General features: G+C 39.7%; 1 non-coding gene and 1 pseudogene across 1 annotated transcript; one reads left to right on the forward strand and one right to left on the reverse strand.

Annotated features, from left to right (window-relative positions):
* Window positions 1-60,357: 60,357 nt before the first annotated feature.
* Window positions 60,358-60,464, forward strand: LOC127124964 (small nucleolar RNA R71). The gene has a single exon (XR_007804434.1). It is a non-coding gene; the product is annotated as a small nucleolar RNA R71 (small nucleolar RNA).
* Window positions 60,465-122,194: 61,730 nt separating this feature from the next.
* On the reverse strand, window positions 122,195-124,878 carry LOC127122463 (probable receptor-like protein kinase At5g59700; annotated as a pseudogene).
* Between the last annotated feature and the right edge of the window lie 163,480 nt (window positions 124,879-288,358).

Raw genomic sequence — 288,358 nt, forward strand, 5'->3', positions numbered from 1 at the left:
CTGGCATGGCCGTTGGATCAAAGTGTGCACTGGCTGCAGGCACAGTCGAGGAGACAATCTCATAGATGACTATCCTCTAGGGAGGGGTTGAAGGTGTTGGAGAAGACTGGCTCTGGGAAGCCATGAATGATTCCATCAAGGCACTTAATCTGGCCACTTCCTCTTTCAGCTCGCGGCTCTCTTGTTCCAGATGATCCATCAGTCTTGAAATGTTGGCTCTGGTGTAGTACCGGTGAGTCAGCTTGTCTTCAAAATAAATGAAGAACACAGAGTTAGACCACAGGAAAAGAAGCCGAGAACAGAACCTGCTTATTCACATGATGCATGCAATGCTTGTGCATATGATTTGTTTTTTTTTATTTCAAAGGAACTTTAGGGTTCTATTTGCAAATTTTGGAAATATTAAACACTTTTATATGGAAACATAATATCTGGGAAATATTTTACACCAAAGAAGTACAACATTGGTAACCATATACAAGAGAAAAGGGAAATAATCATCCTATGAATCCCTAGAAACAATCATCCAAGGCTCAGGACACAGGAAGATAAGGTACACGAAGCCTCTTCACCTCCCTCTCGTAGGCTGCTTCCATATCTGCCTTCTCTTTGGTGAGTCGATCGTACTTCCTCTTCCAAAACTTGGAAGACTGAGGAAGTAGAGAAGTCCATGCATCATCAGGATCATCAATAACCTGATGTTCGAGGAACTCTATCAAAGCATCCTTCTCCTTGATCTGCTGAAGCAACTCCTCTCTTTCACGGATCCAAGCATGTGATCGATCTTCGTCTCTCAACTCCTCTACTCCTTGGTCAGGGAGGGTTGAAAGCCCATCCATAACCAAAGGTGTAGGTCTTGGATACTCGTAAGGCATGAGATAATCAGACGCTCTCTTCCTAACCCAAGCAGTGTAAGGCTCCATAGCAACATAATTCTTAGGACCCAACTCTTTCCTTCCTTTCCTATGAATCTTACACCAAGCGCGGACCATTCTGTTTTTCAAGCCTTGGAGATCTTTACCCTCTTGAAAGAACACTCCCTCTAACAGAATGTTATTGGATATATCCCTTAGGAGGAACCCAAGCTGACGACGTGCCAAAACAGGGTTGCAGTTAATCCCGCTACATGTACCAAGAAGAGGTACATTGGAGAATTCACCACAAGAGTCGATAATCTACACACCATCATACACACGGTTGTACCAAGAGATATCATCATTAGTGAGAGACATGAGTCTCGTGGACCACCGTAGACATCCCTTGTTCTCCTTGAAGGCGACCGTCTGCGGTAAGTGAGAAATAAACCACTTATACAACAGAGGCAAACAGCACACAACGACACCACCACCCTTTGTATTCCTCATATGCAAAGAGAAATAGGTATCACCCAACAGAGTCGGAACGGGATTAAGAGTAGAGAAAATCCTAATAGCTTTCACATCCACAAATTTGTCGATGTTGGGGAATAGCACTAACCCATAGATGAGAAGTACAAATATGGCTTCAAAGGCATCCTCACTCATGGCCTTCCCATACACATTAGCTTGAGCAATGAGGAACTCGGAAGGGAAACCTTGAATTCCACCTTTGGTAGTCATATCAGCACCAACCAGAGAATCATCTATGTGCAACATGTCAGCTATCTCTTGAGAAGTAGGAATACTCTCCAAGCCACTGAACGACAACTGGTCTAGAATAGGTATACCCACAAGGTAGGCATACTCCTCAAGTGAAGGCAACAGCTGTAAATCCGGAAAAGTGAAGCAACGGTACAAGGGATCATAAAACTACACCAATACACTCATCAATCCTTCATCCACCTGAGTAGTCAGAAGAGGAAGAAGCTTCCCAAAGCGAGCCTTGAAACCCAAGGGATCTAGTACATAGGATGTCAGATTCCTTAACTCTTTCAAATCTGGTTGTCTGAAACTGTACTTCTTTGTATTCCTTTGTCTTTCCATGTGTGAAAATTTGAAAAGAAACCCCCTTAAGTTCCTTGAAAATTTCTTCATTATTGATGATATGGAGGCAAATGGGTGCATGAATGCATGAATGCAACAATCACACTCAAGGATCAAGCAAAGCACACCAAGCAAAGGTCATGGGATGGATCATATCATCCTTAATATCAATCATCCATTTTGGTGGATTACGGTTTACACCTTATCGACACCCAAGTTCCATTGATATTAAGGATACATGAACGGATCAACCATGAATCAAGGGTATGTTGCGAGTCACGAGCATGGAGTCTCGGTTAAGAACCACCCAAAGGGAGTATACTAGGGTTTAAACCTGCCAAACATGTTCTACAAGAGGTTCCCATAGTCATCATCCCATCTTTCGGATATTATCGGAGAAACGACTACTCGTATTCCAAAAATATTCTCAAAAGAGACTCTTATGAGTGTAGTATCGCGTAACAATCGTATCAAATCTTACATTTGAACGACTTTCGCATTACATCCTAAGAATAGGCCAAGATGGGCTTGGTAAACTAAGGTCCTTGGCTTCTAAGGTCTATATCGGAAAGAGTAATGTCTAACCATAACTTACTTGTGTGACATTATTGATCCCAACATGACCTCCACCAAGTGAATGGACTTGCAAGTCAACTTGCTAAGGAATAACTCCACACAAGTCAACAAGACTACGTCATTCTCCTATCCTAAGTGCACTCGAGTTCGGGTATAGAACTCATCTCACAAAGATCACCAAGCATACAAGGAATTAATATCAAGCAAATCAATCATTACATACAATACAGTAATCCCAAATTGCACAAAAAATATGTCACAAAGAATAATACAATACAACACAATATGAAAAGTAGGCAAAACCCACTAGGCAAACTTCCCCAGCAGAGTCGCAACTTTTCTGTAGCGGGGTATTCGTTACCATTAGAGATATTGACTAAATCCAAGGTAAATCATACAAGTCGAGTCGCCACCGCACTTCTATTTATCCAAAGGAATGGTTAGAAAGAGAACAAAAACCTAAAAGTTTTAACAAAAACTAGTAAAAGAGAAACAGAGATCTGAGTAAGGGGGTTAGTTATGTAATGGGAAGGTGTTAGGCACCCAAAATATCCTAGGTACTCCTAGGGAGCCCTTTTCACATTTGTTGTAAGGTTGTTGTTTTTTTTGTGAAAATTTATTTTTGCAAACATGATTGAAGAGATGAGAGGAGAATGTACAAGTTTATTTACATTTTTGTGTTTGGATGGATAAACCCATTGCCTATGTACCATCTTAAAAAAGATTAGGATCAAAACCTCGTAGTTCGGGGTAAAAATCTCAAAACAAGTTGGTGAATTGGTTGGTCCAAAAGCCTTAAGGTCTTTTGTTATCAAAGGGCGAAAACTCAACCAAACCACAAATCCACCATGTGAGGATAGCTTCAACATGCTAGTGAGGGGTTAACCCTATAATAAGCATGGAAGACTCATTGTCCATCACTAAGGATATAGGTGAGTATTACATCTACCACAATTAAGGAAGTGGCCATTGGAACCACAAAAAAGGGGCATTTGAATGAGTTATATTTACCAGTTAGGAGTATATAAAAAAATGGTCAAAGTTGACTTAAAAGTTCAATTCAAAGTAAGTGTTATGAAAAGAAAGTTTGAAAATCAAAAGCATAAGGCTTAGGTTTCTAATGTTTGAAAACAAAGGTTAAATGTTTGCACAAAAAGGTTTTGGCTTGGGTTAGAGTGGAGGGAAGAAGAAGAATGGCTAAGTCCTAAGTAAAGCAAAAGGTGAGGGATAAAGAAACAAAACCGCAATGAATTTCCTCTCTTGAGATCATATGAATGATCCAAGTAGCTCTCATCCTTTGGAATAAGCAATCACAATAAAAGTAAGCTCAAGCAATCAAACAAGTCCCTTAAGAGATCCTCAATGGATCTTATGTCTTTCACTTTGGATGAACATGACAATGGTCCTTCAATTAAGCTCAAGTGGGAACACCTAGCACAAGAACACACACATCAAAGAGTTTTATGAAACAAATCAAGAATGGACAAGAGTGAGTTTAGAGGCTTGGCCAATATTCATCATTAAGGTCCTTTTGCTCCAATTTTGCATACTGAAAGTCCTAGATACTGAGTCCATTTCTCCATTCTTTGCATAGGGAAAGTCCTAGAATCTAAGTCCATTTCTTTGCATTTGGTTCACAACAATCAAAACAAAAACACAAGTCCAATAGTATATACATAAACATGTGCTCAAGTGAAGAGCAAAAAGTAAATGTTAATTGTTAATGGTTAGTGTCAGTAATTAGTGTGCCATAAGGCAAATTTAGCGCTATGTTAAGCAATCGTAATTGGACTTATGTAGAAGTCACAACTATCTGAGGCCGGTCAATAATAATGTAGGCAACAACACAAGTTAGAAGTCTTGATTAGTGAATCAAGGTCCAACAACTTGCCATGCCAAAAAGGAAAAGAGAATTGATCTTTTATTGGTTTAAGCCTTTTGCATGATTTAGAAAACAACCTATCCTTAATGCAAAGCCATTCACTTTATCAACTGATGAAGATGAATTAGATTTGGATCAAGGAAGATTAAGTCTCCCTAATCAATGCTAACTTATCAACCTTCAACTCATTGATCAAAAAGAAAGAAGAAGAAGAAGGAGATGAAGAATGGATAAGGAAATGGAAAGATCAAAATGCATAAGATGAAATAAGATGTACCAATCCATATGTGTTAACCAAATGACATTGAAAGTCAAAGTCAAACAATAAGAAATCAGAAATGAGATGGAGATTGGAGATCAAACAATAAGCATAATATTTTTGGCATTTTTAATATTAAAATAAACTTGAATTAAAAATAAAAGAAAGGTCAAACTTCAAAATCACTTCAAATCAACCTTGAAAGGTCCAAGTAATTTATCCCAAGTTCAACAAGGTCAAACTAAGTTTGACAAAAAAATTTAGCATTTTTAAAAGTCAGAAACTATTTTTAATCAATTAAAAATGAATAAAAATAACCTAATTGAACTAAAATCTCAAATAAATCTCAAATCAATTAAAAAATTGATGAGAATATTTTTCATAGATCCATCATCATTCAAATAGGTTAGGAAACTATTTTTGTATTTTTTGAATATCAAAAACTATTTAAAATGAATTAAAAACAACCAGAAAAGAGATAATTCACAAAAAATATCAAATGATAAAATAAAAAGTATTAAAAATCAAAATCAGAAACTAGAATTTATTTGGGGAAGAATGTAATTGGTCCCATAATTTTTGGACCAATAATAAAAGAGATGTGAATTTTTGAAATAAAAGGAAATAAAGAAAATAAAATCAGAAAATTGGAAATTCAAAAAAAACAGGAGCGTTAGATCTGAGCTCATTAATTGAGCTGGCAGATCATACGCTCCAGAAGCGCGCTTCCACCATACGCTTCAGTCAATGCGTGCACACCATGAATAAGTGAAAGTCATAACAAGCGAGGGCCAGGATTAGATCTGGAAATTCAATCCAACGATCCACAACGCATCTGGCAATGGAACGGCCACCGGAGCCACCTTCTTCTCTGGTGAGCATGAAGATTCCGGCCAATTTTGCAGACAACCAAAACTTAACCAAAATACACGATCTATACATCTTTGGAGAGTTGGGATGATGTACATCATCCTTGTGCCACTCAATTCCACTCTAGATCTCTATATTGAGAGAAATCAGAGATGGAAGTTTTGTGGTGTTCATCATGAACTTAATGGATTTCAAAAATTAAATGCACAGTCATGATGCCTCTATTGAGAGGACTTCAACCAACACAAGATCCAAGCAAATAGGTCAGTATATGATGAGTTTCGAAGAAAATACCAGTTGAAGAAAAACTTGAATTCTGGAGATTTGAGCTGGATTCCTTGCTTTCTTTGCCAAAACAGAAGATCAATGAGCTGAAGGATGAAGGTTTAGAAGCTTTAGATCCAAGGATTCAACCAGATGTAGTTGAATTTTGGATCTGAAAAATTTGAAGAAAAGTGAAATAGCTACTTTGGTAATGGTTATGAATTCAGTTGTGCAGCATCTCAGGCGCCATTAGGTTGATTTAGAATGAAGCTGAGCACATGTATTTATAGCAAGAGCTGATGCAATGCATGATCAAACTCGTGTGCATGTGAATTGGGTCCTCCATGCATGGGCCTGTACAGGCGCATGTGAGGCCCAAATCTTGGTGCAAATGCAAGCTGAAATGAATGTGAGATGGTTTGGACGTGTAGCTTGGAGTGAATTGGCTTGTGTGATGAATTTCAACATGTTATGCATAATCATGCCTAAAACTTCTCCTCTTCGAAAATGCCATTTTCCAAATCCAAACATGATCATGTGAGTAATGGTTGGAAAGGTTTTGATGCAAGGAACAATTGTTATGTTGAGCAAAAATCCATTTGAAGTGTGGAAATTGGTGAAATTGGAGTTTAAAGTGCAAGGTGCAAAACATGTAAAGGCAAAGTTTCTAAATTTGGCCAATGTTCAAGCCTTTCTGTTTTGATGATTCAAGCCTCAAATGCATTTGAAGAAAATCAAAATGGACTTAAAGTTTGCATCATTTGGATTTTTGATGAAAGAGTTATGGGCACTTGAAGTTGGACTTTTTTGCCTTTCAATGCATTTGGCCCAAAATGACCTATAATGTCTTGCATTATCACATGTATTTCTTTTGAGATTTTGAAATTTTGTTCAACATAAAATTTGAAGTAGGCATCTTAAACTTTCCAAAGAATTTGATCCCACCTCAAAATCAAAAAAAATGAATGAGTTATATCCTTGGGAAGTTTACCCAAAATTAGGGTTTCAGTCAAAATGACCTATAATGTTTGGGAATGGGAGATGACCTTCCAAGCTTCAAATCAATTTTTGGTGAACATGAAATTTGTTCATCTTGTCCTTAAGAACATTGTTTCTTTAGGATCATCTCAATTTGACGAACACATAAAAAGTTAAGTCTCAATGCACTTCAAAATAGTCAGATGAATTGACTGATCAACTTCTCAAGTCCATGACTCATATATTGATGAATTGATGATTGAGGACACTCAAATAAGTTCAAATATGCATGAAATGAAGAATTAAAGAACTTCCCTTGATTGTATTTGATCATGGATTGAGGTTGCTTCATGAGCAAGGCATTGTGGTGCACAGATGAATTAGGGTTTCTCTGGGGGACAAACCTCAAACCCTTTGACTTGCTTTGATCAAAATGATGAATTAAGATGCTAGGGATGCATATTTGATGGATGAGAGCTTTGGGAACCATTACCATGCTTTCTATCATCTTCACTTGGCCATATCTTTGTACCAATGATCTCCTTGAAGCTCTTGACTTTGTGATTGCTCAAGCTTCAAACAAGAAATGTTAGTGACATATTTTTATGCTTTTGTTTAGTAAAAAATAAGAAAAGCAATGATATACAATTCAAGCATGCTTGGTGATCTCAAACCAATCTCAAGAAGTCCCACCCAAAGGCAGAGGGAACCAAGATGCTAATGATCCTTGAGGCAATGCAAATGAAATGTTATGATGCTAAGAGGGATCTTAGGGACAAAATTAGGGTCTTACGGTATGCCAAGTGGTCAGCCAAGATACTACCTTTTATAGCCTTCTGAGCTCGATACTTAATATCATACTCAGACAACAATATCTGCCAACGGGAAATCCTCCCAGTTAAAGCAGGCTTCTCAAAGATATACTTGATTGGATCCATTTTGGATATCAACCAAGTCGTATGATTCAACATATACTGGCGTAAGCGCTTAGTGTAACACCCTTCTAAAATACCCCAAATATTTAATTAAAACAACAAATATATATCAGAGTAGATATGCAATTAAGGGTGTCACACAATCACTTCACACCATTCACCAAAATAACTGTCATGCTCTTTATTTAATCAAAATAAACATTGCATAATTCGCAGCGGATAGAAATCAAATCAATCATGCAAAACATGTAACACATTACATGTAAACTGGTTCAACAACCAACAATAAAACAATTAAAACATCCCTTCCCGATGTTACATCTACCAGAGCATGACCCACTAAGGAACTACACTAGACTCCAAGTACTAGCTCCTACTCAATCACTGCTCGTTACCTGAAAAATAGTTGTAAGGGTGAGTTCCTCAATCGATATAATAACCACAACCACAAAACGCACGTATAATATTGGAACACATCCATTCATATTATACGCCATACATACATTATGCAATGAGACTCCATGCATGCGGTACCGACTATTCGTGAACACATAGTTCAACCTCACCGACCAAATCCAGGTACGGCTACCAAGCTCACTAGTCCCACTCATTTGAGACCTAGTGACTCACTCACTAATTCCTCACCATGGGAATTAGCTACCACCCCAAGGGCTATGCTATGCACGCTAAATCACCTAGCATGCAAACATCAACAACAGTCCACAATGACTAACTCACTAATTCCTCACCATGGGAATTAGCTACCACCATAAAGGCCACACTATGCATGCTAAATCACCTAGCATACAACCATCAACAACGATCCACAATGGACATATGCTCACACTCTAAGCCATAAAACAGTCCATCCACAATTACATACATAATATATACATTCACAACATTATGCATATTTTCACACATCATCAGCATATTTATCACATAATCATATCATGTCATGCCAAATAAGTCAATCACAGTATTAACACCCTCTACTAATACCTATACTACTCAAAACAACGGGAAATAATCCCTACTATATCACACATCAGCTAAGTTACATCATTCAGCCGAAATGACCAAAAACTGCCCAACCAAAGTTCAGAAAATCACAATTCTGCCCATACGCGTATTGCCTATGCCCATACGCGTATTGCCCATTCCTGACCAAGCCCATACGCGTATTGCCCACGCCCATACGCGTACCAACAGAGACAATTTCACGTTCAAAACATCATCTTTTTCACTCATACGCGTATGGTCTACCCCATACGCGTACCACGCACAGGATACGCGTATCACACGCGTATGGCGCGTATCAGCGCCAATTTTCCCCTTTTCCAAGCCCTCCCATACGCGTATCGCCTAGTGCCATACGCGTATGACCAGAATCCAGTTTTCCAGATCTGCTATGGGTTTTCTCTGCTACGAGATCTTCCAAACCCAACCTTCCACAGTCCAATTTTACACAACGATCAACCATATTATCAGATACAGATCATACACATTTCGACAACGCAATTTACTAACCTTACTACATCTAATTCCTACGAATTTCTTCCAATTGGGATCCAAATTTCGTTCATCAAATGTTTCACAGATTCAGCATACATCATTCTAATCAGAGTCAAATTCATGGTTTATCACTACCCATTACATGTTATCCCATAAGACCCATCAAACGACGATAAACCCCCCTTACCTGATTAATCCGGCAAATTCCGTTAGCTTCAAGCTTTTCCTCTTCTCTTGCTCTGCCTCTTTGCCCTTTCCCACTTCCAGCCGCTTGCTCTGTTTTCCTTTTCACGTGAAAACCTTTTTCCAAAAATTGGGACTTTTTATTATTCCCACTTATATACTCCAATAATAAAATCCAATAATATTATTCCAAAATAATAATAATAATAATCCAATTATCTAATTAAATTAATAAATATATTATTAACTTAATTTAAATAATTACCATATTATTATCGGGGTGTTACACTTAGCGGCCCAAGCCAAAGCACAGCATGTTTTCTCAAGCATCGAGTATCACGACTCACACTCAGTGAACTTCTTACTAAGGTGGTAGATAACATACTCTTTCTTTCTTGATTTGTCTTGCTGACCAAGGACACAACCCATTGAGTCTCCAAGAACTGTCAGATACATAATCAATGGTCTCCCTTCCATAGGTGGAGACAAAATCGAAGGCTCAGACAAATACTCTATAATACTGTCGAAGGCTTTTTGGCAATCCTCGTTCCAATCATGAGACTGATCTTTCCGGAGGAGCTTAAATATCAGCGCACATGTGGCAGTCATGTGGGATATGAATCTGGAAATATAAGTCAAGCGCCCAAGAAAACCTCTGACTTGCTTCTCAGTTTTGGGCGCAGGCATCTCTTGTATTGCTTTGACCTTCGTAGGATCAACCTCAATACCTCTTTTGCTGACAATAAAGCCCAATAACTTGCCGGCACGGACTCCAAATGTACACTTGTTTGGATTCAGATGAAGCTTATACTTCCTCAAACGCTGAAAAAGCTTCCACAAGTGCTCTACATGTTCATCTTCCGTTCTTGACGTTGCAATCATATCATCAACATATACCCCGATCTCCTTGTGCATCATATCATGAAACAAGGTAGTCATAGCTCGTTGATACGTGGCTCTGGCGTTCTTCAAACTAAAGGGCATTACTTGATAACAGAATGTTCCCCAAGGTGTGATGAACGTTGTCTTCTCCATCTCCTCAGGTGCCATTTTAATCTGATTATATCCGGAAAATCCGTCCATAAACGAGAAGACATTGAGTTTAGCTGTATTATCTACCAACATATCAATATGTGGTAGAGGAAAATCATCTCTCGGACTAGCTTTGTTCAAGTCTCTATAGTCCACACACATTCAGACTTTTCCATCTTTCTTAGGCATAGGCACAATATTGGCCACCCATTGAGGATATGTAGAAGTCACCAGAAACCCCGCATCGATTTGCTTATGAACTTCCTCTTTGATCTTCACTGCCATATCAGGATGAGTTCTTCTGAGCTTCTGCTTCACAGGCATGCACTTAGGCTTCAAAGGCAGGAAATGTTGCACGATATCTGTATCTAGACCAGTCATGTCTTCATACGACCAGGCAAAGACGTCGACATATTCTCGTAGCAACTCAACCAACCCCTTCTTAACAGATTCTTCCAGGAGTGCCTCAATCTTTTGCTTCTCTAACACAATCTTCAGACCCCAAGTTGACTGTTTCCAGATTCTCAAGATGCGGCTGAATGATCTTCTCTTCATGCTTAAGTAGACGGGTAATCTCGTCAGGAATCTCTTCAACATCATCTTCTTCTGCCTCAAATACAGGGAACTCAAAGTTGGGTGATGGTGTTGGATCATTATGTTCAATGGGTTTGATCAACCTGCATAATGATTTTGGATATAAAAGAGATTTTAAAATTCAAACAAAGCAAATCATTATGCAAATGAAAAGATTTATTTTATTTTATTTTTAAGGTTTTATGTGATTACCAATTTCATGCAAAAGCGAAAAGGGAAAATAATTGGAAAAACAAACATTTAACATGAATTTATTGAATAAAAATATCATTGTATTTATGAGCCAACAATGTCATCACTCCTCCTTTTGGCATGGGAGGAGGGTTTTTTAAACACAATGAACATTATTTTGACTTATGGATAACTGCCGGAACATCAAAAGCGACCCAATTATTGCAGACCCCTCCAGGGATGACGAAGTTGCCAAAATCTTCTACATCTTCTTCCACAACAGCAGCAGCTTCCTCATCTTGACCGGTGTGGATGAATCCACCACTCTTGAACAAACCTTGCTTGTTGAAGACACCAGAAGAATACCCTATGCCAGCCCGGGATTTGTTGTCTTCCAGCTTAATCATTTGCCCCAATCCAGCAGTTGCACCATGCTTAATGGCCAACTTAGCATCTTTGTAGGACGCAAATGAAGATGTTCCCTTCTTAATAGGCTCAGCAATAGATAAAGCTTGGAAAGGAGTTCCAACTTCATCCTCAGCGTCTAATTAAGAGAAGGAAGACAAATGGCTAACCAGGAAAGCCTTTTCTCCCCCTACCACCACCAGCTTCTTGTTTTTGACAAACTTCAATTTCTGGTGTAGGGTGGATGTCACGGCGCCTGCCTCGTGAATCCATGGTCTGCCCAATAGAAAATTATACGATGGATGAATATCCATGACCTGGAAGGTGATTTGGAAATCAGTTGGTCGTATTTTGACTTGGAGCTCAACCTCTCCAATCACAGTTTTACGGGACCCATCAAAAGCTTTAACCACCACTCCACTCTGCCTCATGGGAGGCCCCTGATACTACAATTTAGCAAGAGTGGACTTTGGAAACACATTCAATGATGACCCAGTGTCCACCAGCACATTGGACATGGCATCATCTTTACAGCTCATAGATATGTGTAATGCCAAGTTGTGGTCTCTTCCCTCCTCGGGGAGATCAGCATCACAAAAACTCAAGTTGTTACAAGTGGTGATATTTGCAACAATACTGTCGAATTGTTCTATCGTGACGTCGTGATCCACATACTCCACATCCAACACCTTTTGCAGAGCTTCTCGGTGTGGTTCTGAATTCATCTGCAAGGATAGTACAGAGATCTTTGACGGTGTTTGTAGAAGCTGATCTACCACGTTGTACTCACTTCTTTTGATGAGCCTCAGCATCTCATCACAGTCTTCTTTCACATTGTCATTATGGCCAACAGAGACAGAAGTTCTTACACCGAAGGTAGCTCTGGCGACAAGTGCCGGATTCGGAGCATTCACAACAATCCCAATCGGGCGTTTGACATAATCAACAACATTGGTTCTTCGGACATCAACTTGATGTTTCGACGGAGCCGAGAAAACATGACCACTACGGGTCAGGCCACTGACGTCGGCAATATTAACAACAGAGGTAGAGGGCAGGGGCACCTCTTTCCCATCCTCTAATGCTACAACATCGTAGCGATAGGGGACCGCCTTCTCAGAAGATTATGGCACAGGGCCAGCTGGCTTAATGGTCAAAGAAGGAGAAGCCTTTTGCTTGCTACCATCATACTTGATAATAACAGGCTCAGGTATCCAAAATACCGGAGAAATTACATTGACTTCATCAGCATCTTCATCAACATTTTTGTTCTGAAGTATCTCAATGACTCCTTCATCCAGCATTTCTTGAACATCTTTGTGGACTTGGCGACATCCTCTTTGATTGATAGTGCAAACTCGGCATCTATCATGGTCGTGCTCGTAATGACTATACTCACACAGCAGTCTATGCATCTCGACCAGAGACTGTCGAATATGACGGGCATATTTGACTTTGTACTTACCAGGACAACCCTGGACCATGTTGACAGATTTCCCATGCTCGGGCAATGGGTTCTTCTTTACATTAGGACCTACGTCCTCGAAACACAAAATACCACATCTCACAAGGTCTTGAACCTTGGTCTTCAGTGGATAGCAGTTTTCCACGTCATGTCCGGGAGCACCGGAATGATAGACACAATGTAATCCGGGCTTATACCACCATTGAGGGTTGGTAGGTATAGCCGGTGGGTCTCGTGGAGTAATCAACTTCCTCTCTATCAAAGAGGTATATAATTCTACATATGTCATGGGAATAGGATCGAAGATGACCCTCTTCCTCTTGTAGCTTGTACTGGCTTGATTACTGTTTCGAGGCTGGTAGGCCTGCTGTTGAGAACGATGTTGTTGTTGTTGATATTGTGGATGTTGTTGTTTCTGATTATTGTTGTGACGATGCTACTGCTGATTATCTCTGAAAAGAGGTGCTATGTGAGCCACCTGATGCTGGTTACCGGCAGGACGCACAGTCTTCCTCCTCATTGAGGGTCTTCTTGGTTTCACATGGGAGGTCAAAACATGTGCCTCACCATCTTTCTTCTTTCCAAACGTCCCATACCATTTGGCAGAAGAGCCTTCTTCTCTGGTCAGGCGCCCTTCCCTAACTCCCTCTTCTAGACGCATCCCCATGTTCACCATCTCGGTGAAGTCAGAAGGAGCGCTGGCGATTATCCGCTCGTAATAAAAAAGAACTCAAGGTCTTCAGAAAGATCTTTGTCATTTCTTTCTCCTCTAGCGGGGGCACGATATGTGTTGCTACCTCTCGCCATCTCTAGGTGTATTCTTTGAAAGTTTCCTTGTCCTTCTGGGACATGGCTCTCAATTAATCCCTATCGAGAACCATATCCACGTTATACTTGTATTGCTTGACGAAGGTCTCGCCAAGGTCATTGAAGGATCGGATGTTCGCGCTGTCCAAGCCCATATACCATCTTAGGGCAGCACCGAACAAACTGTCCTGGAAGTAGTGAATGAGAAGTTGGTCATTGTCGGTCTGAGTCGACATTTTCCTGGCATACATGACCAGGTGGCTGAGAGGGAAAGTATTTCCCTTGTACTTTTCAAAGTCAGGTACCTTGAACTTTACAGGGATTTTTACATTAGGGACCAAACAGAGTTCAACAGCAGAAATTGGTCATTCATATCATCCATCTTTTCATCGACGTCTGGGCCCTCAGAAGGCTCAGAACGATAGATGGTGTCGTCTACTCTGGGCATAGTATGCACAACAGGAGGAGGAACGGCTAGGACCTGGCTAGATGCCGACAAGGAAGCAAAGGTGGGTGCAGGACCCTCAGGCATGAAGTTGGGAGGCATCCCCCACGGAAACCCGGCTGGCATGGTTGTTGGTGCAAAATGGGCGCTGGCCGCAGGCACAAGTGAAGAGACGATCTCGGAGATGACTGTCCTCTGGGGAGGAGTTGAAGGTGTCAGAGACGACTGGCTCTGGGAAGCCATGAATGACTCCATCGGGGCAGTCAATCTGGTTACTTCCTCCTTAAGCTCACGGTTCTCTTGTTCCAAATGATCCATTAGTCTTGATGCGTTGGCTCGGGTGTAGTACCGGTGTGTCAGCTTGTCTTCAAAATAAATGAAGAACACAGAGTTAGACCATAGAACAAGAAACCTGGAGCAAAACCTGCTTATTCACATGATGCATGCAATGCATATGATTTAATTTTTATATCCGAGGAACTTTAGAGTCCTATTTGCAAATATTGGAAATGTTAAACATTTATCACATATGGAAATATCATATCAATATTATTTGGAAATGTTTTTTTACACCAAAGAAGTACAATATAGGTAACCAAATACAATACAAGAGAGAAGTAAAATGAACATCCTATGGAACCCTAGAAACAATCATCTAAAGCTCTGGAGACTGGAAGATAGGATGCACGAAGCCTCTTCACTTCCCTCTCATAGGCTGCCCCCATGTCTGCCTTCTCTTTGGCGAGTCGATCGTACTTCCTCTTCCAAAACTTGGAAGACTGAGGAAGTAGAGAACTCCATGCATCATCTGGATCATTAATAACTTGGTGCTCGAGGAACCCTATCAAAGCATCCTTCTCCCCGATCTACTGAAGCAACTCCTCTCGTTCACAGATCCAAGCACGCGAACGGTCTTCGTCTCTCAACTCCTCTACTCCTTGGTCAGGGAAGGTTGAGGGCCCAGCCACAACCAAAGGTGTAAGTCTTGGATACTCATAAGGCATGAGGTACTCGGAAGCTCTCCTCCTAACCCAAGAAGTATAAGGCTCCAAAGCGATACGGTTCTTCGGACCTAGCTCCTTCCTTCCTTTCCTATGGATCTTGCACCAAGCGCAGACCATCCTGCCCTTCAAGCCTTGGGGATCCTTACCCTCCTGAAAGAAGACACCCTCTAACAGAATGTTATTGGGTTTATCCTTTTGGGGGAACCCAAGCTGACAACGTGCCAAAATAGGGTTGTAGTTAATCCCACCACATGTACCAAGAAGAGGCACATTGGAGAATTCACCACAAGAGTCGATAATCTGCGTACCATCATGTACACGGTTGTGCCAAAATGGGTGCATGAATGCATGAATGCAACAATCACACTCAAGGATCTAGTAAAGCACACCAAACAAAGGTCATGGGATGGATCACGTCATCCTTAATATCAATCATCCATTTTGGTGGATTATGGTTTACACCTTATCAACACCCAAGTTTCATTGATATTAAGGATACAAGAACGGATCAACCATGAATTAAGGGTTTGTTTCAAGTCACGGGCATGGAGTCTCGGTTAAGAACCACCCAAAGGGAGTGTACTAGGGTTTAAACCTGTCAAACATGTTCTACAAGAGGTTCCCATAGTCATCATCCCATCTTTTGGATATTATCGGAGAAACGACTAATCGTATTCCAAAAAATATTCTCAAGAGAGACTCTTATGAGTGTAGTATCGCATAACTATCGTATCAAATCTTACACTTGAACGACTTTCGCACTACATCCTAAGAATAGGCCAAGATGGGCTTGGTAAACAAAGGTCTTTGCCTTCTAAGGTCCATATTGGAAATAGTAATGTCTAACCACAACTACTTGTGTGACATTATTGATCCCAACATGACCTCCGCCAGGTGAATGGGCTTGCAACTCAACTTGCTAAGGAATAACTCCACACAAGTCAACAAGACTATGCCATTCTCCTATCCTAAGTGCACTCGAGTTCGGGTATAGAACTCATCTCACAAAGATCACCAAGCATACAAGGAATTAATATTCAAGCAATTCAATCATTACATACAATACAGTAATCCCCAAATTGCACAAAAATATGTCACAAAATAAAATACACAACAATACAACAACATATGAAAAGTAGGCAAAACCCACCAGGCAAATGTCCGTAGCAGAGTCGCCACTTTTCTGTAGCGGGGTATTCGTTACCATTAGAGATATTGACTAAATCTAGGGTAAACCATACAAGTCGAATCGCCACCGCACTTCTATTTATCCAAAGGAATGGTTAGAAAGCGAACAAAAACCTAAAAGTTTTATCGAATCAAAAACTAGTAAAAATGTTAATGACCGGGGTAAGGGGGTTGGTTATGCAATGGGATGGTTTTAAGCACCCAAACATCTTAGGTACTCCTAGGGAGCCCTTTTCATACTTGTTGTAAGGTTGGTATTTTGTGAAAATTTGTTTGTGCAAACATGATTGAAGAGATGAGAAGAGAATGTACAATTTATTTACATTTTTGTGTTTGGATGGATAAACCCATTGCCTACGTACCATCTTAAAAAAGATTAGGATCAAAACCTCGTAGCTCGGGGTAAAAATCTCAAAATGAGTTGGTGAATTGATTGGTCCAAAAGCCTTAAGGTCTTTTGTTATCCAAGGGAGAAAACTCAACCTAAAACCACAAATCCACCATGTGAGGATAGCTTCAACATGCTAGTGAGGGGTTAACCCTATAATAAGCATGGAACACTCATTGTCTATCACTAAGGATATAGGTGAATATTACATCTACCTCAAGGATAACTCAAACCTAATAGCTAAAGGTTATGTAAAGTTTTTGATTAAGAAAGTGGCCATTGAAACCTCAAAAAGTAGTTGAATGAGTTATATTTACTAATGAAAAGTATTTACAAAATATGGTCAAAGTTGACTTAAAGATTCAATTCAAAATAATTGTTATGAAAAGAAAGTTTGAAAATCAAAAGCATAATGTTTAGGTTTCTAATGTTTGAAAATAAGTGTTAATGTTTGCACAAAACGTTTTGGCTTGGGTTAGAGTGGAGGGAAGAAGAAGAATGGCTAAAGTCCTAATCATACAAGAGAGGAGGGATAAGAAACAAGACCACAAATGGAGTTCCTCTCTTGAGATCATATTGATGATCATAGTAGCTCCCATCCTTTGGAATATGCAAGCAAAATAAGTGTAAGCTCAAGCAATCAACATAATCAGACAAGCTCTTAGAAGATCCCCAATGGCTCTTGTATCTTTCACTTTGGATGGACCTGGCAATGGTTCTTCAATTTGATCTCCCATAGGATCCCCTAGCACAAAAGCACACACACATCAAAGAGTATTATGAAGCAAATCAAGAATGGACAAGAGTGAGTTTAGAGGTTTAGTCCTTCTAATCCATCTTCAACATTAAGATCCTTTTACTCCAATTTTGCATAGGGAATGTCCTAGAAACTAAGTCCATTTGTTCATTTGTTTTCATTTGGTCCACAACAATCAAAACAAAACACAAGCACAATAATATATACACAATTATGTGCTCAAGTGAGCAAAAGGCAAATTGCATTAACATAAACATGTGCTCAAGTGAGCAAAGAGCAAAATAAATGAATAATATGTACAAGAATAGTAAATTGCATAAATGTAAAGAGCAAGAATTAAATTTTAATTGTTAATAGTTAGTGTTAATAATTAGTGTGCCATAAGGCAAATTTAGCACTATGTTAAGCAATCGTAATTGGACTTATGTAGAAGTCACAACTATCTGAGGCCGGTCAATAATAATGTATGCAACAACACAAGTTAGAGGTTTTGATTAGTGGATCAAACTCCAACAGCTTGCCATGCCAAAAAGAAAATGAGAAATGATCTTGTATTGATTTAGGTTCTTTGCATGATTTAGGAAACAATCTATCCTTAATGCAAAGCCATTCACTTGATCCATGAACAAGATGAATTAGATTTGAATCAAGGAAGATTAAACCTCCATGTATCAATGCTAACCACCAATCTTTAACTCATTGATCAAAAAAAGAAAAAGAAGAAGAAGAAGAAGAAGATGAAGAATTAAAGTGCATTAATGGAAATGGTATGTATTAATCAACAAGCATTGACCAAAGATAGAGAAGATCAAGGTTGTCGCAACGCGAAAAACAACCGGCGAGAAAAACAAACAAACAGAGCCACCACCGTGCGTTATTTATCCCAAAGGAGGGAAAGGAAACGTGAAATTTTAGTTATCAGACTTTCGATGTCACACGGGTTGTTATGACATCCAATTCTGCACAGACAAGAATTATGCAGAACTTAAAAGTAAGTGCAGTAAATAACACAAATAATTGTTTACCCAGTTCAGTCCAACATGACCTACATCTGGGGGCTACCAAGCCAGGGAGGAGATCCACTATCAGTAGTATTAATTCAAAGCTAAACTCACCCGTTTACAACTCTTCACTTATACCCTACCCAATGCAATTTCAATCTTACTCTAAGATCATAGTTCCTACTCACTCCCCCTCAATCACCTCAGTGATTACTACCTTTAATCAATATTAAAGACAATTTTGAAGTAACACTTCAAACAACTCTTGATTGTGCTTAACAGCTTTAATCAAGATACACAGCACTCACGCTTAAAAGCTTTGAGCGACACAACACTTACAACTCAATGAACACCCTATGCCAATGCGATCATCTACGTGATAAAGACTTGGCTTACAAGATATGTCTAATACAAGACTCACAAAAGATACAGCAGTGAAGTATGATGGACACACTAAATCTTCACGCCTCAAAATCCCCAGTTCTGAATGAAGGAATGACTTCCTTTTATATTGCAGTACTTGGGCCTTTGCACTTGTATTCTCCTGAACTTAAGGTCACGCGAGTTCCCCTAAATTCCACATCTAGGTTACTAACAAATAGGCTATTTGTTAGGTTCATTAAATGTAGCTTGGTTGTTGATTTCCTGGATTTTCTCTCAGCTGTTGAATCCCTGAAGAATAGCCTGAGAAAAAGCTGAAACAGAAAACTGAACAACCTACAATATAGCATATGCTGTCAGGAATGAATGTCACGACATTCAGCTTGACATCAAGGATCATATGTTAAGTCTGTTTTTCCTGAAAACAGACTGTACAATTTTGCTGACTTGTATATGACCAAAATGACCATACTACAGTAACAACTTACATTAATAAATGTCAAAGTATCCAATTTGACATTTACACATTTGGCCTTAAGTCAGTTCTGTTATCCTCTTGAAGAACAAACTAAGAAACATACTGAAGTGTAGTAGAACACCACTCTGTCTATTGTTCAGTATATGTTGTCAATGATGAATGTCATAACATCCAGTTTGACATTCAGTCAATAGGCCTTATGCCAGGTCTGGTATTTCCTTGATAACCAGACTGGAAATAAATACTAAGCTCTAACAGAACACCGGCTGTTCTATTCCTTAGTATCTGCTGACAGAGATGAATGTCACAACATCCAGTTTGACATTCAATAAATCCTGTATTAGCTAATCCTACAGTAACTACTCAAGTGTGTCATGACATCAGTCAAGACATCAGAGTACAGTTAGATATTCTAACCTACAGTGCAGTCAGACATACATACCATGTCATGACATCAGTCAATACATTAGAATCCAGCTAGTGTTTTACCATATAATGCAGCCAATTAAACACCTACAAACTCCCCCTTTGGCAATTTTTTGGCTAAAACACTTTGATCCCCATAACAGAGTTCATAGCAGCGGAATCACATATCTAGCAGGAAATAGACCTAGCTAATACACTCAGAGTGGCAGCACACTCACACACATGGAAGTTGAATAAAAACTTCACATAACAGCACACATACAGAAGTTAAATAAAAACTTCTAGTTGCAGCACACATACAGAAGTTAAATAAAAACTTCATCACACATCAGCTGCAGGGGAGGGAATCTTGAATCTGTCATGAATATCTGTTAAAAAAACTGTTGTCCAGGGGTATCATCTGTTACTCCCCCTTTTTGTCAAAAATGTTGCCAAAGCAACACTTTAAATTACAACCCAACATAAACAGAATTACACACAAATGACAGAACTACAAACTTGGTTTTACTTCACAGTTTTAACCAAGTTAGCACCCACTTGATCTTGCTTCACAACTTTGATCAAGTAATCACCCACTTTTGCTTTACAGTAGGTACAACCATATCAGATGCCATGACTTTGTTTCTGACATCCAGAACCACTCCTGCATGAACAGCGTCCTTGAATTCCTGCAGGTGCATAGGCCTTCTCACGTTAGGGTGTCTCCTTACCCTCTTGTTGCCACACTTGTTGCAAGTGGCATAGCTATGATCTGTTGACCAATCAGAGCATAGTTCCCATTGTTTAATAGGCAGAGATATTAAACAATACATCCCAAACATCAGTGGTTGCTATAAGTTCTCAGAGAGACAAATTCCCAGTTTGCCCCTTAAGTTTTCAAACTGAGTAGCATCTAGAGCCTTTGTAAATATGTCAGCCAGTTGAAGTTCAGTGGCTACATGTTCCAAGGTAATCACCTTGTCTTCCACCAGATCTCTGATGAAGTGATGTCTAATGTCAATATGTTTGGTCCTGCTGTGTTGGATGGGATTCTTGGAAATATTGATGGCACTGAGATTATCACAGAACAATGTCATGACATTTTGAGTGACATTGTACTCAGTGAGCATCTGTTTCATCCAAACCAGTTGGGAACAACTGCTTCCAGCAGCTATGTATTCAGCCTCTGCAGTGGACAGAGATACACAATTTTGCTTCTTGCTGAACCAAGATATGAGATTGTCTCCCAAGAAGAAACATCCTCCTGATGTGCTTTTTCTGTCATCAGCACTCCCAGCCCAGTCAGCATCACAGTACCCAGATAGGACAGGCTCAGACCCATGTGAGTACAACATCCCATAGTCACAAGTCCCATTGATGTACTTGAGAATCCTTTTGACTTGATTCAAGTGGCTCACTTTAGGCTCTGCTTGGTATCTAGCACACATTCCAACTGCATAAGAAATGTCAGGTCTACTTGCAGTTAGGTATAGTAGACTGCCTATCATGCTTCTATACAAGCATTGATCAACACTAGGCCCTCCATCATATTTGGTTAACTTCAGATGAGTAGGAGCAGGAGTCCTCTTGTGCCTAGCATTATCCATACCAAACTTCTTAACTATGTTTTTGGCATACTTGCTTTGGGAGAGAAACATAGAGTCCTTCATTTGGTTGACTTGCATTCCAAGAAAGTAGGTTAGTTCCCCAACCAGACTCATTTCAAACTCAGATTGCATTTGTTGAACAAAATGTGTTACCATTTGTTCTGACATACCACCAAAGACTATATCATCCACATAGATTTGAGCAATCATGATTTTGCCGTCTTCATCCTTCACAAACAAGGTTTTATCTATTCCACCTTTTCTGTATCCATTTGAGGTCAGAAATTCGGTCAACCTCTCATACCATGCTCTAGGTGCTTGCTTCAACCCATATAAGGCTTTCCTCAACTTGTATACATGCTTAGGTTGGTTAGGATCACAGAACCCTTTAGGTTGTTCCACATAGACTTCTTCATTCAAGTAGCCATTCAAGAATGCACTCTTCACATCCATTTGGAACAGTTTAAACTTCAGAATGCATGCTACACCTAACAGCAATCTGATGGACTCAAGCCTAGCCACAGGAGCAAATGTCTCATCAAAATCAACCCCTTCAACTTGAGTGTATCCTTGAGCTACTAGTCTTGCTTTATTCCTAGTAATTACTCCTTTCTCATCAGACTTGTTTTTGTAGATCCATTTGGTACCAATGATGTTGGTTCCTTCAGGTCTTGGAACTAGCTCCCATACTTCATTCCTTTTAAACTGCTCAAGTTCCTCTTGCATTGCATTGATCCAGTATTCGTCAGTCAGGGCTTCTTTCACATTCTTTGGTTCAACCTTGGATACAAAACAGGAATTTGAACTTATTCCCCTTGACCTGGTGGTTACACCACTATTGGGATCCCCTATGATAAGATCCTTAGGGTGGTCTTTCTGAATTTTGATAGATGACATTTTGGTGGTTGCATCTACTTCACATTCAGGAGCAGGTTCCTGTACTTCTTTAGACTTACCTGGACTGTCTGTTGAAATGTTTCAACATCCTCTATGACATTGATTCCTTCCTCTTTATCATCCACAATAACATTTATGGATTCCATCAGGACATTGGTCCTGTAGTTGAACACTCTGTATGCTCTGCTGTTAGTGGAGTATCCTAGGAATATACCCTCATCACTTTTGGGATCCAGTTTCCTTCTCTGTTCACGATCTGTGAGAATGTAGCATTTACTCCCAAATATATGAAAGTACTTCACAGTGGGTTTTCTGCCTTTCCATATTTCATACAGCGTGGAAGAGGTTCCTTTTCTCAAGGTGACTCTGTTGTGGACATAGCACGCGGTATTCATTGCTTCAGCCCAAAAGTGCATAGGGAGCTTCTTTGCATGAATCATAGCTCTGGCAGATTCTTGAATAGTTCTATTTTTCCTTTCAACTATCCCATTCTGCTGAGGAGTTATAGGGGAGGAGAACTCATGACTTATTCCTTCAGACGAGCAAAACTCATCAAACTTGGAATTCTTGAACTCCGTACCATGATCACTCCTAATCCGGACCACACAACTGTCCTTTTCCCTTTGAAGTCTGATGCACAGGTCTTTGAAGACATCAAATGTATCTGACTTCTCTTTGATAAAGCTTATCCACGTGTATCTGGAATGGTCATCGACCACCACGTAGGCATATCTCTTCCCACCCAGACTTTCAACTTGCATAGGTCCCATTAAGTCCATGTGCAACAGTTCCAGAACTCTGGAAGTTGTAGAATGTCCCAGCTTCGGATGTGACATCTTGGTTTGCTTGCCCACTTGGCATTCTCAACAGACTCTTCCTTCATCAATGAGCAGCTTTGGAATTCCTCTGACTGCTTCCTTGGATATAATTTTCTTCATTCCCCGTAAGTGGAGATGTCCAAGACGTCTATGCCACAGCTTCACCTCCTGTTCTTCCTTGGCTGAGGAGCATATTATGGAGAAGTTTGAGACTTTAGGTTCCCACAGATAACAGTTATCTTTGGACCTGGATCCTCTCATAACTTCCTGATTGTCACCATTTTTCACAATACATAGCTCCTTAGTAAACTGAACATAGAATCCTTGATCACACAGCTGGCTTATGCTGATGAGATGTGCAGTTAGTCCTCTTACTAACAGCACATTATTCAATTTTGGAACTCCAGAGCAGTCCAGCTTACCCACACCTTTTATTTTTCCTTTGGCACCATCACCAAAGGTCACATAGCTGGTAGTGTGAGGTTTAATGTCCACCAATAGATTTTCCATACCAGTCATATGTCTTGAGCATCCACTGTCAAAGTACCAGTATTCTCTGGTAGAAGCCCTTAGAGTTGTCTGAGCTAACCTAGCATACCATTGTTGCTTCCTGATGGGGACATAGTGCTTATATGTCTTATGCTTAGGCCTGACACGCGGGGCTTGGTTAGGGTAACCATGAAGCCTGTAGCAGAAGGCTTTTATATGCCCAAGCCTACCACAGTGGTGACACCTCCATTCCTGGTACTTCCTCTTCTGATGATTATTCATCCTGGTTCCCTGATGTTGAGACATTGGCTTTGACTTCCGCTTGAATTTCTGAACTTTAGCCTTTGGGCGTTTGCGTTCAGCTGAGGATCTTTTCCCAAAGCCTAGGCCAGATGTGGTTCCAGACTTCTATCCCACCTTTAGAATCTATTCCAAGGTGTTAGTTCCCTTGTTCATCATTCTGATGGATTTAGTCATCTGATTCAGCTTGGAGGTCAGCAGGGTTATCTCACCATTTAGACCCTCTATGGTTGTCAGATGCTTCTGTCTCTCATCTTCCAGTTCCTTGATGAGTTTCTTCTGCTTTTCTCCTTGTGCACGGACTTCTGCACTGGTGACACACAACTTCTTATAAGCTGCAGCAAGTTCATCAAAGGTTAGTTCATCTGCACTTGAGTCATCATCAGAGGCACAAACACTGGTTAGTGCAGTGACATGTTTAGCAGATTCTCCTTCAGATTCACTTTCAGAATCTCCTTCAGACCATGTGATAGTTAGCCCCTTCTTTTGCATCTTGAGGTAAGTAGGGCATTCAGCTCTGACGTGTCCATACCCTTCACAACCATGACACTGGATTCCCTTGCCTTGGTTGAACTTTTCTTCAAAAGTTGATCTTTTCTTGATGTCAGACGGGATGTTCTTGACATTAGGTCTACCTCTTTGATCAATCTTCTTCACGAACTTGTTGAACTGTCTCCCAAGTATGGCTAAGGCTTCTGATATACTTTCATCACCTCCAATATATCCTGCTTCTGACTCCTCTTCAGCATTAGATACAAAAGCTATGCTTTTGTTCTTCTTTTCAGCATTCTCACACAAGCCCATTTCAAAGGTTTGGAGAGAACCAATTAGCTCATCCACCTTCATATTGCAGATGTCCTGCGCCTCCTCTATGGCTGTGACCTTCATAGCAAATCTCTTAGGCAAGGACTTGAGAATCTTTCTTACTAGTTTCTCTTCAGCCATTTTCTCACCTAGTCCACCAGAGGTGTTTGCAATTTCAAGAATATTCATGTGAAAGTCATGAATAGTCTCATCCTCTTTCATCCTCAGATTTTCAAACTTGGTGGTTAGCATCTGAAGTTTGGACATCTTCACCTTGGAAGTACCTTCATGAGTTACCTTGAGGGTATCCCAAACTTCCTTAGCTAGCTCACAGTGGTGCACCAGCCTGAAGATGTTCTTACTGATTTCATTGAACAATGCATTCAAGGCCTTGGAATTTCCAAGAGCTAATGCCTCTTGCTCCTTGTCCCACTCTTCTTCAGGAATCTGCACACTGACTCCATATTCACCTGTCTTTGTTGGATGTTCCCATCCTTTGTTGACAGCTCTCCAGACTTTGCTATCTAGAGACCTTAAGAAGGCTATCATACGAGGCTTCCAGTCATCATAGTTAGAGCCATCCAACATGGGTGGTCTATTTGAGTGTCCTATGTCCTTGTCCATGGTACTAGAAAGTAACTTCCCTAGATCTCACCCAGAAATTAACAGGCAGGGTGCCTGCTCTGATGCCAATTGAAATTCTAGTTATCAGACTTTCGATGTCACACGGGTTGTTATGACATCCAATTCTGCACAGACAAGAATTATGCAGAACTTAAAAGTAAGTGCAGTAAATAACACAAGTAATTGTTTACCCAGTTCAGTCCAACATGACCTACATCTGGGGGCTACCAAGCCAGGGAGGAAATCCACTATCAATAGTATTAATTCAAAGCTAAACTCACCCGTTTACAACTCTTCACTTAATCCCTACCCAATGCATTTTCAATCTTACTCTAAGATCAGAGTTCCTACTCACTCCCCCTCAATCACCTCAGTGATTACTACCTTTAATCAATATTAAAGACAATTTTGAAGTCACACTTCAAACAACTCTTGATTGTGCTTAACAACTTTAATCAAGATACACAGCACTCACGCTTAAAAGCTTTGAGCGACACAACACTTACAACCCAATGAACACCCTATGCCAACGCGATCATCTACGTGATAAAGACTTGGCTTACAAGATATGTCTAATACAAGACTCACAAAAAATACAGCAGTGAAGTATGATGGACACACTAAATCTTCACGCCTCAAAATCCCCAGTTCTGAATGAAGGAACGACTTCCTTTTATATTGCAGTACTTGGGCCTTTGCACTTGTATTCTCCTGAATTTAAGGTCACGCGTGTTCCCCTAAATTCCACATCTAGGTTACTAACAAATAGGCTATTTGTTAGGTTCATTAAATGTAGCTTGGTTGTTGATTTCCTGGATTTTCTCTCAGCTGTTGAATCCCTCAAGAATAGCCTGAGAAAAAGCTGAAACAGAAAACTGAACAACCTACAATATAGCATATGCTGTCAGGAATGAATGTCACGACATTCAGCTTGACATCAAGGATCATATGCTAAGTCTGTTTTTCCTGAAAACAGACTGTACAATTTTGTTGACCTGTATATGACCAAAATGACCGTACTACAGTAACAACTTACATTAATAAATGTCAAAGTATCCAATTTGACATTTACACATTTGGCCTTAAGTCATTTCTGTTATCCTCTTGAAGAACAAACTAAGAAACATACTGAAGTGTAGCAGAACACCACTTTGTCTATTGTTCAGTATATGTTGTCAATGATGAATGTCATAACATCCAGTTTGACATTCAGTCAGTAGGCCTTATGCCAGGTCTGGTATTTCCTTGATAACCAGACTAGAAATAAATACTAAGTTCTAACAGAACACCAACTTTTCTATTCCTTAGTATCTGCTGACAGGGATGAATGTCACAACATCCAGTTTGACATTCAATAAATCCTGTATTAGCTAATCCTGCAGTAACTACTCAAGTGTGTCATGACATCAGTCAAGACATCAGTGTACAGTTAGATATTCTAACCTACAGTGCAGTCACACATACATACCATGTCATGACATCAGTCAAGACATTAGAATCCAGCTAGTGTTTTACCATATAATGCAGCCAATTAAACACCTACAAAATGCTCGAAGTAAACCTGGAAAGGAAATGGTCTTACGACCGGAGATTACAAGGTACGGGAGTCGGTTACGCAAGAGGAAGGTATTAGCACCCCTCACGTCCGTCGTACTCGACGGGATCCACGCTCAAAAGAATAGAATAAGGTTGCTAAATAACTGCTCAAAAAGAATGCACACACATTGGAATAAAACACAGATGGAAGAAGACGGAAGCGGACTCGGCAGGATGCCGCATCCTGGGCCTACGTTATTTGTCAGAAACAAACATTAGAGTCAACGTAGTTCGGGGAAATGGAGAACGGGCTCGCTAGGATATCGCATCATATGCCTACGTATCTCATCTGGAATGAGAATTAGAGCTACCGTAGTTCGGCTAACGCACGCCGAAATAAAACACCGAAAAAGAGACGCTTAGGCGTCCAAAGAAACACACCAACGGAAACAGACGGCCAATGGCTGGTCTTACGTCCGACTCCGAACAACAAACACAAACAAGGAAACCGAATGCCAATCGCTGGACTTACATCAGACTCCAAACACAACAAATAGGAAACGGAATGCCAATCGATGGTCTTACATCCAACTCCGAAAAACAAACACAAACAAGGAAACCGAATGCCAATCGCTGGACTTACATCAGACTCCAAACACAACAAATAGGAAACGGAATGCCAATCGCTGGTCTTACATCCAACTCCTAACACACACAAAAAGCTTACCAACAGACAAGCTAATAGGGAGTCTGGAACTCGAGCCTAATAGCTGTCAAGCAAACACACACAAAAAAAGAAAAGGTTGCCCGGAGAGATCTCGCACGTTCTCCTGCATACGTATCTCATCTGGTATGATAATCAGGGCGACGTAGTTCCCCTTAACAGGGGAGAAACTTTCTCCTAACCAGAGACCGGGAAATAACAAACTAAAAGGGAGACTGACTCGAGCCTAATAGTTGTCATGCAATCTACAATAGCCCTAGGTTGAGGTATCTGAACAGAACCTAACTCGCACAGGCAGCAAGTTGAAACAGCAAATAAACAGCAAGTGAACATCACAGGTGAACAGGTATCACACACTATATGCAACCAAGTGGCTCATACAAGGCTGGGCTTTAGTCAAGGGGTCATATCAACCTCGACAAACAAGCCAACACTGTAGGGGTATCAAGAAGCTCTTAACCACTGACATTGACCGTCAGGGTGAGCAGATGAAAAGGTAATGAGGATTGGACCACATAGCTCTTAACCCGGGCCTGGGTGAGCTTGAATCAAAGAAGGTGTGGGGTTCAGAATGAGGAACCCTACTCCACTGGACTGACACTATACAAGATTTGGGGGACATGTCCAAGAGGATCAGCACGTAGTGCGAGCATAATGGACAACTCAACGATTAACAGGGGATTGATTTCTAATCCCTTCTATCTGTTAATTCCCTCTTCACTTAGGAGGACTTGAAGTACATGGCACAAATATAAACAATCACAGTCATTGCCTCTTAAGGAGGACTTCAGCCAAATGCCTACCAAAAGAAACGACAGGGCTTCAAGACTACATGGAGTTAGAGGATGATTACCTAGGTGGTATACCAACCACAAGCAAAGCAAACTCAAGAAATGAGCTAAAGCTACTAAAGTACCTTTAAGAAAATCAAACAAGTTAATATTCACATCCAGACAAACCAAACAGTCAACAGTTTTACAACCAATATGCACACAAGGCAAGTCAACAACTCAATAACTCAAATGAGTTCATCACCAAGGAACCTACAACATAACAAAGGTTAGTGGATAACGCAAATTTGCATCTCAAGTCATGATATTGCATTAACCACTAGGACTAGAAGCTTGAACCTGAAATGCAAAGTTCAAAAGGTGAGTACAAACCACTAGCACCAAGGCTAGGGTCAAAGACAAAGTAAAAAGTCAAAACAGAAAGTGATATTCAACATGAAGCATCCTTATTCAAGCAAGAACATGTCCTAAAAAGGACCAAGTCTAAAGCATCAAGCAAAGTCATCACATGAGCAAGATATGGCAAAGGCAATTACAAAGCACCCAATTGAACATCAAGAATCAAAATTCCACATTAAAACAGAAATGATTCAAATGAACATGAAAATTTTTATGTACACACAACATGTCAAACACAATCATCATGCCAAAAATTAGAATAAGAAGAGCTCAATTGACATGGCAATGAAAATGTACAAGTATAACATCAAATTGTGTGACACACATTGTCACACCATGCATCCATGTGCCTAAAACAGAGATGAAGAATGCTAAAAATGCACAACCAAGCCTCAAAAATCATACAACATGTTAGGATTCAGCATATCAAATTTCAAGGCAATTGGACAATTAATGAGCATTTCACAAAAGATTGAATGAAGCATGGTATATTTTCATACATGTTCAAATAATCCAACACAATTCAAAATCCAGAAATGATAAAATCAGAAAATCAACACCACAAAATAATAGACATTCACATGATCATGTAGAAAAATATTTGGATTTAATTGGATTAACATGCTATTTTTAATGATTTTTTTGAGTTAACATGAATAAAATGAAAATAAAATGTGAAGCATGGAAATAATATGGAATGAACATGAAATGGAAATGCAACAGCCATGGCTCGAACTGGCGCTCATCAGGTTAAAGGCACGGCATACCAAAACGCGGTCGTTTGGCTCATTGGATAGTAATAAGTGAAAAAATAAAATGTCATGGGGAGGGTTTGAACACGCAACGCAAAGGTTATGGGCGTCCAAAAAGTAAAGCCCTAGGCTCTAAACCAGAAGCGTGGTCACTATTCATGCACGGCCAGGGACGGTGGTTTCCACCGTCTTCTTCATGATGACGGTGGTGCTACAGTGCATGCATACTTTTTTTTTTCTAGAATTCAACATAGCTTATATCAATGGAAAGCTTATCTCATGAGGAATACGAATCTATGATTAATTTGGCCTAAATCTCAATGAATTAAGAGAATTGACCAGAAACATTATGGATCTACAAACTTGAAATCAACATAACTTCTTCATTTTTTCACCAAATCAAAAACTATTTACATCAGGATGATCAGTGACAAAAACTCTACACAATCATGGCAATAGAATGGAGAATTAAGAGTTTCGAATTCAAACCTTCTTGAAGAGCAGTAAATGGAAACTGTGGATTCAAGGCCTTGCAAGTGTTCAAATCTGCTCTATCAACCTTGTTATGAAGTCTGATGCACGAATCAATGCTTGGAAAGGCTTGGATCTAGCTTAATCTTCAACTTCCATCTTCATGTTCAAGCTATGAATGTGCACAAATCTTCACCAATTTCTTAAAACCAAAGACCAAATCATACTCAATGATGCATGCTGAACCAGAATATGCAGAGAAATTGATGCCTTGTGTGAAGGAATTTTGAATTTCAATTTGGAAAAAATTTGGAGGGAAAATGAAATCTAGATCTAGAACTTGTAATTATGAACAATTCTGTTATGATTAAGGCTTTATACTATGTGTTAAACAATGCGAAAAAATTAATTAGGCAATGGTTAATTAGAAGTTAACGAGAATGAGGTGTTTTAGCAAATTTGGAAAAGTGTGGTGCATGGCCTAATTTGGACGTGAATAGTGGCATGCAATGTTCCATTTTCACTCAAAATCACCTAATGAACACAATGGGATTGGAATTAGGCTTGTAGCTTGCACCAAATTTAAATTCCCCAATTTCCCTCCAAAATGCACTTGAATTAACACATGGTCATGTGAACTTTTTTCATGCAATGCAATGATATATTTGGAAAGCGTAGGTCAAGACAAGAAATTTGCAAAAAGAGTGGCTTCATTTGGAGTTTTGAGCCAAAAGTTATGGCACTTTGAAGTTTCATGCACATTTGGTGATCATTTGCTCATATCTCCTCAACCATTCATCATAAATTCATGATCTTGGACTTTTTGGAAATTGGAGAGAAAGATCTACAACTTTCATGTTCAACAAAAATTCATTTGAAGCTTATTTGGTGATGTAAAATCAAGTTGAATTTGGACCAAAATCTTTCCATTTTTGGAAACTTGAAATTACAGGTCACTTTCCATTTTTGGAAACTTTTGCCATGACCTCAATTTCTTCAAGATATATGTTTGTAATGACAAATGAACCTCTTTTGAACACGAATGAGATGTTGAAACTCATTTCTCCACCTCATAGCCCTCAGTTGACTTTCTGTTGACTTTCTAGTTGACAGATGATCTAAAAGTGCTCTGATCAGCTTGAGCCTCCACCTTTTGGGAAAATGGCTCAGAAATGAAACCCTATCTCTTGTAAGCATCTCCATATAACCATGTGATCTTCATCATCAACAAATACCTCATCTTCTTGAAAAACCATTACTGAAAGAATGCAATTGATTAGGGTTGACTAGAGGTCAAAACCCTAATCCCAAGGAACCTGAGCATGAATAGTGAACCCTTTGATAAGGACATAACCATGATGATGATGATGTACCCTTGCAATCAAGATAATGCTCAACCTTTTGAAGGGCCAAGAAAACCCTAATTGAAGCACAAACCCTCAGATGGTTGGTGATCAATCCATGAGACCCTCAAGCTTGAATCTCTTAACCTCTCTATCTTCTGAGAAAGACTTAGGAGGATGACTTGTTTATTTTCAAATGACATGCAATATGCAAATGTCTAATGTCCTAAAACATGAAATGCAATATGCTAAGCTAGTCCCAAGAAGAGGAGGGCAAATTTTGAGGTGTTACAAAGGTCAAACAATAGAAAACAGAAGCAAAATGAGAATTAGAAGTAAAGAAACAAATAAAATATTTTTGGTATTTTTAATATTTAAAATAAAAATTAAATTAAAATAATAAAGAAAGGTCAAACTTCAAACTCACTTCAAATCAACTTTGAAAAGTCCAAGTGAATTATTCCAAGTTCATCAAGGTCAAACAAAGTATGACAAAAAATTTCAGCATTTTTAAAAGTCAGAAACTATTTTAAATCAATTAAAAGTGCATAAAAATAACCTAATTGAACTAAAATCTGAAATGAATCTCAAATCAATTAATAAATTGATGAGAATATCTTTCATAGATCTATCATCATTCAAAGAGGTTAGAAAAATATTTTTGTATTTTTTTGGATATTTAAAACTATTTTAAATGAATTAAAAATAACCAGAAAAGAGAAAATTACTAAAAAAATATCAAATGCTAAAATAAAAAATATTAAAAATCATTTTTAGAAAGTAGAAAATAAAAGGAGAAGAATGAAAATTGTCCCATAATTTTTGGACCAATAATGAGAAAGATATGAATTTTAGAAATAAAATGGAATTAAAAGAAATAAAAGAAAATAAAATCAGAAATTAGAAAAAGAGAAAAAGCGTGAGCCGTTGGATCTGAGCTCATTAATTGAGCTGGCATATCAAAGAGTCCACAAGCGCGCGCCTAACATGTTCCTTAATCAATGCATCACATGTGTGTAGCGGGGTATTCGTTACCATTAGAGATATTGACTAAATCCAAGGTAAATCGTACAAGTCGAGTCGCCACCGCACTTCTATTTATCCAAAGGAATCGTTAGAAAACGAACAAAAACCTAAAAGTTTTAACAAAAACTAGTAAAAGAGAAACAAAGATCTGGGTGAGGGGGTTGATTATGTAATGGGAAGGTGTTAGGCACCCAAAACATCCTAGGTACTCCTAGGGAGCCCTTTTCACACTCGTTGTAAAGGTTGTTGTTTTTGTGAAAATTTGTTTGTGTAAACATGATTGAAGAGATGAGAGGAGAATAAGTTTATTTACATTTTGTGTTTGGATGGATAAACCAATTGCCTACGTACCATCTTAAAAAAGATTAGGATCAAAACCTCGTAGTTCGGGGTAAAAATCTCAAAATGAGTTGGTGAATTGATTGGTCCAAAAGCCTTAAGGTCTTTTGTTATCAAAGGGAGAAAACTCAACCTAAAACCACAAATCCACCATGTGAGGATAGCTTCTACATGCTAGTGAGGGGTTAACCCTATAATAAGCATGGAAGACTCATTGTCCATCACTAAGGATATATGTGAGTATTACATCTACCACAAGGATAACTCAAACCTAATAGCTAAAGATTATAAAAAATTTGATTAAGGAAGTGGCCATTGGAACCACAAAAAGACATTTGAATGGGTTATATTTACCGATTAGAAGTATATACAAAATGGTCAAAGTTAACTTAAAGATTCAATTCAAATAAGTGTTATGAAAAAAAAGTTTGAAAATAAAAAGCATAAGGCTTAGGTTTCTAATGTTTGAAAACAATGGTTAAATGTTTGCACTAAAAGTTTTGGCTTGGGTTAGAGTGGAAGGAAGAAGAAGAATGGCTAAGTCCTAAATAAAGCAAAAAGGTGAGGGATAAAGAAACAAAACCACAATGGAGTTCCTCTCTTGAGATCATATTGATGATCCAAGTAGCTCCCATCCTTTGGAATAAGCAATCACAATAATAGTAAGCTTAAGCAATCAAACAAGTCTATTAAGAGATCCTCAATGTATCTTGTGTCTTTCACTTTGGATGATCATGGCAATGGTCCTCCAAGATAAGAGTTCCATGAAGTAAATCAAGAATGGATAAGAGTGAGTTTAGAGATTTGGTCCTTCTAATAAATCTTCATCATTAAGGTCCTTTTACTCCAATTTGGCATAGGGAATATCCTGGAAACTAAGTACATTTGTCCATTTTTTGCATTTGGTCCACAACAATCAAAACCAAACACAAGCACAATAGTATATACACAATTATGTGCTCAAGTGAGCAAAAGGCAAATGGCATTAACATAAACATGTGCTCAAGTGAGCAAAGAGAAAAGCAAATGGATAATATGTGCAAGAATAGTAAATTGCATAAAAGTAAAGGGCAAAAAGTAAATGTTAATAGTTAATGGTTAGTGTTAGTAGTTAGTGTGCCAAAAGGCAAATTTAGCGCTATGTTAAGCAATCATAATTAGACTTATGTAGAAGTCACAACTATCTGAGGCCGGTCAATAATTATGTAGGCAACAACACAAGTTAGAAGTCTTGATTAGTGAATCAAGTTCCAACAACTTTCCATGCCAAAAAGAAAAAGAGAATTGATCTTGTATTGGTTTAAGCCTTTTGCATGATTTAGAAAATAACGTATCCTTAATGCAAAGCCATTCACTTGATCAATTGATCAAGATGAATTAGATTTGAATCAAGGAAGATTAAGTCTCCCTAATCAATGCTAACTTATCAACCTTCAACTCATTGATCAAGAAGAAAGAAGAAGAAGAAGAAGGAGATGAAGAATGGATAAGGAAATGGAAAGATCAAAATGCATAAGGTCAAATAAAATGTTCCAATCCATGTGTATTGACCAAGTGACATTGAAGGTCAAAGTCAAACAATGAGAAATCAGAAATGAGATGAAGATTAGAGATCAAACAACAAGCAAAATATTTTTGGCATTTTTAATATTAAAATCAACTTGAATTAAAAATAAAAGAAAGGTCAAACTTCAAAGTCACTTCAAATCAACCTTGAAAGGTCCAAGTGATTTATCCCAAGTTCAACAAGGTCAAACTAAGTTTGACAAAAAATTTCAGCATTTTTAAAAGTCAGAAACAATTTTTAATCAATTAAAAATGAATAAAAATAACCTAATTGAACTAAAATCTCAAATGTACTGTGGTGGAAAAAAGGGTGCACTGCTGGGCCAATAGTGACCTCCTCAAGAGGAAAATCTCAAATAAATTAAAAAATTGATGAGAATATTTTTCATAGATCCATCATCATTCAAATAGGTTAGGAAAATATTTTTGTATTTTTTTGAATGAATTAAAAACAACCAGAAAAGAGAAAATTCACAAAAAATATCAAATGATGAAATAAAAAAAATTAAAAATCAAAATTAGAAACTAGAAATTATTTGGAGAAGAATGCAATTGGTCCCATGTTTTTTGGATTTAAAATGAAGAAGACATGAATTTTTGAAAATAATAGAAATAAAAGAAATTAAATCAGAAAATAAGAAAATGCTAAAAATCCTGGCTCGTTAGATCTCCTTTCATTAAATGACGTGGATGATCTGAAGGCAGTGATATGCGCGCGCATCATAGGACTAAGTCAGCTGAGTCACACAATGCATTAAAATAAGTCATAACAACTGATGGCCACGATTAGATCTGGAAAAATCAATCCAACGATCCACATTCAAATTGGCAATGGGAAGACCATCGGAGCCACCTTCTTCTCCAGTGAGCTTGTGTTTTCCGGCCAAAATTGTAGACAACCAAAACTTAACCAAAATACACGATCTATACACCGTTGGAAAGCTGGGATGATGTACATCATCCCTGTATCACTCAATTTCACTCTAGATCTCTATATTGAGAGAAATGAGAGATGAAAATTCTGTGATGTTCATGAGAACTTGATGGATTTCAACAATTAAGTACTCAAATCAATTGCCTCTATAAAGAGGACTTCAGCCAACACAAAATCCAAGCAAATAGATCAATAATTGGTGAGATTCGAAGAAAAAACCAGTTGAAGAGCAACCTTGGTTTCTGGAGATTTGAGCTCGATTCCTTGCTTCCTTTTCCAAAACAGAAGGTCAATGGAGTAAAGATAAAGGTCTAGAAGCTTTAGATCTAAAGATTCAACCAGATGTAGTTAAATTTTAGATCTGAAAAATTTGAAGATAAGTGAAATAGCTTCTTTAGTGAGAGTTTGGGTTTTGATTTCTGCAGCAATTCAGGTTGATTCCAGGATGAATTTTGAATGGAATAGAGCTTCTATTTATAGAGGGAATAGCAAGGAGAGGGTGATTCAATCCGTGTGCATGAAACTGGACATTCCTTGCATGGGCTTGCATGATCATGCACAAGGCCCAAAATCAATGCCAAATGCAATCTGAAATCATACCAAAGTGAAATGGACGTGTAATCTGAATGGTAATTGCTTGTGCATGGAATTTTGAAGTGTTATGCATAATTGAACTAAAAGCTTCTCCTCTTCGAAAATACCAATTTCCAAATCCAAACATGATCATGTGAGTAATGGTTGGAAAGTTTTTGATGTAAGGAACAATTGTTATGTTGGGCAAAAGTCCATTTGAGGTGTGGAAATTGGTGAAATTGGAGTTTAAAGTACAAGGTGTAAAACATGTAAAGGCAAAGTTTCTAAATTTGGCCAATGTTCAAGGCCTCCTGTTTTGATGATGCAAGCCTCAAATGAAAAAACCTCCAACATAACAGTTGTATATCTTTTCAATACAATCAAAATGGACTTAAATTTTGCATCATTTGGATTTTTGATGAAAGAGTTATGGGCACTTGAAGTTGGACTTTTTTTCCTTTCAATGCATTTGGCCCAAAATGACCTATAATGTCTTGCATTATCACATGTCTTTCCTTTGAGATTTTGAAATTTTGTCCAACATATTATTTGAATTAGACATCTTAATCTTTCCAATTCATTTGATCCCACCTCAAAATCATAAAAAATGAATGAGTTATGTTCTTGGGAAGTTGACCCAGAATTAGGGTTTCAGTCAAAATGACCTATAATGTCTTGGAATGGGAGATGAACTTCCAAGCTTCAAATAAATTTTTTATGAACATGAAAGTTGTTCATATTGTCCTTAAGAACATTTTTTCTTTCGGGATTATCTCCATTTGACCAACACATAACAAGTTAAATCTCAGTGCATTTCAAAATAGTCAGATGAATTGACTAATCAACTTCTCAAGTCCACAACTCATATCCTGATGAATTGATGATTGAGGAAACTCAAATAAGTTAAAATATGCATGAAATGATGAGTTAAATAACTTCCCCTGATTATGTTTGACCATGGGATGAGGTTGCTTCATGAGCAAGGCATTGTGATGCATAGATGAATTAGGGTTTCCCTGAGGAACCAACCTCAAACCCTTTGACTTGCTTTGATCAAAATGATGAATTGAGATGCTAGGGGGGCATATTTGATGGATGAGAGCTTTGGGAACCATTACCATGCTTGCTATCATCTCCTCTTGACCATATCTTTATACCAATGATCTTCTTGAAGCTTTTGACCTTGTGATTGCTCAAGCTACAAACACAAGATGTTAGTGACATATTTTTGTGTTTTGGTTAGTAAAAAAAAATAAGAAAAGCAATGATATACAATTTGAGCATGCTTGGTGATCTCAAACCACTCACAAGAGGTCCCACCAAAGGCCAAGGGAACCAAGATGCTTATAATCCTTGAGGCAATGCAAATGCAATGTTATGATGCCATGAGGGATCTTAGGGACAAAATTGGGGTCTTACAGATGCCCCTATTTAAGGTCATTCTAGCCGGAGAAGTGAAGGTTAAAATCTTCGTCTCGACGAGGTAGAATGGGCTTAAATAATAATAAAGAGACGAATTTTGGTCCATAAGAGACCTCATGATGCGAATGTATGTATGCAAACGGTAATACTATGCGGGGATATGTGTCCACAAAGAAAGAAAGAGACCAAGAACAATTGAAAATCCACTGGAGTAACACACTCATAAATGGAACAGAGACTCCGCCGGGGAGTAAAAGGATAGAAATGTGTGAGCAGGTCACGACTTACAACTTGCTGAGAGACACAGAGAGAATCCATGAAAGAAATCAATGGAAGGACTCGAGCTGACTCGAAGATGCATGCATTGGGGAATATGCCAACACAACCAAAAATTATCCACAACGGATACTTCGAATAAAAATCCGGACTCAGGTGGGGAAGTTCACTAAGGACTCAGCTGAGGAAAAACAAATGAGGTATTACCGGTTACTAGGTAATAAGCTCAAAAAGAGATCATGTAATCCTACCGGTATAAGGGTGAGGGAAAAACATGCTCTAGGAGGATGAATATCTAAGACTTGTATAAGGGTGAGAGATATCAATCAACCAAATCATTTGAGGAAGACCTAAAAAGGTATATTTCAACTCAGGAAAATCTGACTCCACAGGGGATAAAAAGTCATAATAGGGAGCAGAAGGAGGGAACACCAGGGATGCCAGTTACTGGGCATATAATAGGTGACCAACCAAAGCGTGAATTGGTGAATATTCCCAAAACACTCATCATCCAAAAAGAGGGCAAAAAGAAAACTCGATTATGGGATTGACATTCGATTCCAAAAAGGGATACAAATCTTACTCAACTGGGGAAGAATAAAAGGCTTCGACTAAAGAGTGCGTGAGATATATTATCTATTACCGTCAGAACATAGATACTATACTCGCATGGAAGATTATCCACAACCGGTTACTGGGTTAATAAAGGATAAATCGACCGAGAGAGAAAGGCATCGGGATACCGAAACTAAGTATATAATGATGACCATCAAGGGGAGCAACAAACATTACCGACAACCGGTATATGAAAGATGGCTTACTGGAGATAAACTGCCTAATCAGAGCAATTATCCAAGAAAATAAGGGAATATCAACACCGAATATTGGATAATGATAACCGTCAAGGAGGGGATTACATCTATCAGATACGGGGTAGAAAACCACGGAAGAGCAACCGTCATCGATTAGGATGAACAAAAGGTTAACTCTGCAAGGGGAAAGAATAGGGTTTACAACTACCGGTATAAGGGTAGAAAGCCACAGACTCCGCCGAGGATAAGATGAATGATTACTAATTACTGAGCAATTATTCATTCATACCACGGGGAAACATAGGAAACAGTCACAAGAGGCCAATTTAGGATCAAACCAAAAAGGCAAAGTGAATCAAGACTCGTCCTAGTGAGGATATAACTCAATAGGGAAACCTATCCCAATGTATGTTGTTGGGAGGGAGCGAAAACAACCGTCGTCCATGAGGATATAACTCAGTAGGGAATGCGGAAGGAAAGATAAATACTTTCTGCTTAATGGGCTGACTCTACATTGAGGGATCAGACGCCGACATCTGCTTGGGAAATGCATTACCTACTAGCAGGGGATAACAAACAAAGATATATGGCAAAGAATGCAATATGAATATCCGCATGTTTGAAAATTATATGCGCACATGCGTGGTTTATGTATGATGAATGCTGACAAACAAACATTTCTAACACAAACAACTCCAAGGAATAAGCACACAAACATCCGATACTATATCTCAAGAGAGAAAGCCAGGTTCCTCGGAGAGTATCTGATATGATGAGGGCAAGAGAAACTAGGAAGCAAAGGTCCCTGCCGGGGGATGATCATCAGTCATTCCAGCTGGGGACAGGAGTTATTGCACAGATAAAATCCGCCACATAAGAAACTCTATTGGGGAATCTATCCACGGGATAAAGGGATTCTGGGGATCAACCACCAAGTACCGTGCTTACCGAAGAGATCACCTCTACTGAGGAGGAAAGGTCGCTACTCTGCTGAAGGGAAGAGTGGTGAATATCTCACCAAACACTCCACCCAGTAGAAAAACCACAAAAGGCTCCGGAAGAAGAGGAAACAGTCATGCCAGGAATATGAACAAATGTCTTACCCTGTTAGGGATCATTCCATCCTTGGGAGAACACTGAGGATCTCCTAAGTATCCTTTCGTCATTGTGAATGTTCACTTTGTTTAAAAACAAGTTATGAAAAATTTGATTATTCAAAACAATGATATTTTCTCAATTAAAGCATGCAAAACGTTTGTTGAATAGAAACAAAAAGAGTGCAAATAATTGAATAAAAGGCTCAAATTTATTTGATGGAATGGTAGTCTGCATATGGCAAGACTCCCTAGATCTTTACAAATTTGAAATTGGTGATATATATTGGAAAAGGGATACATTGAACACAATGACCATTTCTCCACCAATTCTGAATCCGATGTATTTGAAGCTTCGGTTAATAACGAATGAGCCAGAATCTCTGACGGATGACAATTGTAGAACAAAATCTTGTCAGGATGCAGTTACTTGCCAAATCCCTAATTTTTGCCTAGATTGCCCCAGGATGAGGTACTCAATCTAGCGGGATACATATATTCATTTTTCATGTCTCTAACTTTTTCCTGGATCGCCCTTTCGGGTTTTCAATCCACCGAGACGCTCATTTTTGCCTAAGCCGCCCTTTCGGGTTTTCAACTTAGCGAGCTATTCTGTTTTTATTTTTAGGCGAAGTATTTCTTGACTGCATCTGAATTCACAGGACGAGTGAAATCCCTCCCATCCATAGTTGTAAGTATCAAAGCACCGCCTGAAAAAGCTCTTTTAACAACATATGGACCTTCATAGTTTAGAGTCCATTTTCCTCTAGAATCGGGCGCGAAAGACAAGACTTTCTTGAGCACAAGGTCACCTTCTCGGAACACACGAGGCTTGACCTTCTTATCAAAAGATTTCTTCATCCTTTGCTGATATATTTGACCATGGCACATGGCAGTCAATCTCTTCTCTTCTATCAAATTTAGCAGGCCATAACGACTCTGAACCCATTCAACATCAGTCAACTTGGTCTCCATCAAGACTCTCATTGATGGGATCTCCACGTCTACTGAGAGTACAACCTCCATGCCATAAACAAGAGAAAAAGGGGTTGCCCCTGTTGAAGTGCGGACAGATGGGCGATTTCCATGTAAAGCAAATGGGAACATCTCATGCCAATCCTTATACGTGACAACCATCTTTTGGATAGTTTTCTTGATATTCTTATTAGCAGCTTCAACAGCCCCATTCATCTTGGGTTTGTAAGGAGAAGAATTATGACGCGCGACCTTGAACTCGCTACACAGCTCTTTCATCATTTTGTTATTCAAGTTAGACCCATTATCATTGATGATCTTATCTGGCACACCATAACGGAATATGAGTTGATTCTTGATAAACTTCACGACCACCTACCTGGTCACATTTGCATACGATTCCGCTTCAACCCACTTGGTGAAGTAATCAATTGCTACGAGAATGAATTTGTGACCGTTGGACGCTTTCGGATCTATCATGCCAATCATGTCAATTCCCCACATGGAGAAAGGCCATGGTGATGAAATCACATTCAGAAGCGTCGGAGGAATATGAATTTTATCCGCATAGATCTGACACTTATGGCATTTCTTCACATATTTGCAGCAGTCAGACTCCATTGTCAGCCAATAGTAGCCTGCTCTCAACATCTTTCTAGCCATGGCATGTCCATTGGAATGAGTCCCAAATGAACCCTCATGGACCTCAGTCATCAACAGGTCTGCTTCGTGTCTATCCATGCATCTGAGCAGAACCATGTCAAAATTTCTCTTATAAAGCACATCGCCATTGAGGTAGAAACTTCCTGATAATCTCCTCAAAGTCTTCCTGTCTTTCACAGATGCCCCAGGCGGGTAAACCTGGTTCTGAAGGAAACACTTGATGTCGTAATACCACGGCTTATCATCTTTCACCTCTTCTATCGAACACACATGAGTTGGTCTGTCCATGTGCATCACTGTGATATTGGGAACTTCATTCCAAAGTTTTACCACAATCATCGAAGCAAGTGTAGCAAGAGCATCTGCCATCCGATTCTCATCTCGAGGAATATGATGGAAGTCAACCTCAGTAAAGAACGTTGAAATCCTCCTCGCGTAATCCCTATATGGAATGAGACCAGGTTGATTCGTTTCCCATTCACCCTTAATCTGATTAACAACGAGGGCCGAATCACCAAAAACATCAAGATGCTTGATCCTAAGATCAATACATTCCTCCAATCCCATAATACCGGCCTCATACTCAACCATATTATTTGTGCATTTGAAAGTTAGCCTTGCTGTAAAAGGAATATGTCTGCCCTGAGGAGTAATAATCACTGCCCCAATACCATTTCCATACTGATTTACAGCTCCATCAAACACCATACTCCATCTAGAACCAGGCTCTGGCCCTTCATCGAGTGTAGGCTCATCGCAATCTTTCATTTTCAAATACAGAATTTCCTCATCTGGGAAGTCAGACCAAACTGACTGATAATCCTCAATCGGCTGATGTGCCAAGTGGTCAGCCAAAATACTACCTTTAATAGCCTTCTAGGCTCGATACTCAATATCATACTCAGATAATAACATCTGCCAACGGGCAATCCTCCCTGTTAAAGCAGGTTTCTCGAAGATATACTTGATTGGATCCATTCTGGATATCAACCAAGTCGTATGAGTCAACATATACTGGCGCAAGAGCTTAGCAGCCCAAGCCAAAGCACAACATGTCTTTTCAAGCATTGAGTATCGAGACTCACAATCAGTGAACTTCTTGCTTAAGTAGTAAATAGCATATTCTCTCTTCCCTGATTCGTCTTGTTGACCAAGGACATAACCCATTGAGTCTTCAAGAACAGTCAGATACATGATCAATGGTCTTCCTTCCACGGGCGGAGACAGGATCGGAGGTTCAGACAGATACTCTTTAATATTGTCAAAAGCTTTCTGGAAATCCTCGGTCCAATCATGGGACTGATCTTTCCGGAGGAGCTTGAATATCGCCGCACATGTGGCAGTCATGTGGGATATGAATCTGGAAATATAATTCAAGCGGCCAAGAAAACCTCGGACTTGCTTCTCAGTTTTGGGCGCAGGCATCTCTTGTATTGCTTTGACCTTTGCAGGATCAACCTCAATACCTCTTTCATTGACGATAAAGCACAATAACTTGCCGGAACGAACTCCAAATGTACACATGTTGGGATTCAGACGAAGCTTGTACTTCCTCAAACGTTGAAAAAGCTTCAACAAGTGCTCTACAGGTTCCACTTCGGTTCTTGACTTAGCGATCATATTGTTAGCATATACCTCGATGTCCTTGTGCATCATATCATGAAACAAGGTGGTCATAGCTCGTTGATACGTGGCTCCAGCGTTCTTCAAACCGAAGGGCATCACTCGATAACAGAATGTTCCCCAAGGTGTGATGAATGTTGTCTTCTCCATATCCTCGGGTGCCATCTTGATCTGATTATATCCGGAAAATCCATCCATAAATGAGAAAACATTGAATTTAGTTGTATTGTCTACCAGCATATCAATATGTGGTAGAGGGAAATCATCTTTTGGACTAGCTTTATTCAAGTCCCTATAGTCCACACACATTTGGACTTTTCCGTCTTTCTTAGGCACGGGGACAATATTAGCCACCCATTGAGGATGTGTGAAATTCTGGTATCAGATCTAAGATGTCGAAGGTAATGTCACAACACTGATATCTGCTTGTAAACAATGGATAAACAAAAACAGAATGGTAAAGCAAATAACACAAGCAATTATTAACCCAGTTCGGTGCAACTCACCTACGTCTAGGGGCTACCAAGCCAGGAAGGAAATTCACTAAAATAGAATTAGTTCAAAGACTATCCGTACACTTCACCAAGTTACAGTCTTTGACACCTAATCTCTATCCGTGCAATTTCTACCTAAGCACTCTTAGATATGAGAACCCACTCAGTTCCTACAATCACACACCAGTGATTTTAAACAACAATCCCTTATGAAAAGAAAATACTTTTCAATTACACACTCTTGATTTTACTTCACAGTTTCAATCAAGCAGACACACACTTGATCTTCCTTCACAACATTGATCAAGTAGACACACACTCTTGCTTAACAACTTTAGAGTGATAAATTACAACCACAAATCAATCCAATTCAATCATCAATGGATGACTTGAATGACCTACAAGTCTTATGACTAAACAGACACAAACCCTAGCTCTCTCTCTCAATTTCTCTCAGTCTTGGTTGTGTGTTCAAACAAGTTTTCTAAGTCCCTTTTTATAGAAGCTCCCAGCTGGGCTTGGACATCTTGAAAACCCTAAATCTATTTTCCAATCAAATATTTTTATATTAGCTGTATAGATCTCCTTGGAAAATAAGTAAATCTGGTTGTAATCCATGATTGAATGCGCCAGCTAGCCATATCTGCAATCGTACAAAGATTGCCATTAATTGTGCAATCACAAAACACCAGACATTCATACTGAATGTTCTGTGTATAGGATGTCATGACATCGGGTCTGACATCCTGGAAAAATCCTGCATAATCCAATAATTCATTTTATAACTTCTAGCAGGTACAACCATATCAGATGCCATGACATTGTGTATGTCATCTGAAACAATCCTGCATGAACATGCCTTTCAATTAAGCTCCAGCAGGTACACCCAATATCAGAAGCCTTAGCATTGTAAGTGGCATTCTGAAATAATCCTGCATGCACATGTTCTTGAACTCCAACAGGTACATATGATATCTTATGTTAAGACATCACACATGACATCTTGTGAACACTCTTTGTTTTACCAAAATTGCTGCCAACTCTTAGAATCAACAAACTCCCCCTTTGGCAAATTTTGGCTAAAATATATATCTGTCCTTTTTGTTCACAAGGTAAATTATCAGCAGTTTAAACAACATAATAGAAGTTTAATCAGCAGCAGAAGCAAAACAATTACTAGCTATGGTTACTAGTAATACACACATGCACAAGGGTACTTCTCCTCCCCCTAAATTTGTTCACCAACAACAGAATTACTAGTTATGGATGCAACTAGTAAGACACACAAATGCACAATTCACCAGGGTACTTCTTCTCCCCCTAAATCTGTGCATACAACAATCATAACAGCTACTGAACTCCAGTACCTTTACCAGCCAGAATGTCATACTGACAACTACTACACCATCAACACCTATGCACCATATCAGACATCCTCTTTGACATTTGTAACAAATAGAATTAAATTCTGTTTTAGCACCTATGCACTTCTTCCAATAATAGTTGTCCTTCTGTCCAGCCACATACAACTTCCACAACAACACTTCTCCCCCTTTTTAGTCAAAAATTGACCAAAGGTGACCAATTAGACAAAATAAATGTCTATTAGCCTAGCAGAGAATGATAGATCATGTGTTATAACATTAAGCATGTTAAAACAAAATATTCAGGAAGTACACACCATCATTAAACACAACTGTGATAGCTGGAATAATGAACAAATCCAAGGAACTCATTAAGAGCCCTAAATATTACATAACAGGCATCAAAAGGACTGCCACAAAATACAAAACAGTAAAAACATCAGCCTGTCAAACAACACCAGCTTCCACCACACTTTCCAGCACCCCTCCAAGTCTTCAATTCATCCAGGGACCATTAATTAGAAGAAGAAGAAGAATCATCTTCACCTTCACTTGTGTCTTTACCTGCACCTTCAGAATCTTTTGAGCTTCCAGAACTTCCATTGGATTGGGATTTTGATCTTGTATTTGAGTCCTTCCCAGCCTTTTCTACTTCTTCCTTCTTCAGGCTATAGATAAGAACTTCTAAAGCCTCTTTTCTAGCTTTTGCCACCCTTATACCATTGTCCAATTCCTTGCAGGTCTCTTTCAGTTGGTCAATCAAGCTTCCTTTAGCTGTAGACTCCCTTCTGGCAGATGTCATGACATCATTGACATGACTTCCCTCAAACAACTTATAATGAATGGACAGAGGGGATTTTCTCCTGCTTGGAATGTCACTTGTGCTCAGAATCCCTGGTTGTTGGCTCAGGATAATGCCACACATAAGGGAAGGGAATGCAATAGGTAACTTCACAGCATTTGTAGAAGCATGTCTGATGGTTTGATCAAATATGAATTTCCCAAAATCATAGTTTATCTTGGTTCCAATTTCATGAATGATTCTTCCCAGGGCAATAGAGATGGTAAAGACATGATTAGTAAGTACCCAATTTGCTGAACCAATCTTATGCAGAATGGCATATTTAACAGTGAGCTTACTAGCTGATAGGTGTTTCCTACTAGGCCATTCCTTAACTTGGCCAGCTGTAATAATTCTACAGACCTCATTGTCTGTGGTCTCTAGATCTACTCCTCCATCAGTTCCTCTCCCTAGGAAATTGTTGATGATAGTAGGTAAAAGTTTCAGACACTTACCCCTTACAAAAACTTTGCAGCCCTCCCTGCTGCTTCTTCCATAAATCTCCTCAGGGATGTTCACAATGAATTCTTTGACCAACCCCTCATAGCACTGAGGCAGAGCAGTCACAGTTTTCATAAGACCAACTTCCTTAATTAACTCCATGACTTCCTTTACTTCACTTGCCTCTTTTCCCAATTCTCTTTCAACTATTACCCTTCTTTGAGTCACAAACTTCCATTTGGCAGCACCACCTTCTACGTGAAAAGAGATATTGTCAAGATGAATAATAACCACTTTGTTTGGAGACTTCTTTACAGGCTTCCTTTTAACAGGGGGAATGTCTGAGACATCATATTCGACATCCTCATCAGATTCAGAACTCTCACTTTCTTTCATCTTCCTGACCTCTACTTTACTCCAAGTCTTGGAGGGACCTATACCAGCAACCCTTTTCTCTTTCCTACCTGTCCTTATCTCAGCCATACTCTTCCTTTTTCTCAGTCTATTAGCTACACTTGTTTTCACAAGATTGACCAACATGTCATCTTCTTCCTCAAACCTTTCTTCCTCAATGTCCTGAGCAGTATCAGGGGACATACTAGGTAAGTTTTTTCCAAGAGAACATAGTCCCTCAACAGCTACTTCCTTTTCTGTATTAGATGAGTCATAAGCTTTTTCAGCTTGGGTTTCCACCTCAGATGAGGGGTCCCTTCTGGACAGACGGGTAAAAATGTCCTTAACTCCATGCTCTTCAACCAGTATCCTAGTAACTAGGTTTCTTATGATGCGATCAGTAGAGTGCGTGTCTTCTTTATCAGGCGATTTTTCAGGAGTGTTACCTTGCTTAGCTCTAGCCATGGAAGGGGAGCTTGGAACGTCACCTGGTATCATACGCAGAGGAGTCACGTCCATCAAATCTTCATCTAAAAATTCCATGGAGGAAGTTCTAGTATGAAAGGATTTTGAGCTAGATGTTGATGGATGTTGAGACATGTTGTTGAGCTTTGGAGAAAACTTTCTTTGCCCTAGAAGAGATTCTCTGAGAAGTTTGATGAAGATGGAAAGAATTGTGTTCAGGCAGAGTGCGCAAATGAAATAGATACTATTTCCAATACTAGGAGATGATTCATTATTAATGTGGCTTTTTCTTTTCATTGGGCAGACAATATTTTTGTTACCTTTTCCACTCCACATTAATTGCCATATTTTTTCAAGAAACCAATCCCCTAATTTTCCCTTTTCATATTTTCTACATGAGTGATGAAAGCAAGTGATGTACTTGGTCTAGCTGTGCTGAATATGGTCTTTGGACATAGGTGTACCATCCAGGTTGTCATAATACAATGTCATAGCATCGAGTGTGACATTGTATATAATTATCAGTAATTTCATCCAACTTGGTTGAGTATTGTTGCTTTCATCTGATATCTTCTCAATTTTCTTTGCACTCATAGTCCCTTGTGTCTCAGTTTCAGCAAAGCTCTTACTACCTTCAGACTTCATACCACCAGTCATATGTTCAGGTGTTTGGGCCATCATGACCTTTTCTTCCTTGAGGTTAGGTCTTAGCATCCTTGTCTGACATTTTTCCTTTCCCTTGAAGATTCTTCTTGCATCTGTACTCATCTTAGAGGGGTTATCCATTTGAGAGCTCCACATGTAGCAGTTATTGTTGGTCCTGATTCCTTTCATAATTACTTCACTGTGTTTGTTCACAATCAGACATTCAGTTTTAGTGAAGATGATATTCAGACCTTGATCCCCTAGCTGACTGATGCTTATTATATTTGAAGTCAAGCCCTTGACCAGTAGAATATTGTCAAGTTTAGGAGCTTCAGGACACTTAAGCTTGCCTATCCCCTTTATTTCACCTTTAGCTCCATCACCAAAGGTTACATAGCTTAAGTCATGAGGGTGAAGATCAGTTATCAAGTCTGAGTTTCCAATCATGTGTCTAGAGCATCCACTATCAAAATTCCACTCTTCTTTGTGAGCCATTAGACTTGTAACATTAGTCTTAGGAACCCATTGCTTCTTGTTGATAGGCCTGTGATGTTTGGGTCTAGGTTGATAGTGAGTCTGTTGATGAACATGGATAGGATAACCATACAGCTTATAGCAGAAGGGCCTTGAGTGTCCAAATTTCCCACAGTAATGACATCTCCATCTTTGGTGTTTGTCTTTCTGTTGTTTTCTCTTCTGATGGTGTGACATATAATATGACATCTTGGAACTGCTCTTACTATTGCTGCATTTAGGTTTAGCTTGAGGTTTGCAACCAGTGTAACTACTTTCAGCCTTAGTTTTATGGTACCCTATTCCAGATTTGACTCCTGTGATTTGTCCAGTTTGAAGAATCTTGTCTAAGGAGTCAGATCCATTGTTCAGCATCCTTACATACTTGGTTCTCTCTTCTAGTTTTGAGTTTAAGAGCACAACTTCAGTTTTTAGCTTGAAGATTGTTTCCACATGTTCTGCTTTTTCATTCTCCAGTTGTACTATCTTCTGGCTCTCAACTTGTTCACCTTCATCTAGCTTGACCTTCAGAGCCACAACTTCTGTTTTTAATTTGGAGATGGTTTCCAAGTATTCTACCTTCTCATTCTCAAGTTGAGTTATGTCTTTCTTCTGGTTTAAAGACTGCTTGTTCAGCTCTACACTTTTCTGACACAGCTCTCTGTAGGTAAAGGCCAATTCCTCAAAGGTTACTTCACCATCACTTAAGTCTTCATCAGATCCCCATCTTCCTGTCAAAGCAGTCACAAGATTTGCAGCCTCCTCTATATCACTCTCATCTAACTAGGTGGCAGCAAGACTCATCTTCTGCTTCTTGAGGTAGGTACCATATTCTGTTCTAATGTGTCCATACCCATCACATTCATAGCACTTAACTTATTTTCCTTCTTTGGGCTTTTCTTCTGACCTTACTCTTCTTCCATTGCTGATGTCAAATGAGATGTTTTTGACATTTTCCTTGGATCTTACATTCATTTTCTTTAACAATCTGTTAAATTGTCTCCCCAGCATTGCAACTTCATTGGCCCACTCTTTATCCACATCTTGACTGTTTTCCTCTTTTGTGTTGGATACAAAGGCAATGCTCTTGGTTTTCTTTTCAGTTCCATCAATCAATCCCATCTCAAAGGTTTGAAGGGAACCAATTAGCTCATCTACCCTCATGTTGGAGATGTCTTGAGACTCTTCTATGGCAGTCACCTTCATTGCAAATCTCTTAGGGAGTGACCTGAGTATTTTTCTCACCAACTTTTCATCTGTCATCTTCTCTCCCAGGGCTCCTGAAGCATTAGCAATCTCAAGGATACTCATGTGAAATTCATGAATGTTTTCATCTTCTTTCATCCTTAAGTTTTCAAACTTGGAGGTGAGCAGCTGAAGTCTAGACATCTTTACTCTAGAGGTGCCTTCATGAGTGATCTTGAGAATGTTCCAAGCGTCTTTGGCCACTTCACAGTTATTTACCAGCCTGAAGATATTCTTGTCTACCCCATTGAATATTGCATTCAAGGCTTTATAGTTTCCAAGAGCAAGATCATCCTCCTCCTTGGACCATTGTTCTTCAGGCTTCTCCTTCTTTAGTAATGACAGGATGCACCCAACCTGTTGGCACAGCTTTCCAAGCCTTGTTATCAAGGGATTTCATAAACGCTACCATTCTAGGTTTCCAATAGTCATAGTTAGAACCATCCAAAATTGGTGGCCTATGAACAGATCCTCCATCTCTCTTCATTGTACCAGAAAGTATTGCCCCTAGATCTCACCCAGAACCAGAGCAGGATGCCTGCTCTGATACCAATTGAAATTCTGGTATCAGATATAAGATGTCAAAGGTAATGTCACGACACTGATATCTGCTTGTAAACAATGGGTAAACAAAAACAAAATGGTAAAGCAAATAACACAAGCAATTGTTAACCCAATTCGGTGTAACTCACCTACGTCTGGGGGCTACCAAGCCAGGAAGGAAATTCACTAAAATAGAATTAGTTCAAACATTTAACATGAATCTATTGAATGAAAATATCATTGTATTTATGCGCCAACAATGTCATCACTCCTCCTTTTGGCATGGGAGGAGGGTTTTTAAACACAATGAGCATTACTTTGACTTATGGATAACTGTTGGATTATCCACAGCGACCCAATTATTCCATTTCATTTCATCTTCATCTCATTTTCTTTTTATTTTTGGCCAATGAGTTAATGTCTTATGGTTGGTCTTGACATATAAGAGGCTTAACCTTCTTTGATCCAAATCAAACTCAACTTGATCCAAGATCAAGTGAGTTGCTTTGTGTCCAAGATAGGTTTCTTTTTTGCCAAGCAAAAAACTTAAAGTCCATACAAGGCCTTTCCTCTTTTCTTTTGGCCTGAAAAGTTGTAGGAGCTTGGCTTACTAGGCATGATCTCTAAATTGTGTTTATTTGCCTATAGTTTTATTGACCGACCTCAGATAGGTGTGACTACTACATTAGTCCACTTACTATTGCTTAACATAGCGATAAATTGTCTTATGACACACTAACATAACCACTAATTAATAACTTTAATTTGAGCATTTAATTTCTTGCAATTTACTTTAATGCAATTTACTTTCTTGCTCATTTATTCATATTGCTTTTCCTTTTGCTCACTTGAGCACATATTTTATGTTTATGTCATTTTCCTTTTGCTCATTTGAGCCTATTATTGTATATAAATATATTGTTGCTTTGTGGTTGTTTTGTCTTTGTTTGTGTGAACCAAATGCAAAAAGGAGAAATGACGTAGATTTAGGACTTACCTATGCTTAAAGGAGTCCAAGAGCAACTAGGCCTCATGCCTTTAGAATGCTAAATTTGTTGAAGAGGAACTAGGCCTCATGCATTTAAAATGCTTAATCTCAAAGTTGACTTCAAAGGACTTTCTTTCCCAAACTTATTCTTTGTCCATTCCTCTTATTGTGTTGTGAACTTTTTGATGTTTGCTCTTGTGTGATAGGGATCCCATCTTGAGATAGTAAGAAGGACCATTGTCATGAGTAGCCAAGTCAAGAGAGACAAGCCAAATGGAGATCCTAGGAGCTTGAATATATATTTGTTTGATTTCTTGAGTGCTTGCTAAGTCCAAAGGAAAGGAGCATCTTGGATCATCTCTATGATCTCAAGAAAGGGAACTCCAAGGGTTTTATCTTCTCTATTATCTTTGTATGCTTTAGGACTATCCCTTCTCTTATTCTCCTCACTCTAACCCAAGCCAAACTCTTTTTGTGCAAACTTTCACATTGTTTTCAAACTAGAAACCTAGGCCTTATGCCTTTGACTTTCCAAAATCTTTTCATTAATACTCATTGTGAATAAACATTAATTAAACTTTGACTTATTTTTGTAAATAAATCTAACTTATAAATACAACTCACTTCAAGTTGATTTTTGTGGTTCCAATGGCCACCTTTGTTAAAACTTTTCATAAACATTAGCTATATGTTTGAGTTATCATAGTGGTTGATGTAAACCTCACCTTATCCTTAGTGATTGGATTATAAGTCTTCCATACTTATTATAGGGTTAACCCCCTCACTAGTATGTTGAAGCTCTCCTCACATGGTGGATTGTTGGTTTAGGTTGAGTTTTCTTCCTTTGATAACAAAAGACCTTAAGGCTTTTGATCAAATCAATTCATCAATCTTCTGAGATTTTTACCCCGAACTACGAGGTTTTGGTCTTACCTTTGTGATGGTACGTAGGCAATGGGTTCATCCATTCAAACAACAAAATTGTAAATATAATATTCTCTTCTCATCCCCTCAGTCTTTTGCACATATTTTCACAAATACCAACCTACAACACACACTTGCAAAAAGGGCTGCCTTAGAGTACTAAGGATGTTTTGGATGCTTAAAACCTTTCCATTTCATAACCAACCCCCTTACCCAGATCTCTGACATTTTTATTAGTTTTTGATTTGATAAAACTTCTTACTTGGCTTTTTTTTCACTTTTTAGCCTTTCCTTTGGACAAATAAAAGTGCGGTAGCGACTCGAATTGTATACTTACTTTTGGTTTAGTCAATAAGCCATAAGGTAACGAATACCCCGCTACAAACTTACACGGATGACTCGTCAGACACATGTTATTTTATTGAAAGGAAAAAAAAACAAGCAACTAAAATAAACAAAACATACAAAAAATAAAGAAAAATGGTAAAAAGCGATAAAAGTAAAGGAAGGCGATAAAAAGCAATAAAAATAAAGGAAAGATGAAAAGGGATAAAATCTCCTCCCACACTTAAACCGAACATTGTACTCAATGTTTCAATATGAGATAGGGTAGGAGTAACCTAGAAGAGAGAGAGAGAGAGAGAGAGAGAGAGAGAGAGAGAGAGAGAGAGAGAGAGAGAGAGAGATAGGGGTGAGCAACAGTATCGTCACCGTCACCGCCCTGGTCAGGATGCCTAGGTCGATGACGTCTGGATCGAGTACTAAGTCCTTCCTGCAACTGTTGAGAGAGACCTAGGAGAGATCCTTGGGTGGCCTCGACGAGAGCGAAGTGACGCTCATTAGCCTGTCGCATGCGTTGCTGCTCATTAGTGATCGTAAGCATAGACTCAATGACAGTCCGATGTGCTTGCTCACTATACTGCTGGGAAGCTACCATAAAACTCATAATATCTGACAGTTGTTGGTTTATGGTGTTCAAGAGGGTGTCACGCCTTTCTTCACGAACCAGGTGCTTGCGCCACATCTCCTCGGTGATGTAGAAACCGAGAGTGGTACCTGCAAAAGGGTTAGAGGAAGAAGGTACGGTTTGTGCAGGTGATGCAGCAGGAATATCATGAGCCGGTGACTGGTCGCGCCGATCATAGTCATCATCGGTCCCTTGCCCTTCGTCCATAGGAATGTTAGGTGGCAAAGGGCCGGTAAAGGATGGAGCATCAAGATCGTATGTCTAGTGCCTCGCATGTTGCACATGCGTACGCTGGGAGCAAGGTAGGACAATGCTGGGTACAACTGCACCATGTATCATGAGGTAGAAACCGCCTTCTCGTCGCACCTTGCATAATTTCATATCTTTCAAAAACTTTAAGTTAATGGTGCGGTGAGGGAGTGGTTCCAAGGTGGCTAACTCAGCGTGTAGATTCAACGCTCTAGCAATGGAGGTAATTAAACCACCGAAAGAGATAGTTCCTCCTTTCTTAAGGATGGCAGACATATGGGCCAACATGAAAGGAATTGGATTGATCCTGCGATTAGTGAGGCAACCCTGTAAAAATAGCAATTCTCAGGCATTTACTTTGTTAGAATTTTCCCGGCTAAATATAGTACATGCCAAAAGGTATCTAAAAATACGTATGGTCGGGTTATGGATATTAGAAGACAAAATTCCTTCAAAGGAAGTGACATTCGCATTAGATAATTTGTTCCAAAAAGTAAATACCTCGAGTGCCCATTCAACATCCAAGGGCGTCTCACAGATAGCACCATCACCAGAAGGCATTCCGAGCAAACCCGCTAAAGCATCGGTAGTGTACTCGTATTCCACATTAAACATTCTAAAATAAATGGTACCTACCGTGATGGCAGTGCCAGGATGGACAGTGTAAATTAGGGAACTCAAAAATTCCCTAATGAGCCTATTATAGGTGGGTGCTTTACTTGCAAAAACATCGTGTAATCCTAAATTATAAAGCATGTGGAAAACACTATGGTATGTGCCTAGCGTGTACAAACAGTCTTCGTCGACATACCTGGTAGCGAGGATCTCCCGAGTTTGCAACCTTTGCAAAATCTTGTTTTGTCGCTCACCGGGCTTTCCTCCATGAAGAGTGATGCTGTTAAACTCCATTCTGTTCATTAATGGTGGTTGTAGAGAAAAATGAGTATTTATAGAAAAGAAAAGAGAAAATGGAATTTAATGGATTTTTTGGTGAGAGTTGGAGAAGTGAGATTGGAGAATTGTAATGGTTGTAGTGAAAATGAGAAGCTTGGAAATGTTAATGAATTTTGGTGGAATTGGGAGAAGAAGAGAATAGGTTTGGAGAGGTTGAAGAAGGTATAAATAGTGGAAAAGGTAAATCTGACCGTTACGTCATGGCACCCGCCATGGAGCTTATGGCGCCCGACACGTCTTCGGATTTGGTTTGGGCTGGCTGTGTTGTTCGCTTCTTGGGCCTCAATCCTCTCCTCTTCATTTTTGTAATGGGGGGTGTATATAGGTATCCACGAATGCTGCTTTTTTGTTTTTGATTTTAAGCTTGATAAAATAAAATAAAACAAAATAAAATAGTAAAGTAGAATAAAACAAAATAAAAAAAAGGACATAAAAACATAATAATTATAATAAAGCAAGCATAATGTCAGATGAAACAATTAAAATAAGCATGAATAATAAATAACGGGAAAATAGGGAAATTCAAATGGTATTTCTCGGTTCATGATGCCATCAATGCTCAGGATATAATGGAGTCTCCTCGACTTCGTAGCCTCGAAGCTCTGTGATCTGGCGTCGGAGATCGGGGATCTCATCATGCAGCATATTAGTCTTGGTGTCGTGTGAGGAAACCGCTACTTCGACCTGTAGGGCAATGTCAGCAAGCTCCTAGAGAAGCTGAGCTATCTCCATGCGAAGCTTAACCAATTCGGATTGCATGCTCGGAGTCTGGAGATTCGGATTGTTGGTACAAACTTTGATTCTGATCGGTGCAATCTTCGGCGCATCTACCGTCTCTTCCTTCCCTTCTAGGGCATAGGCCCAATTGACCTTATCAATAACACAAGTCACCTGAGGGTCAGGTAAAGTGAAGTAGTGAATGGTCTCACCCTCAATTAATAACCTGTATTGATCCGGATGGAAAGAAGATCTCCTCATCAAGCCACGTTCCAGACAGAAATCAACATCCATCAAGGTGTAGCTGCAATAGGATGTCAGGTGAGATAGTCTTCTATCGAGTCCCAGGGCTGAGGCTATGTGAGTCACAGTGCTCCCAACATGTATAGGGATCGCAGCAGAGAGAGCATTAAGATATAGGCTCTCGATCAGGAAAGCTCCACAGTCTACCGGGCGTGACTGGGTGGTACTGTACATGAAGAAGATCTCTTCAGCACTCACATGCGTATCAAGGTCACTCTTCCCCAGGAAGGTGTGGGAAATGATCATCTGGAAGTATCGGAAAGCAGGGTTGTGAATCTTATTGGAGACTTGGGTGGAAGGGTCAGGACTACCTCCACACGTGATATCGCTCCAAAACTTATCTACGTCTCGGCTTAGAAAGTAGCTCATGGGGAGCTCAGACGAAGCATCATAGGCAGTCTGGAAACAAAGCAAGTCGCCAAAACGCTTGTGGTTGAAAGTGTATTCTGCCCCAAACAACTTGTAGTTAATGTATCCTCCATCACTGGCGTGACCAACACAAGGCTCGTAAATAAGCGAACTTAGGAACTCCACTGTCAGGTTCCTGTAAGTCACGTGCATAGAATTTGTATATTCATCCCACTGTAACTGGTTGCACAAGTGCCTGAAGCTAGGCTCAATGCCTAATGCCTCCATGCAGCTCGAGTCGGGGTATCTAGTAGGCAGCATTGGGCTTTGTGAAAGCATGGCGTAGCATTGCTCTTGAATTGGGTCACGAAATATTACTAGCATGGTGTCGATATTCTCCATTCCTAAAAAGTTAGATAAGAAACAGAGGACACCTGAAATCAAAAATATATAATTGTTAGTCTCCACATAGATATACATATATATAAAAAAAATAAAAATATAAATTGAAAGTAGTAAAAGTATGGGGAAAGAAATCATGGGTTGCCTCCCATGCAGCGCTTGTTTAACGTCGTTAGCTTGACGATTCAAACTTTATATGTTAGAGGTAGGATTACAGGAGTAACTTCATATGTTAGAGGTAGGACACCTGTAACTTCAGTCTTGTCCATTTACCACGAATGGATTACAGGAGTTGTTCCAGATTTCAACTTGTTCAGATTTCAGGATTTTGGACACCTCAAAGGGGCATGTCCATCTCGAACGCAGTTTACCTGGAAAAAGACACAATCTCAAATTAAAGAGAAGAACAGAGTCTCCTATGTTAAATTCCTTTTTCACAATCCTCTTGTCGTGCCAAGCTTTGGTTCTCTCCTTGTATATAACGACATTCTCGTAAGCGTTTTGGCGAAGCTCCTCCAATTTGTGAATATCAAGGATTTTCTTCTTGCCAAATGCTAGGTAATCCAAATTTAGGGTCTTGATGGCCCAATATGCCTTGTGCTTGAGTTCAAAAGGTAAGTGGCATGACTTCCCGTAGACCAACTAGTACGGTGTAGTTCCAATGGGGGTCTTGTAAGCAGTTCTGTAAGCCCACAGTGCTTCTGTTAGCTTTTCAGACCAATCTTTTCTAGATATTGATACAGTTTTCTCCAAGATCTTCTTAATCTCTCTATTAGATACTTCATCTTGACCATTAGTCTGGGGGTGATATGGTGTTGCTACTCTGTGTTTCACTCCATAGTTTATTCAATATCCTGGATATAAAATGTGATCCACCATCACTTATGACAAGTCGTGGAACTCCAAATCTGGGAAAGGTATTATTCTTGAACATCTTGATGATTATTCTTGTGTCGTTGGTGGGTGCGGCGATAGCTTCTATCCACTTGGACACATAGTCAACTGCTACCAAAATGTACTTGTTTCCCAATGAAGATGGAAAAGGTCCCATGAAATCTATACCCCAAATGTCAAATAGCTCTACTTCTTGTATGTTCTTCAAAGGCATTTCCTCACGTCTTAAGATGTTTCCAGCGCGCTGGAAACGGTCACATCGGACAATATAAGCATGGACATCACACCATAATATCGGCCAACAAAGACCAGCTTGAAGGATCTTAGCGTATGTCTTAGACGTGCTTGAAAAGGAGTGGTTCGTCCCAATAGAAGTGTCTTATATCTTTAAAGAACTTCTTCTTCTATTGATAGTTGAGGTCAGGTGGTATGATATCAGCGGCTAGATAGTTCAAGGGGAGCGGTATCTATCTTAGCTACTAGTATGTCATAGGTGAAGTCATCATTTATAGGTAAATGATTTGGCTTTAAATGCTCTAATCTGGAAAGATGGTCAGCAACTACGTTTTCTATTCCGTTTTTGTCTCTAATGTCTAAGTCGAATTCTTGTAGCAAAAGGATCCACCTGAGTAATCTAGGTTTTGCATCCTTTTTGCTCAGAAGGTAACTGATAGTTGCATGGTCTGTATAGACTATAATCTTAGATCCTACGAGATAAGACCTAAATTTATCGATTGCGAAAACTACAGCTAGGAGTTCCTTCTCTGTTGTTGTATAATTTAATTGAGCAGCATCCATGGTTCTACTAGCGTAATATATTACGTGTAGTTTCTTATCTTTTCTTTGCCCTAAAACAGCTCCTATAGCGAAATCGCTAGCATCACACATTATTTCGAAGGGTTTAGTCCAATCCGGGGTTTGTAGAATAGGTGTTGAAATTAATGCTTATTTCAATTGGTTAAAGGCTTTGATGCATTTCTCATTGAAAATGAATTCAATATCTTTCGTTAGAAGGCCAGTGAGGGGTTTCGTTATTTTAAAGAAGTCTTTTATGAAGCGTCGGTAGAAACCGGCGTGTCCAAGGAAACTACGAACTTCTCTAACTATCTTAGGAGGGTTAAGGTTTTCTATAACTTCTATTTTTTCTTTGTAGACCTTAATTCCTCTTTTAGATATTATATGTCCTAACACTATGCCTTCTTTGACCATAAAGTGGCACTTCTCCCAATTTAACACAAGGTTAACTTCTACGCATCTCTCTAGGATTTTCTCAAGGTTAATAAGGCAGTCTTCAAAGTCTAATCCACACACCCAGAAGTCATCCATGAATACTTCCATGATTCCGTTGAGATAATCCGTGAAGATTGACATCATACCACGTTGGAAAGTAGCTGGTGCATTACAGAGTCTAAACGGCATTCGTCTGTAAGCAAACGTTCCGTAGGGACAGGTAAAGGTTGTTTTCTCTTTATCCTCGGGGTGAATGGGTATTTGAAAAAATCCAGAACATCCATCAAGATAACAAAAGTAAGAGTGTCTGGCAAGACGCTCAAGCATTTGATCTATGAATGGAAGGGTGAAATGGTCTTTCCTAGTTGCCTTATTTAGCTTCCTATAATCTATGCACATACGCCATCCGCCTTCTATGCGTTTAGCGATATGCTCTCCTTTTTTGTTCTGCACGACTGTGATGCCTCCGTTCTTGGGTACCACATGTACAAGACTTACCCATTTAGTATCGGAGATCTGATAGATTATACTGGCTTCCAGTAGGTTAAGGACTTCTTTCTTTACTACCTCGCTCATCACAGGGTTAATCCTTCTCGGATGTTCTCTGGAAGGTTTTGAATCCTCCTCTAGTGAGATCTTGTGCATACACACGGATGGGCTAATAACTTTTAAATCAGAGATGTTGTACCCTAAGGCAGAGGGGTACTTTCTTAAAACCTTCAAGATTCGATTCATCTCGTCTTGGTTTAAGGTGGCACTAACTATTACTGGGCGGTTCATTTCTTCATCCAAAACTTCATATCTTAGGTTCTTGGGTAGTTCCTTAAGTTCTTGGGCTGGTTTTTGAGAATTAGGTGAAGGGTCTGGAGTAAGATCCAGACATTCGTGAGGTTCCGTTTCCTCTAACTCGTCATCCTTTTCATTCGGGTTTAAAAATGGTTCGATCTTAGGTTCTCCCTGATCGAATTCTCTTATGCACTCATCTATGATATCAATCGCATAACATGCGTCTCCTAGAATTGGTGCAGTCAGGAATTTCGAAAGAATGAACTCGATCTTTTCATCCCGTACTTTGAAGGTTAATTTCCCTCTTTTGACATCTATTATAGCTCCGACTGTTGATAAGAATGATCTACCTAAAAGGATAGGGATATCTTCGTCTTATTTTATATCCATGACCACAAAGTCTGTTGGGATATAAAGTTCACCGATCCTAACTAGGATGTCTTCTAAAATGCCTACAGGATACTTAACAGACCTATCGACTAATTGTAGGGACGTCTTAGTTGGTTGCAATTCTCCTAGGTTTAACCTTTTACATACAACTAAGGGCATTAAACTTACACTAGCGCCTAAGTCTAGAAAAGCTTTATCGATCACATGACTTCCTAAAATGCAAGGTATAGAAAAACTACAAGGGTCTTTCTCCTTCTTAGCAAGTTTATCCTCATAAATAAAGTTGCATTCCAAGGGTTATGGATCGTCGAGCCTACGCTTGTTAGTTAAGATGTCTTTGTGAAATTTGGCATAAGACGGAGTTTGGGTGATAGCTTCGGTGAAAGGAATCTCTACATGAAGCTTTTCTATCACTTTTATAAATTTTTGATATTGGTTGTTGACTTTGGTTTGTTTAAGTCTTTGCGGATATGGGATTGGTGGTTTGTACGGGGGTGGTGGTTTATAAGTTTTATCCTTGGCTTTACCTTCTTGGTTGGTTTGTTTCTCGGTTTCCTCCTGTTCCTCTTCTTGGTTGGTAGGCATATTTTCTTTAGAAGATTTGGACTCACTCATTGTTGGGTTCTGAGGCCCTTCGTAAGCGGTCCCACTTCGTAATGAGATAGCGTTAGCTTGCCATGGTTGAGGTGTTCCAGGAAATTGGCCTCCAGGTGTAGTTTGTGGGGCTTGGTTCTGTGCTACCTGTGAGATTTGGGTTTCAAGCATCTTGTTGTGAGTGATTATCTGATCAACCTTGGTTCCTAATTGTGTTATAAGTTCGCTTACGTGAATGTTCTGGTTTAGGAATTCTTTATTTTGCTGAGTCTGGCCCGATATAAAGCTTTCCATGATCTTCTCAAGGTTAGACTTCTGGGGCATAGCTTGCATAGGTTGGTTTAGTTTTTGGGCTTGATAACCTTGCGGTCTCTGAGGTGCATGATTTGGGATAGGGTTCTGGTTTTTATAGGAGAAATTTGGATGATTCTTCCATCCAGGGTTGTAAGTGTTTGAAAATGGGTTACCTTGGGCGTAATTCACTTGGTTAGTATTTAGTTCGTTCAAAAGGTTACACTCTGCCAATTTGTGTCCTTTAGATCCACAGAGTTTGCACTCTGTGCGGACTATTGCTACGGGGTTAGTGTTTGTAGACATATGTTCGATCTTAAAGGCTAAAGCATCCATTTTTGCATGCATCATGTCTAGAGAGCTTACCTCATGCATTCCACCTCGGGTCTCCTTTTTCCCTATCGATGCTCGTTCAGTTCCCCATTGATAATGGTTTTAGGCCATATCCTCAATTAGGTCACAAGCTTCTGGATAAGGTTTGTTCATCAACGCACCTCCTGCGGCAGCGTCGATGCCCGTCTTGGTGTTATAATGGAGTCCATTGTAGAAGGTGTGAACGATCAACCATTGTTCTAGGCCATGGTGTGGGCAGACTCTTAATAGCTCTTTATATCTCTCCCAAGCTTCGAAAAGCGATTCTCCTTGGTTTTGAGAAAATCTAGTTATTTGGTTTCGAAGAACAATAGTCTTACTAGGGGGAAATATCTAGAAAGGAATACTCTCCTACGATCTTCCCAGGTAGTTATTTAATTAGCTGGAAGTGAATCTAGCCATGAACGTGCTCTATCCATGAGGGAGAAAGGGAATAATCTTAAACGGATCGCATCGGGTGAAGCACCGTTAGGTTTAATGGTTATGCCTATGTTGGAGGAATGTTGGTTCTAGGTGTTGGCCGCAATTTTGGTAAAATCAAGATTGTTCACAAAATGTTGCATGTGATGCCTTAACATAAGATATGATGTACCTGCTGGATATTTAAAATGGAATTATGCAGGATTGTTCCAGGATGTCAGACCCGATGTCATGACATTTGTATATAGAACATTCAGTCTGAATGTTATGTATTATGTGATTGCATTTTTAATGGCAATCTGTGTCTGATTGATGAGTTGATTGAACACGCTATCAATCAGTAATTATAATGTGATTAAAATTATTTTCCAAAGAGATCTAACCAACTGTCATAAGAAGATTTGAATGGAAAATAGTTTTAGGGTTTCATGATGTCCAAGCCCAGCAAATTGCTTCTATAAAAAGAACATAGAAAACCTGATTTTATACACAAGAAATACATAGCGAAATATTGAGAGAGAATAAGGGTTTTAGTCTTGTGTGGTCGTATGACTTGTAAGCCATTCAATTCATCCATAGATGATTGAATTGATCTGATTTTTTAGTTGTAATTTGTCACTCTAAGCTTTTAAGCATGAGTGTGTGTCTACTTGATTGAAGCTGCTAAGTAAGATCAAGTGTGTGTCTTTGAAGAGTGTCTTCTTTTCATAAGTAATTCTTGTTTAATATCACTGGTGTGATTGAGGGGGAGTGAGTGGGATCTCATATCTAAGAGTTCTTAGGTAGAAGTCATACGGGTAGAGATTAGGTGAAAGAGACTGTAACTTGTGTTGTTTACTGAGAGTCTTTAAATTGATTCTATTTAGAGGATTTCCTTCCTGGCTTGGTAGCCCCCAGACGTAGATAAGTTTGCACCGAACTGGGTTAACAATTGCTTGTGTCTCTTGCATTACTGTTCTTTATCTTTGTCCTGTTTGTATTGTTCAGATATTAGTGTCGTGACATTACCTTCGACATCTCATATCTGATACCAGAATCTCAATTGGTATCAGAGCAGACATCTTGCTCTGGTTCTGGGTGAGATCTAGGGATGATACTTTCTGGTACTATGGGGAGAGATGGGGGACCTGTTCACAGACCACCAATTTTGGATGGATCTAACTATGACTATTGGAAACCTCGAATGGAGCTTTCCTAAAATCTATTGATAATAAGGCTTGGAAGGTTGTGTTAATAGGCTGGGAACATCCAGTAGTTACTAAGGAAAGAGAAACCACAATTGATAAGAAGCCTGAAGAACAATGGTCCAAGGACGAGGATGATCTAGCCTATGGAAATTCTAAAGCATTGAATGATATATTCAATGGAGTAGACAAGAATATCTTCAGATTGGTAAACAATTGTGAGGTAGCTAAAGATGCTTGGGACATTCTCAAGACCACTCATGAAGGCACCTTTAGACTGAAGATGTCTAGATTGTAGCTGCTTAATACCAAGTTTGAAAATTTAAGGATGAAAGAAGATGAAAATATTCATGATTTTCACATGAATATCCTTGAAATTGCTAATGCCTCAGGAGCTCTGGGAGAGAAGATATCAGATAAAACGTTAGTAAGGAAAATACTCAGGTCACTCCCTAAGAGATTTGCTATGAAGGTGACAGCCAAAGAAGAATCTCAAGACATCTCAAATATGAGAGTTCATGAGCTAATTGGATCCCTCCAAACATTTGAGATGGGAATGTGTGATGGACCTGAAAAGAAAGCCAAAAGCATAGCCTTCATGTCAAACACTGAAGGGGAAGATGAGGAAGGTGGTCAAGATATTTATGAAGATCTGGAAAATGATGTAGCAATGTTGGGAAGACAGTTCAATAGACTTATGAAAAAGATGGATGTAAGATCTAAGGCCAATGTCAAGAACATCGCATCTGACATCAGTAAATCCAACAATATTGGAAGAAGAACAAGGTCAGATGAAAAGCCCAAAGAAGGAAAAGGAGTTCAGTGCCATGAATGTGATGGTTATGGTCACATTAGAACTGATTGTGGGACCTACCTCAAGAAACAGAAGAGGAGTCTTGCTGCCACTTGGTCTGATGAAAGTGAAACAGAAGAGGCTGCAAATCTTGTGACTGCCTTGACTGGAAGATGGGGATCTGATGTAGATTCAAGTGATGATGAAGTACCCTTTGAAGAGCTGGCCACTACCTATAGAGAGTTGTGTCACAGAAGTGCAGAAGTGTGCAGATAAGTTGAAATCCAGAAGAAAGTGATAGCTCAACTAGAGAATGAGAAGGCAGAACATGTGGAAATCATCTCCAAGTTGGAGACTGAAGATGTACTCTTGAATTCTAAACTGGATAAGATGACCAAGTATGTAAGAATGCTTAACAATGGGTCTGACGCCTTAGACAAGATTCTCCAGACTGGTCAAATAACAGGAGACAAATCTGGCATTGGGTTCAATGAATCTAAGGCTGAGTGCAGTTACACTGGTGGCAAACCTAAATCAAAACCTAAGTGCAGCCATATTGATAGCAAACCTGCGATGTCACATCACATGTCACAACTGGAAGACTCCAATTTTGTCCCTAAGATCCCTCATGGCATCATATCATAACATTGCATTGCCTCAAGGATCATTATACACCTTGCTTCCTTCCCTATGGATGGGATCTTTTGAGAGTGATTCTTGATCACCAAACATGTTTGCATTTGTATAGCATTACTTTTCTTGTAATCACTAACCAAAAGTACAAAAATATGTCATCTAACCTTTGTCTTGCAGATGAAGTAATAACAGGTCAAGGCAATGAATAACATTCATTAAGCAATAGATGGTGGTCATTCTTGAGATTTGGACCTCATGATCATTCACAAGAGTTCATATGAATTATGATGTCATTTTGAAGCAAAATCCCAAGTGGTAGAGGCTTGAATTTCATCAGAACATTTCCAAGTCATCTGAAGACCTAGAAAGTCAACTGTGGATTTGAAGGTGGGAAGTGATTAGAAATACTTCATTCATTTTCAAACAAGTCTCATTTGACATTTCAAACACTCACAATGAAGAATTTGAGGTCCAGTCAAAAATTTCCCAAAATAGAAAGTGACCCATAATTTGAACTTTCTAAAAATGGAAAGGTTTTGGACCAACTTCAACTCCATCTTACACCATCAAAACAGCTTCAAATGAAATTTTGTTGAACATGAAAGTTGTAGATCTTTCTCTCCCATTTCCAAAATGTCCAAGATTATGAGCATATGATATGTGGTTGAGGAGATATGATTCAATCATTGCCAAATATGCATGGGACTTCAAATGAGCATAACTTTTCAACCAAAGCTCCAAAATGAGTGGTTCTTTTTGCAATATTCTCCTCTTGACCCCTAATCCCCAAATCATGCATCACATTACATGAATTGTCATCACATAATCATTTGTTAATCCATGGTTTTTTTGGAGGGAAATTACAAAATTCAAAATTGGTGCATGGTATGGACTTTTTGCCATTGCCATTGGATTTAAAAGAGGATTTTAAGTGACTTTGATAAGAGAAAGAGTATTGTTCACGTGCAATTGGTACATGCAACATGCAACTTTTGGTTTTTTACAAATTACCTCATTTCACTTAACCAAGTTACCTAGGGATTAACAAATTGATTAGTAAAGCATATAAATACCTAAACCCTAACAGAATTAAGGGGAATTAATCATTTTTCACATTTCTAGATCTAAATTTCTCTCTCACTTCAAATTTTTCTCTCATTCATAATTCCATTTTCTTCCAAATACCATGGCATTTTGACTTCATATTCTTGTTCCTGAGCTTGGATTTAGTAGAGATCAAGTGTTGTTTTGCTGAATTCGTGCAAGAAGAGTGCAGTTCATGTTCATGAAGATGCAAATGGAGTTTCTGTTTTGAGCTAGAACTAGAGCCATTCAAGCTTCAATTGTCTCATCAAACTTCATTTCAAGTATTGTGGAGTAGATTTGAACACTTCCAGGCTGTGGGTCGTGGCATTTCAAAGGCTCTGAACTTCAAGAGGTCATAATTCGCATCTCTTAATTTTGAAATCCATTGTTATGTTGTTGTAGATCTTGTTGTCCTGATGAATCTAAGCTTTGAATCGTGTGATTTGGTGTCCTATTAACTGAGTTAGGGTAGATTAAAGTTTCATGCATGAATATTATTTGGTTCGATTCTCTCTCAATACTTGAAATTAGGCTTAGCTTTTCATTGATTCATGATCTCCATTGAACGTACTACATGTTGATGTATTTAATTATGATTTCTGGAGAAATTTGCTGGAAAGTGCATGAGCTTCATGTACTGTTCATCTTCTTCGTGAGGAAGAAGATGAAGATTATGAGTTTTCCAGGATTTGCTACGAACCTGCCATGGATTAGCTACGGTTTTCATGATTAGCTACGATTCTCTGGTTTTGCATGCGTGTACTAGGGTTCGTTGGTGATTGGTCCACGTTTTGCCTTGTTTGCACATTGATTGGTCTGGATTGGTTTGACCGAGCGCTGACTGGCCACGTCGTTTAATGGATACAGGGTTTGATCCCTGGTGATGGAATATTTTCAAATGTTATTTCATTTTCTCATTTTCCCTCCATGAATCATACTAGGTGCTTCACATGTTTTTTTAATTTTTTACAATTTGTAAAATGCATAACAATTTGAAAATTGATCCAAAAAATACCTGTTTTTTGCATAATGCTCCTTATGATGTCTATTTTTTATTTGGTGCTAGGTTGATTGATCATATGTCCAATTGTGACCTTGCCTTGCTTATCTCATGATGAATCTAGACACATTGCTGGACATTTTGGTTTTGGTTTGACATTATTCTCAATTATCATTTCTGTTTTATGCATGTGCTAACTTGGTGTGACAATTTGTGTCACACCTTTGATTGTTCAACTTGTGCCATTTAATTTCCACGCCAAATGATGTTGGATGTGCCTGGTTTTTTGTATGTTGATCATGTTAGATGTCTTAAATGTGCATGATTTTTTCTAGATTTATTTGAATCATTTTTGTTTTGATTTGAATTTTTAATTCTTGATGATCACATATGAGCTTTGAAATTGCCTTTGACTTCACTTGATCATGAAATGAATTTGGTGAATGATTTTGATGTGAGCCTTTTTAGGATATGTCAATATGTGTTTGAAGTTACTTTGTGTTAAATTTCAGCTCCTGTTTTGGGTTTTTCCATTATCTTTGACCCTAGGCTTTGACCTAGTGGTTTATCACTTACATTTGAGCTTTGATTTCAGGTTTAAGCATCTAAATGCCATGGTTAATGATGCTTCATCACTTGAACATTGATATTTGCTTTTGATTGTTAACACTTGATGGTTTGTAGGTTGAGGATAACTCACTTGAGTTTGCCTTATGGTTTATGCCTTGCACATTGGGATTGACTATTTGATACTAATTGTTGTCTGTTTGTCTGTATAGTTGAACTGATTGGTTTAGTTGTTTCCACAGGTACCTAAGTTGCTTTAAGTTCATTTGAACTTTGCTTTGCTTGGTTGCTTAACCACTTAGGTATAATCCCTTTTCTTCATGTAGTCTGGAAGACCTACTGTTATTGGTAGGCACCTGTCTGAAGCCCTCCTTAAGAGGCCATGTTCTTGTTTGTTTATATTTGTGCCAAGCAGGTAAAGTCCTCTTAGGAGGCAATTGACAGATAAAAGGGATGTGTAATCCATCCCCTGCTATTCAGTTGTGTCATTCACTTTGCTCACACCATGTGTTGATGCATTGTGAATAAGAACCCAAGATCTCATAGAGTCAATCATTTGTGGAGAAGAGTTCCTACTTTCTGAACTCCCGCACTTTCTATTGTTTGAAGCTCTCCCAGGCCAGGGATAAGAGCTATGAGGCATAACCTTCATCTCCATTTCATCTGCTTCACCCTAACTCTCAATGTTAGGGTTAAGAGCTCAAAAATACCCCATTCCAGTTGGCTGTAAAGCCTAACCTTGCTTGAGCCCAATTGATTGTGTATAGTGTGTGCTAACTGAATCATTGCTTGTTTGTTGGTTTGATCATATGTGCATAATTGTTTGTGTCTGCCTCAGTGCATTGTTTTCATCTTTGAGCATTATTTGTATATCATTCCATGATCATTGTTCATATCTTTGTGACACTTTGTTGGTCCATTGAGGAGTCAATTGTAAGTCCATTTATTGGCAGTTGTTTCCTATGATCTGGAAGGAGATTGGTATAAGTCCAGTGATTGGCATCCGGTATCCATGTTTGTTTTAGGAGATTGGTATAAGTCCAGTGATTGGCGTCCGGTATCCATGTTTGTTTTAGGAGATTGGTATAAGTCCAGTGATTGGCGTCCGGTATCCATTTTTGTTTTAGGAGATTGGTATAAGTCCAGTGATTGGCATCCGATATCCATTTTGTTTTTGGTTTTGTGAGATTGGTGTAAGTCCATTGATTGGCATCCGGTATCCATCTTTGTTGGCTTTGCCTGATACTGTGTTTATTTGTTATCACTTGTTGCCTTTTCCAAAGGAATCACTTGGATCATCTACATATGATCTCAAGAGGTGAATACCGAAGAAGTTTTACTTCCTCACCTCCCCACCTTTTGTTCTTTAAACCTCCATTTGCATGTTAACTCAAACCAGAAAAAAAACTGTTGTGCAAACATTTTCACTTCTTTTCAAATTAGAAACCTAGGCCTTAAGCATCTGATTTTTCAAACATCATTTTCACAATACTTCTTTTGAATTGAATTCTAATCACACTTTGACCATCTTTTGTGAATAAATTCTAATTGATTAATTCCACTCATTCAATTGTTTTGTGGCTCAAGTCCACTTTTCTTGATAAGTTTTCATACATTAGCCATAGGTTTGATTTATCCTAGTTGGTTATTGTTAATCTCACCTTTTGTCCTTAGTGATTGAATTATAAGACTTCCTTGCTTATTATAGGGTTAACCCCTCACTAGCAAGTTGAAGCTTTTCTCACACGGTGGACTTGTTGTTGTATAGGTTGAGTTTTCTCCCGTGGATAACGAAAGACCTTAGTGCTTTTGTTTTAAAATGAACCCACCCATGTTTGGAAATATTTTAGCCGAACTACGAGGTTTTGATCTTGTAAAGGTACGTAGGCAATGGTTACCCATCCAAACACAAAAATAATAACTTGTATATTCTTTTCTCATCCCTTCAACCATGTTTGCACAATAAATATTTCATAAACAAATAACATTTCGTACAACATGTTGTGAAAAGGGCTCCCTAGGAGTACCTAGGACGTTTTGGGTGCCTAACACCTTCCCATTGCGTAATTAACCCCTTACCCAGATCTCTGATCTTTTCATTAGTTTTCTATGTGTAAAACTTCTTAGGCTTTTGTTCGCTTTTTAGCCATTCCTTTGGATAAATAAAAGTGCGGTGGCGACTCGATTCTTTGTATGTTTTGCTTTTGGTTTAATCAATAAATCATAAAGTGAGGAATACACCGCTACAACAACATCATAAAGGAAGACAGCAGAAAGGGAAACACCAAAAATGGAGATGTCATTAGTGTGGGAAGTTTGGCCATATAAAACCCTTCTGCTATAAGCTGTATGGTTACCCTTAGCCTGCTCATTATCAACCTAGACCCAAACATCACAGACTTGTCAATAAAAAGAAATGGGTTCCTAGGACTAATGTTACAAGTTTGATAGCTCACACTTCCTTCAGAGTTTCAGCAAAGAAGAATGGTATTATGACAATGGGTGCTCTAGACACATGACTGGAAACAAAAACCTGCTAACTGGCCTTCATCCTCATGCCACAAGTTATGTAACCTTTGGTGATGGAGCAAAGGGTGGAATCAAGGGGATTGGTAAGCTTGATTGCCCTGGAGTTCTTGACCTTGACACTGTCCTACTTGTTAAGGGATTAACTGCTAATCTAATAAGCATTAGTCACCTGTGTGACCAAGGTTTAAATGTAAACTTCACTAGAACTGAATGTCTGATTACTAACAAAAAAATGAAGTGATCTTGAAAGGAGTTAGGTCTAAAGACAAATGCTACATGTGGAGTTCTCAAGAAATTGGTTACTCTTTAATGTGTACTTTGGCCAAAGAAGAAGACGTGAAGATATGGCATCAAAGATTGGGCCATCTTCATCTTAAAGGTATGAAGAGGATTATATCTGTTGAAGCCGTTAGAGGAATTCCCAACTTGAAGATTGATGAAGGAAAAGTATGTGGAGAATGTCAGATTGGAAAACAGACAAGGATGTCACATCAGAAGCTCAGACATGACACCACTACCAAAGCTTTGGAACTCCTCCATATGGATTTGATGGGACCCATGCAGGTGGAAAGCCTTGGTGGGAAGAAGTATGCATATGTAGTGGTGGATGGCTTCTCCAGATACACCTGGATCAAATTTATAAGAGAAAAATCTGATGTGTTTGAAGTCTTCAAGTATCTTTGTCTAAAACATCAAAGAGAAAAGGAAAGTCCAGTTATAAAAATTAGAAGTGATCATGGGAAGGAATTTGAGAACAGCAAATTTGCTGAATTTTGTTCTTCAGGAGGAATTCATCATGAGTTCTCATCTCCCATTACTCCCCAGCAAAATGGTGTGATAGAAAGAAAAAATAGAACTCTTCAAGAATCAGCCAGAGCTATGACTCATGCTAAGAAATTGCCCTACCATTTTTGAGCTAAAGCCATGAACACAGCCTGCTATGTTCACCACAGAGTGACATTGAAGAAAGGGACTCCTACAACCCTATATGAAGTCTGGAAAGGAAGAAGACCTACAGTCAAATACTTCCATGTATTTGGTAGTAAATGCTATATCTTGACTGATCGTGAACAAAGAAGGAAAATGGATCCCAAAAGTGATGAGGGAATATTTCTAGGCTACTCAACAAACAGCAGAGCATACAGAGTTTTTAATTCCAGAACTACTGTAATGATGGAATCTATCAATGTAGTGGTTAATAACCAACAGACTGATGTCACAGACGATGTCGAGACATCTATGAATGATTCCCCAACTGACTTCTCAGACAAAAATAAGGAGAGTGAACCTCCTCAAGCTGAACCTGAAGATGACAAAATCAACATGGGACCCTCCTTCAGAGTTCAGAAGGATCACCCCAAAGATCTCATTATAGGAGACCCAAATAAAGGGGTCACTACTAGATCAAGGGAAGTGATCTCACATGGCTGCTTTGTGTCCAAGATTGAACCTAGGAATGTCAAGGAAGCCTTGACTGATGAGTTTTGGACCAATCCCATGCAAGAGGAGTTAGGTCAATTCAAGAGGAATGACGTATGGGAACTGGTTCCTAGACCTGAAGGAGTAAATGTCATAGGTACAAAGTGGGTGTATAAGAATAAATCTGATGAACAAGGGGTTGTTACTAAAAACAAAGCAAGATTAGTAGCACAAGGATATACTCAAGTTGAAGGAGTGGACTTTGATGAAACATTTGCTCATGTAGCTTGCCTTGAGTCTATTAGATTATTGCTTGGAGTGGCATGTATTCTGAAATTTAAATTGTTCCAAATGGATGTAAAAAGTGCCTTCTTGAATGGCTACTTAAATGAGGAAGTATATGTTGAACAGCCTAAAGGATTCATAGATCCAAATCTTCCAAAGCATGTGTACAGAATTAAGAAAGCCCTATATGGGTTGAAGCAAGCTTCTACGGCTTGGTATGAGAGACTCATAGTGTTCCTCACTAACAATGGATACAGGAAAGGAGGTTTTGACAAGACCCTATTTGTGAAGAATGAAGGAGGGAAGCTCATGATGGAACAAATATATGTAGATGACATTGTGCTTGGTGGGATGTCGAATCAGATGGTTGAACATTTTTTTAGACAAATGCAGTCTGAGTTTGAGATGAGCCTTGTTGGAGAGTTGGCCTACTTTCTTGGGCTACAAGTGAAGCAGATAGAAGATTCTATCTTTCTATCTCAAAGCAAATATGCCAAGAACATTGTTAAGAAGTTTGTCATGGAGAATGCAAGTCATAAAAGGACACCTGCTCCTACACATGTGAAAATCTCCAAAGATGAAAATGGTGTCAGTGTAGATCAAAGTCTATACAGAAGCATGATAGGTAGTCTGCTATATCTCATAGCAAGCAGACCTGATATTGCATTTGCTGTAGGTGTTTGTGCTAGATATCTAGCTGAACCAAAAGTCAATCACATAAACCAAGTGAAGAGAATACTGAAATATGTCAATGGCACAAGTGACTATGGGATGTTATATACTCATGGATCTGGATCTATGCTGACTAGTTACTGTGATGCTGACTAGGCTGGAAGTGCTGATGATAGGAAAAGCAAATCAGGAGGATGTTTCTTCTTGGGGAACAATTTGATATCATGGTTTAGCAAGAAACAAAATTGTGTGTCCCTATCCACTGTTGAAGTTGAATGCATAGAAGCTGGGAGTAGTTGTTCTCAACTGGTTTGGATGAAACAAATGTTGACTGAATACAATGTCACACAAGATGTCATGACATTATACTGTGACAACCTGAGTGCTATAAATATTTCCAAAAATCCTTTTCAGCACAGCAGGACAAAGCACATTGATATTCGTCATCACTTTATTAGAGAACTTGTGGAAGAGAAAATCATAGCACTGGAGCATGTTACTACTGAAATGCAATTAATTGACGTATTTAGAAAAGCCTTGGATGCTAATCAGTTTGAATGTTTAAGAGGGAAATTGGGGATTTGTATTCATGAGAATTTATAGCATGTAAAGTGGAGTGGAAAAGGTAATAAAAATATTGTTTGCCCACTTAAAAGAAAGTGGCTCATTTATGGTGAATCATTACCTAGTATTGGAACTAGTATTTATACCATTTCCACACGCTACCTCAACATGACCATTTCCATCTTCATCCAACTTCTCAGACAACCTCTGCTAGGGCAACAAGATTTTTCTCAAAAGTTCAACAAAATGTCACAACATCCCTCATCCTCTGGTTCAAAACCCACTCACAAAGCAAGGACTCCCTCCATGGAGTTTCTAGATGAAGATATTTTGGAGGTTATTCCTCTTTCTGTAATCCCAGGAGACGCCCCTAGCCCTTCTTCCACGGCTGAAAAAAATCAAGGTAACAACTCTGAAAACCCTACTCTTAAGGATAACATGCATTATACAGATCGTGTCATTAGGAACCTGGTAACTAGGCTTCTAAACGAAGGACATGCAGTCAAGGGTGTTTCGACCCCTCTGTCTAAAAGGGACCCCTCACCTGAGGTGGAACCTCAAATTGAGAAAGATGATGATTCGTCTAGATCAGAGAAAGACATGGCTGTTGAGGGACTATGCTCTCTAGGTAAAACCTTGCCTAGTAAGAAACCAGTAGATGTTTCTCATAAAACTGCTGAGAAGGTTATTGAGGAAGAGAGTTCAGAAGAGGAAGATGACACCTTGGTCCATCATTTGAAACCAAGTATTGCAAAGCAAATAAAGACAAGGAAAGGCAAGTATGTGGTTGGGTTGTTGACAGCCAGAACTAGTAAGAAGAGGAAGGTCAGAGAAAGCTCTGATTCTGAAGATGATGTCGAAGACGATGTCCCAGACATCTCTCTTGCTAAAAGGCAAACCGTTAAAAAGTCTCCAGCTAAGGTTGCAACTGTGCATTTGGACAACATTTCCTTTCATTTGGAAGATGGTGCAGCCAAATGGAAATTTGTCATACAGAGGAGAGTTGATGTAGAGAGGGAGCTGGGGAAGGAGGATTTAGAAGTGAAGGAGGTTATGGAATTGATCAAGACTGTTGGTTTGATGAAAACAATTGTTGCACTACCCCAATGTTTTGAAGGTTTAGTGAAGGAATTTGTGGTGAATATCCTATCGGATATTTCTGACAAGAATTGCAAAGAATTCTGCAAGGTCTTTGTGAGAGGAAGGTGTGTAAGGTTATCCCCAACTATCATCAATAAATTCGTAGGAAGAGCAACTGAAGGAGCTGTTGAGTTAGAGGCTACAGACAATGAAGTCTGTAGGACAATCACTGTTGGCCAAGTCAAGGAATGGTCAAGCAAAAAGCATCTATCAGCTGGAAACTTAACTGTTAAATATGCCATCTTGCATAAGATTGGTTCATCCAACTAGGTGCCAACAAACCATATCTCAACTATCTCTAATGGTCTTGGAAGGATAATCTATGCTATTGGAACCAGGCTCAACTTTGGTTTTTGAAGGTTCATGTTTGAACAAATTGTTTAACATGCCTCCACTAATGCAGTAAAGTTGCCTATTGCCTTTCCCTCTATCATTTGTGGAATTATTTTAAGCCAGCAACCTGGTATTCTAAACACAAGTGATATCCCAAATAGAAGGAAACCTCCATTGTTCATTCACTACAAGTTGTTTGAAGGCAGTCATGTCAATGACATTGTCATGACATCTGCAAGGAAGGAGCCAGCCTCACAAGGTGGCGTGATTTCTTAATTGAAAGAAACTTGTAAGGAGCTGGAAACTGGGATTAGGGTTGCCAAGGCTAGGAAAGAGGCTTTAGAGGTTCTCATTAGTAGCTTGGAGCAAGAAGAGATGGATAAGGTTGGCGAGGCCAAGGATTGAGATGCCCATACCTCGAGTGAGAGGTCTAATTCTCAAGATCAATCTAGGGGAAATTCTGAATCTGAAGGTGAAGAAGATGATACCTCCTCAGACTATGTTGTGGTGATGGTCCCCCTGTTAATGTTGTGTGTTGTTCTGGATGTTGTTTTGGTTGTTTTGGATGCTTGGATAATTTGTTGTTTTTCTGTTTGATGTTTGTAATTTTTGGCAGTCTTTCTAATGCCATGATGTAATATTTGGGCTCTTTATGAGTTCCCTGTATTTCTGATTATCTCAGCTATTGCAGATGTGTATAATTATGGTTTGTACCACCTGACATTTATGTTTTAACAATTTTATATGTTATAACATCCTTTGTGACATTCTCTGCTGGACTGATTGACGATTATTTTATCTAATTGGTCACTTTGGTCTATTTTGACTAAAAAGAGGGAGAAGGTATTATGTGGAGAACTGCAGTTGTGTGGATATGTGGAGAGCTGCAGTTATTATGTGTTGTTGTAGCTCTGCTAAACAGGTGACAGCTGATGTTGAACAAAATGATGTTCTATGATGTTATGTTCTGTGATGTTGAAGGAGATGTCAGATGTTGAACAGAAGAATGTTATGTGTAGTACATGTGGTTGTACAGGTGATGTTAAAGGAGATGTCAGAATGTGATTTTGAATGTTACAGATGTTGAAGGAGATGTCTGTGTTGAACAAACTTAGGGGGAGAAGAAGTACCTGTGTGCATGTGTGTATTACTAGTTGTTATTATAGCTAGTAATTGTGTTTGCTTTTGCTGCTGCTTAAACATTGTTATGCTTTTTAACTGCTGATGTGTTTTTTTCTTGTGAACAAAATGGACTGATATATGTTTTAGCCAAAATTTGCCAAAGGGGGAGTTTGTTGGTTCTAGGTGTTGGCAGCAATTTTGGTAAAATCAAGAGTGTTCACAAGATGTTGCATGTGATGTCTTAACATAAGATATCATGTACCTGCTGGATATTTAAAATGGAATTATGTAGGATTGTTCCAGGATGTCAGACCCGATGTCATGACATTTGTATACAAAACATTCAGTCTGAATCTTATGTATTATGTGATTGCGTTTTTAATGGCAATCTGTGTCTGATTGATGAGTTGATTGAACACGTTGTCAATCAGTAATTACAACGTGATTAAACTTATTTTCGAAAGAGATCTAACCAACTGTCATAAGAAGATTTGAATGGAAAACAGTTTTAGGGTTTCATAATGTCCAAGCCCAGCAAATTGCTTCTATAAAAAGGACATAGAAAACCTGATTTTATACACAAGAAATACAGAGCAAAATATTGAGAGAGAATAAGGGTTTTAGTCGTGTGTGGTCGTGTGACTTGTAAGCCATTCAATTCATCCATAGATGATTGAATTGGTCTGACTTTTTAGTTGTAATTTGTCACTCTAAGCTTTTAAGCATGAGTGTGTGTCTACTTGATTGAAGCTGCTAAGTAAGATCAAATGTGTGTCTTTGAAGAGTGTCTTCTTTTCATAAGTAATTCTTGTTTAATATCACTGGTGTGATTGAGGGGGAGTGAGTGGGATCTCATATCTAAGAGTTCTTAGGTAGAAGTCATACGGGTAGAGATTAGGTGAAAAAGACTGTAATTTGTGTTGTTTACTGAGAGTCTTTGAACTGATTCTATTTAGTGGATTTCCTTCCTGGCTTGGTAGCCCCTAGACGTAGGTGAGTTTGCACCGAACTAGGTTAACAATTACTTGTGTCTCTTGCATTACTGTTCTTTATCTTTATCTTGTTTGTATTGTTCAGATATTAGTGTCGTGACATTACCTTCGACATCTCATATCTGATACCAGAATTTCAAGGAGTATGCCCATCTATTAGGAATACCTGTTTCTGACAAGTTGCCCTTTAGTTGATTGGAGGAGATTCCCATATCTCATATTATAGCTGAAGCTCTTCATTTGAAGAAGTATGAGATTGAGGCTTATTCGGTGAAGAAAGGAGGAATGTTTGGCTTGACTTCTGAATTTCTCATAGGGAAAGCCATTGCCCTTGCTCAAGCCGATAGTATTGATGCTTTTGAATCCATCTTTGTGTTGCTCATCTATGGTTTTGCTTTATTCCCTAACATTGACGATTTTGTTGATGTTAACGCCATTAGAATCTTCTTGATTGGGAATCTTGTACCTACTCTATTAGGTGATATGTACTTCTTTTTGCATTTAAGGAATTCTATACGTGGTGGGACTATTGTGGGATGTGTTCCTCTTCTGTACAAGTGGTTTATTTTGCCCTTACCTCAGACGCCTGCTTTTATGGAGAACAAACAATATCTACGGTGGTCTCAAAGACTTATGTCTCTCACTAATGATGATATTGTTTGGTATGACTCTGGATTAAGTAGCTTGGGTATTATAGATAGTTGTGGTGAATTCTCTAATGTGCCCCTTATTGGTACACAAGGAGGAATCAACTACAACCCCGCTTTGGCTCGTCATCAACTTGGGTTCCCCTTGAGAGACAAACCTAATAACACTCGGTTAGAAGCTCTTTTATATTAAGAGGTTAAAGATACCAAACATTTGAAGCAGAAGATGATGCACGCTTGGCATAATGTGCATAGGAAAGGAAGATCCAAGCTTGGTCCGTGCAACTGTGTAACTTTGGAAGCTTACACTACTTGGGTGAAGAAGAGAGCTTTGGAGTTGAAGATGTCGTATGCTTGTGAAATACCTATGCCTATGGTTATGGTAGAGCCATTAACTCTCCCTCACCAAAATGAAGAGGAGTTGGAAGACGCACTCGCCAAGATGAAGCAAGAGAAGGATATGTGGGAAGAGCGGTTCCATGCTTTGAGCCGAAAGCATGAGGAGTTGCAGCTTGAGTCAAAAGACAAGGATTCACTTATTAAACTTCTTGAAGACCGAGCAGTGAAGAGATAGAGAGAAATAGAGGGTACATCATCCCCTAGTATGCCGCAGCCTTTCGGTGCTTGGAAGAAGATTGTTGATCAGCTTGTCTTCGAGAAGGCTCAGATGAAGACATCTTTTGAGTCTGAGATCCGACGCATCCGAAGGAAGTACGCACCAGCAGCCAAATCCTCTAAAACTATTGTTAGGGGATCCTTAGGATGATTAGTTTCCTTTTCTCTTGTATTTGTATTTTGGTTTCTGAAATTGTACTCGGTGTAATCCTTCCAACTTATATGAAAAAAAAGATATTTTTATGGTCAATCAAATTGTTGTTATTATATATTTGCAAATAAAATATTATGTTCCTTGAAAATAAAACTAAGTAAGACATTGCATTTCATGCTTCATTTGCATAAAAGGTTTTCTTCTGCCAGATGTCTTATCAGTTATTCTTCTATGCTTCCGCCAAGCTGACTCACCAATATAACACTCGCGCCAATCAACCCAGAATCATTGAGCATTTAGAGCAAGAGAACCGAGAATTGAAGAATGAGATTTCTCATCTAACTGCTATGATGGAGTCTGTTCTTGCTGTGCAGAATCAGTCTTCTCTAACTCCTGCAACTCCTCCTCCTCAGAGGATTGTCATCTCAGAGGTTGCTACCTCAAACATGCATGTTGCTACTGTAAGACCCCAATTTTGACCCTAAGATCCCTCATGCAATTTCATCATAAGCATTAGCATTGGGATCATACCTTGGCATTCTCCTTACCCCTCCTTCATTGGGTTTGTTTTGGGAGAGATCACCAAGAACCATGTGATTGTATCATACTTGTATATTATCATTTTTACTAACCAAAATACCAAAAATATGTCTTTGCATTTTCCTAACTCTTTTGTAGGTAAGGCATGATCCCATTGATTTATCAAGTTCATATCTAGTGTTTGAGACCCTCATGTCAAAGAGCACAACCATGAGTTGATCCAAGAATGGTTATAAGAATCATATATGAGTTCCATTTATTCCTACATGTTATATTGATCAAGCATTCTTCAAGAGTTTGAGGGTGATTTGCCTTGGAAACCCTAGTTTTATTGGGTATCTTGAGTAACTTCTCCAACAAGCTATCTTACCATTTGATCAAATTTCTTAAGGGACACTTCAAAATTCATCATCTTATGAATATATGATCAAACATTAGCCTAAAAAGTCAAGATAATTGAAGTTTAGCAAGTTGGTTGATGGTGGTTGGCCAGATGAATTCATCTGATTAAAACTAGGTCTCCCTAGATCCTATCTCCTACAATTTTCACCATATGAAAATTATTCCAAGAGAAAAGTTACTCTAAATGATATTACAAACAACTTTCATGTTGAGACCTAGATCTAGTTTTTCCTGGAAAATCATTTTCTATGTTGAAACATTATAGGTCATTTTGTCTAAACCCTAATTTGAAAGTCAACTTCCCAAGGCCATAACTTGCTCAATTTTTATGAGATGAAAGATTTCCAAGTTTCATAATCAAATTCAAGATGTCTACTTCAACTTTTATGTTTGGAGTGAGAGATAATTAAACTTTTATGAGCATGTGATATGAGGTTACATTATAGGTCATTTTTTACCTATACCATTGAACAAGTGATTTTTCTAAACTTCAAAAATGCATACCTCTATCATACCAAATCCAAATGACATGAAATAGGTGAGCATTTTGAATTTCTTTGAAAGAGCTACAACTTTTATGAAGACACTTTTCTCATTTGAAGCTCACATAAAAAGTTAAGCAAACTGGAATATTGTGATATATGGCTTAACACTTTGAAAAAATTTCAACATGTTGAAATTTCCAAACTTCCACTTCAAAATTCATCATTATAAAAGCTCAAATGAAAAAATTTTGAACATGAAATTTGTTCCTCTTGATCTAAACTTTCCAAAAAGTCAAATTTTATCCATTTTGGACAAGATTTGAATGGGTTGTGCATGGCTTGAACGTTGCATCATCATTTGGCAAAAATCAAACTTCAAGCTTCCATGTACAATTGCTTAGCACTCCAATTTAATTTCAGACTTGTTCACACTCAATTATGGATCAAATGGAATGATCTCATGGGCCTGTACACGCCCATGCACACATGCATCACTCAATTCCAATTTTGGAAACTGAATTGTAAGGTGCAAATATCATGTGATTCAGCTACAAATAAAGCTCCCTATGCTAATAATTGAGGACTCCTTCGCGCCTCTTTGATCCCAAACACCAAACCCTTCCATTTAAGAGGATAATCCTGAGAATTTCCTTTGGAAATTGAGTTAGAATCTCATTGTTTTGAGATTCAAAACTCCAGGGATCCAAGACCTTTTGTGCATTCTAATCTACTTCTGCAAGCATCCTGAGCAAGATCAAGCATGAGGCAAAGCAAGAACAAGTGAATCCAGGCCTGCATTGAAGGTATTTTCCAGGAAATTTCATCTCTTCGATTCTTTCTCAATTCCACTCAATTCTCTTGGATCTTTGGTTGTCTGAAGTCCTACCAATGTAGGCAAGATTGAGTTGCTTAGAGTTCAAATCGAAGCAACTCAGTTGACACACCTCAAAATTCAATTCCTCATATCTTTCTATATATGTGGTTTAGTTAAAATTGAGGTCATATTCGTGCTCTACGCTATTTTTTCTTTCACATCATGTCCTCCTTTTCATTTTCTTGATGGTAATGAGTGAACCAGTTCGGTGGACCTCGCCTGAGAAGGTGATCGGAGGTCCAACGCCGATGGTGTGCTGGACAGGTTCTGAGCCGTTGATCTCATTTGAAATGTTTTAACCTCACGCGTTACTTGTAATTATCATTTATGTTACGCATTAACTCGTGACTATGGTGGAAAGCGCACTTATGGGCACTTGATCTACCACCTCAACTAATGAGGGAGATCAAGTGGTCCATGTTTTTTCTGATTATTTTAATTTCATTTTATTTGTTTTATTTTCATTAATTCATATTAATTTTTCCAAAAAATATGAGAGTTTCACCAAAAAAATTCAAATAATTTCCTCTTTCATATTCTGAATTAAAATTATTTTTTGGATCATTATTAATATTTTTCATGATTTAATTGATTTTACATTTGTTTTTAATTGTTTAAAAATACTTTTAAGTCTTTAAAACTTCTGAAAAAATTTCTCCAAGGTCCTTTGACCTTGTTTGAGCTATGATAAATCTCATGGCCATGTCTTTGGTGTTTTTATGAGATTTTAGGAATTTCACAAACCATATTTAATTTAGATGCCTGATTTTAGTATTTTTAATTTGAATAAATGTCAAATAATTTTGTTGATCAATTGTAATGACTTGCTTGAGTTTGACTCTTGTTTTTGGGCCTTGGTCAAGGTTGATTTGACTTTGTCAAGTTGATATCATTGGATTTAGGGGATTGATGGAATGTACATTCCATCTCCCAAAATGAATGGATGATATTAATTTGGTAAAAGTCCTCCTTTGACCAATTTGATTTTTGATCCATTCCCCTCCCTCTTCATCTCATTCCCCTTATTTATGCATTCATCTCATTTGGCCTATGATATCTCAAAGTCTTAAAGCTAGTTGATTGAAAAATTAACATGAGTATGGATGAGATTAGGCCACTTCTTTTGCATATTTTTTTTTGTGTGTGGTATGTTTCATGAGCATAGTCCATTATACTATGACTCTAACATGCATTAACACCAAAATTCTATTGCCCGACCTCAAATAGTTGTGACTTCTACATAAGTCCAATTACGATTGCTTAACATAGCGCTAAATTTGTGATACAAAAGGCATAGCATTCTATTTAGTGAGATTGTAAGTCTCCCCTCTTTCATGGTATTATGTGGAAACTTGACATTTTTTCCTTCCTTTGGAAGATGTCTTGGCTCAAGGATCCATGCTTGTGATAAGTGGGTTGAGTGTTCTCCAAAGAATGTCTTAAAATGAAAATCAAAAGCAAAATAATACTTCTAATTCATTTACAACTAACTTTTAATTTCAAGTCATTTACTTTAATGTCATTTAATTTTAGCCTTATTCATTTTCCATTATTCATACCATTCTAATGGTTTATGCTATTGCAATTTTCCCTTTGTCCACTTGGACCATATTGTGTGATATATCTTGTTTGTGTATACCTTACTTGTTTTGTGTGGTTGTCGCATCCGCGAAAAACAACCGGCGGGCTAAAACAAAAACAACACAGAGCCGCCACCGTGCGTTATTTATCCCAAAAGAGGGAAAGGAAACGCTCGAAGTAAACCTGGAAAAGACATGGTCTCACAACCAAAGAGAATGGGATCGGGAGTCGGTTATGCGAAGGGAAGGTATTAGCACCCCTACGCATCCGTCGTACTCGACGGGATCCACGCTCAAAAGATAGGAAAAGGTTGCTAAAACAAACATCACACACACATACAACACAGGTGGAGGAAGAGGGGAAAGGGCTCGCTAGGATATCGCATCCTCTGCCTACGTATCTCGTCTAGAACGAGAATCAGAGCTGTCGTAGTTCGGCTCACGCACGCCGAAACAAACACACGCACAAAAAGGCAAACATGGAACCCGAACGCCAATCGCTGGACTTACATCATCTTCCGAACCAAACAAACCCACACTGGAAACCAGATGCCACTTGATGGACTTATACCGGATTCCAAGCACACAACAATAGGATACGGAATGCCAATGGCTGGGCTTACATCCGTCTCCTAACACACACAAGAAAAAACAAGCAACAAGTTACTAAGGAGTCGGGAACTCGAGCCTAGCAACTGTCAAGCAAACACACACAAAAAGAAAAAAGGATGACCACACAGACTAACAGGGAGTCGGGAACTCGAGCCTGATAGCTGTCAAGCACAACACACTCAAAAAAGGAAAAGGGTGAGCACACAGACTAACAGGGAGTCGGGAACTCGAGCCTGATAGCTGTCAAACAAAACACACTCAAAAAAAGAAAAGGGTGCCCGGAGAGATCTCGGAAGACCTCCTGCCTACGTACCTCATCTGGTATGAGGATCAGGGCAACGTAGTTCCCCTGAACAGGGGAGAAAGACTAGCCTATCCAGATACAGAGGGAGACACAACTAGGGAGACTATGACTCGAGCCTAGATGTTATCATGCATATCATCCCTAAGTTAAGGTTACTATCTAACTTGCACAGGCAGCAAGCTAATCCTAAACAGGCAAAGCAAAGCATGCAAGCAGAATCAAAACAAAGCAAACATACACAATTAGCACACACTATATACAGACAAGGTGGGCTCAAACAAGGGTTAGACTGCCAAAGCAAGTCAACTGTATCAGGTGATGTTAGCTCTTAACCCTAACATTGAGAGTTAGGGTGAAGCAGATGAAATAGGAAGCGAGGGGTGTGCCTCACAGCTCTTATCCCTTGCCAGGGAGAGCTTCAGACAAAGAAGTGTAGGTTCAGAAAGTGGGAACCCTTCTACACTTATGACACTGACTCAACTGTACAACTGTACAAGGATCTTGGGTTAATGTCCACAATGCATCAACACCCGTTGTATGAGCAGAGGGACGACTCAACAGAATAGCAGGAGATGGATTGCACATCTCTTATATCTACCAATTGCCTTATTCAAGGTCTTTTCCTGCTTGGGGACAACAATAAACAAGCACAAGCATTGCCTCTTAAGAAGGACTTCAGACAGGTGCCTGGCCAAGTAACAGGCCAGGTCTTCCAGACTACATGGAGAAAAGAAATTCTACCTCAATTGGTTTATACAACCAAGCAACAGCACAAGCAAGTTCACAATGAACTATAGCAACTAAGGTACCTGATATCAATCCAACATAATCAGTATACCAGACAAACAAAAGTCAAACAGAAAATTACAAGTCCACAGCACAAACAGATAACAAGCATCAATGCACATAGGTGCAAGCCACAAGGCCTAAGCATAAATCTCAATGCCTACAAAACAAACTCAAGGTTTGTCATAAACAATCAATAAACCAACTCCAATTGAGTGCACATCATCAAGTATAAGCAATTGTGCTTTTTGACCTGAAACAAAGCTCAAATGTGAGAACACAAACCACTAGTACAAGACTAGGGTCAAAATGAGAGCAATAAACCAAAACAGAACATGAAACTTATCAAAAATCAAGATCAATCAAATAAGAATCAAATCCAAGTGGTTTCACATTCATATCATCAACCATTATCATTTCATGAGGCAAAGAGTACAAAGCATGCAATTTAGAACCTCATAGGACCAAACAGAAAGATCCAATTCAAATCAGCTCACAAACAATTCAATAAATTCCCAAAATATTCATGGTCAAACAGCATTCACAACATGATCTACACACCAAACTTCAGGCCATTTGGACAAAGGGAAGCAAGTCAAATAAATTCATAAAGTCAAGGCATGTTCAAACAAGCTCATACAAAGCACAATATCATGCATCAACTTCAAGCAATCATAAAACAGAAACCAAACATGATAAATGAGTGAAACCAAAACCATGGCAAACTTCAAGATGTCTATAATACACATGCCAAATTTCAAGTCCATCCAATAAACCACAAGAATTTCACAAAACATATGAGATCATGACTCACAAAAGGTTCACAATTGGACAAACAGGGGAGAAATTCTCAAACAAATGCTAAAATGCACCAAAACTTCCAATTTCCAATTCACTTAATCTTTAGCATTTACACTAATCATGATTAGCAACATGCTTAACATCACATATATAAGCTAAATCATAACTGTTTTCTGATTAACCATAACAGAATTGTGAATTCTAGATCTAGATCCAAACTTTTTTCATTTTTCTCTCAACTTTCTTCATCAATTTTCTTCATTCTTTTTGCCTTGCCTTTGATCAATTCATCATCTACATGCATATTGGAAGTGGTTTGAAGCAGAATCTTGAAGAATTCTGGAGGATTCGTGGACTGTTAAAGTAAGCTTCAACAATGGCAATTCAAGTTTTAAGCATGCAAATATTTATGCAAATATATACACAACCAGAATAATAATAAAAGCAATAAATAAAGCGGCACAAGCAACCTAAACTATCCTAGAACGCTAGGAGAGACTCGCTCAGGGAAGATGGACCAGCAAGAGGTCAACTTCTTAGTCCCCAGCAGAGTCGCCTGCTGTCGCATCCGCGAAAAACAACCGGCGGGCTAAAACAAAAACAACACAGAGCCGCCACTGTGTGTTATTTATCCCAAAAGAGGGAAAGGAAACCCTCGAAGTAAACCTGGAAAAGACATGGTCTTGCGACCAAAGAGAATGGGATTGGGAGTCGGTTATGCGAAGGGAAGGTATTAGCACCCCTACGCATCCGTCGTACTCGACGGGATCCACGCTCAAAAGATAGGAAAAGGTTGCTAAAACAAACATCACACACAAATACAACACAGGTCGAGGAAGAGGGGAAAGGGCTCGCTAGGATATCGCATCCTATGCCTACGTATCTCGTCTAGAACGAGAATCAGAGCTACCGTAGTTCGGCTCACGCACGCCGAAACAAACACACGCACAAAAAGGCAAACATGGAACCCTAACGCCAATCGCTGGACTTACATCAGCTTTCGAACCAAACAAACCCACACTGGAAACCAGATGCCACTTGATGGACTTATACCGGACTCCAAGCACACAACAATAGGATACGGAATGCCAATGGCTGGGCTTACATCCGTCTCCTAACACACACAAGAAAAAACAAGCAACAAGTTACTAAGGAGTCGGGAACTCGAGCCTAGCAACTGTCAAGCAAACACACACAAAAAGAAAAAAGGATGACCACACAGACTAACAGGGAGTCGGGAACTCGAGCCTGATAGTTGTCAAGCACAACACACTCAAAAAAGGAAAAGGGTGAGCACACAGACTAACAGGGAGTCGGGAACTCGAGCCTGATAGCTGTCAAACAAAACACACTCAAAAAAAGAAAAGGGTGCCCGGAGAGATCTCGGAAGACCTCCTGCCTACGTACCTCATATGGTATGAGGATCAGGGCAACGTAGTTCCCCTGAACAGGGGAGAAAGACTAGCCTAACCAGATACAGAGGGAGACACAACTAGGGAGACTATAACTCGAGCCTAGATGTTATCATGCATATCATCCCTAAGTTAAGGTTGCTATCTAACTTGCACAGGCAGCAAGCTAATCCTAAACAGGCAAAGCAAAGCATGCAAGCAGAATCAAAACAAAGCAAACATACACAATTAGCACACACTATATACAGACAAGGTGGGCTCAAACAAGGGTTAGACTGCCAAAGCAAGTCAACTGTATCAGGTGATGTTAGCTCTTAACCCTAACATTGAGAGTTAGGGTGAAGCAGATGAAATAGGAAGCGAGGGGTGTGCCTCACAGCTCTTATCCCTGGCCAGGGAGAGCTTCAGACAAAGAAGTGTGGGTTCAGAAAGTGGGAACCCTTCTACACTTATGACACTGACTCAACTGTACAACTGTACAAGGATCTTGGGTTAATGTCCACAATGCATCAACACCCGTTGTGTGAGCAGAGAGACGACTCAACAGAATAGCAGGAGATGGATTGCACATCTCTTATATCTGCCAATTTCCTTATTCAAGGTCTTTTCCTGCTTGGGGACAACAATAAACAAGCACAAGCATTGCCTCTTAAGGAGGACTTCAGACAGGTGCTTGGCCAAGTAATAGGCCAGGTCTTCCAGACTACATAGAGAAAAGAAATTCTACCTCAATTGGTTTATACAACCAAGCAACAGCACAAGCAAGTTCACAATGAACTATAGCAACTAAGGTACCTGAAATCAATCCAACATAATCAGTATACCAGACAAACAAAAGTCAAACAAAAAATTACAAGTCCACAGCACAAACAGATAACAAGCATCAATGCACATAGGTGCAAGCCACAAGGCCTAAGCATAAATCTCAATGCCTACAAAACAAACTCAAGGTTAGTCATAAACAATCAATAAACCAACTCCAATTGAGTGCACATCATCAAGTATAAGCAATTGTGCTCTTTGACCTGAAACAAAGCTCAAATGTGAGAACACAAACCACTAGTACAAGACTAGGGTCAAAATGAGAGCAATAAACCAAAACAGAACATGAAACTTATCAAAAATCAAGATCAATCAAATAAGAATCAAATCCAAGTGGTTTCACATTCATATCATCAACCATTATCATTTCATGAGGCAAAGAGTACAAAGCATGCAATTTAGAACCTCATAGGACCAAACAGAAAGATCTAATTCAAATCAGCTCACAAACAATTCAATAAATTCCCAAAATATTAATGGTCAAACCGCATTCACAACATGATCTACACACCAAATTTCAGGCCATTTGGACAAAGGGAAGCAAGTCAATTAAATTCATAAAGTCAAGGCATGTTCAAACAAGCTCATACAAAGCACAATATCATACATCAACTTCAAGCAATCATAAAACAGAAACCAAACATGATAAATGAGTGAAACCAAAACCATGGAAAACTTCAAGATGTCTATAATACACATGCCAAATTTCAAGTCCATCCAATAAACCACAAGAATTTCACAAAACATATGAGATCATGACTCACAAAAGGTTCACAATTGGACAAACAGGGGAGAAATTCTCAAACAAATAGGAAATGCATTCCAAAATTCCAGGAAAATTCAAAAGCAAACTTAACATCCAGCATATTAAACATGGAAAAATTCACATCATTTTGAGTTCATATGGCATGGTAACAAAAATCAGGAAGTCAAGCAAGAAATGGTGTGACAAAAATTGTCACACCTAGATTCAACAGCTCATATCTCACAATTCAGGAAAGCAAAAATCACAAACTCAAAGCCAAAATGTCACTTAAGGTCTCTAGTTTTCACATGTAAAATTACAGCTCCATCCAGTTAAGCATCATCATTTCATGATCAAAATACCAAGAAATGTGCAAGAAAGAACACATCTAAACAATCCCTAGGCTATCCAAAAAATCACACGTGCACAATTTTTGCAAAAATAATCAAAAAATAGTAGAGACTACAAGGATCATGGTACAAAAAACTCCATCTCAATTGGATCAATAGTTTAGGAGATATGAATTTTTTATATGGAAGAAAAAATGAAAAATCATGAAACAAGTATGTGAAATATAGTAACACATGATGAGAAAAATGCACATGCCAAAGTGAGAAACGCTGGAGGGAGGTATCGAAGCAGGTGCCAGTTCAAACCCAGCGCGTGCTTACTGATGTACCTGGACACGTGGTCCAGTACATGCGCTCATAACAGCCAAGGCCATGCAATACGCGAAATGATGGATCAAACACCCAATTCTGGAAAAAATTTCAACATTCATCATGTTCTTCCCTAATTTTCCAGCTCATGAACACTTCTTCACCAAAATCCACAAACCGCATATCACCAAAAAGGTCTCTCAATGTACATTCACAATCTCAAATTATTTTGACCTAATTCATCCTAATTAAAGAGATTCGATAGAAAACATAATCATGCACAAAACTTCTAATTCACATAACTCTCTCATTTCTCAACCAAATCCAATGGTTCAAAGTGCAGAACTACCTCCTAAGAGAGATCTACAAGAAGCATGCATTAATTTTATGAATTATCAAAGTTGAAAACTCACCTTCAAGAATTGGCAGTGTTGAAATCGCGCGTATTAAGCCTTGTAAGTGCAAAACAGAACTTCTATGATGCTTGAATGATTGAATGGAGCCAGGTTTGTGTGTTGATTATGAAGGAACTAGCTCAAAACTTGAATTGCCATTGTTGAAGCTTACTTTAACAGTCCACGAATCCTCCAGATTTCTTCAAGATTCTGCTTCAAAGCACTTCCAATATGCATGTAGATGATGAATTGATCGAAGGCAAGGCAAAAAGAATGAAGAAAATTGATGAAGAAAGTTGAGAGAAAAATGAAAAAAGTTTGGATCTAGATCTAGAATTCACAATTTTGTTATGGTTAATCAGAAAACAGTTATGATTTAGCTTATATATGTGATGTTAAGCATGTTGCTAATCATGATTAGTGTAAATGCTAAAGATTAAGTGAATTGGAAATTGGAAGTTTTGGTGCATTTTAGCATTTCACCCTCAAGTGCATAAAACCAATGGAACAGTGCATTTTTCTGTTGTAGCAAGTTTAAAAACCTGTGTTAAGGACAAGGCAATTGGAATTGTGTGAAAACAATGCTTATTTTTCAAAATCACCTTTTTCCCTCCAAATTCAAAATAGGTTCACTTGAAAAATGGACTTTTTGTGTGAGCAAAATTCATGAAATGTAATGCTTGAATTGGATAAAGGACCTCAAAAGAAATTTGCTCAAAAAAAGTCTCACTCCATTTGGCCTTGTGAATCAAAAGTTATGCACCTTTGAATTTCAACTTTTCTTGACAAAGATTTGATCATAAATTGCCAACCACAAATGAGAAATTCATGTTCTTGGACTTTTTGGAAAGGTGAGAGCTAGACCTACAACTTTCATGTTGGACAAAATTTCATTCGAAGCATTTTTCGACATGTAATTTTGAGGTGAAAACCTTTCCATTTTTGGCAGTTTTGAATTACAAGTCACTTTCTATTTTTGGAAAGTTTCCATCTGACTTTATTTTCTTCATTCTTGATGTTTGAAATGTCAAATGAAACTTGTTTAGACATGAATGAAGTGTCTCTAACCCTCTCCCACCTCCAAATCCATCAGTTGACTTATGGTTGACTTTTGTTGACTGATAGATGAACTGGCCATGCACTGATGATCTTGAGCTGCAAATTCCTGATGAAATGGCTCAATGATGAAACCCTAGCTTCTATAAGCTCAATATAATCATATGATGATCCCCATATCCATTGAAAACTTCATCTTCTTCACAAGCCCTGATTGGCACAATGCAGATGATTAGGGTTGACCAGAGGTCAAAACCCTAATCCCAAGGAATTTGATCAAGCATTATGAATCTCTTGATGATGATAAAACCATGATGATGATGATGTACCATTTCAACCAAGATGAAGCTCAATCCCCTTGAGGAATCAAGAAACCCTGATTTGAAGCACCAACCCTCATATGATTAGTGATCAGTTCAATGAACCCTCAGCTTGAATCTCAACCTCTTTATCTTCTGATCAAGACCTAGGAGGATGACCTGCTCAATGTAGCCACATGATATGCAAATATGCAATGACTAATGACCTAAAACATGAAATGCAAAATGCTAAGCTAGTCCCAAGAGAGGAGGGCAAATTTTGAGGTGTTACAGTGGTCTTTGACCATTAATGTACATAATAACAACAAAAAATCCTAAAAAACTTTTGTGTGGACTGTTGGCTTGATCTTGGACAAATGGACTTAGAACTTAGGCAACATTCCTATGCTAAAGGACTTGGCCAATGCCAATTTTCTGTGAAACCAAGTGCTTGCAATTTGAAACTTCATCTGATACATCATTCAAGGTCCCTATGAGTTCATCTGCAACATGATCATTATGAAGTTGTTATTTTGAATCTGTGACTTGTGGAATCCATCTGTTACATGGGCTAATCTGAAGAAGGTCATGGAATGGCTAAAGCTTGGATGTGGCTATCTTTATTTGATGCCTTTGCTCTTCACGATAATATAATTGTGCATTTGTGTGTTTCTTGATTCTAAATGTCCAAGGGAATTCTGGGTTTCTATTGACATTCTTGTCTACAGGATTGCTACCCATTTGGTCAGATCTTTTCAACTCTTAACTTTTAATTGTGTACATAGGATTAGTCTCTTCATCTTCTCCCTATTTCTTTAATTTCAAAATATCCCTCTCCCTCTTCAAAATCTTCTTTGATTGAACTTATTTTGTTCCAAACTTTGACCACTTTGCAAAAAGATAGAAACTTTGGCCTTATGCCATTGCATTTTCAAACTCCTTTTCTGAAATCAAACTTACGAATGAACTTAACTATACTTGACTTAAACTTTTAAAAAGCCAAAAAAGAACTAACTCATTCAAACCATCTTTAGGCCTTTGTGCCTTTCAAACTTAATTTTTGTTAAAAGCAATGCACCCATTTTGAAATTTGTATCACGAACTACGAGGTTTTGATCCCTCATTTTTATGTTGGTACGTAGGCACAAGATCGAAGGTCTTGCCAAACAAAAAAAATATAATTAATGAATTCTTTTCTCATCCCCCCAATTCTATTTGTTTGTAAACATCATTTTTGTACTAAATACATATGCACAAAAAAAGGGCTCCCTAGGAGCACCTAGGACACTTTGGGTCCTAACACCTTCCCTCTGTGTAACCAACCCCATTATCTGTAACCTCTGACATTTTATAAGTTTTGATTTTAAAACTTCTTACTTTTGGGTTTTGTTCGTACTTTTTCCCTTTTCCCTTGGAAACAATAAAAGTGCGGTAGCGACTCTTGTTATTTGATCTTTAGCTTATCCATGGCTTGATGATCATGAATTTACCGCTACAGCTGCCACTCAGTCTGGTCCAACTATGTCTGCTGGAATCCCATGGGGGATGCCACCGAACTTCATGTTTGAAGGGTTTTCACCCACATTTGCTTATATGCCGGCATCTAGCCATGTCATGTCTGTGCCGCCTCTAGTTGTTCATACTTTGCCTTGTGTTGAGGACACTGTCTACCATTCTGAGCCATCTGAGGGCCCATATGTTTATGAGAAGATGGATGAAATGAAGGATCATTTCCTTGAGTTGCGCAAGGAGTTGAAAACATTGAGAGGAAAAGATCTATTCGGTAAGAGTGCTGCTGAACTTTGCTTGGTACCCAATGTGAAGATCGTGATGAAGTTCAAAGTCCCTGACTTTGAAAAGTATAAGGGAAATACTTGTCCACTTAGCCACCTTGTTATGTATGCAAAGAAAATGTCAACTCAAGCTGATAATGATCAGTTATTGATTCACTATATTCAAGACAGTCTGACTGGTGCCGCTCTGAGATGGTACATGGGGATGGATAGTGAAAGTGTTCGCACATTTAATGATTTGGGTGAAGCTTTTGTGAAATAGTTTAAATACAATATGGACATGGTGCCTGATAGAGACCAGTTGAGGTCTATGTCTCAGAAGGACAAAGAGACATTTAAATAGTATGCCTATAGGTGGAGAGAGCTTGCTGCTCAGATTAGTCCTCTGTTGGAAGAGAAAAAGATAACAAAGATTTCTCCTGAAGACCATGAGTTCATTTTATTACGAGCGTATGATTGCCAGTGCCCCCGGTGACTTTACCAAAATGGTAAACATGGGGATGAGGCTAGAGGAAGGAGTCCGAGAAGGACGTCTTTCTAAGAAAGAGGTGTCATCTAGTAAGAAGTATGGAAGTAGTTTCGTCAAAAAGGAGGAAGGAGAAACATATGCAATGTCTGTAGGGAGGCAGAGGAAGCCTCATGTCAAAAGAAATCCGCAACCACGTCAGCATCAACATCAAGTCTCGTCAGTTATTCCAGTATTTTCCAATAATCAATCAGTACCAGTTCAACAACAACGTCGACAATAATCATAACAAAGAACCAACAACTACAACAATAACAATAATCAACAAAATTTCTAGAGGAAAAAGGTCTCTTTTGACCCTATTCCTATGTCATACGCTGAACTATTCCCATCTTTGGTTTTCAAGAACCTCCTCCAGCCAAGAAATTCGCCTCAAATTCCAGAACCACTTATGTGGTGGTATAAGCCTGAACCTCGTTGTGCCTTTCATCAAGGAGCTCCCAGCCATTGTATTGAGAACTGAAATTCTGGTATCAGATATGAGATGTCGAAGGTAATGTCACGACACTAATATCTGAGTAACACAAACAGGATAAAGATAAAGAATAGTAATGCAAGAGACACAAGCAATTGTTAACCCAGTTCGGTGCAACGCACCTACGTCTGGGGGCTGCCAAGCCAGGAAGGAAATCCACTAAATAGAATCAGTTCAAAGACTCTCAGTACACTTCAACAAGTTACAGTCTTTCTCACCTACTCTCTACCCGTGTGATTTCTACCTAAGCACTCTTAGATATGAGAACCCACTCACTCCCCTTCAATCACACCTGTGATTTTAAACAACAATTCCTTATGAAAAGAAGACACTCTTCAATAACACACATTTGATCTTACTTAGCAGTTTCAATCAAGTAGACACACACTTGATCTTGCTTAACAGCTTCAATTAAGTAGACACACACTTGATCTTGCTTAACAGCTTCAATCAAGTAGACACACACTCATGCTTAAAAGCTTTGAGTGACAAATTATAACTCACAAATCAGACCAATTCAATCATCTATGGATGAATTGAATGGCTTACAAGTCACACGACTAAACAAGACACAAACCCTTATTCTCTCTCAATATTTCGCTCTATATTGGTTGTGTATCAAATCAGGTTTTTCCATGACCTATTTATAGAAGCATTCAGCTGGGCTTGGACAACTTGAAAATCCTAAAACTATTTTCCGATTAATTTTCTCATGACAACTGGTTAGGTCTCTTTGGAAAATAAGTAAATCAGGTTGTAGTTAATGATTGAATGCGATTGTGAATCAGATCTTCAATCATACATAGATTGACATTAAATATGCAATCACATAACACATAACAGTCACCCTGAATGTTCTGTGTATAGGATGTCATGACATCGGGTTTGACATCCTGGAACAATCCTGCATAATTCCATTTTAAATATCCAGCAGGTACATAATATCAGATGTCATGATATCGTGTATGACATCTTGAAACAATCCTGCATAATTATGTTTTTAAACTCCAGCAGGTACATAGATATCTTATGTTAAGACATCACATGCAACATCTTGTGAACACTCTTTGTTTTACCAAAATTACTGTCACCACTTAGAACCAACAAACTCCCCATTTGGCAAATTTTGGCTAAAACATATATCTGTCCTTTTTGTTCACAAGAAAAACTATCAGCAGTTAAACAACAGTTTAAGCAGCAACAGAAGCAAACAAAATTACTAGTTATAGAAGCAACTAGTAAAACACACAAATGCACAAGGGTACTTCTTCTCCCCCTAAGTCTGTGCAACACAAGCATCTCCTTTAACAACAACAACACCTGTAATAACCAGAGTCACCCTCTAACATCTGCTTCAACATCACCTGTGCACCATATCAGACATCTCCTTCAACATCTGTAAACAAAATAGCATTCTGTCTTACATCAAACACATCTCCTTCAATAATAGTTATTCATCTGTTCAGCTACACCAGCACATACATCTCCACACAGCTCCACATATTTAACTGCTCCACATAATCACTTCTCCCCCTTTTTAGTCAAAATAGACCAAAGGTGACCAATTAGACAAAATAAATGTCAATTAGCCTAGCAGAGAATGTCACAGCAGATGTTATAACATATAAAATGTTAAAACATAATTGTTAGGAGATACAAACCATAATTATACACAGCTGTGATAGCTGAGATAATTAGAAATCTATGGAACTCATTAAGAGCCCAAATATTAATCAAGGCATCAGTAAGGACTGCCACAAATTACAAACATTCCAAAAAACAACAAAACATCCAAGCTTCCATAACATTCATAACAGCAGGGGGGCCAGTCTTCATATCAGCACACAGAACACACAATCTTCATATCAGGGGGAACCATTACCACTTAATCTGAGGAACTAGCGTCATCTTCACCTTCAGAATCAGGACTGCCACTAGATTGAGCATTGGACCTCTCACTTGAGGTATTGGCATCTGAATCCTTGGTCTCACCAGCCTTCTCCATCTCTTCCTTCTCTAAGCTACCAATAAGAACCTCCAAAGCCTCTTTTCTTGCCTTGGCAACCCTAATACTAGTATCCATCTCCTTACAAGTTTCCTTCATTGATCAATCAAGTTACCTTGAGAGGCATGCTCCTTCCTTGCAGATGTCATGACAACATCATTGACATGGATTCCTTCAAACAACTTGCAGTGAATGGACAGTGGAGGCTTCCTTCTGCTGGGAATATCACTTGTGTTGAGAATGCTTGGTCGTTGGCTCAAGATAATTCCACAGATGATAGATGGAAAGGCAATGGGCAGCTTTACTACATTAGTGGATGCATGTCTGACAATTTGATCAAACATAAACCTTCCAAAATCAAAGAGTCAGACATAACAATTTGGCACCCAGTTGGCTGAACCAATCTTATGCAACATGGAATATTTGACAGTTAGCTTGCCAGCCGATAGATGCTTCTTACTAGGCCACTCCTTAACTTGGCCAGCAGTAATAGTCCTACAGACTTCATTGTCGGTAGCCTCTAAATCCACACCTCCTTCAGTTCCTCTCCCTAGGAACTTGTTGATTATGGTTGGGGAGAACCTCAGACATCTCCCTCTTACAAAGACCTTGCAGAATTCCTTGCTACTCTTTTCAGAAATATCCTCTTGGATATTCACAACACAACCCTTCAAAACATTGGGGAAAAGCAACAACAGTTTTCATTAGTCCAACAGCCTTAATCAATTCCATGACTTCCTTCACCTCTACAGCCTCCTTTCCCAGCTCCCTTTCAACAGCAACCCTCCTTTGAATGACAAACTTCCACTTGGCAACACCATCTTCTAGATGGAAAGAGATATTGTCTAAGTGCACAATTGCCACTTTGGTTGGGGACTTTTTAACAGCCTGTCTTTTAGCAGGAGAGATATCTGGGACATCGTCTTCGACATCCTCTTCAGAGTCAGAACTCTCTCTGACCTTCCTCTTCTTAACCTCAACTTTACTCCATGATTTGGAGGGTCCTACACCAGCAGTCTTATTCCTAGTTCTGGCAATCAACATCTCAGCCACAGTCATTCCTTTTCTGGTCTTCAATTTCCTAGAAACACTTGGTTTTACATGATGAACCAAGGTGTCCTCTTCTTCTCCTGAACTCTCTTCCTCCAGATTAATAACATTCTCAGCAGTCTCATGAGAACGATCTGCTGGTTTCTTACTAGTCAAGGTTTTACCTAGAGAGCATTATCCCTCAGCAGCCCCTTCTTTCTCTGATCTAGATGAATCATCATCTTTCTTAATTTGGGGTTCCACCTCAGGAGAGGGGTCCCTTCTAGATAGAGGGGTAGAAACACCCTTGACTGCATGCCCTTCATTTAGAATCCTAGTTACTAGGTTCCTAATGGTACGATCAGTAAAGTGCATGTCATCCTTATGAGGAGGTTTATCAGGAATGTTACCTTGATTATTTCCAGCCATGGAAGAAGGGCCAGGGACGTCGCCTGGAATAACAGAGAGGGGAATAACCTCCAGAATATCTTCATCCAAAAACACCATGGAGGGAGTCCTTCCTTTGTGAGTGGGTTTTTATCCTGAGGATGAGGGATGTTGTAACATTTTGTTGGACTTTTGAAAAAATTCTCTTTGCCCTAGCAGAGGTTTTCTGAGAAGTTGGATGAAGGTGGAAATGGTAGTGTTGAGGTAGCGTGTGGAAATGGCATAGATACTAGTTCCAATACTAGGTAATGATTTATCATTAATGTGGCTCTTTCTTTTAAGTGGGCAGATAATATTTTTATTACCTTTTCCACTCCACTTTAATTGCTATAACTTCACAAGAATCCAAATCCCCAATTTCCCTCTTAAATGTTCAAACTGATTATCATCCAAAACCCTTGTAAATTTGTCATCTAATTGCATTTCATGATTTAGAGCTATGAATTTGTCTTCCACAAATTCTTTAATGGAGTGATGACAAAAATCAATGTGCTTGGTCCAACTGTGCTGACTAGGATTTTTGGACATAGTTGTAGCACTCAGGTTGTCATAGTACAATGTCATGACATCGTGTGTGACATTGTATTCAGTCAACAGTAGTTTCAACCAAACCTGTTGAGAACAGCTACTACCAGCTGCTATATATTCAGCACAAACACCATTTTCATCTTTCAAATGTGTAGGAGCAGGTGTCCTTTCACTCTCCATCCCAATCTTCTTAACATTGTTCTTGGCACTTTTGCTTTGAGATAGACACATAGACCCTTTTATCTGCTTGACTTGTAGCCCAAGTCCAATAAAGCTCTTTCCAACTTTAGACTGCATATGACTAAAACCATGTTCAACCATCTGATCCAACCTCCTATCTATTTGAGCCATCATGATATTTTCTCCTTTGGAAGTGATGTTAAGCCTGAGCTTCTGGTGTGACATCCTTGTCTGACATTTCCCACAGACTTGTCATTCATCAATCTTGGGAGTTCCTCTAGCAGATATAATCATCTTCATCCCTTTTTCTTTGACTAAGGTACACTTTAAGGAATAATCAATTTGAGAGCTCCACATGTAACAATTGTATTTTGTCCTGACTCCTTTCATGATCACTTCACTTTCTTTGTTAGTAATTAGACATTCAGTTTTAGTGAAGTTAACATTTAGACCTTTGTCACATAGTTGACTGATTCTTATTAGATTTTGCAGTCAAGCCCTTAACAAGTAGGACATTGTCAAGTTCAGGAACTCCAAGGCACTCAAGCTTACCTATCCCCTTGATTTCACCCTTTTCTCCATCTCCAAAGGTTATATAGCTTATGGCATGAGGATGAAGGCCAGTTAGCAGGTCTTTGTTTCCAGTCATGTGTCTGGAGCACCCACTATCAAAGTACCAATCTTCTTTGGCTGAAACTCTGAAGGGAGTGTGAGCTATTAGACTTGTAACATTAGTCTTAGGAACCCATTGCTTCTTGTTGATAGGCCTGTGATGTTTGGGTCTTGGTTGATAGTGAGTCTGATGATGAACATCGCTAGGATAACCATACAGCTTATAGCAGAAGGGCTTCAGGTGGCCAAATTTCCCACAGTAATGGCATCTCCATCTTTGGTGTTTCCCTTTCTGTTGTCTTCCCTTCTGATGTTGTGACATATGATGTGACATCTCAGGTTTGCTTTTAATATGGCTGCACTTAGGTTTGGATTTAGGTTTGCAACCAGTGTAACTGCACTCAGGCTTAGATTCATTATACCCAATGCCAGATTTGTCTCCTATTATTTGTCCAATTTGGAGAATCTTGTCTAAGGAGTCAGATACATTGTTTAACATTCTTACATACTTGGTCATCTCTTCTAGTTTAGAATTCAAGAACATAGCTTCAGTTTTTAACTTGGAGATGGTTTCCACATGTTCTGCCTTCTCATTCTCCAGTTGTACTATCACTTTCTTCTGGCTTTCAACTTGTTGACTTTCATCTAGCTTGGCATTCAGAACAACTGCTTCTGTTTTTAATTTGGAGATGGTTTCCAAGTGTTCTACCTTCTCATTCTCAAGTTGAGTTATTACCTTCTTCTGGCTTTCAACCTGTTTACACACCTCTGCACTTTTGTGACACAACTTTCTATAGGTAGTGCCCAACTCTTCGAAGGTTACTTCATCATCACTTGAGTCTTCATCAGAACCTCATCTTCCAGTCAAGGCAGACACCAGATATGCAGATTCTTCTGTTTCACTCTCATCAGACCAAGTGGCAGCAAGACTCGTCTTCTGCTTCTTGAGGTAGGTTCCACATTCAGTTCTAATGTGTCCATACCCATCACATTCATAGCATTGTACTTATTTTCCTTCTTTGGGCTTATCATCTGACCTTGTTCTTCTTCCAGCATTGTTGGATTTACTAATGTCAGATGAGATGTTCTTGACATTAGCCTTAGATCTTACATCCATCTTTTTCAACAGTCTGTTGAACTGTCTTCCCAGCATTGCTACATCATTTGCCAGATCCTCATCAACATCCTGACTATTTTCCTCCTCTGTGTTTGACATGAAGGCTATGCTTTCGGTTTTCCTTTCAGATCCATCATTCATTCCCATCTCAAATGTTTAGAGGGAACCAATTAGCTCATCAACTCTCATGTTGGAGATGTCTTGAGACTCTTCTATGGTGTTCACCTTCATAGCAAATCTCTTAGGGAGTGACCTGAGTATCTTTCTTACTAATTTTTCATCTGACATCTTCTCTCCCAGGGCTTCTAAGGCATTAGCAATTTCAAGGATACTCATATGAAATTCATGAATATTTACATTTTCTTTCATCCTTAAATTTTCAAACTTGGAGGTGAGCAGTTGTAGTCTAGACATCTTCACTCTAGAGGTGCCTTCATGAGTGGTCTTGAGAATGTCCCAAGCATCTTTAGCCACATCACAGTTGTTTACCAACCTGAATATATTCTTGTCTACTCTATTGAATATTGCATTCAATGCTTTAGAATTTCCAAGGGCTAGATCATCCTCCTCCTTGGACCATTGTTCTTCAGGTTTCTTATCAGTTGTGGCTTCTCCTTCCTTATTAACTACTGGATGTTCCCATCCTGTTAACACGGCCTTCCAAGCCTTATTATCAAGAGATTTTAGGAAGGCTGCCATTCGAGGTTTCCAATAGTCATAATTAGATCCATCCAAGATTGGTGGCCTGTGCATAGATCCTCCATCTCTCTCCATGGTACCAGAAAGTATTGTTCCTAGATCTCACCCAGAACCAGAGCAGGATGCCTGCTCTGATACCAATTAAAATTCTGGTATCAGATATGAGATGTCAAAGGTAATGTCATGACACTAATATCTGAGTAACACAAACAGGATAAAGATAAAGAATAGTAATGCAAGAGACACAAGCAATTGTTAACCCAGTTCGGTGCAACTCACCTACGTCTGGGGGCTACCAAGCCAGGAAGGAAATCACCTAAATAGATTCAGTTCAAAGAATCTCAGTACACTTCAACAAGTTACAGTCTTTCTCACCTAATCTCTACCCGTGAGATTTCTACCTAAGCACTCTTAGATATGAGAACCCACCCACTCCCCCTCAATCACACCTGTGATTTTAAACAACAATTCCTTATGAAAAGAAGACACTCTTCAATAACACACGCTTGATCTTACTTAGTAGTTTCAATCAAGTAGACATACACTTGATCTTGCTTAACAGCTTCAATCAAGTAGACACACACTTGATCTTGCTTAACAGCTTCAATCAAGTAGACACACACTCATGCTTAAAAGCTTTGAGTGACAAATTACAACTCATAAATCTGACCAATTCAATCATCTATGGATGAATTGAATGGCTTACAAGTCACACGATTAAACAAGACACAAACCCTTATTCTCTCCCAATATTTCGCTCTGTATTGGTTGTGTATCAAATCAGGTTTTTCCATGTCCTATTTATAGAAGCATTTAGCTGGGCTTGGAAAACTTGAAAACCCTAAAAATATTTTCCAATTAAATCTTCTCATGATAGCTGGTTAGATCTCTTTGGAAAATAAGTAAATCAGGTTGTAATTAATGATTGAATGAGATTGTGAATCAAATGTTCAATCATACATAGATTGCCATTAAATGTGCAATCACATAACACATAACATTCACCATGAATGTTCTGTGTACAGGATGTCATGACATCGGGTCTGACATCCTGTAACAATCCTGCATAATTCCATTTTAAATATCCAGCAGGTACATAATATCAGATGTCATGACATCGTGTATGACATCCTAAAACAATCCTGCATAATTATGTTTTTAAACTCCAGCAGATACATAGATATCTTATGTTAAGACATCGCATGCAACATCTTGTGAACACTCTTTGTTTTACCAAAATTGCTGCCAACACTTAGAACCAACGAGAACTGTTACCCGTTGAAGTATGAGGTACATAAACTTATGAAGAATGGGATGGTGTCCTTTGAGGATCATGTGCCGAATGTGAAAGCCAATTCGTTGCTCGCTCATGGTAGTTCCTCTATCAATATGGTAGATGGTTGTCCTGGGTAGTTTAAGATTTATGATGTCCGCTTTATCAGAAGGTCCTTGGTAACAATGCATAAGGACATTTGCCTGGTTAGTGAATGCGAGCATGACCATGATGGTTGTGCAATTTATAGTGTAAAGCCTCGAGGGTGCGTCATCGTCAAGAGAGATATTCAAAGGCTGATGGATGAGGGTATGATTCATATTTTCCAGTCCCGTCACTTAAGTGACGATGTCAGTGTTATTGTTCCAGTGTTTAAGACCCCAGAGTGGGTAGTGATTCAATTTGACAACAGCAGCAGTAACAACATCAACAGATCGATATTGCCGTTAGTGATACGGTTAGCGGGCCCCATCCCATATGCATCTGATAGAGCTGTTTTGTACCACTATAATGCTACCATGATGGAGAATGGTCAAGATGTTCCGTTGCCTATGACCAATTTTGTTGTGAATATAGCCGATATTGCGAAGGTGACCCGTAGTGGTCGTGTTTTTGGTCCCGTTTTCCCTAAATAAGTGATAGAAGATGTGTCGGTTGGTAAGAAGGTTAATGTGCCTACAGTAAACCCAACTAGTGCTCCAATGTGTCAGTCTCGTGAATCTAGCAAATTGAAGTCTAATGATGATGATAAGGTACTAAGATTAATCAAGAAGAATGAATTTAATATGCTAGAGCAGTTACTCCAAACTCCTTCGAAGATTTTAGTGTTGTCTTTGCTAATGAATTCCAAAGCGCACAGAGAAGCATTGCAAAGAGTGTTGGAGCAAGCCTACGTAGAGCATGATGTAACTGTGAATCAGTTTGACCACATTGTGGCTAAAATCACTTCTTGCAATAATCTGAGCTTTTGTGATGAGGTACTTCCTGAGGAAGGCAGAAATCATAATCTAGCACTCCATATTTCAATGAATTGCAAGGAAGATGCATTGTCTAATGTGTTGGTTGGTACCGATTCTTCTCTAAATGTACTCCTGAAGTCAACTCTGCCTAAACTATCATATCAAGGCACCCCTATGAGGTATAGTGGTGTAATTGTTAAAGCTTTTGATGGTTCTCGCAAGACCATCATTGGAGAAGTGGACCTTCAAGTGAAGATAGGTCCGAGTGATTTTCAAATTTCTTTTCAAGTAATGGATATCCATCCGGCCTATAGTTGTTTGTTGGAAAGGCCATGGATTCATGAGGCTGGAGCTGTAACGTCAACTCTGCACCAAAAATTGATATTTGTGAAGAATGGCAAGCTTGTTATTGTTGGTGGAGAGAAAGCACTTTTGGTGAGCCATCTATCATCTTTTACGTATGTTGAAGCTGAGGAGGAGGTTGGAACTGTGTTTCAAGCCTTGTCTATTGCTGAAATGAAGAAAACTGGGGCACCCATGTCTCCTTTCAAGGATGCTCATAAAGCTATTGAACATGGCAGTACTGATCAGTGGGGCCGTATGGTAGAAGTCTGCGAGAACAAGAATCGGGTCGGATTGGGATTCCAGCAAGGGCCATCTAATGTCAAAGATGAAGAAATGACACCAAGTTTCTGCAGTGGAGGGTTTATCCATGGTAATGAACAACACTCAGCTTCTGTGATCGAAGGCGATGAAGATGAAGACTGCGCCAATTTTGTGACGCATGACAAGACTTGCAACAATTGGGTTATTGTTGATATTCCTATTATTGTCCATCGTTCTAAGTAATTTTCTTTTTTCATTATTTTAAGAAAAATCCTTCTCCTATGCCTAAGGGAGAAGTGAACATTGTTGGGCATTTTTCCAATTATCATCAGGAAAATGCAATTCTATTCATCCACATCTATGGTGTTTTTATTTTACTTTTTAATTTTCTGAAAACGGTTATCACTAAAAACACAAATAAATAAATAGTAATTGTCCATCTGCATAATATTTGGTCACAATTCACTTCTCTAAAATCAAAATATCAAATCATTATACAAGTTGGTCCCTAAACCCTTTGAATACAATGATCCTACTCCTTCTCCAAAATTTGAGTTCCGTGTGTTTGAGGCTGAGGAAGAGATTGGTGAAGAAGTGTCTGATGAACTATCTCGTTTACTTGAGCACGAGGAAAAAGCCATTCAGTCGTTCGAAGAGAAAATTGAGTTAGTCAACTTGGGTTCCGAAGATGATGTGAAGGAAGTCCAGATTGGGTCTCAATTATGTCCAGAGGTTAAGAAGGGGTTGGTTGATCTTCTCCGAGAGTATTCAGATGTGTTTGTTTGGTCCTATCAATACATGTCTGGTTTGGATTCTGAGTTACGGAGCATAGATTGTCATTGAAGCCAGAATGCCCGCCAGTCAAGCAGAAGTTAAAGAGGACTCATCCTGATATGGCAGTGAAGATCAAATAGGAAGTGCAGAAGCAGATTGATGTCGGTTTCCTTGTTACCGCTGAGTATCCGCAATGGGTGGCCAATATTGTGCCTGTTCCGAAGAAGGATGGAAAAGTCCGTATGTGCGTTGATTATAGATATTTGAACAAAGCTAGTCCGAAAGATGATTTCCCTCTGCCACACATTGATATTTTGGTAGACAATACATCTAAGATCAAAGTCTTTTCGTTTATGGACGGATTTTCCGGTTATAATCAAATCAAGATGACACCCGAAGACATGGAGAAGACCATATTCATTACACCCTGGGGAACATTTTGTTATAGACTGGTGCCTTTCGGTTTAAAGAATGCTGGTGCAACATACCAGAGAGCTATGACCACTCTTTTTCATGATATGATGCATAAAGAGATCGAAGTCTATGTCGACGATATGATTGCCAAATCAAGTGATGAGGAAGAACATGTTGAGAATTTGTTGAAGTTATTCCAGCGTTTGAGGAAGTACAAACTCCGCTTGAATCCCAATAAATGTACATTTGGTGTACGTTCTTGTAAGTTGTTGGGCTTTATTGTCAGCGAGAAGGATATTGAAGTTGATCCTGCCAAGGTCAAAGCAATACAAGAAATGTCTGCGCCCAAAACTGAGAAGCAAGTCAGAGGTTTTCTCGATCGCTTAAATTATATCTCAAGATTCATTTTGCATAGGACTGCCACATGTGTGCCTATATCTAAGCTTCTTCGGAAGGATCAGTCTTGTGATTGGACCGAAGATTGCCATAAAGCTTTTGACAGTATCAAATAGTATCTGCTTGAGCCACCGATCATGTCTCCGCCTGTTGAAGGAAGACTTTGATAATGTATTTGACTATGCTTGAATAAAGTATAGGTTATGTTCTTGGTCAGCAAGATGAAACTGGAAATAAATAATATGATATTTACTACCTCAGTAAGAAGTTCACCGACATGAGACTCGGTATCCTATGCTAGAAAAGACTTGTTGCGCATTGGCTTGGGCTGCTAAGCGTCTGCATCAGTATATGTTGAATCATACTACTTGGTTGATATCCAAAATGATTCCAATCAAGTATATTTTTGAGAAGCCTGCTTTGATTGGGAGGATTTCTCGTTGGCAAATGTTGTTATCTGAGTATGATATTGACTACCGATCTCAAAAAGCTATCAAAGATAGTGTCTTGGCTGACCATTTGGCTCACCAACCGATTGAAGACTATCAGTCAGTGCAGTATGATTTTCCCGATGAAGAAATTTTGTACTTGAAGATGAAAGATTATGATGAACCATTGCTTGAAGAAGGGCCGGAACCTGGTTCCCATTGGGGCATGGTATTTGATGGAGTTGTTAATCAATATGGTAATAAAATTGGGGCAGTGATTATTATCCTCAAGGCACTCATTTTCCATTTACAGCTAGGTTGACTTTCAAGTGTACGAATAATATGGCTGAGTATAAAGCTTGCATTATTGGGCTTGAAGAGGCCATTGATCTCAGAATCAAGTATCTTGACGTCTATAGAGATTCAGCTTTGGTTGTGAATCAGATCAAAGGTGAATGGGAGACGAATCAACTCGGTTTGATACCATATAGAGATTATGCAAGGAGGATTTCAACTTTCTTTACAAAGGTTGGGTTTCATCATATCCCTCGAGATGAAAACCGGATGGCAGATGCTCTTGCAACGTTGGCATCAATGATTATGGTGAAATTTTTGAATGAAGTTCCTAATTTGACTATGATGCGTCTTGATAGGATAACTCATGTGTTTGTTGTTGAAGAGGTCAATGATGAAAAGCCTTGGTATTTTGATATCAAATGTTTCCTCCAGAGTCATATTTACCCATTTGGGGCATCTTTGAAAGATAAGAAGACTTTGAGAAGATTAGGTGGCAACTTCTACCTGAATGGTGATGTGCTTTACAAGAGAAATTGCGACATGGTTTTTCTCATATGCATGGATAGACACGAAGCAGACCTGTTGACAGACAAAGTTCATGAAGGTTCCTTTGGTACTCATCCCAACGGACATGCTATGGCTACGTAGATGTTCAGAGCAGGTTACTATTGGCTGACAATGGAATCTGACTGTTGCAAGTTTGTGAAGAAATGCCACAAGTGTCAAATATATGCCGATAAGATTCATGTTCCATGGACACTTTTCAATGTCATTTCCTCTCCACGGCCCTTCTCCATGTGGGGAATTGATATGATTGGTATGATTGAGCCCAAAGCTTCGAATGAACATTGTTTCATTCTAGTGGCTATTGACTACTTTATAAAATAGGTTGAAGCGACATTGTATGCAAATGTAACCAAGCAAGTTATTATGAGGTTTATCAAGAATCCGATTATATGTCGGTATGGTGTGCCAAGTAAGATCATTACTGATAATGGATTGAACTTGAATAACAATATGGTAGAAGCTCTTTGCAAAGACTTCAGGATTACACATCATAATTCTTCTCCATACAGACCTAAGATGAATGGGGTTGTTGAAGTTGCGAATAAGAACATTAAGAAGATCATTCAGAAGATGGTTGTGACGTACAAAGATTTGCATGAGATGCTCTCATTTGCTTTGCACGGGTATCGTACATCCATCCGCACTTCAACAGGGGCAACCCCTTTCTCACTTGTTTATGGCATGGAATTTGTGCTCCTGGTGGAGGTTGAGATCCCATCATTGCGTGTTCTGATGGAAGCCAAGTTGACTGAAGCTGAATGGTGCCAAACCAGGTATGGCCAACTGAATTTAATCAAAGAGAAGAGGTTGACTGCCATGTGTCATGGTCAGTTATATGAGCAAAGAATGAAGAAAGGTTTTGATAAGAAGATCAGGCCTTGTGTGTTTAGAGAAGGTGATCTTGTGCTTAAGAAGATTCTATCTTTTAAACCATATTCTAGGGGAAAATGGACTCCTAACTATGAAGACCCATATGTTGTCAAGAGAGCCTTTTCAGGTGGTGTTTTGATTCTTACAACTATGGATGGTGAAGAGTTCACTCGTCCTATGAATGCCGATGCAGTCAAGAAATACTTTGCCGAAAAAAGAAAAGAACAGCTTGCTAAGTTGAAAACCCAAAAGGGCGGCTTAGGCAAAAATTAGCGTCTCGGTGGATTGAAAACTCGAAAGGGCGATCTAGGCAAAAACTAGAGACATAAAACAAAAGATTTATCCTAATAGATTGAGTACCCCACATTGGGGAAATTTATGCAAAATTAGGGATTATGGCAAGTAACTGCATTTGATTGATCTCCAGTCTTTGAATACTAAGTCAGTCAACTCTGATTCGTCATCTTCAACTGAAACCAAGAGCACAGTGGATATTGAAGTTGGTAGAAGGATTAGTGATAATTGTATTCAATGTATCCCTTTTCCATGTAAAATACCATTTTTCAACTTTTGTAAAGATCTATGAAGTCTTGTCATTTACAGACTACCATTCTATAAAATAAAGTTGAGCTTTTTATCCAATTGTTTCTACTCTTATTTATCTTTCAGCCAAATAGAATTAAATTTTATGATGATCATTTTGAAATTGAATTTAAAAATCAAAATCATTTTTAATAAAAGCAATTACTTTTAAAAAAAGAGCACTCTATTTCATTGAGGAATATCAACAGCAGTCTGAGAACAGGTAAGTCCTGAAATTTGAAGCATTGTTGGTCTTCCCCAAGCAGTGGGTTCAGCAAGTTAGTTTCCCTAGCTGAGTTTTGAGATTGCTTCCTAGATAAGTTGTGAGCATGTATTCTTAACGGTTTCCATAGATTCAGCACAGTTCTTGTTCCCCCTCAGGTCACCGGCGGAGTTCACTCCTGATCCCCCATCAACACTGATTTTTAGCAGTATTAGTAATATCCCCGACAAGGTTGTCTCCCATCTGGTATGGTGTTGACTTAAAATTCCCCGCAAAGTTGATGATTCAAAACCTCAGCATATCATCTCTCTTTCCCCAGTCAGGGTCGAGCTTTTGAGGCGGATGATTTATGTTCATCCCTAACTTTTTTCTCCAGTTGGTGCTTTCATCCTATCGAGATTAGTAGAGTGTTGTAGCGATGATTCAGATCAGTGGAATTCGTATCCTTTGTGATTGTTTTGTCAACATACTCATCAATCAATCATATATACATATACATTCATATATTTCATTATGCATTGTTATCATAATTAATTCCTTATTCTCCGATCCTCTGCTACAGTGATATCATTTCCCCATGCAGAGTTGGTGTGTCTGTCCTCCCTCAATTATAGAGCGTCATCCCCTTAAGAAGAAAGAATTTAACATTTCTCACTCCCCACTGAGTTATTTCCTCATGGATGATTATTATTTCAGCTTCCTCCCAGTCGATTATCTAGATGGAACCACTCCCCTTTAGTTATATCCTTACTGGGCCGAGTCTTTAATTAACCGTTTCTTTCTAGCTCTTACCTAGATCAATGCTTTTGATCCCCTGAGAGTCTATTACCCAGTAACTAGTAATATTCTTCTCAATTTGCGAGTGTTTCACTCTTAACCAATACCCGGTAATATTAATCTACTTCCTCTTGTTTTTCTCAGCAGATTCGTCTTACATTTCCCCGGGTAGTCTATCCTTGATATGTTCATCTTAACCGATGACATATATTCTTTCCTTGTTGAGTCTATCCTTGATATGTTCATCCTAATCGGTGATGGATATTCTCTTTGTGGTTTTCTACCCAGTAAAAAGGTAGTCGTAATCCCTATTTCATTCCCAAGAGGGTTAATCCTTGATATGTTCATCCTAACAGATGACGGGTTTTCTTCTCTTTGCGGTTTTTTGCCCAGTAACCGGTAGTTGTAAATCCCGCTTTCTCCTATTGAGTCTATCCTTGATATCTTCATCCTAACCGGTGACGGATATTCTCTTTGTGGTTTTCTACCCAGTAAAAAGGTAGTCGTAATTCCTATTTCTCCCCTATGAGTCTATCCTTGATATGTTCATCCTAACCGGTGACGAATATTCTTTTTTTGGTATTCTATTTAGTAACTGATATATGTAATTTTTACTTTTCCCTGGAAGTTTATCCTTGATATGTTCACTCTAACTAGTGACAGATATTCTATTCCTTTGGTCTTCTGCCCAGTAACCGGTAGTTGTAAATCCTATTTCACATTCTCTTCAGCAGGTTATTCTTACCCAGCAACTGGTAATGAATACACCTCATGTGTCCATCAGCGGGTCATCCTTGATATGTTTACCTTAACCGGTAACGGATGCCTCTCTGGCAGATTACATTATCTCCCTAGTAACCGATAATGGATAATATGTTTTTGTTACTCCTGTGTTGAAGTCCATTTCTTCCCCAATGGAGTCTGAGTGTGTATTCCCTCAGCAAAATCGCCATTTTCCTATTTGGAATGAGTATTTCAGTTTTATTTTGATTTACCTGTTTCCCCTACAAATTTTCTTCTTTTTCCCTGGCTGAGTCCTTCCATTGATTTGTTTTCATGGAATCCCTCATGTCCCCCAACAATTTTAAGTCGTAGCCTGGCCTACGCGCAACTTTTTATCCCCAGAGTCTCTGTCTCCCCAGTGAGTTTTCCTTGGGGAATGCATTACGCTCCTGTGGACTTTCGGTTTCTCTGGATTCTTTTCCTTTGTGGAGACATTTTCCCCACAGAGAATATTCTTAACATTTCATATCATATGCATTATGAGGTCTCTTAGAGACCAAATTTTTTTTCTATGTGTTGTTATTTAAGTCTATTATGCTGAGTCGATATGAAGATTTTAACCTTCATCTCCTCAGCTAGAAAATCCTTAAATATGGGCAGCTTTAAGACCCCAATTTTGACCCTAAGATTCATCATGCTTTCTCATCATATGCATTAGCATTGAGATCACACCCTTGGCATCCTCTTTATCCCTTTATTCATTGGGTTTTCATTGGGAGAGGTCACCAAGCATATTTGATTGTATAGTTTGTTGCTTTTGTAGGTAGTATGTACGCTCACCTATGCTCTATCAAGCTCATATCTAGGATATGAGACCCTCAATGGAAGGAGCACAATCAATAATTGGTTCACATTGACTCTAAGTATCATATTTGTTTCCCCATGATCTTTACATTTCATTTTGATCATGAAATCATCAAGAGTTTGGAGTTTGTTTTCCTTGGAAACCCTAATTCATCTAGGTATCTTGTGTGACTTCTTTAACAAGTTTCTTCAACAATTGATCGAATTTTTCAAGGGATACTTTATATTACATCATTTTATGCATATATGATCCTCCATGAGTCCCAAAAATCAGGATAATGTCAAGCTAGCAAGATGGTTCATGGTGGTTGACCAGGGAAAGTCAACTACTCAAAACTAGGGTTCCCTAGACCCTATCTACTACAATTTTTGTCATATGAAAATTATTACAAGAGAAAAGTTACTCAAAATTATATTCCAAACAACTTTCATGTTGAAGTCAAGAGCTAGTTTTGCTTGGAAAGTCAATTTCTATGGTGAAGGATTATAGGTCATTTTGTCTCAACCCTAGTTTGGAGGTCAACTTCCCAAGACCATAACTTGCTCAATTTTTGTAAGATTAAATCCATTAAAATTCCATGATCAAACCCAAGATGTATAATTCAACTTTTATGTTTGGAGAAAGTTCAAATTCAACTTTCAAATGCATGTGCCAAGAGGAAACATTATAGGTCATTTTGGGCCAATACCATTGAACAATTGATTTTCCTAAAGAGGCACCTTGTGCTTGAGAACTCGAAGCTAATTGTTGTGCTATTTGACCCATCTGGACTTCAAGATTTTTTTATGGATGTTGTGGTATTTTTCTGATTGTTTTGAGTTTCTTCTTGGAATTGAACATTATGAGTTGCCATTCTTTCAATGGCAATCTCCCAATCAACTTTCTTAGGGGCTTGTTGTTGTTGTTGTTGTTGTTGTTGTTGTAGTTGTTGTTGATATTGAGTTTGGTATTGACCGTGTTGAGGAGTGTACCCTTTTTCGTCTTTCCATAAGAAGTTGGGATGATTCTTCCAACCCGGATTGTACGTGTTGGAATAGGGATTATTCTGCTTCAGAAATTTGATTTCCTCCACTTGTTGAGGAGTTGCAAAACAATACACCGTTTGGTGAGGACCATTACAAATCTCACAACAGACAGTAGGAGCCGGTTGGACCTGTGCCACCTGTTGGGTACCTATATTCATCTTCTTCAGTTTCTTCTCAACTTCGGCAGCTATAGTATCTTCGATACGGATTTTATTGGTTTCCAGCTTTAAATCGATAACCCCTTCTGGTTTACTTTGACATCTATCGTACAGCTCCAAGTTCTCATTATCAGCAATAGCTTCAATGATCTTCTTGATACCGATGGCTGTTGATAAATTGGTAGAGCCATCGGCTGCGGTATCAATCAACTGTTTGGTCTTTATTTTGAGACCATTCACCAACATCTGCATCTGTTCGGTTGGATCCATATTTTGAGTTGGGCAGGTGATTAGGACTCTCTTGAATCTCTTGTAGACGTCTCCCAAAGATTCCTTGTCCTTCTGCTTAAAATTAATAATTTGATACCTCATTCGCAGAAAAACCGATGCTGGAAAATACTCATCCAGGAAGGCTTTTTTCATCTCTTCCCAAGATGTGATGCTACCGGCAGGTAGAGAATATAATCATTCTTCGACTTCTTCCTCTAAGGTGAACGGGAACATTCTCAACTTCTTAGCTTCTTCGGTGTGACCATCAATTTTTAGAGTGTTGCTCATGGTCAAAAACCTCTGCAAATGCTTGTTTGCATCTTTATTTACCTTCCTAGTGAAATGATTCCTTTCAAGTTTATTAATAGTACTAGGATGTAACTGGAAATTAGCCATGTTCATTGGCTGGTTGACAATTGTTAATCTGCCGGTTGGTGCATTTGCACCTCCATAGTCACCCAACAGGCTTTCTGGTGGTGGTGGATTCTCCCCCATTTTTTCAATCTCTCTCTCTGAACCTGAATGAATGGAAGGTTGTTCTTCTTCTTATTCCAGTCTTGCCAATCAAGCTTGTCTAAGTCTTGCCCGCAAAGTTCTTTCGATCTCTGCATCAAAAGGAAAATCAGTTGAGGCCTTACCTCGCATACAAATATCAGACACAAATTAGTTGAGATTAATCAAAATAAATTATTAAGAAAACGGAAAATAAATTTTATTGTAGAGCAACAAAATTTCAATTGAAATAATTTAAACTTTATATTTGGCAATCCCTAGCAACAGCGTCAAAAACTTGATCGGGAAAATAGCAAGTGTACTATTATGCCAATGTAGTAATAATAGGGATGTTCAAAGATCGATCTCGAGGACTGTGCAGCAATACAAGTTTAAATTGTGACTCAATTGAACAAAATAAATAGTGGGGGTTTTGTAAAAAGTCACTGTATAAGGGAATGAGAAAAGAAAACAGAATAAATCTTTATCACAATTTATAATAATATGCCAAGGGTGGTGTATGAATATCTCTTGTAATGACCTTGAATGCATGTCTCCTTAAAGAGCTCAAAATGTTCAATTACCAGATCTTAAAATTGTTTCCCCCTAAGACCTCAGAGGGAAACCTTTGATCATTCATTCTAGTCTCTAAGTCCTTAGGCGATTATAATGAAACCAAGCAATACAAATTAACAAGATAAAATCGGTAACCATAGGGTATCCCAAGCCCTAGGTGATATCTATTATAGTTTCACTGTATAAAAACCTTAACAATTGCAATCCCACAAATTGTTAACCATACAACAATCCTTATTTTTCTGATAAATAAAGCATTAGAAACATTGCACAGAGAAATTGACAACAAAAATCATATATTAAGGAAATTATCAATTCAGAGTCATTACACGATCAATTCAGGGACACCCCCCTAGCATTGGGGGTTTAGCCACTCATATTATTCTAATAAGATACAATATAAAATTTAGATATTACAAAGTAAGGGAATCCCGTTGACCTTCAATCGCATCCACTCTTGAAGGATCTTCGTTCTTCGCCACTCTTGATTGTTTCAATCTTTATCGTATCAAATTTGTCTCTTTATAAAAGTCCCTTTCTCAGTATTCAAAAATCCCCTAAATAGTTCCTGATCAAATATTTGATGTAGCAAAAGTCCAAAATACAACAAAAACTGGAAAATGAGGTGTCCAAGTCAACACTAGTCTTGTTAGGCAACACGGCCGATCGTGTTAGTTGTCTGTCTTCAATGGCCCAACACGCCCTTCTAGGGTGGCTGACACGGTCCATGTCAACTAACACAGGCACCCATGTCATCTCCCTATTTTTGGCCCAGACTCCTCTTCTCCTGACCCGGGCCATGTCAGGGCTACTGTACCGTCAAATTTTCTCCTTCCAGCAAGCCCAGAACGTCTGATTCCCTTGGCGAGTCCTTCGGTATTCTTGTTTACACCTGAAACTAGTAAAACTACCACAAGAGGCATAAAATAGAGTATCATGACGCAAACTAAAGATAATCATCAAACTGAAATAAAAATGCAAACATCTAATTTACTAAACAGAATAACAAAACAGGTAGAATAATGTGTTACCGACTTCATGAAATTGTGTCGAATGACTGTTAGAAAACAACTAGAATTGGAGACCGATCACCCAGCCTCAGATAGTTGCGACTTCTACATAAGTCCAATTACTATTGCTCAACATAAAGCTAAATTTCTCCCAAAAAAGGCATAGCATTCTTGTAAGTGAGATTGTAAGTCTCCCATTCTTCATGGTACTATGTGAAAACTTGACATTTTTTCCATTCATGAGAGCTAGTGGCATACTTGTTGATTTATCCAAGTTGGAGCCCTTCTCATGGATGATGTCTTCGTTCATGTATATATATACATCATGATGTCTTGGTTCATGTATTCATACTTGTGAATGAATGGTTGAGTGTTCTCCAAATAATGACTTAAACAATCAAAACTCTTCACTAACCTTTGACTAACTATTTATTAATGTTGCTTTACTTTCAAGTCATTTACTTAATGCAATTTAAATTTGAGTACCTTTATCATTTGTTGCCATTTACATTTCATGCAACTTGTTTATGTTTTAGTCCTTTTTACTTTCTCACTTGAGTCATATCTTGTGATTGTATATATATTGTAATTATGATTTTGTTTTGTTTATGGTCGTAGGACCTTAAAATATCTAATAACAACAAAACACTAAAAAATATCTTGGTGGACTGTTGAGTTTGATCTGAACTTTTGAATTTAGAGTAGGCAACTTCCTTATGCTTTAAGGACTTGACCAATGCCACTATCTGAGACTGAGTTATCCTTGATTGTGCATTTCATCTGATGCAAACCTTGGGGCAGGTGGTTCATCATATTCACCATTGTTCATTGTTAATTGATCAATGTATATCAAAAACACTAACAAAATAATAAGGAAACCATAGTTGGTGCTAATAAGAAAATATGTAATGTATCTATAATATTATATGTATAAAACTAGAACATACATTGAATAGCCTAAAAACTTATTGTATTACTTGAAAATAAAAATGTTGATACAAGAAGATGATCCTTGTATTATATTTGATCTTAAGTGACTAACTAACTTAATAAACTGCTTATTAGCCTAAGAAATTCAATAACTAACCGTTAAGGTTCTAATAAAATATCTCTTTTAAGAAATTTAAAAATGTATATTTTTTTATCACATACTGAAACTGCTCATGGCTGATCGCCTCTAATTGTAGGAGGTTCACGGTGGCTGCTACTTATAGGCGGAAACTGATCTTTTTTGTACAATTAATTGATTTCAATAGAGAGAAAAATAAGGACGATCAGAATAGATGCTCCAAACACAGCTCCAAGAGATATAAGAATGATCAATATGGTTGAGAACCGAGTAGCCGCTGGAAGTGGAGTAAATGGTGGAGAAGCTTGTGATAGTAGTGGGGAAAGAGGTGGCGGCGGAGGGTTGTATTTCGTTATAACTAACGAATTTGGAGGGGAAACTGGATCCTTGTCAGCATTTGGAGGCGGAGGGAAAGGAGCACCCTTCTCTGTTCCAACCATTATGCCCATGATTGGAAATGCAAGAACAAAACTGAAAGTGAGTAAAATGAGAAATGCATGGAAGAGAGATACATTTTGAAAAGCCATTAAGAGGTAAACACAAATGGAAAGCAAACATATATCTTTCTACTATCAGTTGTGTTGCATTTCTTATAGTCTTATGTGTGTTCTGAGTCCTATCTTCAACCACCAATACTACTATCAATAAAGTGAAGTCAGACTTAGCATGTGCAAGAAGCATATTAAAATAGCAACCTAGTAAAGATAGAAGTGATTAAAAATTTCGACTACCTGGAACAACAAAAAGTATAAATCATAGTACTAGTTTTCTCTGAGTCACGGAGTTTTAATTTAATGCCCGAGCATTAATCAAAATTATTCAGTTGTGTTGCTCTTCTTATAGTCTTGTACGTGTACTGAGTCCTATCTTCAACCACCAATACTACTATCAATAAAGTGAAGTCAGACTTACCATGTGCAAGAAGCATATTAAAATAGCAACCTAGTAAAGATAAAAGTGATTAAAAATTTCGACTACCTGGAATAACAAAAAGTATAAATCATAGTACTAGTTTTCTATGAGTCACGGAGATTTAATTTAATGCCCGAGCATTAATGAAAATTATTCAGTTGTGTTGCTCTTCTTATAGTCATGTGCATGTTTTGAGTCCTATCTTCAACCACCAATAATACTATCAATAAATTGAAGTCAGACTTACCCTGTGGAACAAGCATATTAAAATAGCAACCTAGTAAAGATAGAAGTGATTAAAATTTTTGACTACCTGGAATAACAAAAACTATAAATCATAGTACTAGTTTTCTATGAGTCACGGAGATTTAATTTAATGCCCAAGCATTAACGAAAATTATTCAGTTGTGTTTCTCTTCTTATAGTCACGTGCATGTTCTGAGTCCTATCTTCAACCATCAATACTACTATCAATAAATTAAAGTCAGACTTCGCATATGCAAGAAGCATGTTAAAATAGAAACCTAATAAAGATAAAAAAAATTGACTACCAAAAGTACAAAATTTTAAGTTTAAAGTTTGGAATAACAAAAAGTAGGAATCATAATACTAATTTTCTATGAGTCATCGAGTCTTAATATAATACCCGAGAATTAATGAAAATTATTACTATATGTGTTAACAAATTTTCTCTTAATTATTCTTATTACTCTGTAAATATTGCATAAATAAAATGTATATTTTATTCCAAGTTTGAATTTGATGTATGTCTCAAATTATAAACTACTTTTGTAAGAACACTGTCCTAAATTTATCATTTACCATTCTAATACATCTTTATATATATATATATATATATATATATATATATATATATATATCTATATATATATATATATATATATATATATATATATTTATATCTATATATATAATATATATTATATATATATATATATAATATATATATATATATATATATATATAAGTGCCGACCCAATTATATCGGAGGTCCCGTTCTAATTACAAAAATGGGTCCAATTATTTATAAATATAATTATAATAATTAAAAATAATATATCAAAAATAAATTTATATATATATATTAAAAAAATGTAATTTTAATTATTTTGAGTTTTGATCAATCCTGATTTTTGTATGTATTGAGTTTTTATCATAACAGTTTTTTCGATTATTTAATTTTTTAATAATATTTTATTTATTTTTAATATTTATGAAAAAAAATTGAAAATTTCAAAAATTTGAGCCCTCTAATATTTGAGGCCTGTGCTGCAGCACAAACTGCACATGCACAGGGTCGGCCCTGATATATATATATATATTATATATATTATATAATATATATATATATATATATATATAATATATATATTATATATATATATATATATATATATATATATATAATATATATATATATTATATAGATATATATATATATATATATTATTATATATATTATATATATATATATATATATATATCTATATATATATATTATATATATATATATATATATATATATAATTTTCTCTTCTATAAAGTTAATTAATTTCTTAATTTTTGTAAATGTCCAAAATATTTTATAACTTGAAACCAACGAGCGAGTTACTTTTTTTGTCTTTTGCAAATTTTAAATTAATCATGTGTTGACTGTTTTACCTTTAACAAAATAAAATTAAATGTATTTGCAACAATAAATTTTATATAAAAAAATTATATGAATTCAAAATATTCTTTGATCCAAACATACTGAGATAAAAAAAAATCACTTAGAATTACCATTAGCAAGTAGAATTAGGATAAAACCATTTAGAAAGTAAAATAATAAAATAAAATAAATCAAATCATTATTGAGTGCTTGCAGGAGGATATATGCATAAAAATAGAAACCAACAAAATATTATTAGAGTAAGAAGATGGATTAACTAGAAGTTAACAATAAAGAAAAATTACTTTTTGATTTTGAACTTAAGAGATTTTTTTTTTAAATTAGATTGAAATAATTTTGCCAACTTCAAAGAAGGATAATCTATTAGTATGTAATAAGTGTCCAAAACATTGATGTTGGACGAGAGGGCAAGCGACCAAACAGGTTCTTAGGGGACCCAAAGTTTGTATAGGTTGCCTAAAACGCATGACAAGTCATGTTATTGAGTTTGGGCCTACCCACCTGAGCCAAACTATATTTCCCTCCTAATTCAACTCATGAGATACGTTGTTGGGAGAGAATACAAATATGATAAGTTCGAGAAAGGGAGGTCGAATAGAATGTTCCCCTTTAACCAATCAATTTATTAAAAAAAAATGTTCTTATAAAATTAAGGTTAAAGCATGGAAGGAAAAAATAACGAGCAGAAGCAAAATATGGTAAATGGATTTTATATAATATGTTTCATGATTATCATAGAGATAATTGTTCAAACAAAATCATTAAAGTATTCAGTTGTGTTGTTCTTCTTATAACCATGTGCAAAGTATTCAGTTGTGTTGTTCTTCTTAGAGTCTTTTCTGTGTGTTCTGAGTTCTATCTTGAACCACTAATACTACTATCAATAAAGTCAAGTAAGACTTAGCATGTACAAGAAGTATGTTAAAATAACAACCTAGTAAAGATATAAGTGATAACAAAATTTGACTACCAAAAATACAAATTTTTAAGTTCTAATTGTGGAATAACAAAAAGTATAAATGATAGTACTAGTTTTCCATAAGTCATGGAGTTTTAATTTGATACCAGGGCATTAGTTTTCCATAAGTCATGGAGTTTTAATTTAATACCCGGGCATTAATGAAATGTTATTCCAGGTTTGAATTAGGTGTATGTCTCTAATTATAAATTACTTTTGTAAAAAAAAAATGCCCTAAATCGTATCACTTTACCATTCTAATACAACTTTAATTTTTTTTCAAATATATATATATATATATATATATATATATATATATATATAATATATATATTATATTCTTAATTAATTTTCCTTGATAATTAATAGAGTTCAATATTGTAAATCAGACATAATTTTTTCTCCTCATACAAAATTAATTAATTTCTTAATTTTTGTAAATATCCGAAATATTTTATAACTTGAAACGGAAGAGGGAGTAAAATGTTTTTTTTTACAAATGTTAAATTAATTATGTGTTGATTGTTATGCCTCTAAAAAAATAAAATTAAATGTTTTTTCAACAATAAAATTTATATAAAAGAATTATAATCCTTTTTAAAAAATTATATTAATTCAAAATATTCTTTGATGCAAACATACTGAGATAAAAAATAACAAATCATCAAGAATTACCATCATCAAGTAGCATGAGGATAAAACCATTTAGAAAGCAAAATAATAAAATAAATCAAAGCATTATCAAGTGCTTGCAAGATGATACGTGCTTAAAATTAGAAACCAAGAAAATATAATTAGAGTAAAAAAATGGATTAACTTGAAATTAACAATAAAAAAAATTAGTTTTTGATTTTGAACTTAAGAGAATTTATTTTTTGAAAATTAGATTGAAATAACTTTGCCAACTTTAAAGGAGGATGATTTATTAGTAAGTAATAAGAGTCCAAAATATTGATGTTGGATGAGCGTCCAAACGGATTCTTAGAGCGCCCCAAGTTGGTATAGGTTGCCTGAAATGCATGACAAGTCGTCTTATTGGGCTTGGGCCTACCCGCATGAGCCGAACTATTTTCCCTCCTAATTCAACTGATGAGGTATGGTGTCGGGAGATAATGCAGATATGATAAGGTCTACAAAGGGAGGTTGAATAGACGGTTCCCCTTAAAACAACTAAGTGTTTTTAAAAAGTTAATTTTAAAAAATTAGATTTAGAGCATGGAAGGAAAAGATTATGAGTGGAAGAAAAACATAATAAATGGATTTGATATCATATGTTTCATGATTATCATAGAGACAATTGTTCAAACAAAATCATTAACTCAAGTACATTTGAAGTTGGTTTAACAAGCAATTTAAATCCAAAAACTTAAGTTCAATATAAACTCAATTCAAGAGATGAATATTTATCAAATTTAAATGTATCACAGACCTACACTTATATGATAGAACACTATAAGAAAGATCTTGTTCTATATGAAATTTTAATGATGAATTATACTTACATACATAATACAATGTGTTCCGTTCGGGAAGCAGAAATGAATGCAATTGAAGAACTGACAATGTTGAACGACGACTCTGTTCTCCTTTTTAGTAGCACGAAGCTAATATGCATGGTTAACACTTCAACTCCAAAGTCAGTTTAAGATTCAAGTTGAGTATAATGAAGGTGTAAATTATAAATCTTATCTTGCTCTTAGCATATAACTTATAAGTATAGTGGATTTGAGATAGATTGGGTTATGGTCATTTGTGCTTTTGACCGGTCAAGAACAGTTGTCCCCAAGGCTTTACCGAGCAATGAAGAAGTTAAGGGAAGCCTTAAGTACCTTTGACCTTCCTCCATGACGTGATTCGATATGGAATGAAACTGAAACACTTGGGATCATTTTTGAAAAATTAACAAGAAACATTCGAATTTAATAGGGTTCCATCATTGAAATGCTTCGCCGCCCTTTCCTGACACGTGTAGTGACATGACCAGCTAGGGTATGGCACAATTTCCAAATTACTTGAGTACACTCTAGTTTGCGTGTATCTATGAGTGGAAATCTAGTCGTTAATCTTGTGATTTCTTTCTATAGTTGGTATTTATCCTTTAGTTTTTGTTGCTTATAAATAGGGTAAGTCGGGTATTTAGAAGCTTTCACAACATTTAGCATTCAAACTGACATTTATTTTTCAAAAAACATCTTCATTCCTTCTCCCTTGAGAGTATCACCGGAAGCGATTCAATGATTCGCTTAAAGCTTTCTCCTTCTTTCATTACTCTAGCTTCACTAATCTCCAAAAATTAGGTACCATTTTAACTCAAGCTTTATCTTTAACATTTCCTATTTTCTAGTCAGGATGAGCGATAAAACGACTGACCTGGAGAGTGGTTATGAAGTTGAAAATTGATTTGCTTCTACAATGAAAATTATAGTCTTATATTTGGTAAGCCCTAGGCTAGGACGCTATTTCCCAACAGATGGGCCGCCTATATGGAATCTATGGGAATCACACAGGAGGGTCTGTAGACGTGGGAGCCACACAAGGGAAATTCCTCACTGACTCGAAAAAGATAGGAAATCAATAAACCTCCGTAGTATGTCGGGAGCGGTTAATGCCACATCCAGCGGGAAAAAACCTAGGCCTCGAGAATCCCTATAAATACGCTATCTCTCAAGGGGATAAAGGATTGATTCTCAAGACATACACATTTAACACTACTCATATAAAACTACACTCCTAGTAGCTCTAACACCGTCAACCTAACTGCCCGCATACAACCCAGAAGCGTCGGCCACCAACAGGGCCTCTCACCTCACATGAGTTGGTCCCTCAAACAGCCTCAAAAACCACTATACAAGGCTACTCTCTGTCGTGAGTCAACCCTCACCCCCAAATTCTTATTATACCTACTAAGGCATGTGAGTCTCCCTGACCTTGTATGAGGAACACGTACACCATCTACTTTTTAGACAGTACAGTGGTTGTTAGACGATATACAATGATCTTGAGGGGGGGGGGTGAATAGATTCCAAGTAAAAAACTTTAACAAAAATTTATTTTGAAAATTCTTATAGCGAGCGGATGTGGCCCAGATCGAATTGTCTAACTGAACTACTATCAAAAAGCTCGAATATGCATAAGTTCAATCAAAGTATGATAATGAACACAAACTAGATAAAAATACTTTCAACCACAACAAATTTAATATTATGCTAAAAGTATAGAGTATTCCCAATGATAGAACACCAAAAATGTATTTGAGACAAATTATCGAACACCTTGGGTGAAATCAATTTCGTTTAGAATTTTGTATGATTTTGTTGATCTTCAAATACAATCATAATCTAATACATCGTGACCGACTCAACAAAACCTTTTTCAAATGGTTTTTAAACGACCAAGTGTATTAATCTCACAATTGATGAATTCAAAAATTTACAAATGAAATGTAAACGAGATAGATAGAGAGAGAGTACACAAGGATTTGTTTAGGTAATCTCCAATCGGCCTCGCTATGGGTACGTTTTTCCTCAATTCAAACTTGACTTAAGATAATGAAATTAACCTTACTTTGTAAAAGTAGTACATAAGAGAAATGAATGCATGGAAGAAGAGACATATATTTTGAAAATCCATTGAGAGGTAAAGATAAATGGGAAGCAAAAATATATCTTTCTAAAATTAGTTATTAAACTCTGTAAATTATTAAGTTGTGTTGCTCTTCTTAGAGTCTTATGCATGTTCTAAGTTCTATCTTCAACCACCAATACTACTATCAATAAATTAAAGTCAGACTTAGTATATGCAAGAAACATATTAAAATAACAACCTAGTTAAGATAGAAGTGATAAAAATATTCGACTACCAAACGTACAACATTTAAAGTTCTAATTTTGGAATAACAAAAAGTATAAATCATAGTACTACTTTTCTATGAGTCATGGAGTTTTAATTTAATACTCGAGCATTAATTATTCTTATTACCTTCTAAATGTTGCTTAAGTAAAATGTATATGTTATTCCATGTTTGAATTTGGTGTATGTCTCAAATTATAAATTAGTTTTATATACAACTTTAATGATTTTTTTTAATATACTCTCTATGTGGTAAATGAATTTTATATCATATGTTTCATGATTATCCTAGAGACAATTGTTCAAACAAAATCATTAAAGTATTCAGTTGTGTGGCTCTTCTTATAGTCAAGTGCAAAGTATTCAGTTGTGTTGCTCTTCTTAGAGTCTTGTGTGTGTTCTTAGAGTCTTGTGTGTGTTCTGAGTCCTATCTTCAAACACCAATACTATTATCAATAAAGTCAAGTAAGACTTATCATGTGCAAGAAGCATATTAAAATAACAATCTAGTAAAGATATAAGTGATAAAAAAATTTGACTATGAAAAATACAAAATTTTAAGTTCTAATTATGGAATAACAAAAAGTATAAATCATAGTACTAGTTTTCTATAAGGCATAGAGTTTTAATTTAATACCCGACCATTAATGAAAATGATTACTATATGTGTTAACAAATCTTGTCTCTTAATTATTTTTATTACTCTCTAAATGTTGCTTAAATAAAATGTATATGTTATTCCAGGTTTGAATTAGGTGTATCTCTCTAATTATAAATTACTTTTGTAAAAAAATTATCTTAAATTGTATCACTTTACCATTCTAATACAACTTTAATAATTTTTCAATTATTATATATATATATATATATATATATATATATATATATATATATATATATATATATATATATATATTCTTAATTATTTTTCCTTGATAATTAATAAAGTTTTATATTGTAAATTAATCATATTTTATTCCCTCATATAAAATTAATTTATTTCTTAATTTTTGTAAATATCCAAAATATCTTATAACTTTAAGCGAAAGAGGGAGTAGTATTTTTTTTCTTTTGCAAATGTGAAATTAATTATGTGTTGATTGTTATGCCTTTAACAAAATAACCTTAAATATTTTTTTCAACAATAAAATTTATATAAAAGAATTATAATTCTTTTAATAAATTATATTAATTCAAAAATTCATTATTGCAAAAATGTTGAGATCAAACAATAATAAATTACCTACAATTACAATCCTAAATTGCATTAGGATAAAACCATTTAGAAAGTAAAATAATAAAACATATCAAAGCATTATCAAGTGCTTGCAAGAGGATACATGCTTAAAAGTAGAAAGCAACAAAATATAATTAGAGTAAAAAAATGGATTATCTAGAAATTAATAATCACAATAAAAAAAATTACTTTTTAGTTTTGAACTAAAGAGATTCTTTTTTTTTAAAATTAGATTGGAATAACTTTCCCAAAGGAGGATGATCTATTAATAAGTAATAAGAGTCCAAAACATTGATATTGGGCTAGCCCCCAATCAGGTTATTAGGGCGCCCAAAGTTGGTCTGGGTTGCCTGATGTGTATGATAAGTCGTCTTACTGGGATTGGGCCTACCCTCCTGAACTGAACCATGTTTTCCTCTTAATTCAACTGATGAGGCACATTGTTGGGAGAGAATGCAGATATGATAAAGTCTAGAAAGAGATGTTAAATAGACCGTTCCCCTTAAAATAATTAAGTTTTTTTAAAAGGTATTGTTCTAAATGAGATTGTTGAGAAGAATTTTTTGCAACCTACGAAGGTGGTTTGCTGATGTTCTAACTGTCAAAAATATCAACGGAACTGCATTATTCGAGTAACAATGTAATTTATATTGCAGCAGACTACATTGAGAGCTATCTTTGAAATATCATAAAAGAGATTACTAGATTAATATACCATGAACTGGACCATATATTGCAATGGAGTGGAAACGGTGAGGCTCCTTCGGGACTCACAGAAGGCATAACAAATTTTGTTAGGATGAAGGGTGAATAGGCTTTAGATCAATGAAATTCTGCAGGTATAGGAAGTCGATGGGACCAATGATATGAGATAACAACTCACTTTTTACTCTAATGTGAAAATATCAAAAGCGGATTTGTGGTGAATTTGAACGCGAAGTTGAAAATAGGTTATAGTGAGAATTACTTTAATGACCGACTAGGTAATTCAGTTTCTCATATGTGGCATGACTGCAAAGCAATGCATAATAATAACACTAGCTAAATAATAAGGAAACTATAGTTGATGCTAATAAGGAAATATGTGATCTATATGTAATATCATAACATAGTTGTGCTAACCTAAAGAGAAAGATATTATCACAAAGTAAACGAGGACGAATAATATCAGAAAGAAAACATGTAATGTTTCTCTAATATCAGAACAAAGTTGTGCTAACCTAAAGAGAAAGATAATATTAGAACAAATCAAGAAGATAAAAAAGATCACATACCCTCCTCCGATATTACCAACCCTGAGAACACTCTTGTCAAAGAAAAATCAGTTGTTGTGTACTGTGTAGCAAGTTCCACTATACTGTCGGAATTATCTTCGGCAGCCGAACCATGAAGAGCAACTTCTTGAAATTGAAGACAACACTCCAAATTCCACAAAACATCCCTCATGGAGGGTCTGTCAGCACCACGATCTGCAACGCATCTTTCCACTTTTTCCATAAACCTCTTTAGGGAATCAGGATCAATATCCCCTATAATCAAATGTGGATCGATGATTTGATCCGACTGCCCTTTCTGAATTTAATTGATCACACAATCTTTCAAATTGAACGTATCACTAGGAAGTGATGGATCAATGACCGGTCTTGCACATAGTATTTCAATGAGGACTACTCCAAATGAATAAACATCAGATTTTTACGTAATTTGCTCTCGCATAAAATACTCGGGATCGAGGTATCCAAAAGTTCCCTTGACACTGGTGCTGACATGCGCCTCATGGGCAATAGGACATGTTCTTGATATGCCAAAGTCTCCAACTTTGGCATTGAGATTTTCTCCCAATAAAATGTTCACTGATTTCACGTCCCGATGAATGACCGCGGTAGGATAAGTTGTGTGTAGATAATTTAGTCCTTTTTCCGCTCCAATGCACACATTCAATCTTTCATTCCATGATAAACTTTTAAGACTAGAACCTTACAAATGACTTCTCAAAGTTCCTTTTTCAACGAACTCGTAAACCAAAATTAATTTGTGATTCTCGTCGCAGTAACCGATCAATGACACTAAATTCCCATGGCGGAATTTAAATAGGGTTTCAATTTCAGCCCTAAACTCTTGAATGGCCTGACGAGAAGTTTAACTCCCTCTCTTTACAGCCACCTTTCTTCCATCCCTCAGTTCTCCCCTATACACTTTGCAAAATCCTCCTACTCCAATAACGAGAGATTCATCAAAATAATTCGTGCTTTCTTCCACTTTAGAAAGAGAGAGAAGGTACTGATACTCTCTTCTTCATATTGTGTTTGATGTGGTTGTGACATTTGTAGTGGTTGTCGTGTTTTCACTGAGCTCCTTCTGTTTTGTTATAAATCTTCTTCTCCTTTAAATTAGTATCCAAACAATTCACAAGATGATAAGAACGACTACACCAACAATAATGACACCTGAGATGATTCCAATGTTAGTGGCAGGAGGAGTGGAAGTCGCCGGAGGAGAAGGTGGAGAAATATGAGGGGAAGTTGGATGACGTGGTGGTGGTGGGTAATCTGTAATAACAAAGGGGTAAGGTGGAGAGCATGGGAATTGTTTCTTGGAATCCATGAGAGAAAACACAGAGGAAATGCAGAGGAAATGAAGGGTTGCAAACAGAAGTCATAAAATGTGATGAATGGAAGAAGAAGAATATGATAACGAAGGGGGTGTCATTGTTGATAGCAAATAATGGCAAGCGCTACAGAGAAGAATTTACCAGGTAGAGTAATGTTATGACTTGTGTTGATATGCAAATCTCCTTTAAATGAAACAAGTTGGTACACTTCTCTTACTTCTCACTTCAATTGCATGACAATGGTAACATATTTTTCTATTCCTTTTTTTATTAATTTAATTATTCTTTTAATTATAAATTATCATCTTTTTTTAAATATATTATACTTAAATTTATTTATAATTTTACTCCTCAATTTTTAATGTTTATCTCCTTACTCTTAACTTTATTTAATTTTTCTCTTAAATTTAATGTTTAAGTTATATTGTATGTGTTGTAATTATTAAATATTTTAAATAGTTATAATATAACTTTTATAATTATAATTGTTAACAAATAATTCTTATGTTATGTTTTATTTTACTAGAATTTTATTTTTAATTGACAAACATTTTGATTTGTGCTCGTTGAACATTTCAGTGTGATGATGATTGGATTGTGGTAATGGCAGTTTTTCAATTTGAATTTGAGTATTTAAAGTCTTTAGCGTATTCACTTTTTTTTAGCAACCAAACAATGATATATATTAACTAAAATTATGCATTGACCATAATAACAAACTGTTACAGCAGAAAAACAGACACCGATACCATATCCACCCACCCATTTTACTTTAAACCCAAGAACCTGATAAATGAGGAAATTACAAAAAAAAAAAAAAACATACCAACAGTAATGGACATAATTAGACCCCAACTTCCAAACCAAACCCAGACTAAAATGTTGGCACATTATATACTGTGGAAATTGGTAAACAACCACTGGTCCTCCTTGGTCTTAAAACGAAGGGTTACTTGCAGGATCGACCAGTTGATCCTAGGACATGTGCTAGTGCAAGTGGGACTTGTTCGGACTTTCGACGGAATGACTCTGTGGGGAACGTCTCCCAACAAAGTGTCGAACAAGTGTAGGGGTTTTCCACACGAACGGTTTTAGACAATGTTATCGCCTGCAGGTGACTTGTGACCGAAAGCACTATAACATTCAAAAGATGTATACTACGAACACGCTTTTGGTAAACTTTATGATCGCGATAGAGTCAGTGTCGACAGCGTAAACGACAACGTAAAATGATAAATCAAAAGAAAAGGAAATTAAGATAAAATGTTCAACGGGAACAATTGAAAAGTAGGGAAGTTGCATTGAAATAAATGTGGTGATTCACGTACATAACACTCTCAGAGAAACTCTTTCTTCCTCGCGCTAGGAATGGGAAGTTTTCTTACAAGTGGTTTCGTAGTACAAAGTGAACACCTCTAGCCCCTTGTGGGATACTCCTATTTATACTAAACTAGAGGAACTACTCCTAAAATAACTTCCTAGAAGCTAGCGGATGTTGTGACCCACGCTTTGCATAACCACTGCACCCATGTCTTGCTAACTGCTCCACGTTGTGGCACTCTTTTTTCCTTTTGGAACTGCTATTTTATTTTAAATTTCCAATTTCTCCCGCCCAGATGTTAGGGCGAAGCTGTCTCCTGCACCTTTCCTTAGAATTCCTTAAGTCCCAAACCTAGCGTTGGTCGACAAAATGACCTGCCGACGGAGATGTCGTTTCCTGTCGACCTCCTCTTTTAGTATGCTTTTCTTTCTTGATTGCGTTCGACATCTTTTATCTTTGGGTAGGGTATGATCCCCCTAATCATAGGACTCTTTCATTACATGTGCTTTCACACTGCCTTAGGGATATTTCGTGGTAACAAAATGCCCCCCAGAGATGCCATTTTCGACTGCCGATGATGATGATGAGACGATGGCATCTCTGAAACTGTCGGCTTACCCTTTACTGTTCCCGCTTCTACTTAGTGGGGTCTCTGTGTATCCCACATGGGTGACGTCAGACAATCATGGCGAGTGTTTCTACTTCTCCTCGAGACGCACAAAATCATGTCTACGTCACTTCACATCTCTAAACTGAACGTGTTTTGTATTTTCGTATACCTTCTCTCCTCCACGTGTCTGTAGGCATGGGAACGTGCGTGTACATGTCGGGCATGGAAGTGTAACCGCTCCCTCTTCTTTGCTCAGGGTTTAAGGGCTATAAAACCCTCATTCTTCTTCCTTCTTCTCTTTTTTGGCACTCTTCGTTCAGTATTCACTTGTCTTCATTTGTCTTCTGCTTTTTCTGTGAAAACATCTCCTACTTCATAACGCAGAACCGTCTTGTTATCTCCATGGCCACCTCCAACAAAACTTCAGTTGCTGAACTCTCGCACCCTATCAACATTGATGGCAGGGAATACGTCCCTGAGCCTCCATTGGTAGAAGAAAAGGAGAAAATATGGCGTTCTCAGGTATTGATTCCTTTCTCTCTGGCTAATGAACCCTTAACTTTTCTAGGTCCTCTCCCAGAAAACCGACAGCCAGAGATCACTAAAAATGACTCTTCCCTCTTTCCCGCCAGTCACATTTCTGAACCTGTGAAATCTTCTCAACAACCCTTCTCCCTTCGATACGTCGATAGGAACTTCAGAACCGCCCCCCCCCCCCCCAAGGAATTGTCCTAAGTTTTGTGCTTGGATGGATCGGTTGGAAACGGAAAAAATCGACCACTGAAAAAGAACAGGCATTTATACCCTCTTGCAGATTGCCCGCTGTGGCCCTCCCTAGTCTTGTGGCATGTTATTAGCCACCCTTGAATTCTGGGAGAGTTCGACCAAATCCTTCCATACTAGATGTGGCATGATCACGCCAACACTTTTAGACATTGCTGCCATCACTGGCTTGAGACCGTCTGGCGAGGTCTTCGACTCCGAAGCTGTAGCGCCAGTTTCTTTGAAATTCGACGTTGGTGACTCTCACAAACCAACATAGAAAAACTTCATTGACCATCATGCCACTTCCGCAGGTCCTGTGACCGATGAGGAACACGTGGTTTTTTTGACCCTTTGGCTATCCTGTTTCGTCTTCTGCTCACGGTCGATGCAGGTAGCTAAGCATTTTGCCCTCCTGGCGACTCAATTGCACCAATGACGTGATGTCACCTTAGGCCAACTGATATTAGCCTCTCTCTATGAGTCTCTATCCGAGGTTGTCTTCCAGATTCGACTCTTCGACCCTAAGAACTCTAGAAAGAAGAACGTATTGGTTCATGGTCCTTTCTGGTTCCTACAATTGTGGCTCAATGCCACTTTATCCAAAGAGGTAGCCCCATATGGGATGAGGAGGGTTGCCTGTCCCCCAGAGGAACGCCATGTTATCTAGAAAAGGTTGATTCCCTTGACACCCATCGATAAGAATTTTCCAGACCTCCGAGTGTTTCGACTTATCTTCGAAATTATTTTGACTCGTGTCGACTTCCTACCCTTTATGGCTCCTTTTTGCCGTCGAACTGAGGGTCCTGAGTGGTTTACCAGACCTTTCCCTCCGACTGACGGAGAACTAAGGACTGAATCCTTCCTCATTTTGAGGCGGGTTTTGGTCCCTCGCTTCTTGGTGGCGGAGACTGCCAGCAGCAATCCAGGTCTAGAAGCTTACCAGCCTAACCTTGTGGCCAGGCAATTTGGTCTTTGCCAATTTATCCCCAAACCTCTGTTTTCTTCTCAAGAGTTACTTGCCAACACACTTTGCGGCCAACCTTGGAGCGAAGTTGAAGAAAAACTAGAAAACATTTGAAAAAACCGACCCCGCCTTCCTTCTTTTTCTTTTCGACCAGCCCACTTCTGTACCAAAGAATTTTATGATTGGTGGCAGTCCTATTTTTCCCTTTATGTTGACGATCCTGATGCCAAACTTGCTAAATTGACTGAGGCTTTTGTTTGTTTGCAGGCGAAGTCGACTAAATGTAAGGCTCTTCGCGTTAAACAAATTCGCGCTTTCCAGAACTACTTCCAAGTTGTGTATCGACTAGATAATCTTCGTGGGACCATCCGAGAGGCTGTTGTCGAACTGAAAGCGAAAATAATCGATCAACTTCGAAAACTCAAAATCCCTGATCACGTGAAAGACAAATATTTTTATGCTCTTCATTTTGGAAAAATAAAGTTCCCTCCTCTGCCATCTAGTCCTTTGGCTTTGGCCTTTGGTTATTTGGTTCCGGTGTGGTTCTACTGTCCTATTTCATACGTACAAAATGCCTCTAAAAGAAAAAAGGATGACAGAGTGGTCCCCACGAAGTATTATCTGCCTGACTACTCAGAGCCGCTCCATATCGATCCTCGATATGTTATTGTGTTTGAAACCACGCAACTTGGTAACGCTTTCTTGGAAATTTGAACACTCCTTTCCACCTGGACTTCCTCGCTCACTTGCGTTTCTTTCCTTTATTTGTAGCGCTCCCTCTGAAACCTGTAGACTCTACATCGCTGACCAACCCACTCCTTCGACACAGAAGGCTCAGGTTTGACTCTGGCTGAAGTACTATTTCTTCTGATCTTGACTTTATCCTTAACCATCTTTCACTTCTTGTAAGCTGCTCCTGCGCAATCTTCTAACGATGATAGGCGCCCCATTTCCCAAGTCTTGAGAAAGACCAGTTCTTCTGTATACTCCTTAACGCATTTCCATTTGCCTTTGCCTTCTGGAGGGGGAAAATTACGTGATTGCTAATATTTTGTTTATGCAGGGTCAACCCCGTTCGACAGAACCTACTGTCTCTCCCTCCTCCAAAAAATCCAAAAAACACAAGCGTTCTGCTCCCGCGGGCTCTGAGGTATTTCTCGTCGGCACGTCTGCTCTTTTGGCTAGACTATTGTCGCATTCGCGAAAATCAACCGGCGGGAAAAGACACAAAGCCTCCACCGTGCGTTATTTATCCCAAAGGAGGGAAAGGAAACGCTCGAAGTAAACCTGAGAACGGGAAAGGAATGGTCTTACGACCAGAGATTGCTAGGTACGGGAGTCGGTTATGCGAAGGGAAGGTATTAGCACCCCTACGCATCCATCGTACTCGACGGGATCCACTCTCAAAAGAATAGAATAAGGTTGCTAATAAAACTGCTCAAAAACTGCACAAACTGGAATACGACACAGATGAACAGACGGAAGAAGATGACTCGGCAGGATGTCGCATCCTAGGCCTACGTAGTTTGTCAGAAACAAACATCAGAGTCAACGTAGTTTGAGGAAAGGGGAGAACGTGCTCGCTAGGACATCACATCCTATGCATACGTATCTTCTCTAACTAGAGAAAGAATCAGAGCACCCGTAGCTCGGCTAACGCACGTTAAACAAAACGCTAAACAGAGACGCTGAGACGTCAAAGCAAACCCACAACTGGAAATGGAATGTCAATCAATGGACTTACATCCAACTCCGGACACACAAGCAAACAGGAAACCGAATGCCAATCGCTGGACATACATCAGACTCCAAGCAAACAAACACACGGGAAACCGAATGCCAATCGCTGTACTTACATCAGACTCCGAACAAACAAACACAAACAGGAAACCGAATGCCAATCGTTGGACTTACATCAGACTCCAAACACACACACAAGAAGGTGAAAAAGAAGAAAGGTTGCCCGGAGAGATCAGCCCAATCTCCTGCCTACGTATCTCATATGGTATGAGAATCAGGGCGACGTAGTTCCCCTTAACAGGGAAAAAACTTTCCTAACCAGAGACTAGGGAGATAACAAACTACTAGGGAGACTACGACTCGAGCCTAGAAGTTGTCATGCAAACGATCCCTAAGTTGAGGTCTCTAATCAGAACCTAACTAGCACAGGAAGCAAGCTAGCCTAAGCAGCAAGTAAACAAGCACAAGTACAGGTGAACAGGTATCACACACTATATGCAAACAATTGGCTCATACAAGGCTGGGCTTTAGTCAAGGGGTCATATCAACCTCGACAAACAAGCCAACACTATAGGGGTATCTGATGAAGCTCTTAACCACTGACATTGACCGTCAGGGTGAGCAGATGAAAAGGTAATAAGGGTAAGACCTCATAGCTCTTAACCCGGGCCTGGGTGAGCTTGAATCAATGAAGGTGTGGGGATCCAGAATGTGGGACCCTACTCCACTTGACTGACTCTATATACAAGGATCTTGGGTTAGGTTCAAGAGCGTCAACACGTAGTGCGAGCATAATGAATGACTCAACGACTAACAGGGGATTGATTGCTAATCCCTTCTATCTGTCAATTGCCTCTTCACTTAGGAGGACTTCAAGTACATGGCACAAATATAAACAAACACAGTCATTGCCTCTTAAGGAGGACTTCAGTCAAATGCCTGCCAAAAGAAACGATAGGGCTTCCAGACTACATGGAGTTAGAGGATGATTACCTAAGTGGTATGCCAACCACAAGCAAAGCAAAGCTCAAGCAATGAGCTAAAAGCGACTAATGTACCTGTAGAAAAAATCCAAACAATCAGTACTATGTTCAGACAAACAACCAACAGTCAACAGTGTTACAACTTCCAATATGTACATAAAGCAAGTCCTAAAAGGCAATCACTCAAATGAGTCCACCACCAAAGGACCTATAACACAACAAAGGTTAGTTAAACAAAGTAAATTGCATCTCAAACAAGGAGATCACATCATCCATTAGAACTAATTACTTGAACCTGAAATGCAAAGCTCAAAAGGTGAGTACAAACCACTAGTGCAAAGACTAGGGTCAAAGGTAAAGCAAAAAGTCAAAACAGCAACCAATATTCAACATGAAGCACATTTATTCAATCATGAACATGTCCTAAAAAGGACCAAGGTCAAATCATAAGGCAAGGCCATGTAATGAACAAGATAAGACAAAGACACACAATATGATCACATTTGGATGTCAAACATAGAAATTCCACATTAAAACAGAAATGAATCAAATGATCATGAAATTTTTTATGTAAGCACAACATGTTGAACACAATCATCATGCCAATAATTAGAATCAGAAGAGATCAATTGACATGTATATGAAAATGAACAAGATCAACATCAAATTGTGTGACACACATTGTCACACCATACAATCATGTGTCTAAAACAGAAATGAAAAATGCTAAAAATGCCAAACCAATTCTCAAAAATCATGCAACATGTTAGGAATCAGCATATCAATTTTCATGGAAATTGGACAATGTATGAGCATTTCACAAAAGAATTGGCACAACGTATCACATATGCATCATGTTCAAGCAATCAATCTCATTCCAAAAATCCAGACATGATAAAAATCAGAAAATCACATCATAAAATAATAGACACTTCAAGGAATATGTGATAAAAAATTTGGAATTAATTGGAATCATTTTCAATTTTTTAGGATTTTTTGAATTAACATGCAATAAAATGAAATTAAATGTGAATCATAAGAATATGTGAAATGAATTAGAAAAAGGAAGTGCATCAGCAGGGTATTGAACCCTTGTCCTCAAGGTCAAAGTGGCGCTCAGAACAAATGAATTCGAATAATGCTAATGCCAAGGTTCGAACAGGGGAACCAACGATTGCAAGCGCGCTAACACATAAACGATGCCGTTTTGGCCAAAGCAAGGAAAATCCAAAAAAGAACTTCCAATGTTGCGCCTGGGAATCGAACGTGAGACCTGGAGGTTACATGCGCTAAAGCCCTAGCTGAACCAGATGACCGGAACAGTGTTTCCAGTCATCTTCCCCTATCAATCTCCGGCGAGGAACAATACACATCCTTTTTTTTTGCAGAATTTTGTGTAGCTTACACCATTGGAACCGCCTTGATGCGTACAACATGAATCTAACCTTAACTAAGCCTAACGATCCATATATAATGCAAATCAAATGAAAACAAATTGCATGGCAAAACTTCAAGCTCACATATCTCACTCAAATCTCAACCAAATTCAATTCTATAACCATCAGAATTCTCAGCATGATGAGATCTACCTAAACATGGCAATGATTTGAAGAGTTAAGAGATTCGAATTTTAACCAACATGAAGAACAGTGAATTGATTCAATGGATTCAAGTGCTCTCTAGCTCCATATTTCCTTCCTCAACCTTGCTATGAAGTTTGGTACATGAATTGATGCTTGAATTGTGTAGCACCTCAAATTTGCACCTCCCATTTGTATATACATTTCATTTTTTAGGTCATTAACATTGCATTGTCATTGCATTGTCATTGCATAGTCCATTACATGTCATCAGGCAAGACTGGTCAGGAGATTCAACTGTGCAAGGCTACAAGAGCATTTTCCAGGAGATCAAAGCCCTAGAGTTGTTCCATTGAGCTTACATGGCCCAAGGATCATTTGGAAGCAATTTGGCCAAGTGTTGAAGGCTCAGGACTCATCAGTCCATGTGCAAATCATCTGAGGCCCATAAAAGTCAACAGAAGTCAACTACAAAGTCAACTGTGGATTTGGAGGTGGGAAGTGGTTAGAGATGCTTCATTCATGTTCAAACAAGTCTCATTTGACATTTCAAACACTCACATTGAAGAATTTGAGGTCAGGTCAAAACTTTTCCAAAATAGCAAGTGACCTATAATTTGAACTTTCCAAAAATGGAAAGGTTTTAGACCAACTTCAACTCAAGATTACATCATCAAGAAAGCTTCAAATGAAATTTTGTCCAACATGAAAGTTGAATATCTTTCTCTCCCTTTTCCAAAAGGTCCAAGATCATCGATTTCTCATGTGTGGTTAAGGAGATATGATCCAATCATGGCAAAGTGTCTTTGAAAATTCAAATGAGCATAACTTTTGAACCAAAGCTCCAAAATGAGTGGTTCTTTTTGCATTTTGATCCTCATGACTTGTACTTTCCAAGAATATCATTACATGGATTGAATTTCCTTTGCATGGGCATGTGCTTATTCATGAAGATTTATGAAGAAAATTTCATAAAAACATTTTGGTTGATCATGGGCATAAAATTCCAATTCAAATGTGTGCATGGGCTTGTTTTAAGAGGATTTGGATCAGATGTGTACACTGTTCACGTGCTTCTCATGCATGGGAGGTGAAAATACCAATTAGTGCAAACACTTCATAACTTGCTAATCTCATTTGCATTTGACTTAAACATGATTTGAGCATCATTAGCATGGCATATATAAGGTTAAACATAACTGTATTGGTCATTAGCTACATTTTCAGATCTGAATCAAAAAATCATCAAAATTCTTCTCTCAAATTCTTTTCAAAATTCTTCAAGCAAGAGCATTCTTTATTGATTGATTCATCCTCCTGAAGCATTTTTGAGAAGATTTGGACGTGGAATTGGATCAAACCGTGCCATATTTGCTCATACTCAAAGCTTGAAGCATCCATGGAACTTGCAAAATCTGTTGGATTCGTGTGCATTTGAGCTTCAAATTAATCATCAATTACTTCATTAAGCATTGTAGAAAAGATTGGAAGCATTGCCAAGCCTTGTAGCACGAGTTCCAGGTTGCTGTTCTTCAAGAGGTCAGTTTTTTATCTCAATAATTTTGCAAATCTTTGTTATAGTTGTATAGATCTTTGATTGGTGATGATGCTGGTGAAAAAATGAAGTAAAATGATGCACTATACACGAAGTTATGCTCAATTGAAAGTTTGATGCATTTTTTGTTTTCTTCGATTTGGCTTTGTTATGGTGTTTTAGTGTGAATTATTGCTTGATCTTGCATGTACACGTGATGATGATTCGTTTGGTGTAAAAATTATTGAATTCTGGAACATTTTGTGATTTTCTGGAAAATCACATGAAGATCATCATGATCTTCATCTTCAACCTATGAAGATCTCCAGATTTCCAGAGCTTGCTACGAAGTTGCCACGGATTTGCTACGAAATTCACATTAGCTACGAAAATCTGGAAATGCGCTGCTAGGCTTAGGGTTAGGACCAAAACGTGGTCCTTTTGGTTGGCGCACTTGGAATTCAAAATTGTGCTGGGTTCGAGTCCGAGCGAAGGAGAATTTCAAAATGCATTACCATTTTCTCACTTTCCCTCCTTATTTCATACCATTTGCTCATTTTGATTTTCAAATTTTTCCTAAACTTCCAAAAATCATATAAAATTGAAAAATGCATCAATTTCACTCCAATTTTTTGCACAATGCTCCTTGGTTTGTCTAATTTTTTATGAGCATAAAATTGCAAGTTGTGCTTGGCAAGTTGTGGATTCTAGACATGTTGAGTGACATTTTGGCTTTGGTTTGAGATTTTTCCCCTGCTCCAATTCTGTTTTGTGCTTGAGCTAACTTGGTGTGACAATTTGTGTCACACATGTGATTGTTTGAATTATGATACGTGATTGCCATGCCTAATGATGTCCAATGCCTCTGATTTTTTGTATGATGATCATGTTATATGTCTTGTGTACTCATGAATTTTGCCAAGATTATTTGAGTCATTTTCGATATGATGTGCATTTTTCTTCTTGATGTCTCAATGTGACCACCATTTGCATGCCTTGCCATGTTTTGCTCATGAAATGAATATGCCTAATGATTTTGATGTGAGACTTTTTGAGATTTGTTCTTGATTGAATAAGGATGATTCATGTTAAATTTGAAGTTCTGTTTTGACCTTTTGACCCACTTTTGACCCTAGGCTTTGACCTAGTGGTTTGGACTTACTATTTGGATTGTGGATTTCAGGTTCAGATGCACATTGCCATGGTTGGAGTGACTCATTCATTTGAGTTTGATTAATTGGTTGATGTTGGCTAACATTGTGTTGTTTTGTAGGCTTTGAGAACAAATTCACTTGTGCTTGTGCCTTGCTCACTGTTGCCTGATGCTTTGTCTGTCTGTGTGATTAACTGTTGTTTGTGTGTCTGTACAGTTGAACTGATTGTTTGGTTGTTTACACAGGTACCTTAGTAGCTATAACTCATTGCTTGAGTTGCTTTGCTAGCTTGTGGTTTGCTTACCACTGAGGTATAACCCCCTGACTTCATGTAGTCTGGAAGACCTGTCCTGTTATGTGGGCAGGCACCTATCTAAAGCCCTCCTTAAGAGGCAATGTTTGTGTTTGTTTATCTTTGTGCCCTGTACATACAAAGACCTCCTAAGTGAAGAGGCATTGGCAAATACAAGGGATGTGCAATCCATCCCCTGCTATTCAGTTGAGTCATTCATCCTTCTCACACCATTGTGTTGATGCACTTTGAATAAAAACCCAAGATCCAGTTGTGTCAGTCATGTGGAGTAGAGTCCCACATTCTGGACTCCCACACTTTCATTTGTCTGAAGCTCTCCCAGGCCAGGGATAAGATCTGTGAGGTCTTACCCTCACTTCCCATTTCATCTGCTTCACCCTAACTCTCAATGTTAGGGTTAAGAGCTAATCATACCCTTTTACAGTGGCTTGTTTGTCGAGGTTGACATGACCCCTTGACTAAAGCCTAGCCTTGTATGAGCCCATCTGTTTGTATATAGTGTGTGTGCTCGCTTTTGTGCTTATGATTGACTGTGTTGTTTAGGATAGCTTGCTCCCTGTGCAAGTTAGATAGAAACCGTATCATAGGGATCGTATGCATGACAACTTCTAGGCTCGAGTCGTAGTCTCCCTAGTAGTTGGTGTCTCCCTTTGTTTCTGGTTAGGTTAGAAGTTATTTCCTTGTTAAGGGGAACTACGTCGCCCTGATCCTCATACCAGATGAGGTACGTAGGCAGGAGATTGAGCTGATCTCTCCGGGCGCCCTTTTCTTTTTCAACCCCCTTTGTGTGTTTTTGGAGTCTGACATAAGTCCAGTGATTGGCAGTCGGTTTCCTGTGTGTGTGTGGTTGTCATGTGCTTGGAGTCTGATGTAAGTCCAGCGATTGGCATTTGGTTTCTAGTGTGTGTGGGTTGGTTCGGAGTCTGATGTAAGTCCAGCGATTGGCATTCGGTTTCCATGTTTGCCTGTTTGTGTGGAGTCTGACATAAGTCTAGCGATTGGCAGTCGGTTTCCTGTGTGGGTTTTGTTTGGCGTGCGTTAGCCGAGCTACGAGTGCTCTGATTCTTTTCCGGTTAGAGAAGATACGTATGCATAGGATGCGACATCCTAGTTTCGCAACCTGAAAAATATAGTGCGCGAAAAAAAACAACCGGCGAAAGAAAATGACAGAAGAGTCGCCACCGTGCGTTATTTATCCCAAGGGAGGGAAAGGAAACGCTCGAAGTAAACCTGAAAAAGGAAAGGACAAGACGGGGTCTCGCAACCAAAACTTGGGTTCGGGAGTCGGTTATGCGAAGGGAAGGTATTAGCACCCCTACGCATCCATAGTACTCTACGGGATCCACTTTTGTAGTTTTTGTCTAAAGGGTGCGGGTTTGCCTAATGTACTATTTACTAAAAGGTTAAGAGAAATGACTCGCGTGGATGTCGCATCCACTGCATACGTATCTCATCTGAATATGAGAATCAAAGTCTTCGTAGCTCGGCTGACCTATGGGTTGGGGGGATTTGTGCTCGCTAAGACATCGCGTCTTATGCCTACGTATCTCATCTGGAATGAGAATCAGAGCAAGCCGTAGTTCGGCTAACTACGGGGTTATGGATTGGGTTTTGGACGAACGACGTCACTACGCAATCTACCGAATGCTCGACCTTTGGAGACTTACTCGCCTGTAGTAGAAGGAGTAAACGTGTGTTATGGGTTTTAGGGTTTGGGATGCTCAAGGGCAAACGGGCAGTCCTTGACGAAGGAACCGCGCTACATGTGGGGATACGAATACAAAACACAAAACATGTATCTCAAAGTAAAATGCCACCAAGGGGCTCAAACATTGCCTCCTATCGAGGTCTTCCAGCTAAGAAAGCGATAAAGTATGAGAAAGGGAAAAAATTACCACACGGATAAAGATCCGAAGTTACAGCAATTAAAGGAGCAAGAAACCCTGAAATCTCTCCAGCTGATTGGAGAGCTTGATTGAAATTGAGTTGCACCCGTGAGGTTTACAAGTTGATTTCCCTTCAGGGTTTGGAGGCTGCTCTGAACTCTGTTAGTTCTTCTCTCACTATCTTTTTCCTCGGGGTTTTGTTCCAAGGAAACCTCAGAGTATTTTGCTTCTCTCCCTTTTTCTCAAGTGAATCTCCCAGTGTAACTCCAAGTGTGTTTTCCTCTACTGAAACTTCAGTATTTATAGACTGATTTTCGTGGGTAGTGGGCTCAAATGAGGGAGACCCAAGTCCAAAATAATTTGTTATATTTTATTTATTTATTTATTTTATTTATTTAATTAATTAATTAATTAATTAATTAATTTTTTTTTTTCGTTTTTTTTTTTTTTCGTTTTTTTTTCAGGAAAAATGAAGGGTAAATTTTGGGGTATTACAGCTGCCCCTATTCAATCAACTGGAGACCCGGAAAGAAGATGGCAGTTGTTTTCGTGCTTTCGAGGTATCAAGGGATTGAATACAATAAAAGCCCAAAAATTTGCACTGAAGTGAAGTGAAGTAACAATGTCTGTCAGAATCGGCAAAGAGGTGGTCTTGAAAGAAGAATCCGTCTGGTACGGTGAAAGTCAGTCTGAATATCGAAAAAGAATGTTAAACTGGATACCAAAATAAATGGTAACACATAAATAACCATGGCCTGAATGCCGCTCAACAGTCTGAATACTGGAAAGGATTTCGATCTGAACATCGGAAAATTGGCCTGAATGCCACAAGTCGCATCGACCTGAACGTCGGAAACTTCTTCGATCTGATAATCGGAAAATTGGCCTGAATGCCACAAGTCGCATCGACCTGAACGTCGGAAACTTCTTCGATCTGAACATCGGAAAGACTTGGCCTGAATGCCACTTCGATCTGAATATCGGAAAATTGGCCTGAATGCCACTTAGGTCTGGATACCGGAAAACTGACCTGAATGCCACTTCGGTCTGGATACCGGAAAACTGGCCTGAATGCCACTTCGATCTGGATACCGGAAAACTGGCCTGAATGCCACTTCGGTCTGGATACCGGAAAACTGGCCTGAATGCCACAAGTTGCATCGACCTGAACGTCGGAAACTTCTTCGATCTGAACATCGGAAAACTTCATGCCTGTCAGCATTGGCAGAAATAGGGAATGATAATAGAGGCGGCGCATGGGCCAATGACAATTGTTGGGGATAACAAAGGTAAGTCATGAACAATCTTCAGTCTGAGTACTGGAAACAACTTCTATCTTATCACTTGGGATACCGAGAATGTTTTATGCTTACATGCGTATGTTTGAATTTTTCAATGGCGTAATGCTCCATGAAAATGGAAATGTTACGCGATTTGGAAGGATGCAATGCAATATGATTCTACATGCAGGGATGCGAAATGCTGGGTAGAATGCCAAGCTGAGGCAAGGGGATCTACTGGGGAAATGATCACCATCTTCTGGACCCTGGCAAGGCTGTTGGAGATGCACAGCGCAAAGAACTTTGCGGGGAGATGACTAGCCATGCGGTGTTCTGGCCATACCGAGACTCTGATCGGGGAAAGAATGGCATTGGAAGCCTGCTGCTGAGGAGAGCTACAATGATTCTGGCAACCACGGTTTGCGAGAGATGACTCAGCAGGGGGAGCAAACACTGATACGGTACCGAGGTTCTGCTTCAAGGAAAGAAACCATGGATCTGGCATCGGGATTATCGATCTGGCATCGAACTCTAAGGAGCAGCCACTTCTGCTGGGAAGATACAGTCTGACACTGTCAACTCTGCTGGGGATATATAGTATGGCACTGTCAACTCTACTGGGGAGTGTATGTCCTGAAACAAACGCTTGGGGAAGTACAGTGGTGAGAACCTGCTGGGGATTGAAGAATCCAACACTCTGATCAGCTCTGCAGGGATAAGACACCAGATTCGTCTGTTGGCGACTTCACTGGGGAAGATATTCACGATCATCCGCAGGGGATTTTAATGGAATGCCCCGAGGGTATCTGTTCTGAATAGACGATCCAAAGCACTTAAAATTTACAGCAATTTTAAATGTTTATTAAGCATGTATTTGTAAAGCCCTTATGTGTCATGATGCAATGTTTATCAAAAATTCGGACGTCATTTTTGCAAACAAAACAGTAAAATGAAAATGAAAACAGAGATATACTGAATAACATGATTTTATTGATTGAATGGCCTCTGAATAGGCATTTACACTAAGAAGCAATCCCTAGAAAGAGGTAATCGCACAATAGATAAAAACAGAAATTAATCTAATGGCAATGTGAAATGGATTTCTATTGGGTTCCAATTCTGCTATGACTTGCCCGTCTTCAAGATCCTCCAGATGATCAGCTTTCTGAAAGAGTGATTGGACTGTTTCCTATCCTTCAAAAATTTCCAGTCATTGGCACGAGATGAGATTCAGAACTACTCAGAACGCAGTCATTGGCTTAATCCCTAACTTTTGCCCCGGTCGATGTACGTACTGAAGTACGGTACCCATGCAAGGAGAAGGGTAGCATCTCATGCCAATCTCTGTACGTGACGACCATCTTCTGCACAATCTTCTTTATGTTCTTATTTTCCGCCTCAACAGCGCCGTTCATCTTAGGGCGGTAAGGGGAAGAATTGTGATGCTGAATGTTGAAGTTCTGACACAACTCCTTCATCATTTTGTTGTTGAGATTAGAACCATTATCAGTAATGATTCTTTCGGGAATCCCATAGCGACAAATGACTTCTTTCTTGATGAAACGGGAAACCACATGTCTGGTGACATTCGCGAACGACGCTGCCTCGACCCACTTGGTGAAATAGTCGATGGCAACAAGGATGAAGCGATGCCCATTGGAAGCAGTCGGCTCAATCTTTCCAATCATGTCAATGCCCCACATGGAAAACGGCCACGGCGAAGACATCACATTCAGAGGATTCGGCGGTACATGCACCTTATCAGCATAAATCTAGCATTTATGACACTTCCGAGCATACTTGAAACAATTTGATTCCATGGTCATCCAATAATAACCCGCTCTCAACAATTTCTTATCCATTGCATGTCCGCCGGCATGAGTACCGAAGGAACCTTCATGAACTTCCTGCATTAACATGTCCACCTCGTGTCTGTCCACACATCTGAGCAAAACCATGTCGAAGTTCCTCTTATACAACACATCGTCTTTGTTCAAGAAGAAACTGCCTGCCAATCTTCTCAAAGTCTTTCTGTCATTGTTGGATGCCCCTGCAGGGTACTCTTGATTCTTCAGAAAGCACTTGATATCGTGATACCAGGGCTTGTCATCGACTGCCAGTTCAGCAGCAAACACATATGCGGCCCTGTCAAGGCGCATCACATCGATCCTAGGAGCATGGTTCCAACGAATTACCTTGATCATGAAGGATAGAGTAGCAAGTGCGTCTGCCATCTGGTTCTCATCACGAGGTATATGATACAATTTTACTGTTATGAAGAAAGTCAACAGTCTTCTCGTGTAATCTCTGTAGGGGACCAGAGTGGGCTCGAGAGTATTCCAATCACCATTCACTTGATTGATCACCAGAGCTGAATCTCCGAAGATGTCCAGAGTCTTGATTCTCAGATCAATGGCTTGCTCAATACCCAAGATACATGCCTCGTACTCAGCTTCGTTATTTGTGCACTCAAAAGTCAAACGAGCGGTGAAAGACATGTGGGCACCCTTCGGAGTAGTAATGACAGCGCCAATTCCACTTCCTCTAGCATTGACAGCCCCATCAAACAACAAAGTACACTTTTCGTTTGGATCAGGTCCCTCCTCAACAACTGGCTCTTCACAGTCTTTTATCTTGAGGAACATGATGTCTTCATCAGGGAATTCAAACTTCATCGGTTCATAATCATCAATCGGTTGCTCGGCAAGGTAGTCTGACAGAATACTCCATTTGATGGCCTTCTGTGACGTATACTGGATATCATACTCTGTTAAAATCATCTGCCAACGGGCAACACGTCCGGTGAGAGCCGGCTTCTCAAAGATGTACTTCACTAGATCCATCTTAGAAATCAACAAGGTAGTATGGTTCAACATATACTGTCTCAGTCGGCGAGCAGCCCAGGCCAAAGCACAGCAAGTTTTCTCAAGCTGCGAATATTTGATTTCACAGTCGGTAAACTTTTTGCTAAGGTAGTATATGGCATGCTCTTTTCGACCAGACTCGTCATGCTGTCCCAATACACACCCCATCGAGTTCTCGGTCACTGACAGGTACATTATCAGAGGTCTCCCAGGAACTGGAGGTATAAGGATTGGAGGTTTCTGTAGATACTCTTTTATCTTCTTGAAAGCCCTTTGACAATCTTCATTCCACCTGATAGCCTGATCTTTCCTCAGCAATTTGAAAATTGGCTCACACGTGGTTGTTAGGTGAGAGATGAACCTTGCAATGTAGTTCAACCTCCCTAAGAAACTACGGACTTGCTTCTCTGTTCTTGGCTCTGGCATTTCCTGTATCGCTTTTACTTTGTCGGGATCCACCTCAATCCCTTTTCCGCTAACGATAAAACCCAGCAATTTTCCCGATCTCACCCCGAAAGTGCACTTGTTCGGGTTAAGTCTCAGTTTGAATTTCCTCAAACGCTCAAACAGTTTCTGCAAATTCAACAAATGTTCTTCTTCTGTCTGAGATTTGGCAATCATATCGTCCACATAAACCTCGTTTTCATGATGAATCATATCATGGAACAGAGTCACCATTGCTCGCGGATATGTTGCTCCGGCATTTTTCAGACCAAACGGCATCACCTTGTAGCAGAAGGTGCCCCATGGGGTTATGAAAGTTGTCTTTTCCATGTCTTCTGGTGCCATCTTGATTTGGTTATAGCCAGAAAAGCCATCCATGAAGGAGAATACCGAGAACTGAGCTGTATTATCCACCAAAACATCGATGTGAGGTAATGGGAAATCATCTTTAGGGCTAGCTCTGTTCAGATCCCGGTAGTCGACACACATCCGTACCTTTCCATCCTTCTTAGGTACTGGGACGATGTTTGCAACCCATGGCGGATAATTGGTGACTGCTAGAAACCCTGCATCCAACTGCTTTTGCATTTCTTCCTTTATCTTGACAGCCATCTCTGGTCTTGTTCTTCTGAGCTTCTGCTTGACCGGAGGACAACTTTATTTGAGAGGCAAGCGGTGTACCACGATGTTTGTGTCCAGCCCGGGCATGTCCTGATAAGACCAGGCGAAGATGTCAACGTATTCTTGCAGCAATTCAATCAGCCCTTTCTTCACATCATCTCCCAAAGCAGCCCCTATCTTGATTTCTCTCTTGGCGTCCTCGGTGCCGAGATTAATCATTTCAACAGACTCTTGATGCGGTTGAATGACCCTTTCTTCCTGTTTTAATAACCTGGTAAGTTCTTCAGGGAGTTCACAGTCTTCATCACCCTCTTCTTCAGCTTGAAAGATTGGATTTTCAAAGTCGAAGCGAGCCATAGCGGAACCGTTATCAATAGGATCCGGTGTTGTGCATCTGCATGAGTGATGGTATGTGCTTATGAGTGTGAACAAGAAGTGAAAACTAAACAAAACATTGCCATTTTTTTATTTTGAAAAACTGCAAAAATAGAAAGACAGGGAACGAAATATTTGAATGCAAAAATACGTCCTTTATTTATGATAAAAATGCAAGTGTCACATAGACGGGCCCTACAATGAGTCATTACGCCCTGGGCGGAACGTAAGACTTGGATATGCATGAATAAACAAAGAAAATTACTCTTCAAGAAGAGTGACTTGGATAATCTCTTCAGAAGACCAATTCTTGATGACTTCACCTGGAATCCTCGGACGCACCCAGTTGTCAATGTCACAATCACTATCCCCATCTTCTTCGGTGACCGCAGAGACCTGGCCATATTGAATGATGCCAGCACTGGAGAAAGTGATCGGCCCCTGAAGTGTTGTAGAAGTCAGAGCTGGCTGATATCCAATTCCGAACTTATCTTCTTTCACTGGTAATTCCAACAGACGCCCCCAACCGGGAGCAACACCCGAATCCACCACGGCCCGTGCCTGCTTAAAGGATGAGATAGAGGCACCCGCTTTAACCTCTTTCACAGACTCTTGGACAGACAAATCTTCAACCTGGAGGATACCTTTGTCGAGCAAGGCCTGGATACCCTGCTGTAACTTCAAACAACCTCCACTCTGAGTAGCACAATCCAAACAACCCTTCCCACAACCGGGGAAAACATCGGCCTTTAGCAAACATCCTTTGATATCCAACAATGGAGTCCTCAACTTCAACACATCCTTAATGGACTTGGCTTCTCCCTCTACCAAATTAACATTTGCACCACCATGTTGAGGCATGGGATTGTTGACGACATTCGGAGCTGGTGCAAGGTCGATGGCCTTTGAATCTATGAGGTCCTGAACTACGTGCTTAAAAGCTTTGCAGTTCTCAATATTGTGGCCAGGTGCCCCAGAGTGGAAGCTACACCTAGCGTTGGCGTCGTAACCCACCGGAAGTCTACCAATAGGAGGATCCAGAGTGCGCAATTGCACAAGTTGTAGTTGTTGAAGACTAGAAAGCAACTGGGTGTACGACATTGGAAGGGTGTCGAAACGCCGGTCCATCATCCTTTGCCTCTATTGATAAGCGGGTCTGTTACCCGGTTGTTGCTGCTGTTGATACTGAGCTGGTTGACGTTGTGATTGTTGTTGTTGTAGTGGTGCTGCAGCTGGAATGGTCACAGCCGCAACATACGGTTGCTGATGATAATTCTGAAAATTATTCCTCCGGTTATCCCTGTTCTGATAAGAAGATATGGCATTTGCATCCCCTTCTCTTCTCTTCTGTCCCTAAATGAACGACTTCTTCACCCCTGATGAGGATCCACCTCCACTCTGGATCTTGTATGTCTTTAGGTAATTCTCCACCCTTTCTCCAGTAGAGACCACATCAGCAAAGTTGGAAGCATTGCAACCTACTAGACGCTCCAAGTAAGGTTCAGGCAGCGTATTCATGAACATGTTGGCCATTTCCTTTTCCAACATAGGAGGCTGAACACGGGAAGCTGTATCCCTCCAGCGTTGAGCGTATTCCCTGAAGCACTCATTGCTTTTAAGAGACAGATTCTGAAGTTGAGTTCTGTCCGGAGCCATGTCTGCATTATACTGATACTGCTTCACGAAAGCCTCTGCCAAATCCCTCCAGCAACGGATGTGGGCTCTGTCCAGCCTCATATACCATTCCAAGGATGCCCCAGCTAGGCTATCCTAGAAGAAGTACATAAGTAGCTTCTCGTCATCCGAGTATGCAACCATTTTATGGAAATAGGCTTGCACGTGAGTTTTGGGGCAAAAGCTGCCATTGTATTTGTCGAATATCGGGACCTTGAATTTCGGTGGCACCCTCACACCTGGGACCAGCCCCAAGTCAGCAACATCTACTCCCAGAGGATTTTGTCCTTCCACTGCCTTCAACCTTTCTTCCAATCTTCTAAACATGGGGTCCATGCCAAAGTCTTCCTGAAGCAAGGGGAACTGATCATCCTGACCATCCTGAATGGGTTGTAGACCGGAGGTGACATGTAGGATTGGGATAGGCCCCGGTCCATTGGGACCATTAGCCTCTCCAGCTGGAGGATCAGCCAACGTCTCCGGTTAAGTAATAGGGGGATCCCTCTGTACCAACAATCTAAGCTCCTGCTGTCCTTGAGCCACCCCTTGAACCAAATCCATGAATTGATTCATGCGAATCTTCATCTCGGCGAGCTCTGCCTGTAGGCTTTCCATTACTCTCTGTTGGTTCCTCCGGGTACCGTATCGGTGAATGCCTGAGTCAGCTATCCTGCTAGTGGGACACCAAACAAACTGAGAACACTGTGGCAGTACCTGTTGTCGCATCACGCGAAAAACCGGCGGGAAAACAAGAACAACAGAGCCGCCACCGTGCGTTATTTATCCCAAAAGAGGGAAAGGAAACGCTCGAAGTAAACCTAGGAAAGAACATGGTCTCGCGACCAAAGAGAATGGGATCGGGAGTCGGTTATGCGAAGGGAAGGTATTAGCACCCCTACGCATCCGTCGTACTCGACGGGATCCACGCACAATAGGAAGGGAAAATGGTTGCTAAAACACTGCTCACACACACACACTGGCTGAAAGAGACACAAGAAAACAAACAAGACCGAAACTGACTCGGCAGGATACCGCATCCTGGGCCTACTTAGTCTATCAGGCATAGACATCAGAGTCGAAGTAGTTCGGAATGGGGAAACGACACATGCTCGCTAGGATATCGCATCCTATGCATACGTATCTCCTTTGACGAAGGAGAATCAGAGCATTCGTAGCTCGGCTGACACACACACAAACAAACACAGGCAAAGGCAAACATGGAGCCTGAATGCCAATCACTGGACTTGCATCAGCATCCGAACCAAAACAAACACAGGAAACCAACTGCCAATCGCTGGACTTACGTCGGACTCCAACCAGAAAAAGGAGAAACAACTCACACAAACAAAACAAAAAGGGCGAACGTGGAGCCCGAATGCCAATCACTGGACTTACATCAGCATCCGAACCAAAACACACGCAAGGGTGGTTAAGACACAAAGGGTTGAAAAAGAAAAAGGGCGCCCGGAGAGATCAGCTCATCTCCTGCCTACGTACCTCATCTGGTATGAGGATCAGGGCGACGTAGTTCCCCTACGCAGGGAAAAGGACTAGCCTAACCAGATAACAGAGGGAGACACAACACTAGGGAGACTACGACTCGAGCCTAGATGTTGTCATGCAAAGTCGTCCCTAAGTTAAGGTTTCTAGCTAACTTGCACAGGAAGCAAGCCTATCTTAATCATGACTTGCACAGGAAGCAAGCCACACCAAACCTAACTTGCACAGGAAGCAAGGGTCTCGATTGCAACTAGGGCAAGAGAAAGGGGAGGTCTCAATCGCAACGAGGGCGAGAGAAAAGAATTAGTGTTAGTTGTTAGTCAAACTCGACAAGACATCGCATCTCGTGCCTACGTATCTCATCTGGACATGAGAATCAGAGTTGCCGTAGTTCGGCTAAACTATTCCCGTTGGTTTGTGTTTTTTAAGTGGACAACATCATTGCGCAATCTACCTGATGCTCGACCTTTGGAGACTTACTCACCTGTAGTAGAAGGAGTTAACATATCCTTAAGAGGGGATAATGTTTGTTTGTGTTTTAGGAAAGCTCAAGCAAGAAAGGAAGTCCTATACGAAGGAACCGTGCTACCTTAATTGACATGCAAACGAGACTACGCGGAGTCTAGCAAACCTAGGGAATACAATCACACCACACAAGCACATACAGCATGAAATAAACACACCAACAAGGGGCTCAAACATCAAGGCTAGGTTTTAGTCGAGGGGTCATATCAACCTCAACAAACAAACCACTGGAATTGGGTAGTGTTAGCTCTTAACCTTGCCATTGAGGGGCTAAGGTGAAGCAGATGAAAGGTGAGTGAAGATAAGACTTCACAACTCTTATCCCTGGCCTGGGAGAGCTTAAGACAAGAATGTGTGGGTTCAGAAGGTGGGAACCCTTCTACACATTTGAAACTGACTCAACTGTACAATTGTACAAGATCTTGGGTTTGTATCTGCAATGCATCAACACAGTGGTGCGAGCAAAGCAGATGACACACAGAATAGCAGGGGATAGATTGCATATCCCTTGGGTTCTGCCAATTGCCTCTTCACTTAGGAGGTCTTTGACTCTATACAAGGACAAATGTAAACAGTCACAAACATTGCCTCTTAAGGAGGACTTCAGACAGGTGCCTGGCCAAGTAACAGGCCAGGTCTTCCAGACTACATGAAGATTAGAAGTATACCTCAATGCAAATTGCTTATTCAAGCAAAGCAAAGCAAAAGTTCACAAGGAACTGGGCAACTAAAAGTACCTGAAATATTCAAACAGACATTAGTATACAACTTCAAAATTAAGGCAAAAGGAAACAGATGTCAACCAGTCAACACAAACAAGCTAAGTGTGCAATGCACAAGGCTCAAGGCATGTGAGCCAAGCAACCTATAAAACAAATGGGTTAGTCATGATAAACAACCTAACACAACCAATTTGTATTGGTCTCATTGGATAATTGTTGGTCAACCTGAAAAAATGAGCTCAAATGTGAGTAACAGGACCACTAGGACAAGCCTAGGGTCAAAAGAGAATGAAAAAGTCAAAACAGCAAGTGGCAAGTATCCAAAATCATGTTTAAACAATCAACAAACAAACCCAATTGGTTTCACATTCATATCAATCATTATCATCATTTCATGAACAATTTATGTCAAAGCATGGCATTTAGAAGCTCATAGAAGTCAACAGCAAGACTTGAATCAAAATCAATCTCAAACATTTCCAAAAATCACCAAATAAATCATGGTCAATCACAACCCACAGCATGGTAAGCATGTCAAATTTCATCTCATTTGGACAAGTGGAAGGCAGCCAATGAAAATCAGAAAGGCAAAGCAATTTTGAACATGCTCAAAGAAGTCAACCAAACATGCATCAACTTGAAAAATTCATAAATCAGGGATGGCATATGATAAATGAATGGGACTAAAACCATGGCAAAGCTTAAGATGTCTAGTAATCACATATAAAATTTCATGTCCATCTAATAAAGTATGAGCATTTCACAAAACAAATGGGCACAAGTGTCACAAAAAATCAACATAAGACCAAACAGGGGAGAAAAATCTCAATCAATTGGAAAATGCCATAAACAAATCCACAAAATATCACATGTAAACTAGACATACTCAAATGAGTTCATGCAAAAAATCAAAGCATTTTGAGGTCAAGAAGCATGGTTATGAAAATCATCAAATTGCACATCAATGGTGTGACACAAATTGTCACACCCTACTTCAAAAAATCATAACTCAATAACCAGAGAAGATAAATTCATGAACTTTATACCAAAATCACCATGGATGTGTCTAGTTTGTGCACAAAAATTTTCAAGGCCATAGGATAAAGTGTCACTATTTCACAAAGGTTTTGGTAAAAGGTACAAAATATTCATACATGTCACAAACCCTAATGCCAAATAAAAACCAACCATCCAAAAAATCTGGAAAAAATATGACAAAATAATAGAGATCATGATGAATCAAATGCAAAAAATCCCATTCAAATTGGATTAAACATGATGGAGTTATGATTTTTACAAGATGATGATCAAAAATGAAATTAAAATGAAAAACAACATTAATTAATAGGTCAAGGGGGCACGCTGGATGGCAAACTTGTAATTTCCAGGATCACTTAACTAAACGCCGCGTTTTGGCCAAGAAGAGGAAATGTTTTGATTGGTCAGTATGATGCTACAGGGCCATGCAACGTGAATAGGACAAAAAATCTGGGCAAGGCATGAACATCCTAGGGTTTATCGTGTACAGTGAAGCTTCTTCATCACTTCCAATTCGATTCAACAAAAATTTCCAGAAATTGAAATTAATCATACCAACATGACCAGCAAACATCCAGCATGCATAATCCAAACATCATTTGCATTGAAACTAAACAATCATCATGAATCGAGTGAAAATACATATGAGCAACAAACTTGAAACCTAGATTTCTCCTAAACTACTCAGCCATTTTCAACCATTCAAAGCTCAATGTGACCAGGGCAAGGATATCTACACATGGCATAGCATGAATTAGAGAAAAAAGGAAATCGAATCCTTACTTGATTCTGGAGAAATTGGAGAAACAGTTGTGATTTGGATGTTTGGTGATGAAACAGGTGCTCCAAAGTCCTTCAAATGATGAATGATGAAGAGGGTTTGGCTCAAAACAGCTTGGAATAGCACCAATCTCGAACTGCCATTGATGGTGCTTGAAGAAAACAGTCGAGCAAATGGCCTTTACAGTCAGTGAATGAAGGTTGGAATGAGCTCAGAATGGTGGTTAGATGGTGAATCAACAATGGCCAGCTCGTGTGCTCCACAATTTTTCAAGGAAAAGTTCAAAGTGCAAAAATGGAGATTTGAGAGGGTGAGAGAATTCTGTGATGTTAGGAGGCTGCTAGGGCTTCACAATGAGCAGAAAATGTCCTTATGTACTTCTGTTTAAGGTTGGTTTAATGAAAGCTAAACACAATTTAGTTTAATTGTAAATTTTGCTAAATGACCACTTTGGTTCACATGGTGAGGTGTAATGGCAAGAGCACGAAAATGGGCTTGGCAACAAGTCATAAACAACATATCTGAACATATTTGCAAGGCCAAAGTGATTAAAAATGGTTAAATCAAAAAGTCAAAATTTCACTTCACTTAAAATTAATTCAAGTAAGTCAAAAAAGGCCATTTTGATCTATGATGTTTTGGTGCATGAGGGTTACATATTTGGAAAGAGGAGGTCAAATGTGACTTGTTGCAAAAAACCCCACCCAAATTGGTCAAATGGTTTGAGAGATATGGCCTTTTGAAGTTCAAGAATTTTTGAAAATGAATCGATCATAACTTTCCAACCATACATGGGAATTGAGAGTTCTTGGACTTTTTGGAAATGGGAGAACAAGATCTTCAACTTTCATGTTGGGCAAAAATTCATTTGAAGCTTGTATCATGATGTAAGTTTGGGATCAAAAAGTTTCCATTTTTGGCAGTTAAAACTACAGGTCCAGTTTCTATTTTTGGAAATTTCTGATTTGGCTTCAAATTCTTCAATGATGATGTTTGCCAAGATACATGAGGCCTATTTGGACATGAATAAGCTCTCTCAAACCAAATCCATCCATCAAAACCATAAAATCAATCACAGTTGACCAAGTTTGACTTTTTAGGGTTTCTGACTGACTGTGCATTGACTGATGACCTCTGAACATCCAATCTTTGACCTAAACACTTCAAATGGATCCCCAAGTCATGTGAACATGTTGGACCAACCCTAGGGCCTTGGCTCCTTGGAAATTGTGCTTGCTTGCTTGGTTGACTGATCTCCTGATCAGTTTGACCTAATTCTCCTGATAATCTTGCACCTGAGGCAAAGGGACAATGCAATGCTATGCAGTGGACCATGTTATGTTATGACCTAATATGAGAATGTATGTACAATGATAGGTGCAAATTTGAGGTGCTACACCTGTTATGCAAGACATGCGGATGACTATGCAAATGCAATGACATGTTTATCAATTCCAAAAGTATTCTACCCCCTTGATTCCAGTCTCACATTTGATAAACAGTGTAAGAAAAAGACTAAGCCGTTGATGAGAACCAAGAAAATTCCGACTAGAATCAAGTAGAAGATATAAACCCCACAGAAATGGATAAACATGTGTTAAATGATATGAATGCAAATGGTGTGATGAAACGATGTGAATGCAATGCAGTGGCATGTCAATCAGGATTGCTGTATCTGCTTGAACATCTGTCAGGTTGCACTGTCTGGAGAGAAATCAAGAGCACACCGAACAAAGGTCATGGGATGGATCATGTTATCCTTAATATCAACCACCCATTTTGGTGGATTATGGTTTACACCTTATCAACACCCGAGTTTCATTGATATTAAGGATACCTGATCGGATTAACCATGAATCAAGGGTTTGTTGCAAGCCACGAGCATGGAGTTTAGGTTAAGAACCACCCAAAAGGAGTGTACTAAGGTTTAAACCTGCCAAACATGTTCTACAAAAGGTTCCCATAGTCATAATCCCATCTTTCGGATATTATCAGAGGAACGACTACTCGTATTCCAACAATATTCTCAAGAGAGACTCTTATGAGTGTAGTATCGCGTAACAATCGTATCAAATCTTACATTTGAACGACTTTCGCACTACGTCCTACGAATAAGCCAAGATGGGTTAGGTAAACTAAGGTCCTTGGCTTCTTAGGTCTATATTGGAACAAGTAATGTCTAACCACAACTTACTTATGTGACATTATTGATCTCAACATGACCTCCACCAAGTGAATGGGCTTGCAAGTCAACTCGCTAAGGAATACTCCACACAAGTTGACAGGACTATGCCATTCTCCTATCTTAAGTGCACTCGAGTTCGGGTATAGAACTCATCTCACAAAGATCACCAAGCAGCCATAGCCAACCAACAAATACAACAATGATATGTACACAATGCAATAAGGTAAAGCAGGTAAATAAATAACTGTACAAAAGCATGAACACCCAATAAACAAACAAACTACAAAAGCTAGGAGGGACTCGCTTAGGGAAACCGGGTCCCCAGCAGAGTCGCCAGCTGTCGCAACTTGAAAAATACAGTTTGCGAAAAAAACAACCGGCGAAAGGAAATGACAGAAGAGTCGCCACCGTGCGTTATTTATCCCAAGGGAGGGAAAGGAAACGCTCGAAGTAAACCTGAAAAAGGAAAGGACAAGACGGGGTCTCGCAACCAAATCTTGGTTTCGGGAGTCGGTTATGCGAAGGGAAGGTATTAGCACCCCTACGCATCCATAGTACTCTACGGGATCCACTTTTGTAGTTTTTATCTAAAGGGTGCGGGTTTGCCTAATGTACTATTTACTAAAAGGTTAAGAGAAATGACTCGCGTGGATGTCGCATCCACTGCATACGTATCTCATCTGAATATGAGAATCAGAGTCTTCGTAGCTCGGCTGACCTATGGGTTGGGGGGATGTGTGCTCGCTAAGACATCGCGTCTTATGCCTACGTATCTCATCTGGAATGAGAATCAGAGCAAGCCGTAGTTCGGCTAACTACGGGGTTATGGATTGGGTTTTGGACGAACGACGTCACTACGCAATCTACCGGATGCTCGACCTTTGGAGACTTACTCGCCTGTAGTAGAAGGAGTAAACGTGTGTTATGGGTTTTAGGGTTTGGGATGCTCGAGGGAAAACGGGCAGTCCTTGACGAAGGAACCGCGCTACATGTGGGGATACGAATACAAAACACAAAACATGTATCTCAAAGTAAAATGCCACCAAGGGGCTCAAACATTGCCTCCTATCGAGGTCTTCCAACTAAGAAAGCGATAAAGTATGAGAAAGGGAAAAAATTACCACACGGATAAAGATCCGAAGTTACAGCAATTAAAGGAGCAAGAAACCCTGAAATCTCTACAGCTGATTGGAGAGCTTGATTGAAATTGAGTTGCACCCGTGAGGTTTACAAGTTGATTTCCCTTAAGGGTTTGGAAGCTGCTTTGAACTCTGTTAGTTCTTCTCTCACTATCTTTTTCCTCGGGGTTTTGTTCCAAGGAAACCTCAGAGTATTTTGCTTCTCTCCCTTTTTCTCAAGTGAATCTCCCAGTGTAACTCCAAGTGTGTTTTCCTCTACTGAAACTTCAGTATTTATAGACTGATTTTCGTGGGTAGTGGGCTCAAATGAGGGAGACCCAAGTCCAAAATAAATTTGTTATATGAAGGGTAAATTTCCTCTAATTAATTAAATAAATTTTTTTCTTTTTTTTTTTTTCGTTTTTTTTTTCTTTTTTTTTTCTTTTTTTTTTCTTTTTTTTTTTCAGGAAAAATGAAGGGTAAATTTTGGGGTATTACACCTAGCGAGCATGTTTCCCTTGTTCCCGAACTACGTCGACTCTGATGTCTGTGTCTGACAGACTACGTAGGCCCAGGATGCGATATCCTGCCGAGTCCCGTTTCTTTTGTCTTTCTGTGTTTCCTTCCAGCCTTGTGTGGTGTTTGAGCAGTGTTTAGCAACCTTATCCTTTCTTTTGAGCGTGGATCCCGTCGAGTACGACGGATGCGTAGGGGTGCTAATACCTTCCCTTCGCATAACCGATTCCCGATCCCATCTCTCTCTGGTCGTGAGACCATTCCTTTCCAGGTTTACTTCGAGCGTTTCCTTTCCCTCCTTTGGGATAAATAATGCACAGTGGCGGCTCTGTTGTTTCGTTTTCCCGCCGGTTTTTCGCGTAATGCGACAGCTGGCGACTCTGCTGGGGACTCTTTTATAGAGAAGTTGACCTCTTGCTGGTCCATCTTCCCTAAGCGAGTCACTCCTAGCGTTCTCTAGGATAGGGTTTGGTTGCTTTGCTGTTTCATTTATTACATTTATTTGTTTATATTTGCATTTATGTTTGCATTCATCATATTTTCATCTGTGCTGGCTGGTTGTTTGTCTCTCTGTTGGGAGGGAGTTACATGAGGTAAAAGGCTCAATACCCAGGCTATGAGTGAAATCTAGGACACCTAGGACTAGAGTGATTCATGGGAAGCGGGTGGTATTGCGCCACTTAGCGGAACATGATATCACGAGCAGCTCAGACTCTGATGGGGTATTATCGTTACATACTTTTGGTGTGTACATGATGATATTCTATGAAAGGGTTATTTATCCTGCGTTTCTCTTAACCTTACCCTGGCCTAGATGACACCCGTGAGTGGGGAGGGAATGATCATATTACAGGTAGAGTTGGTGACTTGTTGGTGACTTGTTGGTGACTTTTGGTCCTGTTGGTGACTTGGTTCTGCAGATTGGGTCTCAGAGGACTTTGGGTCTCAGATGACTTTGTGGTTCCGAATTCAAGCCGAAGCTTTGATCCTGTGCTCCGAGATACACAGCCAGCCAGTCGTTTTTGCATCATTTGCATCATAGCATGTTTATTTTCAAAAAAAATAATGCGAAAAAAAAAGAAATCAAAAAAAGAAAAGAAAAAAGCTAATCTCTTCATGCATATCATTTCTCAGGTTCATTCAGGGGTCTGTTCACTGTGAGAGATGGCAACCGTTCCAGAGCTGAAGAGGAAGACTTGCTCCTACATTTTTCACCGTGAGCCATTGACATCGTTGATAGAGTTGAGCAACCTTGTGACCGGCGGTAATCAGAAGGTGTTTGTGGATCAGTATGGGGATTTGTTGACACTGTTGAAGATGGTGGTAGATCCAGTGTCGTTGCAGACTCTTCTACAGTTCTATGATCCAGAGCTCCGTTGTTTCACTTTCCAGGATTATCAGTTATCTCCCACTCTGGAAGAATACTCCATTCTGATGAATGTCCCGATCAGATATCAGGTTCCTTTCTTGGACGTTCCAAAGGAGGTGGATTTCAGAGTTGTCTCCAGAGCTCTCCATTTGGGTATCAAGGAAGTGGATGATAATTGGAAATCCAGTGGGGATGTTGTGGGTTTGCCTTTGAAGTTCCTGTTGAGGATGGCTAAAGAAGAAGCAAAGAAGGGAAATTGGGAAGCTTTTCATGCCCAGTTGGCCATCATGATCTATGGGATTGTGTTGTTCCCGAATATGCATAATTTTGTGGACTTCGCTGCAGTCACTATCTTCATTGGAGGAAACCCAGTTCCTACTTTGTTAGCAGACTCTTACTATGCTATTCACAGCAGGCATGGTAAGGCTGGAGCTATATGATGCTGTCTCCCTTTATTGCTCAGATGGTTCTTGTCTCTTTTGCCAGTCAGTGGACCTTTTGTGGATGCTCAGAGCACTCATAAGTGGACTCAGAGGATCATGTCTCTTACCTCTTATGACATTAGGACGCAATCTTACCGGATGGATGTGCGTAATGTCATCATGAGTTGTGGAGCGTTTCGTAATGTGCCACTTATAGGGACTAAGGGGTGCATCAATTACAATCCGGTTCTTTCTCTTCGCCAGTTGGGGTTTGTGATGAATGGAAGACCACTTGATGCTGAGATAGCTGAAAGTGTGTATTTTGAGAAGCGGAGTGACCCTGCTAGATTGGAGCAAGTAGGAAGTGCTTGGAAGACCATTGGTGTTAAGGGTGGAGCTGTTTTAGGGAAGAAGTTTGCCATTGCTATGCCTGCTTACATTGATTGGGTGAAGAATAGAGTTGAGATCTTGTTGTTACCCTATGATAGGATGAAGTCATTGCAAGAGAAACCACCTTTGATCTTTGCTGAGAGTGTGCCTGCTGAGCAGTACAAGCAAGCCTTGATGGAGAATCGCCGGCTGAAAGAGAAGGAACAAGATACCCAGATGGAGCTTTACAAAGCCAAAGCTGATAAGTTGAACTTGGCTCATCAACTCAAAGACATGCAGGGTGAAGATGCTACCAAATTGAAGAGCAAGAAGAGGTCTTATGAGGAGATGGAGACCTTGTTGAATAAAGAACACCGGGAGTGCCTGAGGTTGCAGAAAGCTGAAGCCACTTATCAGAAGAAGATAAGGGACTTGGAAAAGCAGCTCAGGGACAAAGACATCCAATTGAAGAAAGGAGATAAACTTGAGACATGCATCAGAGAGCCAACTTGGAGGAGAAGTTGTGGAGCTCAGAAGACAACTGAAGGAGAAGATCACCCCTCTGCCAGAATGTTCAGAATGTGACCTGTTGATAGACCAGTATCAGTACCTGAAGACTCTCATTCCTGGAGGACAGCCTTCCTAGCTTGTATCTGTTGTGTATGTTGAGAATCACCTCCAGGCTTGTTGGATGGGATTCATTGTTGTACTCTGATCGTGTGGATCTTTGTTTGAACCTTTGTTGTATGATCTTTGTTGCTCATGTCTATAGATGAGATTGTTGATGTTTCACCTTGTGCTCATTATCCTGTGTAGGTTGCTTCTGTGTTGTTCATGTTGCAGGTTGCCATTTCTTGAAAGATGAATTGGGCTCTTGAACACCTGAGAAATGAGCATATCATGTGCATCATACGCATCATAAGCATCATACACATATCATTTTGCATTATAGGTGTTCTTGATCGAGACTTCTCACTCTGGTTCCTGTTTTAGGCAGGATTGCTGATCGACGTCCGCACCGCTACGCAACCAGATTAAATAAATAGAGGAACATGGACCAAGTGCAAGCAGAATTGGCTGAGATGAGGGCTAACATGGCCTAATTCATGACAATGATACAAGGGGTTGTTCAAGGGCAAGAGGAGCTGCGTGCCTTAGCCCAGAGACAGGAAGCCGTGATTCCGTCGTCCAACCGTGCTTCACCAGTGGGTGTCCCGGTTAATGATAACGTTGTTAGTACTGCTCCCGTCAATGACTACGCTGTGGGTGAAGAGTTGAGGGGAATCAGAATCAACGGACATCCTCTTGCTGCAGAGACTGTTAATGCCAGAGCTACCCGGGCTCCCGTTCGCCATCCTGCTCCGCTGGTTGACAGGCAGGAAGACATGTTCACACTACTCAGTGAAGACGACGAGGTTGTAAGAGTGGAAGAGAGGGATCGGAAAGTTGATGCCCTTGCTGAAAAGATTAGAGCCATGGAGTGTCAAAACTCTTTGGGTTTCGATGTAACAAATATGGGCATGGTGGAAGGACTGAGGATTCCCTACAAGTTCAAGGCGTCCTCATTTGACAAATACAACGGTACCTCTTGTCCTCGCACCCATGTGCAGGCATACTATAGGAAGATCTCTGCCTACACGGACGATGAGAAAATGTGGATGTATTTTTTCCAGGATAGCTTGTCTAGGGCTTCCTTGGATTGGTACATGGAGCTAAAAAGAGAGTCTATCCGAAGTTGGAGGGATTTGGGTGAAGCCTTCTTGAGGCAATATAAGCATAATATGGACATGGCGCCGAGCCGGACTCAGTTGCAGAGTCTATGTCAGAAATCAGGAGAGAGCTTCAAGGAGTACGCCCAAAGATGGCGTGAGTTGGCTGCACGAGTACAACCCCCTATGCTGGAAAGGGAGTTGACTGACATGTTCATTGGAACATTACAAGGAGTATTCATGGACCGGATGGGGAGTTGCCCATTCGGTAGTTTTTCTGATGTTGTGATCTGTGGGGAGAGGACAGAAAGCCTGATCAAAGCTGGAAAGATTCAGGATGTTGGTTCCTCATCTTCAAAGAAGCCGTTTGCTGGGGCACCTCGCAGGAGAGAGGGTGAAACTAACGCTGTGCAACACAGGAGAAATACGAACAGAGGGAAATATCGTCAGGTTGCTGCTGTAACCATTCCGGCACCTCAACGTCAACCTCGGCAACAACAGAGAGTTCAACAACCACAACAACAACAACAACAGCAACGTCCATATCAGCCGAGACAGAGAATGCCAGATCGACGTTTCGACCCGTTGCCAATGACATACGCCGAATTGCTTCCCGAACTGCTCAGGTTGGGGTTTGTTGAGTTGCGCACTATGGCTCTGTTGACAAAGACACCACCTGGGTATGATGCCAACGTTCGTTGTGATTTCCACTCTGGTGCGCCGGGGCACCATATTGAAAACTGTCGGGCTTTCCATCATAAGGTCCAGGACTTAATTTACGCCAAAACAATCAATTTTGCTCCTGTGCCTAATGTTGTGAACAATCCTATGCCTCAGCATGGTGCGCATAGAGTGAAGAATGTTGAAGGTGGAGAAGCTGAAGAATTGGTGGTTAATGTTGAGGATGTTCAGACCTCATTGTTGGTGGTAAAGGATCGTTTGCTGGAAGGGGGAGTGTTCCCGGGCTGTTGTGAGGGTTGTGCAGAATGTGCTGATTCAGAGGATGGTTGCATACAGTTGAGGGTTGGTATCCAGAGTCTGATTGACGAGGGTTGTTTGCAGTTTGCTAGGGCCGAGAAGGATCGTGGGGTGGTTTCAACTGTCACCATCTATTTCAAACCGTCCGAGTGACGTGGCCAGAGAGCTGTCAGTGCACCTACAACTGTTGGTACTCCTGTTACCATTTCTTCTCCAGTAACCGTCAATGCTCCCACTACTATTGTTGTGTCTGGTAGAAGGGTTGTTGATAGTAGGGTCGTGCCGTGCAAGTATGACAATGCCTACCGCAACAATAGAAGGGTGGAGAATCAGATCCGACCGGTTAATCAGTCTCCAGTGACAATTGGTTTGCCTAATAGAACTCTTGTGGCTGTTGGTCCAGTTGTGGACAATGTCGGAGGACCAGGAGGTTTCACAAGAATCGGTCGTTTGTTTGCTCCACAGCCGTTGAGGGATAATAATGTCGAGGCTCTCGCCAAGGCTAAGGGTAAGCAAGCGGTGGTTGATGAAGAACCTGTTCAGAAGGAGGCGCCCGAGGGTTCGTTTGAGAAAGACGTAGAGGAGTTTATGAAGATAATTAAGAAGAGTGACTACAAGATTGTAGATCAGCTGAATCAGACTCCGTCCAAGATCTCCATACTCTCATTGTTGTTATGCTCAGAGGCACACCGTAACGCCTTGCTGAAAATGTTGAATCTGGCGTACGTACCTCGAGAGATCTCTGTCAACCAATTGGAGGGTGTCATTGCTAATGTGAGTACCAGGCACGGTTTGGGGTTCACAGATTTGGATCTGACGCCTGAAGGTCGCAACCATATCAAGGCCCTGCATATCACTATGGAGTGTAAGGGTGCAGTGTTGTCTCATGTGATGGTGGACACGGGATCTTCTTTGAATGTGTTGCCTAAGAAGGTGTTGACCAAGGTTGATGTTGAAGGGGTTGTCCTTACTCCGAGCGATCTGATTGTTCGTGCATTCGATGGATCCAAACGGTCTGTTTTTGGTGAATTCACGTTGCCAGTGAAGATTGGCCCGGAGGTGTTTGATATTATCTTCTATGTGATGGATATCCAACCAGCATATAGTTGTTTACTGGGGCGTCCTTGGATACATGCGGCTAGGGCAGTTTCGTCGACTCTCCACCAAAAGCTGAAGTATGTCTGGAACAGTCAGATTGTGACTGTGTGCGGTGAAGAAGACATTCTGGTGAGTCACCTATCCTCTTTCAAGTATGTGGAGGTGGATGGTGAGATCCATGAGACTCAATGTGAGGCGTTCGAGACCGTTCCAGGAGATAAAGCCCTAGAGTTGTTCCATTGAGCTTGCATGGCCCAAGGATCATTTGGAAGCAATTTGGCCAAGTGTTGAAGGCTCAGGACTCATCAGTCCATGTGCAAATTATCTGAGGCCCACAAAAGTCAACAGAAGTCAACTGCAAAGTCAACTGTGGATTTGGAGGTGGGAAGTGGTTAGACATGCTTCATTCATGTTCAAACAAGTCTCATTTGACATTTCAAACACTCACATTGAAGAATTTGAGGTCAGGTCAAAACTTTCCCAAAATAGCAAGTGACCTATAATTTGAACTTTCCAAAAATGGAAAGGTTTTAGACCAACTTCAACTCAAGATTACATCATCAAGAAAGCTTCAAATGAAATTTTGTCCAACATGAAAGTTGAAGATATTTCTCTCCAATTTCCAAAAGGTCCAAGATCATGGATTTCTCATGTGTGGTTAAGGAGATATGATCCAATCATGGCAAAGTGTCTTTGAAAATTCAAATGAGCATAACTTTTGAACCAAAGCTCCAAAATGAGTGGTTCTTTTTGCATTTTGATCCTCATGACTTGTACTTTCCAAGCATATCATTACATGGCTTGAATTTCCTTTGCATGGGCATATGCTTATTCATGAAGATTTATGAAGAAAATTTCATTAAAACATTTTGGTTGATCATGGGCATAAAATTCCAATTCAAATGTGTGCATGGGCTTGTTTTAAGAGGATTTGGATCAGATGTGTACACTGTTCACGTGCTTCTCATGCATGGGAGGTGAAAATACCAATTAGTGCAAACACTTCATAACTTGCTAATCTCATTTGCATTTGGCTTAAACATGATTTGAGCATCATTAGCATGGCATATATAAGGTTAAACATAACTGTAATTGTCATTAGCTACATTTTCAGATCTGAATCAAAAAATCATCAAAATTCTTCTCTCAATTTTTTTTCAAAATTCTTCAAGCAAGAGCATTCTCTATTGATTGATTCATCCTCCCGAAGCATTTTTGAGAAGATTTGGACGTGGAATTGGATCAAACCGTGCCATGTTTGCTCATATTCAAAGCTTGAAGCATCCATGGAACTTGCAAAATCTGCTGGATTCGTGTGCATTTGAGCTTCAAATTAATCATCAATTACTTCATTAAGCATTGTAGAGAAGATTGGAAGCATTGCCAAGCCTTGTAGCACGAGTTCCAGGTTGCTGTTCTTCAAGAGGTCAGTTTTTGATCTCAATAATTTTGCAAATCTTTGTTATAGTTGTATAGATCTTTGATTGGTGATGATGCTGGTGAAAAAATCAAGTAAAATGATGCAGTATACACGAAGTTATGCTAAATTGAAAGTTTGATGCATTTTTTTGTTTTCTTCGATTTGGCTTTGTTATGGTGTTTTAGTGTGAAGTATTGCTTGATTTTGCATGTACATGTGATGATGATTCGTTTGGTGTAAAAATTCTTGAATTCTGGAACATTTTGTGACTTTCTGGAAAATCACATGAAGATCATCATGATCTTCATCTTCAACCTATGAAGATCTTCAGATTTCCAGAACATGCTACGAAGTTGCCACGGATTTGCTACGAAATTCACATTAGCTACGAAAATCTGGAAATGCGCTGCCAGGCTTAGGGTTAGGACCAAAACGTGGTCGTTTTGGTTGGCGCTCTTGGAATTCAAAATTGTGCTGGGTTCGAGTCCGAGCGAAGGAGAATTTCAAAATGCATTACCATTTTCTCACTTTCCCTCCTTATTTCATACCATTTGCTCATTTTGATTTTCAAATTTTTCCTAAACTTCCAAAAATCATATAAAATTGAAAAATGCATCAATTTCACTCCAATTTTTTGCACAATGCTCCTTGGTTTGTCTAGTTTTTTATGAACATAAAATTGCAAGTTGTGCTTGGCTGAAAAAATATTTTGTCCTAGGGTGATTGAACATGTATCCATTCATGATATTGCCTTGTTCCTTTGATCATAAAATGCTTGTTTCTTACCCAATGATTCTGAAATTTTGTGTGTGGATTCTAGACATGTTGAGTGACATTTTGGCTTTGGTTTGAGATTTTCCCTTGCTCCAATTATGTTTTGTGCTTGAGCTAACTTGGTGTGACAATTTGTGTCACACATGTGATTGTTTGAATTGTGCTTTGTGATTGCCAATCCTAATGATGTCCAATGCCTCTGATTTTTTGTATGATGATCATGTTATATGTCTTGTGTACTCATGAATTTTGCCAAGATTATTTGAGTCATCTTTGATTTGATGTGCATTTTTCTTCTTGATGTCTCAATGTGATCACCATTTGCATGCCTTGCCATGTTTTGCTCATGAAATGAATATGCCTAATGATTTAGATGTGAGACTTTTTGAGATTTGTTATTGATTGAATAAGGATGATTCATGTTAAATTTGAAGTTCTGTTTTGACCTTTTGACCCACTTTTGACCCTAGGCTTTGACCTAGTGGTTTGGACTTACTATTTGGATTGTGGATTTCAGGTTCAGATGCACATTGCCATGGTTGGAGTGACTCATTCATTTGAGTTTGATTAATTGGTTGATGTTGGCTAACATTGTGTTGTTTTGTAGGCTTTGAGAACAAATTCACTTGTGCTTGTGCCTTGCTCACTGTTGCCTGATGTTGTGTCTGTCTGTGTGATTAACTGTTGTTTGTGTGTCTGTACAGTTGAACTGATTGTTTGGTTGTTTACACAGGTACCTTAGTAGCTATAACTCATTGCTTGAGTTGCTTTGCTAGCTTGTGGTTTGCTTACCACTGAGGTATAACCCTCTGACTTCATGTAGTCTGGAAGACCTGTCCTGTTATGTGGGCAGGCACCTGTCTGAAGCCCTCCTTAAGAGGCAATGTTTGTGTTTGTTTATCTTTGTGCCCTGTATATACAAAGACCTCCTAAGTGAAGAGGCATTGGCAGATACAAGGGATGTGCAATCCATCCCCTGCTATTCAGTTGAGTCATTCATCCTGCTCACACCATTGTGTTGATGCACTTTGAATAAAAACCCAAGATCCAGTTGTGTCAGTCATGTGGAGTAGAGTCCCATATTCTGGACTCCCACACTTTCATTTGTGTGAAGCTCTCCCAGGCCAGGGATACGAGTTGTGAGGTCTTACCCTCACTTCCCATTTCATCGGCTTCACCCTAACTCTCAATGTTAGGGTTAAGAGCTAATCATACCCTTTTTACAGTGGCTTGTTTGTCGAGGTTGACATGACCCCTTGACTAATGCCTAGCCTTGTATGAGCCCATCTGTTTGTATATAGTGTGTGTGCTCGCTTTTGTGCTTATGATTGACTGTGTTGTTTAGGATAGCATGGTCCCTGTGCAAGTTAGATGGAAACCGTAACATAGGGATCGTATGCATGACAACTTCTAGGCTCGAGTCGTAGTCTCCCTAGTAGTTGGTGTCTCCCTTTGTTTCTGGTTAGGTTAGAAGTTCTTTCCCTGTTAAGGGGAACTACGTCGCCCTGATCCTCATACCAGATGAGGTACGTAGGCAGGAGATTGGGTTGATCTCTCCGGGCACCCTTTTCTTTTTCAACCCCCTTTGTGTGTGTTTGGAGTCTGACATAAGTCCAGCGATTGGCAGTCGGTTTCCTGTGTGTGTGTGGTTGTCGTGAGCTTGGAGTCTGATGTAAGTCCAACGATTGGCATTTGGTTTCAAGTGTGTGTGGGTTGGTTCGGAGTCTGATTTAAGTCCAGCGATTAGCATTAAGTTTCCATGTTTTCCTGTTTGTGTGGAGTCTGACATAAGTCCAACGATTGGCAGTCGGTTTCCTGTGTGGGTTTTGTTTGGCGTGCGTTAGCCGAGCTACGAGTGCTTTGATTCTTCTCCGGTCAGAGAAGATACGTATGCATAGGATGCGACATCCTAGTGAGCATGTTTCCCTTGTTCCCGAACTACGTCGACTCTGATGTCTGTGCCTGACAGACTACGTAGGCCCAGGATGCGATATCCTGCCGAGTCCCGTTTCTTTTGTCTTTCTGTGTTTCCTTCCAGCCTTGTGTGGTGTTTGAGCAGTGTTTAGCAACCTTATCCTTTCTTTTGAGCGTGGATCCCGTCGAGTACGACGGATGCGTAGGGGTGCTAATACCTTCCCTTCGCATAACCGACTCCCGATCCCATCTCTCTCTTGTCGTGAGATCATTCCTTTCCAGGTTTACTTCGAGCGTTTCCTTTCCCTCCTTTGGGATAAATAACGCACGGTGGCGCCTCTGTTGTTTCGTTTTCCCGCCGGTTTTTCGCGTAATGCGACAAATTGGTCTAGATCTAGCTGAAACTCAAAGCTCCATGTTCATGTGTTCATGCACAATTTACTTGATTCTTCACCAAAACCTTTAATTCACAGCTTGATCTTTCATCAATAACACTTGTTGAATACAATTATGCAATACAATTCATATGCTATGTGGAGAATTTTTGAATTTGGATTGAGAGAAAAATTGGAGGGAAAAATGTGATCTAGATCTAGAATGTGTTGAATGAAAAATTCTGTTATGATTAAGGCTTTATACTATGTGTTAATCATGCTGAAAATGTAATTAGACCATGGTTAATGGAAGATTAATGAGATATGAGGTGTTATGCACAATTGGAAAATTCACCCTATGCATGGAAAATATGAACATGAACAGTAGCATGCATGGTTTAAATACCCTTAAAATCATCTCGTGAGCATAATTGGCTTGGAATTAAGTTCATGTGATCCACCAATTTCAAATTAATGATTTTCCCTCCAAAAAGCACATGCATGGCCAAATGATCATGTGAATAAATTTCATGCAATGCAATGAGGGTTTTGGAAATTATAGGTCATGACATGCAATTTGCAAAAAGAGTGGCCTAAATTGGAGTTTTGAATCAAAAGTTATGGCACTTTGAAGTTTCCTGCACACTTGGTGATCATTTGCTCATAACTCCTCAACCATTCATCATATGCTCAAGATCTTGGACTTTTTGGAAATGGGAGAGAAAGATATTCAACTTTCATGTTGACCAAAATTTCATTTGAAGCTTCTTTGTTGTTCGAAAGTCAAGTTGAATATGGTCTAAAAAGTTGCCATTTTTGGAAACTTGAAATTACAGGTCACTTTCCATTTTGGGAAACTTTTGATATGGCTTCAAAATATTCAATGTAGATGTTTGACATGATGAATAAACCTCTTTTGGACATGAATGAAGTGTCTCAAACCATTTCTACCCCTCCTAGCCCTCAGTTGACTTTCAGTTGACTCGCAGTTGACTTTCATGGGCCTAGATGACCTGAAACTGCACTGTGGACTTTGAGCCTCTAGCACTTGGTCAAGTTGCTTCAAAATGAACCTTGGCTCATATAAGCTCTCTAGAACAACCATATGGCCTCCATCTCAAGGAAAAATTGCTCTCTTTGCACAAATGAATTCTCTTGATGCCAGTTCTAGTTGATATGATGCAATGCACTATGTAATGTTAATGACCTAAAAAATGAAAATGTATGCATGAATGGGGGGTGCAAATTTGAGGTGCTACAGCTGTCACTATTCAATCAACTAGGAACCTGAACGGATGAGAGCAACGGCTGTCAGACCTTCAAGGTAAACAGGGATTGAATACCAAAAAGACCGTAGAATTTGCACTCTGCGGGAGATTACGTGAAGAATGCGAGGCCGTTTACCGATGGCGGCTTCAAAGCAATTTACTTCAGGAAAGCGAGGCCATTTATCGATGGCGGCTTTACTGGAAATTTGATATTTACCGATATCAACGTCAGCGAGGCCATTTATCGATGGCGGCTGGGAAACAACATCCAAAGGAAGCGGGACCATTTACCGATGGTGGCTTCAACTGGGAATTTGATATTAAAAGGGAGCAAGACCATTTACCGATGGTGGCTTCAAAACAACTTTTGATATTTACCGATATCAAAGACAGCGAGACCATTTACCGATGGCTGCTGGGGAATAGATGTCATAGAAAGCGAGGCCATTTACCTATGGCGACTGAGCTGGGCATTCGATATTTACCGATATCGAAGAAAGCGAGGCCATTTACCGATGGCGGCTTAAACGGTCGACTTGATATACACTAATATCAAGGAAAGCGAGGCCATTTACCGATGGCGGCTTCGACAACAGTCGACTTGATATACACTGATATCAAGGAAAGCGATGCCATTTACCGATGGCGGCTTAGATTGGGGAGGAAAAAGATATTTAAGACTGGAACCAGACAAGACGTTTACCGACGACTCTACGGGGGATTTTGATATTTATCAACGAAAAGAAACATGACCAGACATTTACCGATGACTGGGAAAAAAGATACACAACCAGACATTTACCGATGACTGGGAAAAACTCGACGTTTATCGACATCGAAAGATGATGTTTACCGACATCAAAAAAGGACGACCAGACCTTTACCGATGACTGGGAAAAACTCGACGAGACGTCATCGAAAGATGATGTTTACCGACATCAAAAAAGGACGACCAAACATTTACCGATGACTGGGAAAAAGGAACCATAACCAGACATTTACCGATGACTGGGAAAAACTCAACGTTTACCGACATCGAAAGATGATGTTTACCGACAACGAAAGAGGACGACTAGACATTTACTGATGACTGGGGAGAAAAGAAATCGCGATCAGACGTCAACGGACGAATGGGAATAATTTGACATACACGGACATCGAAAGATGATGTCTATCGACACCAAAAAGAAAGGAGACCCACACGGGGATCAACACGACACCTACTAGTATCGTAAGGATGACATCTACATATGTCAAGACAAGGTCAGAAACTTGTCGGGGACTACGTTGGGGAGTCAAGCTTTCCTTTCACGGACGGGTAAGGAAACAAATCTCTCTAGGGAATTGTCGATCCTGAATGTTGTCTGTCAAGAGCAACTACAGCAAATGTGCCGTACAGATGTTGCAAAACGGTCCACATCTGCTGGGGATATGATCCAATCCGGTTTAACACATGTATGCATATGTTTGAATTTCTATGGCGTACTGCTCCATATTGAATGGAAATGCTACGTGATTTGAGGATGCAATGATTATTATATGCAAGATGCAAATGATAGAAATTCCTGCTGGGGAAAGCCCACGATCGCTTTGCTGAGCACACAATTCTGATTTGATCCTCCATGCTGTGGGGAGACGCAACAACTCTGCTGCGGATGCTTTGTTGATCTGACACTCTGGACGATAGAGAAACCCACTCAACTAGGGAGTCACTTGATGGGGAAAACACCAACCTTCGATCATGTTGGGGAATAGCACTGCTACTGGGGAAAAGATAATCCTCACTGAGGGACGACCTCCACTGAAACCAATCCACTTGGGGACTCCGCTAGGGGAAGCAACCAATGCAAACCTCCACTGGGGAAATTGCCAACTTCAGACTTGCTAGGTAACTACATTCACAACCCTGCTGGGGATTGCAAACTCAACCCTGCTGGGGATTACCGCACTTCGGACCTGGTTGTTGAGGAACAACCTACCCACAGACACCTCCGCTGGGGAAATAGCAACTTCCAGGCTCGCTGGGGAACTAACAGTGCTCAGACTTGCTGCTGAGGGAATACTGATCTCGAATCTGCTGGGGAGACAGGCCCTGCACTTGCTTTGGACAACCCAACTTCTCACACCACTGGACAGTGTCGAAAACACCTTTGAACAAACTGCGGCTTATCTGCTTCAGCCAGGAACCAAAGACAGTAACCTGCAAAACAGCACGACATACATGCCCCAGGAGATTGTATGGACAAGATACACCCAAGCGTACTCAACATTCAAAATGATTTTCAAATGTTTTATCTTTCTGCACGTTATTGTCTAGCCTTCATGTTTTTAGATGCAATGTTTATCAAAAATTCGGACGTTTTTTTGCAAACAAAACAGTAAAATAAAACAAGAGAGCAAATTGACTGAATAACGACTTTTATTGATTGAAAATGGGCCTGAAAAGGCAAATACATCAGGAAGCAATTCCTAGGAAGAGGTAATTGCGCCAAAAAAGGAAATAAACTATCCTATTGGCAATGTGAACAAGACATCCACTATTCTCCAATTCTGTTATGACTCGTATATCCTCAATTTCCCCCAAATTCCTTGCTTTCTGAGAAGAATGACTGGACCGATCATATCCTTTGAGATGGTAGACGTTGAAGCGCGATAAAGTACCGATAACTCAGACTGTAGTCTTCGCTTCAATCCCTCTTTTGCCTGGATCGCCTTTTCAGGTTTTCAATCCACCAGGATACCCATTTTTGCCTAAGCCGCCTTTGCAGGTTTTCGGCTTACCGGGTGTACATATTTTTTTATTCTTTATCCCTAACTTTTGCCCGAACCTTTTTTCCTCTTTTTTTTTTGGTTCGCCGGGATGCCCTTTTTTGCCTGGACTCATTTATTCTTTTCGTCCAGCGGGTCAATTTACGCAAAGTATTTTTTGACTACATCTGAGTTCACAGGGGACGGAAAATATTCACCATCCATCGTTGTCAACATCAAGGCTCCACCAGAGAAAACCTTTTTAACAACATATGGACCTTCGTAATTCGGAGTCCACTTGCCCCTATTATCTGTACCGGGAGAAAGGATCCTCTTCAAAACTAAATCACCTGTCTGATAGCTTCGAGGATGCACTTTCTGATCAAAGGCTTTCTTCATCCTTCTCTGATATAATTGCCCGTGGCACACAACTGCTAATCGCTTCTCTTCGATAAGGCTCAACTCATTGAATCTTGTCCGGACCCATTCAGCTTCATCTAGCTTGACATCCAACAGGACCCTTAGAGAAGGAATCTCCACTTCAACAGGTAGGACTGCTTCCATACCATACACAAGGGAGTAAGGGGTTTCCCCGGTCGACGTACGTACTGAGGTACGGTACCCATGCAAAGCGAAAGGCAACATCTCATGCCAATCCTTGTACGTAGCGACCATCTTTTGCACAATCTTCTTAATGTTTTTGTTCGCCGCCTCTACATCACCATTCATCTTCGGTCTGTAAGGAGAAGAATTATGATGTTCGATCTTAAAATCTTTACAAAGCTCTTTCATCATCTTGTTATTGAGATTCAAACCATTATCAGTAATGATTCTCTCAGGAACCCCATAGCGACATATAATCTCCTTCTTAATGAACCGGGCAACCACTTGCTTGGTAACATTGGCATAGGAAGCTGCTTCCACCCACTTGGTGAAGTAATCAAGCACGACCAGGATGAAGCGATGTCCATTAGAAGCAATAGGTTCAATCTTCCCAATCATATCGATGCCCCACATCGCGAATGGCCAAGGCGAATTCATGACATTCAGAGGGCTTGGTGGCACATGCACTTTATCTGCATAGATCTGACATTTATGGCATTTCTGAGTGTATTTGAAACAATCGGATTCCATGGTCATCCAGTAATAACCGGCTCTCAACAACTTCTTTGACATTGCATGACCACCAGCATGGGTACCGAAAGACCCCTCGTGTACTTCTTGCATTAACATGTCTGCTTTGTGTCTAACCATGTCAAAGTTCCTCTTGTACAACACATCATCCTGATTCAAATAAAAGCTTCCAGCTAGCCTTCTCATGGTCTTTTTGTCATTCTTTGACGCTCGTTCAGGATACTCTTGGCTTTTGAGGAAATTCTTAATATCATAGTACCACGGCTTCTCATCAATAACAGACTCGGCTGCAAACACACACGCAGGCCTCTCGAGTCGATTCACAGTAACGTGTGGCACATGATTATGCCAATGGACTTTAATCATGGACGACAAAGTTTCCAAGGCATCAGCCATCTGATTTTCATCTCGGGGTACATGATACAACTTCACTGTCTTGAAGAAAGTCAGGATCCTTCTGGTGTAATCTCTGTAAGGAATAAAATGCGGCTGATGAGTATTCCAGTCTCCATTGACTTGGTTAATCACTAGAGCAGAATCTCCATAGATGTCAAGAGTTTTGATCCTTAGATCGATGGCTTCCTCAATCCCCATGATACAAGCCTTGTACTCAGCCTCGTTGTTCGTTACTTCAAAGGTCAACCTGGCGGAAAAAGGTAAGTGTGCACCTTTAGGATTAATGAGTACTGCCCCAACACCGTTACCATTCACATTAACCGCCCCATCAAACATCAATGTCCACTTGTCATTAGGATCCGGTCCTTCCTCGCTAAGAGGCTCTTCACAATCTTTCATCTTTAAGTACATGATATCCTCATCAGGGAATTCAAACATCATCGGCTGATAGTCATCAATCGGTTTCTCGACAAGGTAATCAGACAGAATACTACCTTTGATGGCCTTTTGCGACGTGTACTGGATGTCATACTCAGTTAAAATCATCTGCCAACGAGCCACACGCCCAGTGAGAGCCGGCTTTTCAAAGATGTACTTCACTGGATCCATCTTAGAAATTAACAAGGTAGTATGGTTCAACATATACTGTCTTAGTCGGCGAGCAGCCCATGCCAAAGCACAACAAGTTTTCTCGAGCTGTGAATATCTTATTTCATAGTCGGTAAACTTTTTGCTAAGGTAGTATATTGCATGCTCTTTTCGACCAGACTCGTCATGCTATCCCAATACACACCCCATCGAGTTCTCAGTCACTGAAAGGTACATTATCAGAGGCCTCCCAGGAACTGGAGGTATAAGAATTGGAGGTTTATGCAAATATTCTTTTATCTTATCAAAAGCTTTTTGACAATCATCGTTCCACCTGATTGCTTGATCTTTCCTTAGCAATTTGAATATCGGTTCACACGTGGCAGTTAGGTGAGATACGAACCGTGTAATGTAGTTCAATCTCCCTAAAAACCCACGAACCTGCTTTTCCGTTCATGGTTCAGGCATTTCTTGAATAGCTTTTACTTTCGCTGGATCAACCTCAATCCCTTTCTCACTGACAATGAAGCCTAACAGCTTCCCGGATCTCACTCCAAACGTACACTTGTTCGGATTCAGCCTCAGTTTGAACTTTCTCAGCCTTTCAAACAACTTCTGCAAATTTACCAGGTGCTCCTCTTCTGTTTGAGACTTCGCAATCATATCATCCACGTACACTTCAATTTCTTTGTGCATCATGTCATGAAAGAGAGTCGTCATAGCCCTCTAATAGGTAGCACCGGCATTCTTCAGCCCAAATGGCATCACCTTATAGCAGAACATGCCCCAAGGTGTAATGAATGTCGTCTTTTCCATGTCCTCTGGCGCCATCTTGATCTGATTATAGCCAGAAAAACCATCCATGGAAGAGAAAACCGAGGATTGAGCAGTGTTATCAACCAATACATCAATGTGAGGTAATGGGAAGTCATCTTTCGGACTGGCTCTGTTTAAATCTAGGTAATCGACACACATCCTGACTTTACCATCCTTCTTCAGCACAGGTACAATGTTGGCCACCCACGGGGGATAATTGGTAACTGCCAGACAACCCGATCTTGATCTCTTTCTTGGCGTCCTCGGTACCAAGGTTAACGACTTCCAACTCTTCCTGATGAAGTTGGATGACCCTTTTCTCTTGTTTCAATAGTCTGACCAATTCTTTGGGGAGTTCACAATCTTATTCACTCTCCTCTTCGGCTTGGTAAATGGGATTATTGAAATCATACTGAGCCATAACAGAATTGTTTTTAGTGGAGTCCGTAAGATCGATTCTGCATGAACGATGTTTAATGCTTTATTTCAGAAAAGAGTTCAAGAAAGTCACAAAAATAAAAAACATTGCCATTTTTATTGTTTTGAAAATGAAAACAAAAACAGAAAGACAGTGAGCACAAGTTTGTTTGCAAAACATCCTTTATTAATGATAATCATTTCAAAACATGATGTGGCCCTACAAAGGTCATGGGATAGTTCGTATTATCCTTAATATCAATCATCCTTTTTGGTGGATTATGGTTTTCACCTTATCGACACCCAAGTTCCATTGATATTAACGATATATGAACGGTTCAAACCTCCTTAATATCAATCATCCTTTTTGGTGGATTATGGTTTACACCTTATTAACACCCAGGTTCCACTGATATTAAGGATGTCCGAACGGATCGACCATGAATCACGGGTTTGTTGTGAGTCACGAGCATGGAGTCTCGGTTAAGAACCACCCAAAGGGAGTGTACTATGGTTTAAACCTGCCGTACATGTTCTATCAGAGGTTCCCATAGTCATCACCCCATCTTTCGAATATTATCGGAGGAACGAATACTCGTATTCCAAAAATATGCTCAAGAGAGACTCTTATGAGTGTAGTATCGCGTAACAATCGCATCAGATCTTACATCTGAACGACCTTCGCACTACATCCTAAAAATAGGCCAAGATGGGCTTGGTAAACTAATGTCCTTGGATTCTAAGGCACATGATTGGAAGAATAATGCCTAACCACAAATAACTTGTGTGACATTATTAGTCCAACATGACCTCCACCAAGTGAATGGACTCGCAAGTCAACTTGCTAAGGAATAACTCCACACAAGTCGACGAGACTATGCCATTCTCCTATCATAAGGTGCACTCGAGTTCGGGTATAGAACTCATCTCACAGATCACCAAACAAGCAAGCAATTGATATATCAAGCAAATCAATCATTACAGACAATACATTCATCCCAAATTTGCACAAAAATATGTCATAAACAATATATCACAACAAGTGTGAAAAGTTGGCAAACCCACTAGGAAGTTCGTCCCCAGCAGAGTCGCCACTTTTCTGTAGCGGTGTATTCATCATTTTATGATTTATTGACTAAATTAAAAGCAAAGCATACAAAGATAGAGTCGCCACCGCACTTTTATTTATCCAAAGGAATGGCTAAAAAGCGAACAAAAGCCTAAGAAGTTTTGCAAAGAAAACTAATAAAAGGGGTACAGAGATCTGGGTAAGGGGGTAATTATGCAAAGGGAAGGTGTTAGGCACCCAATGCATCCTAGGTACTCCTAGGGAACCCTTTTCACAACATGTTGTAAAAAAATATTGTTTATGAAATATTTATTGTGCAAACAAGAGGGAAGAGGTGAGAAAAGAATATAATTTTTTTTTTATTATTTTTGTGTTTGGATGGATAACCATTGCCTACGCACCTTTACAGGATCAAAACCTCGTAGTTCAGCTAAAAGATTTCCAAAACATGGGTGAATTGATTTTAAAACAAAAGCCCTAAGGCTTTCGTTGTCCACGGGAGAAAACTCAACCTATACAACCACAAGTCCACCATGTGAGAAAAACTTCAACTTGCTAGTGAGGGACCGTGCCCTATAATAAGCAAGGAAGTCTTACAATTCAATCACTAAGGACAAAAGATGAGATTCACATCAACCACTAAGATAACTAAGATCTATGGCTAATGTATGAAAACTTGACTAAAGGATGGACAAAGCCACAAAACAATTGAATAAGTGGAATTAGTCAATTAGAATTATTCACAAAAAGGAGTTAAAGTATGATTAGAATTCAATTCAAAAAGAACTATTGTGAAAATGAAGTTTGAAAATCAAAGGCATAAGGCCTAAGTTTCTAGTTTTGAAAACAGATGAAAATGTTTGCACAACAGTTTTCTGGTTTGGGTCAGCATGCAAATGGAGGTTTAAAGAACAAAAATGGTGGGAGGTTAAGGGATGCAAAACTTCTTAGATGTTCACCTCTTGAGATCATATGTAGATGATCCAAGTGATTCCTTTGGAAAAGGCAACAAGCAAAAAACATTAAGCAAAGAGTAACAAAGCTGGAAATGGATTGCCAATAAATGGTCTTATGTCCAACTCCGAAAAGCAACATAGGAAACAGATAGCCAATCAATGGTCTTACATCCAACTCCTGAACAAAGATGGATACCAGATGCCAATCAATGGACTTACACTAGTGTCACAAAGCAAAGATGGATACCAGATGCCAATCAATGGACTTACACCAGTCTCATAAAACAAAGGAAACAAATGCAATAAGCAAGAGGAAACAAGTTGCCAATAAATGGTCTTACACTTGACTCCAAGGAAATGGAATGCCAATCAATGGTCTTAGTCCCAACTCCTACCAGATCACAGGAAACAACTGCCAATAAATGGACTTACAATTGACTCCTCAATGGACAAAACAAAATGTCACAAAGTATGAACAATGATCATGAAATGATATACAATTAATGCTCAAAGATGAAAGCAATGCATAAAGGCACACACAAACAATTATGCACATATGGGCAAACAAGCAAACAAGCAGTCACTTATCACACACTATACACAATCAACAGGATCAATCAAGGTTAGGTTTTAGTCAAGGGGTTATATCAACCTTGACAAACAAACCAACTGTCATGGGTGTTTGAGCTCTTAACCCTAACATTGAGAGTTAGGGTGAAGCAGATGAAATGGAGATGAGGGTTATGCCTCATAGCTCTTATCCCTGGCCTGGGAGAGCTGAATCAGTAGAAGGTGTGGGAGTCCAGAATGAGGAACTCTACTCCACATGACTGACTATACAAGATCTTGGGATGTTTATTCAAATGCATCAACACATGGTGTGAGCAAGATGAATGACTCAATTGAATAGCAGGGGATGGATTGCACATCCCTTTTATCTGCCAATTGCCTCTTAAGAGGACTTAACCTGCTTGGCATAAAATTTAAACAAACAAAGACATGGCCTCTTAAGGAGGACTTTAGACAGGTGCCTGCCAATAACAACAGGTCTTCCAGACTACATGGAGAAATAGGAATTATACCTAAGTGGTATGCCAACCACAAGCAAAGCAAAGTTCAAATGAACTTAAAGCAACTTAGGTACCTGTGTAAACAACTAAACAAATCAGTACAACATTCAGACAAACAGACAACAGTCAACAACAAACGGACAATCCCAATGTACAACCTATAAGCCATAAAGCAAACTCAAGTGAATTATCATCAACCTACAAAACAAATAAATGTTAGCAATCAATAGCAAATATCAACATTCACATGATAAAGCAACATCAACCATGGAGATTAAGTGCTCGGTCCTGAAATTCAAAGCTCACATGTAAGTCCAAACCACTAGGTCAAAGCCTAGGGTCAAAGGTGAAGAAAAAATCCAAAACAGAAGCTAATATTCAACACAATGCAACTTTAAACACATATGAATATGTCCTAAAAAGGACCAAATCAAAATCATCAAGCAAAGGCATTTCATGTGCAAGGGAAATCAAAGACGAATTCAAGGCATTCAAATGGACATTGAGAATGAAAATTCCAAATCAAAATAGAAATGATTCAAACAATTATGAACAAATTCATGAGCATTCAACACATCCAATACAATTATCATACAAAAAATCAGAATCAACAGAGGTCATTTGATATGGAAATGAAATTGCACAAGTTGATCATCAAATTGTGTGACACAAATTGTCACACCATGCAAACATGTGTATAAAATAGAGATGGAAAATGAGAAAAATGCACAATCAAGCCTCAAACATTCATCAACATGTTAGGAACAATCATGCAAATTTTCATGGCAATTGGATCAATATCAAGCATTTCATGATGGAAAGAGTGGAGCAATGTCACAAATGCACATATGTTCAATCATCCTAACACAATTCAAAATCCAGCCATGCACAACTTCAGAATTTATCATCATAAAATAGAGGACATATCAATGAACAAGAAGCAAATAACCAGGGATTATTTGGAGCATTTTTCAAATTGATATGGATTTTCAAAGTTGGCAAAAAAAATTGAAATCAAATGAAGCTAGCATGTGAAGTTTGGAGGGAAAGGCATAAATGGAAAATAATTTGAAAACTGGCATCAGGAGGGATCGAACCAGGTGCACATTCAAACGAGCGCGCCCAATACACACCGTTTCATTAAACGTGCTGGCACTTAGTCAGCGAGTCAAGGTGATGTGGCACGGTCAAAAGAAACAAGGACCAATCATTAGGCAAACGAGACGCACACGCAAGCAGTGAATAGGACAAAAAACCCTAGGCCACATAAGCAAAACCAGGCGGACGCAAGATGGACACAAAACGGACGCTACGATGAAGAACATCGTCTTCCTCGCGAAGACGATGATGAACAGTACACGTTCACACAATTTTTTTGCAGAAATCAAAGATGCTTATACCAAACGAACCATTATCATGCAAGGGAAAAGAATCCACTAATCATTCACAGTAATTCATCATGTGTAAATCAAATCGAGCAAAAACATTAATGAATGCAAAACTTCAATCACACGTATCTCCTGCTATAGTGCATCATTTTTCATGAAATTTTCACCAGAATCATCAGCAAGAGTAGATCTACATGAACATGTGCATGGATTTGAGAATTATGAAGTTCAAAAAATTAACCTCTTGAAGAACAACTCCTTGAAATGCACGATTCAAAGCTTGCAATGATCCAAATCAACTCCAGAACACTTGCTATGATATTTGATGAAGAAAATGAAGCTTGAAACCGTGTAGATCTAGCTTAACAATCCACTTCCATTCTTGAGTTCTTGAGCTTCAACTGCTTGATTATGCTCGAATTCTTCAAACAAACACTGGATTCACACTCTATCCAACTTACTGATCATGAATCTTCAATAAAAACAAGGTGCTATGTTCAAGAAATTTGAATTGTGATTAGGAGAAAATTTTGGAGGGAGAGAGAACTTTGAGATCTAGATCTAGAATTCTCTCAATTCTGTTATGATTATCAATATATATGCTTCACTAATCACATACTAATTAAAATTAGGCATGGTTTAGTTGTGATTAATCAAGATAAGGTGCTATGACAAAAATGGAAAATTGCATGGTGCATGTAGTAATCCCACGTGAACAGTACCATGTACATGGTCAAAGTCACTCAAAATCATCTTCCAAACACATTGGCAATGGTAAACAGTTCCCATGATGCATCAATTTTAAATTGGCCATTTTCCCTCCAAAATTGATGGAAATTCAAATGATCATATGATGGAAATTCATGCAATATGATGAATGGTTTGGAAACTTCATATCATGAGAAGCATTTTAGAAAAAGAGGCACCAAATTTGGAGTTATGAATCAAAAGATATGGCCTTTTGAAGTTCCATGTACACTTGGCAATGATTGGATCATATCTCCTCAACCATTCATCAGATGCTCATGATCTTGGACTCTTTGGAAATGGGAGAAATAGATCTTCAACTTTCATGTTGGATAAAATTTGATTTGAAGCTTCTTTGATATTGGAAAGTTGAGTTGAAGTTGGTCCAAAAAATTTCCATTTTTGGAAAGTTGAAATTATAGGTCACTTTCCATTTTTGGAAACTTTTGATTTGACTTCAAATTCTTCAATGTAAGCATTTGACATGATGAATAAGCATTGTTTGGACATGAATGGGATGAAGAAACTCAATTTCTCAATTCAAAATCCACAGTTGACTTTTGAGTTGACTGCATTGACCACAGATGACCTGAAAATGTCCTGATGAATTTGGGCCTCAACCACCTGGGGAATTTGCTCCAAAATGAACCTCTAGCTTATATAAGCTCCAAATAATGATCACATGATCCTCATATTAAGAAAATACCATCTGCTCTTTGCACAAAGGATTCATTTGAATTGCCTTGACCTGTGCTTGTTTGATGCTACAAAACAAATGTTAGATGACATATTTTTGTACATTTTGGTTAGTAAACAAATGAGATAAGAAATGATATATAAATGCAAGCAATGCTTGGTGATCAAGAACCACTCTCAAAAAGATCCCATCCACAGGGAAGGAAGCAAGGTGTCCAATGATCCTTGAGGCAATGCAATGTTATGATATGATGCCATGAGGGATCTTAGGGACAAAATTGGGGTCTTACAGATGTCCCTATTTAAGGTCATTCTAACCGGAGAAGTGAAGTTTAAAATCTTCATCTCGACACAGTAGAATGGGCTTAAATAACAGTAATGAGACAAATTTTGGTCCCTAAGAGACCTCATGATGCAAATGTCTGAATGCAAAACAAACAAAACTCTGTGGGGAATATGGGTCCACAAAGAAGAAAAGACGATCCATCGGAGTAATACACTCACCAGGAACAGAAACTCTAACTGGACTCTCATGGGGATAAGAAAAAAAGAATGCGTGAGCAGGACACGACTCTGAATTAGGGAAAACAAGAACTTGACACTGCGTGAGCAGGACACGACTGGACTGGAGACCTCACTGGGGAGTAAAGGACTCAAACTGGGGAAAAGAGAAGAAAGTTTCCAAAGGAACAAATCCATTGGAAAGACTCAAGCTGACTCAAAGATGCACATATTGGGGAACACGCCAATACAACAAAACTATCCACAAAGGATACCTCGGATAAAAATCCGGACTCAGGCTGAGGAAGAGATTCACACAGAACCTCCCTGCTGGGGAAAAATGCATATATTGGGGAAAACACCAATACAACAAGAGGGTGAATCACAACAGAAACTCCGCTGGGGAATGTCTAACAAAGACTCTCCAGAGGAAGCAAGAGGATGAGATGTTACCGGTTACTGGGTAACAAGCTCAAAGAGACATGTGATCTAAACACCGGTTACTGGGTGAAAGAACAACAAGCTCAGGAAGAATGAATATCTAAGATCGGTATAAGGGTGAGAGATATCAATCAACCAAAAACATCTGAGGAAGACCTGAAAAAGGTACATCAACTCAGGAAAATCTGACTCCACAAGGGACCAAGGTCATAATAGGGAGCAGAAAGGAAGGAACACCAGGGATACCGGTTACTGGGTATATAATAGGTGACCAACCGAAGGCGTGAATTGGTTTTTACTGCCAAAACACTCATCATCCGAAAGGAGGGCTTGAAAAGTAAATCGACTTACAGGATGGACATTCGACTCCGCAACGGGAAAACGAATCTTACTCAATTGGAGAAGGACAAAAGACTTCAACCAAAGAGTGCATGAGATATATCATCCATTACCGTCAGAACGTGGATAGTATACTCGCATGGAAGGAACACCAGGGATACCGGTTACTGGGTATATAATAGGTGACCTACCGAAAAGAGAAACAATCGTTACCAACAACAATAGGGTAGACGAAAGATAACTCGCTGGGGATAAATTGCAAGCATACGACAATTATCCAGGAAACATATCACCGGTTACTGGGAGATACGCTCAAAAGGGAGAAAGAAACCGAATGTTCGATTCCGCAAAGGGAACACGAATCTTACTCGACTGAAGAGTGCATGAGATATATTATCCATTACCGTCAGAACATGGATAATACACTCGCATGGAAGTTTATCCACAACCGGTTACTGGGTTAATAAGGATAAATCGACCGAAAAGAAAGGCATCGGGATACCAAAACTAGGTATATAAAGATGACCGATCAAAGGGAGCAACAATCATTACCAATCAAACGGGTAGATGAAAGAGGACTCACCGGGGATGCATTGATAAAAACTCAATGATCCGGGGAACAAATCACTGGCAAACGGTGAAAGGACCCGCTGAGGATAAAATTGCTAGCATACGACAATTATCCACAAAAGACTTAATGGGAATACAAGTGCTTACTCAGAGCAATTACCCAAAAGAGAGGGAATATCAACATCGAATACTGGATGAAGATAACCAACAAGAGTAACCGTCATCGGTTAGGATGAACAACAAGGTTAACTCTGCAAAGGGGAGAACAAAGGATTTACAACTACTGATACTGGGTAGAAGACCAAAGACTCAGCTGAGGAAACAAGAGGTTTACCACTACCGACTATTGGGTAAAAAAACCAAAGACTCAGCTGAGGATAAGGCGAATGATTGCCGAATACTGAGCAATTATCCCAACTACTCCACAAGGGAGCACAGACTCCGCTAGGGAGATAACAACAACAACAAAGGATTTACAACTACCGAATACTGGGTAGAAAACCACAAAAATACGCCATCAACCAGGATGAACCACAAAGGTTACCTCTGCTAGGGGATGAAAGTAGGATTTATAACTACCTGATACTGGGTAGAAAACCACAGAGATAGGACTTATAACTACCGAATACTGGGTAGAAGCAACGACTCTGATGAGGATAAAAAAGGATTAGGGTGTACAACTACCGAATACTGGGTAGAAAACCAAAACCTCTACGTGGGGAGCGAAAGAATCACGACTCCGCACGGGGAACAACAAATAGGGTTTATAACTACCAGATACTGGGTAGAAAACCACAAACTGCTGGAGAGCAAGAAAATAGGATTTATAACTACCAGTTACTGGGTAGAAAACCAACAAAACTCTTGCTGAGGAACCAAATGTTCACAAATTTAAATTTCTGGGTAAACAACCACAGATTCCGCAAAGAGGGAAAAAAAGGTATACAGGATTTACAACTACCGGTTACTGGGTAGAAAACCGCAAAGGATAGGACTTACAACTACCAGATACTGGGTAGAGGCCAAAACTCCGATGGGGACAAAATGAACTATTGCCGGCTACTGGGCAATTTATTCATTTATTCCACAGGGAAGCACAAGAGACAGTTGAAAAAAAGGCCAATTCAGGATAAAACCAAAAAGGCAAACTGAATCAAGACTCGTCCTAATGAGGAAAGAACTCAATAGGGAAAACCCATCCCAATATATGTGTTGGGAGAGAACGGAAATAACCGTCATCCACGAGGATATATCTCAGTGGGGAACTGCAGACGGAACGACAGACACTCTCTGCCTATGGGGCTGACTCTATATTGAGAGATTAAACACCCGACATCTGCTTGGGGAGATCTATAGAGGAGATCTATATCACCACCTAGCAGGAGACAACAAACAAAAGATATATGGCAAAAATGCAACATGAATATCTGAATGTTGAAATTATGCATGAATATGCGTGATTTGTGTTTGATGAATGCTGACAAAACAGACATATCTAACACAACCAGGTCCAGGAATCAAACGCCGGGTACTACACTTCCAGAGGAAAATCCAAGAAATCCAATTGGAAAGCCAATCTGCTGGAGATCTGAATGCTAAAAAGAAAAGATCTGCTGGGAAGAAAAAGATCAGAGACATCAAAGAAATCCCAAAATCTCTGAGTGATGGATCATCAATGAACCCATCCGGGGAACAGAAGTCCACAGCAGGCAGAAACTGCCACGCAAGCAACTATGTTGGGGAAATGGAGAAATTACGAGATTTCAGAAGGAGAATCCTCAGTCTCAACTGAGAAAAGGAGTTCACTCCACCGGCGAAAACTGCCACGAAAGCAACTCCAAACAACTCCACTAGGGAACAACCCACTGAGGGAGAAAAGATCACACAAGTAGATTTTGCCATACAAGCCACTCTACTGGGGATCGGAAACGTCAGGAAATCACCAAATCTCTGCATGGGATAAAATATCACAGATACAATCTACTATACCACCAATCTACTGGGGATTTATCTGAGGCAGAGAAGGAGAACTGGGGATCAACCACCAAATACCGAACCTTCCAAAAGAAACCACAACTGCTGAGGAGGAAAGAATCACTGCTCTGCTGAAGGGAGGAGAGGTGAAAACCTCAACACAACACTATGATGGGGAGAGATAACATAGATGAAGTGCATCATACCAACAACTCCGCTGGGGATCTACCCGAGGAAAATGACGAAGTACCGGGATGTCAACCCACCAACTACCGAATCTTCCAAAAGGAAAGCACCTATGCTGGGGAGAGAATACTGCTGGAGAGGAAAATTGAAGTCTTCAACAAGCACTCTGAGTGAGGAGGAGTCATAATAAAGGCTTTGTTCAACAAAATCTGTTTGGGAGAAATCCCAACAAACACCCTGCTCGGGGAACACATAATCTCAACAGAAGCTCTGCTTGGGGAGAAACCCCAACAACACCAGAGAAAGAGGATACAACCATGCCAGGGATATGAACAAATGTCTTACCCTATTGGAAAACATGCCACCCTTGGGAGAGCATTGAGAAATTCTTAAGTATCCTTTCATCATTGTGAATATTCACTTTGTTTAAAAAATAATTTTGAAAAATTTGTTTGTTTAAAACAATGACATTTTATCAATTAAACATGCAAAATATTTGTTGAGTTGAAACAAATAAGAGTGCAAATAATTGGATAAAAGCTCAAATTTATTTGATGGAATGGTAGCCTGCAAATGGCAAGACTCCATAGATCTATACAAATTTGAAATCGGTGATATATATTGGAAGAGGGCTACATTGAACATAATGACCATTTCTCTACCAATTTGAATCCGAGGTATTCGAAGCTTCAGTTGACGATGACTGAGCGAGAATCTCTGACGAAAAGACAGCTGTGGAACAGAAAGTCTTGTCAGAATGCAGTTACTTGCCAAATCCCTAATTTTTGCCTAGATTGCCCCAGGGTGGGGTACTCAATCTAGCGGGATGCAAATATTCTTTTTTTTTTCATGTCTCTAATTTTTGCCTGGATCGCCCTTTCGGGTTTTCCACCGAGACGCTCATTTTTGCCTAAGTCGCCCTTTCGGGTTTTCAACTTAGCGAGCTATTTTGTTTTTCTTTTTAGGCGAAGTATTTCTTGACTGCATCTGAATTCACAGGACGAGTGAAATCCTCCCCATCCATTGTTGTAAGAATCAATGCACCGCCTGAAAAGGCTCTCTTGACAACATATGGACCTTCATAGTTTGGAGTCCACTTGCCCCTGGAATCGGGCGCGAAAGACAAGACTTTCTTGAGCACAAGGTCACCTTCTCGGAACACACGAGGTCTGACCTTCTTATCGAATGCTTTCTTCATTCTCTGCTGATACAACTGACCATGGCACATGGCAGTTAATCTCTTCTCTTCAATCAAATTCAGTTGGTCATAACAACTCTGAATCCATTCAGCATCAGTAAACTTGGCTTCCATCAAGACTCTCATTTATGGGATCTCCATCTTTACTGGTTGAACAACCTCCATGCCGTAAACAAGAGAAAAAGGGGTTGCCCCTGTTGAAGTGCGGACAGATGTACGATATCCATGCAACGCAAATGGCAGCATCTCATGCCAATCTTTGTACGTAACTGTCATCTTCTGGATAATCTTCTTGATATTCTTATTAGCAGCTTCAACAACCCCATTCATCTTGGGTCTGTAGGGAGAGGAATTATGGTGTGCAATCTTAAACTCAGCGCACAACTCATCCATCATTTTGTTGTTCAAGTTAGATCCATTATCAGTAATGATCTTATCAGGCACACCATAACGACATATAAGCTGATTCTTGACAAACTTCACGACCACCTGTCTGGTCACATTCGCATACGATGCCACTTCAACCCACTTGGTGAAGTAATCAATTTCTACGAGAATAAACCTGTGTCCGTTGGATGCTTTCGATTCAATCATGCCGATCATGTCGATTCCCCACATGGAGAAAGACCATGGTGATGAAACCACATTCAAAAGTGTCGAAGGAATATGAATCTTATCCGTATAAATTTGACACTTGTGGCATTTCTTCACATATTTGCAGCAGTCAGACTCCATTGTCAGCCAATAGTAGCCTGCTCTCAACATCTTTCTAGCCATGGCATTTCCATTGGAATGAGTACCAAATGAACCCTCATGGACCTCAGTCATCAACAGGTTTGCTTCGTGTCTATCCACGCATCTAAGCAACACCATGTCATAATTTCTCTTATAAAGCACTTCACCATTGAGGTAGAAACTGCCTGACAACCTTCTTAGAGTTTTCCTATCTTTCACAGATGCCCCAGGCGGGTAGACCTGGTTCTGGAGGAAATTATTGATATCAAAATACCAAGGCTTGTCATCTTTCACTTCTTCAACTGCAAACACGTGAGCTGGTCTATCCAAGCGCATCACAGTGATATTGGGGACTTCATTCCAATACTTAACCACAATCATTAAGGCAAGCGTAGCAAGCGCATCTGCCATCCGATTATCCTCTCGAGGAATATGATGAAAGTCAACTTCTGTAAAGAACGTTGAAATCCTCCTCGCATAATCTCTATATGGAATGAGACTTGGCTGATTCGTTTCCCATTAACCCTTAATCTGATTGACAACTAGGGCCGAATCACCATACACATCCAGATGCTTGATCCTTAGATCAATGCATTCTTCCAATCCCATAATGCAGGCTTCGTACTCCGCTGTATTATTCGTGCATTTGAAAGTTAGCCTTGCTATAAATGGAATATGTGTGCCCTGAGGAGTAATGATTACTGCCCCAATTCCATTTCCGTACTGATTTACAGCGCCATCAAACACCATCGTCCACCTGGAACCAGGTTCCGGACCTTCATCAAGTGTAGGCTCATCGCAATCTTTCATTTTCAAATACAGAATCTCCTCATCAGGGAAGTCGTACTGAACAGACTGATGATCTTCAATCGGCTAGTATGCCAAATGGTCAGCCAAGATACTACCTTTAATAGCTTTCTGAGCTCGATACTCGATATCATACTCAGACAACAACATCTGCCAACGGGCAATCCTCCCAGTTAAAGCAGGCTTCTCGAAAATATACTTGATTGGATCCATTCTGGATATCAACCAAGTTCTATGATTTATCATGTACTGGCGTAAATGCTTAGCAGTCCAAGCCAAAGCACAACACGTCTTCTCAGGCATAGAGTATCGAGACTCAAATCAGTGAACTTCTTACTCAGGTAGTAAATAGCAGATTCTTTCTTTCCTGATTCATCTTGCTGACCGAGGACACAACCCATCGAGTCTTCAAGAACAGTCAAATACATGATTAGAGGTCTTCCTTCTACAGGCGGTTGACAAGATCAGAGGTTCAGACAGATATTCTTTGATACTGTCGAAATCTTTTTGACAATCCTCGGTCCAATCATGAGACTGATCTTTCTGGAGGAGCTTGAATATCGGCGCACATGTGGCAGTCATGTGGGATATAAATCTGGAAATGTAGTTCAAGCGGCCAAGAAAACCTCGGACTTGCTTTTCAGTTTTGGGCGCAGGTGTAGTACCTCAAATTTGCACCTCCCATTTGTATATACATTTCATTTTTTAGGTCATTAACATTGCATTGTCATTGCATAGTCCATTATGTGTCATCAGTCAAGACTGGTCAGGAGATTCAGCTGTGCAAGCAAACAAGAGCATTTTCCATGAGATCAAAGCCCTAGGGTTGGTACAATAAGTTCACATGATTCAAGGATCATTTTGAAGTGGTCTGGCCAAGTATTGACGGCTCAGAATTCATCAGTCCATGTGCAAATCATCTGAGGCCCTGAAAAGTCAACAGAAGTCAACTACAAAGTCAACTGTGGATTTGGAGGTGGGAAGTGGTTAGAGATGCCTCATTCATGTGCAAACAAGTCTTATTTGACATTTCAAACATCAACATTGAAGAATTTGAGGTCAGGTCAACACTTTCCCAAAATAGCAGGTGACCTGTAATTTGAACATTCCAAAAATGGAAAGGTTTTGGACCAACTTCAACTCAAGATTACATCATCAAGAAAGCTTCCAATGAATTTTTGTCCAACATGAAAGTTGAAGATCTGTCTCTCCCATTTCCAAAAAGTCCAAGATTATGGAATTCTCATGTGTGGTTGAGGAGATATGGTCCAATCATCGCAAAGTGTGTTTCAAAGTTCAAATGGGCATAACTTTCAAACCAAAACTCCAAAATGAGTGGTTCTTTTTGCATTTTGATCCTTATATCATGTACTTTCCAAGCATATTATTACATGACATGAATTTCATTTGCATGGCCTTTGGTTCACTCATGAAGATTTGTGAAGAAAATTGCATAACATCTTTTTTGTGGAACATATGCATACCAAACCAATTCACAAGTGTGCATGGACTCATTTTAAGGCATTTTGGGCCAAGAATGTGCACTGTTCACGTGCATGAGGTGCATGAAGTGAGAAAATCATTTTTGCACAAACACCACAAAATGGATTAATCACAATTGCATTTGGCCTAAGCATGATTAAAACCTCATTAGCATGGCATATATATACTTAATCCTAACTGCTTTCACCATTAATTAACACATTTTCAGATCTAGAATCACAAATTCTCAAAAAAATTCTCTCAAACTTTTTCCAAAATTCTTCAAACACAAGCACTTTCTACTGATCAATTCATCATCCTGAGGTGTTATTGAGTAGAATTGGATGTGGAAGCAGAGGAAATCGTGGCATTTTTGTTCATGTGAAAAGCTTGAAGCATCCATGGCAGTTGAAGATTGAGTTGAATTCATGTGCATTGGAGCTTCTAATTCATCACCAATCACATCCACAAGCATCATAGAAGATTCCTGGACCTTCACAAGCATTGAAACGAGCCAATTCCAGTTCTGCTCATCAAGAAGGTGAGTTTTCGATCTCTTTTATTTTGCAAATGGTTGTGATATTCTTGTAGTTCATTGATTGGTGAGAATGCTGATGAAAATTTGGAGTGATTTGGTGCTGTTTTGAGTTAGTTATGTGCAATTGAAATTTTGATGTCAAATCTTTTCCTCTTCGATCCGTGCTTGTGATGTTGTTTTTACATGAATCCTTGCTTGATCTTTGATGTACATAGAAGGACGAGTTGATTGGTATAGGTTTCAACAGTTTCTGGACTGTTTATGATTTTCTGGAAATTTGTTCTTCATGTTCATGAAGAAGAGGATGAACTTCATACAATTTCCAGATCTGCTAGGATTTAGCTACGGTTTCTTCATGTGATTTGCTACGAGTTCATGCAGTTAGCTACGATTCTGGCATTGGCCACGGTTTGGAGTGTTTGGCAACGCTTTTTCTGGAACGCGCTTATGTTTAGGGTTTAAATACCAAAACGCCACCGTTTTGGTTGTGGCGCACGCTAGGATTTCAAAATTGGACTCGGTTCGAATCCGAGCGAAGCCATATTTTCAAATGCCATGACTATTATTCCTTTTCCCTCCAATTTTCATACCTTGGCTCCATTTCATTTTCTAATTTCTTTCCAAACATCCAAAAATCATTATAAATTGAAAAATGCACCAAATGATCTCCAATTTTTTGCATCATGATCCTCGTTCTGTTTACTTTTTTATGATTATTAAATTGCAAGTTGTGCCTGATTAAAAAAATGATTTGTCCTAGGGTGATTGCACATGTTTCCATACTTGACCTTTCCTTGCTCATACCTTTGTGAAATGCTTATCTTTGATCCAATGAATGTGAAATTTTGCATGATGAAACTAGACACATTGCTTGACATTTTGGTGTTGGTTTGGAATTTTTCTCAATTGTCATTTATGTTTTATGATTGTGCTAAGATGGTGTGACAATTGGTGTCACACCTTTTGATGTTCAACTTGTATGATGTGTTTGCCATGCTAAATGATCTCCAATTCCCCTGATTTTCTGTATGATAATCTTGTTAGATGTCTTGATTGATCATGAATTTTGTTGGAATTATTTGAATCATTTCTGATTTAATTGAGATTTTTCATTCTGGTTGATCACATGTGAGCTTTAAAATGGCCTTGAACTTCAATTGATCATGAAATGCATTTGGTGAATGATTTTGATATGAGACTTTTTGGAATGTGTCAAGATGTGATTGAAGTTGATTCATGTTAAATTTCAGCTTCTGTTTTGAATTTTTTTCTTCACCTTTGATCCTAGGCTTTGACCTAGTGGTTTGTTGCTTATCCTTGAGCTTTGATTTCAGGTTGAGCATTCAAGTTCCATGGTTAATGATGCTTCATCACTTGAGCATTGATGTTTGCCTTTGATTACTAATCTTTGTGTGTTTTGTAGGATGATGCTAACTCATTTGAGTTTGCCTTGTGGCTTGCACATTGTGAACATTGTCTGACTGTTTGCTATTGCTTGTTGATTGCTTGTCTGTACAGTTGAACTGATTGGTTTAGATTTTTTACAGGTACCTAAGTTGCTTTGAGTTCTTTTGAACTTGCTTTTCTATCTTATGGGTTGCTTAACCTAGGTATAACTCTCTGACTTCATGTAGTCTGGAAGACCTGTCTTGTTATGTGGGTAGGCACCTGTCTGAAGCCCTCCTTAAGAGGCAATGCTTGTGTTTGTTTATCTTTGTGCCTTGTACATACAAAGACCTCCTAAGTGAAGAGGCATTGGCAGATACAACGGATGTGCAATCCATCCCCTGCTATTCAGTTGAGTCATTCATCTTGCTCACACCATTGTGTTGATGCACTTTGAATCAAAACCCAAGATCCAGTTGTGTCAGTCATGTGGAGTAGAGTCCTACATTCTGGACTCCCACACTTTCATTTGTCTGAAGCTCTCCTAGGCCAGGGATAAGAGCTATGAGGTCTTGTCCTCACTTCCTATTTCATCTGCTTCACCCTAACTCTCAATGTTAGGGTTAAGAGCTAACCACACCCTGTTACAGTGGCTTGTTTGTCGAGGTTGACATGACCCCTTGACTAAAGCCTAGCCTTGTATGAGCCCATCTGTTTGTATATAGTGTGTGTGCTTGCTTTTGTGCTTTTGCTTGATTGTGCTGTTTAGGATAGCTTGCTCCCTGTGCAAGTTAGATAGAAACCTTAACATAGGGATCGTATGCATGACAACTTCTAGGCTCGAGTCGTAGTCTCCCTAGTAGTTTGTGTCTCCCTTTGTTTCTGGTTAGGTTACACCTTTTTTTCCCTGTTAAGGGGAACTACGTCGCCCTGATCCTCATACCAGATGAGGTACGTAGGTAGGAGATTGAGCTGATCTCTCCGGGCAACCTTTTGTTTTTCACCCTCTGTGTTGTGTTGGAGTCTGACGTAAGTCCAGCGATTGGCAGTCGGTTTCCTGTGGGTGTGTTTGTTGTGTGCTTGGAGTCTGATGTAAGTCCAGCGATTGGCATTTGGTTTCCAGTGTGTGTTTTGTTGGTTCGGAGTCTGATGTAAGTCCAGCGATTGGCATTCGGTTTCCATGTTTGCCTGTTTTGCTTGGAGTGTGACGTAAGTCCAGCGATTGGCAGTCGGTTTCCTGTTTGTGTTTTGTTTGGCGTGTGTAAGCCGAGCTACGAGTGCTCTGATTCTTCTTCGGTCAGAGAAGATACGTATGCATAGGATGCGACATCCTAGCGAGCACGTTTCCCCTGTCCCGAACTACGTCGACTCTGATGTCTGTGCCTGACAGACTACGTAGGCCCAGGATGCGACATCCTGCCGAGTTAGTTTCTCTTGTCTTTCTGTGTTCCCTTCCAGCCTTGTGTGTGCAGTTTGTGATCAGTTTTTTGCAACCTTATCCTTTCTTTCTGAGCGTGGATCCCGTCGAGTACGACGGATGCGTAGGGGTGCTAATACCTTCCCTTCGCATAACCGACTCCCGATCCCATCCATCTCTGGTCGCGAGACCATGTCTTTTCCAGGTTTACTTCGAGCATTTCCTTTCCCTCTTTTGGGATAAATAACGCACGGTGGCGGCTCTGTTGTTTCGTTTTCTCGCCGGTTTTTCGCGTAATGCGACAGCTGGCATCTCTTGTATTGCTTTGACCTTTGCAGGATCAACCTCAATACCTCTTTCGCTGATAACAAAACCCAATAACTTTCCAGAACGGACTCCAAATGTACATTTGTTCGGATTTAGACGAAGTCTGAACTTCCTCAGACGCTGAAAAAGCTTCACCAAATGCTCAACATGTTCAACTTCCGTTCGTGACTTAGCAATCATATCATCGACATAGACCTCATTCTCTTTGTGCATCATGTCATGAAACAAGGTAGTCATAGCTCGTTGATACGTGGCTCCGGCGTTCTTCAAACCAAAGGGCATCACTCGATAACAGAATGTTCCCCAAGGTGTGATGAATGTTGTCTTCTCCATATCCTCGGGTGCCATCTTGATCTGATTATATCCGGAAAATCCGTCCATAAACGAGAAGACTTTGAATTTAGCTGTATTGTCTACCAACATATCAATGTGTGGTAGAGGGAAATCATCTTTCGGAATAGGTTTATTCAAATCTCTATAATCAACACACATACGGACTTTTCCGTCTTTCTTAGGCACGGGCACAATATTGGCCACCCATTGAGGATATGTAGAAGTCACCAGAAACCCCACATCAATTTGCTTCTGAACTTCCTCTTTGATCTTCACTGCCATATCTGGATGAGTTCTTCTGAGCTTCTGCTTCACAGGCACGCACTCAGGCTTCAGAGGTAGGAAATGTTGCACAATATCTGTATCTAGACCTGGCATGTCTTCATATGTCCAAGCGAAGATATCGGAATATTCTCGTAGCAAACTGATCAACCCCTTCTTAACAGACTCTTCAAGGAGTGCCCCAATCTTCACCATTCGAACACAATCTTCAGACCCCAAGTTGACTGTTTCCAGATTCTCAAGGTGTGGCTGAATGATCTTCTTTTCGTGCTCAAGAAGACGGGTAATCTCATCAAGAATCTCTTCAACATCATCTTCCTCTGCTTCGAATACAGTGAATTCAAAATTGGGAGATGGCGTTGGATCATTATGTTCAATGGGTTTAAGAATCAACCTGCATAATGATTTTGGATAATAAAAACTTTAGAATTTAAACAAACAAATCATTATGCAGATGAAAAGATTGTTTTTATTTTTGTTTTTTAGGGTTTTTTGTGATCACCAATTTCATGCAAAAGCAAAAAATGAAAACAAAATGGAAAGACAAACATTTAACATGAATTTATTGAATGAAATATCATTGTATAAATGCTGCCAACAATGTCATCACTTCTCCTTTTTGCATGAGAGAAGGGTTTTTAAACAAAGTGAACATATTACGCTGACTTATGAATTACCGTAGGAACATCTACAGCAACCCAATTATGGCAGATCCCGCTAGGGATGACAAAGTTGTCAGTATCCTCTGTATCCTCTTCCAGAATAGCAGCAGCTTCGTCAGCTTGATCGGCGTGGATGAAACCTCCACTCTTGAACAACCCTTTGTCGTTGAAGACCCCAGAAGAATAGCCAATGCCAGCCCGGGACTTGTTATCTTCAAGCTCGATCATTTTTCCTAAACCAGCAACTGCCCCAGATTCAATGGCCAGTTTCGCATCACGATAGGAAGCAAATGAAGGAGACTTCTTCTCAATAGGCTCCGCTATAGATAAAGCTTGGAAAGGCGTTCCAACTTCATCCTCAACATCAATATATGAGAAAGAAGACAGGTGGCTAACCAGGAGAGCCTTTTCTCCCCCTACCACAACCAGTTTCTTATTCTTAACTAATTTCAGCTTCTGGTGTAGGGTGGATGTCACGGCGCCAGCCTCGTGAATCCATGGTCTACCAAGGAGACAGCTATAAGATGGGTGGATATCCATAACCTGAAAGGTAACTTGGAAATCACTTGGTCCAATCTTGATTGGGAGATCAACTTCCCCAATCACGGTCTTACGCGACCCATCAAAAGCTTTCACAACAACACCACTCTGCCTCATGGGAGGCCCTTGATATGACAATCTAGAAAGAGTGGTCTTCGGCAATACATTCAGAGATGACCCAGTGTCCACCAGCACGTTGGACTTGGCGTCGTTCTTGCAATTCATGGATATATGTAAAGCCATGTTGTGGTCTCTTCTCTCCTCAGGGAGATCAGCGTCACAGAAACTCAAAGTGTTGTAAGCAGTGATGTTTGCAACAATGTTGTCAAACTGTTCAATAGTGACATCATGATCAACATAAGCCAAGTCCAAAACTTTCTGCAGAGCCTCCCTATGGGGTTCTGAATTCAGCAGCAAAGATAACACGGGGATTTTGGACGGTGTTTGTAGAAGCTGGTCTACAACGTTGTACTCACTCTTTTTGATGAGCTTCATCATCTCATCACAGTCTTCATTCACAATGCCACTGGGGCCAACAGAAGAAGTAGGAGACTTTTGTACAGAGGGGGACTTAACAACAGGTGTCGGGTTCGGAGAATTCACAGCATTCCCAACCGGACGCACAACAGTGTCAGCAACATCAGCCCTAGCCTGAGCCTTTGGCGCTGAAAACATACGACCACTACGGGTCAATCCGCTTACATCAGCTATATTCACAACAAAGGGCGAAGGCAAGGGCACTTCTTTCCCATATTCAACAACAACTGGATTATAGCGGAATGGAATAGCTTTATCAGAAGCATAAGGCACTGGACCTGCAGGCTTGATAATCAGAGAAGGAGAAACCTTCTGCTTGCTACCATCATAAGGAATGACAACAGGCTCAGGTATCTTGAACACAAGAGAAATCACATTCACCTCAGGTTCGTCTTCATCAACATTCCTGTTCTGAAGAATCTCAATAGTCCCCTCATCTAGCAACTCTTCCAGCTCTCTACGCACTTGGCGACAACCCAATCTGTTGACAGAGCAGATACGGCATTTGTCATGGTCGTGCTCCAGATGACTGTAATCACACAGTAGACGATGCAACTCAACCAATGACTGTCGAATATGACTTACATATTTGACCTTGTATTTTCCAGGGTAACCCTGGACCATGTTAACCGACTTCCCATGCTCGGGCAATGGGTTCTTCGTAACATTAGGGCATGAGTCCTCAAATCTCAGAATGCCGCATCTCATAAGGTCTTGAACCTTAGTCTTCAATGGAAAACAGTTTTCTACATTGTGACCCGGAGCACCCGAATGATAAACACAGTGTTGATCGGGCTTGTACCATCACTGAGGGTTAGCCGGTACAGCCGGAGGATCCCTTGGAGTAATCAACTTCTGCTCTATCAAAGAGGGATACAGCTCTACATAGGATACAAGAATTGGATCGAGAGTGATCTTCTTCCTTTCAAAACTCGGACCAGCTGGATTACTGTTGCGAGGCTGATAAGCCTGTTGCTGAGGGCGATGCTGTTGCTGATGATACTGTTGAGATTGTTGATGATTATGCTACTGATGCTGATATTGCTGATTATCACGGAAGACAGGTGCTATGTGAGCCACCTGATGCTGATTGCTGGCTTGACGCACAGGCTTCCTCTTGGCAGAGGGTGTTCTTGGTTTAACATGGGATTGCACAACATGTGCCTCCCCATCTTTCTTCTTAGCAAATGCTCCATACCGCTTGCTAGAAGAGCCTTCATCTTTGGTCAGGCGTCCTTCACGGACTCCTTCCTCCAATTGCATCCCCATGTTCACCATTTCAGTGAAATCAGAGGGAGCACTAGCGATCATCCGCTCATAGTAAAATGAACTCAAGGTCTTCAGAAAGATCTTGGTCATCTCCTTCTCTTCCAGCGGAGGAGTAATCTGAGCTGCCAGCTCTCGCCACCTCTGGGCGTACTCTTTAAATGTCTCTTTGTTCTTCTGGGACATGGCTCTGAGCAGATCCCTATCGGGAGCCATATCCACGTTGTATTTATACTGCTTGACGAAAGCTTTGCCAAGATCATTGAAGGAACGGATGTTTGCACTATCCAGACTCATATACCATCTTAGTGCAGCACCGGACAGACTGTCCTGAAAATAATGAATCAACAGCTGATCATTATCTGTCTGAGTAGACATTTTCCTGGCATACATAACCAGGTGGCTGAGCGGGCAGGTGTTCCCCTTATACTTCTCAAAGTCTGGGACTTTGAATTTGACAGGTATCTTCACACCGGGAACCAAACAGAGTTCGGCTGTAGACTTGCCGAACAAATCCTTTCCTCTAAGGGTCTTCAATTCCTTGCGGATTTCAAGAAATTGGTCGTTCATAGCGTCCATCTTCTTATGAAAATATGGGCCCTCAGACGGCTCAGAATGATAGATGGTGTCGTCTACCCTGGGAATGGTATGCACGACAGGAGGAGGAATAACAATGACCGGGCTAGATGCCGGCATGGAAGCAAATGTTGGAGCTGGAATATCGGGCATAAAACCAGGAGGCATACCCCACGGAAACCCGGCTGGCATGGCTGGCACGAAATGGGCACTGGCAGCTGGCACTGTTGACGAAGCAATTTCAGAAATAACAGTCCTCTGGGGAGGAGTTGCAGGCGTCGGAGACGGTTGATTCTATGCAGCTAAGAATTGCTCCATCATAGTAGTGAGTCTGGCGACTTCGTCCTTCAGCTCACGGTTCTCTTGCTCGAGATGATCCATCAGTCTAGAAGAGTTGGCTCTGGTGTAGTACCGATGAGTCAGCTTGTCTTCAAAATAAATGAAGAGCACAGAGTTAGGCCACAGACAAGAAGACTGAGAACAACACCTGCTTATGCAAATGATGCATGCAATGCTTGTGCATATGATTTGTTTTTATTATTTCAAAGGAACTTTTAGGGTATTATTTGCAAATTTTGAATATTAAGCATTTAATCGCATATGAAAAATATCTCATCAAATATATCTGAGAAAAAGAAGTATAACATTGTCAATTATTACAAGAGAAAAGGAAAATAAACATCCTATGGATCCCTAGAAGCTCGGGATGCCGGAAGATAAGCTGCACGAAGCCTCTTGATCTCTCTCTCATATGCTGCTTCCATATCCGCCTTATCTTTGGTGAGCCTGTCATACCTCCTTTTCCAGAACTTAAAAGACTGAGGAAGTAGAGAAGTCCAAGTATCATTCGGATCATCAATGACCTGATGCTCTAGGAACTCGATCATAGCATCTTTCTCCTTAAGCTGTTGAAGCAACTCTTCTCTTTCACGGATCCAGGCACGTGAAAGGTCTTCGTCTCTCAACTCCTCTACGCCTTGGTTAGGGAGGGTTGAAGGCCCAGCCACAACCAACGGTGTAGGTCTCGGATAATCATAGGGCATGAGATACTCAGATGCTCTCTTCCTCACCCAAGTAGTATACGGCTCCAAAGCTATACAGTTCTTCGGACCCAGCTCACTGCTACCCTTCTTGTGAATCTTGCGCCAAGCGCGGACCATCCTGGCTTTTAGGCCTTGGGGATCTTTACCCTCCAGAAAGAACACACCTTCTAACAGAATGTTATTAGGTTTATCCTTTAGGGGGAACCCAAGCTGACGACGTGCTAAGATAGGGTTGTAGCTAATCCCACCACATGTACCAAGAAGAGGCACATTGGAGAATTCACCACAAGAGTCAATAATCTGGACACCGTCATATGCACGATCATACCAAGATATATCATCATTAGTGAGAGACATGAGTCTCGTAGACCACCGTAGACATCCCTTGTTCTCCTTGAAAGCGACCGTCTGAGGTAAGTGAGAAATAAACCACTTATACAACAAAGGCAAACAGCACACAATAGCACCACCACCCTTTGTATTCCTCAGAGGCAAAGAGACATAGGTATCACCCAACAGAGTCGGAACGGGATTAAGAACAGAAAAGATCCTAATAGCGTTCACATCCACAAATTTGTCGACGTTGGGGAACAATACCAATCCATAGATGAGAAGCACAAATATAGCCTCAAAGGCATCCTCACTCATGGCCTTCCCATAAACGGTAGCTTGAGTGATGAGGAACTCAGAAGGGAGACCTTGAATTCCACCTTTGGTAGTCATATGAGCTTTAACCAAGGATTCATCTATGTGCAACATGTCTGCTATCTCTTGAGAAGTAGGAATACTCTCCAAGCCACTGAACGACACCTGATCCAGAATCGGAATACCCACAAGATGAGCATACTCCTCAAGGGTAGGCAATAGCTGATAGTCTGGAAAAGAGAAGCAGTGATACAGAGGATCATAGAACTGCACCAAAGTATTCATCAGTCCTTCATCAACCTGAGTAGTCAGCAGAGGCAGAAGCTTCCCAAAACGAGCTTTGAAACCCAAGGGATCTAATACATAGGATGTCAGATTCCTTAACTCTTTCAGATCGGGTTGTCTGAAGTTGTACTTCTTTGTATGCCTTTTTGGTCTTTCCATATCTGAAAATTTTGAAAATAAACCCCTTAAGTTCCTTGAAAATTTTCTTTTTATCTGATGATATGGATGCAGATGAATGCATGAATGCATGAATGCATGAATGCAACAATCACACTCAAGGATCAAGCAAAGCACACCAGACAAAGGTCATGGGATAGTTCGTATTATCCTTAATATCAATCATCCTTTTTGGTGGATTATGGTTTTCACCTTATCGACACCCAAGTTCCATTGATATTAACGATATATGAACGGTTCAAACCTCCTTAATATCAATCATCCTTTTTGGTTATGGTTTACACCTTATCAACACCCAGGTTCCACTGATATTAAGGATGTCCGAACGGATCGACCATGAATCACGGGTTTGTTGTGAGTCACGAGCATGGAGTCTCGGTTAAGAACCACCCAAAGGGAGTGTACTATGGTTTAAACCTGCCGAACATGTTCTATCAGAGGTTCCCATAGTCATCATCCCATCTTTCGAATATTATCGGAGGAACGAATACTCGTATTCCAAAAATATTCTCAAGAGAGACTCATATGAGTGTAGTATCGCGTAACAATCGCATCCGATCTTACATCTGAATGACCTCCGCACTACTTCGTAAAAATAGGCCAAGATGGGCTTGGTAAACTAAGGTCTTTGGCTTCTAAGGCACATGATTGGAAGAATAATGCCTAACCACAAATAACTTGTGTGACATTATTAGTCCAACATGACCTCCACCAAGTGAATGGACTCGCAAGTCAACTTGCTAAGGAACAACTCCACACAAGTCGATGAGAGTATGCCATTCTCCTATCATAAGGTGCACTCGAGTTCGGGTATAGAACTCATCTCACAGATCACCAAACAAGCAAGCAATTGATATATCAAGCAAATCAATCATTACAAACAATACATTCATCCCAAATTTGCACAAAAATATGTCATAAACAATATATCACAACAAGTGTGAAAAGTTGGCAAACCCACTAGGAAGTTCGTCCCCAGCAGAGTCGCCACTTTTCTGTAGCGGTGTATTAATCACTTTATGATTTATTGACTAAATCAAAAGCAAAGCATACAAAGATAGAGTCGCCACCGTACTTTTATTTATCCAAAGGAATGGCTAAAAAGCTAACAAAAGCCTAAGAAGTTTTGCAAAGAAAACTAATAAAAGGGGTACAGAGATCTGGGTAAGGGGGTAATTATGCAAAGGGAAGGTGTTAGGCACCCAATGCATCCTAGGTACTCCTAGGGAACCCTTTTCACAACTTGTTGTAAAAAAATATTGTTTATGAAAATATTTATTGTGCAAACAAGAGGGAAGAGGTGAGAAAAGAATATACAAATTTTTTATTATTTTTGTGTTTGGATGGATAACCATTGCCTACGTACCTTTACAGGATCAAAACCTCGTAGTTCGGCTAAAAGATTTCCAAAACATGGGTGAATTGATTTTAAAACAAAAGCTCTAAGGTCTTTCGTTGTCCACGGGAGAAAACTCAACCTATACAACCACAAGTCCACCATGTGAGAAAAGCTTCAACTTGCTAGTGAGGGACCATGCCCTATAATAAGCAAGGAAGTCTTACAATTCAATCACTAAGGACAAAAGATGAGATTCACATCAACCACTAAGATAACTAAGATCTATGGCTAATGTATGAAAACTTGATTAAAGGATGGACAAAGCCACAAAACATTTGAATGAGTGGAATTAGTCAATTAGAATTATTCACAAAAAGGAGTTAAAGTATGATTAGAATTCAATTCAAAAAGAAGTATTGTGAAAATGAAGTTTAAAATTCAAAGGCATAAGGCCTAGGTTTCTAGTTTTGAAAACAGATGAAAATGTTTGCACAACAATTTTCTGGTTTGGGTCAGCATGCAAATGGAGGTTTAAAGAACAAAAAGGGTGGGAGGTTAAGGGATGCAAAACTTCTTAGATGTTCACCTCTTGAGATCATATGTAGATGATCAAAGTGATTCCTTTGGAAAAGGCAACAAGCAAAAAATAATAAGCAAAGAGTAACAAAGTTGGAAATGGATTGCCAATAAATGGTCTTATGTCCAACTCCGAAAAGCAACATAGGAAACAGATAGCCAATCAATGGTCTTACATCCAACTCCTGAACAAAGATGGATACCAGATGCCAATCAATGGACTTACATTAGTCTCACAAAGCAAAGATGGATACCAGATGCCAATCAATGGACTTACACCAGTCTCACAAAACAAAGGAAACAAATGCAATAAGTAAGAGGAAATAAGTTGCCAATAAATGGTCTTACACTCGACTCCAAGGAAATGGAATGCCAATCAATGGTCTTAGTCCCAACTCCTACCAGATCACAGGAAACAACTGCCAATAAATGGACTTACAATTGACTCCTCAATGGACAAAACAAAATGTCACAAAGTATGAACAATGATCATGAAATGATATACAATTAATGCTCAAAGATGAAAGCAATGCACAGAGGCACACACAAACAATTATGCACATATGGGCAAACAAGCAAACAAGCAGTCACTTATCACACACTATACACAATCAACAGGCTCAATCAAGGTTAGGTTTTAGTCAAGGGGTCATATCAACCTTGACAAATAAACCAGCTGTCATGGGTGTTTGAGCTCTTAACCCTAACATTGAGAGTTAGGGTGAAGCAGATGAAATGGAGATGAGGGTTATGCCTCATAGCTCTTATCCCTGGCCTGGGAGAGCTGAATTAATAGAAGGTGTGGGAGTCCAGAATGAGGAACTCTACTCCACATGACTGACTATACAAGATCTTGGGATGTTTATTCAAATGCATCAACACATGGTGTGAGCAAGATGAATGACTCAACTGAATAGCAGGGGATGGATTGCACATCCCTTTTATCTGTCAATTGCCTCTTAAGAGGACTTAACCTACTTGGCACAAAATTTAAACAAACAAAGACATGGCCTCTTAACGAGGGCTTCAGACAGGTGCCTGCCAATAACAGCAGGTCTTCCAGACTACATGGAGAAATAGGAATTATACCTAAGTGGTATGCCAACCACAAGCAAAGCAAAGTTTAAATGAACTTAAAGCAACTTAGGTACCTGTGCAAACAACTAAATAAATCAGTACAACATTCAGACAAACAGACAACAATCAACAACAAATAGACAATCCCAATGTACAACATATAAGCCATAAAGAAAACTCAAGTGAATTATCATCAACCTACAAAACAAACAAATGTTAGCAATCAATAGCAAATATCAACATTCACATGATGAAGCAACATCAACCATGGAGATTAAGTGCTTGGTCCTGAAATTCAAAGCTCACATGTAAGTCCAAACCACTAGGTCAAAGCCTAGGGTCAAAGGTGAAGAAAAAATCCAAAACAGAAGCTAATATTCAACACAATGCAACTTTAAACACATATGAATATGTCCTAAAAAGGACCAAATCAAAATCATCAAGCAAAGGCATTTCATGTGCAAGGGAAATCAAAGACAAATTCAAGGCATTCAAATGGACATTGAGAATGAAAATTCTAAATCAAAACAGAAATGATTCAAACAATTACGGAAAAATTCATGAGCATTCAACACATCCAATACAATCATCATACAAAAAATCAGAATCAACAGAGGTCATTTGATATGGAAATGAAATTGCACAAGTTGATCATCAAATTGTGTGACATAAATTGTCACACCATGCAAACATGTGAATAAAACAGAGATGGCTAATGAGAAAAATGCACAATCAAGCCTCAAACATCCATCAACATGTTAGGAACAATCGTGCAAATTTTCATGGCAATTGGATCAATATCAAGCATTTCATGATGGAAAGAGTGGAGCAATGTCACAAATGTACATATGTTCAATCATCCTAACACAATTCAAAATCCAGCCATGCACAACTTCTGAATTTATCATCATAAAATAGAGGACATCTCAATGAACACGTAGCAAAAAACCAGGGATTATTTGGAGCAATTTTCAAATTGATATGGATTTTCAAAGTTGGCAAAAAATTTGAAATCAAATGAAGCATAGCATGTGAAGTTTGGAGGGAAAGGCATAAATGGAAAATAATTTGAAAACTGGCATCAGGAGGGATCGGACCAAGTGCACATTCAAACGAGCACGCCCAATACGCACCGTTTCATTAAACGTGTTGGCGCTTAGTCAGCGAGTCAAGGTGATGTGGCACGGTCAAAAGAAACAAGGACCAATCATTAGGCCAACGAGACGCACACGCAAGCAGTGAATAGGACAAAAAACCCTAGGCTACATAAGCAAAACCAGGCGGACGCAAGATGGACACAAAACGGACGCTACGATGAAGAACATCGTCTTCCTCGTGAAGACGATGATGAACAGTACACGTGCACACAATGTTTTTTTGCAGAAATCAAAGATGCTTATACCTAACGAACCGTTATCATGCAAGGAATAAGAATCCACTAATCATTCACAGTAATTCATCATGTGTAAATCAAATCGAGCAAAAACATTAATGAATGCAAAACTTCAATCACACATATCTCCTGCTATAGTGCATCATTTTTCATGAAATTCTCACCAGAATCATCAACAAGAGTAGATCTACATGAACATGTGCATGGATTTGAGAATTATGAAGTTCGAAAAATTAACCTCTTGAAGAACAACTCCTTGAAATGCACGATTCAAAGCTTGCAATGATCCAAATCAACTCCAGAACACTTGCTATGATGTTTGATGAAGAAAATGAAGCTTGAAACCGTGTAGATCTAGCTTAACAATCCACTTCCATTCTTGAGTTCTTAAGCTTCAACTGCTTGATTATGCTCGAATTCTTCAAACAAACACTGGATTCACACTCTATCCAACTCACTGATCATCTTCAATAAAAACAAGGTGTTATGTTCAAGAAATTTGAATTGTGATTAGGAGAAAATTTTGGAGGGAGAGAGAACTTTGAGATCTAGATCTAGAATTCTCTCAATTCTGTTATGATTATCAATATATATGCTTCACTAATCACATACTAATTAAAATTAGGCATGGTTTAGTTGTGATTAATCAAGATAAGGTGTTATGACAAAAATGGAAAATTGCATGGTGCATGTAGTAATCCCGTGTGAACAGTACCATATACATGCTCAAAGTCACTCAAAATCATCTTCCAAACACATTGGCAATGGTAAGAAGTTCCCATGATGCATCAATTTTAAATTGGCCATTTTCCCTCCAAAATTGGCTTGAAATAGCAAATGATCATATGATGGAAATTCATGCAATGTGATGAATGGTTTGGAAACTTCATGTCATGAGAAGCATTTTAGAAAAAGAGGCACCAAATTTGGAGTTATGAATCAAAAGATATGGCCTTTTGAAGTTCCATGTACACTTGGCAATGATTGGATCATATCTCCTCATCCTTTCATCATATGCTCATGATATTGGACTCTTTGGAAATGGGGGAAAGAGATCTTCAACTTTCATGTTGGACAAAATTTCATTTGAAGTTTCTTTGATATTGGAAAGTTGAGTTGAAGTTGGTCCAAAAACTTTCCATTTTTGGAAAGTTGAAATTATAGGTCACTTTCCATTTTTGGAAAATTTTGATTTGACTTCAAATTCTTCAATGTAAGCATTTGACATGATGAATAAGCATTGTTTGGACATGAATCGGATGAAGAAACTAAATTTATCAATTCAAAATCCACAGTTGACTTTTCAGTTGACTGCATTGACCACAGATGACTTGAAAATGTCCTGATGAATTTGGGCCTCAACCACCTGGGGAATTTGCTCCAAAATGAACCTCTAGCTTATATAAGCTCCAAATAATGATCACATGATCCTCATATTAAGAAAATACCATCTTCTCTTTGCACAAAGGATTCATTTGAATTGCCTTGACCTGTGCTTGTTTGATGCTACAAAACAAATGTTAGATGACATATTTTTGTACATTTTGGTTAGTAAACAAATGAGATAAGCAATGATATATAAATGCAAGCAATGCTTGGTGATCAAGAACCACTCTCAAAAAGATCCCACCCACAGGGAAGGAAGCAAGGTGTCCAATGATCCTTGAGGCAATGCAATGTTATGATATGATGCCATGAGGGATCTTAGGGACAAAATTGGGGTCTTACAACTCTGTCTGAAGAGTAACTTAGACTATTTCTTCGGCTGTCCAATTGTTCACCATCTCCCCTGGAGCACACGGGCGCACCCAGTTGTCCAAATCACAATCACTGTCACTGTCTTCAATGCCTGCGGCAAAGACGTCACCATGATTCATCAACCCAGCGCTGGTGAAGGTACTCGGCCTTTTCTGAACACCCTGCTCTGACTGAAGAGGCTGATAACCAATGCCAAATTTGTCTTCCTTCACGGGCATGTCAATCATCTTGCCCCAGCCTTCTGCGTTGCCTGACTGAATGACCTCCAAAGCTTGCTTGTAGGATGCGATTGAGACACCTGGCTTCTTTTGCTCAACGAAAGCCACCTTCTCAATATCAATGGTCTCAAAGGATTGGCACAGAGTTTCATGAATCTCGCCATCCATCTCCACATACTTGAAAGAGGATAAATGGCTCACAAGAATGTCCTCTTCGCCACATACAGTCACGACCTGACCATTCCACACGTACTTCAGCTTCTGATGGAGAGTTAACGAAACTGCTCCAGCCCCATGTATCCAGGGACGCCCCAATAAACAACTAAATGCTGGTTGAATATCCATCACATAGAAGACAATATTGAACACCTCAGGGCCAATCTTCACGGGCAATGTGACTTCTCCAAAAACTGATCACTTGGATCCATCAAAAGCACGGACGATGAGATCACTCGGAGTGAGAACAACCCCTTCAACATCCAGTTTGCTCAGAACCTTCTTGGGCAACACATACAACGACGAGCCAGTATCCACCAACACATGCGACAACACTGCGCCTTTGCACTCCATGGTGATATGTAAAGCTCTATTATGGTTGTGACCCTCAGGCGTCAAATCCAGATCTGTGAACCCCAACCCATGTCTCGTGCTCACATTTGCAATAACACCCTCGAGCTGGTTGACCGAAATCTCTTGAGGCACGTAAGCCAGATTCAACATTTTCAGCAAGGCGTTACGGTGTGCCTCTGAACACAATAACAATGAAAGAATAGAGATTTTCGACGGTGTCTAGTTCAGCTGGTCCACAATCTTATAATCACTTTTCTTAATGATCTTCATAAACTCCTCCACATCTTTTTCAAAGGAACCCTCAGGCACTTCCTTCTGCACATGTCCTTCTTCAACCACAGCTTGCTTCCCTTTTGCTTTAGCAAGAGCCTCAGCAGTGTTGTCTCTCAGAGTCTGTGGTGCAAACAGACAACCACTTCTTGTAAACCCTCCAGGTCCTCCCACATTGTCCACAGCCGGACCAACAGTTACAGAAGTTCTATCTAGCACAGCAATTGTCACCGGAGTCTAATTCACTGGTTTGGTTTGACTTTCTGACCTTCTGTTGCTGCGGAAAGCATTGTCATACTTCCACGGAACTGCCCTACCATTCTCAACAAGTCTTCCACCGGAAGCAACAATGGTGACATGAGTACCAACAGTTACTGGATCATATATGGTTACAGGGGTGCCAATAATTACGGGCGCGCTAACAGTTCTCGGGGCACGTCCGGGACCCTCGGACGGTTTAAAGTAAATGGTGACAGTTGATACCATCCCACGATCTTTCACAGCCCGAGCAAACTGCAGGCAACCATCATCAATCAGACCCTGGATACCTCTTTTCAACTTTTCACAACCATTCTCTTGATTGCCACAATCTGAATAACCCTCATCACAACCCGGGAACATTCCCCCTTTCAACAGACGCTCTTTTACCACAAACAGCAAAGTCTGAACGTCTTCAACATTGGCTACCAAATCCACAGCTTCCTCACTTTCCACATTGTTCACCCTGGGCCCACTATGCTGAGGCATAGGACCTTATGATGGAAAGCCTGACAATTCTCAATATGATGCCCCGGTGCACCGGAATGAAAGTCACAACGGACATTGGCATCATACCCAGCAGGTGTCTTCATTAACGGAGCCATGGTGTGAAGCTCAACAAACCCCAACCTGAGCAGCTCAGGAAGCAATTTAGCGTATGTCATCGGCAACGGATCGAAACGACAATCTGGCATTCTTTGTCTTGGCTGAAATGGGCGTTGCTGTTGTTGTTATTGTGGCGGTCCTCTTTGTTCCTGTTGTGGTTGAGTTGTTGGGATAGTCACAGCGGCAACCTGACGGTATTGTCCTTTGTTTACATTCCTCCGATGATGCACAACATTAGTCTCACCTTCCCTCCTTCTGGGTGCCCCAGAAAATGGTTTCTTCGAACTCGAAGATGAAGAACCAGAATCTTGAATCTTACCTGCTTTGATGAGACTCTCAGTCCTTTCTCCACAGATAACAACATCAGAAAAGCTACCAAACGGGCAACTTCCCATACGGTCCATGAACACACCCTGCAGGGTCCCAATGAACATGTCAATCAACTCTCTCTCCAACATCGGAGGTTGCACTCTTGCAGCTAATTCACGCCACCTCTGGGCGTATTCTTTGAAGCTTTCACCAGTCTTCTGAAACAGGCTCTACAATTGGGTTCTGCTCGGAGCCATATCCATGTTGTGCTTATACTGCCTCAGGAAGGCTTCACCCAGATCTCTCCAGCTTCTAACAGATTCTCTCTTCAGATCCATGTTCCAGTCCAAAGACGCTCCAGACAAACCGTCTTGGAAAAAGTACATCCACATCTTCTCATCATCTGTATATGCTGAGATCTTTCTGTAGTAAGCCTGCACATGGGTGCGAGGACAAGAAGTGCCATTATATTTGTCAAAGGAATGCGCCTTGAATTTATAAGGGATTCTCAGCCCATCAACCAAGCCCATATTTGTTACATCAAATCCCAAAGAGTTATGACACTCCATAGCACGAATTTTCTCAGCAAGGGCGTCAACTTTTCTATCTCTCTCTTCAGTTCTTCCCACCTTATCATCATCACTAAGGAGAGTAAACATATCCTCTTGTCTGTCTACCAACGGAGCAGGATGGCGAACTGGAGCACGGGTCACTCTAACATTAACAGTCTCTGCAGCAATAGGTTATCCGTTGATTCTGATACCCCTCAGTTCATCACCCACAACGTAGTTGTTGACGGGAATGGTAGCAACAACAGCGTCATTAACAGGAACTCCTTCGGGTGAGTTACGGTTGACAGGTGGAATCACAGCTTCTTGTCTCTGGGCCAAGGCTCGCAGCTCCTCTTGCCCTTGCACTACCCCTTGCATCATGCTCATGAATTGGGCCATGTTAGCCCTCATCTCTTCCAATTCAGCCTGAACTTGATCCATACTTCTCTGTTGATTCAGTCTTGTCGCGTAGCGGTGCGGACGATGATCAACAATCCTGCCTAAAACAGGAACCAGAATGAGAAGTCTTTTCAAGGACCCTGTAATGCAAGAATGATATGTGTATGATGCTTATGATGTGTATGATGCATATGTTATGTTCATTTCTCAGGCATTCAAGAGTCTTATCCATCTTTTGAGAAATTGCAACCTGCAACATGAACAATAAAGAAGCAACCTACACCAGATGATGAGCAAAGGTGAAACATCAACAATCTTATATGAGAAACAAAGATCATACAACATAGTTCCATCAAAGATTCGATCATCAGAGTAAAACAAGGGATCCCATCCAACAATCCTGGAGGTGATTCTCAACATAAACGACAAGACAAACTAAGAAAGTCGGCCTCCAGGAATGAGAGTCTTTAGATACTGGCACTGATCAATCAATAGGTCACACTCTGAACACTCAGGTAAAGGAGTGAGCTTCTCCTTCAGTTGCCCCTTGAGTTCCACAACTTCTTCTCTGAGTTGGCTCTCTGATGCATGTCTCAGGTCCATTTCCCTCTTCAACTGAACATCTTTGTCCTTAAGCTGCCTTTCCAAGTCTCGTATCTTCCTTTGGTAATTGGCTTCAGCTTTTTGTAACCTCAAGCGTTCATGGTGTTCTTCATTCAACATTGTCTATATCTCCTCATAGGACATCTTTTTATTTCTCAACTTACCATCATCTTCACCTTGCACTCCTTTGAGTTTATGAGCCAAGTTCAACTTATCAGCTTTGGCTTTGTAAAGCTCCATCTGTATCTCTTGTTCCTTTTCTTTCAACTAGCGATTCTCCATTAAAGCTCGTTTGTAATACTCAGCAGGCACATTCTCAGAATGTATCAAAGGTGGTTGCTCTTGCAATGGTTCCATCCTATCATATGGTAGCAACAAAGTTCCCACTCTATCCTTGACCCACTCAATGTAAGCAGGCATAGCAATGGCAAACTTCTTCCCTAAAACAGATCCATCCTTGACACCAATAGTCTTCCAAGCCTTTCCCACTTGCTCTAATCTAGTTGGGTCACTCCGCTTCTCAAAGTACACACTCTCAGCTATTTCAGTATCTAATGGCTTTTCCTTCATGACAAAACCCAACTGGTGGAGAGAAAGAATCGGGTTGTAGTTGATGTAACCCTTAGTTCCTACGAGTGGAACATTACGAAACCCTCCACAACTCATAATGACATTGCACACATTAAGCCTATAAGCTTGCCACTTGATATCATAGGATGTGAGTGACATGATCCTCTGAATCCATTTGTGAGTAATCCGAGTATCCACAAAAGGTCCACTGGTTGGCAGAAAGGACAAGAACCACCTGAGTAGCAATGGGAGACAACACCTGATAGCTCCACCCTTACCATACCTGTTGTGTATAGCATAATAAGTGTCAGCTAACAAGGTAGGAACCGGGTTTCCTCCAATGAAAATGGTGATTGCTGCCAGGTCTACAAAATTAGGCATACTGGGGAACAACACAACTCCATAAATCATGATAGCCAACTGAGCGTTGAAAGCTTCCCAATTTCCTTTCTTTGCTTCTTCCTTAGCCATCCTCACCAGATACTTCAAAGGCAAACCCACAACATCACCGCTTGGTTTCCAATTATCACTCACCTCCTTGATACTCAAATAAAGAGCCTTAGTAACAACCCTGAAATCCACCACCTTTGGCACATCCAGGAAGGGTACCTGGTATTTGATTCGGACATTCATAAGGATGGAATACTCTTCGAGAGTGGGTCCTAACTGATAATCCTGAAAAGTGAAACAACGGAGCTCTGGATCATAGAACTGTAGGAGAGTCTGCAGAGGTACTGGATCAACCACCATCTTCAACAATGCCAAGATATCCCCATACTGATCATCAAACACCTTCTGATTACAACCGGTCACCAGATTACTCAATTCTTCTAAAGATGCCAACGGCTCACGGTAAAAGCTGTAGGTGCAAATCTTCCTCTTCAACTCTGGAATGGCTGCCATCTCTCACAGTGAACAGACTCCTGAATGAACCTGAGAAATGATATGCATGAGCAAATTAGCCTTTTTTTTTCTTTCTTTTTTTCATTATTATTTTTTTTTGCATTATTTTTTTTTTGAAAATAAACATGCTATGATGCAAATGATGCAACTATGATTGGTTGGATGTGTATCACAAGGCACAAGATCAGAACTTCGGCATGAATTCGGCACCGGAAACCACAGATCAAGGTCATCTGGAACCCAAGGTCATCTGGAACCCATACTTCAGAACCAAGTCACCAACCGGGCCAAACAGAAGTCACCAACAGGACACGGTCACCAACAGATCAAGTCACCATATGATCGAGTCACCAACAGTACCTGTAAATGATTCATTCCCTCTCCACTCACGAGTGTCATCTAGGCCAGGGTAAGGTCAAGAGAAACGCAGGATAAACGACCCTTTCAAGAATATCATCATATGCACACCAAATGTATGCAACGATAATACCCCATCAGAATCTGAACTGCTCGTGATATCATGTTCCGCTAAGTGGCGCCACACCACCTGCTTCCCATGAATCACTCTATTCCTAGGTGTCCTAAAGTTCACTCATAGCCTGGGTATTGGGCCTTTTACCTCTTGTGATCCCCACCCAACAGAGAAACATATACACAGCCAGCACAATGATAATATGATGCATGCAAACACATATGCACATATATACAAGCATATCATAATAATGAATGCAATAAATAAAGCAGTAAAAGCAACCATAACTATCCTAAAGAGCGCTAGGATTGACTCGCTTGGGGAAGATGGACCAGCAAGAGGTCGACTTCTCTTTAGTCCCCAGCAGAGTCGCCAGCTGTCGCATTCGCAAAAATCAACCGGCGGGAAAAGACACAGAGCCGCCACCGTGCCTTATTTATCCCAAAGGAGGGAAAGGAAATGCTCGAAGTAAACCTGAGAACGGGAAAGGAATGGTCTTACGACCAGAGATTGCTAGGTACGGGAGTCGGTTATGCGAAGGGAAGGTATTAGCACCCCTACGCATCCATCGTACTCGACGAGATCCATGCTCAAAAGAATAGAATAAGGTTGCTAATAAAACTGCTCAAAAACTGCACAAACTGGAATACGACACAGATGAACAGACGGAATAAGATGACTCGGCAGGATGTCGCATCCTAGGCCTACGTAGTTTGTCAAAAACAAACATCAGAGTCAACTTAGTTCGAGGAAATGGGAGAACGTGCTCGCTAGGACATCGCATCCTATGCATACGTATCTTCTCTAACCAGAGAAAGAATCAGAGCACTCGTAGCTCGACTAACGCACGCTAAACAAAACGCTAAACAGAGACGCTGAGACGTCAAAGCAAACCCACAACTGGAAATGGAATGCAAATCAATGGACTTACATCCAACTCCGGACACACAAGCAAACAGGAAATCGAATGCCAATCGCTGGACTTACATCAGACTCCAAGCAAACAAACACACGGGAAACCGAATGCCAATCGCTGGACTTACATCAGACTCCGAACAAACAAACACAAACAAGAAACCGAATGCCAATCGCTGGACTTACATCGGACTCCAAACACACACACAAGAAGGTGAAAAAGAAGAAAGGTTGCCCAGAGAGATCAACCAAATCTCCTGCCTATGTATCTCATCTGGTATGAGAATCAGGGCGACGTAGTTCCCCTTAACAGGGAAAAAACTTTCCTAACCAGAGACTAGGGAGATAACAAACTATTAGGGAGACTACGACTCGAGCCTAGAAGTTGTCATGCAAACGATCCCTAAGTTGAGGTCTCTAATCAGAACCTAACTCGCACAGGAAGCAAGCTAGCCTAAGCAGCAAGTAAACAAGCACAAGCACAGGTGAACAGGTATCACACACTATATGCAAACTGAAATTCTGGTGTAGTCAGAATTCAGATGTTCTACTCCAAGTCATGACATCTGATCTAACATTGTAACTAACACAGCAAGATAGTTATTAACCACTGTACTAATATGCACACGTTCACAAATGTCACGACATCTCATTCTATGTCACCCTAGAATGGATGAACACTTGGTACTGTGCATCAGGAGGAAGGACTCAGCAGAGATCAATCCTAGCATTCACTTCTGTTGTTTTCTAACATAGTTTTCAGCATGATGTCTTACTGTTGATTTTGGACATTATCTGTTACATTGTTCCAGTGTGTTTGTCTTTTACTTGTATTTCCTGAATTAAAGGTTGAACACGTCAATCTAATTTCCACTTATTAGATTGCTAACAATTAGGCTATTTGTTAGGTTCATTAATTGTAGGTTAGTAGTTGGTTTCCTGGATTTTAGCTCAGCTGTTGAATCCCTGAAGAATAGCCTGAGAAAAATACTGAACCAGAAAAACCAATCATCCTACACTTTAGCACCTGCTGTTGGGAACGAATATCACAACATTCAGTTTGACATCCAGAACATATGCTGATTCTGTTATGTTCCTGGAAACGTACTGTGCTAAGTTTGCAGTACTGTAACAGACCAGCTAGTCTCTACTTCAGTATCAGCTGTCAAAACATCCAGTTTGACAGTTTCACAATGAACCTTCAGCCAGGTCTGTTATCCTTGAAAAGAACAGACTTAAATAAATACTGAAGTGAAATTAACCTGCTTATTATTCAGTTTACGCTGTCACTGATGAATGTTACAACATTCTGATTAACATTCAAACAGAAGGCTATATACCAGGTCTGTTATCATCTTGATAACCTGACTGGAATACCAGCTGAGTCATGACAGTAATACAAACACATGCAGAAGGAAAACAAACACAGGAAATTATTAACCCAGTTCAGTCCAACATGACCTACATCTGGGGGCTACCAAGCCAGGAAGAAGATCCACTATTAGCAGTATTAATTCAGAGTTAAACTCACCCGTTTACAACTCTTCACTTAATCCCTACCCAATGCAATCTATACCTAGGAACTCCTAGATAGAAACCTCCAGTTTCCATTCCTATCACTACAAATACAATGTAATGTTAACACACCTTGAACATGCTTCACAGCTTCATTCAAGAACAAAATCACTCTTGCCTACAGGTTTTGAGTTACAAAAACTCTCAGCTTTTACCACTGAGAAACATATGGTAACCTTCCCACAATTTGGGAGGTTTACCTCACACACACCCCTAAAAATTCATTCTAAGAGGCTTACGAAGACTAGATTACAATCAGCTATTTATAACCTAATCACCCAACTGGATTTGGGCCTTCAGAAGTCGCAGCAGACTTGTTCTTTGCTGTTACAACTTCAGCAGAAAAATTCTGCTACAAACAAGGTCTTCAAGTTCCTAAACTCTCTCCATATATATCTCCATATTTAGAGCCTATACATATTCTGATTGAGTCTTCAAGACCTCCACATGGGAGTTAGGATATTCACCAGATATCCTTGCTGATCCCAAAATAAATACTGAATTAATTAATTCAGTTTTCTACTCAAGTGCGATGTCACAGACCTGATGTCGTGACATCGTACAAGACATGTTGGTCCAGATGTTGAATTTCTTCAACCCAACATATTAAAACAACAGAGGTGATTACATTATTTTTTTTACTAAAATTAATGCCAATCCTAAGGTATTAACAATCTCCCCCTTTGGCAAATTTTAGCTAAAACAAATAAGCCTCTGTCATTCTCTCCACCACCACAAACACCTATGTTGGTGTACATGAGGAAGAAGAGGAACAAGACTCAGTTGTACCAGAACCCTTCCCCTCAACAGGAGAGCTTCCTGAAGAGTATGTAATGCTGAGTACATAGACAATGTAACTCAGATCACAAGGCACAACTGTCTTCTTAACTCAGATCACAAGACACAAGTGATATACCCAGTTGGTGGATTTTGTGCCTGACACCAACTTCTGTTTGCTACCACAGTCAGCTTGCTTCTGGTGCATTCTCAACCCCAGGACTGTATTCCTCTCCCCCTTTTTAGCTAAACATTTGTAAAGGCACCCCTCAGAAAACCAGATCCAGGCGCAACTTGCCCAAACCTTAACATACCCCATGATTCTGAGGGAATGGAGTGTTTCTCTTGTGAGAAGAAGATGGCTATTACATCCTTTAAATAGTCCAGCCCGTGCTTAGGAATTAACGGTAGGAATTAATGCTTGGTCAAGATTCATTAATTTTTGCTGAGAAACAGTCAGAGAATCACCAACAAAATCTCAGACTATCTTTGAATACCTTTTATAGCTCTTGACTGTTTCTTTTCCAAAACAGCAGTTCCAGTGCATGGAGACTATTCCATATATGCAGTCAGACACGTTGCACGCGATGTCTTAACATTCCACGCGGCTTTTTCCTGCCTTCTGCCAGTATTCAACATTTCCCAAGGTTCCTGTCATACCTCCAGTAGAGACTTGACATCTGGCACTGCTACAGTCAAATTCCCACACTTCAGCAGATGGTTACTCCCCCTGTACCACACAGCTGTAGCCATCAGGCTTATTCTGATTTATCAGAATTTGACACAACACCCTTATAATTCCTAATGACTTTAAGACTCAGAAGGAATTTATAGCCTTGTCCAGGGCAATGTCATGACATCCGGTCAGACATTCTTCTGCTCACTCAACCTTGATATACATCACAGCATCCTGATAACTGACAAGGTGCCATATCTAGTTATCTGAGAATACGTAGACCACAAGCTTGATGATTTCTTGCAGCACACAGACAGAACTCCCCCTGTCCTGAACAACCCACTCTCCTCTTGAAGCTTGGAGATAACACATGGGCATATCCAACATACCAAAGTTGGACCTTCACATACTTCCTGATTCAAAGAGAATCCAGACCACTTAGATGAATGGAAAACATAAGACGCATCTTCATGTCTTCAAGAGCACACCCTCTGTTCAACCCTCTTAGCTGAACACATTCACACTCTGTGTCAATCTCTCTTCTAACCAGAACAGAAGCCCACTTCACAAGATGTTCTAACATCAGCTGGGACATCCTTCACAACAAGGGCCACCATCTGATAGTCTTCAGATATAACTGAGTCACCAGCTTTGATCAAGAAGACCCCAGACACAAATTGGGACATATACATTTTCATCCCATTACAAGAGATAATCTTCCATAGATGGCTCAGAACTCCTACCACAAGCTCCAAGGGATGAATAGAAAACACCTCCTTTTGTCTTCAACTTAATACTTTTATGCTCAAAAGTAATTTGTCTCAGACTTTCCTCAAGAATAATCAGCTGCCACCAAAGAGATAGACCATAAGCCAATGTACTATCCTTCCTGTGATTCTGCACAGGTTCTTGAAGAAGAGATGTTCCAACATCTTTAAGAACATCAGATATCTTGAGCTCCAAGGATAATCAATTAAATACTTGTACTTGGCACAAGCTGACATGATTTTAAATCCTTTCCCAATATTCCTTTCAGATACTTCCACCATAAGACTACTTTGAACATACTCTTCTAGTGTCAACATCTTCTGCTTGCAAGCACTTCAACGGTTTTGAAAATCTTCTCAGATTAAATTCACCCTTAGGAATGAGAGAGATGAATTCTTCCTTGCAAGTGTGTCACACAACCACCAGAACCCATGTGACACAGGTCAACAGCCAACCAGACTTTAGGCTGACCAAATGTGAGGAGGTTAACCAAAACTCCCCCTCAAATTAACAATCATGGAAACTTCACACCAATCTCCATGCATTGTACAGATATGTCTCAACATGACATGCACCATCCCTACCAGTGGCACCTAACTCTATGAGTTATACCTAGACTTACTCCAATCACGCCAATCAGATTTCTGCTGACCATGAGTGCTAGTGAAAGACAACACCACTAGTTCATAGTAGATATGCATTTCCAGAGCATACTACCTCAACCAACCTCTGAATCTTCATATTCTCACTCCTTGAAAGAACTGTCACTTCTGATCGTGGTGTTTGAATAACAAGATTCATGGTCCCAATCCTCTTGAATGGAATAGCAGTCAGGTTGCCCTATTATTGACTTCTATCATCCAGGGGACATGTCTTTTGGTACACTATAGTACTTCAGAAACCAACTGCCCAACCCTGATCAATCTACAGGGACAAGGCACACAGCGGGGATTGCACAGTGTCACTTTTCAACCAGCTCCACTTCTAGAGATCCAACTTCTAAAAGTGACCTTCTTGAGCATACACACAGTTGACCCTATCCTAGTCAACTTAGCTCACACAGATGTCTCCTCTTCCAGGTCAGGAGTAGGTTTCAAACCAAGGTATTCCTTTGTTTGACTCCTAAAACCATCTGCTCTTCAACCAGTAGCTGCATACTTGTTGAACAACATGTTCTAACATCACATAGAACATCAGTTTAACCTCCTTGAAGCAGGCCCTCCTTGAAAGTCTTCAAGGTTTTCATATCCACTGACCAGGAGAGTACAAGAATCAGTGATCAGGTGATTCTTACCAAGAAGAGTGGACTTGATGAGACTCAAGTATCTTTGACATCTTTACTCGAGTATGATGGAATCTTGAATTCAACATTCTTTCATCCACTTGAGGGAAAACTACATCAGAGTTTGAGTTTTGCCAGGTATTATGCAGCGGAAATCATAATACAACTCAACCTAAGAACACCCTTTTCACCAGATCAGCCTCCAAGTCCATACCAAGTTTGAATGTGATTCAATACTGGCACAGATGTCCCATCCAAAGGCCAATTGCCAACCTCCAGATACAGGTACACATCAGTCCTGTCATGAACAGTCCATCCACCTACTTCAAGGGACCATTCAGGGAAATTACAGAACCTTCCACTGGTTCCAACATAACTTCTTGCAATATACCAGAAAGTATCACCCATGGATCTCATCCTGAAGCAGAACAGGATGCCTGCTCTGATACCAATTGAAATTCTGGTGTAGTCAGAATTCAGATGTTCTACTCCAAGTCATGACATCTGATCTAACATTGTAACTAACACAGCAAGATAGTTATTAACCACTGTACTAATATGCACACGTTCACAAATGTCACGACATCTCATTCTATGTCACCCTAGAATGGATGAACACCTGGTTCTGTGCATCAGGAGGAAGGACTCAGCAGAGATCAATCCTAGCACTCACTTCTGTTGTTTTCTAACATAGTTTTCAGCATGATGTCTTACTGTTGATTTTGGACATTATCTGTTACATTGTTCCAATGTGTTTGTCTTTTACTTGTATTTCCTGAATTAAAGGTTGAACACGTCAATCTAATTTCCACTTATTAGATTGCTAACAATTAGGCTATTTGTTAGGTTCATTAATTGTAGGTTAGTAATTGGTTTCCTGGATTTTAGCTCAGCTGTTGAATCCCTGAAGAATAGCCTGAGAAAAATACTGAACCAGAAAAACCAATCATCCTACACTTTAGCACCTGCTGTTGGGAACGAATGTCACAACATTCAGTTTGACATCCAGAACATATGCTGATTCTGTTATGTTCCTGGAAACGTACTGTGCTAAGTTTGCAGTACTGTAACAGACCAGCTAGTCTCTACTTCAGTATCAGCTGTCAAAACATCCAGTTTGACAGTTTCACAATGAACCTTCAGCCAGGTCTGTTATCCTTGAAAAGAACAGACTTAAATAAATACTGAACTGAAATTAACCTGCTTATTATTCAGTTTACACTGTCACTGATGAATGTTACAACATTCTGATTAACATTCAAACAGAAGGCTATATACCAGGTCTGTTATCATCTTGATAACCTGACTGGAATACCAGTTGAGTCATGACAGTAATACAAACACATGCTGAAGGAAAACAAACACAGGAAATTGTTAACCCATTTCAGTCCAACATGACCTACATCTGGGGGCTACCAAGCCAGGAAGAAGATCCACTATTAGCAGTATTAATTCAGAGATAAACTCACCCGTTTACAACTCTTCACTTAATCCCTACCCAATGCAATCTATACCTAGGAACTCCTAGATAGAAACCTCCAATTTCCATTCCTATCACTACAAATACAATGTAATGTTAACACACCTTGAACTTGCTTCACAGCTTCATTCAAGAACAAAATCACTCTTGCCTACAGGCTTTGAGTTACAAAAACTCTCAGCTTTTACCACTGAGAAACATATGGTAACCTTCCCACAAGTTGGGAGGTTTACCTCACACACACCCCTAAAAATTCATTCTAAGAGGCTTACGAAGACTAGATTACAATCAGCTATTTATAACCTAATCACCCAACTGGATTTGGGCCTTCAGAAGTCGCAACAGACTTGTTCTTTACTGTTACAACTTCAACAGAAAAATTCTGCTACAAACAAGGTCTTCAAGTTCCTAAACTCTCTCCATTTATATCTCCATATTTAGAGCCTATACATATTCTGATTGAGTCTTCAAGACCTCCACATGGGAGTTAGGATATTCACCAGATATCCTTGCTGATCCCAAAATAAATACTGAATTAATTAATTCAGTTTTCTACTCAAGTGCGATGTCACAGACCTGATGTCGTGACATCGTATAAGACATGTTGGTCCAGATGTTGAATTTCTTCAACCCAACATATTAAAACAACAGAGGTGATTACATTATTTGTTTTACTAAAATTAATGCCAATCCTAAGGTATTAACACAAACAATTGGCTCATACAAGGTTGGGCTTTAGTCAAGGGGTCATATCAACCTCGACAAACAAGCCAACACTGTAGGGGTATCTGATGAAGCTCTTAACCACTGACATTGACCGTCAGGGTGAGCAGATAAAAAGGTAATAAGGGTAAGACCTCATAGCTCTTAACCCGGGCCTGGGTGAGCTTGAATCAATGAAGGTGTGGGGATCCAGAATGTGGGACCCTACTCCACTTGACTGACTCTATATACAAGGATCTTGGGTTAGGTTCAAGAGCGTCAGCACGTAGTGCGAGCATAATGAACGACTCAATGACTAACAGGGGATTGATTTCTAATCCCTTCTATCTGTCAATTGCCTCTTCACTTAGCAGGACTTGAAGTACATGTCACAAATATAAACAAACACAGTCATTGCCTCTTAAGGAGGACTTCAGCCAAATGCCTGCCAAAAGAAACGACAGGGCTTCCAGACTACATGGAGTTAGAGGATGATTACCTAAGTGGTATGCCAACCACAAGCAAAGCAAAGCTCAAGCAATGAGCTAAAAGCGACTAATGTACCTGTAGAAAAAATCCAAACAATCAGTACTATGTTCAGACAAACAACCAACAGTCAACAGTGTTACAACTTCCAATATGTACATAAAGCAAGTCCTAAAAGGCAATCACTCAAATGAGTCCACCACCAAAGGACCTATAACACAACAAAGGTTAGTTAAACAAAGTAAGTTGCATCTCAAACAAGGAGATCACATCATCCATTAGAACTAATTGCTTGAACCTGAAATGCAAAGCTCAAAAGGTGAGTACAAACCACTAGTGCAAAGACTAGGGTCAAAGGTAAAGCAAAAAGTCAAAAAAGCAACCAATATTCAACATGAAGCACATTTATTCAATCATGAACATGTCCTAAAAAGGACCAAGGTCAAATCATAAGGTAAGGCCATGTAATGAACAAGATAAGACAAAGACACACAATATGATCACATTTGGATGTCAAACATAGAAATTCCACATTAAAACATAAATGAATCAAATGATCATGAAATTTTTTATGTAAGCACAACATGTTAAACACAATCATCATGCCAAAAATTAGAATCAGAAGAGATCAATTGACATGTATATGAAAATGAACAAGATCAACATCAAATTGTGTGACACACATTGTCACACCATACAATCATGTATCTAAAACAGAAATGAAAAATGCTAAAAATGCCAAACCAATTCTCAAAACTCATGCAACATGTCAGGAATCAGCATACCAATTTTCATGGCAATTGGACAATGTATGAGCATTTCACAAAAGAATTGGCACAACATATCACATATGCATCATGTTCAAGCAATCAATCTCATTCCAAAAATCCAGACATGATAAAAATCAGAAAATCACATCATAAAATAATAGACACTTCAAGGAATATGTGAGAAAAAATTTGGAATTAATTGGAATCATTTTCAATTTTTTAGGATTTTTTGAATTAACATGCAATAAAATGAAATTAAATGTGAATCATAAGAATATGTGAAATGAATTAGAAAAAGGAAGTGCATCAGTAGGGTATTGAACCCTGGTCCTCAAGGTCAAAGTGGCGCTCAGAATAAATGAATTGGAATAATGCTAATGCCAAGGTTCGAACATGGGAACCAACGATTGCAAGCGCGCTAACACATAAACGATGTCGTTTTGGCCAAAGCAAGGAAAATCCAAAAAAGAACTTCCAACGTTGCGCCTGGGAATCGAACGTGAGACCTGGAGGTTACATGCGCTAAAGCCCTAGCTGAACCAGATGACCGGAACAGTGTTTCCGGTCATCTTCCCCGATCAATCTCCGGCGAGGAACAATACACATCCTATTTTTTTTGCAGAATTTTGTGTAGCTTACACCATTGGAACCGCCTTGATGCGTACAACATGAATCTAACCTTAACTAAGCATAACAATCCATATATAATGCAAATAGAACAAAAACAAATTGCATGGCAAAACTTCAAGCTCACATATCTCACTCAAATCTCAACCAAATTCAATTCTATAACCATCATAATTCTCAGCATGATGAGATCTACCTAAACATGGCAATGATTTGAAGAGTTAAGAGATTCGAATTTTAACCAACCTGAAGAACAGTGAATTGATTCAATGGATTCAAGTGCTCTCCAGCTCTAGATTTCCTTCCTCAACCTTGCTATGAAGTCTGGTACACGAATTGATGCTTGAATTGGTCTGCTGGATCTAGCTGAAACTCAAAGCTCCATGTTCATGTGTTCATGCACAATTTGCTTGATTCTTCACCAAAACCTTCAATCCACAGCTTGATCTTTCATCAATAACACTTGCTGAATACAATTATGCAATAAAATTCATATGCTATGTGGAGAATTTTTGAATTTGGATTGAGAGAAAAATTGGAGGGAAAAATGTGATCTAGATCTAGAATGTGTTGAATGAAAAATTCTGTTATGATTAAGGCTTTATACTATGTGTTAATCATGCTGAAAATGTAATTAGACCATGGTTAATGGAAGATTAATGAGATATGAGGTGTTATGCACAATTGGAAAATTCACCCTATGCATGGCAAATATGAACGTGAACAGTAGCATGCATGGTTTAAATACCCTTAAAATCATCTCATGAGCATAATTGGCTTGGAATTAAGTTCATGTGATCCACCAATTTCAAATTAATGATTTTCCCTCCAAAAGGCACATGCATGGCCAAATGATCATGTGAATAAATTTCATGCAATGCAATGAGGGTTTTGGAAAATGTAGGTCATGACATGCAATTTGCAAAAAGAGTGGCCTAAATTGGAGTTTTGAATCAAAAGTTATGGCACTTTGAAGTTTCATGCACACTTGGTGATCATTTGCTCATAACTCCTCAACCATTCATCAGATGCTCAAGATCTTGGACTTTTTGGAAATGGGAGAGAGAGATATTCAACTTTCATGTTGACCAAAATTTCACTTTAAGATTCTTTGATGTTGGCAAGTCAAATTGAATGTGGTCCAAAAACTTGCCATTTTTGGAAACTTTTGATATGGCTTCAAAATCTTCAATGTAGATGTTTGACATGATGAATAAACCTCTTTTGGATATGAATGAAGTGTCTCAAACCATTTATCCCCCTCCTAGCCCTCAGTTGACTCGCAGTTGGCTTTCATGGGCCCTAGATGACCTGAAACTGCACTGTGGACTTTGAGCCTCTAGCACTTGGTCAAGTTGCTTCAAAATGAACCTTGGCTCATAAAAGCTCTCTAGAACAACCATATGGCCTCCATCTCAAGGAAAACTTGCTCTCTTTGCACAGATGAATTCTCTTGATGCCAGTTCTAGTTGATATGATGCAATGCACTATGTAATGTTAATGACCTAAAAAATGAAAATGTATGCATGAATGGGGGGTGCAAATTTGAGGTGCTACAACTATTTGCTTAAAACCTCTCTTTGTGTCTTCAGCACACCTCACAACACAAATCCAAAAGTCATCATGGCCATAAGAGGAAGAAACATGATTCTCCTTCCAAAAGTGGCGACCATAAAAGGAAGAGGCATCATGCAACGCCTCCCTCAGAGGTTCCTGTCCAAAATACCGACACTCCTCTAGTCGAAGCTTCAGCCCTCGGTGCGGCCCCTGCTCCAGTCGTGGAAGCTTCGCCGGCAGTTGGTCCTTCCCCCGCTACTGCCTTGGGGGACACACATCAGGATGCAGTTTCCCATGCATTGACACAGGTATTATTCGTATTCTTATTTGTTCCTCTGGTTTCTTTGTTACGTTTTTCTTACTCAGTTCTTCCTTCTGCAGGCTGATGCTTCTACTGAATCGACTCAACCTGTTGCTGATTATACTCCTGCATCGCCGGTTTCTTCCCCAGATCGTCCTTTTTAATCTGTCGACGCCACTGGTGAGTCCATCGAATTTCCTCTGCAAATTAGTGATAGTATTTCTGACTCAGTCACTAGTCCTGTGACACATCTGGATTCCAGTTCGACTAGTTCTGACTCGAGTCTCTCCTCAGCTTCCTTGCAGGACTTACGGAAGCCAGTCGGTGTCGACACCAACAAACAACAATCCTCCCAAGCTACCCCGTTGTCGACCACTTCTCCTCAGGTTACTTCTCTGCCAACAACTTCTCCTTCGACCTTCCCGGGCTTGGCGATTAATCCTTCTACTTTGGAAGCAATTTCCAGGCTACGTAATCTGGTGAAATCTCGTGAGGTCTCCTCGGATTCTGACCAATTCTATTCTGGTAAAGTGGGTCCTGAGGCGACGAAGACTAAAGTTCTTATGGACAAGATCCGCGTTCACGCCTTAAATGTTGACCTTCCCTTCGTGCTCATGCATGAACCTGTTGTCGGTCCAGAAATATTGAGCGCACTTGCCCAGCTAAAGGATCTCCAAATCTCTGATTATGCCAGACGTGCAATGGTGGCTCTAGAAAAAATCTTAGTGCCTATGTTGCGCCATATTGACAGCATTCGGGACACTGAGCGCCAAATTGCTCATACTGATGCCTCTGTGAAGGAAAAATGGGAATTGGTGACGCGTGCCGACGCGGAGGTTACCAGTATGTTGAAGGCTATGGAGGAGCGGCAGAAGGAATTGACTTTGAAGTAAACAAGAGCCGCTGAGCTGCGTCCACAAATCGACTCCCTTTGGCGTCAAATTGTCGCCTTGGATAATGAGTTGGACTCAATTGTTAAGGAGGTTTCACGTTTTGTCGACGAAGTGCTACAACCTGCTCAAGCTACTGTGGAAAAGACTTCCAGTGATGACTTGTTGGTCGCTGAGGAACTTATGGTCGTCGAAGGGAAACTTGAGAAGCTTAAAGCCTATGCCGACACCCTGGAGCCTGCGTCTGTGCACTACAATTTTGAACTCAAATCCTTCCAATCCAAGTTCGGCCAACTTTGACTGCTTTTTTATCAATTGTACCTGTTGATTTTTTGTAATATTTTCACAATGGCTTCTAGCCACATTAATGTTATTTGTCTTTAACATTGTATATTTATCTACTGTGCCTTTGTCGTCGGTATCTAACTTAATTATCTCTAACGTTATTTTTCGACATCTTATTTCAGTCTGCCAAAATTTTGACCTCTTGAAGGAGAGGTCTATATTTTTTCAAATATTTTCCCATTCACTCTTAAAATTCGCCTGTCTGGTGCCAACTCTTTGACCTCGTAGGCGTTATTAGAGAAAGCCTGTAAAACTTTAAACGGACCTTCCCAATTTGGGGACCACTTACCCAACCTTTTATCGGTTTTGTCCATAGGCAAGATCACCCTCCAAACCAAATCGTCGACAGCAAACACCTTCCCTTTTACCCTTTTGTTGTAGGCTCGGGCGATTTTCTCTTTTTGCCTTTGTAGCGAGTCTAATGCTAGCATTCTTTCTTCGTCTACGTCGATTAATTCGTCCGTCATCATGCTCCAATAATCTTCAGAAGGTATTTCACACTGCCTTTGGATCCTGACCGCCTGGACCTGAATTTCTACTGACAATACCGCGTCATGCCCATAAGTCAATCGAAATGGGGTTGTTCCAGTTGCTTCCTTTGGTGACGTTCGACATGCCCACAAGGCTTGGTCTAACGTCTTGTTCCAATTCCTTGGCTTCTGTCCTATGTGTTTCTTTATTAAGCTAATGATTACCTCATTAGCAGCTTCGACATGGCCATTTGCCTGTGCGTAGTAGGGAGTAGATGTGAGTAACTTAATCCCCATTTCTTTTGCAAAATCATGCACCTTTCGACCAGTGAATACTGACCCCTGGTCGGTTGTAATAGTTTCTGGGATGCCAAATCTGCAAATGATGTAACTCTGGACAAAATCTATCACATTTTCTTGGTTTACATTTTGTAATGTTATGGCTTCGACCCATTTTGTGAAATAGTCGATGCCGACTAACACATACCTCTGTTGTTTTGACGAGGCTGGCTTTATTTCTCCTATAACATCCAAAGCTCATCCTCGAAATGGCCAAGGTTTCACAATGGTGTGTAGCTCACTTGCAGACACATGATGTATCCCCCCATGCAATTGGCATTCTTGACAACTTTTGGCAAATTCAATGCAATCTTTCAACATTGAAGGCCAATAAACTCCTGAACGCATCAAAAGCCATTTCATCTTCAAACCTGCTTGATGCGCCCCACATGCCCCTCTGTGTGTGCTCGACACAGCCACGTACGCTTCACTTTCTCCCAGGCATTTTAACAACACTCCTTCGATTGTCTTCTTGAATAATTTATCATTTACCAAGACATAGCTAAGGGACCTATATTTTATCTTTCGATCTGTCGACCCCACGGGATTTTGCAAGGAGTCGACTAGCGGTCTGCGCCAATGGCTCCTTCCTTCGTCGTCGACAGTTAGAATTTCAAAATGATTTTTACCTACTGCCCCCAGCTTCATGATCGCCAGATCTGATGGTGACAGTGTCGTCGCCTGTATTTTCTTTCTCACTTGGATCTCTTCGTCCTGGTTTCTCGACGTTTTATACCCTGAAGCTTCCTGTGCCAAATCGTTTGCTCTTTGGTTTTCCTTTCGTGGTATGTGTTGGAGATTGACTTGCTCAAATCTCTTGAGCAGTCTTACGGTAACCACGAAATGTATGATCAGATTTTCTTTAACACACCTATATTCTTCTGATACTTGCTTGATAACTAACTCCGAATCTCCCATAATTTCGACATTCCTTGCCCCCAATTCCAACAGTATTTCAAGTCCGGTGATCAATGACTCGTATTCTGCTTCATTATTGGTGCATAGCCCTTCGATTTTGTATTTGAAGTCTGCTGGAATTCCATTTGGAGAAATTATGACTCCTCCTATCCCAGCTCCCTGCTTATGTCTTGATCCATCGAAGTATAGCCTCCATGGTGCTAAATCTACGTAATTCTGCGCCATTTCGACCATTGAATGGTCGACCAGGAAGTCTGCTACTACCTGCCCTTTCATTGCTTTCAAGGGTACGTATGTCAGGGAGTATTCTGTTAACGCTAAAGCCCATTTTCCAATTCGACTATGTAAAATTGGTTTAGATAGCATATGTTTAATAATATCAAAATGAGAAGATACGTAAATATCAACATGCTTAATATATTGCTTTAATTTCGTACAAGAGAAATACAGGCACATGCATAGTTTTTCAATGTCACTATACCTAGTCTCAGGATCATTCAACACTCGACTAAGGTAATACACTGGTCTTTCGACACAATTTTCATACTCTTGGACTAACATACTTCCTATAGTCGATTGTGAGGCTGCAATATACAATCTCATTGGCCTATGCCTAACATGAGGGGCCAATACTAGAGGCTTAGTCAAGTACTCTTTGATTTTGTCGAAAGCCTCTTGGTGTGCATCCTGCCATTTGAACTCTTCTCTCTTCAGTTGAAGTAATGGGGAGAACGCTTTTGTTTTGCCACTTAGATTTGATATGAATCTTCTAAGGAAATTGATTTTTCCCAAAAAGGATTGCAGCTCCTTTTTGGTCGACGGAGGCCTGTCATCCATAATGGCTTTTGTTTTGCTTTGATTCACTTCAATGCCCTTTTTGTGCACCACAAAACCAAGGAAGTCGCCTGCCTGCACACAAAAAGCACATTTTAATGGATTCATTTTCAATCCACATTTCCTCATCCTTAGGAAAGCTTTTCGTAGATGCTCGACATGAGTATGTTGTCCATTTGATTTTATCACGATGTCATCAATGTAGACTTGCACGAAATCTTCTATGAAGTCATGGAACATTGAGTTCATTACCCTTTGGTATGTTGCTCCGGCATTTTTCAGGCCGAATGGCATAACCACCCACTCATATGTCCCTAAGGCTCCTGGACATCGAAACGCCGTCTTCGACACGTCTTCTTCTGCAATAAAAATTTGGTTATATCCAGCATAACCATATAACATGCTTAAATATTCAAAACCAGCGGCCGAATTGACTAGCATTTCAGCCACGGGCATGGCATATTCATCTTTTGGGGTGGCAGCATTTAGATCTCTAAAATCAATGCATACTCTTAAAGACCCATTTTTATTTATGACTGGCACAATATTGGCCAACCATTCGACATACCTTGCAGTTTGGATAAACTTGCTTTTCAAGAGTCTTTCTACTTCTGTTTTTATCTTTGCCATAATCTCTGGGGCGAAACGCCTGGGCATCTACTTCACTGGCTTTCTCCCAGCTTTTATGGGCAGCTTTAACTCGACCAAATCTCTATTCAAACCAGGCATTTCATTATAATCCCAAGCAAAACAATCTCTAAATTCTTTGAGTATGGATATTACCTCAGACTTTAGTTTGTTGTCGATGTTGGCGCTTATATATGTTGGCCTTCTTTCGCCAAGGTCGACTTCTTCCAAGGGGTCTTTTGGTCGGATTCTCTCTGGTGCCTTTGGGTCTTTTTCGAACCCTAAAGGTTCGCTGTCGTAAATGCAATCCAGACACTGCATGTCGAAGTCCCCTTTATTCAACGCATAGGCCTCAACAACCATGTTTTCTTCAGCCTCTATGGCCGACTTTATTTTATTTTCGGCGACGTATGCCGAAATCTTTCTTAAAGCTTCCAACTCAGACATCATCATTGGCATCCCCCCAGCTTGTCGGTCGGATACCCGTGTATGGTGGGTCATCTAGGCGTTCCACATCCCAAATGAAGCCGTGAGTCTCATGTAGAGTTAGAGAGACAAAAGCTTCACTTAGATTGGCATATACATCCTCAGTTGGGAAGAAAGGGGAGATGTTGGCCAGCTTTCTTTCAAACTCCTTCTTGCCGATATTATTCACATCGGCCATAAAATATCCTTGGTCGGCCTCAATGTTTTCGGCCACTCCATCCTCTCTCCAAATCACCAACCTTTGGTGTGCTGAAGAGGGCACAACTCCGACGCCATGTAGCCACTCTCTGCCAAGTAGCAAGTTGTAACTTCGCCTTGCGTCGATCACCATGAATAGTGTTGGTTTGGCTATCGAACCTACTGTAACATTCACCATATTTACTCCCATGGTGCTTTTTGTATTTCCTCTGTAGTCTGACAAGACCACGTTGTTAGACCTGATGTCGGTGTCATACTTGCCAATCTTCTTCAGAATATGATGTGGCATAATGTTTACCGTGGTACCACAGTCAACCAGAATTTTGTTGACGGTTATGCCTTCCACTTTTGCCCTGATCAGTAGTGGTTTCAGATGGTTTTTCATGGTCATCGTCGGTCTTTCAAACACTTCCTCTTGACTTTCAACAGTACCATCGTTCAACACAAAATAACATCTTGGTTGGTGCAACGCCATTTCTTTAGCATCGGCGTTGTCCCCTGATCCTTCGACTTCAGTCACACACTCATATTCTTGTGGTAGAATTGATACCACGTTGACCAGGATGTCGAGGCTTGCTTCGGATTCTGAATTGAAGTCATCAGTCACTTCATCAGAACAATTTTCAGCTGGTCGATGGACATACTTTCTTATCCGTTCTTTCGCCGCTGTGTCTACCTTCACAATTTTCTTCTCAGTATTCGCCTTGCTGGTTATGCCTCTTGCAACATCTCTTTTAGCCTGTTTACGCCTCTAAAAGCGTCTCCATTGAGTCCGTGTCCCAAATAGTTTTCAGAGATATGAGTCCTCTTCTCTGACTTGAATTCACGTTGGTAGTTAACTGCTAAACCTCCTCTAGCCTCAGCAGCAACCCCTTGTGGGGTATTTTGTTTTTCCTGAGGCTTAATCCTGGTACCTCTAGGCGCCCTGGCCGATGGCACGTAGCTTTTGGGCCTTATTGGGTGATGTCCCACAACCCTTTTTGAGCCTCCCTCATTCTAGTGACCCCGGGTTTGCACATTTCTTTTGTTCATACCCAGCTGCAGCTTCTGGAAGTTCTCCGCTGCTATCTTGTCGGTGACATCACCACACCTTGGACACAGGCATACCTATGAACCCTTGTTTTTGCAGCGATACAGAAAACCCACCAAGTCCTCATCAGCCCTTGGGTAAACATCAGCTATATCGACATTTGGGCTTTCCCCAGTTTGTTCCAGCATGTTGGCCTCATCATACTCGCTGATTTTGACCATGTTGATCTCGACTGGTTCCACGAACAGGGCTTCCTCCTGGTGAAGAGGATCAGGGTCGATCTTCATCCTGCGGCCAACAAATTTTAGCCTGCCTTCTTGAATCTCCTTTTGAACCAAATCCTTGAAAAGGTAACAATTAGAGGTGTTATGACCAAGATAGTTGTGATATTTATAAAAACCTCTTTTTTGTCTTTGTTCCAACGGTGGTATTTTAGTACCAGGTGGCACCACCATCTGCCCATCTTTGACCAATAAGTCAAAAATTTCTTCACACTTCGACACGTCGAAAGTGTAGATTTTCGAGGGGAATTTTGGGTTGTTTTCGACAGGATTCTTGCGTTGCGCAGGCAGCAATGAGTGACACTCGTAAGCGGACCCTGGCTTTAGTTCAGCCACGTCGATTTCTAATTCGGTCGATGAAGCATAATCTGCCTCACGTATTGGGTCGGTCGCATCGTATTCGACGAATGCTACCTTTTCTTTCTTATACTTATTGTGCCTAACTTTTTCTAGCCTCAATCGTTCTAGGTGTCAGACTCTGTCAGCCAGTTGTGACATACTTTTCACAAAATTTGGATTTATCTTCTTCCTAATGGAATAATCTAAACCCCCTGCGGCCATTTGAACTAGTTCATGCTCTGAAACTTGTGTGAAGCACCTAGCCTTTAAAGACCTAAAACGATTTAGATAATCATCTATACTTTCAGCGAACCTTCTCTTGATACTAGACAATTCCACCAAACTAATTTTGGAGTGTCCTTCGTAAAACTGTTCATGGAACTTCTTTTCTAGTTTGGCCCATGAGTCAATGGAACTTGGGGCCAACGAAGTGAACCATGTGAAGGTTGCCTTGGTTAGAGAGGAGGGGAAGTTTTTTACTCTTAAGCTTTCATTATGAGCTAGATCCCCTGATTTTGTTAGGTATCTGGCGACGTGCTCTATAGTCGATTCACCAGACTCTCCCCCAAATTTTGTGTATTTTGGCACTTTCATCCCCCTAGGCGCCTCAACTTGGAGAATAAATTCGGCTAACGGGGATACGTATAATGGCCTTTGTAATGTAGCACTCATGCCATTTCTAGCCATAATCCTTTCGACAATAGTTGTCAAATTATTTTCCACCGCCAAGTCTTCTTGTCGGTGTTGTTCGACGATTTGATCAACATCCTGCTGTCGGTTGACCATTACCACTTGGTTACGTCCCACCACTCCTGATTCGACGCCTTGATGTTGGAGAGGTCTAATGAATTGTCCCTCGTGGACTGTCTCCTCCTCTGCTGCTCCTATCTCTATCTACATAGGCCCAGTCGGCCTAATCGTTGGCGTTATCTGTCGGGCCGGTGCCCCCAGAAAATTGCACAAACGCGTCAATTGGTTGGCCACCTGTCTATTGGTTTCAGCAGATTCTTGAATTAGTGGATTAAAGACTGTGCCCATCTGGTTGGTCAACATGTTAACCAATTCATGGTTACTATCGTCCATTTTCTATTTCAACACCGCTACTGAAGTGTTCGACAGCGGCATGGTTCTGTTTTGAGTAGTGTTCCTTATGTTGCCCCCTTATGCTGATCCTTGCAAGGGAGGGTTTGTTTCAAAAAACACTATTGCACTGGATGTCGACTGATATCCGGGAATTAAGGAATACGGAATTCCATAAAGTGGATATGTGGTGCCAAAGCGAGGCACAAAAGGTCTGAACGTCGTTATCGTTGATCCTGAACCCCCCGGTGGAGGTTGAGGCATTGATGTTCCAACCGCACCCGTAGTCAACATGGTTATGATTGCATTTGTCATCGGCAAAAAATTGACAACCTGTGAAACTACTATTTACGTATTGGATAAAGTCCCTCGTGGAACTTCATCAGTGTTAGTTTCTGACATCTTCACACTACTTCGTGGCTTATTATATAACTTGTCACTTCTAAGTTTCATGCAATTTCACAACTGCTCTAGCACAATCCCACTGGGCGTGCCATTTTGTTTACTGTGAAAATTGGTAAACAACCGCTGGTCCTCCCAGGTCTTAAAACGAAGGGTTACTTGCAGGATCGACCAGTTGATCCTAGAACATGTTCTAGTGCAAGTGGGACTTATTCGGACTTTCGACGAAATGACTCTGTAGGGAACGGCTCCCAACAAAGTGTCGAACAAGTGTAAGGGTTTTCCACACAAACGGTTTTAGATAATGTTATCGCTTGCAGGTGACTCGTTACCGACAACACTATAACATTCAAAAGATGTATACTACGAACACGCTTTGGGTAAACTCTATGATCGTGATAGAGTCAGTGTCGATAGGGTAAACGACAATGTAAAATGATAAATCAAAAGCAAAGGAAATTAAGATAAAATGTTCAACGGGAACAACTGAAAAGTAGGGAAGTTGCATTGAAATAAATGTGGTGATTCACGTACATAACACTCTCAGAGAAACTCTTGCTTCCTCGCGCTGGGAATGGGAAGTTTTCTTACAAGTGGTTTCGTAGTACAAAGTGAACACCTCTAGCCCCTTGTGGGACACTCCTATTTATACTAAACTAGAGGAACTACTCCTAAAATAACTTCCTAGAAGCTAGCGGATGTTGTGACCCACGATTTGCATAACCGCTGCACCCATGTCTTGCTAACTGCTCCACGTTGTGGCACTCTTTTTTCCTTTTGGAACTGATATTTTATTTTAAATTTCCAATTTCTTCCGCCCAGATGTCAGGGCGAAGCTGTCTCCTGCACCTTTGCTTAGAATTCCTTAAGTCCCAAACCTAGCGTTGGTCGACAAAATGACTTGCCGACGGAGATGTCGTTTCCTGTCGACCTCCTCTTTTAGTATGCTTTTCTTTCTTGATTGCGTTCAACATCTTTTATCTTTGGGTAGGGTATGATCCCCCCAATCATAGGACTCTTTCATTACTTGTGCTTTCAACCTGCCTTAGGGCTATTTCGTGGTAACACACATAAACCAACCAGCTGCAACTTGAACCAACTGTAAGCAGACTAAAACGTAATAACGAATCACTCTGCACTGAACACATAAGTCGAACAGGCTGCTGACTTAATACTTTGTTGTTGGAATAAGACTTTGTATTCATATATTTACTTGGACTAATAATTTGTTGATGTCTTCTTCAATGGAGTACCAAAAAAGAAGTTGTAGGGCGGCTACGCGGATGTGTTTCGGAGAGTAGGGGATAATGACAAAGTGGTCCCATAAGGATACCGATATATGGAATTTGTACTTTTACTTTTTAATTTCATTTTCATTCTTTCTAAGTTCAAGTACGTCTAGATGATGCAAGACACTCAAAACTCCTAAAAAGAAAATATAAAATTTCTTATATTATTATTATTATTATTATTATCACTAATCTATATTTAGATTTTCACCACACTTTTATTGCAAAATTTAAGTTATTCTAATTTATTTTTTAAAAAACATTTTTACTCTAATTAAAATTTTCACATATTTTTTATTTTAAGTTTTTTTTTTCTTTTTTTCACCTTAATTGAGAACATGGTCATTATTTTTCTAAAAGAACAACATAAGCTTTTTTCTTCTTCTTGTTATTATTTCATTAAATATTTAAAGTTTGAATCACTTTCACTTTTTTCTTGCTATAAATTAGTTTATATTAATTAGTGCATCTATCCATGTTGGAAATTCACTAAATTCTCAATATGGAATTTCACGAAGAATTTTGAATCAAATTTTGATAAGCAAGAATCAATCTTTCTAATTGATTACTCCTCTCTTTCTTCACTCTTCACTTGAGTGAATCAATCAATCTTGGTTGCAAGATTATTTAACTGCACAATGATTATTGAAGAAGAAACGATGAATTGAGGAAGAAAGGGAAATTAGGGCTTTGGAGAAAAGAGGAAGAAGAAGTATTTATGTAGAGAAACTTCTCTTCTTTTCACATTGAAATTTTATTCAACTATGTAACTAAATTCATTGTTTTGTGTTACAATTAATGATATGGGACCTTCTTATTTATAAGCTGAGATTGTTTGCACGCCAAACAATCTTCAACTAACCTAACTAACTCAGCTAAAATAACAAATAAAGCTAAGCCTAAAATTCTATCGATATTTCGACAACTATATAATTCGACACACATAGTATTTCGACAACCATAAATTCTATAGAAAGTGTTTCTTTGACACAAAGAATTACATTCACACCACAACACTATCATTAAAAAAAATATGCCCTCCCCGTTTGATTTTCATCTAACATTTTGGTTTAAGGTTCATTTGCATTCATGAATATACATATCATCTAGTGCACTAACACCATCATAAATTCAAAAGTTTGAGACCAATTTTACTTGACAAAGACCTAGAGTTTGTTTGAGAATCAAACACTAGGAGTTGTGATGCTACAATCGATATGGAGAGCTCATCATGGTAATCAAAGGTGCAAAATCCTAATTAATGGTGCTTGAGACCTAGGAGATTGCATCATGGTGTTGATTCATTGCTCAAACCCTAGTTTCTCAATCTTAAAATTTTGTGAATCTTGTAGTTTTCTCTGAGAGGTTGTGAACCCTAGCTTTGCTCAAGACATTGATGATTTGTTACTCACTTGGTTTGAGGTTTGGTTGTTGTTTAACTTAAGGTTTGACCTAGCTAAACCATAGTTCATGGTTCTATTTGATTGGTCTAAGATGTGCTTGCATTCATGTTCCATTCACATTCCATTCTCTTGATTACATTGTCCATATTCTATTGAAAAAAGATTAAAAATTACATCATTTTTGCATAAGTTGATTTTTGGTCAACCAATTGACCAAAGTCAACTCATCATTATTCACCTCTAAGACACATTTCTATTCATTCTATCATATTTCATTGCCAAATCCTTGTTTCCCTTGGTTTTTTCATGACTTTGGGGCTTGGTCTATTTCTAGGTTTGACCACCTTTGGGGCCAAGAAACTAGGTCTATGACCAGGTCTAAAACCTAGTCAGACCAACATTTGGACCTACCCTAACTTTTTTCATTTTTAGCCTTTGTTTCATTTCAATCAATCATTAGCCATGTTAAAACATTTTTAAGCCATTTCCATACATTTCAACCATCACATGTTCATTCAATTAAACTGTTGATTCTATTTCAATTTCCATACATTTCCATTTAGTCAACATTACACTCCCATAATCAACTACATCCAATTAACATTTTTATCCAAACATTCAATTTCATATATTAGAACCATACACTAAATATATAATTCATTCCAATTACAACATAGCCCAAGTTACAATATCCAACTCAAGCTCCCATTTCAATGGTGCATAGCAATCACAAGCAACCAATGCAAAAGTCCAAAAATGATCCATCCCCTGCATAGCATGATAGCCCACTTCCTCACATCCAAGTGTTTTACCTGCAAAAACTGTAACAAGCCAATGATCCAATACCTGCATTTTTCAAATAGATGAATTAACCAAGCAACTCAGTCCATACAAATTAACCTGCAAATGTAATTCATCACATGACAAACTAACTCAGAACAACCTAGCTACTCATAACCTACACCTGCAAAACCTTCTAACAAGTCCAAAATGAAAATCGAACCTTTCATTCACTTCTCTATAACTTAAAACAGATTTCATTTAATACAAATTTCATTTTCAGAACCTGCATTTCGATCTTCCAAAATTTGATTTCATTTCATTTCACATTAATAGATCAACATAATCCATGGTTTTCAATTGACATTTCAATTTGACTCAGATTTCATTTCAGCTAATTTCATTTGCATTTCGATTTCCAAAACCAACTCAATTAACTAACAGTGGCATTTCACTTTCATTTCATTTGAATTCCAATTGAATTTGAATTTAACTAACTTCCCAATTTCTAACTGAAAGTTGAATTTCAATTAAATATGCATTTCATTTCCTAACAGAAATCTGAGTTTCCACCTCACTATATAAATCAATCAGCTCTTCAAACACAAGAAGACGCGTCATTTTCACCATTTCTCAAATTCATGATTTTTAAGACCTCACACTCTCTCACACACAATTTTTTCTTCTCACTCGAATTCGCTATTTAGAGAAGGTTTTCAGAAGAAGCTACGAGAAGAAGAACAACAACAAGATGCAACAGTTGGAACAAGAGGATTCAGAAGACCTCCCTAAAATTCTGGTGACGAACGTGTTTGCTGCACTAGAGGAAAAATCTACAACATAAATTCTTCGCTCTTCATCCTTCAACACACAACAATTTTCAGACTCTTCACAACTATTTCACGATTATTCATCATCTTCATCTCAATCAACAACATACAAAAGCTCTTCATCATTCATCAACAACATGCACATGATTCAACATGCAACATAATTGAGAACAACAACGACATAACAAAAGTGGAGGCATAAGTAAGAAATTGAAGAGCAATGAACGCATCACCTGGAGCCTCCGTTGAATCGGGTAGGTTTTTCTTCCATCAATTTTTTCCATTTCGCGCGTAATTTCGGTCTCGTTTCGTTTTTGTGTTGAAATACCTCGCGGATCCATCGTTGTTCTTGATTCTTCCTAGAGGAAGAAATCAAATTCTTGATTGTTCGTTGAATATCCCTAGTTATGTTCGTGAGATTTAAGTGCCACAGAGTGAGATTTTTCGGTGTCGATGATGAGTTTTTCGTGTTGATATGAGCATATGGTTTGTTTTAATTTGAAAGGCAAGTCTATGGGCAATATTCATGTGAATCCGGGTTATGGTGTTAGGAGAGTGGGCCTTTTGGCCCAATCATTTCGTGTTCAAACTACACCCCTTGAATAATGGCCAATACCCCCATGGCCCAATGTTCATGTTCTTGCTTAATCCTTCCTTAATCCATTTTAATTTATATTAATCTCAGTTATTTTTTGTGATTAACCTTGCTTCTGTTTTTTTGATCTTGTTAGAATTAGGATAAAAATTTTATTTTGGATCATTTGATATATTAGGAATTAATTTATATTTAATTGATAATTAGGATCATCATTAGAATTGATTAGGTTTAATTAGTTGGATCCAGGTTAATCATGTTAATTACATCTTTTGGATTTTTCAGAAGTTAATTCAATTGTTGATTAATCTTGTCATGAGTAGTATAATTTTCCATTAGGTTTTGTTGATCCATTCTATTTCATTTTGTTCATGATTGATTAATATGTTTAGATATTGATTTTTCCATGATTTGTCCATTAGGTTAATTCTTCATTCAATTTGTGATTATCATGTTCATGATATCAAATTGCGATTTAGACTGTCAATTTTCCTTTGGTTAATTTGAGTTTATATTCCATGTTTAGATTGATTTTTTATCATTAGAATTAATTAGGCAAATTGGTGGCTAATTAGATTTTTAGATTTTTGAACTAATTCCCTAATTGCTTCAATTTGTTCACATTGACAATTTTCCCCCTAGGTTTTAGGAAGTCCTAGATTTTCATGCTCTCTTAGGCTAGGATTTGTATAGATGCAACTGGTTTAATTTGATTGATCATTAATTAGGTTTGTTGTGTACCTGACTAAAATAATATTTCCATTCCCATTGATTGTGTTGTTCAAACTTTGATTTGATCAACCAACTCCTTTGAACTGTGCTAATTCCCCCAAGCCTGTTCAAGTGATCAAAAGACCCTTGACCACTTGATAGGGCAAGTCCCTTGTGTTCAAGTTGTATTGGACCTCAGGAGCTCAAGACTTCAAGATTCAAGATCAAGAGTTCAAGACTTCAAAGTCAGTATAAGGCATTCACATTGTAGACAGGGTGGACTAATGTTCAAAAACAATAAAGGTGTATCAACACTGGCCAATCACGATTAGAACTATACGTAGCGAGCCTTAAGAAATGAAGAATGATGAGATGGAGTCTCTCCTACCCTTGTCTAGAGTGCCTTAGAGTATGGGGCGTAGGCCCCGGGAACTCAAATTATTCACCTTCGCTCATATACTTTAGTACAATTTGAATCAAATGATTGTCAAGCCTCTTCTTCACTAACAATATTGCAACAGCAAGATCAACAAGTAAATGTTATTCTTTAACATACTTAACAATTATGATGTGAATTGTGTGCCATGAGCCTTAAGAAACGGAGACTTATGAGATGAAGTATGTCCTACCCATGTCTAAAGTACCTTTGAGTACGGGTCGTATGCCCAAGCTACTCAAAGTATTCGCCTTCGTTCATAGACTTTAGTGTGATTCAAGTCTAACAACTATTAAGTACCCGTCTACTCAGATGTGGGATGCAGATTGAAGACCAGACTTCAACCTTTTAGGGTTTTCTCTTCATCTTCCTTCCTTTCTCCTATAAGACTAAAACCATTTTGTGAATAAACTCAAAAACAATTAACTATACAATTAGAATTATACGGAATGAGCCTTAAGCAACGAAGAATGATGAGATGGAGTCTCTCCTACCCTAGTCTAGAGTACCTTTGAGTATGTGATGTATTCCCTAGCTACTTAAAGTATTCTCCTTTGTTCATACACTTTAGTGAAGTTCTAATCTAGACTTTATTTTTAGAATAAAAGCAAACTCGCCTCATCAAACTCATTTTTTCCTTTGGACATCATTTTCTTTTAAAACCTTTTCAGAAAGAATGTGTTACTTCCGTTATACCGTGAAAGAAGCTTAAGTCTCCCAAGCTAGAGCATACAAGCAAGTTGATAGTAGAATGCTAACATTAATACTATTCAGCAAAATCAACTAACACATCAGTCTTAGTTCCATGAACTATGAAGCTCTGATTTTCTTATTGCACTATGAGGATACGTAGGCACAAGGGACCCAATCCTTGGCGAGCACCCTAATTATTTCAAACCTTTTTCTCCTTTCGCAAGTAATCTTTAGATAGTTGTCGCAACGCGAAAAACAACCGGAGGAAAAATACATAGCCGCCACCGACGCTATTCATCCTATGACGGAAAGGAAGCGCAGGACTAACCTAAAAAAGGGAAATGAACGGTCTTACGACCAGAGATTGCAAGGTACGGGAGTCGATTACGCAAGGGGAAGGTATTAGCACCCCTCACGTCCGCCGTACTCGATGGGATCCACGCTCAAAAGAATAGGAAAAAGGTTGCAAATAAACTGCTCAAAGAAACTGCACAAACTGGAATAATAACACAGGTGAAAGAAAATGGAGGAAGTGGACTCGGCAGGATGTCGCATCCTGGGCCTACGTAGTTTGTCAGAAACAATCATCAGAGTCAACGTAGTTCGGGGAAAGGGAGACATGCTCACTAGGACATCGCATCCTATGCATACGTATCTTCTCTATCTAGAGGAGAATCAGAGCACTCGTAGCTCGGCTAACGCACGCCGAAACCAAACGCCAAAAAAGGGACGCTGAGACGTCAAAAGAAACACTCAACAGGAAATAGAATGCCAATACATGGACTTACACCCGACTCCCAACAACACAAAGGAAACAGAATGCCAATACATGGACTTACATCCGACTCCAAACAATAACAAGCAAAACAGGAAACAGAATGCCAATACATGGACTTATATCCGACTCCAAACAATAACAAACAAGGAAACAGAATGCCAATACATGGACTTATATCCGACTCCAAACAATAACAAACGCTAAACAACGAACACCAAAGAAAAAGGTTCTCAGAACGAACCCCAACAAGGTAACCAAATATCCAAAGATGAACCCCAAGTGAGTGACAACCGTCACAAGTGAAACCCAAATGATTGACAACCGTCACAAACGAACCCCAAGTGAGTGACAACCGTAACAAATGAACCCCAAAGATGATAACCATCATCACAAATGAACCCCAAGTGAGTGACAACCGTCACAAATGAACCCCAAGGATGATAACCATCATCACAAATGAACCCCAAGTGAGTGACAACCGTCACAAATGAACCCCAAGGATGATAACCATCATCACAAATGAACCCCAAGTGAGTGACAACCGTCACAAATGAACCCCAAAGATGATAACCATCATCACAAATGAACCCCAAGTGAGTGACAACCGTCACAAATGAACCCCAAGGATGATAACCATCACCACAAATGAACCCTAAGTGAGTGACAACCATCACAAGTGAACCCCAAAGATGATAACCATCATCACAAATGAACCCCAAAGATGATAACCATTATCACAAGTGAACCCCAATATGAACCCTGAATGGTAACAGAAGAAATTCCCAAGGTATAAACATACCACACATGTCCATGCTGAACAAACAAGTACTCACACCAAAGCAAACAAATAAAGGGTGAACACACACGCAAAAAAAGAAAGGGTTGTACAAACATAGACTCAAAAAAAGAAAAGGGTGAACACCCATAAAACAACACAGCAAAAAGAAAAAAGGGTGCCCGGAGAGATTTCGCTCAATCTCCTGCCTACGTATCTCATCTGGTATGAGAATCAGGGCGACGTAGTTCCCCTTAACAAGGGTAAAACACTCTCCTAAGCAGAGACCAGGGAGACAACAAACTAATAGGGAGACGAAGACTCGAGCCTAATAGTTTTCATGCCATCAATATCCCTATGTTGAGGTCTCTAACATGCAAGCAACTTCCTTAGAAATCAATCATACAACTCCTACAGAAATGGAGACGAGAAGAGGAAAGCAAGTAAACACCAACACAAGTGAACAAGCATCACACACTATATCCACACAAGAGGCCCAAACAACGGGTAGGATTTATTCAAGAGGGGTCATATCAACCTCGACAAACAAGCCAAACTGTAAGGGTAAACCACTGGGCTCTTAACCACTGACATTGACCGTCAGGGTGAGCAGATCAAAATGGTAATGAGGATGAGTCCTCATGCTCTTAACCCTGGTTAGGGTGAGCTCATGACACAGAAAGTGTGGGGATCCAGAAAGAGGGACCCTATTCCACTTGACAGACTCTAGACAAAGATCTTGGGTACATGTTCTGGAGCATCAGCACGTAGTGCGAGCATAAAGAACGACTCACTGAATAACGGGGGATTCACTACTAATCCCTTTTATCCGTCAATTGCCTCTTCTCTTGGAGGTCTTATCAAGTAACACATGCCTCATCTTGGAGGTCTTTCGCACAATTGTAAACAAACACAAACAGAGCCTCTGAAGGAGGACTCGCCAGCAAAATGCCTGCCAAAAAGGTGACAGGGCTTCCAGACTACATGAAGTAAGATGCTAACTACCTAAGTGGTGTATCAACCACACTCCAAAGCTTAAGCAAAAGCAAAAGCTAGCAAGCAACTAAGGTACCTGTACAAAAGCTTAAACAGTTAGTGATTCAGTTATAAACATCAACAGACATCAGTGAAACCATTCAACAGTTACAACTCAATGAACAATGCTCAAGCACTCAAAGGAGTTCATCACATCACTTAGAATCCTACAACATAAACAAAAGTTAGAATTCAAAGCATTTGTATCTCACAAAGTGAGAACAAACTCAACCATCAATGCTAAATGTCCCAACCTGAAACACAAAGCACAGTTAGTTTATGCACAAAACACTAGTACAAAGACTAAGTTCAAAACCAAACCAAATGATCAAAACAGAACCCAATCTTTCATATAATGCACATTCAAACAATCAATAAAATGTCCTCAAAAGGACCAGCATCAATTCAATTAGCAGGTATCTCAAATGATCAATGCTATGCAATGACAAACAAATGTGCAAAATTGGACTCCCAACTTAGAAAGTCCAAATCAAAATAGAAATATATGCAATGACCTTGAGATTTTTTATGCAAGTACTTCATGTTATGAATGATCAATATGCAAAATATCAAATCCAGAAAAGTTCAAATGATGTATGAACAAAAATGCAACAATCCAATGTCAAAAATGTGACACAAATTGTCACACTTATCTTCATGTGTCAAAAACAATGGTAGCACATGAGAAAAAATCCAAACCAGTGATCAAAAATTCACATCATGTATGAAGATCAAGCATGCAAAAAAATCAGATCAATTGGATCAAAGATGAAGATTTCACAAAGCAATGAATGCAACATATCAAAATAGCATGGCATGGATCAAAAAATTCACAAATCAAAAACCATACATCAACAATTCAAGAAAATAATACCAAAAAAAACTAGACATCAAAACAAATCTATGAAAAAAAATTGGAGTTAATTTGGATCATTTTCCTATTTTTTATGATTTTTCTAAGATGAAAAAAATAATTGAATTATTAAATGAAATGGAGGGAAATATATTGATTCAAATTAAATCAGAATAAATGGGAGCCACACGATGAAGCGTGCAAAAGCAATCAGACGACTCACATTTAAACCTCAAAACGCACAGCTTCATTAAACACGCTGGCAGCACACTCAGCAAGTCAATCATGCGTGGATCAGGTCAAAGAAGCCCATAGCCAATCATTCACACACATAACCGTACACACAACACACACATCAGCAGCCACATGTACAAAATGAAACGATGCGTTTCATTAATGTGTTGGCATGCACACATCAGCGAGTCAATGCACATGCAGCACAGTCAAACAATCCATGGCCAATGGTTCATACACGCAAGGCAAACGTGGAACACACGTGGACTAAAACCCTAGGAAATAACCAGACGCCGGAGCTGTAGCTCCGGTCAACCAGACGGCGGCGGCGCCGTGCAAAAATGCAGAATTCAACAAGGCATACATCAATCGAAAGTTCTTTCCACATACATCTCAAATATCATATTCAATTCATCTAAATCATCATGTATTGCACGGATCGAAGAGAAACATACTGTGGATCAAAACTGAAAGTTCACCATACATGCTCATTACTCATCCATTTTTAAATCTAATCATATCAACATGCTCCACACAATGAGTTCTACACAACTATAACAAGAAAACAGCAAAAGGAGAGGATCGATTTGGAGTCACCTTGAACTTGAGGTTTCTGTATACGTGTTATCAACAGCTCAAAAGCTCCAGATCTACTCTACTTTACTCCTCTTGAAGCTTTGTTCAAAAAGAATTTGATGAAAACACCTAGATCTGCTTCAATTGCAGGCTTCCATTTCCATGAGATTGCACTTGATCTGCTCGAATCTGGACTGAATTGCTCAAACCAATGGTTGATTCTTGCTCAATGAAGCATGATGAACAAGATTATGCAAGAATTTTGAGGAATTGTGTGGAGAAATTCAAGTTTCGAAGAGAGAGAAAAATTGGAGGGAACTTGAAAATTTGAGATCTGAAATTCTGTTATGGCAAATGAGATTAGGGTTTGAGCTTTTATATGGCATGCTAATCACACTGAAAATCCAATTAGGCCTTGGTTAATCATGATTAGGGAATATTGGATCAATTTGCAAAAAATGCAAAAGTGAGCTAGCATGTCCATGTCCCACGTGCACATGCTCATGCAAGAGTTTGGATTCACTTAAAATCAACCAATAATCAACATGGAATTGGTATTTTGCTTGTATCATAAGCCAATTTTGAATTATGGAAATTCCCTCCAAAATGAACACATGTGAAATAATGGGCATACAAGCCTCTCTCACGCATGGAAATGGTTCATTTGAAATGTCTTGAACATGAGGAGCATTTTGCAAAAAGAATGGACTAAATTGGAGCATTATAGCAAAAGTTATGCCATTTTGAATTTCCATGCACACCTTGTGATCATATGACCATAACTCTTCAACCTTTCATCATATGGACATGAATTAGGGATTTTTAGAAAGGGGAGACAAAGATCTACAACTTTAATGTTCACCAAGAATCCATTTAAAACTTCTTTGATGTTGGAAAATCAAGTTGAATATGAACCAAAAACTTGCCATTTTTGGAAACTTTGAATTATAGGTCATTTTCTATTTTTGGTAACTTTTGCTATGACCTTTGAATCTTCAAGATGGATGCTTAGAATGATAAATGGACCCCTTTTGAACATGATTGAGGTGTCTCAACTCATTTCCCCACCTCATAGCCCTCAGTTGACTGCACAGTTGACTTTTTTATCCTCAAATGACCTTGAAATTCCTGATCAAATTAAGCCTCCACCACTTGGGGAAATTGCTCAAAAATGAAACCCTAGCTCATGTAAGCTCGTCATAACAATCATGTGATCCTCATCCCAAGAAAAAACCTCATCCCTTTGAGAAATCCTAGTTGGAAGAATGGCCTTGGTTAAGGTTGACTAGAGGTCACAACCCTAATCCAGAGGAACTTGAGAATGAACAATGAAACCCTTGATGATGATAGAACCATGATGATAGAACCCTTGAAAAAAACTACCAACGCACACCTCCGCTGGGGAAACAACAAACTTTAGGCCTGGCTGCTGAAGAAATACCGATCTCGAACCTGCTGGGGAGATACGGCATATTTGACACGGAAGGCCTGTCGACTCGTCGAGCACTGGTGTTCACCATCTAACCATAGTGTCAACTTTCCACTTTTGAGACTTTGAAGAGTCTTCTTGATTCATCACCTCATATTCTCGACTTCTTCCTTCTTCAAGAAAATTGACCTCTTTAGATTCGTGTCAACTCTCCAGTCCTCAGACATTGAAGAGTCTTCTTGATTAACCCTTTAGGATCGTCTCAATTCTTTCGCCGTCTTTACACCATTCCTCAACTCCTTGTCCCTGATTGGACCTTACAGGAATCTTTTGTCAAAAGAAACGCTTCGCGTCACAACCTGCAAGTGAGTGAAAGTAAACCAACAGCACCTGCAAAAGAGATCGTCAGATAAAACGTGCCCCAGGCGTGCCAAAATTTCAACACCCAAGTCACTCTACCTTCCGAAAAAGATTTCAAGTTTTCAATCCTATAAACATGCATTGGAAGGGATCCCTACATCTCAAAATGCAAAGATTCTTATCAAAATAAACGGATATTTTTGCAATCAAAGCGGTAATGAAAACAAAAACAAAATTATTTGACTGAACATGCATTTTATTGATTGAAAAAGGTGGCTCGTAACTGAGCAATACCCAGGAAGCAATCCCTGAAAAGAGGTAATTGCGCACAAAAGGAAAATCTATCCTAATGGCAATGTGAACCCATGATCTCATCGAGCTCCAACTCGGTTACAACCCATATGTCCTCAAGACTCTCCGCGTTTTCTGCCTTCTGAAACAAGGCGCTTTCGACCGATCTCTGCCAGGGATTATCCATGTGTCTTAACCAAAGTACAAACGATCATGATAGACGCAGTTGTTCGTTTCATGCCCTCTTTTGCCTGGACCGCCCTTTCGGGTTTTCAGTCCACCGGGATACCCTTTTTTGCCCAAGCCGCCCTTGTAGGGTTTTCGACCTGCCGGGTGTATAATTTTTTTTCTTTTTATCCCTAATTTTTGCCCGAACCTTTTTCATTTTCATTTTTGGGTTCGCCGGGATGCCCTTTTTTTGCCTGGACTATTTTATTCTTTTCGTCCAGCGGGTCTCTTATACGAAGTATTTTTTAACTGCGTCCGCATTCACAAGGGATGGAAAATCCTCACCATCCATGGTCGTCAACAACAAGGCTTCGCCAGAGAAAACCTTCTTGACCACGAATGGACCTTCATAATTGGGTGTCCACTTGCCTCGACGATCGTTCTGAGGAGGAAGTATCCTTTTCAATACCATATCTCCCACATGATACACACGAGGTCGCACCTTTCGGTCAAAAGCATGCTTCATTCGCTGCTGGTACAACTGCCCATGACAAATGGCCGCCAGCCTCTTTTCCTCAATCAGGCTCAAATCTTCATACCGAGTCCTTACCCATTTAGCCTCTTCCAATTTCACATCCCTCAGGACTCTCAATGACGGAATCTGGACCTCAACGGGTAGCACAACTTCCATCCATTACACCAACGAGAAAGGCGTTGCCCCAGTAGCTGTACGTATTGAGGTTCGATACGCAGGATACAAGCTTCATATTCAGCCACATTGTTGGTGCATTCAAATGTTAGCCGGGCAGCAAAAGGAACGTGGGATCCCTTCGGCGTAACCAAATTAGCACCAACTCCGTTACCATTCACGTTAACGGCCCCATCAAACATCAAAATCCATTCGGACTCAGGGTCAGGCCCCTCCTCCGGGATAGGTTCCTCACAACCTTTCGACTTGAGAAACATGATGTCCTCATCAGGGAACTCAAACTTCATCGGTTGATAATCCTTAATGGGTTGCTAGGCAAGGTAATCAGACAATACACTCCCCTTTATTGCCTTTTGAGAAGTGTATTGGATATCGTATTTAGTCAAAATCATTTGCCATCTCGCAACCCGTCCGGTCAATGCTGGCTTCTCAGATACATACTTGATCGGATCCATCTTGGAAATCAACAAAGTGGTATGAGCCAGCATATACTGTCTCAGTCGGCGAGCAGCCCATGCCAAAGCACGACAAGTTTTCTCGAGCAGTGAATATCTTGTTTCACAGTCGGTAAACTTTTTGCTAAGGTAGTAAATTGCATGCTCTTTTCGACCAGACTCGTCATGCTGCCGCAGTACACACCCCATAGACCCCTCGAGGACTGTCAAGTACAGGATTAATGGTCATCCCTCCACAGGAGGCATCAGAATCGGAGACTCCTGCAAATATTCTTTTATTTTTCAAATGCCGCTTGGCAATCATCATTCCACCTGACCGTTTGATCTTTTCTTAACAGCTTGAATATTGGTTCACACGTGTCTATTAGATGAGATATGAATCGTGAAATGTAGTTCAATCTACCTAAGAAACCACGAACCTCTTTTTCTGTTCTCGGTTCAGGCATTTCTTGTATTGCTTTTACCTTAGCAAGATCAACCTCGATTCCTCTTTCACTCACAATAAACCCCAGCAACTTACCGGACCGCACTTCGAAAGTGCACTTATTCGGATTCAACCTCAATTTGAATTGTCTCAACCGGTCAAACAACTTGGCCAAGTCTACCAAATGCCCCTCTTCTGTTTGGGACTTTGCTATCATGTCATCAACATAGCATTCGATCTCATGATGAATCATATCATGAAACAAAGTCACCATAGCTCTTTGATACGTGGCACCGGCGTTCTTGAGACCGAATGGCATCACCTTATAGCAAAAAGTGCCCTATGGTGTGATGAACGTTGTTTTCTCCATATCATCTGGCGACATTTTAATTTGATTATAGCCAGAAAAGCCATCCATGAAGGAAAACACCGAGAATTGAGCTGTATTATCTACCATCACATCGATGTGAGGTAATGGGAAATCATCTTTCGGGCTAGCTCTGTTCAAATCCCGGTAGTCCACACACATCCTCACCTTTCCATCCTTCTTCGGCACCAGTACAATATTCGCGACCCAAGGCGGATAATTAGTGACAGAGCTAGGAAACCAGCATCCAACTGCTTTTGTACTTCCTCTTTGATTTTCATGGCCATCTCGGGTCGAGTTCTGCGCAACTTCTGCTTCACTAGAGGACAGTCTTCTCTCAATGGCAACTTGTGCACAACAATATCGGTATCCAACCCTTCCATATCTTGATAAGACCAGGCGAAGATATCAACATACTCTTTCAATAGTGCTACCATTCTGCTCTTGACATTCACCTCCAAAGCGGCCCCAACCTTTACTTCCTTTCTGACCTCCTCGGTACCCAAATTAACAATCTCAACTTTCTCCTCGTGCGGTTGAATCACCTTCTCCTCTTGTTTCAACAACCTAGCTAATTCTTCCGGCAATTCACAATCTTCTTCGCCTTCTTCTTCGACATGATAGATCGGGTTGTCGAAATCATATAGGGGTGTAACAGAATTGTTATCAATGAGATCCGGAGAATGATCGCATCTGCATGAATGTTGATTCATGCATTGCTTCAGAGTCGGAACAAGACAAATGAAAAGGAAGAAAAATGAAAACATACATTGCCATTTTTTTATTTTTTAAACTGCAAAAATAAATGAAAAACAGGGAACACCTCTTTTAATGCGAAAAACATCCATTTATTAATGATGCAAACCATGCAAAATGAAACACATGAGGTGGCCCTTACAATGGACCATTACGTTTCGGGCAAAACGTATGGCTTTCATGCAAACAGAATTGAAAAACAGAAATATTACTCTTCACGCAGAGTGACAGTGATGATCTTTTCGGCCTTCCAGTTCTGGATCTCCATCCCTGGTATGCACGGTTTTATCCACGAGTCGAGCTCGCAGTCACTGTCAATCTCTTCACCCACCGCACAGACGCAATCTAGATCTAGCGTTCCAGCATTGGTGAACATGAACGGTTGACGACGTCCTTTATTCTGTCCAAACGAGCCTTGGCCCAGCTGATAGCCAATCCCAAACCTGTTCTCTTTTGCTGCAATGTCTATCATTCTTCCCCAACCTGGGGCTTCTCCACTTCTCACCACTTCCACAACCTGTTTATAAGAAGCAATGGACAGCTTCTTCTCTTTCTCAGCAAAAATGGCATTCTCCACCTTGACGGTTTCAAATGCCTGACATGGTGTTTCAAATATTTCACCGTCAATTTCTACATATTTGAATGATGACAATTGGCTGACAAAAATGTCCTCCTCCCCACAAACTGTTACGACCTGCCCGTCCCAGATATATTTTAACTTCTGGTGTAAAGTCGAAGTTACTGCCCCAGCAGCGTGTATCCATGGTCGACCCAACAAGCAACTGTATGCCGGCTGAATGTCCATGACATAGAACACAGACTTGAACACCTCAGGCCCAATCTTCACAGGGAGCTCAACTTCCCCAAACACAGCCCTCTTAGACCCATCAAACGCTCTAACCACCAAATCAGTAGGCCTCAAAACCACTCCTTCGCAATCCAACTTAGCCAGGGCCTTCTTAGGCAACACATTGAGTGACGAGCCGGTATCAACCAGAACGTGCGAAAGCATTGCTCCTTTACACTCCATCGAGATGTGTAATGCCTTATTGTGATTACGTCCATCCACAGTAAGATCGAGATCAGTGAAACCCAACCCATGGTTGGCATTGACATTTGACACCACTGTCTCCAACTGATTGACCGTAATCTCCTGCGGGACATAGGCCCTCTTCAAGATTTTTAACAAAGCATCTCTATGCTCTTCTGAGCTTAACAACAAAGATAAGATTGAAATCTTGGACGGAGTCTGCTGCAAATGATCAATAAGTTTGTACTCAGACTTCTTGATAATCCTTAAAAACTCTTCGGCTTCATCACCAAGCTCATTTTCCGCCCCAACAGGCGCCGGTGCCACTCTAGGAGTACCTTCATTCACCACCCGTTTACCTTTTGCCCTGGCTAAAGCCTCGGCCTTATCTCTCTGTTCTTTTTCCCCATCCCACCTCTCAACATATCAGGCCCAAACAACTTCCCGCTGCGAGTGAAACCACTAAATCCGGCATTATCCACCTTTGAAACGGTAGTATCACTTGCAGCCTGATCCTCTATCTTTTCTCCATTACAATACACCTCCCCACCATAGTCCCATGGCACAACATCATCATTTTCATACGGAATAGGCCCAGGCACGGTGATGGTATCTAGAGCCGCATCTGCCGGTACTGAGAAGTGGACAGGGTCAAAATAAATGGTTATTGTTGAAACGTTCTCCTTCTCCAAAGCAACTTTCTCAAATCGTAGGCTTCCCTCATCCATCATTCTCTGAATCTTCTCCCTCAACATTACACACCCATTCGTAGTGACAGTGCAAGCAGCACAACAATTATCACAACCAGGGAAAACTCCACTCTTCATCACATGTCTCTTGACCACAGTCATTGGAGTCCTCAACTGATCCACCTCCGTCTCCTCTATTTTTCTCTTATCCTCTAACATCACGTTCACCCCCATATGACCATGCATCGGCATGGGGTTAGCATTAACATTCGGCGTCGGTGCAAAATTGATGGCTTTAGAATCCACCAAATCTTGAACGACATGCTTAAAAGCTTTACAACCCTCAATGTTATGCCCGGGTGCCCCAGAATGGAACTCGCACTTGACGTTCTCATCGTAACTCGCAGGCCTCTGATCTAGTCCTACCGGAGCCAACGTCCTTAGTTGAACCAACCCAAGATCTTCAACTTCCTAAAGAGAAAGGCATACGTCATGGGTGGCCTATCGAACTGACAATCTGCCATCCTTCTTCTCACTTGGTACCCAGCTCTCTGTGTTCTCTGTTGAGGTGGCTGTTGTTGATGTTGTACAGATTAATTACTAGCAGGAATCATTACTGCAGTAGCATATGGGTGGTAACGATCCCTACCGTGTCCCCTTTGGGTATACACATCACTCGATTCACCCTCCTTCTTGCGTTGACCATTACCAAAGGGCTTCTTTACTCCAGACGACAGAGCATTTCCCTGTATTTTCCCCATTCTCAGCCAGCTTTCAATCCTCTCCACCTTCTCGGCGATTGCTTTCTGCCCCAAGGCGAACCCTTGCATGGCGTTGTTCAACTCACTCATCTTCTCTTTCAACTCGAGAATGTCAGCGTTGGACGAATCCATCAGTCTGGGTTTGTTGCGTCTGGTAAACTATCAGTGCGGACGAGCTACGTGCAGAGGGATGATTCTGCGTGCGCGAGCAATGATTCCTTTCACAACCAAACACGTTAGAAACTGACACCTACAAAATAGAAGACAAGTTATTATGATTCATGCATGAATGCAATGTCTATCCATATGACGAATATTTTGTCCTTCGATCCTGGTTTCATCGAGACGGGTAATAATCCGACAGCAACATTCTGACATTAATCATCTGGTTTTACCATGCGGAATAGAGAGTTATGATCTAGCAAAGATATCACCTGACCATGTGTTTGTTAAGTAAGTGTACACAGAAAAGCAAATAAAGCTTGAAGATCAATCATTGACTGATAATATCCACTGCATAAAAAATGCACAACACGTGCGGGAGTCATACATCATATTTGATACAGATCAACTTTACAATTCTCCAAAGTCGGAAAGAAATACAAATAAGTGAATTCCGTCAACATGCCTGACGGTAATTCAACACATGATAACACTGCAATAAAAATCTAAACTGAAAAAGGTCCCACTGAAGGCTTTGCATCACCAACCATCCTGGTAAACTTCATAGCGAACCTGAGCTCAGTATTCTCCTGCTGAAGTCTTCCCACCTCTTTCTGGTGAATCTTCATCTGACGGAAATAATCATCCCTCTCGGTAATATAGTGATCTCTCTCGGCCATAATCTTCGCTTTCTCTTCTTCCCTAACTCTCAGCTTCGCTTCCCACTTGGTGGTAAGGGCTTTGGCTCTAGCTTCCCTCTGAGTCTTCACAAGGACTTGTCTCCTCTTTTCATCTTCAATAATCCTCAAAGCTCTAGCCAACTGCTTTTTGGTAAGGTCGTGCTCCTTCGTAGATGACTCTAAAGCTTGGTTGATCTTACACTACGCCAAATAAGGGAAAAGAGGGCGCTTATTTTGGCCTATAACAGCGCTTTTAAGCGCCCTCTAAAGTGGCGCTGACATAGGTAAAGACAGCGCTTTGTTTTCCTGGAGAAAGCGCTGTCTAAAGTGGCCCTTTAAGGGCCACATTATAGTGCGCTTTCAGAAAAAAGCGCCCTCTGGAGTGGTCCATAAAGGGACACCTTAGAGGGCGCTTGCTGGAAAAAGCGCCCTCTAAAGTTGTCAATGTAAAGTGTTTAGAGGGCGCTTTCTGGACAAAGCGCCCTCTAAAGTTGTCAATGTAAAATGTTTAGAGGGCGCTTCCTACATAAAGCGCCCTCTAAAGTGTTAAGCGCCCTCTAAAGTTGTCAATGTAAAGTGTTTAGAGGGCGCTTTCTGGATAAAGCACCCTCTAAAGTTGTCAATGTAAAATGTTTAGAGGGCGCTTCCTACAGAAAGCACCCTCTAAAGTGTTAGTTGTTTTAAAAAAATTTGTTTGAAAAACAGTGGATATTTAATTGGTAACCTGTTCGCATGCTGCAAAAGTGTAAAATTCATATTGATTTCATCCTTTAATCCAATGTTATACACCATTAATCCATTGATATATACAACATGAATCCATTTATATACAACATTAATCCTCCATATATACAACATAATATATGATTCTTTGATCAACAATATACAACAACATATTCATGAGTTAGTAAAAGTACAACAACAATATACAACATATATACAACAACAACATTCCATACATATATGTACAACAATATACAACCTAGCTATATGATTCTTTGATCAACAATGAATTGACACAATTCATCCTTCATTTCATCCAAATGAGCTCTTGAGTAAGATTTGTATTCCTCAAAGTACTACAATTAAGAGAATAAAACATATTCATGATTTAGTAACAAATTAGATGAAATATCCGATAATATTAAAATAAACCCTAAGTTATTATTCCATACCATTTTTGGGATGTCTATACGATTCAACGCAATGATATCTCTCATAAATCTCAATACAAAAAATCCGCAATCGACCGAATTATTTTGCTGAGGACACTACACAGAAAAACAAACAATATATATATAGTTAATTTCTTACAAACACTATTATAAGCAAAAAAACAAACACTATTATAAGAAAAAATAAGATACTTAATATATACCTGAACTCTGATCCAGGTAATGTCCTTCCTATTTCGATAATTCTTTTTCGATCTAAATTTTATTATTGCCCTAACAAAATAAAAACGTATATTGAGATCAATCTGACAGACATAATTAAATATACAAATACACACGAATATTTAGGGGAATTTCACTTACGCGTCAACCGTCTTCTTCATACTCGGATATTTACTCCAATCACCCGATAACGAATCGAGATAATACACTATTAGTCTCGAAAGATCCATAGCAACCAACACCCAGTGACCACTGTAAAATAAAACAAAAATTTAGATGAATGAAAATTTTCTACGTAAAAGATATACATAGATTAGAATGAAATTATTAGAAAGAAAATCTAACCCGTTGCCAGAATTAAACGGTAAAAAATACAAACTGGGTGTAGTCTTATCGCCGTCCGCCATGAATCTATCGACTAGATCATTCTTTACGGATGTTGGATTTTTCGTTATTAACGTTGCGTTGATACGGGAAGCAGCAATAAAATTGAAACGGTTACACAATTCAGTTCCCCGCAGCAATGTTACATACATATACCTTAAATAGAAACATAATAAACATTAGACTACTCATTGAAATGCGTAAATAAATTGTTCAACTAAGTAAATTATAGATTGATCGGAGTACCATATGTATGTATGAATGACAGCGATGCCCAATTCGTCGTGTTCAAAAAGTTGTTGCATGTCCTCCTTTGCAATTATTTCGAAATGAACAGCTCCGAAAACACCTTCATCAAAATCTATAGTATGAATGGCCCCTTGCATAATATCGGACTCATTCACCATTTTCTCAAGACGCATCATAATTTGAGATTTTGTCCCGGACGTCGTTGGAGGAATATCGTTACCAGCTTTTTTCAACTTTCGACCGGGAACCTAAAAATTCATATAAATTAAATCATGACTTTTTGTGATACAACAAAATCGTTGCGTATATAATTCAATAGGTATATATATTTGTACCTCTTTTAGAGATGCAACCGACTCGATGCGTCTTGAAATCCCTTTACCAGCTTTATGCGTGGGTCTTGTAGGAGTCTAACATTACCATGTAATAAGGATTGATTAAATATCATAATTGTAGCTGAATTGAAATGTGAATACTAAAGATTCATAATCATTTAGAACATATATACCTCGGCATCTGGGAAAATTAGATCTGACGGTCATCCAACAAAGGATCCGACTGCTTCTCGCATCAACGTTGTCTCTGAAACAACGTCAGGTAATGGTAGAAGCGCGTCGGTATCTAATACAAGGTCAACCGAAACTTTCATATATCCCACCGGGAGGGGATTATGGTGAAGTAATTCACCCGAAGTGTTGTGCACTTTTCCCTTGCCAACCATGCGATAAGTTGGTGACGATAGATACAGCTGACAAGGTGAAATGCCCTAAACCAATAATAAATGTTATTGTTAACGTGTATATGTGTCAAGTAAAAAAGTGTTATTTTAATTTCATAATAACATATATAATTACCTCGGGAAATTTCGGTTGACAATTGATACTAGCTCGGTCACTAGTATCTTTTGCCTCGGAGGCGCACCTTTCCTCTCTATACCTTGCATTCTCGTTTTGCAGTTGGAGTACTTGTGCCCTTAACTCCGCCAAGGTCTCCATCACCTATTTGTTGGTAGGATTTTTTGTTTTTGGTTTTTTATAAAATGGCGACGGAGTCACACCAAAACCCTTACCCCTCACACGACCGGAATACTCAGGAACATTTAGTACTCGACTAAGTACGCTCCTGCAATCCTGGACCTCGGTTGAAGGTACGGTTTGGGATAAAGTCTCCTGAAATATTATTAGAGGAGATTAAAAATGAATTATATGTCTAACAAAATTTTCGATATAATTAAAGAAATAATGTTACATATACTTACACATTCGTCATAAACAGTTTGGACCGCTTCAACGACAGCCCCATCCTTCCCAACCCGAGCAGCCTTCCATAATACGTGCTCCGGAAGAGATGTTGCGTCACTTTTCTCCTCGGCTAGCTACACATTGAATTAGATTATAAGATCATCAATTATAACATATTGTGACAATGTATAAGCTCATAGCATTTGAATATACTCACAATTCTTTGTTGTAACCGTGCATATCCTGTACGCCCTTTTTTGTACGGATACGCGGGTTTTGATGCCCTTTTCCGATTTATGTCGCTTACTTCCTGGATAAAAAAGTTTAAGGCATATTAGAACCAAGTAACTTAACAATTGTATAATACCATAATTAATAGACATTACATGGAATTTTTCGTTTCTTCGTTTGGCGACAAAGTTATTCCATTCATCGGCTGAAATAATCTCGGCATACTTCATTGGCCGTTCTGCTTCAACAAATTTTCCTTCCTCATCCTTGAGAAATTTGTTGGACAAAAAGGATCGAAATCCTCGGAGTCTTTTTCCGGCCAATTGAATACAATATTTTTGCCGGCTTTCATCGATGTGAAAGGATCTCTAAAAAACATACACATGGAGTGTGTTATTATAAAGTAATATTATAACAATATATGGTCAACAAATAGTCAACAAAAAAACATATAACAATATATGGTAAGTACCTGTATCTCCGACCATATTTTTTCTTTGCCAACCTTCAAGTCCGGACTTCTCCAATTATCACATGTAATCGGAATATGTTGTCGAACAAGGAACCAATGTAACTTGCCAACATTGAACCGTTAGGCTCAATTAGTTGGTCTTCAGCACTCCAATGTACTTCAAATTTTACACCCTTGTCTCTTACACGAATGATTGACTTCATAACAGTCAATCCTCGTTTGATTTCTTTTTCAACATTGTTACGTGATCCATTCGCGTCATGGGTATCGTCTTGGTTAGCCATTTTATCTGTAATATAGAAATGATTCAATAAGACCCAAGTAAGACAATAATTCAATACGTGAACACATTCATATACCTTCCATTTCTCATGCAAAAGACCTACTGCATGCAAAAGACCAATGCAAACTCACACACACCTACTGCATGCAAAAGACCAATGCAAACTTATGGTGTTTGGAACATGAACAAACTTGCATCCATAATCATCAAACTTCCAAGCACAAGCTCAAACACACTTCAAATGATATCAGTTTTCAATCAGAAATAAAAAACTCAGTTTGCCCTAAACAACATTAATCAACATAATGCACAAAATGTAAAACTAAGTTTAGAAAATGCCCTAATCAAACACATGAAGAAAGTGAACGGTAAAGATGGAGAAGAGAAATACCTTCAAGGTGACGGTAACGATGGAGAAGAAAGTGAACAGTGACGGTGGACGTGAACGTGAACGCAGCAGCAGAAAAAGGCGACGGCGACGATGACGGTGAGGGAGGGAGAACGAACGGAGGACGAGAGTAATCGCAGTAGACGGTGGACGCAGTAGAGAGAAAACCCAGTTACGTAAACGAAATAGCTTGTAGAGAGGGAAAATAAAGAGACATGCAGTATATGTTATAATTTTAATGTTTACTAAAGGGGACCTTAGAGGGCGCTTTTGTAAAAAAAGCGCCCTCTAAAGGGGGCCTAAGAGGGCACTTCTGAAAGCGCTCTCTAAGGCTTTCCAAAAGCGCCTTCTAAACTGGAAATGTACATGGACTTAGAGAGCGCTTTTTTAAAAGCGCCCTCTAAGGGTAACCTTAGAGGGAGCTTTCACTAAAGCGCCCTCTATTGTTGTCCCTCCATTTCCTCATTATTTTTTTTTGGCTTCACTATAGAGGGCGCTTTGTTACAAAAGCGCCCTCTAAAGGGGGCCTAAGAGGGCGCTTCTAAAAGCGCTCTCTAAGGCTTTCCAAAAGCGCCTTATAAATTGGAAATGTACATGGACATAGAGAGCGCTTTTTCAAAAGCGCCCTCTAAGGTTACCCTTAGAGGGCGCTTTCAATAAAGCGTCCTCTATTGGTGTCCCTCCATTTCCTCATTATTTTTTCGCTTCACTTTAGAGTGCGCTTTGTTACAAAAGCGCCCTCTAAAGTGCGCTGTCTATTCCAATAGTATGCTCCTTATTTTTTCTCTTCACTTTAAAGTGCGCTTTTGTAATAAAGCGCCCTCTAAGGGGCGCTGTCTATTCCAGTTTTTGGCGTAGTGTTACAGTAATAGGCGGTGTCTTTCTCAAAACGCTTCACCTCCTGAGCATGTATCCTAGCCTGGTCTTCTGCTTTCCCCTTGATTTCCTGGTTAGCCATTTGAATTCCAGCAACCCTCATTTCTTTCTCAATCTTCTCTGCTTGCAGTTGATCTCTCTCCCTCCTCATCTCAAGAAATTCTTCCATACTGACAGAAGAATGTGGCTCCTCAATCAACGGATACCAAAGATCACCCACATGAAATGGCAAACGAGTGAGCTCAACCCTCTTTCTGAGCCAATCATCAAATGGAGGAAAATACCTATTGTTAGCTCTACCAAAAGGGATCTTGCCTTTCCTTTGAATGTTGCGCCATGCCTCAGACACTTGCCTCAACGATGTCTGATCCCCTCAACCGGGAAGTAGAAAGACTCCTGAATCTCACACTCGAGGGGAGGAACCTCCGTAGCAAATCCCATTTGTCTCTTAAGAAGCGTGGGGTTATAATTAATACACCCTTGAACTCCTATAAGGGGCACATTGGGAAAGCTCCCGCAACTGTAAATAAAATCTCGTCCAGCCACACCACTGTGAGTCCAAGCTATGTCCTTGGCTCGCAAACCCATCAACTTGGTTGCCCAATTAACCGTATGGTCAAGAAAAACAAAGGTACCCTTGGAAGGCAAATATCCCATGAACCACTTATATAACAATTGAGCACAACATCTAATTAATCCTCCACGCCGCTTCTCGTTCCGATTATAGACCGAATAATAAACATCCCCAACCAAGGTAGGAATGGGATTCCTCTGAGCAAACACCCGGATGGCATTAATATCCACAAAATTCTTCTAATTAGGGAACAGAATAATTCCATAAATGCTTACGGCAAGCAAAGCACAAACGATCTTCCAATTACCCAAAACAGTATGTTCCTTGGCCTTGGCCTCCAAGAAACTCAGATGAAAACCGGGCAACTTTCCCTTCTCCTTCAAACCTTTCTTAGTCACTTCCTGGCTCAAATAAAGAGCACGAGAAATCTCAACAACATCAGGTTCTTCCTTAGTAGCATAAAAAGGAATCTGGTTTCAGACCTGAATACCCAGGATACCGGCATAGTCCTCCATCAAAGGTCCCAACAAGTAATCCGGGAAGACAAAACATCTCAAACCCGGATCATAAAACTGGAGAAAAGTATGGATGGCACTCCTATCCCCATCTGTGAGTCTGAAAACCGTCTTCAGAATACCACCATAAGCCTCACGGAACATCCCCACATGGTCAGGCGTAATCAATGCTATCATACCCTTCAGCACGCTAATCTCGGGATCAAAGAAACTGTAGACAACGTCATCTTTCAAGCCGGTCCTCATACCTGGAACAAGGATGTCTCTCAACCAGAATCTCAATCAAGAATGTACCCTGCATATGGATAAACATGAGTTAGATGTGGATGAATGCAAAATGGGAATGATGCAGATGCATGAATGCAAGTCACTGTGCCATCCTCCAAGTCGTCTGGACACCAACTGTACTGGATTCCGGTCTCAGAACTGATCACAACCATCCAAAGGACTAAGTAACCACAAATCCAATTCGGGGTTTCGAAATAAACGGAACCGGAGGATATATCACCATCATCACAAGAAAGCCTCTGAACAGATAACAACAAGATCCTCTGAACAAGTACCCTCAAATTCAACCCGGGGATCCGAAATAAACGGAACCCGCTGATAAATACCACGGACAGAACTCCGGCGTGTCAGAAATATATATCCATAAATCCAACTCATAAATAGAACCCAATTCACCATCCAAGAGTAACCAACAGATCTTGTACCTGTCGGAATCAAACCCTCCCCTCACAGGTGAATTCTAATAAGGTCATCTTAAGGCGGATAATCGGTCTCGACAATCGGATAAGATACTCAACGGGTTTTTCCTTTCGGGTGTGTCGTGCAGCTCTCGTAAGATCATCTAAACCAAAGATCCGGGAAAGAACGGTCACCGAAGTCAACAGCTCAAAAGTGGTAACCCAACCATAGTGGATACTCCACCAGGAAGAGCTCTCTCAGAAGAACCTCGTCCGGCTGTGGTATGTCATGTCGCAACAACATGCTGATCCAACATGTGAGACAACATGAGACCATGCTAATCCTAGGTGTATACTCGGGCTTTGGGTTTTAGCCCCACTCAGAACACCCACCGCAAAATCAGAGAAACCACACCTGTCCAGAATCCAACGCAGTGATAATATGATGCATGCAAACTGTTGCATCCGCGAAAAACAACCGACGGGCTAAAATAAAACAAACAGATCCGCCACCGTGCGTTATTTATCCCAAAGAGGGAAAGGAAACGCTCGAAGTAAACCTGGAAAAGACATGGTCTCGCGACCAAAGAGAGATGGGATCGGGAGTCGGTTACGCAAAGGGAAGGTATTAGCACCCCTCACGTCCGTCGTACTCGACGGGATCCACGCTCAAAAAGAATAGGATTGCTAAAAGAAAACTGCTCAAAGAATGCACACACACACACCGGAACAAAACACAGGAAGGACGACGAAAGAAGGTGACTCGACAGGATATCGCATCCTGGTCTTACGTAGTTTGTCAGAAACAAACATCAGAGTCAACGTAGTTCGGGACAAGGGGAAACGTGCTCGATAGGATATCGCATCCTATGCCTACGTATCTCATCTGGAATGAGAATCAGAGCTACCGTAGTTCGGCTCACGCACGCCGAAACAAAACAAAACACAAACACAGGAAAACATGGAAACCGAATGCCAATCGCTGGACTTACGTCAGACCCCGAACCAAACAAACTCACACTGGAAACCAACTGCCAATCGCTGGACTTACGTCAGACTCCAAGCACACAACAATAGGATACGGAATGCCAATCGCTGGTCTAACATCCATCTCATAACACACACAAGAAGACTAAAACACAAATAAGTTACTAAGGAGTTTGGCACTCGAGCCTAGTAACTGTCAAGCAAACACACACAAAAAGAAAAAGGGTGCCCGGAGATATCTCGCACGATCTCCTGCCTACGTACCTCATCTGGTATGAGGATCAGGGCAACGTAGTTCCCCTGAACAGGGGAGAAACTTTCTCCTAACCAGAGACTGGGAAATGACAAACTAGAAGGGAGACTGACTCGAGCCTAATAGTTATCATGTAATCCACAATGGTCCTAGGTTGAGGTTTCTATCTAACTTGCACAGGCAGCAAGCTATCTTAAACATCACAAATAATCATACAGAAGCACAAAGCAAGCACATACACTATATACAAACAGAGGGGCTCAAACAAGGCTAGGCTTTAGTCAAGGGGTCATGTCAACCTCGACAAAGAAGCCACTGTATCAGGGTGATGTTAGCTCTTAACCCCTAACATTGAGAGTTAGGGTGAAGCAGATGAAATGGGAAGTGAAGATAAGACTTCACAGCTCTTATCCCTGGCCTGGGAGAGCTTCAGACACATGAAAGTGTGGGAGTCCAGAAAGTGGGACTCTACTCCACATATGACTGACTCAACAAAGATCTTGGGTTAATATTCACAATGCATCAACACAAGGTGTGTGAGCAAAGTGAATGACTCACTAAATAGCAGGAGATGGATTGCACATCTCTTGTATCTGCCAATTGCCTTATCAAAGGACTTTTCCTGCTTGGCACAAACATAAACATTCACAAGCATTGCCTCTTAAGGAGGGCTTCAGACAGGTGCCTGCCCAAGTAACAGGACAGGTCTTCCAGACTACATGAAGTCAGAGAGTTATACCTATGTGGTTAAGCAACCAAGCAAAAGCAAGTTCAAATTGAACTTAAGACACTTATGTACCTGTTGAAACATCACACAAGTCAGTTAAACTGTACAGACAAACAGACAACATGAATATCAACAGTCAAATGATCAAAGGCATAAGCCAACAAGTCAAACTCAAATGAGTTAACAACCCTACAAAATACAAAATGTTGGTAGTCAAAAGCAAGCATCAAATGCTCAAGTGATAGAGCATCAACAACTATGGAACTTGAGTGCTCAACCTGAAATCAAAGCTCAAACATGAGAGGCAAACCACTAGGTCAAGGCCTAGGGTCAAAGAGGGAGAAAAAATTCAAAACAGAACATGAAAATTGACATGAATCAACTTCAATCAATTAACAACATCATCCAAAAAATCCCACATCAATATCAATTACCAATTTCATTTCATGAACCAAATATGGCAAGGTATGCAAGTTGAAAGCACATTGTGACAACAGAATGAACAAATGCACATTAATTCAAAAATGCTTCAATTAATTTTGAGAAAATTCATGGGTAAACAGAACATACAACATGATCGTCACACAAAAAATTAGGGCATTTGAGCAACATTAGGCATGGTAATTAAATTGTATAAGGCAAGGCAATCAAAACAAGCTCAAATAGGACACCAAATGATACATCACCTTAGCACAAGCCTAAAACATAAATGAATCAAGTTAAAAACCTCAAACCAAAGCCAAAACAACCTATAACATGTCTAGAAAGAGTGTGCAAAATTTCACATTCATAGAATAAACCACAAGCATTTCATGAACAATTGGAATTCAAGACACTTCAAAAGCTCAAAAATGACCATCCAGAATGAAAAATATCAATCAAATCACAAATGATTCAAAAAATTCCACAAAACATCATGAGCATTTACAACATGCATATCAAGCACCATACAAAAAATAAGAACATTTGGAATTTATTTGATAGGGTAAATTCATCATTCATGTTGGACAAGCAAAGGTGTGACACAAATTGTCACACCTAACTTAGAAAAATCATAACTCAGCAATGGCAATTGATAAAAATGCAAACTCAACACCAAAATGTCCAACAAGATGTCTAGTTTAAGCATGTCAAATTTCAAAAGCATTGGATCAAAACTCAGCATTTCACAAAAGATATGGCAATCAAGGTCAAGAATGCATACATGTACACAAACCCTAGGGCAAAACAAAATCCAACCAAGCACAATTTATGGAAAAATAACCAAAGAGTATTAGACATAAAATGTGACATAATACAAAAAATCTCATCATTTTTGGAGCATTTTTCAATTATTTGTGAATTTTGAAAGTTGAGAAAGAAAATAAAAAATGATATGAGAAGCAAGGTTCATAGCATGGAGGGAAAAGGCAAAATCATGAAATGAATTTGAAATAGTGCATGAACCAAGAATCGAAGCATGTACATGTTCAAAATCAGGCGCTGGAAAAAATAGTTAACATGCTGAAGCCTGGAATCGAATTGAGGCTTGGACCAAAACGCAAAGCATAACTAAATGACATGGCATCCAACTCATGGTCTGCGCCTACGTGGATTACAGTCAAACGGACGTGAGCCTACCAAAAAGCCAACAGGACGCTTACAAGTGCGCACACATGGCGCCAAACCCTAGCCAGCCAGGTCTGTACAGACGGCGACGCTTATGGAGGAAACAACCGTCTTCCTTGCGAAGACGGTGGTTCAACAGTATGAACACCAACATTTTTTTCCAGATTTCTACAAAAAGGATACCAATGGGAAGCTCACGCTACGTAGGTTATGGATCGACTATCATTTCATGTTAATTCCTCACCAATCATGTAAATCGAAGCCAAACAAGTTATGTATTCAAAACTTCAATCACATATATCTCATCCTATAGTTCATCATTCTCAATTCTAAAAATATCAGCAGAATCAGCATCAAAAATTCTACAAGATTATGGCAAGAAAAAGGAGAATAATGAAGGTCGAAATCCAACCTACCTGAAGGGCAGTATGATAAATCTGTGGTTTCAAGGCTCCAAACTCTCCAAATCTACTCCTACGCTGAGGACTTGAAGCTTTATGGAAGAAATAGCAACTGAATTGGTTTGGATCTTGTTTAATTTGGAACTTCCATGTTCATGCTCATGTGCTTGCTATGCTCAAAATCTTGACTAATTCTTCAATCCACACGTTGAATCCTGCTTAGAATCCTTCAATGATCATCATTATGCAAAGAAAATCCAAGTTTATGTGAAGAATTTTTGGTTTTGAGGAGAGAGAAAATTGAGAGGGAAGCTTGAATTCTAGATCTAAAATTGTGATTCTGATCCAATTCAGTTAGGTTTAAGCTTTTATATGGAGTGCTAATCATGATTAATTAAGCCTTAAGCCAAATGCTAATGGGATTAACAAGTATGAGGTGTTTTGGCAATTTTGGAATTTCACCCTTATGCATGGACATGGCATGTGAACAGTACGAATTTGGGATTGAAATGCACTCAAAATATCATTTTAAGGCCAATGGAAGTGATACCATGTTCAAATAATGCATACATTTTGAATTTCATTTTTCCCTCCAAAAATCCATTGAATTTTCAAATATTTATGTGAATGTGATGCATGTCATGTAATTTAAGATTTGGTAAGTAGAGGTTGAAACAAGAATGTTGCAAAAAGAGCCACTTGATTTGGCCTTATGGTTAAGAAGTTATGCACATTTGAAGTTCCATGTTTACTTGGCCAAGTTTGATAACATCTCCTTAACCACACATGAGAAATTGATGATCTTGGACTTTTTGGAAATGGGAGAAAAAGATCTACAACTTTCATGTTCAACAAAATTTCATTTGAAGCTTTCTTGATGATGTAATCTTGAGGAGAAAACCTTTCCATTTTTGGCAATTTTGAATTACAAGTCACTTTCTATTTTTGGAAAGTTTTGTCCTGACTTTATTTTCTTCAATGTTGATGTTTGAAATGTCAAATGAGACTTGTTTGAACATGAATGAAGTATTTCTAACCACTTCCCACCTCCAAATCCAACAGTTGACTTTTGCAGTTGATAGATGACTTGGTCATGCACAGATGAATTTGAGCCTCAATCTCTTGATGAAATGGCTCCAAAATGAAACCCTAGCTTATACAAGCTCAATAAAACCATATGATGATCTCCATCTCATGAAAGACCCCTTCTCCTTGAAAAACCCTGATTGGCATAATGCAGATGATTAGGGTTGACCAGAGGTCAAAACCCTAATCCCAAGGCACATGATCAGGCACAATGAACCTCTTGGTGATGATAAGACCATGATGATGGTGACGTACCACTTCAACCAAGATAATGATCAATCTCCTTGAGGAACCAAGAAACCCTAATTGAAGCACAAACCCTCAGATGGCTAGTGATCAGTTCAAGAGACCCTCAGGCTTGAATCTTTTAACCTCTTCATCTTCTGAGAAAGACCTAGGAAGATGACTTGCTTATTGTTTCCACATGATATGCAAAGTGTAATGACTAATGCCCTAAAAATGAAATGCAATATGCTAAGCTAGTCCCAAGAGAGGAGGGCAAATTTTGAGGTGTTACAGCTGCCCCTATTCAATCCACTGTGAACCTGTCGATATGAATAGCCTCGGCTTTCTAATGATCAGGGTGTAGAGTGATTGAATACCAAGAACAGACGAACAATTTGCACTCTGATGGGAAATAATTAACAATGCCTATCAGAATCGACGGAGAAGCAATCACAAAAGCAACATCCGTCTGATACGGAGAAAGTCGGCCTGAATACCGGACAGAAATATGTCTGGATACCAAAATGAATGGTAACACAGGAATACCATCATGGCCTGAACGCCGCTCGTCAGTCTGAATACTGAACATCATAGTATGGGAGTATTGATATCAGTCTGAATACCGGGGAATTGGCCTGAATGCCCAACAACTGACCTGAACGCCATTTTGGTCTGAACACCACTTCGGTCTGGATACCGGAAACCTGGCCTGAGCGCCACAAGCTGCATCGATCTGAACTTTGGAAGCTTCTTCGATCTGAAAATCGGTAACTGGTCTGAGTACCACATTTCGGTCTGAACACCGGAAAGCTGGCCTGACTGCCACTTCGGTCTGAACACCAGAAAACTGGCATGACTGCCATAAGTACTTCGACCTGATCGTCGGAAACTTCTTCGATCTGAAAATCGGAAACTGGTATGAATACCCACCTCGGCCTGAATACCGGAAACTGGCCTGAGTCCCGCAAGTACTTCGACCTGATCGTCGGAAACTTCTTCGATCTTAAAATCGGAAACTGGTCTGAATACCCACCTCGGCCTGAATACCGGAAAACTCGTCATGCCGGTCAGCATCGGTAGAAAGGAACAGTGATACATGAGACGGCACGCGTGCCAACGACCCATGCTGGGGATAACAAGCCACGAACCGGCTATTCTCTATTCAACCCTAGCCAACGAACACTTTGCGTTTAGCTGGGGATTATTCTTTCTCTTGTTTGCCTTTTCTTTTTGAACCCCAAAACTTCTTGGATTAACATTCCCATCTCCGCCCGACAGAAACCCTACCTCCAATATCGCACTACTGGGGGAATACTGTTGATTCAAAATCACGATGCTAAACTCCTCAGAGTAACATCTTCACCTTCTGGCGAAACCACCTCTCAAACAATAACCACGGCTTGAGACTAGCCTATGCTTGCGATGCTGATGCATGATATTTTTTAGCGCAATGCTCCATAATCATGGAAATGCTACACGATTTATTATGCAATATGCTATGCTTATCTACATGATGAATGCATAAAAAGTATCCCCCTCAAGGGACTCTTCTGGGGAGCTCGAGGCACTCTGCTGAGGAACTCGCCATTGCTCCAACCTCCACCCTGCTGGGGAATAATACTGCTGCTGGGAAAAGGACCACCCTCACCAGGGATAACCTCCACTGTACCCGACCTGCTTGGGGACTTCGTTGGGGAAGAAACCACCAACGCACTCTGTGGGGAAACAACGGTCTCTGCCTTGCTGGGGATATAACAATCCCGCCTCTGCTTGGAAAAACCACTACCAACAGATACCTCCACTGGGAAATAGCAACCTTCGGGCCTGGCTGCTGAGGAAACACCGATCTCCAACCTGCTGGGGGAAATAACCATCCCGACCTCGCTAGGGAAGCCACAGACCTTGAATCTGCTGGGGAGTATAACCATCCCGACCCCGCTAGGGAAGCCACAGACCTTGAATCTGCTGGGGAGGTAACAATCCCAACTCTGCTTGGGGGAAACCTGGAAAGTCTGGTACTGAACACCCGTCGACTCGTCGAACCCTGGTATTCCATATCCAAATCCAGTATCAGCTTTTCCACTTTTGAGAACTCCCAGACTCGTCTGGACTTTTCTGATTCATCACCTTGTATTCTCGACTTCTCCTTACTCGACGGAGAGCGAACTCCTTAAATTGGTACGAACTTTCTAATCTTCAGACTTTGAAGAGTCTTCTTAATTAATATCCAAGATCGTCGTATGTTTCTCGCCGTCTTTTCACCATTCTTCCATTCATTCGTCCCTGATTGGACTCCACGGGGCTCCTTATCCAAAGCTTCCACATCACAACCTGCACATGAGCGAAGAGATCTAACAGCACCTGTAAAAGAGATCGTTAGATAAAAACGTGCCCCAGGCGTGTCAAGATTTCAACACTTAGGTCACTCAACCTTCCGAATAAGATTTCAAGTTTTCAATCTTATAAACATGCATTGGAAGGGACCTGTATGTCTTAAAATGCAAAGATTCTTTATCACAAACAATTAGATGTTTTCGCAATCAAAGCGGTAATGATAAACAAAAACAAACTTATTTGACTGAATATGCATTTTATTGATTGAAAAAGGTGTGGCTCGAACTGAGCAATACAAAGGAAGCAATGCCTGAAAAGAGGTAATTGTGCACAAAAGGAAAAATCTATCCTAATGGCAATGTGGAACCACGATCTCATCGAGTTCCAACTCGGTTACACCCAATATGTCCTCAGACTCTCCTTGCTTTCTGCCTTCTGAATAAGACGTTTCCAACTGATCCCTACCGGGGATTATCCATGTCATATCCAAAGTACAAACGATCATGCCAGACGCAGTTGTTCGTTTCAATCCCTCTTTTGCCTGGACCGCCCTTTCGGGTTTTCAGTCCACCGGGATACCCTTTTTTGCCCAAGTCGCCTTTCCAGGTTTTCGACTTGCCAGGTGTACAGTTCTTCATTTCTTTATCCCTAATTTTTGCCCGAACCTTTTCATTTTTTTTTGGTTCGCCGGGATGCCCATTTTTGCCTGGACTATTTTATTCTTTTCGTCCAGCGGGTCTCTTCATACGAAGTATTTTTTAACTGCGTCCGCATTCACAGGGGATGGAAAATCCTCGCCATCCATGGTCGTCAACAACAAGGCTCCGCCAGAGAAAACCTTCTTGACCACAAATGGACCTTCATAATTAGGTGTCCACTTGCCCCTACGATCGTTTTGAGGAGGAAGGATCCTTTTCAGCACCAGATCTCCCACATGATATACCCGAGGTCGCACCTTTCGGTCAAAAGCACGCTTCATCCGCTGCTGGTACAACTGCCCATGACAGATGGCTGCCAGCTTCTTTTCCTCAATCAGGATCAACTCTTCATACCGGGTCCTTACCCATTCCGCCTCTTGCGATTTCACGTCCATCAGGACTCTCAAGGAGGGAATTTGAACCTTAACTGGTAGCACGGCTTCCATTCCATATGCGAGGGAGAAAGGCGTTGCCCCAGTTGATGTACGCACCGAAGTTCGGTACCCAGGATACAAACTTCATACTCAGCCACCATTATTGGCATTCAAATGTTATCCGGGCAACAAAAGGAATGTGGGATCCTTTCGGCATAACCAAAGCAGCACTAACTCCTTCACATTAACCCCATCAGACATCAGAATCCGTTCGGATTCGGGGTCAGGCCCCTCCTCCGGGATCGGTTACTCTCAATCTTTCGATTTGAGCACCTCGAGATGTCCTCATCAGGGAACTCAAACCTCCTTGGTTGATAATCCTCAATGGGTTGCTGGGCGAGATAATTAGACAATACACCCCTTGATTGCTTTCTGAGAATATCTCAAATCAGTCAACATTCTTTTGCACTCTCACAACCCGTCCGGTCAATGCTGGCTTCTCATGCACATACTTGATCGGATCCATCTTAGAAATCCACAAAATGGTATGAACCAGCATATACTGTCTCAGTCGGCGAGCAACCTATGCCAAAGTACAGCAAGTTTTCTCGAGCCATGAATGTATTGTTTCACAGTCGATAAACTTTTTGCTAAGGTAAATTGCATGCTCTTTTCGACAAGACTCGTCATGCTGACACAATACGCACCTCAAACGACTTGCCTCGGTCTGCCAGATGCCCCTCTTCTGTCTAGGACTTTGCTATCATGTCATCAACATAGCATTCAATTTCATGATGAATCATATCATGAAACAAAGTCACTCTGATACGTGGCACCGGCATTCTGCTTCTCTAGAGGACAGTCTTCTCTCCATGGTAGCTTGTGCACAACGACATCGGTATCCGACCCTGGCGTATCCTGACACGACCAGGCGAAGGTATCCACATGCTCTTTCAACAGGGCTACCATTCCGCTCTCGACTCGCCTCTGAAGCGGCCCCCATTTTCACTTCCTTTCTGACCTCGGCGGTACCCAGATTACCGATTTCAACTCGCTCCTCGTGCGGTTGAATCACCTTCTCCTCTTAATTCAACAACCTGGCTAATTCCAGCAGATCACAATCTTCTTCGCCTTCTTCCTCGGCATGATAGATCGGATTGTCGAAGTCATATGAGGTGTAACCAAATTGTTATCAATGAGATCCGGAGAATTATTTTTGAAGTTGGAACGAGACAAATCAAAAGGAATAAAAAATGAAAATAAACATTGCCATTTTTTATTTTTTAAAACTGCAAAAATAAATGAAAAACAGGGAACACCGCTTTTAATGTGAAAAACATCCATTTATTAATGATGCAAAATGTTGCACAATGAAACACATGAGGTGGCCCTTACAATGGACCATTACGTTTCGGGCAAAACGTATGGCTTTCATGCAAACAGAATTGAAAACAGAAAATATTACTCTTCAAGTAGAGTGACAGTGATGATCTTTTTAGGCCTTCCAGTTCTGGACTTCCATCCCTGGTACGCACGGTTTTATCTACAAGTCAAGTTCACAGTCACTATCATTCTCTTCTCCCACCGCACAGGCGTGATCCGAATCTTCAGCAATTGTACCCACCATCGCCTGACCATGCGCCGGCATGGGATTGGCATTAACATTCCATGATAGTGTAAAATTGAGGGCCTTGGAATCCACCAGGTCTTGGACAGCATGCTTAAAGGCTCTACAACCCTCAATGTTATGTCCAGATGCACCAGAATGGAATTCACACTTGGCGTTCTCATCATAATTAGGAGGCCTCTGATCTGATCTCAATGGAGCTAATGTCCTCAATTGTACCATTCCGAGATCTTTCAACTTCCTCAACAGAAGAGCATACGTCATGGGTGGCTTATCAAACTGACGATCAGTCCCCTTTCCTCTCAATTAGTACCCAGCTCTCGGTGTTCTCTGTTGAGAGAAATGATGTTGCCGTGGTACAGATTGATTACCAGCAGGAAATGTTACCGCAGCAGTGTGCTGGTAGTAATGATCCCCACCGTATCCTCTCTGGGCATACACAGCACTCGCGCCATCCTCCTTCTTATGCTGACCATTACTAAAGGATTTCTTCGATCCAGACGACGAAGTGTTTCCTTGTATTTTCCCCTTCTTCGGCCAGTCTTCAATCCTCCCCACCTTGTCGGCAATTGCTTTCTGCCCCAAGGCAAACTCTTGCATGACATTGATCAGCTCTCCCATCTTCTCTTTCAGCTCGAGAATGTCTGTGTTGGGCGGATTCATCAGTCCTGTGTCAATCAAACAGGTTAGAAACTGACACCTGCAAAACAGAAGACAAGTTATTATGATTCATGCATGAATGCAATGTCTATCCATATGAGGAACACTCTGTCTTTCGATCCTGGCTTCATTGAGACAGATAATGATCCGGCGGCAATATTCTAACATTTATTGAATGATTCCATCATGCAGATCAGAGATATATGATTTAGCAAAATACCACCCAACCATGTGTGTGCTGTGTGAGTGCATACGGGAAAGCAAATAAAGCTTGAAGATTGATCACTGAAAGAAAATAACCATCGCATATCAAAAGTCCACAATAAGTGCGATAGTCATACATCAAGTCTGATACAAATCAAATACAATTCTCTAGAATCAGGAAGAAAATACAAGAAAATGAATTTCGTCAACAGGCCTGGCGGTAATCCACACAAATGATAACAAAAGACTACACTGAAGAAGGTCCCACAGACGGCTCCGCATCATCTACCATCTTGGTAAACTTCATCGCGAACCTAAGCTCAGTGTTCTCCTGCTGCAATCTCCCTATCTCCTTCTGGCCAATCTTCATCTGTCTGAAGTAATGATCTCTCTCAGCAAGATAATGATCTCTCTCAGCAAGGACTTTCGTGTTCGCTGCTTCCTTAATCTTCAACTTTGCTTCCCATTTGGCGACGAGGATTCTGACTCTGTCTTCCCTCTGATCCCTCACGAGGATTTGCCTCCTCTTCTCATCTTCAATGACCTTCGAAGCTCTAGACAACCTCTCATTGGTGATGTCGTGCTCCCTTGTGGACGACTCCAACGCTTGGCTGATCTTGCGGTAGTAAGCGGTATCTATCTCAAAGCGCTTCACTTCCAGGGCATGTCGCTTATCCTGATCTTCCATCCTCCCTCTGATCTCCTGATTAGCCATCTGAATCCGAGCAACACTCATCTCCAATTCAGTTTTCTCTGCTTGCAACTGATCTCTGGCTCTCTTCATCTCGAGGAATTCTTCCATACTGACAGAAGAACGCGGCCCCTCAATCAAAGGACACCAAGGATCGCCTCCAGGAAATGGCAGATGTGTGAGCTCAATCCTCTTCCTAAGCCAATCATCAAATGGAGGAAAAGATCTACTATTAACCTTGCCAAAAGGAACCTTGCCCTTTCTCTGGATACTACGCCACTCATCAGACGCTTGCCTCAACCTGGCCTGATTGCCCTCATTTGGGAAGTATAAAGACTCCTGAATGTCTCGTCCGAGAGGAGGACCCTCTACAGCAAACCCCATCTGTCTCCTAAGAAGCACCGGGTTGTAATTAATGCAACCTTGAACTCCTATAAGAGGTACATTGGGAAGACTCCCACAACTGCATATGAAATCGCGTCCAGCCATACCGTTGTGAGTCCAAGCTATGTCCTTGGCCCGCAAACCCATCAACCTGACCGACCACTTGACAGTAGGATCAAGAGCGACAAAGGCACCTCTGGAAGGCAAATACCCCATGAACCATTTGTACAGCAGCTGAGCACAATATCGGATCAATCCCCCACGCCGCTTCTCATTCCGATTATGGACCGAGTAATAGACATCTCCAACCAGAGTAGGAATGGGATTCCTCTGCATGAACAATCTGATGGCATTAATGTCCACGAAGCTCTTCTGATTAGGAAACAGGATGGTCCCATAAATGCTCACAGCAATCAAGGCACAGACCGTCTTCCAATTACCCATAACAGCATATTCCTTGGCTTTGGCCTCCAAGAAACTCAAATGAAAAACGGGTAACTTTCCCTTCTCTTTCAAACCCCCCTTGGTCACCTCTGGACTCAAATAAAGAACACAGGAAATCTCAGCAATATCAGGCTCCCCCTTAGTGGCATAGAAAGGAATCTGATCTCGTAGCTGAATACCCAGGATGCTGGCATAGTCCTCCATCAGAGGTCCCAACAAATAATCCGGGAACACGAAACATCTCAAACCCGGGTCATAGAACTGGAGAAGAGTATGGATGGCACTTTTGTCACTGTCTGTGAGCCTGAAAACCAACTTCAGAATACCACCGTATGCCTCACGGAACAACCCCACATGGTCGGGCGTAATCAATGCTATCATATCTCTCAGCACACTGATCTCTGGGTCGAAGAAACTATAGACAACATCGTCCTTCAAACCGGTCCTCATGTCTGGAACAAAGAAGTCTCTCAACCAGGATCTCAATAAAAAATATCCCTGCATATGGATAAACATGTGTTAGATGCAGATAAATGCAAAATGTGAATGATGTTGATGTATGAATGCAATGCATAGTGCCATCCTCCAAGTCATCCGAACATCCACTATACTAAGTTACGGCCTCTGAACCGATCACACCCATCTGAGATACTGAGCAACCATAGATCCAACTTGGGAGTTCTGAAATAAACGGAACTAAAAGATACATCACCATCATCATCGCAGAGATCCACTGGTCTGATAACCAACCCTTCTGAACCAGCCCGGGGAATCCTGAAATAAACGGATCCCCACTGATAAATACCGCGGACAGAATTTCGGCATCTCAGACATAAATATCCATAAATCCGACTTATAAATAGAACTCTGATCAACAGTTGAACCAATAGTCACCATCAAAGTCACCATCAGAACATGCATCTGTAAGAATCACCCCGCCCCTCACAGGTAAATTCTAATCAGGTTATCCTAAGGCGAATAATGGTCTCGACAATCGGGCAAAGATACTCAACGGGTTTGCCCTTTCGGGTGTGCCGTTGCAGCTCTCTTAAGATCGTCTAAACCAAAGATCCGGGAAAAAACGGTCACCGAAGTCAATAGCTCAAAAGAGGTAACTCAACCAAAGTGGATACTCCACAAAGGAATAGCACTCTCAAATGAACCTCGTCCGGCTTGTGGTATGTCACGTCGCCTAAAACATGTTGACCTAACATGAGAGGCAACATGAGACCACACTAATCCTAGGTGTATACTCGGGCCTGGGTTTTAGCCCCACTCAGAACACCCACCCCAAATCAGAGGAACCACCTGTACAGAAGACAGCACAATGATAGTATGATGCATGCAAACATTTATGCAAATATATACACAACATAATAATCATAAATGCAATAAATAGAGCAGCACAAGCAACCTAAACTATCCTAGAGCGCTAGGAGAGACTCGTTTAGGGAAGATGGACCAGCTAGAGGTCAACTTCTAGTCCCTAGCAGAGTCGCCAGCTGTCGCATCCGCGAAAAACAACCGACGGGCTAAAACAAAACAAACAGAGCCGCCACCGTGCGTTATTTATCCCAAAGAGGGAAAGGAAACGCTCGAAGTAAACCTGGAAAAGACATGGTCTCGCGACCAAAGAGAGATGGGATCGGGAGTCGGTTACGCAAGGGGAAGGTATTAGCACCCCTCACGTCCGTCGTACTCGACGGGATCCATGCTCAAAAACAATAGGATTGCTAAAAGAAAACTGCTTAAAGAATGCACACACACACACACCGGAACAAAACATAGGAAGGACGGCGGAAGAAGGTGACTCGGCAGGATATCGCATCCTGGTCCTACGTAGTTTGTCAGAAACAAACATCAGAGTCAACGTAGTTCGGGACATGGGGAAACGTGCTCGATAGGATATCGCATCCTATGCCTACGTATCTCATCTGGAATGAGAATCAGAGCTACCGTAGTTCGGCTCACGCACGCCGAAACAAAACAAAACACAAACACAGGCAAACATGGAAACCGAATGCCAATCGCTGGACTTACATCAGACTCCAAACCAAACAAACCCACACTGGAAACCGACTGCCAATCGCTGGACTTACGTCAGACTCCAAGCACACAACAATAGGATACGGAATGCCAATCGCTGGTCTAACATCCATCACCTAACACACACAAGAAGACTAACACACAAACAAGTTACTAAGGAGTCTGGCACTCGAGCCTAGTAACTGTCAAGCAAACACACACAAAAAGAAAAAGGGTGCCCGGAGAGATGTCGCACGATCTCCTGCTTACGTACCTCATCTGGTATGAGGATCAGGGCAACGTAGTTGCCCTGAATAGGGGAGAAACTTTCTCCTAACCAGAGACTGGGAAATGACAAACTAGAAGGGAGACTGACTCGAGCCTAATAGTTATCATGTAATCCACAATGGTCCTAGGTTGAGGTTTCTATCTAACTTGCACAGGCAGCAAGCTATCTTAAACATCACAAACAATCATACAGAAGCACAAAGCAAGCACACACACTATATACAAACAGAGGGGCTCAAACAAGGCTAGGCTTTAGTCAAGGGGTCATGTCAACCTCGACAAACAAGCCACTGTATCAGGGTGATGTTAGCTCTTAACCCTAACATTGAGAGTTAGGGTGAAGCAGATGAAATGGGAAGTGAAGATAAGACTTCACAGCTCTTATCCCTGGCCTGGGAGAGCTTCAGACACATGAAAGTGTGGGAGTCCAAAAAGTGGGACTCTACTCCACATATGACTGACTCAACAAAGATCTTGGGTTAATATTCACAATGCATCAACACAAGGTGTGTGAGCAAAGTGAATGACTCACTGAATAGCAGGAGATGGATTGCACATCACTTGTATCTGCCAATTGCCTTATCAAAGGACTTTTCCTGCTTGGCACAAACATAAACATTCACAAGCATTGCCTCTTAAGGAGGGCTTCAGACAGGTGCCTGCCCAAGTAACAGGACAGGTCTTCCAGACTACATGAAGTCAGAGAGTTATACCTATGTGGTTAAGCAACCAAGCAAAAGCAAGTTCAAATTGAACTTAAGCAACTTATGTACCTGTTGAAACATCACACAAGTCAGTTAAACTGTACAGACAAACAGACAACATGAATATCAACAGTCAAACCCAATGATCAAAGGCATAAGCCAGTAAGTCAAACTCAAATGAGTTAACAACCCTACAAAACACACAATGTTAGTAGTCAAAAGCAAGCATCAAATGCTCAAGTGATAGAGCATCAACAACTATGGAACTTGAGTGCTCAACCTGAAATCAAAGCTCAAACATGAGAGGCAAACCACTAGGTCAAGGCCTAGGGTCAAAGAGGGAGAAAAAATTCAAAACAGAACATGAAAATTGACATGAATCAACTTCAATCAATTAACAACATCATCCAAAAAATCCCACATCAATATCAATTACCAATTTCATTTCATGAACCAAATATGGCAAGGTATGCAAGTTGAAAGCACATTGTGACAACAGAATGAACAAATGCACATTAATTCAAAAATGCTACAATTAATTTTGAGAAAATTCATGGGTAAACATAACATATTACATGATCATCACACAAAAAAATTAGGGCATTTGAGCAACATTAGGCATGGTAATCAAATTGTATAAGGCAAGGCAATCAAAACAAGCTCAAATAGGACACCAAATGATACATCACCTTAGCACAAGCCTAAAACAGAAATGAATCAAGGTAAAAACCTCAAACCAAAGCCAAAACACCCTCTACCATGTCTAGAAAGAGTGTGCAAAATTTCACATTCATAGGATAAACCACAAGCATTTCATGAACAATTGGAATTCAAGACACTTCAAAAGCTCAAAAATGACCATCCAGAATGAAAAATCTCAATCAAATTAGAAGTGATACCAAAAATTCCACAAACACTCATGAGCATTTACAACATGCATATCAAGCACCATACAAAAAATCAGAACATTTGGAATTCATTTGATAGGGTAAATTCATCAATCATGTTGGACAAGAAAAGGTGTGACACAAACTGTCACACCTAAATTAGAAAAATCATAACTCAGCAATGGCAATTGATAAAAATGCAAACTCAACACCAAAATGTCCAGCAATATGTCTAGTTTAAGCATGTCAAATTTCGAAAGCATTGGATCAAAACTCAGCATTTCACAAAAGATATGGCAAGCAAGGTCAAGAATGCATACATGTACACAAACCCTAGGGCAAAACAAAATCCAGCCAAGCACAATTTATGGAAAAATAACCAAAAAATATCAGACACAAAATGTGACATAATACAAAAAATCTCATCATTTTTGGAGCATTTTTCAATTATTTGTGAATTTTGAAAGTTGAGAAAGAAAATAAAAAATGATATGAGAAGCAAGGTTCATAGCATGGAGGGAAAAGGCAAAATCATGAAATGAATTTGAAATAGTGCATGAACCAAGAATCGAAGCATGTATATGTTCAAAATCAAGCGCTGGAAAAAACAGTTAACATGCTGAAGCCTAGAATCGAATTGAGGCTTGGACCAAAACGTAAAGCATAACTAAATGACATGGCATCCAACTCATGGTCTACGCCTACGTGGATTACAGTCAAACGGACGTGAGCCTACCAAAAAGCCAACAGGATGCTTACAAGGGCGCACACATGGCGCCAAACCCTAGCCAGCCAGGTCTGTACAGACGGCGGCGCTTATGGAGGAAACAACCGTCTTCCTTGCGAAGACGGTGGTTCAACAGTATGAACACCAACATTTTTTTCCAGATTTCTACAAAAAGGATACCAATGGGAAGCTCACGCTACGTAGGTTATGGATCGACTATCATTTCATGTTAATTCCTCACCAATCATGTAAATCGAAGCCAAACAAGTTATGTATTCAAAACTTCAATCACATATATCTCATCCTATAGTTCATCATTCTCAATTCTAAAAATATCAGCAGAATCAGCATCAAAAATTCTACAAGATTATGGCAAGAAAATGGAGAATAATGAAGGTTGAAATCCAACCTACCTGAAGGACAGTATGATAAATCAGTGGTTTCAAGGCTCCAAACTCTCCAAATCTACTCCTGCGCTGAGGACTTGAAGCTTTATGGGAGAAATAGCAACTGAATTTGCCTGGATCTTGTTTAATTTGGAACTTCCATGTTCATGCTCATGTGCTTGCTATGCTCAAAATCTTGACTAATTCTTCAATCCACACGTTAAATCCTGCTTAGAATCCTTCCATGATCATCATTATGCAAAGAAAATCCAAGTTTATGTGAAGAATTTTTGGTTTTGAGGAGAGAGAAAATTGAGAGGGAAGCTTGAATTCTAGATCTAGAATTGTGATTCTGATCCAATTCAGTTAGGTTTAAGCTTTTATATGGAGTGCTAATCATGATTAATTAAGCCTTAAGCCAAATGCTAATGGGATTAACAAGTATGAGGTGTTTTGGCAATTTTGGAATTTCACCCTTATGCATGGACATGGCATGTGAACAGTACGAATTTGGGATTGAAATGCACTCAAAATATCATTTTAAGGCCAATGGAAGTGATACCATGTTCAAATAATGCATACATTTTGAATTTCATTTTTCCCTCCAAAAATCCATTGAATTTTCAAATATTTATGTGAATGTGATGCATGTCATGTAATGCAAGATTTGGTAAGTAGAGGTTGAAACAAGAATGTTGCAAAAAGAGCCACTTGATTTGGCCTTATGGTTAAGAAGTTATGCACATTTGAAGTTCCATGTTCACTTGGTCAAGTTTTGATCACATCTCCTTAACCACACATGAGAAATTGATGATCTTGGACTTTTTGGAAATGGGAGAAAAATATCTACAACTTTCATGTTCAACAAAATTTTATATGAAGCTTTCTTGATGATGTAATCTTGAGGAGAAAACCTTTCCATTTTTGGCAATTTTGAATTACAAGTCACTTTCTATTTTTGGAAAGTTTTGTCCTGACTTTATTTTCTTCAATGTTGATGTTTGAAATGTCAAATGAGACTTGTTTGAACATGAATTAAGTATTTCTAACCACTTCCCACCTCCAAATCCAACAGTTGACTTTCAGTTGACTTTTGCAATTGATAGATGACTTGGTCATGCACAGATGAATTTGAGCCTCAATCTCTTGATGAAATGGCTCCAAAATGAAACCCTAGCTTATACAAGCTCAATAAAACCATATGAGGATCTCCATCTCATGAAAGACCCCTTCTCCTTGAAAAACCCTGATTGGCATAATGCAGATGATTAGGGTTGACCAGAGGTCAAAACCCTAATCCCAAGGCACATGATCAGGCACAATGAACCTCTTGGTGATGATAAGACCATGATGATGGTGACGTACCACTTCAACCAAGATAATGATCAATCTCCTTGAGGAACCAAGAAACCCTAATTGAAGCACAAACCCTCAGATGGCTAGTGATCAGTTCAAGAGACCCTCAGGCTTGAATCTTTTAACCTCTTCATCTTCTGAGAAAGACCTAGGAAGATGACTTGCTTATTGTTTCCACATGATATGCAAAGTGTAATGACTAATGTCCTAAAAATGAAATGCAATATGCTAAGCTAGTCCCAAGAGAGGAGGGCAAATTTTGAGGTGTTACACAAACATATATGCAAATATAATCACAGTATAATAATCATAAATGCAATAAATAAAGCAGTAAAAGCAACTCAACTACCCTAAAAACTACACTAGAGAGCGCTAGGATTGACTCGCTTAGGGAAGATGGACCAGCAAGAGGTCAACTTTAATCCCCAGCAGAGTCGCCAGCTGTCGCAACGCGAAAAACAACCGGCGGAAAAATACAGAGCCGCCACCGACGCTATTCATCCTATGACGGAAAGGAAGCGCATGACTAACCTAAGAAAGGGAAAGGAATTGTCTTACGACTAGAGATTGCAAGGTACGGGAGTCGATTACGCAAGGGGAAGGTATTAACACCCCTCACGTCCGCCGTACTCGACGGGATCCACGCTCAAAAGAATAGGAAAAAGGTTGCTAATAAACTTCTCAAAGAAACTGCACAAACTGGAATAATAACACAGGTGAAAGAAAATGGAGAAAGTGGACTCGGCAGGATGTTGCATCCTGGGCCTACGTAGTTTGTCAGAAACAAACATCAGAGTCAACGTAGTTCGGGGAAAGGGAGACATGCTCGCTAGAACATCGCATCCTATGCATATGTATCTTCTTTAACCAGAGGAGAATCAGAGCACTCGTAGCTCGGCTAACGCACGCCGAAACAAGACGCCAAAAAAGGGACGCTGAGACGTCAAAAGAAACACTCAAAAGGAAACAGAATGCCAATACATGGACCTACACCCGACTCCCAACAACACAAAGGAAACAGAATGCCAATACATGGACTTACATCCGACTCCAAACAATAACAAGCAAAAACAGGAAACAGAATGCCAATACATGGACTTATATCTGACTCCAAACAATAACAAACAAGGAAACAGAATGCCAATACATGGACTTATATCCGACTCCAAACAATAACAAACGCTAAACAGCGAACACCAAAGAAAAAGGTTCTCAAAACGAACCCCAACAAGGTAACCAAATATGCAAAGATGAACCCCAAGTGAGTGACAACCGTCACAAGTGAACCCCAAATGAGTGACAATCGTCACAAACGAACCCCAAGTGAGTGACAACCGTCACAAATGAACCCCAAAGATGATAACCATCATCACAAATGAACCCCAAGTGAGTGACAACCGTCACAAATGAACCCCAAGGATGATAACCATCATCACAAATGAACCCCAAGTGAGTGACAACCGTCACAAATGAACCCCAAATGAGTGACAACCGTCACAAATGAACCCCAAGTGAGTGACAACCGTCACAAATGAACCCCAAAGATGATAACCATCATCACAAATGAACCCCAAGTGAGTGACAACCGTCATAAATGAACCCCAATGATGATAACCATCATCACAAATGAACCCCAAGTGAGTGACAACCGTCACAAGTGAACCCCAAAGATGATAACCATCATCATAAATGAACCCCAAAGATGATAACCATCATCAGAAGTGAACCCCAATATGAACCCTGAATGGTAACAGAAGAAATTCCCAAGGTATAAACATACCACACATGTCCACGATGAACAAACAAGTACTCGCACCAAAGCAAACAAATAAAGGGTGAACACACACGCAAAAAAAGAAAGGGTTGGACAAATATAGACTCAAAAAAAGAAAAGGGTGAACACCCACAAAATAACACAGCAAAAAGAAAAAAGGGTGCCCGGAGAGATTTCGCTCAATCTCCTGCCTAGGTATCTCATCTGGTATGAGAATCAGGGCGACGTAGTTCCCCTTAACAGGGGTAAAACACTCTCCTAACCAGAGACCAGGGAGACAACAAACTAATAGGGAGACTAAGACTCGAGCCTAATAGTTGTCATGCCATCAATATCCCTAAGTTGAGGTCTCTAACATGCAAGCAACTTCCTCAGAAATCAATCATACAACTCCTACAGAAATGGAGATGAGAAGAGAAAAGCAAGTAAATACTAACATAGGTGAACAAGCATCACACACTATATCCACACAAGAGGCCCAAACAATGGGTAGGCTTTAGTCAAGAGGGGTCATATCAACCTCGACAAACAAGCCAAACTGTAAGGGTAAACCATTGGGCCCTTAACCACTGACATTGACCGTCTGGGTGAGCAGATCAAAATGGTAATGAGGATGAGACCTCATGCTCTTAACCCTGGTCAGGGTGAGCTCATGACACAGAAAGCGTGGGGATCCAGAAAGAGAGACCCTATTCCACTTGACAGACTCTAGACAAAGATCTTGGGTACATGCTCTAGAGCATCAGCACGTAGTGCGAGCATAAAGAACGACTCACTGAATAACGGGGGATTGACTACTAATCCCTTTTATCCGTCAATTGCCTCTTCTCTTGGAGGTCTTATCAAGTAACACATGCCTCATCTTGGAGGTCTTTGGCACAATTGTAAACAAACACAAACAGAGCCTCTGAAGGAGGACTCGCCAGCAAAATGTCTGCCAAAAAGGTGACAGGGCTTCCAGACTACATGAAGTAAGAGGCTAACTACCTAAGTGGGTGTATCAACCACACTCCAAAGCTAGCAAGAAACTAAGGTACCTGTACAAAAGCTTAAATAGTTAGTGATTCAGTTATAAACATCAACAGACATCAATGAAACCATTCGACGGTTACAACTCAATGAACAATGCTCAAGCACTCAAGGAGTTCATCACATCACTTAGAATCCTACAACACAAACAAAAGTTAGAATTCAAAGCATTTGTATCTCACAAAGTGAAAACAAACTCAACCATCAATGCTAAATGTCCCAACCTGAAACACAAAGCACAGTTAGTTTATGCACAAAACACTAGTACAAAGACTAAGTTCAAAACCAAACCAAATGGTCAAAACAGAACCCAATCTTTCACATAATGCACATTCAAACAATCAATAAAATGTCCTCAAAAGGACCAGCATCAATTCAATTAGCAAGTATCTCAAATGATTAATGCTATGCAATGACAAACAAATGTGCAAAATTGGACTCCCAACTTAGAAAATCCAAATCAAAATAGAAATGTATGCAATGACCTTGAGATTTTTTATGCAAGTACTTCATGTTATGAATGATCAATATGCAAAAGATCAAATCCAGAAAAGTTCAAATGATGTATGAACAAAAATACAACAATCCAATGTCAAAAATCTGACACAAATTGTCACACTTATCTTCATGTGTCAAAAACAATGATAGCACGTGAGAAAAAATCCAAACCAGTGATCAAAAATTCACATCATGTATGAAGATCAAGCATGCAAAAAAATCAGATCAATTGGATCAAAGATGAAGATTTCACAAAGCAATGAATGCAACATATCAAAATAGCATGGCATGGATCAAAAAATTCAGAAATCAAAAACCAGACATCAACAATTCAAGAAAATAATACCAAAAAAAACTAGACATCAAAACAAATCTATGAAAAAAAATTGGAGTTAATTTGGATCATTTTCCTATTTTTTATGATTTTTCTAAGATGAACAAAATAATTGAATTATTAAATGATATGGAGGGAAATATATATAATTCAAATTAAATCAGAATAAATGGGAGCCACACGATGAAGCGTGCAAAAGCACTCAGACGGCTCACATTTAAACCTCAAAACGCACAGCTTCATTAAACACGCTGGCAGCACACTTAGCAAGTCAATCATGCGTGGGTCAGGTCAAAGCAGCTCATAGCCAATCATTCACACACATAAGCGTACACACAACACACACATCAGCATCCACATGTACAAAATGAAACGATGTGTTTCATTAATGTGTTGGCATGCACACATCAGCGAGTCAATGCACACGCAACACAGTCAAACAATCCATGGCCAATGGTTCATACACGCAAGGTAAACGTGGAACACACGTGGACTAAAACCCTAGGAAATAACCAGACGCCAAAGCTGTAGCTCCGGTCGTCTTCTCCGGTCAACCAGACGGCGGCGGCGCCGTACAAAAATGCAGAATTCAACAAGTCATACATCAATCGAAAGCTCTTTCCACATACATCTCAAATATCATATTCAATTCATCTAAATCATCATGTATTACACGGATCGTAGAGAAACATATTGTGGATCAAAACTGAAAGTTCATCATACATGCTCATTACTCATCCATTTTTAAATCTAATCATATCTACATGCTCCACACAGTGAGATCTACACAACTATAACAAGAAAATAGCAAAAGCAGAGGATCGATTTAGAGTCACCTTGAACTTGAGGTTTCTGTATACGTGTTATCAACAGCTCAAAAGCTCTAGATCTACTCTACTTTACTCCTCTTGAAGCTTTGTGCAAAAAGAATTGGATGAAAACACCTAGATCTGCTTCAATTTCAGGCTTCTATTTCCATGAGATTGCACTTGATATGCTCGAATCTGGACTGAATTGCTCAAACCAATGGTTGATTCTTGCTCAATGAAGCATGATGAACAAGATTATGCAAGAATTTTTAGGAATTGTATGGAGAAATTCAAGTTTCGAAGAGAGAGAAAAATTGGAGGGAACTTGAAAATTTGAGATCTGAAATTCTGTTATGGCAAATGAGATTAGGGTTTGAGCTTTTATATGGCACGTTAATCACACTGAAAATCCAATTAGGCCTTGGTTAATCATGATTAGGGAATATTGGATCAATTTGCAAAAAATGCAAAAGTGAGCTAGCATGGCCATGTCCCACGTGCACATGCTCATGCAAGAGTTTGAATTCACTTAAAATCAACCAATAATCAACATGGAATTGGTATTTTACTTGTATCATAAGCCAATTTTGAATTATGGAAATTTCATCCAAAATGAACACATGTGAAATAATGGGCATACAAGCCTCTCTCATGCATGGCAATGGTTAATTTGAAATGTCTTGAACATGAGGAGCATTTTGCAAAAAGAATGGACTAAATTGGACCATTGTAGCAAAAGTTATGCCATTTTGAATTTCCATGCACACCTTGTGATCAAATGACCATAACTCCTCAACCATTCATCATATGGACATGAATTAGGGATTTTTAGAAAGGTGAGACAACGATCTACAACTTTCATGTTCACCAAGAATCCATTTGAAACATCTTTGATGTTGGAAAATCAAGTTGAATGTGAACCAAGAACTTGCCATTTTTGGAAACTTTGAATTATAGGTCATTTTCTATTTTTGGTAACTTTTGTTATGACCTTTGAATCTTCAAGATGGATGCTTAGAATGATAAATGGACCCCTTTTGAACATGATTTAGGTGTCTCAACTCATTTCCCCACCTCATAGCCCTCAGTTGACTACACAGTTGACTTTTTGGTCCTCAAATGACCTTGAAATGCCTGATCAAATTGAGCCTCCACCACTTGGGGAAATTGCTCAAAAATGAAACCCTAGCTCATGTAAGCTCCTCATAAAAATCATGTGATCCTCATCCCAAGAAAATACCTCATCCCTTTGAGAAATCCTAGTTGGAAGAATGACCTTGATTAAGGTTGACTAGAGGTCACAACCATAATCCAGAGGAACTTGAGAATGAACAATGAAACCCTTTATGATGATAGAACCATGATGATGGTAATATATCCTTGCAGACAAAAATGATGCTCAAGACCTTTGAAGAACCAAGAAACCCTAATGAAATGCAAAGCCTCAGATGGTTGATGATCAATTCATAGAGACCCTCAGACTTGAATCATGTAACTTCTCCATCTTTTGAAAAGACTCTGGAGGATGACCTTCTTATTTCACATGAGATGCAAAATGCAATGCCTAATGCTCTAAAATATGCAATGCAATGTGTCAAACTAGTCTCAAGAAGAGGAGGGAAAATTTTGAGGTGTTACAATAGTAACACCCGTTCTTGCAAAGAATAATCGAAATGGTTCCCGTTGAGTACAACAGATGTGGGGGATGCTAATACTTTTCATTTGCATAATCGACTTCCTTACCCTTTTTCTCTTCTCCCGAGTATTATCAATGTTTTCCCTTTCCTTTGGGAAAAAATAAATTTTGATGGTGAATTTGTTGTATCTTTGAACGTGCAATACGCTCAGGTATATTTCGCATAGCTTCAGCTGGCGACTCTGCTGGGGAAACCTAGGCAAGTCGGGCCTAGTTTGTTTGCTTTCTTTGCATGCTTTGGGTGTTTATCTTTATCGCTTTACTCACTTTATCTTTATTCTATTTAATGCTTTCTTTACTACTTTAAATATGAATATTCTGTATATTCTGGATATATCTGTTATACTCTCTGTTGGGTTGGGGCTATGTTACATGAGAGAAAAGCTCTATACCCGAGCTTGAGCACATACATAGGATAGTAAGACACGAGACGTCACACCTAGAGTAGATCCTTTTGGGAGCATCATTGTCCGACGAGTCATTCGTCTAAGACAATGGTGTCTCAAAATGGGTATTTAACTCTAGGAACCTTTTTAGGATCACCTTTCAAGGACAGTACACACCTATGAGGGGGCATGGGTTTTCCTAAAGGAAACCAAGACCTTACATAGCTTGTTCTCACGTAACGTCTGACCTTTGAACCTGTATCAAGCAGTATACACAGACTATCTAGAAGATGTCGATCTTTTAACCTACATCATTGCATGTTATTGTTGTAGCATTGTGTGTATACTGACCTTGGAAGCTGGATTGTTGCATCGTTGAACCTTTGAATATATGATGCATTGCATACCATTGCATCCCTTGAAAAAAATGCATTACATAACATTACATCCTTCACGCATCCATCAAACTTACATGGATATCTTCCCAACAAGATAAAACCTCATATCATCTCTCCATTTCATGACCATCAAGCTATGGATAAGCTTAACGTTAATAAATCTAGAGTCGCCACCGCGCTTTTATTGTTTCCAAAGGAAAAGGGAAAAGTACGAACAAAACCCAAAGAAAATAAGTTCTCAAATCAAAACTAATAAAATGCTAGAGATTACAGGTAAGGGGGTTGGTTACACAGAGGGGAGGTGTTAGCACCCAAAGTGTCCTAGGTACTCCTAGGGAGACCTTTTTTATGTATGCATATGTATTTGGTATAAAAGATGTTTGAGAAAAATAGAGTGTAGCGGTGAGAAAATAATTCATTGATTATATTTTTGTGTTTGACAAGACCTTCGATCTTGTGCCTACATACCAACATAAAAATGAGGGATCAAAACCTTGTATTTCGTGGTAAAAATTTCAAATAAGTTGGTGAATTGTTTTATAAAAAAAATTTAATGAGAAAGACACAAAGGGCGAAAAGTGTAAATGGGGTTATTAGTTCTTTTTTTTTTCTTTTCAAATTTTAAGTCAAGATGACTAAGTTTATTTACAAATTTGATTAAGAAAAAAGAGTGTAAAAATTTAATGGCATAAGGTCAAAGTTTCTAATCATTAAAACAAAGTCTAAGTTTGAAATCACAAGCAAATAAGGTTTTTGAAAAGGGGGAAAGATTTTGAAATTTAAGAAGTGGTAGGAGTTGAAAAGGATATCCTAAGCACAAATTTAAAAGTTAAGAGTTAAAAAGATCTGAGCAATGGGATGCAATCCAACTGACTAGAATGTCATATAGAAACCCATTTTCCCTTGGACTTTGAATCCAACAATAACAAATAAGCAATTAGCAATATCCATACATCATGAAGATTAAGGCATCAAATAAAGATAGCCACATCCAAGCAAGTAATTCCCATGGCTAGCAGTCTTCTTTGTGTTCCCATGTATCAGATGAATTATTCCTTGATCAACTCAAAGCAAAGCATCAAACAGCAGATCCAAACAACAATTAAGCATAAAGATAGAGTAGCAGATGAATTCAAATAAAATCTCAGGGCTTGCATCAGATGAAGGCTCAGTTCACAATGGCTCAGTCTCAGATTTTGGCTTTAGCCAAATCCTTTTTGCATAGGGAAGGTTGCCTAATCTTAAGTCCAAAAGTTCAGATCAAGTTCAACATTCCACCAGATGTTTTTTGGGTTTTTGTTGTTATTAGGTATCTTAAGGTCCTAAGACCACAAACAAAATTAAAACACACAAACAATATATATATAATAAAAAGATATAACTCAAATGAGCAAAGTGAAAATGACATAAACATAAACAAGTTATATGAAATGTAAAAAGGCAATGAATGATAAATGACTGAAATTTAAATTGTATAAAGTAAATGACTTCGAAGTAAAGCAATATTAACAAGAGTTAGTCAAATGTTAGTCAAAGGTTAGTGGTGATTTTTAATTAATTAAGTCATTCTTTGGAGAATACTCAACCATTCATTCACAAGTATGGATCCTTGAACCAAGACATCATCCATGAGAAGGGCTCTAACTTGGATAATTCAACAAGTATGCCAGTAGCTCCCATGAAAGAAAAAAATGACAAGTCTCCATACAATGCCATGAAGAATAGGAGACTTGCAATCCCACTTACTAGAATGTTATGCCTTGAGGGTCAAATTTAACTCTATGTTAAGCAATCGTAATTGAACTCATGTAGAACTCACAACTATCTGAGGTCGGACAATAAAAATTTAGGTGTTAATGCATGTTAGAGATTTGGTATGAAGAACCAAACTCCTAAAACATACCACACACTAAAAGAAAAGATCAAGGGGAAGGGACATATCTCAGTCATACTTGTATTGATTCATCTGACACAAGGTCATTCATGAATAAATTAGCCTTTAGACAATAGAGATTTCATTGGTCAAATGAAGGAATGAGAAAGAATAGGGATGAAGATTAAGAGGGAGGGGAAGATAGAAACACAAATTGACCAAGGGAGGATTTTCATCAAATCAAAACCATCCATTCATTTTGGGAGATGAAATCTACATTTCATCAATCCCCTAAATCCAATGGTTTTGATCCAACAAAAGTCAAATCAACCTTGACCAAGACCGAAACTGAAAGTCAAACATCACAAGACTATAAAAATGGCTTAACAATATTTTTAAACAATTAATCAATTAAAAATCCAATTAAAAGTGAATTAAAATACATTTTAATTTGGTCAAAACCTAAAATCCCTTCAAAACACCCAATAAATGGCCAAGGGATTTATCCAAGATCAACGGACCTTAGACAAAAAATTTCACTATTTTTGAAAAGTCGGAAGTATTTTTAAACAATTAAAAATATGCACAAAAACATTTAATTCATGAAAAATATCAAAATTAATCCAATAAATAATTTTAATTCAGAATATGGAAGAGAACAATATTTAAAGATTTTTGGTGAAAGTCCCATACTTTTTGGATATAATATGCAATTTCTATGAATTAAATAAAATAGAAGGATTAAACATTAAATCAAAATTTAAAATAAATTAACAAAAAACCAGGGCCTTCAGATCTCCCTCATTAATTGAAGTGACAGATCTGATGGCCACGCGTATGGTGTCTACCATACAACCAAGTCAACGCGCTGCAATATGGGTAATTCAAACCAAAGGCCATGATTAGATCATTGGATCATAATCAGATGGATATGAAGTTGCCAACACACCACCAGAGCTAGGGCTCCGGTCATCTTCTCTGGTGGACCTCATTGGACTGGTCCACCTTTAAGTTATTGAAAAATGAAAAATAAGGACATTATTTCAAAGAGAAAATGCTTAGGAGCTTGAATCTGGACTAAATTTTCTCCAATTCCAAGTATATAGAAAGATACAGGGATTTGAATTTTGAGGATCATGAATTGAGGTTCTTCGATTTGATCTCAAAGCAACTCAATCTTCTTGCCTACACTGATAGGACTTCAACCAACCAAAAATTAAAGAGAATGATGAATAATTGAGAGAGAATCAAAGAGATGAAGTTTCTAAAAATCACCTTCGAGGAGCTTGAATCTCGATTGATCTTGCTTCCAATTGGCCTTGGCTTGACTTCAAAAGCTTGCAGGATTTGAATTAGATCAAAGAATGGCTTGGATTCTTGGAGTTTCAACTTCAAAACAGAAGTGATTGAAACTCGATTTCAATTGAAAACCTTAAAGTTTATCCTCTAATGGTGAGGGGTAGGGTTGCAGGATCAAAGCTTGGGAAAGGTGTCCTCAATTCTGAGCATGAGGCAATGTATTTATAGGTTGAACCATTGATTTCCACACACTCCCAATAAAATACCAAAAATAGAAATTCTCACTTGCATGGATGCATGGGCGTGTGATAGGCCTATGAAATGATGTCAAAAGGTCCAAAGTTGATCATGAGTGATGCTGAAAATGTGTCATGAAGCCATGCATTTGGAATTGGGAAATGGTAATTAGATTCATCAAAATGGAACCTTGAAGAAAATCCATGTGCAGATCATCCAATCCTAGGCCAAATGAAGTGATCTTGGACTTTTTAGAAAGGTGAGATCAAGGGAACAACTTTCAGCTTTTTGGATCATGATGAATTTTGAGGTGGAAGTTTGGGAAATCAAACATAATTGGAATTTTTCTAAGTCCCAAGTCAAGTGTTCACTTCTTCCACCTTGAATAACTTTTGCTATGGGCTTTAAATGGAAAGCGTTCCTTCATAAAATTTGTAGCTATTTCAAACCTCTTAAATTTGGTCATAAGTTTGACCTCATTTGGATTTGTCATGAAGGAGTTATGCATTTTAGAAGTTGACGAAATTCTCTTGTTCAATTGTAATGGCCCAAAATGACCTATAATGTTTTCTCTTGGCACATGCCCTTGCAAGTTGAATTTGAAGTATCTCATAGAATCAAAGTTGGAGAGGACATCATGAAATTGATCATGAGACTTGTATGGCCTTCATATCATAAAAATTTAGCAAGTTATGGTCCTTGGAAACTGACCTCCTAACTAGGGCACAGACAAAATGACCTATAATCTTTCACCATAAAAAATGACTTTCCAACCAAAACTAGATCTTGACTTCCACAAGAAAGTTGTTTAGAATGTCATAGGGAGTAACGTTTCTCTTGGAATAATTTTAATATGACCAAAATTGTAGGAGATGGGGTCTAGGGAACCCCAGTTTTGACCAGTTGACTTTCTCTGGTCAACCACCATGAACCAACTTGCAAACTTGAAGTTCTAATGATATTTGCAACTCATGGAAGGTAATATAGGCATAATATTATTTTTAATGATATATACCTTGATATATTTTATCAACTGTTGAAGAAACTTACTGAGGAAGTCACACAAGATACCCAAATGAATTAGGGTTTCCAAGGCAAACAAGCTTCTAACTCTTGATGAATTCTTGATCAAAATATTAAAGGAAGATCATGAGGATCCATACATGATGTATAAAACCAATTTGAACCATCTATTGATTGATCTCCTTGCATTGAGGGTCTTAAACCCTAGTTGTGAACTTGATGAGGCATTTGGTGGATGCACACACTACCTACAAAAGAAACAAAGTTACACATAGACATATTTTTGGTATTTTGGTTAGTAAAATATGATAAAATCAAGTGTGCTTGGTGATCTCTCCCAATCCAAACCCAAGGAATGAGGGGTAAGGAGGATGCCAAGGTGTGATCCCAAAACCAATGCATATGATGGGGATAGCATGAGGGATCTTAGGGTCAAAATTGAGGTCTTATTGCTGCCCCTATTTAAGGGCATTCTAACTGAGGATATGGAGGTTAAAATCTTCATTTCAACTTTGTAGAATGGACTTAAATAATAACATATAGAAGAAAAAAAATTGGTCCCTAAGAGACCTCATGATGCATATGATATGAATGTTAAAATAATCTTTATGGAGAATGTATTGCCACAAAGGAAAGCAATCCGGAAGAGACTGAAGGTCCACAGGAGCACAATGTATTTCATAAGGAAAGCTCACTGAGGAGACAGAGACTCTGGGGGGAATAAAAGTTGTGTGTAGGCCAGACTACGACTTGAAAACTCCTGAGACGATAGGGAGTTTCCATGAAAATGAACCAATGGAAGGACTTAGTCTGGGGATAAGGGAAATTTGCAGGGGAAGCGGGTAGATTATATCAAAGCTAAAATACTCGAATCAAACTGGAAAATGCGACTCCACTAAGGAAATACGCACTCAAACTCAACTTGGGAAGAATGAACTTCAGCACAGGAATACCAGATATATATTATCTATTACCGATTACTGGGTAGGAAGATAATCTACTCTATTTGAGGGATATCTGTTACCGGTTAGGGTAAACATATCAAGGATAAACTGCTTGGGAGAAATAACCTACTAGGAGGGAAGATAGGATTTACAACTATTGGTTACTAGGCACAAGACCATAGAGAGAGTATCTGTCACTGGTTAAAGTGGACATATCAAGAATAAACTCAAAGGAAAAATATATGTCATCGGTTAGGATGAACATATCAAGGATAAACTACCACGGGAAGGAGGAAGAATATCTGTTACTGGTTAGGGTAAATATATCAAGGATAAACCGCCTGGGAGAAATAGGAATTATATCTATCAATTACTGGATAGAATACCAAAGAGAGAATATCTGTCACCGGTCAAAGTGAACATATCAAGGATAGACTCAGAGGGGAAAGATAAAATAGGAATTACAACTACCGGTTACTGGGTAGAATACCAAAAAGAGAATATCCGTCATCGGTCAAAGTGAACATATCAAGGATAAACTCAGCAAGGGAAAGTAGGAATTACAAGTATCGGTTGCTGGTTAGAATACCAAAAGGGGAGAGAAAATTTGTCACCGGTTAAAGTTAACATATCAAGGTTAGACTCTCTAGGGAATGAATTAGGGATTACGACTACTTTTTTACTAGGTAGAAAACCAAACAGGAAGAATATCATTCACCGGTTAGGATGAACATATCAAGGATAAACCACCTGGGAAAACGTGGTAATAAATCCACTGGGGAAACCAAAGGAGGTAGATTAAATTTTACCGGGTATTGGGCAAAATTAGTACACTCAATAATCGAGAAGGATATTACCAGCTACTGGGTAATAAACTCTTAGGGGACCAAAATATCTATCTAGGTAATAACAAGAAAGAAACGGTTGTCATACCCCAAAATTCACCCTACCTTTCACAAGTTCATCTAGGTCACTAACCCAAATACTTTGCATATCCCGATAAGCATTCATCTCATCTACATATTCATTATATCATAACATATTCCACTTGCATTCGTTAAACATAAAAATCATGGGTTCAAGGGTTTTATCACATAAGGCATGGAATAAAGGTTAAGTCACCAGGCTAGGGTTTATGTGATGGACATGGTTGTGTTGGAACTTTTCATCTTACATGTATTCATCAAGAAACCCTAATTCAAGGAGGTTGCATCTGATTTGTTTGGCTCATTATAAATGATTCAGCTGTTTGCTTAAGATTCATGGTTATGGTTCATTGGTTAAGATTATTCAAGGTGCTATAATCGGTTTCTTGATTAAGTATCATTTGGTTAGATTTGATTGATTGGATTTTGAGTCTTGGATTAGCATGTTTTATTTGGTTTAAGAATACTGGGCTTTTCAGTCGCATCCACATGCAGTCATGGTGCATACATGTTCATAGTTGGTCAAGACCTTGACTTATGTTTGGTTCATTAGATGATCAATTCTTAATAGTTCCAATTCATCCATGCGTTACATTGTTATCACGGTCCATTTTCATTTTTCATCGGAAAATGTGCGTTTTTATATAAGTTGACTTTTGGTCAACTGTTGACTTTTTGGTCAACCAGTTTACCAAAGTCAACCTTCTAACCAAAAACCATTTCTTAATCATTTTCATATTTTTTAGTCCATTTTTAATCATCATATTTTTTTAGAACCATTCATAATCATATTTCAACCCATTTCAAATCCAATCCAATGAACATTTCATTTTCAATATCCAATCTTTTTTTCATTTAACAAATTTTTATCCACTTATCCAATCCATATTTTAAATCCAAGTTTTTTCATTATCCAAATTCATTTTAATTCATAACCCCAAATCCATAAATCCAAACCATGTCCATATTACCAATCCGATTTTAATCCAAACCTGTAAAAACCCAATTATCCATTAATTCCAATTGAATCTAAAAATTCATCTTTTACATCCATAATCATTAATCCATTAATTAATGTACATTAAAGAAAAACTGATAACAACAACCTGCTTTTGGAAAACAACTCTAACAAAACACTTCCAGAATCGGCAACAGGATGGAACCGATAACATGCAGAAAATGAACTTCCAACTTCAACAAAATCTCACAATCCACTCCAATAACCCTTCAAGGAACCCTCATAAAAAACCTCAAAAACAGAACCGAAACCGCCCTCCTCATTCCCTCTAACCCATTGAATTCCCATAACTGATAACGATCAAAAGCTTCAACCAACAACTCCAATATGAAACCCTTCAACAACTTGAAATCAACCTCTCATTCTAACTACTTCACCCTCCATATAACAGAAAGAGAAGTAGAAGAGATAATTTCTAGGATAATAGAAAGAGAACCTCATCATTTAATGAACCTTCCCTAACAAACTCATAACTGATTTTGAACCTCCAACAATCAAAAGAGAATTTTGCTGATAACTCTGAACCTCAACAATTTCCAGAACAAGAATCACCTCCTAAATTCCCCTCACCAACGCAATAACTGAAACGTAACTAAATTCTCTCAACCCTACCAACTATTCAACCGAATAACCAACTATTAACCGATTTTCTCAGCCCAAAAAAACTTCCCATAACAGCATTCTTCATTCACCAACAACGTAAAGAGAATTACATAACAATACAACCCCAGGAGCGATTTTTTTTCTCTCTTCAACAAAAAACTACAACAAATTACTTAACCAAAATCGCTTCCCCTGCACCCGGAGAATGGAATTTATCTTCAGTTTTTCTTCTCAACCGTTTTCTCAACGCCCTGCAAGAAACGGATACAAACTTCTTTCTCAACCACCCCCCATCTTCTATTCACAACCATAACTTCTCGTCCATAATCTTCCATTCACACAAACATCATCATCCTCCAAAACCCTCCAATCTCTCTCCTTGAACTGACCATCCGAACCTCTCTTTCCCAATCCCTTCACCGTGATAACACTTCGACACCTTGTAGAAAAACCACACCTCGCGTAACTCTCAACCTCCACCAATCCTAACCCTCAACAACAACGCGGCCACACACAGAAGAAGAAGAGAAACAGAATTGAAACAGAAGAAAAGAGACAAAATTGAAGAAGAAGATCAAACAGAAGAAAATGAAAAAGGAAGTAGAGGCCTACCAATTCACGACGGTGGGAGTCAGAGATCTCATCTTTGTCTCAATCAACAAAAACGAAAAGTGAAGGCCTTCATCCTCATCTCACCATAAATCACGAACGCAGAGGATTTTGCTTTCATCTCCAAACAACATGTACAAATCTAACTTCACCTTTAACGACAATGTTATAGGCGGTTCCTAACTCCGGTAGGGCTCATTCCTCAGTCGCTTCTATTTTTTTCACATACTATTTCAGTCCAAAATTCTTGTTCCACGATGATTCTGAACACGAATCAGATCTCGTCTTCCTCTTTGTACAGAAGAAAAGATGCTCGCAATTAGTCTTGGATTTAAGGAGTTTGAGATTTCACGATTGGGAACCGGGTTTTATCGAGCGGAATTTCGATGCTGCCATTCCTTGTGGAATCTTGGCATCATGGTCTCGGAGTGTTGGAGAGTCTTCATCACAGGCGTGTGTTGGATCAAGCATGGGTTTTCAAGGACTGGGCATTTGGCCCAACGAGCAATTAACATTCACACCCCCTTATGGCCCATTGCTTTGCTCATAACTTTGTGCATAATCCCTCACTAGTCATTGATTAATTCTTGTTAGTTTATTTTTAATTTCTCTTTTGTGTGATTAACATTATTCCTGTTTTGTGAATTTCGATTCTAGAATTAGGTAACTTCTTTATGTTTGATATTAGGATTTAATTCATTCTTTTTGTTGATTAATTGTTTGACTAGTTAATTAGGTTTAATTAGGTATCTAATTAGAAATTAGGTTTAATCGAGTTTTTAAATTAGATTTAATTTCTTAATTTTCCAGAATTAATTCTTGATTTACTAACCATGTTTTGATTAGGTTTTAGTAATTAGATTTTTGTTATTTCATTTTGTGAATTTTTTTTGAGATTAATATAGTTAGATAATTGATTTTACCATGATTTCCCCATTAGGTTAATTCCCATTCAATTGGACTATTGTGTGATTAATTTGTACAATCATGTAGTTTAGATTCAATTCTTGAATTTGGATTGTGAATTTCACATTTTGATTAGTAATTCCTAATTCATGTTTAGGTGGATTTTACCCTTTAGAATTAATGTTCCCTTTAATTGTCCATTTAATCGATTCCTTTGGTTTATGATCATATGATTAAATTGAAAATCCCATTTCAATTTAGATGATGAATACTTTGTAGGTATAATTCCATTTGCCGCGATCATAGGATAGATCTTTGATTGTTTTTCATTGACTAATCCATTACCTTTCGAATCGATTCTAACCATTATATGTACTTACATATTGTTGCATCATTCTCATTCATTCGACTTTATCTCATGCTAACTCATTTTTTATTTTGTGTCCACATGTTGATTTTGATCCATTCTATCTCTCACCTCCATTTTTCACTCACTATTTTCATGATAAATTCAAATGCTTGATCCAATATCAAATACCTTTTTCAAAATCATTTTCATAACAAATTGGAATGCCAAATGGGGTGTACGTGTTTGTACACAACATTCAAGTAATTGGGTTGTCGGCCATTCCTAGCCTGAGGACTCGACACTTGACTTTCCCCCTTAAAACATTTAATAATTCAAACAAGTTAGATCTAGGTGCTAGTAGGGAGAAAAAGATTAGTTAGGACTCCATGGTCCTCTCGATTCCCAATTA

The sequence above is a fragment of the Lathyrus oleraceus genome, chromosome 2 (assembly GCF_024323335.1).
Source record: "Lathyrus oleraceus cultivar Zhongwan6 chromosome 2, CAAS_Psat_ZW6_1.0, whole genome shotgun sequence".
NCBI lineage: Eukaryota > Viridiplantae > Streptophyta > Magnoliopsida > Fabales > Fabaceae > Lathyrus > Lathyrus oleraceus.